General features: G+C 40.2%; 6 protein-coding genes and 1 long non-coding RNA gene across 17 annotated transcripts in view; 5 read left to right on the top strand and 2 right to left on the bottom strand.

Annotated features, from left to right (window-relative positions):
- The window catches only part of FXN (frataxin), an 11,187-nt gene extending 90 nt beyond the window's left edge, over positions 1-11,097 (top strand). The window contains exons 2-5 of the mRNA XM_035309741.1: positions 1,046-1,128; positions 2,498-2,618; positions 5,984-6,081; positions 9,414-11,097. Of these exons, the coding sequence (XP_035165632.1) occupies positions 1,091-1,128; positions 2,498-2,618; positions 5,984-6,081; positions 9,414-9,567 (411 nt within the window). The 5' untranslated portion in view covers positions 1,046-1,090 and the 3' untranslated portion in view covers positions 9,568-11,097. The remainder of the gene's footprint in view (positions 1-1,045; positions 1,129-2,497; positions 2,619-5,983; positions 6,082-9,413) is intronic.
- A 4,070-nt stretch (positions 11,098-15,167) lies between these two features.
- On the top strand, positions 15,168-78,836 carry TJP2 (tight junction protein 2). 6 transcript variants are annotated; one of them, XM_035309673.1, is made up of 24 exons: positions 15,168-15,189; positions 27,128-27,248; positions 54,828-54,881; positions 56,927-57,051; positions 59,460-59,562; positions 60,304-60,877; positions 62,327-62,430; positions 62,585-62,738; positions 63,759-63,867; positions 63,966-64,105; positions 64,807-64,873; positions 66,922-67,072; positions 67,800-67,908; positions 68,619-68,829; positions 70,053-70,240; positions 71,351-71,446; positions 71,546-71,625; positions 72,724-72,934; positions 73,349-73,449; positions 73,819-74,031; positions 74,400-74,510; positions 75,521-75,856; positions 76,292-76,377; positions 77,913-78,836. In XM_035309673.1, exons 3-24 carry the CDS (start codon positions 54,837-54,839, stop codon positions 78,079-78,081), a joined length of 3,483 nt encoding a protein of 1,160 aa, XP_035165564.1. In that variant the 5' UTR covers positions 15,168-15,189; positions 27,128-27,248; positions 54,828-54,836; the 3' UTR covers positions 78,082-78,836. The 6 variants fall into 6 exon arrangements, with proteins under 6 accessions (XP_035165564.1, XP_035165561.1, XP_035165563.1 ...); XM_035309670.1 differs by having other exon boundaries at positions 15,189-15,211; XM_035309672.1 differs by lacking the exon at positions 15,168-15,189 and adding an exon at positions 23,509-23,527.
- An 11,498-nt stretch (positions 78,837-90,334) lies between these two features.
- LOC118155972 (interferon alpha-2-like) lies at positions 90,335-93,165 on the top strand. The gene is made up of 2 exons (XM_035309674.1): positions 90,335-91,431; positions 92,830-93,165. Exon 1 carries the CDS (start codon positions 90,876-90,878, stop codon positions 91,428-91,430), a length of 555 nt encoding a protein of 184 aa, XP_035165565.1. The 5' UTR covers positions 90,335-90,875; the 3' UTR covers position 91,431; positions 92,830-93,165.
- An 8,283-nt stretch (positions 93,166-101,448) lies between these two features.
- Positions 101,449-120,404, top strand: HACD4 (3-hydroxyacyl-CoA dehydratase 4). Its single transcript, XM_035309410.1, has 7 exons — positions 101,449-101,574; positions 106,289-106,392; positions 107,330-107,457; positions 114,694-114,806; positions 117,463-117,569; positions 118,389-118,520; positions 119,219-120,404. The coding sequence occupies exons 2-7, from the start codon at positions 106,296-106,298 to the stop codon at positions 119,299-119,301; spliced, it is 660 nt and encodes a 219-aa protein (XP_035165301.1). The 5' UTR covers positions 101,449-101,574; positions 106,289-106,295; the 3' UTR covers positions 119,302-120,404.
- On the bottom strand, positions 102,924-116,685 carry LOC118155844. Its single transcript, XR_004746042.1, has 3 exons — positions 116,277-116,685; positions 112,814-112,821; positions 102,924-102,934 (listed from the first exon to the last, which is right to left on the bottom strand). It is a non-coding gene; the product is annotated as an uncharacterized LOC118155844 (long non-coding RNA).
- A 4,023-nt stretch (positions 120,405-124,427) lies between the features above and the next one.
- Positions 124,428-234,224, bottom strand: FOCAD (focadhesin). 3 transcript variants are annotated; one of them, XM_035309408.1, is made up of 44 exons: positions 234,114-234,224; positions 233,595-233,683; positions 229,995-230,069; positions 228,336-228,490; positions 223,106-223,210; positions 215,968-216,069; positions 213,790-213,994; positions 211,162-211,368; positions 210,613-210,700; positions 209,733-209,935; positions 207,649-207,906; positions 190,645-190,749; positions 190,108-190,209; positions 189,578-189,708; positions 187,817-187,943; positions 177,626-177,760; positions 177,201-177,251; positions 176,370-176,453; positions 174,763-174,895; positions 171,010-171,198; positions 168,586-168,707; positions 157,968-158,060; positions 155,775-155,863; positions 154,774-154,815; positions 152,168-152,276; positions 151,258-151,374; positions 149,243-149,481; positions 148,453-148,542; positions 145,228-145,375; positions 143,098-143,217; positions 142,011-142,133; positions 140,490-140,567; positions 139,414-139,485; positions 139,144-139,246; positions 137,835-137,915; positions 136,591-136,719; positions 133,851-133,966; positions 131,960-132,220; positions 131,265-131,354; positions 130,027-130,204; positions 128,488-128,585; positions 127,427-127,678; positions 126,209-126,284; positions 124,428-124,893 (listed from the first exon to the last, which is right to left on the bottom strand). In XM_035309408.1, the coding sequence occupies exons 2-44, from the start codon at positions 233,649-233,651 to the stop codon at positions 124,820-124,822; spliced, it is 5,412 nt and encodes a 1,803-aa protein (XP_035165299.1). In that variant the 5' UTR covers positions 233,652-233,683; positions 234,114-234,224; the 3' UTR covers positions 124,428-124,819. The 3 variants fall into 3 exon arrangements, with proteins under 3 accessions (XP_035165299.1, XP_035165298.1, XP_035165300.1); XM_035309407.1 differs by having other exon boundaries at positions 234,136-234,224; XM_035309409.1 differs by lacking the exons at positions 228,336-228,490; positions 234,114-234,224 and having other exon boundaries at positions 233,595-233,689.
- A 25,110-nt stretch (positions 234,225-259,334) lies between these two features.
- Positions 259,335-288,358, top strand: part of MLLT3 (MLLT3 super elongation complex subunit) — a 136,724-nt gene continuing 107,700 nt past the window's right edge. The window contains exons 1-2 of one of the 4 annotated variants that reach the window (XM_035310500.1): positions 259,335-259,462; positions 259,730-259,910. In XM_035310500.1, the coding sequence (XP_035166391.1) occupies positions 259,451-259,462; positions 259,730-259,910 (193 nt within the window). In that variant the 5' untranslated portion in view covers positions 259,335-259,450. The remainder of the gene's footprint in view (positions 259,463-259,729; positions 259,911-288,358) is intronic. The other 3 variants (XM_035310498.1, XM_035310499.1, XM_035310496.1) reach the window with 3 other exon arrangements.

Raw genomic sequence — 288,358 nt, 5'->3', positions numbered from 1 at the left:
CTCGGGCCTGCTGAGCACCCGGAGGGCTCCTCCGGCCAGGCGGGTTTGGAGCCCGAGTGTGGCTCATGGGGGGCGGGGAGCGGCGGCCGGCTCGGCTCGGCTGCAGTGCCCGAGGTGGGTGTCCTCGTACGGAGAGGTGCCGGGGTGCTGCGCCTCCGGGTGCGGGGAGAGCTTCGTCGGTTTCATCAGCCTCTCAGGGCGTTGTGGTGGTTGGCAAGGGCCTGTATGTGCACGTGGAAAGTCTGCAGGAATGCTGTCCTGACCGCTCGTCCGAAAATGCGCACCTCCGTAGCGTGGGTGGAGAAGTGAAGGGCAGGCATGTGCCTTTATTCCTGGGCAGGTAGCACGGGGCTGCTGCCAGCGTCTCGGCCTTGGGGATCAGCGTTACTCATCTCCGTGTTGATGTGCTGCTGCCCCTCCGGGGGCTGCCCATTGCCCTCCTTTGTCTCATGTTGCCAACACGTTGACCCAGCTTTTCTGCCATTTTGATCTTTATTCATTTAAAAAAAAAAACAAAAAACAACAAAAAAAAAACACGAAATTATAAATGAATAAATCAGCTTGTTGCAGGGAAGAGATCTGGAATAGGACAAGTGGTGAAAGTCAGCTCTTAACTTCCATAAGCGAGGAAGCGCTCGGGGCTTCTGTTCACTTCGGCTGGATGTGCTGGGGGCTGCTCGCAGGGGCACGAGGTGCTGACAGTGAAGTGTCCGAGTGGTTGCTGCTTGTGGAAATCCTGGCCTAAACCAGCTGCTTGAGCCTCCTCAGAAATTCTGTGTTACAGCGAGAGAAAATAGCTATTTCATAATCAGTTTTTTTTTCTCACTAGCTTGTAACAGAAAACAAGGATATTACAGATGGGCTCAGTCATCCCAGGACTAAAGCTGCATAATTCTTTCTGCATTAGCTCTGCAATAGAGAATATAAATATTTTACTTGAGGATGGCAAGGTCTTCAAATCTATTTAATTTGTGTGACCAATATATAATTCATAATCTTCACATTTTAATTTTAATTCCCTTTCACTTACACCTATTTTCAACAGCAATTACAGTTTGCTTCAGAGCTGAAGAGCAGGACCGTTCGGTTTATGAATATAAGAAATGCAGGAACTCTGAATGACAGAAGGTAAATTTTATTCTAAGAATATTCTGAGATTATATTATTGATATGCAAATATTGCCTTTGCATTTTAAAACAATTGTAGACATGGTACGGCTATCAAATTAATATAATGTTGATATGGTGATGGGAAAAATACAGTTCTAGGGAAAATCATTTTGTGTGCGTTTGGGCAGTTACATAGGGAACAACTCCTGTACCTAAAGGTGGGTGTCTAGCACCATTTCACGTATGTCAGGGAACATGAAATTCGTGCCTTTCACAGGCAGGATGTGACACGGTACCCGTGAGAGACTTCTCTCTGTACGATGCTTCAGTTGGAGGCCCAGTGAAGTATTGTGCAGATGTCTAGAATGGTGCTTACCATTAAGTACCTGAATTGCATCCTGAATCAGTATATGAGTCCTGCCTAATCCTAAGGCCTTCTGTTCTCCAGAACTGTGGGTATTTTTGTGGTATCCCTGACGTGAGTGGTGTGGAGTGTGTTTTGGTAATTGGCTAATAAGAAACTTTTTGAAGAGTACATACTACATCAGGTGAAAGATACCGAGTCCCCATAGATCATAGTGACTGCTGCTTTGCCATATCTCTTAGCAAAGCAAATGATTTCACCAAATTGTCTGTTGGTAGAGATACCAACTACACACTCAGTTAAAAATTGACACTGCTACAGATAGAAAAACTTGGGTGATTTGATTGCATTTCTAGACTGCTCCCACTAACTTTTTTTTACTTGCTTAAAGAGGATAACAGAAGCGGCTTCATTAGTGTTGTAAGCCTTATGTAATGGCTACAAGGGTGCTTTGAGATGCTGAAGGAGAAATTAGTTGTAAAAGCATTAGTTCATGAGTACATTTTAAATGATACCTAGTTAGTGGGCTGCATTGGTATTTCCAGGGGTGAAATCAAATGCTCCATGTAGACGTGACATTTGACATTGATGTTTCTAAACCTCTGCTTATATCTGCGTTTGGTTCCTTATAGTCAAATGACTTGTGCTTCTAAACAGGAGTGCTGTGTCTATCCATAGAGTTTCAAACAGTAACTATGGCTTACTTAGTTCTTACAGAAAGTCCTTTATGAAAATGCCTTATTTTGACACCTAACTCTCTTCCTAATACTCAGAGGTCACTATATCTAAAAAAAGAAGTACACGGTCTTTAATTGGAGTTCTCTAATACCCAAAATTTAAAATTCCACCTCCATTTATAAGGTGTGTTATTACCTACCTACATCACCTTTAAAAAAAAAAGACTATTTAATGTGATTGTTTCCTGATTACTGTGTCCTCCACAGTCTTGGTATTTTTCATTATATGAAAAATTCTGCCTTCCATGTTTTCCCTCCTAATTATGTGATTGTATGTTGTTTGTAGCTCTTTAGATGAGACCACTTACGAAAAACTGGCTGAAGAAACACTGGACTCCTTAGCAGATTTCTTTGAGGACCTAACAGATAAGCCTTTTACCCCAGAAGATTACGATGTCTCTTTAGGGGTATGTTTTAAAGATTCTGTTAATACTTTTAATTACTGTAGATTTCTTTGAAAGAGAATTTTAAACTAATCACCTTAGGGACAGAATTTAAGAAGTATTTCTTTTACAGCTTTACTGCTAAAAATATGCCCCTTTTACTGACTATTTTGGCAAAAAGTGACATGCGGTTATCTGATTTGATGATTTAAAATGTTTAGTCTATAGGGAAAGGCATAATATAGAACAATGACTGAGCCCAAGAGGAGATGGAAACTGATTTCTGATTCAACAGTGGTCTCTACATTTTTCTAAACTTACATTGACTTCTGGAGTCAGCAGCCTGTTCCCCCAAGGTAAACTCTAGGGCAGGCCTGTGTGGCATAGTATGTGTGAATCACATTACTGGTAGAGCAGTTCCACTGATGGCCATGAGTACTGAGAGGGAGCACGTGCCTTGAACGGCCATGACAGATTATGTCTGATATGGCTCTGAAGATTGAGCCTTTGGTGGAGAGGAGCAACAGAGGATGTCTCAACAGGTAGTTGCAAAACTGAGAAGTGAATGCACAGGGAGAAGGCTTTGGTCATATGAGGCGCTGCATAGCTGATAGCCTGATATTTGGAGCCTTTAATAGGTCACCCACTCAAATTGCTTTGCAGGATGACAGATCAGAAATGGCCATTGTATTTCTTTAAGGAGTTTATTAGTTTTATATAAAATTCCTGAAATGGGTTGTATCTTACAGCCTTATACATGACTTGGAGGAAAGTACCTTTCTCCCTACACACACCGCTGTCTGCAGCACAGGTCTTTCCATAAAGCTTTTTCAAATTATTATTTTGCTCCCTGTTCATGTCTTACCATTTGGAGATTGCTTTCTACTAGCTCTGTCAGTTAAGGTTTTATGCTCAGGACGTTGAACCAGATGGTTTGGGTTGTACAGGGGTGGGGGGAGAAACAAACAAAAAAATCTACAACTGTAGTTTTCAGACCTGCTCCTGTGTCACTTTGTGTCATCATAATGTTTATTATTTATTTTTCATAGCTAAGATAAAAAGTAACATATTGTTAGTTAGATTCTGTTCCTGCACTTAGCAAATATTATTCCTTGCTTTAATCAGATGTGTAATAACATTATGTCTAATTACTTTTCTGGTGAACAGCAATGAACTGTTTAACCATTATTATTCAGTATATTTCAGCATATTATCACCTCTTAGACTGATTTAAAGAGCTTAAGGCAAAAATCAGCAAAAAGATTAAGCTCTTCAGCATTTTTAAAGTTTGCTATCCAAAGGTTATGAATCATTTTCTGCCATAATTTTATCTCCAGGCACTGCAGAGCGTTTTGTGCTTGACATTCACTCCCTCTGCGGCTCTAAAGAGTTGTTTTTACATCCATCCTAACTTTTACGTGTACCCCTTTGTTGTGTAGGCTGTACGATGAAAGTTTCTGCTGAGAGCTAAGGGTTAAATAGTGCCAGGTTTTCTGAGGACAATTCCAGACAAACAAGGCTAGTGCTGGAGCAAGCCACAAGGTGGCGAAAGCGGTGAAGGTCTTCTTATACCTATGAATTCTTAATAAACTTCATTTCTTGACACAAGTTAGATATTCATGTCCAGGAGGAGGAAAAAAAGGTATCTCTTGAGGAATATACACGTTTTACCAGGAGCCCCAAAACATTCATATGATAATAAAAAACACATGCAGTAGAATTTCTTAAAATATGATCAAAGAATCTTGCATTGAAAGTTCCTTAACAGCTCAAGTTGTCTTTTCTAGTATTTCAAAAGTACTGCCAAATGTATGGTTAAAAGTTTTAAAAACCCAGCACCAGAAGTTAACCTTTCCTTAATTTGCAGTGACAGAGCAACAGCTCTGCCACAGCTGACACATAATGTAAGCGATAGTATGAAATTTTGTTAACTCGTTTGAAACCTACTTATTTACAGTGTTTTTGTAGCATACAGCGTAACATCATGGTGAATGCTTATATGTGGCACTAAGGAACACACAGAAGAGTACCAATGCCTTTATATCCATATTCAGGGCTAATCATCACAACCTGCTCTTACTCGGCTGTATCTCTACAGATGTAAGACTGCAGATACCTAGAAAAGATTGAACCGATGACAACCGGAGAAGTAGGCTCTTCTTGCCTTTCCAAACCAATTCAGAATTAACATCAGCAGCAGGGCAGCCTGATGGCAGTATTAATCGGGGATGTCTTTATTTACATTTTGTTGCTCACAGCTGTAAATCTATGATCTAGCAGCACAACTAAGAGCATGGAGACTGGAGTAAAGGAAAGTCAGACCTTGAGATAATCCTCAAGATATGTCAGAAACTAGTCACGTTGAATTACTTTGTAAGAGAAGGGAGCTCTAAGCTGCTGGACGGGCTACAAAGTAAGACTGTAGGCAGTCACAAATGAAAATGTTTTTTTTTTCCCACAGTTGTTTTTACATAGGTAATAGCCTTAGCAGCGACAGTAGCTCTGGTAATATATTCTAAGGTGTGAAAAATATGGATGCACCAAAGAAGCTTTTTTTGTGCTATAGGGTGTGATGTATATGAGGAACTTTAGATTAAATATGGCCAAGCTATTAACTGAATCATAAAATTATGTTCTGCAGGGATGCCATTTTCAACCAGCATAAATTCAGATCATCTGTAGTTAACTCGTGTCCAAATGTTGTTACTCTTTTAGGCTCCTTAGAACAGAAACATTTTTGTCAGCTGCTTTTCAGAACACACTTGTGAAAATGTCAGAGAAATATGAATCATGTTGTCACTAAGAAATGTGAGTAAGATAGAGAACAGAAATGCTTACTAGGATAATGGTCTGAAGCTGGCATAACTAAAACAAAACAGACCTGGAGTTTAGAAGTGGAACATTTTTTAGGTATGATTCAGGATCTAGGCATTTAATCAGAATTATTGGAGAAAGAGTGGTGTTTATTCACTTGGAAACTGTTACAGTTACTTAAAGAGAAGTTAGGTAAAAGCGGATGGATCGGGAATTTAGTATTGACAGATAAATATTCTTGGTTTGGAACCACTCCAATTCATGGGTAGAAAAAGTTGAGTCTGAGTGATGTTTTAGTCACTGCAAAATAAACTACCAGTTTCAAGATGACACACTAAATCAAACTAACCAGAAGTTTTAAAGTCTAGGTCAGGCTCAAAGATGTGCAGGTTATCTGAGGTATTGTCACAAGTAGTTGAGTCATAACAATCATTCTTCCAAACTGTTATTGTTTGGAAAATAGTTGGGAATGTGATACAGATGTGTAAGTTTCTGTTTACAAACTGCAGATCATGTAACTTGTCAAGTAACAGGATACAAACTTAAATTTTTCACTATTTTCTTTGTGATTTAAGAGTGGAGTTTTAACAGTTAAATTAGGTGGAGACATGGGAACATATGTAATCAATAAACAAACACCAAACCGGCAGATTTGGCTGTCCTCACCCACTAGGTAAGTTATGTGTAAGGTATGTAACATCTGAAGACTGAGTAGAAATGTACTTCCCCTTTTTCTTAGCATTGCATGGATTATATAATGCCATAAATAGCTCTTTTCTCCAGTATATACTCTAAACATGACTTAATCTAAATGTTCAGTAAGATTTTGTTGCTGAGGTGTGTGGCATGGTGTAGTATACTGATATGCCCAAATCCAGGAAATGCTTGACAGAATTTTCATACTCTGTTCCAGTCCAAAGCCACTATCTACAGGAATATCAGCTACTCAGAAAAAATTAATAATAATAATAAAAAAAAAAAAAAAGCACAGCCATGATTAAAAAGGAAAACAAAACTTCTGTTGGAAGAAGAAACGATGATGTTATAATCTAAACTACCCTTTGTATTTAAACAGGGTGGCTCCTTCCCCTTCAAGCTTGTGGGATTTCCTGCTTTATATGTTTATGTGCTCACCCACTAGTTGTTTTCGACAAGCTCCTGCACTTCATGGAAGCCGTGGCTAGGTGTGCCCTCTGCCTTCTCTAATGCTATGTTTTGATCCATTGTAGGTTTTCTGGTTGCTTTAACCTGCCAGGGCAGCCAGATATGTGGGAAAATACTGAAGCTGATTCCCCCTTCAAAAAAATGTGTCCTCTGCCATTGTCCCAAGGAGAGAACTAAGGGAGTCAGCCACTGCTACTGGTGAAGGAACCAGCTAGCTGGAAAATATGAGCACACCCAGTAACTACGCAGGCATACTTCTTGAAGGCTGTTCATAAAGAATGTAGTAATTGCAAAACCGGGAATGGTTTTGCAGTAGTAAAATGTCGTATTAGGGTTTGCATGGGAAAAAAAAAAAAAAAAAAAAAAGAGAAGCTCAAGAGAATTTAAATTTTCAAGAGAATCAATTTTAATAGACAAAAAATTTACCTAAAAAAAAATTAATTTCATTTTAGGGTAATTAAGTACTGATTGGTGCACATTTAATTAGTTGTTTTTCTCTACTACTAACCTCCTCTCCAGTCCCAGAATCCTTTTTTGTTAAAAATAATTTATTTAACAGGTATGTGACTTCTTAAGGCACTGGCCTAGCAAGCTTATCATTCAGACAAATGTAGGCCGTGTGTCATTCATTCATTTCATATATTTTGCAACAAACAATTCCTGAATCTGGATTCTGCTTAAGAGGGCAATAGGATTTTTTGGGTCCCTGACACAAAGTTTTCAACCATTTCTGGAAACTAAAATTCAGAGAGTTCTGTGAGCAAAGATACACAAGCACCAGAATAGGGAATCTGTGAATGAATATATGTTAAAGTGCTAGTATCTTTGGTTGTTCCATCGGTGAATAAAAATACATCCAAGAAACTTGAAAATTTTCTGATGGTGTTTTTCAGCATCTGTTGTGAAAAATGATTCACCAACAAGCATTCAATTTTGAGCTTGCTTAACTGGTAATATAGTAAACAGTAGTGTTTCTTCAAATACGATCACACGTTCACCTGTTTCCTAATCTCTGAAAATGTTGCAACTCCAGCAAATACTGTACGATCGGGAGTGACATACTGCTAAAATGCAATATACTAGGAGGGGAATGAAGCAAATGTTACTCTTAATGATCACTTGCAGTTGATACTATAATTGCGAAATTTGTACAGTGAATGGAAAATTTTGAGTCTTTGAGAATATATCACAAGGGAGACAAATTCTGGAGATATGAGAAATATTTTTTTGTATCCTTTTGATCTTCTGTTTGCTATCATGTATCAATACATGCAGCTGAACTTGAGGTTTTTAAAGCTTAATCTAGCTGACAAATTAAAAAAAGAAAAAGAAAATGATGTCTCTGTAACTTGCCAGCAGTGCAACTGCAGTAATTTCTTTTAGCTCCCTTGACTGCAATGAATTTTGAACCTTAATAATACCTTAAGGTGATATTTTGGTTCTTCTTATTTGTTTTAAAATGTATGCAGACTTTCCCTGAGAGAGAAATTAATACTTTTCTTTGAAGGCATTTATTAGTGCTCACAAGATTCTTAAATGATAAATGTAAATGAAAAAAATCACATCTCTGACTCTTCAAAAGTCTGTAGAAAACTGTGGAGGTGTTTCATATGTCAACTTTATCACAGATACTTCCTAAGTAACATTAAAAATAGTTCAAACGACCTATTTTTCCTTGCCCTTGTTAATTAAATGATTTGTCTTAGACTGGTTTGCATGAACGGCTGCATCCCATTCTGTTGCTCTCTGGCTGTAGGACAGTATAAACATACTTGTTTTGCAAAGACAAGTGAGAAATGCATGGTAAAGTGATTGGGGCACGTAATCCCAATTCAGAATATTTCCTAGTTCACATACAGCGAGTGAGACATCAATGGAAGTCATTTTGCTTTCTCTTTGCATCCGTGACTTCTCATAGTTTGGTTAGTGGTCTGAAAGTTCGTCATTTAAATATGGTGAATAACTCAGGGTATTTGAGGTTCAGGTTAGTGTTTATGTTTGTAGAGAATCTGCAGATTGTTCGCATGTATATGTAGTCTGTCTTCTTAGCAGACCTTGTATGCAGTCATCTGAGTTCCAAGGCATTTTGTCCTATCAGTTTAAGTTCAAGGATAAGAGTGATGTTTATCCCCATTTATCCCTGCTGAACATTTCATTCCTTTCTCTTTTCTTAGCTTCTGTAGCTGAGCTGTTAACAGTAGTGAGCACCTTTCAGTCATTGCTCCTGTTTCAGATGTGGAGAATTAGGTGGATACAAAGGTCTGTAATGCAACCCAGGTGTTCAAGTTATTTCCTGATGTTTAATGTAAGGCTGAAGAATCGAGCCAAAAACTATATGATAGCATAGAGGAAAACAGAATTTTCATGTAAATCTCCCACATGGCAATAAATGTGCTTTCAGATGGTAAATTCTTTTATTGCATCCAAAAAGAATGTGAGATTGGTGATATGTGTTCTGCTGTGTTTAGGATATCTGCACGTAACTCTGCTGTATCAGCTAATCAGCGTTAATTCAGCTTCACACAAATATCCTTTGTAATAGTTGTGTGCAAGAAGATTATGTGGGTGAGGGAAGAAGGGGGATAAGGCAGGAAAGTGGGGAAATGAGTGCCAAAAGCAAGAAGGAAAGGAGCATGTATCTGCTTGTCAGAATTGAAGCATCTTGTCACCTTTCAGATACGTCTGTTCGAGGCAGGTCTGGCCTTTGCTGCTCCACTTTCCCACACAAATCCTTCTCCACTCTTTCCTTGTCCTGGGCACTTTCTGGGTTACATATAAATACATGCTTCCAGCAGCTCCCCATGAATAATCTGTACTTACAGCATGTGTTTTGCTTTCTAGTGGGCCCAAGCGCTATGACTGGACTGGACGGAATTGGGTGTATTCTCATGATAGAGTATCCCTTCATGAACTACTATCAAAAGAGTTTTCAACAGCATTAAAAACTAAATTGGATTTGTCCTGCTTAATATATTCCGGAAAAGAAGATACTTGATGATATTCTACCTCATGGAACTTTACAGACTTTAAGCACAAGCCCTTCCTTGTTTTCTGAGTACCCAAGCTTACTGTTTTTCTTGACATCACCGTGTTGTGCAGCAATGTGAAATCAATACATTTTTCTCAAGTGCTCAGCCTTTGGGTTTCTGTGTCACTGCTTGAATCTGTGCCCATAGTTGAACATGTGGTTGAGGTCTCCCTTCCTGTCACTGCATTTCTTACTTTCTTACTGCAGAAGCTGTGGATTCTTACTCTCTAGTTTTGCATGGACTGGTCTGCCTGGTGAGTTCTGACAAGCGCACAAATGTCAATTTTTTTTGTTGAGTCTTTAACCCAAAACCAAGAAATGTCTATGAATTACAATGATGTAAGCTGTGGTACTTTGATGTGTTGCAGTAAAAGTTGCAGCTATCGATGGGATTTTAATGTTACTGCAGGTAAATAAGTCAAATTGAATGTGTCATAAAGGAAATGACTGTGGCAGATGGAAGCTTTTCATTCTGTGTGATGGATGTATTTTTTTTCTCAGTATTGCAGAATTTGCTCTTTTCTCCAAATTCTCATTTCTTTTATGTTGGAATAGTTTTCTGAGCTAAACTTAAAACTACCAACAGGTCTGTATGGTTGTGAGCATCATATGAACACAAAAAGGCTGGCGTGTCATGTTTAGGCTGTGCAGCAATCTTTCTGCAAATACTTCATTCTCTTACTGTGAATTTCTCTTCCTGTTTTTACTCCCAGCGAGTAAAAAGACGTAATTTATTGCCTGTTTTTTAGTTAAGGTAAATGGAGATCCTCTCATGATAGCAAAAATTGCACCACTGCATTTCTTAGGTGAGTGGGCTTGGATTATCTTTTTTAACCATTATGTGAGACTTCCCTTAATACCGTGTTCATGCAGAAACACTTCCCTTTTGGTTTTCAGATATGTTTTTTAAAAAAGAAAGAGATAATGAAATAAATTATTATACCCTAGATCTTACACCAAAAAGCTTTAAGAACATTGAACCACAAGAACACTAGCACTTGCATTGTTGTATTGAGTATCAGTATTATTGCCACTGATTATTCTTGAATTGCCTATGAAATGGGAGCACAAAGTTGTTGTCTGATTCTGGAGATACCTTATACCATATTGTTAACATATTTTTCTCATTGCGTAAAAAGATGTTCAGTGCAAAGTACTTTTCTTCGTGGTTCCTCTGACACTTCTGATTAGTTTGTCATGATTCTCTGGCTAGCTGGAATTATTACAGGTGTGATTAATTCCACTATAGAAGAGCAATAGTTAGATAGCATCATTGTCCGGTACTTACCTTTAAAGTATGTGTTGTTACTAGCTGTTTCCCACTGTTAATCATTGAATACCGTTTCCTTGGTCATGATTAAGTGCGCAAACTGTGATCATGTTAATTGTGCAAACTGTTACATGTCTTTCAATCAAAATTTTACATGGTCACTATTATCTGAAATACATACTCTACTGGATGAGGTAAATAAAACAACTAGCAAGTGGTATAAGAATAAAAGAGGCTCCCCCCCCCCCCCCCCCGCCCCCAAATGAAAGCTAAAAACAGAACATCTTTTTGCTGTTTTGAACTTAGAATGGTAAAAATAATTTACAGCACATGGAAAACAATAGTATTACAATCAGTCTCCTAGTAACTGAGAAAGTTACTTAGATACATCTGGATAGATGTTAATTACCTGATATTAAAATCAAGGATACTTCCTCTTGCTTCTTTCTTTGCATGATCATATATAACTTGTGTAATTATTTTTTCCTATTGACTATTCCAAAAATTATTTCAAGTAATTTGCATGCAATTGATTAATTAACATGCATCTGATTCGTATTTTGAGATTCATTTTCTATGCCTTTTCATCTTGTGCAGTTGTTCACACAGAAATAAAATTGCATGTAGAGTTCTGAATTCATTGTGTAAAGTTTGATTTCCCACTATGACGATAAAGATCGCGGTCAGGCATATTGTGCTGGATGACTTGTGTTTCTTAAAACACTTACTGCAAAGATTCTATTCAGAATTTGGCCAGCCAGGGTGGCTTTTTTAAGAGCACTCCAACCTTCGTGTTTGAAGTGCCTTCCCTTTCATCCATGCTACTGCTATTTATGCAAACAATTTCCTGGTTTTAGCTAGCTGAGTAACAGTTGGATTTAATCCAACTGGGGAAGATGAATAGCATCAGTTTGTTAGAATGAGTTTTTTTTTTGTTTGTTTTTTTTTTTTTTTTATCCCCATATAGAAAATGAATTGTAAGACATGATTCATTTGTGCATGAAATTTTAAGTAAGGATGAGGACTCCATCAGTCACCATGCTTGTGCAGTGGAGGCACAGGAGGAGTTCTGATCCTGGCGTCAGACTGCATATTGCCCCAAGACAAATAGGGCTTCTGTACTATTTTTTACTTCCGTAACGTACTTGTTTTAGCAGATTGCTCCATAGTTACAAACCTGACAGACATCATGTCAATTGCTTCTTGCTTCTCTCCTCTCGAAATAGCTGAAGGAAAATCCCCTGACACTCACTATGAATGGTTAATATCAGTAAGAATTGATGTATTCCTGGTGGCTTTTTCCCCACAAGTTGCTCGGTCTTCAGTGAAGGAAAACAGAGTGCTTTTGAAAGACAAATATTGACATCTGAAACCATAGTCGATACTCAGAGAAAGTGAGGTGTGTTGTTCCTTTTTAAGGTATATCCGAGTCTTCACTTAATTGCCCTTTCTGCAGTCAGTGATTGTGTTTGTCTGCTTCTGTCCTACAGCTCCAAAGTCCCAGCGTTTCTAACCTTGCTAAAATTGTTTCCTGTGTGCCAAGGAGTTCTTTGGAAATCTTGATAGATACATGTAGTTCAGCTAAGCTTACAGCAACTGCTCCCCATCTGTGGTGGTCATGAAATGCTACATGTGTTCAGCAGGAGTTACGTGCCCAAGTGCTTGTCTGGTGTTTTTTGGTTCATTTTCCTTTCTGCTTGCGGTTATTCTTAAGCAATGGTATCTCTTCCTTGCAAGGTTGTGCCATATGACAAAATCAGCCTGTCTTGTTTCCTTAAAATTCCCTAAGTCCTTTAGCAGCTTCAGTAAATGGGATTTATTGACCTGTCTCAAAGAGCTGATAGCTGAGTAAGGGTAGGGGAATTGCAGGGAGTGTTTGATTACTTTTGGCTTCTGGTTAATGGTTGAACTCTGTGATTGTGCTAACTAGTTCTGGAATGTGTGGGAGTCTTGCAGGAGTCCTTGGAAGGAAGGCAGAGGCTTGCCAAAATACCTGGAAGAACATTCAAAATAAAAAAGGAAGCATGGGAGGAGCAGAAGAAAAGGCTATCAGGAAGAGATTAACTGTGCACATCGGCTGATGTTGCTGGCAGGGCAGCAAGGAGACCAGAGGCAAGCGGCATCATCTGTTGGCACCTTAGGGGATGATATTTTAATTTCACGCTGCACACCACTACTTACAAGTGTAACCAATCAACCAGATCTTCCAGTCCATGTTGCTCTTGAGGCTTTTTATTTAACTACAGTTTAAAGATAAGAAAAAGTTGTCCAGAGTTATGTCCCTCTCTGTCCCACATTGTCTTTTATGTAAACTGTACTCTCGCCCATCATAAAACAAAGGCAAGATTCATGACTTCTACCAAAGGAGACAGCCGTTGGAGACTGTTTTCCTGGGGGAAGAATAAACAGAGCTATGAACAAACACAGGTTTTCAAACAGTTATTAATTACAAACCTTTTTTGGAGTTCAGCTTAAGGAAAGACAGACACAGTTAGACAAAGGAAACAACACGTTTAAAACAGGCCATATAGCATTGTCGCTGAATTTTAAAAAATTGTGTCATGGTGGTTAATGCTATGTGATCAGTATTACACGGAGTACCTTCATAAACACTGTTAGTTTCCAGATGTGTATTCTTGTACAAGCCGTTGGTGTTCTCTGCTGTCTAGCTAAAAAAAAAAAAAGGAATATATTATGTGTGTCAATAATATTACTCCTCTTCAGAACATTTCAGAGCCATTAACTAAGTATCATAAAGCCACTGTTAGAAAAGTGGCTTCAGAAAAGGAAAACATTTATAGAACTAACAAATGGAGTTTTTAAACATTCATTAAGGAAGTAGACACCGAGCACAGCGTAAACCAAGTAGTCTGACACATACCTGGATGTCAGACTAAGTTTCCACTCCTTAAGCCTCAATTTGGGTTGCTTGAACACAACGTTGTGTTACTTACTGATCCCAGTTCCTCTCCGTAGCTGACAGAAAACATCAAGTTACGGAAGTCCCTTTTTCTGTATTTTTTTTCCTGTTTAGGACATTTAGACTGGAACAGTCGAAGGCTACAGTATGTGCATGCATGTTAATTATTAACTCTAGCTACAAGCAGGGCTTTTCAAAATAACATCTGAACACAGTCTGGTATTTGCTATCAATAAACTGGGCTCTTTCTGCTCCCTGGGCCTGCTTCCAAAGTCCAGCGCCTTCACGAAGAGCACTGTTTGCCTTCTTTATCTTGGTTTCTGTATGAGGCATGCTGCACAAACATGCTGTTCACCTGCTTAACGAGGAAGAAACTAGGTCGGAACTAAGAATGCTTTGGGAATCTGGAATATTTAGCAACTAGAAAAACCATCTGCCCTTTCTCAAGGGCAGCTAACGCGAAACCAGAGGAGCTTGGAGCAGGTTTTGTTCACCGAGAGAGAACGTGGCTTAACTTGAGAGAAGCTGGCGTGGGCTTCAACCGCGCAAGAGGGCAGATAAGGAATTCTTTGTGGCATTTCGCGCTGCACAATGGAGAAGAAACACGACTCCGAAGAATCCAGTTAGGGCTGTTCGGTCTTGCCTTCCTCGTTCCCGCTGCAGGACAGCGGCGATCGCAGGAAGCCGGTACCAGCGGCACTGCAGCCCGCAGCGCAGCTCGGACCGGGGCGGTTCGGGAGCAGGACTGGCCTCCGGCAGCTCTCGGGCGCGGCGGGGATGTGACCGCCCAGCTCCCACCAGTGCGCTCGGGGGACCTGTGCCGAGGCTCTCCCGGGACAAAAGGCAAGGAGCACGTCCACAGCCACGCGTGGCGGGGCGGCCGCGCCGCCTCCTCGCACGGCTCCCTCGCAGGCCACCGAGCCGGGGGAGTTGCGGGGCCGGGGGGGGGGGGCGGGGGGGGGCCGGGGGGCGAGGCGGCCGGGGCGGCCCCGCCGCCGTGACTCAGCGGCGCGGAGCTGGGGCCGGTATTTCCTGTTCGCCGCCGCGGGGCCGGCAGGGCGGCAGCGGCACCGCAGCCCCGCCAGGCGCGGGGCGGGGAGGGAAGGGGCGGCGGCGGCCGCAGGTGGGGCTGCGCTTCGCACCCTCTCCCCTTACACCGGCGCGGCTCAGGCCCGACCCGGCCCGGCTCCTCCGCCCCACCTGGGGGCGAGGCCGGCACCTGAGGCGGGGTGGGAGCCCGGTGGGAGCCCGCCCCGTGTCCCGGCAGGAAATCGCCCGGCGGGGCGGGAGCGGAGCCGCAGCCGCGCTCCTCGGCGGGCACGGCGCCGGGACGAGAGGCGGCGTGAGGCGAAGGGCCGGCCGCCCTCTGCCGCTGCACCGGGGCGACCTCCGCGAGCAGGCGAGTAGCCCCCGGCGGGCAGGTGCGTCCTGGCGGGCCGGGCCGGGCCGGGCCGGGCGGGGGCGGTCTGAGGGCGAGGAGCTGCGGGACAAAGGGGCTGCGGCGGTACCAACACCGCGCCCGCTGCCCGCGTCGGGGCGGGCGGCCCCCAGCTCGCCCCCGGCGCAACCCTGCCTCCCCGGGTGTTCTGCTCGGCAGGGGGAAAGCTGCGGGCTGCCCGGGCGCGCAGGAGTTTGGGGTCGGGTATCGGAAAACTTTCCGATGTCGCTTCCCGAGCGTAACTCGCTGCGGGCGTCCGAGTATCGGTGCTGGGAGCGCTGTGCGGGTCCGGCCGCGTGCCGCCCGCAGCTGTGCTCCAGCAGAGGCCACCCGAGGTCTGCTTGGGTGTGAGCTTGGGGTGTGATTACCAGGGTGGGATCGAGGCAAATTAAAGTGACTTAGCCGCTCTTTTATGCGGCAAAATGTGTTTTTCGAAGCAGTTGTTCAGGGCCGTGATTCAGCTGTGATTCAGAGGGGGGCCAAAAACAAAAAAAGGCAGCAAGCACGACAACCGGGTATGCCGTGACCGATAAAACCACCACTTTTTTTTGCTGAAGCAAAAGGAAAAAAATGACTTAGTCCTTAGTCCAAGAATTCGTGTGCAAGTTGTTCCAGGCACCACCGCCTGTCACGATACACAAGATCAGGTATTAGAGAGCACAGGAAGCTTGTGTGCGCGCATTTATGTAAGTTGATGGGCTCTCGATGGGCTCATCAGGGCTCTCGAGAAGAGTTTGAGCTGCTGCGCGTGGTGGAAGCACGTGTGCCATTTAGAGACAGTTAGTAAGGCTGTACTTAGGGTAAACTAGTGCTTAGGAGGGCTTTCATCAGGCCTCTGAGGAAGCTTTCTGCATGCATTTGACTTTTAGGTAAGTTTACAGTTATAATTGCTTACGGACTGTTATATGCAAACACCTTGTTATGCCCGGCGTGTCGCCTTCAAGTAGCGGCAGGGACTCCTCTTCCCTTCTTCAGAGGTGGTCACAGGGCGTTGGAGAAGCTGCATCCCGCTTTGGCTGCGTTCTGCTTTGCCCCAGATTACAGTGCTGACAACTGCTGCTGCACTCATCGCCCCTGCGCAGGGCTTTCGTGAGACTAAAGACAAGCATTTGGAATTATGCAGGGCGGTTAGAGTGGTCCCGATGCTTTTCATGAACTATAATCTCAGTAGAGCTCTTCAGGATGAAGCATCAAAGTAATTAAGTTTCTGATACTTTCTGATTGCACCCCCCTTTCCTGGTTCAGTGTCTTGTAAGGACAACCAGGAAAACTTTCGTAGTAGTTAAAATAACACATAGGCATTGGCATAGCTCACAAGCTGAGGTATACCTTTACAAAATCTAGATGCGTAGAAGCATCTGAAAGTTCCTGAATTTTAGCAATCTTTAAGTGGGGAATGACAAAATATTTCAGGACTACCTCAAACCAGCATTCAGCTTGGTACAAGTTTTGACAATAGCAGGTGTTTGTGTGTGCACGTGTACGTTAAGTTACCAACATGGTCTGTCTCCAAAACTTCCTTGTACAGCAAAGGAAGCTCTGGTTACAAGACTGTTCTCATTTAATTGCTGAAATAACAGCATTTACAGTCTCAAGGACAGTGTAGCTTTTATCAGGCTTTGGCTGTGTTGATTTCATGCTTTTGTAGCAATCCTGGAATCAGTTGTTCCAATAAAGGGGAAAAGAAAGCATTGACATGGTATAGGAGGTACAGTTTGATGAAGTTAGAGATTTTCCGGTCTGGCTTATTTTCAAGCAGGTGTGAAAACACTCATTCCTGGAAAAAAAAAAATAAATATGTATTAAATCTGATAGTTGATCTTGGATAAGATCAGCAGCTTAAGGCCTGTGAATCATAATCCTGTGTTGCAGTGAATTTCTGTGAATGGCTTCTGTAAAATGAGACAATCGATTTGTAAAACAAACATTTACGATAGTGAGACTATAGGGCATAATTTTTAAGTCTGTCTTCTCCCGTGGATCTTGCCGTAGTGGAGAATGGCTGGAAGTGGAGAGTTTCCCGTAAAGACGGCAGCACCCAAGTGGGTGTTGCTGGTTTTGCATGGCCACGCTGACGCAGTGTACTGGCGCATGTCGTCATTCACGGTTAAAGGTTTGGTTTCAGTCCCATGAGCACGTACTCTGCATTGTCTGTCAGCCCTCAGGGAAGTACTGAAGTTTATCGTTTCTGCCCAGGTTGCTCCCCCTGATACTTTTGCCGTAATAGAACTGTTCAACCACTTTTTCAACTATCTGAACCTACCCTCTTCTTCAGGAGGAGCAGCATTGTATCTTGTGCCAGTTCCCTTCTCAAGTATGTCTGCTCCTTGTCCGCAGATTCTCCATAGCTTCTTCTCCTCCTCTAATGGTTGGTATATTTCACCAGTACTGAGGATGTCCTTACAGCTAGGTCACAGTTCAGAAGTAAATCTTTTTTTTTTTTTTTTTTTTTTTTTTTCCTGGTAGGGGGGAGGGAATACGTAAATTGTGATTCTTAACTTGCTTAAGCCCACTACAGATCACTTTACGACTTAAACTATTAATGTTTGTGTTGTTTTTTAGTGTGTGTTCGCTTGTTCTGAATTAGGTAATTGCTTTTTGAAAGTGCATGATGTTAGGTAACAGTTTAGATTTCTGTTTCAAATGAGAATGTGGAGCATGGCTTCTCCTTTCTGTTCAGCATTACATGACTCTTGCAGCTGTGAGTGTACTTAAAATGTTTATGATCTTCAGAATCACAGACCTGTGGAAGCTCTGGCCTGGTATCTTGTATGGCATCTACCCCGCTGTATATTCATGAGCTGCATGCTTTGTTTTTTGGAAACATGAGCTACCCAAGGCTTCCTGAAATTAGGTCAGGTTGTCATTGTGTATCTGAGTGTTGGAACCTCAGAGATAACCACAGTTCCTAATCCGGAGCCGTGGAAAGAATGAAACTCATTAGTGCTGTATTTTCACATGTATAACATCATAAGACAAAAATGCTGTGTGATGTGATATTAGGGTCAGTAAGAGGCATGTGAGGAAAAATATAAAGTAAGCCTGTCTGGGAATCCCTTTCTGTTCAGATTTTTTTTTCCTAGTGCCTGGTCTCTTTCCATACTGTTGTCTGCACCTCTTTTGGACTAGCAATCCAGAACTGCTTCTGAGAAATTTCATTTTATTTCTTCAAGGCATGCACGTTATCTCAGGCGTGGTCTATATGCACATGAAATTTCAGATTTCAGATCTCTGTTTAGGTTTGGCTATGTTTCCACTAAGCCATGCACGAGACCTGATATTTTGGACCACTTTGTATTTTTCCTAAGACAGGGTCAGTAATACTTCTCCCAGAAGCTTTTTGTTGTCATGCTGTCACGCCAAACTAATTCTTTAACATCAGCCCCCCTTGTATAGATAAACGGAGCATGAGCTCAGTAGTGCTTGGCTTCAAGTAAACCAAGGTTTCATGTGTTTGTTCAACCTATTTGCTGTTTGCTTTGCCCTGCTAGTACCTTTTTTTTTTTTTTTTTTTTTTTTTTGTGAGAGATCATTAGTGAAAACCAATAAATCTCTCCCGTACGTCACTGACAGCACGGCTGTCTGTAGTCCAGCGTGCTCCCTCTGTTCTAACATCTGATTCATCATCTAGCTCTGCTTAATAGCTGGCAGATTTGACTGCTGGTGTCTCTAGCCTCCTTAGCACAACTTTGTATAAGCTGATTCTGAGAATCTCCAGGAACATATGGGCTGTTCGGGCAAGGGATGCTCTCCAGGGAGGGGCCAAAAGCAGTTGCAGCCACTGAAGCTGTGTGAAAGAAGATTTCAAGTACTCCCCTTCTCTTTCATGAAACTGTTTCCCCAGTGACCCCCTTCCTAAAAAGAAATACAAAATCTGAACCTTGGTGTTCCTTTGCCTCAAGGTTGTTTCAACAGATCAGGCTTTACATATGCATTGACTTGTTTCCCTGGCTGTTTCTTAGCTGTATAGCCCAAACAAAACACTTGCTCTGGAAGTTTATTGTCTGTTGTTGTTGTTGTTGTTGTTCTTGTCACCAAGTAATAAGCGCGTAGGAGAAGACCTTTGGTTTTTTGCTCTCTTCGTGACAGAATTCTTTGGTCTGTAGGTGTTGGAGAGATGTTTTGTTGAGGGATAAGGGAAAAAAAGAATTTTCTCTTTCCAGAGTAATTTTTGGCTTCAGTGGACAGCTGTTGTCTCCTTTGGATTTGGGTCTGAAGTGACTGAAGATATGATCGTGCTTCTGTCATCAGTTTCACAAGAAACATGCACTACATCTAATTAAAAGAGCATGACTCGTTTTCATCCATTGCAGATTAGAGTAAAAGGATGCCTTCACTTTGATGTCTTAAGTGTTTCTTCAATGCAGAAAACAGCTTTCATCTTTATTTCCCCTTTCCCTGAAATATGTCTTACTTTCTAAACAATTCACTGCAAAAAATTTAGACTCCGTTGTAACATGAATGAAAATACATTGAACAATACAATGAAAATACTCTGAACTGCTTTTGCAAAAGTCCTCTGTAGAAGTTCACCAGGGTGGAAATCACTGCCCCAGCACATTTATTTTTTCTGCTGCAGCTAAGGAAGCACAGAAAATAGTTGGGGACTTTGAAACAGGTGTAGGAAAAGCTTAAAGTTTGCACGTGTCCTTGTTCCTTATAGCAGCATAGCTTGGTAAGACAGTGACAGGTTCCAAGCCTTGATATAATGCCATTTGATGGAAGTTCATGTCACTGGATTTTCTTTATTTGGTAAACTGATTTGTAAGTAATGTGGAATCCATGGGGAATCAATGGTTGGCAGAGTACAGATACATTGAGTAAGCAAATAACATTTTTAGCTAAACTCTGAGGTGGTTTGCTGTTATCTGTCTGGATATTGCTGAGGACCATGAGTTCCTGAAGTTGACACATACTTTTCTTTAACAGCTTAAATAAGTTTGTTCACTTGTATGTTTCCAGCTAGGAAGAATGTGCTATGTTCTTTCAGTAAAACTTGTTTTTTCCTGGAAAAAAAAAATACAAAACCAGAAGAAGGGGAGTGGATGATAACTCCTCAACAGGAAACAATGGATTGAGGTATATTTTAAAGCTTTTGTTTGCTCTGCAAAAGTAGTCCTTCAATAACAATGGGTGTACTAGTAGCTTTGAATTTTTATTTTCAAACAAAGTTGAAGGAAGTTGATAAACGGTGAGTCAGTCTTTACTGCCTCCAGATATCTTAAGATTTCATGATACTTTACTTGGAAGAAGCCTGTGCTTCTTCCAAGTAGAGTTTGGTTGTGAGCTTTGCACAAGGCTAGCTGTGAGGCACCTGTTCTAGTCAGATTTAGTTGGCTTTCCCCAGAGAGATAAAAAATGGTCAAAGGTGCACTGAATGGTTTCTAAACTTTGCTTATGGCTCTGGCTTTAAAAAGCACTTTCAGGAAGTTTTTATAAGGGAGATCTGTTCCTTAGATCTATAAAGGAAAAAATTAGGGTAAAAAAAGGGCTAAGAAGGAGAATAGAAAGAATAAGAAATAGCACTTCAGAGGAGAAATTGCTGTAATACTGATGTTGATGACAAAAATGACTTTGAAGGAAGGTTGGGTTTTATCAAACGTTTTTTGTGTTCCAGTAAAATTGGATATTGGCATAGACTGCTGCAGTTAGAAGGTTCATGGAAAAAATGGAATTGTCTGAAACACTGCCTACTTCTTGTCTTTTCCTTTCCTAGTCAATATTGCTTTCACAATAGATCTGACAAAGCTATCAAAAGCCAGGATGCATGCAAGCTTAATGATATTAACTGTCCTTAGAGACTTCTAGTAGTACTTCACTTTCCTAAGCTTCTTAATACTTTGTATACAGACATTTGAAGCTGTAGTTAAGTGCGGTTTTGGACCTGCAAAAGTAATTATTTTCTTAATTTCATTTCTGTGTGCTTAATATGTTAATTACCTTTCTTAATACATCACAAGTTTTCAGACTCCATATTCCTTTCAAGTCAGCATGCAAGTAGGTAGGTAGAAACTGTATGTTTCCTTCTGTCAGTCATCTGTAGCGGTACTCCCTCAATCTAAAAAAGGTTTAACTTTGTTTTGCTCTTCTAAGATCAGTCCCACAGATAGCCCATTAGTATTAATTAGAGATTGTAGAATGTCTTGGGTTGAAAGGGACCTTAAAGATTGCCTGACTCCACCCCCCCCTGCCGTAGGCAGGGATGCCACCCACTAAATCAGGCTGGCCAGGTCCCCTTCCAGCCTGGCCTTGAACACCTCCAGGGATGGGGCAGCCACAGCTTCTCTGGGCAGCCTGTGCCAGTGCCTCACCACCCTTACTTACAGTGAAGAGTTTCCTACTCTATTCTTAAGCTATCATATTTTAGTTTAAGACCATTTCCCCTTGTCCTGTCATTATTATCTGAGTAAAGAGTCCCTTTTTATCCTTTTTGTAAGAACCATTTAAGTATCGAAAGGCCTCAGTAAGGCCTCTCAGTGAGGCTGAACATGACTCCCTTCTGTAGGCTGAACATCCCCAGCTCCCTCAGCCTTTGTTCACAGGAGAGGTGCTCCAGCCCTCTGATCAGCTTCATGGCCCTCCTCTGGACCTGCTCTAACAGCCCCACGTCCTTCTGGTGCTGGGGGCCCAGACCTGGATGCAGCACTCCAGGTGGGGCCTCACAAGGGCAGAGCAGAGGGGCACAATCACCTCCCTCCACCTGCTGGCCACTTCTGATGCAGCCCAGGATTTGTCTATCTTTCTGGGCTGCAAGTGGACACTGCTGCCTCATGTTGAGCTTTCCATCCACCAGAACCCCCAAATCCTTAGCAGGGCTGCTCTCAGTGAGTTCTCCCAGCCTGTACTCATGTCTGGGATTGCCCAGACCCAGGTGCAGCACCTTGCACTTGGCCTTGTTGAACCTCATGTAGTTCACATGGGCCCACTTCTCTGGCCTGTCCAGGACCCTCTGGGATGGCATCACTCAGCTTGGTGTCATCTGCAAACTTGCTGAGGGTGCACTTGATACCATCGTCTAGATCATTGATGAAGATACTGAAAAGCACTGTTCCTGAGACAGACTCCCAAGGAATAAGAGAATAGAGAGTAACTAAGACAGTGTACGAAAGGAGTAGTTGTAGCTGAAGGCTTTAGAAGAAATACTTCCTGTCCCATCTGGTCTTTTAACATTTCTGTATAACAGTTGTGCACCTTCATAGTAATATCATTAATACATTAAAATTATATACAAAACGTTCATATTTACTATCTTAGTGTCTGAGTACCATCAGAACAGTTCCTTAGATGGTCTTTTTGCAATCCACAAAGTCTCCTTAATACTGTCGTTTGACGGTGCTGCAGCACTTCCAAAACATCACTATTATTGCAACATGCACATCCACATCTGCCTTTGTAGTTAGTACCTGAGGCTACCTACCTCGTGGCTAAAACAGTTTTGACGTAGAAAGTGGCGACAGACATTGTGAGAGACCCATCTGAATGACTATTAGGTATTGTAATGGAGTCTTTAGCTTTCTTAATTCTGCAACAAGTCAAGAAATTGAAAGTTTATCTGTGCATTTTCTGACTGGATATCACTTCTGACTTCTGGTGATGAGGAGAAAGTTTGTAGAAAAATCTGTTTTTGTCTTCCAGTGTCTAAAAAAAGTCCAGAGTTTTCTGTGCAGATCTCTCTCATTCCCTGGACTGATTTGACAGAGAAGTTACCTAGGGCTCCATTAGTACTTGGAAGATTATAGGCAGCAGAGATTTAGCAAAGGATTAGTCAATTGAAGAGTGTGCATTATCCGGCCAGGCTTAGAACCGTGATTGTCTCTTCAATCATTTTCATTAGTGTCTTATTCAAAGATCGAATTATGTAACAATGACGTTTCAGGGGAATCTGGTGGGAGTTTTTCTTTGGTTTTTCTCTCCTGCTAACTCTCCAAGCCTGGGAGAAGGGGGACAGCCTTATTTACATGCTTGAAACTCGAACGCGTTTTGAAAAACAGCAGTTCAGATAAGAGAAGAGGCATGACTTCAATGGCAGAATCTGCATTTGGATGATAACTTAGCATGGTGAAACTCCTGAGAGAGGCAGGATGCGGTACAAGAAATATATAACTATTTTAGAAGCAGCAATAGGAATTACTCCCCTTAACAAGAGGGAGCTGCTTCCTGAGGGTAGACATGCAAACCTGTGGCAACATCCAGGGTAAGTGTTAAAATACTGTCAGGGAATAATAATGGGAAAATCTGTGCTTGCCTTGCAGTTTTGAAAACTTTTCATCAGAAAAGAGGTGTATCGTTCATTGAACAGGTAATCTTTTTTTTTTTTGTAGTTTCCAAGCAAACTGTTTTCTGCTGTTGTAGTTAAACTTTGTGGTTTTGCTTGAGATTTCTGTGTACCGTTTGTCCTTGGCTGGCAGAATAGTCAGGAGAAGACACTATTCCTAAATCAGGAATTTGCTCAAGAACAGAAGAGATAAGCAGGTGTATACACTTCAGAAATGAAAACAAAATAGTTGTTTTGTGTTTGCTGGGCACTACTGAAATCTGCTGTGTGGATGTCCATTTTCTCTCCCCATTCCTTTTTTTTAAAGTGTATTTTACTCTTACCTATGGGAGAACTAACAGTTTGTGTTTAGTGGAGAAGAACACTTTTCTGCATGTGTGCAACTTTCCTTCTCTGCTAGGAAGCAAGAGTTCCTCATACGTAAGAATTCAGTTTTCTGAGAGGAAAGCGTTAATTATTAAAAGATATATGAGTTAAAGGTGTTAAATATTCCATCTCTGAAATGAACACCATTCTGTGTTTTTTAAACAGTACAGAATACTTTCTTGTACAACACAACTTGAGTATTAGGGCTTACCTTGTTCATTGCTGTTTCCCTCAAAAACTCATAGTGTGAGAAGGGGGTCGATTCTCTCCTACCTGTCCCTGTATAAGTAGTGCCGATGGATGGGCATCGTCACAGCCTTTCTAGTCTCTCATATTCTTGTTCTGCATTAGAAGGGTGTCTCCTTGTTTCAGGCATAGTGCAGGCATAGGTTCTTGTTCAAGACCAATTATTAGATAAGTTTCTACTGTTTTGAGATAGTTCTGTGTAAGCAGGACTTCAAAGAAAAGTTTGAAGTAAAAATGTGATTATTTGGCTGTGACTGAACTCAGATTTCTCCTGTAATTTTTCCACAAGAGCACTTCCTCTAATGGTGACAGCAGCAGTAAAAGCAATTCAAACACAGAGCACAATATAACTTTTCAGTTCTATCTCCAAACCCACAAAAACTAGTCTATAAAATACACTGATGCCAACAGTTTCCAGGCTCTTACCAACACAAGAATTCTGCAAGTTTGTCCTAGGGTTTTGGTATTGTATTAATGAGTAGTTGAGCTTTATATATATATATATATATATATACACATATGTATGTATGTATATTTAGTCTGCTGGTAAAAGGGATTCTTCGTACAGTGTATTTGGACACGGGACAGTGGAGTGTCCTAGTCTGTGACTTCCTTTGATTGTTTCATGTAAGTTATCTGCATGCCAATCTCTTAGAATTTTTCGGCCTCTCTTTATGTGTTGACAAAAGGCTTACACGATTGCTCTCGATACTGTGAGGAATTGTGTTGGAAGGTAGTGGTACATTCTTGCAGAATTCCTCTTTGTTTTCAAGTGGGCTTGTTTGGCCGGAGTCGCAGCCTGAAACAAGCCATCCAAAAATGAAACTAGCAACTTTAGCACCCATTATTTTTGTTTAGTAATTCAAATATGGGGTTGCTTCTCTTTCATCGGCTACCGAGCATCAGTATCAAAGTGCAAAAGACCCTAGCCTGTTAATCTTTGTTTGTCTTTCCAGCATCCTTAATCAGGCATCTCCTCCTTTCACAGAGAGGGTTAGTTGATATAATAGTTATATATGCCTGGAATTCCAAGCTGTTTAAGATGTATCTGGATTACATTTGGATTTGCTATTCCAACTGTTTCACAAAAGCAGAAAAGCTGTTGTCATTGGACTGTAATCGGGATCCCTTTTATGTTTTCATTAAATCTTTCAGGGAACTAAAGGCTGGTGACAAATTATTGCTGTAAAGTGAACTAAGTTCAAGAAAAAAACACTGATCTTTTTGTAGCTGCAGACTGCTTGTTCTATACAGCTGGAATAAGGAAATGAGTAATTCACTTAACATCTACTTCTCATATAGCTTCTAGAGGTACTCTCAGGTTCATATAAATATCAAGATGTGCATTTTAAAAGCATATATATGTTTTAATAATAATATATAATAATATTGTATATATGTATTAATTAACAACATGAGATGGCTTCCGAAAGCTAATGCTGAACGCAGGGTGTAGAGATCCTCATCTTGACTCCTTACTGCGCAAATTCAGGTGCATTCCTAACTTAAATTTTTCCTTTACTGCTCTTAATTATCCGTAAGATAAAAATTAGCATTAGAATGTGATGCCAGCTCCAGTGCTATCACTTGGAAGTTGTGAAAGGGAAATACATTATTTTGCTACGGTATTCATTTACATTTCCGTGTCAAAGGCATTATCAAGTATGTTTTCCTATTTCCATTTTTTTTCGCTTGGAATGGTGATACGATTTCTGCGGCAGATGGATTTTTATAAGTTTTGGCATCTTCACAGAGAGAGGTAAATTATAACATTAATGGTAGTATAGTTTTATTTTCCTCATGTAACTTTCCTGCTGCTTCCAAAAGAGTATTTATTCTGCATACAGCCTGGAACGATGAAGACTGGAACAACGAAGCTGATGTTTGTTCATAATGTGTAGCTCTCGTTGCTTTTTGGTGGTAATAGAAAATAATATTAAGCATTTTTTTTTTTCTGTGACTTCAGAAATCCTACCATGATTTAAAAGAGTAGCATATTACTTTGAGAAAGGTGCTTTCATGCAGGAAGAGACAGTAGAGATGGAAAACGACATTTTAGCTTGACAGTGCAACATTATTTTTCTTATGGCTTTCCTGCTATCCAGAAGTAGCTATGCATTATGAACCTAAAACAAACAAACAAACAAAAAAAACACTTTTTTTTTTTTTTTGAAAGACAATACGCTTCTAAGGAGTTCTGTCTATATCTTTGAAGGTGGGACACTTTGGAAGGATGCTCTTTGAGAGGAATTAAGACAATCAAGATGTGCTGGGAACAAGAAATTTCTAACCGTTGGCTTCTGTTTCTATTCCTGTCAAAAGTCTGCCCTTCACTGTAGTTAAACCACTCATTTTTCAGTTCTCCTACACAGGATAATGAAGGGCTGTGATGAGGGGTGGAGAGAGGAGGAGCCCTCTGGCAGGAATGCTGAGTGGGAGCTGACACAGCTTGTGCGGTGGAGGGGTAACAGAGCAGCCCTGAGAGGGGAAGGGGCAGAAAATGAGATTGCAATTGGCAAGTGGAGCTGTTAAATTACCAACTGAAATACCCGGAGCATATGCATCTGTTCTTAGCAAGGTTATAGTTAGTGCTGTTACTAGCTTAGCTCTGTAAATCTTGTGTGAACAAAGCTATCAGACTAAAGAATAAATCAAAACAAAAGGCCCAAATGCCTTAAGGAGAAGACAAGTGCAACAAATGGAAAATCAGCATGCTTCCTGTCTGTACCTTATTTAGCTTGCAAGAATGCATTTTCTTCCTTGTGTGCAGGCCCGTGTGGGCACCTGATGGGGAACAGTGCTTGACTTGAAGTTCATACTGTTGCTGCAAGTGTTAAATGGGTGGACATCTCCCTTATGCGAGCACTGCTTCAACCTGACTGCCAGGGAAGCTAAAGCATGCCAAACTAACTGGGGAAATGTATCCTCTTTATCTCAAGGACTTTGGTGTCCCAGGCTTTCAGTCTGTTCTTTTGTGATTACACAAAACTAAAACGAGGCTTTGTTTTTCAGGGAGCACAGTGCTGCATTGCCATCTCCTTGCGAGTGGGACTGGGAGCACAGCTGTACCTCACGCCCAAAGCATCTCACAGCAAGCAGACCAAGACTCTCAAAAATCAACATTCCTGACAAGGTAGTGGTCAAGTTACATCTGTTAGAACCAGTGATTACTTGGAAATGATGGATTCTTGTCATTCTCTGTCTGTCATGTTCATTCTTTTAGCTATGCTTCTAAAAGGTTTTATGAAGCAGTACTCAGTAGAGTAAGTAATATATTGAAATCAGAACTAGTTCTTCTGGATTTCAGTAGCAACTTAGAACAAGCACACGCACACTTAGTGAAAGCGTGATGATGTACCACAGGCCTCCTGAAGAGGAGAGACTTCTGCAATGAACTCAATATTGTGCTGAAGTTATGCAAATACTAATGCACAGGCCTGGACTAGTTCATCTCTTAGCTAAACATTGGTAAAGAATGGATTTAATCTTTGGTGGTGTCTTCAGCAAATATAAATATTTAGCGTGGGTTTGGGAATAAATAAATTACTTTAAGCACAGAGGGTAATATTAATGGGAATTGCTTAGTGACTCAGTAGAGTCCTGGGAAACAGAATAGCCACACACAAAGAGAGTTGTTTTGCTGCATATTTTCTTATAGTACATCATTAAGGTAAATATAATCCTTTTGGCATCTTAACCTTACACTGGAAACATTTTCTCAAGTGCTTCCAGAGAATATAAAATGCGTACTTGTGTCAGTCAAGCACGCTTGGCTTGTTTTTGTAAGTCATTAACAGATGACAATTTTAAGAGAGCAAACGATCTTTATGTTGGTTTTACGAAGCTAAAATTGACTTATCTTTCATTCTTGAGAGATGAATAACTATTGCTACTTTAGTTACTTACTTGGAAATGTGGGTATTGATTGGTCTTCCTAATTTGTGATAAACTTAAACTAACAGATGATTGGCTTTAGCTAAAGTTCTGGGAGTAAAGGGAGAGGATGCTGGTTAATAAGACTCTAAAGACATGATAGAAAGACCAAACAAAAAAAAAGGAAAAAAAAAATAAGATGTTGGCATTATATAAAATAACAAACTAGCAAGTCCTGTTTCAACAGCGAGCTGTGTGGGGGGAAAATATGACATGAAAATGTCACTGAAGCATGGATAGGCAGGAATGTTCTAGCTGGGTTCTCTAGCAGACTCATTTGCACTGTTTCCTTGAAATGAAAAGCTTTCAAGTTGAATGGTACAAGCCTTACAGCAGGGAATTTGGTATGTGTAAGCGTAACTCTGAGCAGAATTCCAGAACCATTTATCCTCTAGAAAAAGATGCTTCAGAGGCTGCATCTGGCCACCCAGCTTGTGAGCTTCCAGGAGTTATGGAATGGGCAAGCAAATGACTGGGGTGGCTGTGTCCGTCTGCTTTCTCACTGATGGTTCTTCTCTCTCTTCTCCCCTGGGCTCTCAGTCTAGGGGGACTGATTTCAAGCTAATTCCAGTCTTTCCTGAAAAGCAGCACCCAGAAAGTGGTCACAATACCTCAGTCTGCGTGCGACCTTGCTATTACTAAATAGGGCTGCAGAACTGCTTTGTTTCTTAACGAGCTCTTCAGCAGGAGGTTTGCCAGTATAAATAGGATAGGGAGAGGCAAAGCTTTGAAGCAGAGCTTTAGTGCTCTAAAGAACGGACTTGGCTGAAGAGCTGCTGTTTGGAGCTTTGTTTTTTAAATTAACCTCTGTATCAGAAAGAAAAAATGGACAAGAATATTTTGAGTATATTATGTCTTGTGCATTCTGCATATCTTTTTCTTGTTCTTAATAAGTATAATGAGCTGCACGAGAAGTGGATCTTTCTTTTCTTTACTGTGCAGTCATAATTTGTGCCATAAGAATTGATCGCCATGGTAAAGTTTTTGATGTTGTAAGGGCTTGACTTTTAGTGAGGGAAGGCAGATAAATTGCTAGAAGCAGAAGATTGTTTTGCTACTTTGCAAGGAGCAGTCAAGGAAAATGGAGGATAGAGGAAGGAAATGAGATTTAAGCAAAATGAATGTTCAACCAAAATGTGCTCATGTGGTGCCTTCTGCATAAAATGAACAAGTTGAGGGCAAAGAAGAGAGATCCCTTTGAGTGTTGATATGCGCTTTTGTATGATGCTCGAAGAGAAACACAGTGCATGTTTATGTGGTTTGACTTTGTTTAAATTACTTTGTTTTGTTTTTTAGAATAACAGTACTAGCTTCTTAAATTAATAGAGGTCGAAGCGCATATGCCAGAGGAAGTTGTTTTAATTTTACTTACTCTACTGGTAAACTTCTTTTATTATAAAGGGATGAGAAAGAAGGTTTGAGATAGTCATTGCTACATCCCTGCATCACACTTCAACGTTATGTCACAGTATTTCATTTGCTTACCAGTATACTTCTTAACACACTGCTGTACAATTTAAAACATAGCAGAGGTGAAAATGTATTTAGTGTAAACATGTTGAGGATAAATAGAAGCTATATTTCTTTATTCTCGATGCTATCATTTTTGTTAGTGCTTGTTAACAAATGCCTTTGCTGTTTTGATTTTATTTGTCCCATGAAAGGTGCTATGCATCTATGTACTAATTCACATGTTCTTCTGAAAGACACAGCAACATAAAACAAGCAGTGTATTTTGTTGTTTTTCAGCAAAATAAACCTCTGGAGTCTGTGTGACATCTAGCAGACTTGATGACCAAGATTTGAAAACAGTTGAGAAAGATAGACTATATGTTACAATATTTCTTAATATTAATTTCCATAGTGCTGTACATAGTCCTAGTTGTTGATCATGTAACAGATCTGTCACAACACTTTTTTCCCATTTTTGTGAACTTAAACTTCATTTGCTCAAAATGAGGCTGCATCTTACTCTAAGTCTTTACCAATGTCTTTTAAACTTTGTTGACTTGAAATGTCTGGGTTGCAAAATGTCTAAATCCGTATGGCTAGGTTGCAAAAATAAAATCCCACATGGAGGTCAAAAGAGTGAGCCACAAATTAGTGAGCCACAAATAATTTTGTACTGGTTATTACCTCAGAAGAAGTATATATGGAGCATGGGTACAGTTTTAAGTTGGGCCATGTTTCTTAAAAGGACACCTATGCTCTCTAAAATAAGAGCCTTGGAATTACTGCTTTGGAACGTGCAGAGTACGTATATTTCTGCATCCTTAGCAGTAGACCAGAGGTGGCCAACATTCCTGACCCTACAAGCTGCACAGCAAAATCTCTGTGCAGTGTAGTCACAAGCTGTACTTTGGAAGCAGAGGCAAGGGGCAGGATGATGAGCATGTTGCCCTGCTTTAAGTTGGTATTGGCATTTGAGTCACAGGGTAGCCCAGGAATGATAGAATAATTCAAGAGGAAAGGGACCTCTCAGGAGGTTTCTAGCCCAGCCCAAGGTCACCAGGTTGTCTGGGGCTTTACCTGTCTGGGATTTGGAAAGCTCCAAGGGCAGAGACAGCGCAGCCACTCTGGGTCCTGGGTCCGTGGCTTGGCTGTCCTCAAGGGGAAAAATTTTATATCCACTCTGAACCTCCCTTGTTGGAGCGTTTGCTCGTTGTCTCCTGTCCTCCAGCCATGTGCAATGTTAAGAGCTTGGCTGCATCTCCTCCATCCCCTCTCATCGATGCCGACTGGCTGCTGCTTGGTGCCCCTGCAAGCCATCCTTTCTCCAGGCTGAGCAAGCCCAGCTCCCACAGCCTCCAGCTGCAGGGTCAGTTCTCCAGCCCCACCACCTTGGTGGCACACCGCTGGATTCAGTCCTACACACAGTAACAAGTGCCGGGGCAGCATTTCTTGCAGCATTCCCATCCCCTCAAGACAGATTAAGATTACTGTGCCATTCGTGTGATTTAACTGCAGAGTAGAGCTGTGAATTTGAACCATATGTATGCCCTGAGCAGGTAGAGAGTCAGAGGTCACCTACCTACCCATCCTCTAATCCTGAAGGTTGAATCTGTTAGGGCCTAGCCTGCTATATAAAGAAGCGGGCATAATTGGATTTATGAATCATTTAAGTAGGACTGGGCTGACTGATTTGTGTGATTTTGCAGACTGATGACAAAAAGCAGTCTAAAGAGATTGGAAGGGGGAAAGGCTGTTTGGCAAGATGGTATTTTTAGAAACTTCTACAGTGCCTTTCATCAAAAGATCATGAACACTTGCTTAAAAACAAAAGCAAAACTGACATCTGTGTTCAGACAGTTCAATAGGTGGACTAGTAGCCAACATTCCCAGTGTCTCTTACTGAAAACAGCTCCCACTTCTTTAAGGTTGCCTGTTTGCCATGCTGTCTAGCACTGTTAAGTGCTGAACTCCACTTACAAACAAATAACTAAATTAATATGATTTTCAGAGAGGCTGCTTGAAAGGCTTGATTGGAGGTGTGGATGGGATGGGAATAAAGCAGAAAGCACCTATATCACAACACCATAACCACTCATGGTTGCTGCAGGCAAATTGCTGGACAGCCTTGCTTGGTTGGCAGGAGTAACTGGGAGGCTGCTGCTTGTTTTAAATTTGCATCCTGACATGTAATGGTAAAAGGGTGTTCCCTCTGCTGATGGTAGAAGCAGCACAACCCCTACATTCACAGTAAAATTATATAATTTATGGAATACATCCTAGGTTTTCCATGACTCAAGCTGCAGAAGCAATCTCTTTAAATTAGCGCTACACAGACTGTGAATTGAATCTGATCCTAGGCAAACAATGTCTGCCTTGATTACTTAAGCTGAAAGTCTCAGTAGGAAAATGTGGTCATTAAAAGTTATTTCCATGCTACTCATACAATTAATAATGATTAGTTGTTCCATGGAAGTTCATAGTAAAATCTCTGAACAACTATGTAACATTTCATGAAATCCATGGAATGTAATACTACTTTTACAGTTGTTGCACATGCAGAATAGCTGGTCCTAAACACTGCTGAGGACAGAGCTGCACATTGTTAGCCTGATTCATGTAATTTTGACGTGGTATTGGTAACCAGCCATTACCTTCCATGAAACAGCATCCTTTCTAGGACCGACTTCAGTTACACCTAGACGTTCCCTTTGAAATGGAAGGAGTGAAAACTGAACACACTGATACCCTGCCTCCAGACACTCAATCTTGAGTATGCAGAGACCTGCATAGACAGAACAGACTGTCCTGCTGGGTCTCTGGCTCCTCTTCTGCTTGTGCTGCTGTCCCAAGCTAATTTTGGCATTGTCTCCTATGCATATTTTGTGCATATTCTGTGTTTGCACATATTCTGTGTAGTCACTCATGATCAATGGGACAGGGTCTTGTAGCCTACAAATAGTCAGGAAGAGAAGGTGTAGCTAATTATACACTTAAAGACGTGCTTGTTTGAGCTCTGGTTTAGGGTTGTATTTTTCTTCCCTATAGCTTACATGGGAAGAGAATGGGGATGCTGTCCTCCAGTGGAATGGCTGTTAGGTCAACTGGGTGACTCGAGAACCTGCTCTCCTTTTCCTGCTGTAGGAGTTCTGTAACTTGTGCCAGAGGAGTAGTTCCTGTAGCTCTTGTCACTGGTTAAACTGCTGTACTGTATCCTTTCATTTCTGGTTTCAGTGGTATCATCTTCCCCTCCTACGGCCCAATCACATAGCCACCTTGGGAGGATAGCTCCATCAAAGGGAAGAAAGCACCCAGGAAGGCCTTGAAGGCCTTAAAGTCTGTTCGCTGTGGACTATTTGTAGGATGAATAGCTTGTAAATTGTGATTGCACTGATTGTCACATCAGTATGGGCATCTGGGCACTTGGCCAAGCTCTAGTGTGAGCCTGAGCACTGGGAGTCACTGCACACTTTTTCAGGCTGTTACAGGACAATTTATCTACCTATCGTGGAAGGGTCACTGTTTGGTTTGAGAAAAGAAATAAAAAAGCAGAAAAAGTTACATATCCACTGTACTCTCGTGGACAAACATAGGAAATATTCTTATAAGCCCAAATGAATTGCTTTCCATCTGTTATTGCAGGAAATTGAATGGAGACAAACTGATAGGCCCTTCCCAGGTGATGATTTGTGGTAAGGGATTAAAAACAAGTCTGTTCTGCTTGCATAACTGTGGTCAGTTCCTGCATTTGTGTTGCACTTACCTCAGGCTAGCTAAGTGCGTTAACCATGGTGGCAGCCTTGCAGCTCAGGGAAGTGAAGTCAGATAACCTCACTGTTAGTGTTAACACCATGTGGCTTTGATAGTCAACAAAACATGATAAAAGGAGGCTTTAGGCCAAGCCATGGCTTTTACATGGAATTAGAAGTAATCTTCCTCGGTCTTGTCATGGGACAGGCTTACATTGCTCTGCCTGCGCTCCCAAGGGGGCTGTATTGAGAGAGGGAGCTGGCTCTTCATCCCATGCCAGAGCCTGTGTGGAGGGAGGCAGTTGCAGGAGGCAGGTGCCCTACTTTTTGCTGCCGTTAACTTGATATGTGTGTGTTAAGAGAATGCGTTAGTGATCTAGTGGCTTCTCCTCTTCCTGTCCCACTCTGTGCCTGTCAACTGCTTTCTTTGAAAAATACATTGCCATCAGGCTAAAACTATACTTGCTTTTAAAACTGTGTGCTTATCTTCAGCAAAATCCTACTGCACTCTATCAAAGCAAAAGCTAGCCCCTGTAATTGTCATCATGTCCAGTCACTTCAGGGAGGCATGTATTGGGTAGTGGCTTTCCCTGCTGAAGCAGTGCCATAATGTCCCATGCTGATACTGCCAGCCTGTGCTAGCTTTTTAGAAAGCTCTCTTCAATTTCTGAGATGTGCAGAAGTGCTCAGCAGTGTCTAGCGCAGGTTTGCCTTGCCCTGCTACATCTCATGAAGACATTCTTGAGGCCAGGTGCTGTTCTCATATCCCACTCTACAGAACCCCATTTATGGGAGGAGACTGGAGTCAGTGCTTTATTTTCCTTGTGACCTTGATGTTTGCACATACACTAGACTGCTAACACTTCATCAGAAGTTGGATGGTGTCAGTTACTTGTAAAATGTGAGGAACCAGATGAAAGAAGAGCCAACTTAATGCTTTGGCATTTTCCTGCTTTTTTCTCTCCAAATTTGAGGGTAGGCCACACAAAATAACATGCTGTTTACATTCTTTTTTTAAAGTGTTGGCATAAGAAAGCTCTTCCCTGATGATTTGTTATCCTTAATTTCTTCCTTCCAAGAGCTGATTCAAGTATTGACTCACCCACCCAAAATAATGCAGCCCCAGGAAGACAGTAGCACTGGGAAAAGAATCCGTGTCTGTGAATGCAACAGTGAGGCTGAACGTCAGCCAGTCTTCTCCTTTTTAGTGCCCAGTCATTTCTGCAAGCCCTTGAGAATACTGTTACCTCAAGAGCATGTGTTTTGTTTTGTTTTGTTTTGTTTTGTTTTAAAAAAAAAGCCTCAAAAACAATAGGGTCAATTCAGCTTCTGAATTAACTGCAGCATTGTTGTATTTGGGACAAATATGGAAAGATTGTTAGGTGGTGGGAGGGTACCTAATGGAGGCTGTGGGGTTGGGGATGTCAGCAGGTGTGTGGGGCTTTCTTTCAAGGAAGCATATGGACTGAAAAGGTAGAAGTGATGGGTGCCTTTCTGTTTAGTAAAGCAGGTCTGTGGGTGCCATCCAAAAGCTTTGCACTACTTCCAGAAATCCCACCCAGGCTCGGACCCAGGGCATCTCTGGTTTATCCCGTGACACGCGTCAGCTACTGGCAGCTGCCAAGGGCAAGAAGACAAGAAATATTTTTGTAGAGGGAGAATAACAATTCTTTTCATCCCAGGGAGAATGACAATGTCTCTTCGCCTCCCTGGGGCCTCCGCAGGCCGGATTGGCCGGCGGCTGAGGGCGGCCGGGCCCCGGCGGTACAAAGTCTCTCTGTGGCGGGCTCCTCAGTGCTGGCTTTGTCCGTGCCGGGCTCTGGCCACCCCCGCCACCGCCTCCCCTCGGCTCCCTCCGGCCCTTCCCGGTGGGGGTGTGCGGCGTGGTGGGCTCGGCCATTATCGCCCGTGGCAGCGGGTGGCCCGGCCATGTCACCATGGGAGCGACGCAGGGCTCCGCCGGGAGAGAGCCACGCGGGCCCGCGGCAGGGGAGGAGCAGGTCAGTAGCCTCCCCTGGCCCGACGCGCGCATGACGGGTGCCGCAGGTGTTCGTGGCTGCTAATGTGGGCCCTGGTGTCCCGCTTAGCAGCACACGTGCAGCCGACGTGGAGGACTTGCGCAGGGTGGGCTGCAGGATCATTGGGTCACTCTTCACCCAAGCTGGCCAGCTGAGAGACCGTGGAAATCCTGTTTTCTGTGTTTTTCCACCCACCCCCCCGGTTAAATCGGAGCCGGGAGGTTCAGGCTGGTGAGCAGAAGCAAAGAGCGTTGGAGGCACGGCTGTGTGTGGCGTGGCTGGCGTGGGGCGCTGCCTTCTTCCTCGCACCGTGGGAGGGCAAGGGCGGAATTTTGTGTCTCAAATGTTGGTTGTGCTCAGGGGGAGCGGGTCAGCGCTTTAACCAGAAATAATCCTGCTTCTGTGGAGAAGCAAACTCCACAGTTTAAAATAAATCGATCTCTTCTTCTCCCAAGACCCTACTAATAGTCTTTAGAGGCCTGTGTGCTTTAGTGGGAAAACATGCTTTCCGACACCTGTCGTGGAAGGGAAGCAGTATATATGCTTGCAAAGCACCTGAGGGCGGTGGAGGCCACCCGGCAGGATGGCAGACCTGGTATGGTGCGCAGACAGAGAGCAGAGCTTGCCTGTGGTCAGCCCACCATACACACACATGTTCACTCTGCTAAAATGTGACTGGAAGCCATGGTAAACAACATGGTTTTTTTTGTGGCTTCTGGGACAATTAGTACTGTAAGTATACTGCTTGTGGATGGTGTTTCTCTGTATTAACTGTAACACGTGCTAGGTGGGATATGGGTATTTATTAGCCTGGAGTGAACTACCTGTTAATACTGTGTGTGTCTGGGGAACAAAAGAAGCCCTACAGAAAGGATTACCCAGGCTGTCTGGGTAACTGTCCCACTCCTATTCCACCCATCTTGTTCTGTGGTCTTCCTCATCTGCTGCGTTTATCCATTTTGCCTCTTCTGAATCCATCTTGTTGGCTCTTTGATGGGGTTCCCGTGGTGCTTGGACACTACTGTTGCTGCAGCACGTCTAATAAGTAGCTGTGTGCTGGTGGTTCAGTTGAGAGAAATTTGGCATAAAATGTCCATGGCAGTGGGTTTTGGTGACTTGCTTGACAGGGGTTTTGCAAGAATAGGGCTGAAGCATGTTGACCCGCAGTGAGTGGAGAGGCTGACACTGTGTAGTTACCGCCTGAGCTACAGCAGAGTTTGGCTTTCACAGATAAACACTTTAGAGGGCTATTGTTTAAATTGTACTCACCATCAATTTATTTAAGTGAATACTTGAAAAATGGAATTGTTCCCAAAGTGGAAGACTTGTGCTGTATTTCAGCACAGGGTGGGTTGGTAGACCTGTTGCCAGTCTCTTTCTCCTCACCTCCAAATGGCTGGTGCTTTTTGGACCTGATTCTGTCAGTGTTGGGCAGTGGCGTCAGGGGAGAGGCTGTAAGCCCTTAAGAGTTTGCAATTAGTCTGTTTGGGCTGTAAATTCAATGGCAGTGTCTCTATTAGCAAAAAAAAAAAAACAACCCCCGGGGGGGGGGGGAGCTCGGGCCGATCTTTTCACCTTCCTATTATTGTTAGAGATTGTGAAAGACCTGAAGTCTCTTAAGTGTACTGAACGTCGGTGGGGAAAAATTGTAAGTGTGGCTCCTCCAATTATTATATTCCTTATATTATGGTTATTGAAGTCTGTAATTCTGTTTCTTTTATAAAGACAACAATTTTTTCATTATTTTATGGAAGACAGACAAATGATCTAGCGAGATACTACAGCTATGACTTCTGGTTTCTGCTGGACTTTTTAATGAGGCTATTCCAACAATATAAAGTTTGTGACTTTGTTTCTAAGAATTCTGTTTTTCACAGCCTGTGGTTGATTAGAAAGGTAAGGCACATGCAGATTTAACTGACACTTGAAACGTTTTAAAGAGACCTTTGTGTAGTAGAAAGTGGTAGGTCACAGTGTTTTCTTGGGAAGCGAATGCCATTGAGGCTGTGGAAATCTTTTATGAATGAAGTGAGCTGTATATGGCTTACAAGCCAAATAATATAGCGGAATTCAAGGCTGTGTTTAAAATGCAAATGAACTTAAAATCATTTTGTATTTTAAACCTGTATTTGAAATTTATTTCTTGTCATCAAAATGCAGAACTTGCCAAGAGTTTTGTGTGATCCAGGCTGATCACAGACAGGGACTCCAAGTATCTGCCTTAAGGCAGAATTATATTCCCAAACACATCTTAGATGGGATGTACAATGGAAACTAATACATATATGCAATTACATTTGATGCTATGCAAGAATAAAGTATCATGTAACTTCCTTAACAGTGAGGGAGATGCCTTCATGAACCCTCCAGGCACTTCTATCCAGTAACTTAAAACTACAGTGAAGATAAAAATGCTCCTTAAAGGCCTGCACTGGCAGCAGTTAATTTGGCAGGCAGATGATTGTCAGCAGCTTTCCAGGTGTGTGTTTGTGCCTTCTGTCATGTCCTGTGAAGCAGAGAGCAGTATCTTTTTACCTATTCTGCTGGTGGAGTCTCTAGATTTGATTAACAGTGCTTAGTGTTTTCACCACTGAATTTTTAATAAATGATTCCTTTTTAAGAAACAATACACAGTAGCAAAAAAAGAAAACTTTGCAGAACCACAGCTCTGATCTAACAGCTTTCTTATATACATACAAGAAATGATAAACCTGTTATTTATTTATGATTTACTAATGTATCTATTCAGCCTGTCATGTCTTTCCTTTGCACATGCATAGCTAGTAGATGATCGGAAAGCATTTCAGATGCTTGCTCCTTAGGATATGTAGCCCATATGAGCTTTTTGTAGAGAATGCAGTATGTCCAGAGAGACTGTCATTCCAGACTTCGCAAACAGAGCTCTCAGAGACAAACTGTTGGCCTTTGAGCTACAGAGCTTGCTGCCAGGGTTGGTGCTTGGCACTGATTGCACTTATTTCTGCATCCCAGCACTGCAAGAATCTGCTGGATAATGTGCATTTCTTCTAGTGGCCAGGGCTGAGGGTTCTTCTGTACAGTGTTTCAGAGGCTTTTTGAAGAGTTGCAGGACAGAATGAATAACAGTTTACTTTATCAATTGGTTTGTTTTCCTACGTAATCTTATATTCCATAAGTAGAAAGAGTGGTCAGTGGTTTTGACTCTTCTGCTCTAAGAGTTGCGTGGGAACGTTTTTAAACAACCAAAGTGGCAGTGGCATAGCTGATGGGTAATGTGTGCATACATGTTCCTTAGAGGTTGCCATCAGAACTCCTATTTCTGTGTATATCTGGACTAGCGTTGTTTTGCCTGAGGGCCTATGTAGTGGTTGCGGTTTGGCTGTAAATTTTTATTTTCTAGCACTTCACATTTCCTGAAAATGTTTTGCTGCTCAGCATCAAAGGGGGTGATGTTGTTCCCGACCCTGCTCTTTGGCAGGAACTCCCCTTCAGTTGCTGACCAGCTTGACAAATACTTGTGTGCGCTTTATCTCAGCGTGGCTGGTGTACTATACAGTAGGTCAGGCTGCAAAAGGCCTGGGGTCAGACTTTTAATGCAGGGTGTTGACTGCAGATGGATGCCTGCTGGCATTTCCAAAAGCTATCCTTTGGCAATTGCACTTCCCTAGTTATTTGTGAACAGTGCCCAGTGAACTTAGAGTAGAAGGATATAGAAGATGGAGGAAGAAGGTGGGAAGTTTTTCTGTCACATGCTTTGGACGCACTTACCAAGATACTTATTAAACATGGAAAAATCCTGTACCAGAGTACTGTTGGTACATCAGCCTTTGCTGTCCCTTGGGTGTATGAGAAATATTTATAATCCAGCCTGACACACAGTGATGCTTCAAGTGCATGGTTTGTCATTTTCTGTGTAGCTTTTAATTTGAGAGGTTATTATGATGCCATTTTAACATATTGTGGTGTTAAACTACGGAATTGCACTCATTAAATTTCCTTTACCAACTTCCCACCTCTTGTAATAATCTGACTCCATTTTCCATTCTGTTCCAAGTCTTCTTTTCCTGCTTTACCTTGTAGAAGCTAGTGAATACTTTTCCTAATGTCTTCTGCAGCAGTAGGGATGGACTTAAAAGTCATGGGTCTCAATGATTTGAAAATGGATTTAATTCTCCCTGCCTTCTTATAAAGCGTGTTTGCCTATAGACAGGTACGTAACTTTCTTCTTAAGAGAGGAGGAGGCAGAACACTTCATCATGGTTTGCTCCTGCCTGTTGTGTCAGAAAGTCCTTGAGCGTAAAATGTTCTTTTATGTGGATCAAACTACAAGAAGAAAACTCTCTGTTCTGAATCGTGGTTGAGAGTGAAGTTGCTGCTGAACTGAGCTTTGCTCTAGGCAGTAACTGAATGGAAGCATTTCTTGATCCTGGTGATTCGGAGCCATGCAATTTCCTTTTAGCCACATGTGCAGAAGGATTTTTTTTCTCTTTCCCAGTTCTTTCAAAGCCTCATGTGATTTATGAAAAAGACTAGTAGTTGTGAAAGGAGGAATAAAATTTGCTCTGTCACTCAGCTGATTCAGTTCTGGTCAGTTTATCCTTTGTGCACTTCAGTGTGCAGTTCAGTGGAAATGACCCTGTTTTGTAGGGGTGAGACAGTTTGGCTTCACTTAACGTTTGGAGAGATGCCTGAAGTTCCTTACATTGACATTGCATGCATGAGAAGTGTTGACTGGGCAGAAAGATTGCATCAAGGGTTGTAGTTTCAAATTGTTCTGCTGGCATCCTTTCAAGTGAAGCAAGAATGGCTGCAGATAAACTCAGATTAGCACTATGGGAACAAATCAGCCAAGTGGAAGTTACTTGCTTGATACTAAAGAAAAAAGGGGTGGTTGACTTCAGTCCACACTCTTCCTCCCTCCCCGCCCTCCTCCTGTGATTGATTGACTACTGTCATGAAATTACTCCGACGGTATTTTACATAAGCTGGGAGGGTTCGAATGTTCTTTATGTCAACGTGTTTGGGTGTTAGCAAAATCATGTGCTAGTCCATAACTACATGTTACACTTCAGCTTCACATCTTCCCTTGCCAAAGGACTGGGGAGAAGGAATGGAAAACACTTGAAATTTTTCGGTCTTCACCTTCCCTTGTATTGCTTTCTTATCTTAAAGTATTCTACGAGTGTGATCAGGTATGTGGTGAGGTTCAGTGTAACGCAGTTTTGTACGGGATAATAGGTTGCTGGTGGAATTGGCCCAGAAATATGCAGAGCTGAGGGGAGTATTTATGCTTAGTTTTATTGTTTCAAAAACAATTATAGTCCTCAGGAGGCCCTGAGGAGGAAACTTTGCTGTGAGCAAAGGGATTCTGAATGTGGTTTGCTAAGCAGGTGCATCTGGCTTAACTTGTTGTCTCATGGTAATTGACACATTGGGACGAAATTGAGTGATATTTTTGTTTGCTGTTCCTCTTCTTCCACATGTATTGGGAGGAGTGTCAGTGAGAGACTTACAACCTTTCAAATGCAATCCCAGGAGACATTGTATGGATGTCAGGAAAAAAAATGCTGAACTCCTTTCACAAGAGATTTAGGTCTTGTGTTGGATACGAGCAAGATATGTTAAAGTTTAGGAGTGAACTTAGCACTGTTTTCTGGCGTGGCTGAGTAAGCTGCTGAGACATCTTGAGAGGGAGAGGTGGGTTACTTAAGACTTTGGGGGCAGGAGTGAGGTGGCAGAAGGAAAGGAAGGAGGAGAGGTCTGAGCAGTGGGACTAGAAAACCGAACTGTAAAAATTCTTCGAGTGCTGGAACATCAGAAAAGTGGGAATCTGCTTTAAAATAAGGGCAGCCGAATGATCAATAGTTTTGCTGTGTGGTGGTTAAGAAATTTAGTGGCTCTGTAAGAGCTGGCTAAGAAAAAAATCATACAAACCATTGTGGTATTTATCTGAATGGTACTGAAAATACAGCTTCACTCAGAACTACTACATTCATTTTACAGAGATTTGAGATTTTTTTTTAATTGTCGATTTTTAACATTTTCTAACAGGTCTGAATTGTGTTCCTAGTATTATGGGCATTCAAATGAAGTTGCAGCTTTTTTTTTAAAATGTATCTTGTGTGACAGTGACCTTCTCTTACGTTTATGTTGTGGTAGGGGTAGGATGTAGTCTTAAAGCTCAATATACCATCAAAATTTCTGCACTATACAGAACCTTATTCAAGTTTATTTCCGCCAGACAAGAAAAGAAAGCTCATGTGGCTGTACATAATTGTACTGCCACAGGAACGCTTGAACAAAAGCAAAATGTTTGTAAGAATATGGTGTATCACTCTCCTATTAATAGAGTTAGAACAAAGGAAACTATTAAACTTAACAGGGGAAGAAAATCTAATGTGGTTTGGGACTGAGCTCAACAGCCAACAATTGTACAACTGTTTGAATTGTCTTGCGTTATGACTGGATAATTAAATATAAATGCTGACCTGATTGGATTGTATCCCAGAAATGCATCGATCCTTTAAAAAACAAGTTACATGAAGCAGTAGACCAATAACCAGCTTTGTTTTGTTTTGTTTTGTTTTCTCAAATTTGGAGTTTTCCTGGATAAATAATGATGTTCATGCAATCAGAGTCTATAAGGTCATGGAATAGCAGAAGCACGTTTTTGCAGCAGTAGTTGCTTGATGCTAGATTTGGTTGCTTCTAGGTCTTGATTTCCTGTTCTAATATGGGTGCCAGAAGCAGAAGTATTCAGAAGCACTAGCAGTAGAAGATGCACCACTGAAGTTGAATAAGAATTGTAAATTGTATCTATCCACAGGATGGATATCTTTGGGTTTTGCTTCTTTCAAACTTTTAAGATGCAAGTGTAAAGGGTATGCTTTGGCTGCACAGAATGGCTGATTCTGAAGTGGGACCCTTGGGTAATAGCAGCTGTACAAATGTTTTTCAGTTAAGCTAATAAAAAGGCATTTAAGTTACCTAGTATAATGAAACTGGTTTTCTATGCCTATTGAGTTTTACCTCCCCATCCCACAGGTGCATCAGTACAAAGTTTTTTTGATGGTTGCCAAGAAAAAAGTGTCCTGCTGAACTTAGATTGTGCACGAACTGCTGCTGCATTTTGTTTCTCAGACTGTTTGCATGAGCATCTTAAAGAGCAGAAAGTACAGCAACAGTGTGAACAGAAATAAATACTTCAGGTTTTACAGTTAACGTAAGTAGAAGTGATGAAGTCAGACAACCTTTAAAGCCATTTTGGATTAGGGGGACTGTAAGTTTAGTGACCTGTCGTTACCTTCTTTGTAGCATTCAGAAAAAAACGTGTACAGCACCTTATTCCATACTGTATTACAAGCCAAATTCTAGGAAAACGTTGGAAAAAGAAACAGTGCGTGCATGTGTGTGTATGTATATTGTATATACAAATATATACATACACACACACCCTGGAAAGTGAAGATAATTTGTATGCTGCACACTCAAGTACTATTGATCTAGCAGCCTTTTACCTAGATTAGTTTTGATCTTCAACTGAAATTGCTCTGTTTGCAGCTTCTTATGTCCTGAAGCAAGTTATTTTGAAAAGAGGTGGTGGGGAAAAGCACTTCATTGCAAGATTGAGCATACACTGCGCTGAGAGGTGAGGCTTGTGCTTTCCTTTAGGACCCCTGAAGTGCCTGTGGGAGAGTAAGTGAATGTTACATGCTGGAGCGATGCTGCGCATCCCAGAACACTAACGGAAAGCAATTTCTGTTGTTCCTCTGAAACAACGTGAACAGAAAAAATAAATACATAAAAGAGGAAAAAAAAATATGGATGGAAGAAATGTTAGTTTCCATAGTGTTATTTCTCAAGAGAGAAATTCTCATTGCTTTCTGAAAAATGAAGAAAATAACTTAGTACGTTTTTGCTCTTCTTTTTTCCCCCCTGAAAATGGGATATGTTTTCTCCAAAATGGCGATTTTGTATTTCAATTGAAGCTGTTCCCTGCACAAATTTTGAACAATTGGTTGTTTCCTGTTGGGGGAAGCACTAGAACAATTGCTGCATAATTTCAGTAGAGTAATGACAGAACTGTTGTTGGGCAAAAGATACTTGAGGGAACTTCCTCTTGAAAAAGATCTAAGCTGTGTTTCCGTGAGTCTTTAGGTTTTTGGTAGGTATGACCTGTCAATCTTGCAGCTGTATTCTGGTTACAATCAGTTTTTTTCTTTTTCTTCTGTTTAGTTTGTAATGAGATACTGTACTGTTCTTTGGTGTATATGTCTGTATCTAAGCTCAATAGAATTAATCTCTAACAAAAGTAATATACTCTGCTCATCCTTTCCACCCCCTCCCAGGATTTTTAGAACTTTTGCATGTATATTCTTGGTGTATCATGCCAAGGTTGCAAACTGATCATGAGTTTACACTCTGAATTTGTTACAGTCTACTGGGAATATACCTCTTTTTGCCCTTCACATCACTTTTTTCCTCATGACAGTGCTAAGTAAGGACTGCTCTTCATAGCACATTGTCAGAAGAGCTCAGGTGGCTGTTTTTGCATTTGTCCACTTCTAAGAGTTACAGAGGGAGCAGATGTTAAAAATATAGTTGTGCAGTAAGCATTATCATTTTAAAAAACACCATATAATCTTACATAGTTTCTAGGTACTGAATTGGAATGATTAACTGTTATTCTTACTGGCAGAGATAACAAGTACTGTGGAATATACATGAATGGACTTTAGAAAGTTCCTGTGTGTGTTTTGCTTGCCTTTTCCAGTTTAACGAGAAATTACACCTTTGTCTGAGGTCCTTTAAGGTGTCCTCATTCTGCTGATGAGAAGTAGGAGCAGGCAAGTGTAAAGGTACTTAACTACTTCCATTCAGGTAGGAACAGTAGGCTAGAATAAAAAGCTTTACTCCAAAAACATGACAGTGATTCTTTTTATTGTTAGTACTGAAATGTAGTGTTTCTAACTTATAATATGAGCCATTTGGTATTAGTTCAAAATTCTGGTTTAGAATTTTTCTGCTATTCATTTCCATGGTGGGATTGATAAGTAATATGCATGGTTTATCTCCAGAGTACTAGATGTTTCTCCCTTTCCAGAACATAAAAGTTCTGGGGGGACATGTCTATTTCCTTTATATAAACCATGCAATTAATCCTTGAAATAGTTGCAGAAGAAAGTGACTTAATAAAGCTGATTTTTTTTTTTTTAAAAAAAAAAAAAGCATGTTTGTCTGATAACATAGAATATGTGCTCCTAAAAATTGAGACTAAAGAAAACAAAAAGAGAAAAAAAAAAATTGTTTTAATAGAATTATAGAATCACAGGATAGTTAGGGTTGGAAGGAACCTTAAAGATCACCCAGTTCCAACCCCCTGCCATGTGCAAGGACACCTCCCACCAGACCAGGTTGCCCAAAGCCCCATCCAGCCTGGCCTTGAACACCTCCAGGGATGGAGTGTCCCCAACTTCTCTGGGCAGCCTGTGCCAGGGCCTCACCACCTTCATAGTAAATAATTTCTTCCTTATATCTAATCTAAACCTACCATCTTTTATTTTAAAACTATTACTTCTCCTATCACTGCTCTCCCTGACAAATTGTCCTTCCCCAGCTTTCCAGTAGGCCCTCTTTAGGGACTGGTAGGCCATTTTCTCCCTGGAGTCTTCTCTTCTCCAGGCTGAACAACCCCATCTCCCTCAGCCTGTCTTCACAGGAGAGGTTCTCCAGGCCTTTGATCATCGTTGCCTTCCTCTGGACTAGTTCTAACATGTCCATGTCCTCCTTGTGCTGCGGGCCCCACAGCTGAATGCAGTGCTCCAGCTGGGGCCTCACAAGAGCAGAGCAGAGTGGCAGGATCACTTCCCCCACCCTGCTGGCCACGCTGCTTTTGGTGCAGCCCAGGATACAGTAGGCTTTCTGGGCTGCATGCGCACATTGCTGGCTTATGTTGAGCTTCTCATCCAGCACCACCCTCATGTACTTCCCCTCAGGGCTGCTCTTAATCCTTTCTCCACCCAACCTATATTTGTGCTTGGGGTTGCCCTGGCCCAGGAGTAGGACCTTGTACTTGGCCTCGTTGAACTTACTGAGTTCCAGAAGTTTAAGTAGTTCAGAGGCCCACCTCTGAAGCCTGTCCAGGTGACTCTGGATGGCATCCCTTCCCTTCAGTGTTGACCGCACCTTGGTGTTACTGGCAAGCTTGGTGAGGGTGCACTCGATCCCACTGTCCATGTCACTGACAAAGATGTTAAATATTAAATAGCACAGGTTCTAGTACTGACCCCTGAGGAAGACCACTTGTTACTCAAACAGTGAGCTGTTGACTGCAACACTTTGAGTGTGGCCATCCAGCTTATTCCTTACCCACTGAGTGGTCCATCTGTCAGATCTGTGTCTCTCCAGTTTAAAGACAAGGGTATCATAGGGACAGTGTCAAATACTTTGCACAAGTCCAGGCAGATGACATCAGTTGCTCTTTCCGTATCCACCAATGCTGTAAACCTGTCCTAGGCCACCAGAATATTCAAGGTAATCCCTCAATATTAACCAGCTTTCTTGGGCCATATTTCCCTCCAGGGCTTTGTTCCACAGTGTTCTAGCAAGAAGATCCCCCAAGAGGATGTCACCTATAATGTCACCTGTCCCTGCCCTCCCTTTAATCCTCACCCCAAGCTCTGTCAGCTCCTCACCCATCCCCAGGCAGAGAGCTCTGTGCACTCCAGCTGCTTTTTTTTTTTTTTTTTTCCCCCTCCTGCCTGTCCTTCCTAAAGAGCCTGTATTCCTCCATTCCAACACTCCAGTCGCAGAGCCGTCCCACCACCTCTGTGTAATGTCAATGAGCTCATAGCCCTGCAGGCGTGCGTACATCTAACTCCTTGTTTACTCCCCATGCTACAGGTGTTAGTTAGCACAGAGACATTTGAGTTGGGCCCCAATGAAGCTGGCTGGGGTGGCCGGAATTCCTTTGTGCCACTCTTCAGGTGCTCTCCTGCTGAGCAATTCTTGTTGTTTTTAGTCTCAAATAAATGTTTCAAAGTAGGATTTCAGCCTAGAAAGATACTGGGCCCTTCTCAAAATTTTTTAAATTTTATTTATTTATATTTATGAAAATCGCTCAAATACCAAACTGTTCTGAAAAATAAATTAAGATATTGTATAGTAATGAGTCCAGCTCTTCACAGCAATTGCCATTTTGTGTGCGATAGTCCAAAGCTGCAAACTTGAAACAACTGCCGTACTCAACCTCTTGTGCAGCGAGGGGGACTGAGCGGGCCTCTTACAGTATCACCGCACCACCTAGTGGCTCTCCGGATTAATCGTGAGCCATTCACTGAATCTGTGCTCTCTGTATTTTCCCAGCGTGCGTGGATTGTCGACATTTTGCAGAAATAATTTGTCAGCTTGTCTTCTATGAGTCTGCCAAAAATGTTCGTTTCCAGAGGCAAAGAAACAAAAACTTTGGTGGGCTTGAGTAGAAGAAATCATCTTAAGAAAACAAGCAAACAAATGAACAAAAATATTTGGGGGTTTTATTAGCTTTTTCTAAAGTGACCTGAACTCAAAATGCATTTGGAAATTCTTAATTCTCCTCTTTCGTTCTCTCAAAAGGGTTAGTCTGCTGTTTTCTGAAAGTCTTCAATATAATTGGTGAGTGTCAGGCTTTAAATATTAGGGAAACAAGTTTCCTATGCAGTATTTTTTTGGCATTGACAGATTAAAAAAATGAAAAAAAGTTAATACTTTTTCCAAATGAGACTGACGTATGCATTGCACAGACAATTATATATACAACCTCCCTGGTTTTGTTTAACATAATTAAAATCAATAAATCTATTCAGAGATTATGTGCTTTACTCAGTAAGCCAGCAAAAGGATTTCTAATACCACATTCTGTAGTGGCTTTTTAGTAGCATCCAGGCTATTTGTTATCCCCTTTGTTATAAGGAATTGAAGAGTAATTAAATACTTGCAAAACGCAAATTCCGTGTTTCTATTTTGATCTGACTTTAACTGTATCCAGGCAAAATTCTGCAAAAAAATCTTTGAGCTGAAGATGCCATTTTGATTGCACCACTGTGAACAACTCTAAGAGTTCTAGTGCGGGGATTGCCGTAATGGGCAGATTGTGTGATATCCTTCATTGCATTTAAGCTTCGTATGTCACACACACACTGTGAGCTGGATTAAGTGATACAGTTTGAATTAAAAAGCGCACAACTTATCAGAGCCCTGCATCAATGGAGATGTTGTGCACGCATGCAACTTTTTTCCCTCCCCTTTAACTTTTAAAAAATTAATAGTAATTGTGTACCAGAAGATCTGGAACATTGCAGTGTGAGTTAGTAGCAGGGCTACAGTGAAAATGCAACTGGGATTTGTGTTCGTCACTTAGCATTCCTAGTAGTGTGTTGAACAGTATTGTCGCCATTTGTCTCTTCCGTTCTGCAGCAGAATCATGGAATCATTAAGGTTGGAAAATACCTCCATGATCATCTGGTCCAACCAACCCTCTACCACCATATCCCTAAGCACCACGTCCAGCCTGTCCTTAAACCCCCAAGGGATGGTGACTCCACAACCTCCCTGAGCAACCCGTTCCAATACCGACTGCTCTTTCTGAGAAGAAATGTCTCCCAGTTTCCAACCTGAACCTCCCCTGGCACAACTTGAGGCCATTCCCTCTAATCCTATTACTAGTTACCTGTGAGAAGAGGCTGACCCCCAGCTCCCCACACCTTCCTTTCAGGCAGCTGTAGAGAGCAATAAGGTCTCCCCTGAGCCTCCTCTTCTCCAGACTAAACACCCCCAGTTCCCTCAGCTGCTCCTCATAGGACTTGGGTTCCAGGCCCCTCACCAGGGGGAAGGTTTTCTGCCTTGATGAAGAGCAATTTAGTGTTACTCCTAGTGGTTGTCTTTTACAAACCACCTTCTAATGTTTCTCTTCCCTTAATGTGTTCACCGTTCTGGACACCCATTTTTTTTAAGTACAATCTGTTGCACTTTTGGGAATTGCTCTATTAGTGTAGAAGCCTACACAAAATGTAGGAAATATTTCAATAAAGTGTCTTTTTTTTTTCATGAAATGTTGCCTTTATTATAAAGAGCCATAGATAAATATTTTTTCCTTATCCTCATACATCTGTATACAATGCAGATTCTTGATGAAAACATTTAAGTTGGAGCCTTCTTACTTCAAAGTGGCTCGAGTACCCTTATTTACATCAGGGTGAAAGGCCTCGTGAAGGTGCAATTCCTCTTCAGTCATTTTTCAATGTGGTAATCCAGAACACTTCATAGCTTCTGGATCCACTGTTTTTGTTAACTGTTTATCTTTCCATAGTCATCTTTAATTAGCCTAGAAGGCTACAGCCTACAATATTCTTGCTGAAAGAGAGTAAGTGTGAACCTTTACACCACAAACCGGTACAGAGCTTGCTTCTTTTTACACTCAGCCTCCACCGTCTATTGAGGAAGTCTCATGGGGGTCCTCCAGAAGCTGAAGTGGATCAGAATTTTGGAATGCCCATAAATCTAGTGTAATCCAATTCTCTATCATATAATTGCCTTGAACCAGGTAGACAACGTGTGGGCAGTTTCTGAATCCTTTGCTGTGGCCTACAGCTTTTGGGGCCAGGAATGCTGCTGACATATTGAAACAGCTGTGGCATATTTCCACTCAGCTGCTCATGTCATTGACTGGAAAAGCCTCTATTGCCAGAACATTGTGACATTCTGAGGTTACTCTGCAGTTTTCTCGAAGTTCTGTCTCTCTTCTCACAGTCCTGGTTAAGATCATCATGGTTAGTTTTTAATTGAGTCTCCCCACATGAATCACAAATGCTTTATAGTCTGGGTAAACTCTGGATTGACTCTGAATAGACAAAGAACCAAGGTGTGGTTCACTGCTTGGAGTTCAGCATGTTTTCAAAAGAAGCTTCAATTTCTAATGTTTGTAGGTAATAAATGGGAAATGGGTATGAATATCAAAGGCTTGTAATTACAACTATAATCCTGTGCTGTGTGTGAAATTAGGCTTTAGATCGTTTCCATTAGTCTTTGCAAAGAGCCAGAGTTTGCAAAGAGATAAAGTCAAAAGACAGTGGTGGTTGTACCATTAAAAGTAGGTACCATGGATCTACCGGGACAGTGATTTAAAAACTAAACAAACAAAAACTCCTCCAGGCCACATCCACCTGCTCCACCGGGGGCTCCTCCACGGGCTGCAGCGTGGAGATCTGCTCCGTGTGGGACCCATGGGCTGCAGGGGGACAGCCTGCTCCACCAGGGGCCTCTCCACAGGCCACAGGGAACTGCTGCTGCCTGCCTGGAGCACCTCCTGCCCTCCTGCTGCACCAACCTGGGGGTCTGCAGGGCTGCTTCTCACTCAGTTTCTCACCAGTTGCTGTTGCACAGCAGTTTCCCCCCCCCCTTTCTTTAATCTACGCTCCCAGAGGCCCAACCAGCGTTGTTCACTGGCTCAGCTCTGGCCAGCAGCAGGTCCCTTTGGGGCTGGCTGAAACTGTTCCTTATTGAACATGGGGGCTGCTGGATTCTTCTCACAAAGGCCACCCCTGGATTCCCCCGCTACCTAAACCTTACCATGTAAATGCAGTACAGCGATGATCTCACCTATTTCCACCAAGCTCCCAGGACAGTATTCCATCAGTACATGTGCTCCAGAGCTGGGCGTCCCCAGCCAGTGGCCGGTGTCAATGCACTTGCCTGAATAGTGTTTGCCCTCGATAGCCAAGTGCTCGGGCACAAAGCTCTGCACGCTCCAGTTCTGCTGGCTTGTGCCAGGAAGTGCAAGAGGTCAATGGGGTCACAGTTGAAATGCCAGAAGTTGATTTCGGTCTTTTAATGGAAGAACCTTAAACTCCACATTTTCCACTGTTGTCCATCTTCAGCAGTTAAAACTCCTCTGCTATTGAAGAAATGTGGTCTGTGGATGGGGTTTTTGCACAGATAAGCATTGTGCACTTGGCATGGCTTCCTGTCTGTTTCACATTTTAAACTGCTTGCTCTGTGCCTTTTGCTTTCTGGAGCCATGTCACCAGTCTTGCCAATGTTTAAATGTAATTTTAGATGTCCAGGTGAAAGGATTACTCACACGTTTACGTATTCTTATTTCTGCATAAGGACTTACTGGATTCAGCAGTTAAAGTGTTAAGAATTGATAGAGGCTGTTAAACAGTTTTAAATACCCTTCACTCCATTATTTTGAATAATTTTTACCATGAAATGCTATAGTCAGAATATAAACTTGTGGGTAATCTGCATTGTGCTTCTCCACCAGTCTTTCTTGAAATTGCAAGTACCCCGTTTCTTTAAAGTTTCAGATCAGCTGGGAGGGGCAGAGGGGGGATGGTAATTTGTGCTTACAAGGAGAATATCTTGCTACATATTGATTGGTTTCTGACACTTAAAAGAATAATGACTTTTATTATTTTTAAACATAAGGATATGGTCCTGGGTTTTTCTGGGGCCTCTGAAAGTGAGAGTTAGTGAAACTCCGAGCACATTTCCCTGCTGTGTTTTTGATGTGTTTCTGTGCGAAACGGGCAGCAGGATTTGTTTGAGTATGTAGGCCACTATTGTATTAGAATTACATAACCGTGTTGAGTGGTAGAAACAGATGAAAAGACCGGGATGCACGGCGTCCCCTAACAGATTATATCCTGCAACAATGAAGACGGCTCAAGCTCTGCAGAGAATGTGGTCACATGCAGTCAAAAAGTTGAGGATTTTAAGGGGGCACGTGAGTTGCTTTTTGTTGCATCTTGCTCCAGGTCTTTCCTCCCTCCCCCTCCCCCCCCGGGGTTCCTTGCTCCTTCCCCCTCCAACTCACATCCATAGCCAGATGACTGCAGTGTTAGGTCTTCTGGTGGTGGTTTTCTTTCACTGTGAAAGAAGCTGGCTTGGGTCATCTCTCAGTAGCAAGGAGTTGCATAAATAAATCTCTGACGACCGTCAGTGGGAGTTGCAACAGCTGCCTGTTCGCAGCACGCGGGTGATTTTCGCACTTTGCATTGTTTCCTGCCAGAGATTGGGCTAAGCGGTCTCCTTCTGGGCACGTAAAAGTACCTGTCATTTGGGTACAGGAGAATTAGGCAGATTTAAGCAAATCCTGAGCAGTGTTCTAATTAGACATGGACTGACTTTAGTCACTAATGAATTTAGACTAGCTAATTGGAGTAATTTATGTTTGCTGCAGCTAGCTGCTATCTGTGTGAAACCTTGCAAAGCAGTTACTGTTGGTAATTGGAGGTGGGATCCTTACTGTTCTGCCTGCCTTTCTCTCACCACTGTTTTGATGCGCAACCTTGCAGTGAAATGGCAATCCTACAAGGGATTTCCAGGCTGCTCAGGATGCCTTTGTGTTTCCCTACGGATGAAGCATGAAGAAATTGGCAAGGATGCGGGGGCTTTTTGTAACCCATCACTTGGTGTCTTCAGAGGAGAGTCATTATTAGATGTGGAATAACAGGAATTTTGTTACTGTAGTGGAGGCTTTAATTGTAGTTTTGATGAAGTTCTCAACTGGTGATTTATAACATCTCTCCCTCCCTCTCAATCTTCTGTTCTCCATTAATCTGTCAGTATGGGTTAGTATCGTGGCAATGGCAAGCAGCAGTACTTTTTATGATGTTAAAGAGATTATTACTTAGAGATTTGAGCGAGTACAGATGTGTTTTGTGCCTTACGGGCTTCCAAGGTGACCACTCGGTTCTCTGAACTGTGTTACATAGCCTGCATAGCTTTATCAGTATGGCAGAGCCGGTCCTGTTGTCTTGGTAATTATGTTGCACAAAATCAGCTTGCAAGTACATCGTGTACTTTCCTTCACTGATATAGCATGCAGCAACTGTGAGGCAGTTTCCCGAGGAGCAGTTTCTAAAAATGTATTACTTACAAATTACACAGTGATTTAATTGGGTTTTGTTTGATGCTTACTAACAGCTCCAAGCCAAAATAATACTGCCTCCCCCAAATTTACAAAGGAAGTACTTGAAGACCATAAATAATACTCTGAGGAACTCCTTCAAGGTACAGATGCATGATGCTACCAGCTCAACATCTTGCAGGTTCTTAATCGTAGAGGCAGTATTTTCCTTTCCTTTCTTGTACTTGTTTTTGTTTCCAGATAAGCAAGACTTGCTTATCAGACCAAAATAAGTACATTTGGTTACGATGCTTTGACTTACTATGCAGTGAATCTCTTCCATTGTGCAGAAGGTTTTACCTGTGCCACTACGGATGGGAGGAATCATGTTCTTGAAGGAAATTCCCGTCAGCTTAGCCATTTCATACCTATAAATCCATTTTCCAGTATCTTTACTATGCTTTCCTCAGTCCTTTTGCTCCACTGTTGTACTGAATAGGCAGTCATTTCTCTCAGAGTGTCCTTTCTCAGGTGGAATATCAAAGACCTGATGTTAGAGTTGCTGGAAGGACACGGTGAGGGTGCTGCGCTCCACTGCAAGGGCAGCACGCTCTTGCCCACTGCACTGTCCGCGCCGAGCTGGTCTCGGTGTGTTGGGTTGGTAGGTAGTTGGTGAGGACCGCAGGCAGTGCAAACTGAATGCACGTGAAGTTCTTGTCACCCCTGTAAGTTGTTTTGGGCTTGTGTACTGTAAGAAGGATGGAAAAGATTTTACATCTAACCCAATTCTGCAAAATTGGAACCCAGCTGCTTGTCCTTTAAATTTTACCCATCATTTGATCATTTCATTTCTAAAATTCTCTTCAGTGAAGCCAACTGGAATTTAAATGACACTGAAGCCTTTCAGACTGGTTTTCTGCAAAACTTAAAAATACCATATAGAAAAGTAGGACAGTAGTGGTGTAGCCAAGGGTCACTAGTAGGTAAACCATCCATTTTCATACATGCAAAACAGGCAATCCAAGTCACTTCTATTTATCAGAGTGGCTCAGAATAAGCATGTGGTTAAGGAGAATTTATTTATTTATTTTTACCTTATTTTTATTTTACCACAGATGTCCTCTATGTAAGGGAATATATGTAGTGAGATGGTTCAGTGTCGGCTAGCTGAAGGGTCAGATATGTCAGCTGCTAACATGGAAATATCAGAGGAAATAATTTCACCATGTGCTTCAACAAACAGAGTAATTAACTTACCCAGGACATGTATGTTTTAGTAAGTTGTAAATGCCACTCATTCTCACCTGTTCTAGACAAGTAGAAGTTTAGAAATACTTACTTGTGTCAGTTTTAATATGATGTCCCCCCTTAACAGACATGTTAAATGTGTTTTTAATTATACCTGAAGGGTCCTAGAAACTGGAGAGTGTTGTCCATTTTCTGGGTGAAAAGTATTGATGCATATTTAACATCGTTCAGTGTTGTGAACTTGCTGATAAGAAAGCTGAATATTTTGCATATTCCTTCAGGAACTCTAAGCAAGACTTACATTGATGTTTGTTTTTAATGTGATGACCGTGCAGTGGAAAACATAAACTTCATTCTGCTTTGGAGTGCTCAGAATCCATTGGGAGAATACTTTGTAGTGTTCCTTGCATTTTATAAATGGCTTCCATGGCTTGCTGAATAATTCCTGACTGCCAGAAAACATTTACTCTTGAAAAATAAGGGATTCTTTAAAACAGAGGAATACTCTTCTTGTGTCACATCTCTTATCTGTTTTTGTGTGGTTGGTTGGTTTGGTTTGTTTGTTTGTTTTTCTTTGGAGTTTAGTTGCCAGTAATCCCTTTAAAGCCTTTATAAAGACCATTAAGTCAAAATCAAGCTTCTGCCTGAACTTCTGTTTCCTGACAAAACTCTTACCTTATCAAGAAAGATGTTCACTTTCAGCAGTAAAAACAAATCTATGGCTTGAGTATTTGCATGCACATACTCATGCAGTGCTTGGATTTTTCTCCTGCAAAAATATGCTTTGCTTTGTGAAAGTTTTCAGTGCCAAATGCAGTGGTTCCTTTTTTCTCCTGGTTTAAAAGCCAGAAGCTGGCTATGTACTTACTATACGATGCATCACAGCTGGGTGATTATTCTGTATTGAATTTTAAGCTGTGATGTTGGAAAGATTTCAGGTTATATCATGTAAGATAAACTGGTCAGTTCAGGATCAGTTTCAACGGGAAATGTGGCAGGGGAAAAAAAAAGGATTTTTGAGAAGTATCACAGAAATGGATATACCAGTGCTATATAGTGATAACTGTTTTTTTTTGTAAAACTGCATTTCAGAAGGGGAATTAAAATACTTAATTGTGTAATTTGGCGTGGATTTAGCATTTGTTAATAATAATGCTAGTGTGATCTGAATGAATTGCTTACGCTGAATGAAACATTTCCAGAAAATGAGGATGAACTGTTAAACCAGTGTAATTTGAAGACAGTCTACCAACCTGTGTCTGTTACCACTTTTTTCCATTTTAAAATAAATAATCATTAAATTACATGCACTGCATACTAACTCTACCAAATGCTTAGAATATGTATGTTTATTTTTATTATATTTATATCTGTGTTTTAATGGGGTATTCAACAGTTTAGATTGTTGTGTGCTTTGTGTTTTGCTAATTGGTTTCTGTGTGCAACAGGCCCCAGGCATGGAAGAGCTGATATGGGAACAGTACACCGTGACCTTACAAAAGGTGAGCGCCTGTTCTATTTTTGGTTTTCAAATATTCAAGCTCTGCAGTAGTCTAACTATGTTTTACTCTAAATGTCATTATCATATATGAGTCAAGAATATGAGTAATGTCTTGTGCAAATGAGATATCTTTTCTATTTTAAATCTTAATTGCTAGTTACTCATACTATAATGCGACTCTTTAATGTTAAGAGTAAATTAAATTAACCATTTAAGTGCTATACTTGCTTTTATTTGGTGATGGTTATGACAGTCTAATATACCACATGCCAGCCACATAGCTAAATTCATCAATGAATAACCTTAAAAACAAAGCAGATGGCTTTATCAAGCAGTTGAGGTTAATGTCCAAGCTTTACAATTTTCACTGAACACATTTTCTCTGATTTGTTCATATCTTTCATATCTAGCAGTGTAGAAACTACTGGAAAAATACTGTTATCTAAATTTCTAAAATATGTGGGCTACAGATGCCACCTAAACAGTTATTTTAAGAAAAGATGAATTTATACTCAATGTATACTAAGTCCTATTGAGTTAAAGAAAGTACATCTCTTGCTTCTGAGTTCTGTCATGGTTAGGCCACCACAACACAGTACAGGATGTGTCCTTCAGCAGCAGTTGTGGTCTTCCCAGCTGTTTTGTTGATCTGGGTTCAATGAGTAGGATGTCCTGTGCTGTTAACGTTTTTTATGCATTCTGCAATGAAATCAACTTGATGACCACGGCCTGAGGTAAAACAGTCATCTGGCCTACAGAACCTGTCTTATATGCTGAGTTTTGGAGGAAAAATTGTTTTTCATGTTGCAGAGGTAGACAGGAGAAACACTGCAGAAGGAGACCTTAGTTGTTGTAATTTCAAACTTTTCAGATCTTCAATAACCTGTGAACTACTTCTTTGCTTCAGAGATAACCCGTTCCCACTTACGCAGTATGAGCCGATTGGACTTGCTGTGTCAAGTCCAACTCAACTACTGATGAGTTCTACCATTATTTTTAATTATATGTATAATTCTGTACTGTATTTTTAATTGTCCTTATTGTGTCAGTCTGCTTCCTGTAAAACTAAGGTGCAGCAAGTGTGAAGCATTGCTTTTTTACTTTCTCAAATAAATACCCACTTAGTATTGAAATTAGTGGAGCACAAGCTAGCATGTGATGACATAAACATGCTGAGTTGTGGGAAAGGTGCCATTTTAACCTGGAGTATTAATTCATCTATAAGTTAAAAACATTTAAACATGTTAAATGTGGCATAATTTGTGTGTTTTTGTTATTGTTGTTGTTATGTTTTTTTTTTTTAGTGATAGAGGGTCTATATTGAATAGCTAATAATGTTAAATCTCTGTGTTTAAAAAAAATGTAGTTTTGCGGACACCTTTTCTGCAGTTCTGTTTTACTAACACTTAAGGAAGGTCTAGTGTTAACAGGCATGCTTCCTTCAGATGTACTTCCTTAATTTTATGAATGCAAAACATAAGAGTTTATAGATCTGACATTTCTAGGAAGGCAGGTTGCACATAAAATACATATTTAAAATGCTTGATTGTGAGAGAGGTTAATTACAGACCATTCACAAGTTCACTGCTTGCTTTTTGTGTCAGTCATAATCTTGATTATACTGTTGGGGGAGTAAGTAGTTATTAGAGACTAGATAGCAGTTGTAAAGAAGGCTGAAAATGCTTCTCTGGTTTCCCCAAGCATCATGAACACAATAGAGTCATGTATCTAACAATAAATTTGGCATGAATAACCAGTGGGATGATGTAGCAAAATGTAGGCTAAGTTAGTGAGAACTTTGCTTAATTACTAACCATCACAAGTCTGTAGATTGAGGTTTTGGAACACAAGAACATGTCTTCTTGCTACATAAATCCATTATTTTTTAAATATAGAGGTATTGCATATTTCTGCAACTCTGCATGTAACTATCATATTTTGAATACTGTCTGGGTAGAATGCCATCACAGAACATTCATGCCACTCTTCTTTCTCTCTGTCAAAACACCTTCTGATGGAATTGAGTTTTGTTGTTTGTTTTCAAAGGATTCAAAACGAGGATTTGGGATTGCAGTTTCTGGTGGCAGAGATAACCCACATTTTGAAAATGGTGAAACCTCGATAGTCATTTCAGATGTTCTCCCAGGTGGCCCAGCAGATGGATTACTTCAGTAAGCAATTTCTTTTTTCTCTGTCTGATGTATTTTGAGGGTCATGGCTGTAGAATACGTAAAATCTTCATCAGGCTTGGTTGACATCCTGCTGATTTAACCAAACTGAGATGTGATCATTTCTTGAAGACCTAGATGTCTGTTTTAAATGGGAGAAAAAAGAAAAAAAAAAACGAAAAAAAAAAAACATGGGAGTGTTTCTTAGCTATTTTTAAGTAAATAAATTTCACTGGTACTGAAAAGCTTTTTTAGTCAGCTATGTCTCTCGTAAGGTTGTATATCATCTAAATGAACAGTAGAAATACTTAGCATCTCAAAATGTTCTTCCTGTTCTTCCTCCAGGAAACATATTTATTGGTTAGACATTAGTTTTCAAGAGAATGGTGGTAAGTTGGATAAAGAGCCCAACAGCAGGTCTCAACCTTTATCGTGTTGGGCATGGCAGTGGGGCAGGGAAGAGAAACAGAAGCCTTTGCTAAATGTATATTTTATAGTTGGAATAAAAAAATACCAAAATGCAGGTTATAGGTATTCCTTCTGATAGTGCATTCATTGGTGAGGCAACATCTATCACAGACAAGTGTTTTGAAATCTATAGGCTGAGATGAACAATTTCTAGTCCTCTGCTGATCAGTTTTTCATCCTGGAATACTTTGATAAGGACTAGACAGTTAGGAAGAATGATGAAATCCCACAGTAGTAGTAACTCAGAAGAGTGGGTGGGTTGTGGCCCTTTTGCCAGACATACATTTTGTGTGGTAGAGAAAAGACTGACTGAGTAGTTAATGAAGGACTAGATAAGAGATGTATTGCAGAGCATGTAACCGTTCTCAACATAAGCTGGCAAAAACAGTGACTCCTATACAACACTACAATAATAAATATTGATCCATAATCATCTGTGATTGGGGAATAAAATCATGTCCACAAATTATGTATGATCATAAGTAAATTGGTAATGACAAGGCCATACTAAGCAATTTGTGGACATGCAGACAGAACACATTCTAAAGAAAACTGAAGGTGAAGCTGTTCCTCTGGCAAACTTAAGGAATGTAGGCCCAGCATTCAAGGTGTGAGGTATTACAGTCCTGCAAGCCTTGCTAGGGTAGAGTGAACACACATGCGGGCTCTTCATGTAGTGCTGTAACATTATTTAGTGCTATCTCTGGGTACACAGACTGTGAAGAGAGCTATTTTAACTTGCATAATGTGCAGATTAAACTGATACTGGAATATAGTGTGCTGTTCTGGAATACTTTTCCAGTAAGAGGAATTGGAAGGTTATAAAAAGAGGCACAAAAATCAGGAGTTAGACAAAATGCCTGACAGAGAGAGGCTTAAAATAAGTAATCTTCTTATTTAAAAAGAAGATTGTGATGTGACTTGATTACAGTTAAGAGAAAATAATGGGTACTAAAGGTTTCTCCTATCTAGCAGAAAAAGGCACAGTAGCCAGTGTTTTTTCAGACTGATGCTTTAAGTGCAAGGTTACTAACTGAGTTATCACCAAAACAAACTAATATGAGGAGTGGTGGATTATTATTTTTTTTTAGTTTCCTGTACTTTGGGGGCAGAAATCCTTTTGGGAATAAACTTTTTTTTTTTTTTTTTTTTTTTTTGTAATTTACCGTTTATATGGGTTTGTCTCTTAGGGGTGGCTAAGTCTTTCTTAATGGTCTATTAGGCATGCAGGAGGTTGGAATAGATGAAACTGTAGTCTCTTTTGGTCTGTGTGATTTGGTGGATTTTTGTGTTTGTTGTTTGGGTGGTTTTTTTGTTTGTTTGTTTGTTTTAGGCTTTTGTTTTTCTGTTTATTTCATTTTTCTTTGGGGGAGTTTGGTTTTGTTTTGACCAATCAGGTTCTTCCAGTGTAGATGGGGCCTGAATACTAGTCTTTCAGAAGAGCGTGCTGTGTGCTACAGTGGTACTTTATAGAGATTTGTCTGAATGCTGTGGTTGTGCAGCAATTTGAAGCTCTCTTGAAATTCTTATGTTTCTGTGAAAAATACCACCTAGGTGTTGAGGACTAGGAGTTCTGGAAGAACCAAAAATAGAATAAAAGTTTTAATGGTTGTCATGAATATCCTTTCAAAACAAAACAAAATATTCCTCAAAGTTATGGCAGTATACCGAAGCTGGGCATAATAAGTGTACAAAATTATGCAGTTCTGTCCAAACTCTGATTTTCAAATATACTGGAGGCTTCTTGTAGTAACCTCAGGTATTTCAGCACTGTATAACAAACACAGCTTTTAAGAAAATCTCTCTATTAAAGCAAATGAAATCCTTTGGTCTGTCTTCACCCACATCCCTGAGAAAAAAAATAAAATTGCATTTTGCTGTTTTCATGAAGACCTCTTAAATACTTTTATTTTTTTTCTTTTTTCTTCTCTCCCCTCTTTCAGAGAAAATGACCGGGTGGTCATAGTTAATGGGACCCCAATGGAAAATGTTCCACATTCTTTTGCAGTCCAACAGCTTAGGAAAAGTGGGAAAGTGGCCACCATTGTAAGTAAAATACAGATGTATTCACTGTACAGTGGTATGTACCTGTGTAAACAACCAAGGATTTGGTTTTCTTCTATGAAAAGGACAATAAATGCATAAAGCAAAGCATTTGCCCAATTGAATGTACAGAGTAAATAACTAAAGACATACTTCATACAGGTGAAGCAAATGGAAGTTAAATTACAGCGTCACAAAGTTATCTTGTTGAAAAACTGAGAATAAAATTTGTCTTCAATTTTTACTTTTACTACATGATGAGTGGCAGTTGAAAAAAAATGAAATTATTTGAGTAAAATTATGATCAGCATACACAGACCTTGTCCAATAATTTGCTGTCGAGACTGGCTTTCTTTGAGAGATGCATCTACATCTCTTTTGGAGGGGCCTGTCACATTTTTAGAAGTCATCTAGAGAAAGAAAAAACATCTGTAGTGTATCTGTTGCAGAGGTAAAATCACGTGGTTGCTGATCTGATTTTTATTTTTACTTTTTTATTCTCCTACTGTTATTATTCTCCTAGTTAGTATTTCTTCTGTACATCTCAATAATCTCCTTTACTGGTTGTCCTGTAAATGGACTGGTTTCCAGTGTGGTAAGTACAGTCCTGCAGTGAGTCAGGGTTTTCAGGTTCTCTATTTCTCCCCCTATCTATTTGAAGTGTGAAGAACTTTTCATTTGTCAAATGTCACATTGTGACCATTGGAGGTTTCTTTTTTGTTTGTTTCATCCTGCCTTGAACAGGTAGTGAAAAGACCACGGAAAGTGCAGGCTGCTGCTTTGAGGAGAAGCCCCTCCCTTGACTATGAGGACAGAGCTTTAGATGTAATGGATGACCATGCAGAATTTGATGGCAAAAGTGCTCGAAGTGGCTACAGTGAAAGAAGCTGGCGTAGTGGCAATGAAGGGCGCAGCCAAAGCTGGGGAAACAGCCTGGATCAGGGCTATAGAGATGATGAAGACAGAGGGCGCAACAAAAGCAGAGACCGTAGTAGGGAATACAGCCGTGATCGCAGTCGTGGTAGGAGTATTGACAGGAGCTTGGATCGAGACTATGGAAGAGATCGGAGCAGGGGAAGGAGCATCGACAGAGATGGTGGCTATGAACGGGACTACAGAGGAGACTACAGCCCACCCAGTTACAGTCATGGATCTCAACCTGATCCCAGATATACGAGGGAGGTGAGGAGCCGAAGTAGAGACAGGCTTCGTTCCCGGAGTCCTTCGCCTGAAATGCACCATCAACATGAATACCTAGGACCGCAGGATCAGAATGGACCGATCAGTGTTCTCTTAACAAAAGGCAAACACAGTGAAGGTAGGTAAAGGAGGGGAATAGAGCAATAGGCTTTTAATGCAGCGTGTTATTTTGCTGGGGGCAGGGAGGGCACTTATAAATGTTGGCCTTTTTCACTGGTTGCTTAAGTTGTTCTTTCATTTTCCCTGACTGGTTTTGGGTACTTTTTTTTTCCAAGCACTGTGGACTTCACCTTTGAACAACAAATGGCTCACCCACATAATTTCAGTATTTTTGAGCCTCTGTGTCCTTTGGTTTTCCATTTTCTCCTCCCTATTCTCCTGAATATGGTGAGAAACATGGATCTGATCATGATTCAGATTACACTTGGCACATCTACAAAACGGGTAGTTGTAAAGGGTGAAGAGTAGACTCTGTTTTTAATAGAGCATTTAATTTAATTATACTGAAGGAAAGAAGTAGTTCCAAGGATTGTTTGTTTCTGAATACTTCAGAATGTAATTAATGGTTACTGAAATAGCAACAATTGAAACAGCCTTTCCTTGTTGAATGTTGGAGTGTGTAGATGGCAGCCAAAAGCGTGATCTTATAATGTGCTGTGAAAGAAAGACTGTTGTGCTGCAAAGCATATCTGAGATTAGGTTGTGCCATATTTTTTATTTATTTTTTTTTTTTTCTGGGTGGTGGTGCTGCTGTTTTTCTTTTTTTATATACCTTTAAAATGTGCCTGTTGTAATTTGGAAGAATTTTTTTTAATTTTAGTACACAGGAGTTTTTTTTTTTTTTTTTTTTTTTTTTTTTTCATCAACTCTGGCAAGGATTCTTGTCCCTCCTTCTTGTTCTTCCCCTGCACAGAATGTTTAAAATTGCAAAGATAATGCAGATAAGCATACAAATAAGGAGAAATTTCAGATATCTTTATTAAAAAGTTCAACATGTAGCCAGTATTTCTGTAATAATTTCTACCATTCATATGAATACTCTGCAGATTCTCTCAAACATGGTGACTTTTTTTTTCAAGTAGGTGACTGTGTTTCTGTCCTTTAATGCTCTAGGGCATGCTTGTTTTAAAACCAATGTTATCTTTCCTTTTTCCCTTTTGCCTGAAACAACTGAGGCATGTTATTGGGTTGTTACAGATAGGAGCAGCTGGTAAAAGAACCAGATCTTCTTTTAGCACTTTCTGACTCTTTACCATGCCTTTCTACACCATACAAAATACAATATGGAGATAATCTAGTCCAGTGTATTTATGAGCACCTCTGCAACAAAGGCATTGTTTTGCTGTTGACCATGCAGGCTAATCATCTGTGTGTCATTGTTGTCGGGCTGCTGATTTTTTGTACTATAGTGACAGTGCTGAAATAGGAAAAAGCCTGAAGTTAAGTAGGTTTACTGGGTCCCCATTTTAATTTCTCTTGGTATAATACTGCATGTACGTAGTGTTGTTTTGAAAAATGCATTCTTGCTCATCATCTAAGCTACAGTGGGTTATTTCCCTGATTCTAGAATATGGTCTTCGGCTTGGAAGTCAGATCTTCATAAAAGAAATGACCAGCACTGGCCTAGCAACAAAAGATGGCAACCTTCATGAAGGGGATATCATTCTTAAGGTACGTTCTGGTTAAACTGCTAGCAATGTAGAAGCTCCCTGTTAAAATGGCTTCTCTGGATTATGTCATGTTACAGTCAAGTTCACTATCAAACTTCAGTGCAATATGGACATTTTGTTTACTTGTAGTGTTATTGTTGCCTTTTTATGTCCAGATCAATGGTACAGTGACAGAGAACATGTCTTTATCTGATGCCCGAAAATTGATTGAGAAGTCACGGGGAAAGCTACAGCTGGTTGTCCTCAGGGACAGAAAGCAAACACTGCTCAACATTCCTTCATTGAACGACAGCGACTCAGAAATGGATGGTGAGGTTTAACGGGGATAAAAAGTTCTTGTCCCTTTCAGGAATAAATTGGAGCCTAGTGTTTTTCTGTAATATAGTGACACTAGATTCTTAAAAAAATAAAAATAACAAAATAAATAATTAAAAGAAAAACACTGAATGCATACACAACTAAATACTATCCAAATAAGCATCAAGGCAACTTCCTTTCAGGTGAAAGAAGAATTTTGTAGTAATCATACATTTTGCGAGGGGGCAGAGATAGAAGAAGCAATGGTGGTCAGGCAAAACCAATCTTTGTTCTCATAACATTCCAATCAGCTACTTTAATAAAAGACTTTAGTTTTAAAACCAAATGGAATGGACTCGTCTCTCCTTCCAAGGGCATTAACGTTCATTACACCATTCAGGGGGAGGGAAAAATGATCAGGACAAAAGAAAATTAAATCCCTTGGAGAACTGGTTTCCATTTCCAGGATCTGTTCCGTACTAGGGATCTCTGGCAATGCATGAGCTGTATCTCACAACATAATCTTGCTTTGGGAAGGCCTCAGGATGTTTGAGGGAACAGGATATTATATTAAATAATGCAAGATACTTGTTTCTGTGATGTCAGCATACTCCAAACAACTCTTCATAGGTTTTACTGTGATGACTGAGATATAGCTTGAATCTGAGAGCCATTTTGTTTCATGACTGAAAAGCAGTAACAAGGATGGTTAATGTAGACTTCCGTTTCTGTATTTCCAGCAGAGCTCAAATAAAAGTCTGTTTACACTACATAATCAGATTATTGTGTGGTCATAGCTGTTGTGTGGTGTGTGCATGTTTACCAAAAGTTGTGTGAAGTCTTCCTGAGATATTTTCCAGGGGGAAGAATCACTAAAAAGCATACAACATTTTTTGAACCATAGACAAATCCAACTTGGAATGGAAATGGTCTTGAAGTGTCAACTTCGTGTTTGAAAGCTTTTGTAAATAAATGTGGTGATTATATGTGCAGATAATATAAGAATTTCTTGTTTTGTTACTGTTTTTACAGATATTTCAGAAATAGAGTCAAACAGATCATTCTCCCCTCAAGATGACAGATTACATCATTCTGATGTAGATTCACATTCATCCAATGAAAAACTAAAAGACAAACCAAAGTAAGAAGTGTTCTTTTCTAGTATTTTGCTTATCAAGGAAATGCTTAAAATACATGCACTGATAAATGGTTTCTCTGCATTATTTTTTTCTCATTTAGTGCAAAAGATGATTCATCCAGTAGGATGTCCAGGATGGGAGCAATGCCTACACCATTTAAATCGACTGGTGACATTGCTACTGCTGCTGTCACAGTTGTAGACACAAACAAAGAGCCAAAATATCAAGATGATGTGGCAGGTCAGAGATGAAGTTTTCTTTCTTCCTTTTTTTTTTTTTTTTTTGCTTCTTCATATTTGTCTTCTTCTCCTTCATCTTTTCATCCTTTTGTCTTCATCGTCTTCTCTTTCATCTTTGTCTTCTCTTCCTCCTTCTGCTTCTTCTTCACTTTCATCATCTTCTCCTCCTTCTCCCTCTTTGCCTTCATCTCCTGACAACAAAAATCTGTTCTCTCAATCATATCCACGTGTCTAGTGTAGTTTTCCTGTTAATCCCATCCTGGCAGATGGGAGGGGTCTGTCTTTGCTTTGCAGTGCAGAGAAGGAAGGAACACCTGAGATTACATGAAGGCAGTTGTCAATTAGAATTACAACCTCTATAAGCAAGTACTCATCTAGAGCTTCTGCTGCTGTAGCCTGGTAACCTAAACAGCCAAGTGAAGCTATTTCTGAAGTCTGATCTGGATTGCCTGAGAGTTCTGTATTCCTCCCTTGACCGATTTGTATTTTCAAGAATTAGAGGGGGGAATAAAAGGGGCAAAATGGATGGATGGAAAGTAAATCAATTATAGGAAAAAAAAAAAAAAAAAAAAAAAGCTTTACTTTAAAATCTATATTAATCTTTGGCATGGGGGAGATTGATAGCTATCTGATCACTAAAAATTCCTGCTATAACTTGTTTTTAATAGCTTAATAACTTCCATTGGCTTTTTTTATATACAGTATCTCAACCCAAACCAGTTGCAAGAACAATTCTTAAACCCAGCCCTGAAGATGAAGCAATATATGGGTAAGGAAGCACTTGCTGTGTTCTTTTGCACTCAGTGTTCTTCATGACCCACACCTGTTTTTTGGTTGTGTATGTTTGGACCTTTTTGCCCTTTTGGAGTGATACTCCCTTCATAGTTTAATGCTGAGAAGAGATGATGTACCTTCTAACTGACAGTACTTGGGATGAACTTCATTTTAGAATTTTTTGTGTGGAAGGTATAGACTTGCCTTCTACTTGGAAGGCATAGAAACACCCTGTGCTTTTGTGCTTGCAGAGGAACTGACAAAATGGTATATTTTTATTCTTCTCTACTTCGCACTTACTAGATAGCATTAGGAGTAGTACTCTGTCTATTTTGGGGCTCCCTAGGCCAAGAAAGACATGGACACACTGGAGAGAGTCTACCTGTAGGCCATCAGGAGAGTCAGTGACTTCAGCGTATGACATATGAGAAGGGACTAAGGGAGTAGGGGTTGTTAAACCCGGAGAAGAGAGAACAGAAGGCAAAGTTGACTGTCTGCAGCTACATAGTGAATAGGTGTAGAAAAAACAGAGCCAGACTCTTCTCAAAGGTACACAGTGGTAGAATGAAGAGCAACACACCCAAGTTGGAACATTGGAAATTCTGGCTTCATATAACAGGGGAAACTTTTTATTATGAGGTGGTTAACCACTGGAACAGCTATCCCATGTATGTTGTGGTATCTCCACCACCAGAGATACTCAAAAGCTTATTTGACCAAGGCCCTGCACAACCTGTTTTGAGTAAAGGTCCATTCTAACCTGTGCAATGCTATGGCATGCATAAAAAGAATTTTACACCTCTTCATTATTGTATACATACACAAAAGACAACCCTCCACTTTCTCTTAATACTAATATACAAAGAGAATGTCCTCTATTTAATTCAGAAACAAGTCTGTTGCAAGAGAAGGCCAAACATATATGTGTTTCCGTAAAGGCTGGAAACTGTGTACAGAAATTTGCATTTCTGCACAAGCCTGTGCAGTCCATACTGCAGTTCTAATCTCTGCTCTAAATGAACAAAATACTGCTCATGATGGGTGTGCGTATGTGATGTTTTTTTAAAGTGGGTAAATCCAACCTGGTCCTGTTGATTCCGTAAGAGTTAAGATACTAAAAGTTATGTACTGTATTGATATGAAATCAACCTAAATGTTTTCTTTGAGAGTTTCCAAATACAGAAATTAAAGGTTGAGGAATACTAGGATTGTAAAGGAAAGCCTAAAGATTGCGTAGCTTGAAGATTTTTTCTCAAATAGATTCTCTTCTCAGATCTTTCCTGAGGTTGGACCTTGCATGTATTGTCACTGATGTACAAATTAATCAAGTGATTATTTTGGTGAAGGGGAATTTATAATACAGGCTTAGAGTATTACTGAGAAAGGCTGACAGATAAGTACTATCCTCTGTGTTGGAAGGTCACTTAGGCATACAGCTTTTCTGACAGGAAAAACACTGGACCTTGTTCAGTAACCTCTTCCTCTCTGGAATATGAAAGGTATGATTGATAACACAGCAATAAAATATACTCAGAAGTATTTATCTGTAAAAGAAAACTTGAAGAGTCCCATGTAATCTAATGAATGTTAAACTGCAAAGAAAATAGGTGTAAATTTGTATGACATTTCTCAGATGCTTAGAGGAAAAAACTGTGATTACTCAGGCTGTTTTCACAAACAAAACCAAGATAAAACCAACAAAACAAAACCAAGCTGCTCAGCTGAGAGAAGATCCAATAGGCTGGGAATGACTTCAGGACTTCAGGAACTAAGAGTCATTTTCCTGCTCTGTCAAGTCTGTGTGTGTCACCTGGTCTCTCTTTCTAGTTAAGTTTCCACTCTGAAAAAATGCAAATTCTCTGCTTTCTGGTCTCTGAAGAATTACCTGAGTAAATGTAGCCTATCTAATGAGAGAAAGGGGATAAGAGTATTATTAATACGATTTTGTTGAAGCAGTTGCAATTTTTTGCTCTTGACAAACTAGTGTTGTCATATGCCTAACATCTGGCCTTACTTCCTTTTTCTGGCTTGTAAATCTTGTAGTCCTAATACAAAAATGGTGAGATTCAAGAAAGGGGACAGTGTGGGTCTACGACTGGCTGGTGGAAATGATGTTGGGATATTTATTGCTGGAATTCAAGAAGGGACCTCAGCTGATCAGGAAGGACTGCAGGAAGGAGATCAGATTCTTAAGGTATGAGTATGTATCCCTGAAATTCAGACCACTTTTCTATTCTTCTGGTGTGCTTCTTAGTGGAAATACGGAAGAAATTATGTTCTCAGGCAAGTTATTTCTTGATATGTGTATGTCTGGTAGAGAGATTTTACTGAAATCAGCTTTCGAAGTACAACTCAAATTAAATATCATGTATTGATTTGTGCAAGCTTCTGTGGAAGGGTGAGGTAGGAGAAATATTAATCAAAAAGTCCCAAGATAGAAGAGGATAAATTTTCTCTCCCAGTCTTGGAGGGAAAAAAAAATTAGGCCAGTATTCTTTTTAATTTTTCTCTAATTTTCCTGGGTAACAGCAATTTAATTTTCCCAGTTTCTGAATTATTTTTCTATGCCATTTTGTCCTCTTTAAAAAAAAAAATATTCAAATAGGAGGGTAATCAAATTCTCTCATCTGCTTGTTTTCTCTTTTGATAGTGTTTATTTTAAAGGCCTTATGGAGACTGTTCAAGTAGAAGAAACAGTCTAGCAGTGCATATCCAAGACGTTGTTATTTCAGAAAGATTATTGTGAATGGCTGGATAAAATACCTATATTGACTTTATGAAAATATTTATATATATATATGCGTGTGTATATATAAAATAAAGGAAGATAATATTTAAGATTTTTTAAGTGCTTTAAGCTTTGGGTGTTTCTTTTAAACTGTTTTTTTTTTTCAGATGTTATTTTCTTCTTTTATACATAGGTAAACACTCAAGACTTCAGAGGCATTGTTCGGGAAGATGCTGTTTTGTACCTCTTAGAAATTCCCAAAGGTGAAACAGTGACAATTCTGGCTCAAAGCAAATATGAAGGTAGGTGCTCTGAACAAAAGGTGTGTATATCCATGAAGCTTCTGCAGTCATCAGGAGGATGTTAAGCTCTGTTTTGTCACTGAAACCACAAATAAATTATCTCTTGCTTATTCTTGGTAGCATTTTAGTTACCCTCCTTTTCAGAAATTTAGGAGATAGCTGCCTTCTGTACCACAAGAGACATAGCGATGCCTGTGTGATATGTTTATCAGAGTATTTCTCTACCTTTTTCATTATTAGCAAGTAGCATTTCTTCTTAATCCTGCAAACATACTGCTTATACCTTCTGCTTTTCTGCACGTAGCAGCTGGCCTGAAATCTGCTGTTTACATTCCTTTTCAGCTGTGCCTTGGCAGTCATAAGGTATTCACAGTCTGCCAGCAGTAAATGGACAATTTGATAAGCAGCTAAGGAACAAGCAGTACCTCTTGCTTTCCTGTTTGGAGACATAGCCTGCTGTAATACTGAAGTAGTCTAGCTGTCTTTTGCTCTGTCACGGTGCAAGTTCATGCTTCCCTTCTGCTCTGAGGGCTATATGTGTACAAATATAGAATATTTTTGGTAATATTTGGGAAGAACAATGGATGTGGAGGCTGATTTTTGCATATTTTTGTTTGGAGTGGAAGAAGTTCAAAACTCTTCTCTGGAACAACTGGTTAATCTTTCTTTTAAGTGTGAAAATAATAAACTAAATTGAGTTCCTGATTCAGTCTACAGAGACATCATGGCTTGTGGCAGAGGAGACTCGTTCTTCATCAGAAGCCACTTTGAGTGTGATAAAGAGTCACCACAGAGCTTAGCCTTCACCAGAGGGGAAATCTTTAGAGTAGTCGATACACTGTATGATGGCAAACTGGGAAACTGGCTAGCTGTGAGAATTGGAAATGAACTTGAAAAGGGCCTCATTCCAAATAAGAGCAGGTCAGTAAACATCGTGTCATTGTTAATGTCTGTCATTGTTAACATCAAGTAATATTTTTTTTTTTTTTTATAACAAAATATTTTTGCTTCCTATGTCATAGCTCTTTTTTTTCCCTCCTTGCAAGAACGAAGAACTTGTTCTGTCTTTATTTTCACAATAGTTTTGCCTGCAAAACTGTAGATTTTAGAACCATGGTATTATGTGAGGAGAAGATGAGAGGATTGTGCTGCCTGCACACTGGGCTGGATCTTTGCAACACAGGCCTAGAGCTCCTGATTCAGCAGTCAATCTTTGGCCATTAATGGCTTCAATTCCTCTTCTACAAAATGGGTAGAGGGTCCTTTTTTTTAAAAAAAAAAAGGGGGGGGGGGGCAAGCTGTCACTACTGTATTTGCAAAGATACTTTGATAATTAATCTTTTAAAATAACTTCTAGTGCTTGAACTTATTTTGTTAATTCTTATGGAAAATGTTTCAAAAATGTATTCCGAACTAATTTTTCTTGGAAGCCATAGTCCTTATTTTTATAAGTACAGAGTAAAACACAGCAGTGTTTTAAATGATACTTTCCTAATAGAAGTTACTGTGAGATAAAAACAAGTGTCCATAATTTGTGCATTGAGTAAAAGAATTAAAAATCACCAGCAAAAATATCAGTAAGGCTATTTTTAGACTGTAGGCTTCCAGTCCTTGAATATGGTGATTTTATTATGGGGAAAAAAATAAAAGCTCAAAATCGCGTCATACAGAAGTTCATGAAATTTCCTGAAATACACTTTTTATGAGAGTCCCATGTCCCTTTCATGGTTAGTAAATTCTGTCCTTGCTGGTAATTGATCTTACCAAACCAGCCTTTATTTCTCTGCTGCAGTGACTTTACTTAAGACGTCTAATGGAGAAGAAAATAATGTCAGTAAATTTTTAGGCCATCAGTTTCTCAACAGCTCTGTACTGTTGCAGTATTTTATTTATACTTGTATTAGTTTTCAGTTTAAGATCTGTGAGCTGATGCAGCAATCTTGTAGCTGTGGCAAATTGGGTCATCATTTTGACTCTAACTGGGTTTGTTCCAAGGCAAAAGAACCTGAATTCCTGTATTTTTATACTCCCCGTTCATGGCTGGCAAATTACCAGTTGCAAGTTCAAAGACCAGCTCTTCAGGGAAAGATCCGTTCCCTTTTTGACTAGATCCATACAAATGAGCTCTGTGCTTTCTCTGTCAGAGCTGAGCAGATGGCCAGTGTTCAAAATGCTCAAAAAGATGGCTCAAGTGACAGGGCAGACTTCTGGAGAACACGTGGCCAGCGATCTGGAGTGAAAAAGAATCTGAGGAAGAGTCGTGAAGATCTGACAGCTATTGTATCTGTGAGCACAAAATTCCCAGCTTATGAGCGAGTTCAGTTGCGTGAGGGTAAGTGAGACTGCTCTGAACCAGGTGCCTATTTATTGCTGACTGTTCTAGTGTTCAAATGTCTGCTTAGCTAAATAAGTGATTTGTAGCAACTTAGGCTTAAGTGTTAGATTTGAACCACAGAAAGGGATAATGTTCTTATCAGACTGCAGATTTCTGAATGCTATTAACTACACTAAGAAGAAAGCTTTCTAGGTTTTCTAAACTGCTGTTCTGATTTGCCTCTAAATTACACACGCCAATTTAAAGGTTTTAAATAAGGGAAGGAACAAGCAGGGTTTTTTGTTTGTTTCCTCAACTTCTATGTGTCTAGCTTGGAAAGTACCACCCATGTGCCTGAGATGAATCACCATCTTTTCCTTGCTCATAAGTACCACTTAACAGTATCTTGAGAGAAAGTAAAAGCCAAGTATCTTTAGTAGATTGTCCGGATGTCATTAAGGTTGATTGCATCCATCTCTTCTGGATGCTCTCCTTCTAAATTAGCTATATTGCTGGTGATGTTGAGCAAGTCGAGATAATTTCCTGGATATTTGCACATGATAGTATTGTGGGGAAAAAACAAACAAACAAACAAACAAAAAAACAGTAAAACATATTTTAAAGAAACTCCCAGGCGTCAAGATGAAGACTGAGTAATGGAACAGCATTCACCCACTAATTTGTAAGGACTATACTTACAGTTGTTTTGACATAAGCATAACAGAATTATGCATTTCTTTTGCTTCTTCAGGCTACTCTGCAGCTGATTTAGCATTTGTATCTTTATTCACACAAATCCCACTAGCAAGGTTCATGCTATTTTACTGAATGGAAAGATAGCTGAAGATGCACTGTATTTTTAGAATGTAGAATCCTCTCAAACTGTCATCATTAGGAGGAATAAGAAAGTTGTTAAATTAAAATACGCTTTCTCAGTTGTTAGCTTGCTGAATGCATTATACTGTTGCACAAACTTTAAAGAAATAAAATATGTTAAACATGTTTAGTGGTATCTTCAATGAATTCCTAACCTTGTATACTAGCTGAAGATCTTTTTTTGCTGCTTTATGTGTAGGTATAAAACCAATTTTACCAGGCTTATCTTTTCTCCAAATATTTTTCTTTCAGCTGGTTTTAAGAGACCTGTTGTGATATTTGGCCCTATTGCAGATGTTGCTATGGAGAAGTTGTCAAATGACTTGCCTCACCTATACCAGACAGCAAGTAAGCTCTCCTCCTAGCTTCCTCATCATCCTTAAATGCGTAAATTGATAATCATAGCCTCCCTGCTATTACAGATGAACTAAAATGTTGTCTTTGCAGAGACAGAGCCCAGAGATGCAGGTTCAGAGAAGTCAACTGGGGTAGTGCGCTTGAACACTGTGAGGCAAATCATTGAACAGGTAGAGTATTTCTCTCTGAAAATTGCTTATACCTAAAGGCATGTTGTTTGATTTGTTTGCTCCTAAAACTTGCGAGTCCTCAAATCTTCACTACACCTACTTCTGTGCTAAGTAGAATTGGCTTAATGATAGGGCTGTCTTGAAATGTGTTCAGGAAGATTTTCTATGATTCTGATAGATGTCCTCTAAATGAGAAGGTGAACCTGACACTGGAAATTAAATTCTCCTATTTCAGTCCTTTCTAAATTTGAGCAGAGGCACATCTACTTTGTACTATATGCTTCCTGAATTTGCCAGGGTGGCCTTATTGTCACGCAGTGCTTTACTTGCCCTTACTGCCATCAGAAATGTAGCATTTTGTATAGCTATCATAGTCACTTCCCGTTCAATTCATACAGTGGTAACTGTGAAGCAGTGATATCAACTGGGACTGCACTGACTGTTTTGATCATACTGTTTAGAGATCAAATAGGTAGGTTGTAATCAAAGCACTTTAAAAAGTAGGCTAAGGAATGTACTCTGCTGCTTATTGCTGTGAGCCCAAAAAAGCAGTACCAAAGGCGTTAAAATGGCTCACAGAAGTCTGTCCAGAGCTCAGGCCCCACCACAGCACACACCCCATTCATCTTGACACTAGAAGTAGCTGAGAAGGAATATATATATATACATATATATATATAAAGAAAAAAAAGTGGGATTTACCTCAATTAGTAAGTGTAAGTAAAACTCCACAATTAGTACGCTGGAGAGTTGTGGCAGTGGAAGCTGTGGTATGGACAGGAAAAGAGAAAAGCTGGTTCAAATCACAACTTATTTTAAAATATATATATGGTAGAATGTGTACATTTAACTTAACAGGAGAGTTAGTTAAGTAACATAAAAATGTGGACATTCAGGCAAAAGTTGTTCAGAAAAATTGAGTTGAAGGGAAAAGGTTGCCTGCTGTGGCTTCCGAATGTAATGTAACTGTGGGAAAAAATCAAACATGTTATGGCCTCCTGTAGAGGAAAGCATCCCAGTTTTCCTAGGGTGCCATGTTCCATTCACTGCCCTTTGTTCCCCACAGGCAGAACACTGACTGAGCTTTCTTGTTTACAGGATAAACATGCTCTCTTGGATGTGACTCCTAAAGCAGTGGATCTCCTTAATTATACCCAGTGGTTTCCAATTGTAGTCTTCTTTAACCCAGACAGTAAGCAGGGTGTGAAAATCATGAGACAAAGGCTATGTTCCACATCTAACAAAAGCTCAAGGAAGCTTTATGAGCAAGCAAACAAGCTGAAGAAAACTTGTTCCCACCTCTTCACAGGTAAGGAAGAATGTGTGTCAAACCAAGAGAGTAGTGGATGCAACTGTGTAAGTCTCAGACATCCACTTACTGCTCTGTATATTAACTCATATATGGGCTGGAACTAAATGGGTGTGAAAGTACAGTCATGAGCAATCTCTTCTTTGACTTCTTCTCAAAGTTCCTTGTCTTGCCAAAGTATAACAAAAGAAATTGAGAATCAGCATACTGTAATTCAAAGGCGATGAGTAAGTCAGTTAATAAGCTTGGGGTATGAACAAACAATAAAATAAAAATACTTTAAGTCAGTGATCTAAATGAAGTATCTGTTTAACACTCTCACCTTACTAAAACGACAAGTTAAACAGAAAAGACCAAATAAACGATCACATTGCATTTGCTGTGTATGAGTAATTTTTCATTCAATTTTTACAGCCACCATCAATTTGAATTCAGCCAATGACAGCTGGTATGGTAGTCTGAAAGACACCATTCAGCAACAGCAAGGTGAAGCAGTATGGGTATCAGAAGGAAAGGTAAGCAGCCAGTCCACACTAAGCAATACAGGTGTCTCAAGGTAATTTCTTGAGGGAAAAATGGTTCAAATTTTTGTTTGCCTATGCTGGATAAATTGGACAATTAGTGGGTTAATGTCTCTAACCAAAAATGATCTATTATTGTTCTTTTTGTTATAATTTGGAGCTTTCATCACTAATGCTGTGGCTACGGAAAAGTGGCAAAGAGGACTTTTACAGGTCTTTCCTCTAAGGTTCTACATTAAGATTTCTTTTGGTTTTGCAAGATCATTTTTAAGGATCTGTTTAAGCATGATGTTGAGACCTAACTAGACTCTAACTCTTACTTCTTTAGTCTTTATTCCTTAATTCTTAATGACTTTTCTGTAGATGGATGGCATGGAAGATGATGCAGATGATCGCATGTCTTACCTTACTGCCATGGGTGCTGACTATTTGAGTTGTGATAGTCGGTTGATCAGCGACTTAGAAGATACAGATGGTGAAGGAGGTGCATACACTGACAATGAACTGGATGAAACCTTGGATGAACCAAGGATTTCATCTGTTAGCCGGTCCTCTGAACCTGCGCATCACGAGGAGGTGAGATTCCTGGATTTTCAACAAGGCTGTGTTTCGGACTTCATGAAAACCCAGTACGCATGGCGTAGGAATAAAAAGGAGATTTCTCTTGCAGTTTCTTTAAACTGCAGCATTATGTAGTAGTGTTTCAGAAGTACCTAGCGTAGAGCAAAAGTAATAATAGATCTGCTTATCTGCCTACCTGTATAGGTTTCCTGATGATGTCTCATCACCTTGAACTTGGCAAATATATCTGCAGTGAACGTGATGAGATTGCTGTCAGTCATCTGACTCTCAGTTACCGTTCCCAAAATAGTAAACTTCAGAGAGACCAAAAATTGTTGAGTACTGGATACTACTGTGATTTTACCTCTTATTTTCTTCCATAGAACATAAGGAAACTTAGCTCGGAACCGAGAGCTCAGCTGAGGAAAGCTGGTAGCAGGGAGATCCTTAGAGAACCTAGTCCACCTCCGGCATTCAAGCCAGAACCACCTAAGGTAAATTTGTAGAAACAGATCTGAATACAGAGTTTGCTTTCTGGAGAAACTCCAGGGTGGCACGTTAGGAAAAGCAAGGACAATGCTCAGATACTAGAAAACAAGAAAAGTGTGGAGAGAGAGAGAGAGAATGAAGGAAGGAGTTGCCGAGCCTAGCAGAAAGAAAAGGGATTACAGGTGTCTTCAAATATGTGTGATCTCTGTTTGGAAAAGGAACTACACTCCTCTTTGTTTATGCTAATTAATTGAAAGGCACTTTTTTAGAACAGCAAAAACAAATCTAAGCTAATCATCAGGAAAAGTATATCTTATGGCCATTATTGTGAAGTACAAAATTAAAATCTACCATCTCTGAAATCAGTCTCCATCACTAGAAATTATTGTTAACTGGCTATGCAGACCTTGCATAGCCAGTTAATGATACAAATGATCCAAAATGATACATGGGAAAAAACAACAACAACAACAACAAAAAACACACAGCACTTGGAGTCCTAATTCTACTCCTTCAACTCCTGATTTATCCTTACTCCAAAGTCTTTTCTTTATGAGGGTGGGTGCCCATGCAGTCTGCATTCAAAATACATTGACAATGGAGACTGGGCATAGTTGGACACGTGTATGAAAAGGTGGAACAGCAAACAAGCTTGGCTCTGTGCACTCCTAAACTCCAGGGAATGGTATTCTGCATTAGGCAGTATGGACCAATCACCTGGGAGGTCCATATTCTCTGTGTTGTCCCCTGTGACATGTTATAGTTCTGATGATCTTCATAGAACTGTACAAACAAATCTAAATGTGCTACTCTTCTGCAGGGGGATGTGTAGTTTATGAATGTATGGCCAAAATGTTGCAGCAGTTCAAGTACCTTTTCAAGTGTTACTTTGGATGAAAAGTGACCCTGTTAAATACATAGGGGAAATGATTGATTTCAGATTAAAGCCTTCATTTGAAATGAAAAATCATGAAATTGCTATTGTAAACGTAATTTGCATTTTTAATACTTCTAGGGGAAGTTACAAAACAAAGAGGATCAATATGACTTCCCCAAAAACTCTGACTCCAAAACAAGTAGCATCAATGCCAGCAGTGAGACTTCAACTGCATCAGCTAAAGCAGCACCACCACCTGTTTCTGCGAAACCTGCTTTTGGACGGCCCATCCTGAGAAACACTCAGCCAGCAATCCCAGCTGCAGAGGAAGAGGAGGAAAAGTTGGAAGAGGAAGGAAGTGAACAAGAAAATACTCCAAAATCTGTACTGAGGAAAGTCAAAATATTTGAGGAGATGGATCATAAGGCAAGGATGCAAAGAATGCAAGAGCTACAAGAGGCCCAGAATGCCAGGGTACGAAGAGACGCATTCTCCCCTTGCTGTACTTTAAAGCATACAAAACAGCCTGCATCCTGAAAATGATAATCTTGCCCTTGCATTGTGTTGATTCTGAAGTGTGGTAAACTACACAAAATGAAGTATGATTTCTTTCATAGAATATAAAGATTTGGATTTAAAAAGAGGCTATATTTTTTTAGGCTTCCTATTGTAGGTAGAGCAAGCTGTGTTTTAAAAACCTTCCTGCTCTCAGCACTCATTTTCACATGTAGTTTTAATTAGTACTCTAGTAAAAGATCATGCAACTGTGGGAATATGAAAAAGAGTAGCTTTCAGTTTGTGCTTTAATTGTTCCAGATGTAGCTGTGACCTGCTTAGATCTACAGTCTAGGATTCCTTAATGGATAGACTAAAAAAAGAACAGTTATTTTCTCCAACTTTTTTTTAAAGCTTGAAATAGCCCAGAAGCACCCGGATATTTATGCTGTCCCTGTCAAAACACAGAAGTCAGAACAGAACTGGCCCCAGCCCATGAGGTAAGGTATAACCAATTTAAAGTATTCTGTCTAAATTGTTTACTTCACCAGCAAGAAGGAACTGATCTTGCCAGTTCTTTTCATAAAAATCGATCCTACTTTGGTATATTGCTTTGTTGTGGTGCCTCCAAGATTACTGTATAGGTGGGCCAAAACTTCAATGAACTTTTTGTTTTCAGGATTTTTTTAAATTTTCTTCATAGTATTTGAATTACCTAGGAAAAAACACTGTAATTACTTAACACTTAATTACCTAAGTACTTAGTCAACTGCAGATTTATTGTGTGCGTAAGGAAACCAAGAATGAAACTTTGGTGAAGTCACTCATCTAGGTACAGCTGAGGAGAGAACTCTCCTTTTTGAATCTGAAATCCTTTTTGAGTCTCATGAAAGTTGGAGAGTCTCATTAAAATTCAGTGAGTTCTGGATCGGCTGATTGTGGTGTCAGTTTACCCCTGGGTAGTCCACCTATGCAAGAGCTAATACACTGTGTGATGGATTTTGTTTTCTGCTCTGCAGAGCTCTGAGTTTCTCTTGCTTCTTAGTTACAACCGATAGAAGTGGGATGTTTTCTTTCTGAAGAGTCAAATCCTTTGATGTCATAGTATATAATTTAAAATGCAAAAATTGAAAACAAAGTAATAATTACAGGTTTTCTTGCTGGATTCATAAACAGAATACTTTTTATGTAGGTTTACAAGGTTTTTAAGAAGTAGTAAAAAAAAAAAAAAGTCACCTTTAACTGCATATCCAGAGTTATTTGCTTAATTACAGAAATCAGTGCTGTTGCCATGTTGGAGAAATGTTGATGGCTGACCTTGAAAAAGTGTTTGAACACAAAGGCAGTATGGAAAGAGGGCAACATCTTATTTATATACAGCATGGAATTGCAAAAATCATGGCTTTTGAAGCTGGGGAAATGCCCTTCTTTGGCAGATTTCATCTAGGTATATCTGCTTAGTGTCACAGTAAATTGGTAGCATCGCAATGTATAAATAGCAAACATATGGGTTATTTCTGTTTATTTTTTTAGTATAAGAGCCCTAGTAAGAACCTTGAATGAGGAGAGAAATTATCAAGTTAAGAAATGTTACACAAGAAGTCTTCAGACCTTGAGACAGGAGACCGAAGATTAATAAAAAGGAAGCAGGCATAAAAAGAATGTTTCAAAAATGTGTGAGGAAAATGTCAGTCAGTTGGGGTAGGAGCAGGAGCTTGAAAACCTTTGTGCTCAGGGAATAAAACACTGTAAAGCTCTTAAACAGGGTAGGTGAGGGGTGGAGCAGTTAATAGTTTTAAAATTGTCATTCTTCCAGGCATGTTGAGTGGATCAAATCAGAACACGAAGCTCTGTGGAGTTTTACCACGGCCATGCAAATGATGTTGTAAAAAGGGCTAGGAGGGGCTTCATTTGCTCCATGTGCCTTTCTAAGTTGTATGTGGCCCTAAAATCAATATTGGATGTTTTTTTTTTTTCAGCTTTTCAGAATAGAAGTAAACACTCTGTCTCTTTTTCCCTTGTCTTGCTGTGCTAGCTGCCGACCTCCAGAACCACAGAAACCTCCCACCAGACCCTACCTAGAGAATCGTGGCAGCTGTGGCAGCGATGCAGAGGAGGAGGAAGAATACCGCCGGCAGCTATCAGACCACTCTAAAAAGGGGTATTATGGACAGCCATCCAGATACAGAGACACAGAATTGTAGGCTTTCTAGTATGTGAAGTATAACGCTGTTCTGAGGTTCTCTTCTTTCACAGCCAAAGTGGAGCAGTAGTTAGTGTTGAGAAGCTATATTTTTGTTGGGGATAATTAGTAGGAATGCTACACAACTTAGACATATCCATACGCTGAAACTGGAAGACTTCATTTTTTGGGGATATTATTTTGTTAGCATTTAAGAAAAGAAATCACTATTGCCTAAATGCTGTTGCCTGTTTTACAAGGACCAAATCCTGTTTAACAGTTTGTGTTAATTCTTAGTATTTTAATATTTTAACACGATGAAAACCTTTTCTTTTTTCCTTTTATTAATGCTGCCTTTTGGGGCTGTTCTGCTGTGTTAGGAAAGTATGATCCAGGAGATACACTTTTTGATGCAATAGAACTAAATTTGAAGGTGTATTTAAAGAACAGTAAGTGCCTTTAACATGAAGCATTTAAAATTGTGTATTTTGACATCTGACACTTGTGCAAAGTCATAACATGCTAAAGGGGGATTGACTCTTTTACCAACTTTTTTATCAGTTTAATGGCAACAATTTACCTTGCGTGTTGTTTTTCTAAGGTCGTAGATGTATATGCAATATTTCATAAATTCTGACTGTACATAATAAAGGTGCAATTGACTCGGTTGGTTGGAAAAGACCAGGATGTGCTGAAACTGAGAAAATGATGTAGAAATTCAATCATGTATTAAAATTTACACAGACTGAAAATAATAAAGGATATATTATAGACAAATCTTGTGTATCGTATTTTTCTTCTGAACAGCATTAGTCTGCTAGAACCTCTGACTTCTGTAAATGTGTTTGCAGCAGTGCACTGTTCGGTTCCAGGTCTCATCTTCTGCTATTCAAGTAACTGGCAAACTGCAGTGTTGATATATCTTCCTAGTGTTTTGAAGCATCATATCTAATGTTTTTTCTATTTTAAAATAATACCAACACAGAACTATGACATTTAGCTTTTAGCATATTAACTTCTGCCTCCCCATTCCTTCTTTTAATTCTTAATTTGCTATATAGAACAGAAATTCTTGAAAAGGTTGTAGAAAAATTTATTTTTACTCATGTTATAGAAAATATGGTTTTCTAATGCTCTTTAAAAAGTACAAAAGGTAGAATTTTCTTGCTGAAACAGAGGAATAGATGCATCTCAGATGAGGAAATGGCTGCTCACCATAGTTGACTTTCATTAAGCCTTTTTACAGTCAAGAGAAAATTTGTTGGCATTAAAACTTTTTTTGTACCAGCTGTTTTTAGATGTGGGTTCACCTAAATATCCGTATCACAACTCTGTCTCTGCAATGGTTATGTACTGAAAACATTTGACTGTAGCTAATAGCTTGGTTGAGTATAAGAGTTGCAGGTCTGTGATCTTGTCACAATTCCTGAGACATGATGGGACAGCTCTCGTGACTGGAATGTGGCCATGGACAGCTTTATGCTTTTTAGGAAGGACAGGCCGGGAAGGTGAGGTGGTGGAGTTGCTCTTTACAGGAGTGAGCGACTGGAGACTGGAATCTACACAGCTCTGCCTAGGGGGGGGACGAAGTGTGAGTCGAGAGCCTATGGGTGAGGATTAAAGGGCAGGCCAACAGGGGTGACATCGTGGTGGTGGGTGTTTACCACAGGCCACCAGATCAGGAAGAGGAATTGGATGAAGCTTTCTATAGGCAGCTGCAAGTTGTCTCACATTCACAGGCCCTTGTTCTTATGGGGGACTTTAACGACCTCAATATTTGTTGGGAAGATGACACAGCTCAGAACAAACAGTCCAGGAGGTTACTGCAGAACATGGTGGATAACTTCTTGATGCAGGTGGAAGGTGAGTCAACAAGGAGAGGGGCGGTGCTGACCTGGTACTAACAAACAGAGATGGTCTGCTTGGAAACGTGAGGGCTGAGGGCAGTCTCGGCTGCAGTGACCACAAGATGGTGGAGTTCAAGATCCTGCAAGGAGGAAGCAGGGCAAAAAGTAGGACCACAACCCTGGATTTCTAGAGAGCTAACTTTGACCTCTAGGGACCTAACTGGAGGACTCCCTTGTGCCAGGGCCCTAGAGGAAAAAGGGGCCCAGGAGAGCTGGCTAATAGTCAACCACCACTTCCTCCAAGCTCAGGATCGGAGCATCCCTACAGGAAAGAAGATGAGCAAGGGGGGCAGGAGACCTCCGTGGGAGGGCAATGAGCTCTTGGGAAACTTAACAGAAAAAGAAAGCATACATGGTGTGGAAGAAGGAACAGACCACATGGGTGGACTATAGGAACATTGCCAGAGAATGCAGGGACTCAATGAGGAAGGCTAAGACCTGCTTAGAATTAAATTTAGCAAGAGACATCAAGGATAACAAGAGTTTCTTCAAATACATCAGTTGCAAAAGGAAGCCTAAGGAAAATGTGGGTGTGCTGCTAAATGAGGCGGGTGCCTTGGTGATGGCGGATACAGAGGAGGCAGGATTACTAAACGCCTTCTTTGCTTCAGTCTTCACTGCTAAGACTAGCCCCCATGCACTACCGGAAAAAAGAGAGACCTGGAGAACCTGGAGAGAGGAAGATTTTCCCCTGGTTGAAGAGGATTGGGTTAGAGGTTATTTAGGCAAGCTAGACACCCACAAATCTATGGGCCCCAATGGGATGCACCCAAGGGTGCTGAGGGAACTGGCAGGCATTATTGCTAAGCCACTCTCTTATCATCTTCAAAAGGTCTTGGAGAACAGGAGAGGTGCCTGAGGACTGGAAAAAAGCCAACATTACTCCAGTCTTCAAGAAGGTGAAGAAGGAAGACCCAGTAAACTACAGGCCAGTCAGCCTCACCTCCATCCCTGTATAGGTGATGGAACAGCTCATCCTTGAGGCTACGTCTAAGCACATGGAGGTAAAGATCAGGAGCAATCAACATGAATTCATCAAGGGGAAGTCGAGTTTAACCAACCTGATAGCCTTCTACAATGAGACAACTGGCTGGATGAATGAGAGGAGAGCAGTGCATGTTGTCTACCTTAACTCCAGCAAGGCTTTTGACACTGTCTCCCATAACATCCTCCTGGGCAAGTGCCAGAAATGTGGGATCCATGAGTGGACAGTGGGGTGGATAGAGAACTGGCTGGATGGCAGAGCTCAGAGAGTTGTTCTCAATGGTGCTGAGTCTAGTTGGAGGCCTGTGGCTAGGTGACCCCCCAGGGGTCAGTACTGGGTCCAGTGCTATTCAACTTATTCATTGATGACATGGATGAAGGGACAGAGTGCACCTGCAGCAACTTTGCAGACAATACAAAGCTTGGCGGAGTGGCTGACACACCAGAGATCTGTGTGGCCATTCAGAGGGACCTGGACAGGCTGGAGAGTTGGGCAGAGAGGAACCTCATGAGGTTCAACAAGGGCAAGTGCAGGGTCCTTCACCTGGGGAGGAATAACCCCAAGTACCAGTACAGGTTGTGGGCTAACCTCCTAGAAAGACCTCTGTGGAGAAGGACCTTGGGGTCATGGTGGACAAGTTAACCATGAGCCAGCAGTGTGCCCATGGGGCTAAGAAGGCCAGTGGGATCCTAGCTTGCATCAGGAGGAGTGTGGACAGCAGGTCAAGAGAGGTGATCCTCACCCTCCCCTTAACTCTGGTGAGGCACACTTGGAATACTGTGTGCAGTTCTGGGCACCCCAGTACAAGAGCGATGTAGAACTTCTAGAGATGGTCCAGCATAGAGCCACAAAGATGATTAAGGGATTAGAGCATCTGTCCTGTGAGGAAAGACCAAGTCATCTGGGCCTGTTTAGCCTTGAGAAGAGGAGATTGAGAGGGGGTCTTACCAACCTCGACAAATACCTGAGGGGACAATATAAAGAGGATGGGGTCAAACTCTTCTCAGTGGTGGCCAGTGATAGGACAAGGGGTAATGGGTATACATTGAACCGCAAGAGGTTTCATCTCCATATGAGGAAGAACTTTTTTGTGGGTTGGGTGACAGAGTACTGGAAAAGGCTGCCCAGAGAGGCTGTGGAGTCTGCTTCTTTGGAGTTATTCAAAACCTGCCTGGATTCCACCCTGTGTAACAAGCTCTAGGTGACCCTGCTTGAGCAGGGGAGATGGACTAGATTAAGGTCCCTTCCAACCTCAGCTATCCTGTGATTCTGTGATCATCAGTTCTTCAGAGTGATTTTTGCCCTTCCCAGGATCTTTGTTGCATTCAGTTCATGGACAGTAATTATTTAGCGAATAATTATTCTGTTCTTTTGAAAAAAAAATCTTGTCAGTATCCAGTAGGTGACCTTACTGGTTATCATGGTCAACAAATAGTAGAAAAATATACATTTACTTTTCATAATTTCAAACAAAATTCTCAGTGAACTCTGGCTCAATTATTTCTCAAAACCTAGAGAGAAGCATCTGTTGAAATACAGTGCTTCCTGATCAAGAGGCTACGCCTTATTATCTGCTTAGTGTCTGCAGAGCAACTTTGTAGTGTGGATGACACACAAAACTAAATGTTGATGTGAAACTCCTGTTTGCTTTATTTGGTGTAGGAGTGAGAGAAAATTCGGGATTGCTTCTACTTTTATTCTTTCCCTATGGAGGAGGAGTGGTCCAGAGAGTTGGTGGTAAACGGATGGGTTGACTCAGAGTTCATGTGGCAAAGCAGAAATGAAGACAGAGCCATTTCTCCTAACCTGTTCCTGAGTTTGGAATCCAGTCTGTAAAGAACTGCAAAATACCACAAATTTAACAAAAGGTAACTGAAACATGATAAAAATCTTTCAAGAGAGCAAGCTGGCAACTTCAGAGAAACTTGACTTTGTTTTGCTATACTGCTTGGCTCTGTCTCCACCTTTCTACTAGGTTATTGCATTGCTGGATCACAGGCATTCATAAATGTTCCCTCCTCCTATGTGACTTAACAAACTGCACATAGCTTTATCAATGGCATTAGCAGCATCCTGATAAAGATGCAAGTCTTTCTAGAGTTCCTTTTCATAAAACTCAATTACCTAGGCTAGAAAACATATTAACAAATGATAAACAATCTGGACTGAGTACAACAGTGAACTCTGTTGGCCTCTGTTATCTCAAAGATAATAAGACATGTTTGGAAAAACAAGGCTGTACTTATGTTTCAAGATAGTGGGCTATTTGTTTATATTGGATTTAATTGGATTAAAATCCAATTAATTTAGATCCAATTAGTGGATTTGATGAATAGCTGGACATACTATTTTTCAGACAAAGATAAGACACTAAGAATAGCCTTGAGGTTCTTGTACCAAGGGATGCATGTTTTTACTGTTCCAAATAAAATAGTTTGTCTAAAAGAAAGGCTTGTGCAAGAACACGGCACCCCTCATGATCTTAGGGGATACTTTCTCCTCCACATGGCACAGAGAAAGCAAGCTCTCTTCCAGCTGATATCCCCTCCCTTTCAGCTACAGGAGTGCTGTCTGTGCAGGGCAAGGACACAGAATCACAGAAGGACAGAATCATTTAGGTTGGAAGAGACCTACAAGATCACCTAGTCCAACCTCTGACCTAACACTAACATGTCCTCCACAGAGGCTGGTAAGAGGCATACTAAATGGCTGCTGCTACACACAGCTCTGTGGAGGACTAACCACTACAAAAGGAGCATCTTCTCAAGTACTACACGGTCAGCCTCTAGCCAGGGGTTGCTGGTTGCACGTCTCTGCTGCAAGGGCCCTTCTCCTGGCTGGGTCTGACGTAGCTGTTTCACGTGTGTACTTCCGTCTGTCGGGTGCAGATTCATGGGAAGATAACGGAAACAAATGCCATTGGGCAGGAACATTTGGGGACATTCTAGAAACAAAAATTAAAAACCCAAAACAGAGCAGTGGGATGTGTCAGTTAATGTGATACAGAGCACTACTGTTTTGTAAGCTTTCTCCAAGCAGCCCATTTCTTCACTTTCACTCTCACCCCAGTGTTCTCTGAACGTAACTAAAGGAAGCAACGCTGCCATAAAAGATACATAAAAGACATTTACTTGTTCAGCACTCCAGGTACCCCCATCTTGTCCAGGATGGCATTACTGCCAGTCGCTATCTGGAGGCCACGACTCCTCACAGCGATGCCCATTCCCCTCAGAGGGCGCCGTGGCTCTGCTTTTGCCTGCACAGCCCCTGGTGCTGGTGGCAGGCTGGCACTGCAGGGCCAGGGCCAGGCTCAGGCCCTCCTCTGGCCACCCACTCAGTTTAATGGTGCCCTCCCTACTCATAGGGTCTGGCCTCCATCTCTGCCCAGCCCGACCCACACAGGAGACTCTGGGTGGAGGGGGCCCACACTGGGTGAGGTGGCGGGGGGGGCACTGAGGGGATCTGAGAGGTGTGAGGAGGCCCTCAGGAGCACCGGGAGGTGCGGACGGTGCCTGCCATTGCCCTGCCCAGGCATTCGTTCCCTGAGCATTGGAGGAGGAAACCTGCCGGCCTGTTCAGACCGGTGGGTTGGTGGTGTCTGCTGCTGAGCCGGCTGGACCCCTCTGTGACCGGCTCAGGGCCGTCCTTGACTCCTGCCAGTTGCGCTCAGGGTGAGGCCAACACCCGCCTCGCTCCGGTCCCAACAGGTGAAGGGGGCTGAGCCTGAACGGCCACCCGCAGAGCTGTTCCCTCTTCCCCCCACAGCGGGCTGAGGGAGGCAATCGTAAGAGTGAACGCAAGAAGACCTGATGGCTATGATAAAGTCAGTTTAGTGAGTGAAGGAAAACAGGGAAGAAGAAAAAAAAAAAAAAAAGTGTGATGGCAGACATTCAGCACCTACCACGAGCTGGCCACTGCTCAGGCAATCTCTAAGGCCAGTTTGGAAAGACTAAAACCCCAGTCTCACTGAGCAAGACATTAAATGGCATGGAATAGCTCTTTGGTTGTTTTGGGTCAGCTATGCCAGCTCTGTCCTCTCCCAGCTTCTTGCCTACCCTGAGACTATGTTCCTCAGTGCGCACACTGAAAAACCAGGGAAGCCTGATGCTCGGGAAGCACTGCATTGTTCAGTAGCTGAAATTACTATGGTGTCATGAACCGTGTTCCTCCTGGTGAAGGAGCTACTGCTATCCCTGTGGCTGTGGCAGGTGCGCTTCTTCTGGGGATTTGTCTGGGGCTTTTGCTGTGTCTTTCCCTGGGCAGGCAGCATTCCTGTAGCTGAAGGGGAGGTGACATTAAGTGGGGGAGAGCTTGGTTTCTCTGTGCCCCGGGGAGGAGAAAGGCTCCCCCAAGACCACGAGGGGCACTGAGATCTCCAGCAAGGAGAGGAGCTGTCAGCAACCCGTCAGGGTTTGTTAATCCTGGGGACATGAGTTGGTGTGCTGCACAGGCAGAGATTCTGTGGGGCTGGACAGGACATGGTGGGGATGTCAAGAGGGCTTGGGGCAGAGCAACAGCCATGGGTCTTCCCAGGAAGCCCCCTGTGAGCAGGGAAGAAGTTCAGCTAAAAGCACTCCCAGGTTCCGCACTCAACCTCACTGGTGCTGCTGCTGGCTCCGGGTGCCATGGGGACATGGAGTGAGGTGCCGCCTGGCTGCTCTTGCTTCTGCCATTTTTCACTGTGGGGGAGATATCTCCTGGGAGGCTTCCTAAGATATGCCTTCTGGCCAACGCTTCCACACTGGCTGATTCAGCCTGCCTTGTCTCCCATGGCGTTGAGACATTGCACAGCAGGGCTCTGTCATTTCCCTCCTATAGGTTCACCCATGCTCAGAAGGCCCAGAACATGACCCAGAGAGGCCAAGCCAGCTGCTCATGTAACACTGCAGAAATTCAGGGTAAGTTCTGCACTGCTTCACTCTGCCAAGGCTTTGTAGGATGGTGCAAGCATGGGGTACCCAAGTACTACAGGAGCTGCGAGGCCAAAGCCTCAAGCTGACCCAGGATATGCCATCAATGCAATGCCTGTGAGGGGATCCTGCCTGGCCCTTGGTGTCCCACTGCCAGACCTTTCTGGATGGGGCCACTATAACTTGCCCGTGTGGGCCTACAGCAGCTCTCCTGTTAAGCTCTGTTCCCTCTCTAGGCTCTGGGCATCCTCTGCTGGCTCTGGTGTTCAGCTTCCATGAGTGGGATGGCATGTCATCCCGTACCTTATCGCTAGCATCCCTGATGATATCCCCCTCCATCATCAAATCTAGTTTAAAGCCCCATCAATGAGCCCTGCCAGCTCATGAACAAGGACCCTCTTCCCCCTTTGGGAAAGATGAATCCCATCCGATGCCAGCAAGCCTGGTGTCATGTAAGACTTCCTGTCGCCAAAGAACCTGAAATTTTGGCAATGACACCAGCCATGGTGCCATGTGTTAATGAACACTATCCTTCTGTTCCTGTCACTGTGCTGAGGGCCATCTACGGCTTGGGACAGCAGGGCAGATGAGGGAGAGGAGCTTGGGTCCCCCAGGAAGAGCTCACCTCTCCATCTCCAGAACATGGTCCCTTGGAAATACTCTTAATACTGCAGCTGGTTCCCTTTCCTCTCCCAGATGCTTCTGTTCAGCACCATGCCTCTACACGGGCTTTTTTTTTACTCCTTCAGCCCAGACTTGCACCTCTAGGAGGCAACTACCCTGCTCTGCTGCCTCAGAACTTTCTGCAGGGGACACCATTTGGTGTTCATCACCCTTGTGATGCTATAGAAAGGACAAATTTGGCCTTTAAATGCATCATGGTAACAAACTGCCTGTGACCTGCCAAAATGGTATGAGCTGAATTTTGCTATTTGTAACTGTAAAATTCCATCTGCCTCACTGCCTCAGGTATTTTTGTTAATTTGCTTATATACTTGCCTCTCCTTTTTTTTTTTTTTTTAGGTTATTTTTCAGGGTTTCATATCTATATATGGATTTATGGATTTATTTATTCCCCATTTTTATTTTATATACTCAAGTATTTTTATGGCTTTTGTCATGGTATTCTTCAGGATTCTTCAGGACAGCCTTTATTCTGTTTAGATTTCAATAAAACCTCTGTTCCCATGCTTACCTATCTCTGATAGTGTCTGACTTTTCGTGATAAATAGAAGAGTTTTAAAATCATTTTTATCTTGTGCGTTTGCTTCTGTCAAGAAGTGTTTGAACAGTGCTCTCAGACATATGGTCTGATTTCTTGGGTGGTCCTTTGGGGACCTAGGAGCTGGACTCACTGATCCTTGTGGGTCCCTTCCAACTCAGGATAATCTGTGATTCTATGACCTGTAATTTTTCTCAGTATAAAATGAATGTGAGAGTTCTTCTATTTTATGAAAGCAGCTATCAGTCATAGTCCGGTAATTCTTTAAAAATTTACCTACTAAAAAATGAAGGCCATGTGTACTCAGGAGGTTAAAGTCTGAGTATTCCTACATACCACATGCCCGTTCAGCCTGGTAAATGAAGGCACATCCAGCAAGGCAGCCAAAGATCCTGTCTATGTCCGGTGGTTTTGACAGCTTGTGTAGCAAGATGAAAGAGCCTCAGTGAGGGCAAAAAGACACCCTTGGCTGAGTGCTGATGTCCAGGTTGTCAATACAAGAAATTAAATATACTCCAGCTAATTTAGTTTCCTACAAAGTGGCGTTTAGCTCCTGCTCCTCTTTATGCAGAGAAAAAAAAAAAAAAAACTGACAAACCCACAGTATATTTTATAAGTAAGGCAACAAATCTTTAGTGTCATAAGTGGAAATTGTAATATTTTCTTTTTTACTTCCATGCTTCTAAAAAGTAGGTTTTGATAATTCCCTTTGCTGCTGCTTCGCTGAGGACTGCTCTGTTAAATCTCTTTTCTGGTAAACTTTATTTGTAGGACTTTTTGTTAGTTATTAGTTAAAACCTCTATTTGTAGAATTGTATTTTATGAAACAATACTTTGCAAAAGCAAGCATCTACTACACAAATTACTTATGTGAATTACTCCAGCATAAGACAAAACAGTTACATGATATGCCAAGTTGGGAAGGTCACAAAGCTGAGTTAGATCTTATCTTCTTAATGCAGACTGTGATATTGATTGTGAATTAAATTGTAGCATATAAGCTAAATTAACTGTGTTTTAACCATTTTAAACTACAAAATGCATTCTTCATATGGCAGATTTTGTACATAAATTTCCTATCCTTATCCATTGTTGTGCAGCGGCTCCAGAGATGGTATTAATCATGTACAATCCCCTTATTACAATACCGTGTATAGTGAAAGCTGAGCCTGTTTGGATTCCTTGGTGGCATGCTGACCTCTTAAAATCAGTGTGTTTTGAATGAGGTAAAGGAGAAAGGAAACTGAGAGTAGATGAAATGTTGAGAGGAACTAGTTATTTTGATTGGAGAATCGACGTTTCTATTCTGCAGGAATGTTCCTGTGCACAGCTCCATTTGCCAGCTTAAACGTAGCTTAGACTTAACACTTGCACTGGTGCCTGAGATAAAAGACCCCATGTCATAAGGGATAGCAAACAGTCATCCCAAATACTCATTGCATTATACAATGAAATTACAAACTTCCTTTAGGGAAGTGAATTATGGCAATTTGAAGGTGGTAGAAATTCACAGAATTGTGCATTTTTTAATCTCTAGTCTTACACTCCTGCAATGAATACATGCAGCAAGATGACCTTTTAAGACAGAGCTGCTGGCATGGCATCACAGATCAGGTACTCTTTTTTGCGAATGATCTATTAGGTCTACTTGGAAATACAGTTGTGCTTTGTAAACCTATTTCCTCCTTTCATTCTAGGTTAGAGTGGGCTTTGCTTCAACCACAGGGAAATAACAAAAGCATTCTGTGCAGCAGCTTCATAGCACTCAGCTGCCTCTTCCAGTAATTACTTTTAATGAACTGTTTCTGAATTAAGCAATAAAGATGGATGATTAGAGAAGACTGTTGTGAGTTATGCAATATTATTACTCTGCTCAGTACAAACGATAAGAAACTGAGTGGGGAAGAACAATTTTTTGTTATAAAAGATACAAAATGTGGATGGCATGTACAGCTCTTCATTCAAAGGGAAACCTGTAAAAAAGTATTTTGGAAGAGGAAAGAAAGAACTTGTGTGCCTGGGAGATTTAATAAATGTGAACAAGTTTCTCTCTTTAACACCAGTAGAAGAATTAAGATCATATAATGATTATAGCATGGAAAAATATACTTGTGTTTAACTAACAGAAGGTGCTGTAGTAGTATGAAACATTTTTCTTAAACTAGGTACATTTTAATTGATCTATTGATGTTTTTAATATGTACATAACTTCTACAGCTGTATTTTTGCATGTAATATGTCTCCATGGCCATTTTGTATCTATTGACAGCAATGCACTTTAGGCCTGTTTTTCCAGGTATTGAACATTCCCACTAAGTGAAAAGATTTGGTCCCATTTTACTCACTTTATATCCTGCTTTGGCTGTTCTTACCCTTTTTGTTTAATAATGCCATTCCAAAGTGATGACAGGGGATTCATTTGTTCTTCACAGTGGCAGTACATCCAACTCAAGCTTGCTTAAGTAACAGGAGGAAATAAAAGGATTTTCCTCATGTGAACAATTGTGCTCATCTTAATTTATAACATTTCAAAGCCTCCCAAATACATATGTGCTGAACACAAAGGAAGCACTAAAACAGCATCATAAATCTGCTCACAGTGATTACCAGACTAAGAATGAAGCCAGACACATAGCGATGGGTGGCACTATGACAGCTGCACAGGAATACAGAGCCAGATCTCAGACTAAAAATTCAGTTTATCTGGACCTCTTGATCCAGATGTAATCACCTGCCTTTGTAGACTGCCTTTGCAGTGAGCTATGTTTGTACAGAAGGCTTGGAGAAACGGCTAAATGTTAATTTAATACTCACTTTCATCAAAATACAATCAAAGGCAGGAGCAAGATTTCACAACGTGCTGTGATAGTGCTGACCTATTCTACTATATGGCTAAAGAAAGCAAATGGCTGAATTTTAGAGCATTTTTTGGCTCTGTGTTTGTTCTCTTTCCATTTAACATCAGAATTCAGACCTGTGCGCTACCAGCATTGATATTATTACTCGATCATATGGAGAAAAAAGTCTGTCTTATCCAAGTATATAACATATTTCCATGTGAATATTTGTATTCTCATGGCACTTACAGTCTATAAAAGGCCCCATTTAATTACCACCATACATGTATTAAAATACAAACTTATATTAGTACTAATACACCTATATTTATATATACATGTCTTTTAGTGATATATTCAAAGGACTGTTTTCCTTTGAATTTAAATGGATGAGAGAAAGGTGTAGAGAAAGAGAATAATTTCCCTGAATAAAAATAGGTAGAGAAAGTTCAGCTGAATTTTGGGAGTGTAAATCCTGTCGAGGAGAGAGGCTGACAGTAGTTTTTGGCAAGTCCCTGGCCCATCATTGACAATGCTGTGTTTCAACATGTTTTCCCACTGCTAAAATATTAAGAAACTAAGGATGTTTTTCTAACATATTCTTTTAAATTCTCAGTACAATTACCACAGATTTTTTGAGGAAGAGGGATCTAAGATATACATACAATCTAAGATATACATGACATTCTAATATCCAGCTGAAATAAAAAGAAAGTGGCAAAAAAAAGACAATGAAGTCATAAAGCAGAAAATGAAAGTGGTAAGTGTCAAAAGCATACACAAGGGGGAAGACCTTAAAAACCAAAAAATGATGAAAGAAAACTTCTCCTACAGAATAATTAAATTTCAAGATTTTGAAGAAACAGAGACGCCTATTAATAACCTTCAAAGCAATCCAGCCTGTCTCTCAGGATTCATACACAGGAAAGGAGAAGCATAGCAGCTTATCTTTACCATGAACACTTTTGGCTTGGTACAAATTGGCCTCATTCTGTTGTGCACCACCACCATGTCAAGTCTTAACTGTAATCACCTTCCTTTACAGCAAAGAAAAGTGATTGAGAACAGCCTGCAACTTTTGGACAAAATGGGCAAAAAGTTTCCTCAACGGTGTCTAAGAGAGAAAATGTCCTTCAGATTTCCTGAGCAGGTTTTAAAGCCCAAACAGAAAGAAACTGTCAAAATGGCCATTGAAGAGATCTTCCAACACATCTTCTACATCTTTAGCAAAAATCTAACTCTAGCTGCCTGGGACAGGGCAGCTCTAGAACAATTCCAAAATGGACTTTATCATCAAATTGAGCAATTGGAGGCATGTGTAACCAAGAAGCAAACCCAGTACTTTTGGAGTAAAGAAGTCAACAGGCTCAAACTGAAAAAGTATTTCCAAAAGATAGACTGTTTTCTTAAAGACAAGCAACACAACCTGTGCTCCTGGGAGATCAGCCGTGCAGAAATGAGGAGATGTCTTCAATTGATTGATAAAGTCGTGAGGAAGCTTTACAACTAAGGTACAAAGATTTTGACCTGTTATAATTTAGCTTTAAAATTAATTACATTTAATATTTTTTCTATGGTCTATCTTGTGTAAAAGCTTCTATCCCTCTTTGATCATACATAAATGATTATGCTGCTAATATTTATTTTTGAAGATGTAATATATTATTCAATGTCAGTTAACTTTTATTTGGTGAGCAAGATGTATATACTAACTATAAAATAATCTGTATGACTTTCAAGAGAGGGTTACTCCATAGGAAAGGATGGTAATTATGACAAATAATGTTACTGCATGGTGTTTTCTGCTGTGAAAACGTGCTGTTCCTTTCCATCTCTATTTCACCATTTATTTGTGAATGGACTATAGATCATCACTTTAGAGGAATTACTAGCTTTGTACTGAATGAGTCCACATCAAAAATAAAGTAGTGTACTGTCTATTTAAATGTGCCTGGTTTAGGTTGATACCATTTATTATTCTTTCAAGTGCTGTATGCTCTTTTCTAAGAATATATCTTTTTATATATTTGGTCCATTCTAAATTTGCTTTGTTCAAAGAGGTAAAGTAATTCTAGAATGAATTGTCCACACAAGAAATTGTTTGCAATAACTATAGCTTCTGCAATTACTTCTCAGTTGCATACTCTTACTTTTAATTAAAGCAGCTTTCCTTCATCTAACTTTCTGGGGAGAAGGCTTTTTTTCCATCCTGCTGTGTTTCCAATTCACTTTAACTGCTTTCTCAACTTTGATTCCATTCCAATTCACTTCCGTTCAGTGCTGTCCTTTATTGTTCCTTGAAATCTACTGCCTCTTTCCCTTTGCTCATAAACTGACCCACAGAAACATGTATTCCAGCAAATTTTCCCCCCAAACCACATAGCCTTGATTAGCAATATAAAAAAATTCCTTGAAATAACCTGCTTATACTTGGCAAAAGTCCGCTGATTTCTGCAAGGCCAAATCAGGATTTTACCCTTGGGAAATTGTCCCTGGTTAACTCCATTTCAAATGATTGTGTTTTCCCTAGTTTCTTAGATATTTTTTTAAAAAAAAAAAGAAAAAAAAGAAAAAAAAAAAAAAAGCTGCTATTTCCTGTAGCCAAAGCTGATGAACTCTGGACTCAGGCTTCTGGGTCCAGCATAAAGAAACACGGCAGAGTTGGCATGGCCATAGTTCCCAAGGGAAGGAAATGTCAGTCACGAAGCGCTGACATTGCTAGGGGTTGCTTCTAGCATCTAGCAGGGAGCCACTTTAAAGTTTTCCCTGGTCTCTAGCCATTTTAAGTAGTAGCATGCAAAGCACTGATAATGCAAAGGTGAATCTGTACAAAAATGGACTGGTAAGAGCAATAGCAATGGTAGTCCAGATGTCATGTGCCATATCTGTGACACAGGTCTCTTTTGCAGGGTATACCCGCCCTCCTCTCTGCCAGCATGGATGCAAGCTAAAGGAGGTGTTGAGAGCAACAGATACCAGGTCTGAAGCTGAAATACCAGAAATACAGCCTGATAACAACTTCACCATGATGCAGAATAACCGGATAGACTAAAGGGAGAAAGCAAAGAATCAGAGCCATTTTTCTGCCTGGTGAGATCCCACCAGATGTATTACAGCCTAAAGTGTATTTCTTGTGCTTTGTAACTCACAGTACTTGGAATGACTGTCAGACTGTGAGAAATCTGATTTCCACTGCTTGGTTTTTGGTTTTGGTTTTGTTTTGGGGTAGGTTTTTGTTTGTTTGTTTTTTGTTTGTTTGTTTTTGCCTGTACTATTCAGCCTATTTAGCTTTCTATTTCCAATATGACATTCAGCCTAGTTAGTTTTCTGGTTCTGATATCCTAAGTGACTTCTGAAATGCAGTAAACCCATTTTGAAACAGCCGCATTTTTACTGCAACTTAGAAGGAAATATTTTCAACTGCCCTCTCATGAAGGGTCCCAGGGTTTTCTGCCTCACTTGCTGGAAGTGGGAAGATGTTAAATCATGGACCACTGATTGTTCAGCAAAGCTCATCCCCCAAAACTTCCTTTATGATTCATAACTATCCTTAACAATCTCATCATCAAGTGATGATATGTTTTGAAGTATTTCAGTCAACAGGGCACTTCACAGTGCAGGAAACAACAGAATGGGCACTAGAGGGCAAAGTGAGATTATAGACAAATATAAGAATTGCAGTTGAATATTTTGAATGAATAAATGAATAAAAATGAATATTTTAGCAAGACGTCATTTCAACTTTTTATGACTTTTAATGACTGTGTTGCTTACCAATAAATTGCTATTGGGTTCACAGAAGGGACTTGAAAGAAAAATGAACAATTTTTGAGGAAAGGAAGAGTATCTCAGAGACGACGGCTCATAAGCCAGCATTTGATTTCATTTACTTTTCAGCTGGGAGGTAATAGAAATTACTTGCAGTGAGACGATGTCCAGAAGACCCATTTAAGCATGGGAACGCTGGAACAGACACAGGTGCTGAACAAGTAAAAGGGAAAAAGCAAATACCAAGCAAGCATTTACAATATTTCTTTGGTTTATTATTACTTTTTAAAGAAAGATAAAGAGTCTTTAAGGTAAAGAAAGAAAGTTAAGATCTTCTTTCCCCCTTGCCATTATAACGTTCTGGAGAGAGCTGTATTTTATCACTGTCGTGGTACCATGTTAGCTGTATGTGATGCCCTTGGCCAGCTGAAACTCTCCAGTATTTCTTTTGGTTAGTATTTTTTTTTTTTTCTAGAAATTAAAAGGTATGCAGCAAAATATAATTTTCAACATAAATTATTTTCAAATGGAAATGAATAAAATAGTGAACACAAAGTCTCAAATCCAAGTAGAAAATTAAACATAGATAAAACAAAATATTTTCAGGCTAGGACTGCTCATAGATAAAAAAGCACAAGACTTGTGCACCAGTGTTGTGCAATGCAGGTTCAGGTCCCAGTCCCAGTCCCAGTCATGGCTGTTTTTCATAGCTAGTCCCACAGCATCTTGTTTACATGTGCAGTGCTGCCATTTTAGGGAAACTTCATCAAAATTGATAGGGTTTCATCTATGTAGAGGCTGTTTTCTGGAATGGATTTACAGGATTGGGTTCAAATGCTTTGTATCCAACAAGAATATTCAGAACAGCTACTGCAGAACTAAAGAATGCTTATTCCAGAGTTTACTCTGGAAAAAAATTATTCACAAGTCACAGTCAAATACAGCTGTCCAAAGCAATTTTTCCATGGGTTTGGTGTGCTCTGCCAGCTCTGGCTTTACTTCTTTTTTAAATTTAGAGAGAGAAAAGAACAAACCAAAACAAACCAGAAAAACAACAATGCAAAACAGAACAAAAGCCTGTGGAAGTAATTTCCCAGTCATCCAGGATTAGCCCTGGCTGCTAGGAAGGACAGCAGGACTCCTCCTTCGGAGCAGCTGAAGGGAAGTTGCAGTAATGGCTGTTGTGGATCAAGCGGACCGACACCAGCGTTGAGGGGTGTGGGCTAGGAAAGGATCAGGAATGGCTCGTGAGGAGATACACTTTGCTTTAGAAAGTTAATGTAATGAGAAAAAAAAGTAAGACTGAATTTGATTCTTTACAATAAGGTGCCTGTGCTTTTCAATATCCAAAAATATTTCTATGATTCCTAATACAAGCAAGGATGAGTCATTTATACCAGTGTTTTCCACACTTCTGTTGACATCACAAAATCTTGGTAAAGTGCAGGGGCTTTTTTGACACTGAGGGCTCCCACAGGAGCGAGCTCTGACAGGGGAAGCAAGGACAATCTCTCCTCTCTGCCTGCAGACATCCTGGGGCTGAAGCCAGCTCTGCAGACCGGAGGGCAGCTGCAGTCATGCAGTGGTGCCCTGCTACTGTACCAACACACCACTGAGCCCACCACTTTGTTTCCAAACATAATTTAGGCTCCTCCTCAGTTGCATCCTGGATGAATACCTCTTCTCTCTTCATGTTTTACAGCATTAAAACCAAAATCCCCAGCTCATGTGAACTGGCCTGTGAAAGGCTGCAAGGCTGATTGTTTCTTCAGAGCGAACCTTCTTGAACCCAAATGCAGTTAGGGTCCTAAAACCACATATTAGCTTCGCCAATGAATAATTCAAAACTCTGAGCAAATAACAATCTGTTTTTGAAAGTGTGCGAGTAAACAGAGTTAACGCTCACCTCCATAAGATAACTGTTAAAACACGGTAATACAATTGCAAAGTCAAAACCCAGGCTAGGGAGGAGCAATACTGAGATTCCAAGCAGCGCATGTGCCCCCTGCTCACCAAGTACCACAATGCCTACTCACTTTAGCTCTTACTGTCTGCTGTATTCCCCAAGCTTCTTATCTGGGTAGGCCAAAGCCTTCACAACTTCCTCTGGACTTAGCTGGAGTACTGTGTGTACAGTTCATTTTCCCAGAACGGAAATATCTTGACAGACATATTTATATAAAACAGAAAGCTTTTCTTCTGCAACAACAACAAAAATGCCTGTTTGACTTCAAATATTAGTAAAAACATTGCTCTCTCTTTGAGAAATTAATACACTTCTTCTTCAAGTCTTTGGCTTAGAGGTGTACTCTGTTCTGGTCTCTCCTGTTTGGGTAAAGCTCACATTGGTTGTTATTGTAATCAGCTGATTTTTAATAGTTAAAAATAAATTTCTGCTGCTTGTAGCAGAATTCACATTGTTGTCCTTTGGACAAGCATGAAGGCCTGCCACAGCTGTTCATGGATATTCAGAAAGGGTTTGTGCTGAATGTGATGACTGGTCACTAGCACTGTTTCAAGATGCTGAACCCTTTTGCACCTCTCTCTTTAGCAGGGTAACAGTCACTGTTAAACTCCTTGAAAATGGTGGGAAGCTATTATCACAACTTCCATTATGAGTGACTTAGTAGTAGCTAACACTAAAAAAAGGGAATTCCCCATGTCCACCGAGCACTAATTTCCCCTGATTATCATAGTGGCATATTTGATGTGCCTCTTGGTCTCATCTGGCAGTTGGTGCAGTGAGCTGGGATGCGCAGAGACTCTAGAAGCATGACTTATTTCAAAACTGGGTATGTCTTTGATATTCAGTTAGTCTTTTCACTCCCTCCCTTTGCAAAACCAGTGAATTTTCCCCTCTGCTGAAAAGCAACAGGTTGGGAATGAGAAGGAAGGACAGGAAAACTTGCTAAAAGATATTTTTAAAAATTGTAAAACAAGGGGTGATACTTACAACACTCATGTGTAAGAAAATGAAATTAAAAAAAAATAATAATAACAATCCCCTATAAATAGATGATGTTGTCCCTGAATATGCAGATTTTTTAAGAACAGAAAGAACAGGTTTCAATAATCTGCCTGAAAAGAAGTCATCCTTTGCATTATAAAAATAAGTTGTTTCCATGTAGAAATAATTTCATGAAACACAGAATTGCACTGTATTACAGAAACACAATGCTTTGCATTTTTCTCCTATGCTGAAAGAGTAGGTAAAAGTTTTCTGCTGATCACCTCCACCTGGGGCATCAGTGCTTTAAAATAATGAATCCCTCAAATCAACATATTCCCACAGAGCTGTTGGGCAGGTTCTGAGTATCAAGGTCAGTCTAGTGTGCCAGATCACCTGCTCCCACAAAAGACAGGTAAGGAGGGTGAGGCTGGCACATCTCCTCCAAGTGACATTTTGGGAGGTTTGGACACGAGCTGCTGGGAGGCCCTGTCTGGTCTCCCTCTTCCCTCCTCTTCCTCTGCTCCAGCTGCAGGGTGGGGAAGAAAAGCTACCAGCCTGCTTTTTCTGAAATACCTATGCCTACAGTAGAGCAGAACCATCCTGAAGGATGGTGGTTACAAAAAGTCACTCCTATATGGCCAAAGCCAAACAGATGGGCTGGGATTTTTCCTCCAAATAAATTTCCAAACATCATCCATTTTTCACCTGATTAAACTGTAAAGGCCGAACCTCCTACCACCTCTGTATCTGCTTGGTGGACCCTTGTGGCACAACACTGGCTCACACAGCCCACTTCTTCCCACCCTACAGCAGTCGGGAACTTTGGCTGCTGTGACTCATTTTGTTTTGTTAGATGAGGCCAGTGAGTCAGAGCCTGTGAGGCGGGATCTGCTGGCAAGCCAGGGTCTCTCCTGAATTTACAGAATCAGAGGGGTGTGAGAAGGACAAAGCTGGCAAGGCTGCTGCTTCCTCTTCTGCGCAGTAAAAGAGTATAGTCAACAACGTTGAGTCTTTTCCCCACTACTTGCATGTGGTGTGGAGATGACTTGCTTCCTCTGCTGCCTCTGCACAGCCTTCCTTTTCTCACTCTCTGTCGTGACCACACGGCATAGAAACAAACCAGCACGATGCAGACACTGCCGGCTGGCAGGGCACAGTGCTGTCCAGTACCGCACCAACGCTGCGGCCCCTGGCAGCACAGTGGTTCCATGCTTTAACTGAGGTCAGCAGTACTGGAGTGTGTGCCTCCAGCTCAGTGTGTGTGTATGAGATGTCATTTGCCAGTGCTTAAACTAGGGCCATCCCCGGGCCAAAACATGGGCTTGAATTCAGGTGGCCAAAAGTGCTAACTATAAAGGAAAGGAGCTGGAAAGTTAATGGCTACAAACAAAGAAAATTAATTCTAAGGCATATAGTTTCTCTCCTTAAAACACATCTACATACTGCTTTTATATCAAGGATTTGGAAAAAAAAGCTATGCATAAAAGGAGCAGATGCTTTATTCTGCTGATGTTTCCCATTCAAATTGAGTATGACTGCTTCCATATCACATGAAATATTACAGGTCTGCTATTAACTTTGTGAATAAAGCACTTGCCTGCACACACAAGCACCGTGCCCAGAGAGAATGTGTTTTTCCCACCTCATGACGCAGAGAAACCAAACCCGATTACAATCTGTTTAGATTTTGAGAAATCCAGGAGACTCAGGAGGAGCACATGCTGAACACTCATGGAGCTTGTTTTAAGAGATGCTGGTGGTTTTATACAAGAAATTTTTCATGCCATATAAGTAGTTTCTAGAAAGAAAATTTTCTGCAAGAGAAGTAGCTACAGCGGAGAAGAAAGCTGATTTTCCAAAAATAAAAACTACTTTTATTCTGGGATTTACCTGGTCTTGCCACATCCAGCCCGTGTGTTCCAGTAGTGTTATTTACGATTTGCTTTCATAGTAATGCCTTTACAGTTTACAAAATTGTTGAACGTGTTAAGGATAAAAGGCTTTCTCCAAAACCTGCGTGCCTGGAAGTGTTCCCAGTTCAGTCTAACAAAAGGTGTTACCTCATTACTGATCTTCCTTTTTCAGACCCTCAGGCCATCACACTACATAAACACTACTACAAATTGCACAACTAAAGAGACCTTATGTACATTGCCAACTGCAAGCTGTGCACAGAAAACTGTATTTCAAAGATTTTTTCTTGTGAGAAACAGGTCCTAAGGGCTAGCATCAGGTCTGATTGGCCAGATCTACTACAACCCACTGGTTGATGTGTATTCTGTATCTCCCAAAGAAGAATTTGACTTTCTCTGTAAGAATTTTTGTAATCGGATTTATGAGCCCCATGCCTTGGCTCTGTCACTGCAATGCATTGCCACTCAGACGTGTGTTTGTAATAGCGTTTTAGTTCATGCCAGAAGTATACATTTGAAGCAAATTTTCTAGTAATTGCAACTTGAAATGCCTTGTTCCTCATGGTGGGGCAGGCTCGGAGTGCACCAGAGGACAACATCGTTCCTTTCACATGCAGTCACACCAGATTTGATCCAGCAAGGAACAGGCAGCCAGTTCCTGCCCCCCTGCACAGGGGGCTATGGATGCCAAGGCCACCCTAGCCACCTCTCACCCCCTGCCAGCCTCTGCTCTGGGGGCAGCTGGCACCAGCACAGGTGCCCCATGCCCTGAGCCCTCGGGGGTGCCCTTGTTTTCGGTGGGAGTGCTAACTTGGTGGCTGCCCACGAGTAATTTTGCACATCATGAGGCTGGGAGCGTCTTTGTTGCTTTTACATGTTCGCCTGATGTTTGAAAAGAGCTGTTCTGCTGGGTCTTATTACAGCCATGAGCTCATCTCCTGGCAGGATTAGTCACACCAGTCGTCCTCCCAGAGGCACGCAGTTGAGAGACGTTTTGCAAGAGCCATAGGCTGAGCCTTTCAATAACCATTTGTTTGTTTGCTTAACCATTTATTTAGTGCTGATTTATTATTTCCTCCTAAGAAAGGAATATGTTCCTTAGCCAAGAAAAAGATCATGGCTCTCAAGCTGTAGAAGTGGGTGCCACACCAGCAGGAAAGCATAACCCTGTCACAGAGATACTGCATGCGAGACACAGCCAGGAAAAACAAGGCATCCCACCATGGGAAATCACAGAATTATAGAATGTCTTGGTTCAGGAAGGACCTTAAAGATCATCTAGTTCCAACCCCCTCTGCCATGGGCAGGGATGCCACATGCCCAGGGCCCCATCCAACCTGGTCTTGAATGCCTCCAGGGATGGGGCATCCACAGCTTCTCTGGGCAACCTGTGCCAGTGCCTCACCACCCTTACAGTGAAGAGTTTCCCCTTAATGTCTAACAAATCTCTCCTCTTTTAGTTTAAAACCATTCACCCTTGTCCAGTCATTACCTGCCTGAGCAAAAAGTTGCTCTTCATCTTTTTTATAAGCAAGCTCTCTTTAAGTATTAACAAGTTGCAATGAGGTTTCCCTGGAACCTTCTTTTCTCCAGGCTGAACATCCCCAGCTCTCTCAGCCTTTCTTTGTGGGAGAGGTGCTCCAGCCCTCTCATCAGCTTCATGGCCCTCCTCTGGACCTGCTCTAACAGCCCCACATCCTTCTTCTGCTGGGGGCCCAGACCTGGACGCAGCACTGCAGGTGGGGCCTCACAGGGGCAGAGCAGAAGGGGACAATCCCCTCCCTCCACCTGCTGGCCACCCCTCTGCTGATGCAGCCCAGGATGCAGTTGGTGGCCTTCTGGGCTGCAGGCACGCACTGCTGGCTCATGTCGAGCTTTTGGTCCACCAGAACCTCCGAGTCCTTCTCTGCAGGGCTGCTCTCAGTGAGTTCTTCTCCCAGACTGTGCTGATGTCTAGGATTGCCCTGACCCAGGGGCAGCACCTTGCACTTAGACTTGTTGAACCTCATTAGGTTCACGTGGGCCCACTTCTCAAGCTTCTGTCATCAAAATCACCCACCTGGTCAGGAGGGAGGTATGTCTCGCCCCTCCAGGACGCTGCAGGGTAAAGGTGGCCCTGCTGAGAGCTTCACGCCACTTGCAACAGGGCTGAGATCCGGGCAGCATGTTTTATCCCTCTGATGTCTTGTACTTTTGCGTGACATCCTGCCAGTCAGTCATTATGTTCCAGGTGACTATTTCAGTCATAGCATTAAATTTTAAACCTCCTGTAAGATGGGATGTGCTTTCAACATGTGTGCCAGTGGGGAAAAATATATATATATATATATATATATATATATATTGGCAGAAAGCAGTTTATATAAGAATTATTGCTGCCAATGACTTTCTTCTTCATCTGATTTATATTGCAATATCCAAAAGACTTAAGGGCAGAATGCTGCGAGAATGTACTCTGTCAGTAGTGCCCATATTTCACAGGGGCATGAATAAATAGGTATTTCTTGGTAAGAAGTGGAAAACTATTTCCTCTATCTCAAGTAATTTAAAGTGCTCCTTTAATGCTATTCTCCCAGCCTTCCTTAGTATTTAATACTGTGTTATCAGCACTGTTGCAACACTGATGATTTAACCAGAATGGGAAAAAAACGTAGTTTTGCATTTCTTCTCTCCAGTTATCCCTCAAAATATTGTACTGGCTCAAGCAATAAAGTTAGCGGGATTTACTGACTAGCTTATTTTTACAAAAGCGAGAAACCAATTTTGGTTAGGTCAGGCTCGGTTAGATCAGGCTAGGCTAGGCTGGGTGAGGAGCATGTCATGCAGCATGGAGACATTTGGGGTTAGAAACTCCTTTCTCGGGCATTGCAGCACTGTTCCTGCTTGGTGCTACACACGGTGACGTCGTGGGTGGGGGAAGAGGGAAGAGGAGGGGTGATCTCCCAGCAAACAGCTGCTGCAGCTGTGAAGAGAAAAAAGGAGAAAGATCAGGAGCAGCCGCGGCGATCCGACCCCTGCAACAGGTAACGTCCCCGGAGCGGAGGTGACCAAGGCAGCTCAATGCAAAAAGCAAGGGGAAATAAAGCGGGGCGGGATGTGCCCGTGAGAGAAAAGCACATCTTTGGTGCGGGTTCTCTGCAGCTCTTCTCCTGCTGAGCTTGCAGCCTGTGACAGGGTGGGACAGGGAAGGAGCAGAAGTTCAGACCAGCGTGAGTTAAAAGGAAACCGTGTCAGCGGAGGGGCTTTTCTGTCAGACCTGCCCTTCAGAAAAAAAAAAAAAAAAAAAAAAAAAAAAAAAAAAAAAAAAAAAAAGGAACGTCGCTCTCTGGTTTCAGCTCGAGGGCTGCTTCCTCATGTGCGGCCAGCCAGTACAGTACGGGCTGATGGGCAACACAGAGCGCGGTCGCTGTGGTGGCCGGGGAGCGCCCAGCCCGCAGAGGCCTGTGTGGGATGGGTGGGACCCCTGCGGCGGCCTGCACCCCGACACCACCCAGGGACACCCCGCGATGGGGCCACAGCCCGCGGGGACGTGGGGCTGCTGCTGAGTAAGGGGAGAAGGGGACGTTTGGGAACGTCCTCTGCTGCCGTGTGGACAAGACCCGAGCGGCCTGGCGATCCACATAGGCGCCTTGGTTTTCCATCTCAGGGAGAAGGTGGGAGAAGTGAAGCATTTCTGCTAGGCAAGGTTGACCGCTGGCATTTTGGTGTGTTTGGTGTAAAATCAGTCATAGTAAGTAGTGTGGACTGAGAACTGAAATGACAGAGAGCAAGTCCAGCCTTCTGGGTACCTTTGCTGCAAGTCCCATGCCTGCTTCTTTCATCTGTCAGCAATACAAGGAGAGTACCTACGTGTGCAGTGCTCTCATGATGCCTTCAATCCGAATGGCATTAATGGCAATTTGGAAGCATCAAAGTACATCAAACTACAAGGAATACAAGTCACCAGCAATCCCATTTTGCAAACCAGGCACTGGGGAGGCTGAGTGATGTTTGCCAGGCCAGCCAGCCAGCCTGGGGCAGGGTTGTGAACTGAGCGGCTATCTTCAGGCATCTGCTGGGTTTGCTAGTCTGTGTTTTGCCTTCAAGGGTGTTGCAGAGGCAGACTCTGTGAGGTAAACGTGCACCCATGCCTGCTGTGAGCCAAGGGGAGCAGGATATGTAATTAAAGCCCATCTCTTGTGGCAGTGACCTTTCAAATAGAAGCAGATGGATGAACTTTCTGTTGTGACGCAAAACTGTTAGGACTGGGAAACAGGTTAACCTCAATTTGTTCCTGGCTGCCTAGGAAAATGGACCAGCCATAACTCACTGGGGAAGAGAAAGACCATAGGGGGCAATTACACTTCAATTTCCTGTGATTACACTGAAATCGCCTCTTATTCTCTGCATATATCTTCACTTCTGTCAAAGGCCTCTCTTTGGTTTTGGGTACCTTTTATGTGGGGATTAACACAGTAGGGTGAAACTCCATTTGGAGATCCGGCCACTCCTTCACATGGTGGAGAGCATCACCATGTGAGAGGTTGGTCCTCCGAGTAATGCTGGCACAGCAACAATAAAGCAAAAGCTATTAACTTTTAGGTCACCTCAACCTTTTTTTCCATCTCTGAACATGAGAGAGCTCCAATCTGATTTAGAGAACAAATTCAGTGATGGATTGCTTTTTCTGTATGAGGAAACAACGTCTGCAGTCAACATACATTTGTATGCATGCAGCTGTTACCCTGCCCCTTTCAGAAACATTATGTAGTACTTTATTCTGTCAAACATGAATTTTGAAAGCATTTTAATATAATGACAAAGGTATTGAAATTTTGCCCAGAGAAACTGTGGATGCCCCATTCCTGGAAGCGTTTAAGGCCAGGTTGGCTGGGGCTCTGTGCAGCCTGGTCTAGTGGGAGATGTTTCACCTCATGGCAGGGGGGCATTGGAACTAGATGAACTTTAAGGTCCCTTCAAACCCAAACCATCCTATGATTCTATGATACCTGCCAGCACATATCTATACTTCATGGAGAATTTGGGGTAGTCTGTTACAACATCATGTGTCCATTTCAGAAGTCACCAGTATGTTTAAAAGATCATGACTTTTAACATAAAACAGGCTAAGCACTAGCATGAACTACAATTACAAGCATCCTCTTGGTTACGCTCTGTTTAGCTAAGATTAAGCAGCTTAAGAATTGCAAAGATGATAATTTTCTATCCAGCCAACGGAGGAAGGGTTCAGAAAATAAGCCTGAACTGCTGAAAGACAAGTTCTGAGGAAGAGAGGCAGATATAGGAAACTAGCCTCCAGAAGGAGAAACTGTATGCTCGGCTTGCATACAGTGCAAAGCCAACATGACAGCATCTGACCAAAAGGACTAGTGGAGATGCTGACTGGAAAGCCTGAAGAAGTTTTTTACAGATATTCCTGTAACTTTCCTACCTATTACAATTTCCAATAATAAGGCAATAAATCACAAAATTTTTCAACAATTTTCTTTTTTCTTTTTTTTTTTTTTTTTTTTTTTTTCCTTTTTGCAATGTATAGTGTTTCATCTGGTGTTTCATTGTTGTTGTTGTTTGTTTTTGTTGCTATTTTACCACAAGAGAGAAAATGTTGTTCAACAAAAGAGTAGATGGAGTTTTGGGTCAATAGTTACAGATCACACTGGATTTTAGTCGAATTCAGCTGTATCATACTTTTTCCAAAAGGATTTTTTATGGATTGTCCCTTGTAGGGCCTTCATATGACTTACTGTCATAGTGTCAATGAGCATTGACGTCTCTTAGGAGGTAAATTAGCCAACAAACCTTTCTGTGCTTATAGAATTAATTATATGAATAGCAGTCGTCCTGCATAACAGAAAGAGAGGAAGAAAGACATTTTCTATAACATCCCTAGCATATATTTAAATTAAAAATTTAAATCAGTTTATCTAGGTCAATTTGCAAAAGCACATGGTTGTGTTTTATATGGTCTTAGTACAATGCTCGGAACGAAGTATGTGCATTTACCTTAATCACATATTTCTAAACACAGAAATTCGATGTGTTTGATAATGTGCAGATACAAATGAAAAAAGGGTTGGTGGCAAAGATATCATGCTGACACATACACACTGTATGAAGGGACAACTTAAAGAGATCCTACTACTTATCTCACCTTGAGTACTGTGTGCAGTTCTGGGCACCACAGTACAAAAAGGACATTCAACTGTTGGAGGGTGTCCAGAGGAGGGCGACGAAGATGGTGAAGGGCCTGGAGGGGAAGACATATGAGGAGTGGCTGAGGTCACTGGGCCTGTTCAGCCTGGAAAAGAGCAGGCCGAGGGGGGACCTCATCGCAGTCTACAACTTCCTTGTGAGGGGGAGTGGAGAGGCGGGTGACCTATTCTCCATAAACACCAGTGATAGGACCCACGGGAAGGGGGTGAAGCTGAGGCAGGGGAAGTTTAGACTAGACCTCAGGAGGAGGTTCTTCACAGAGAGGGTGGTCGCGCACTGGAACAGGCTCCCCAGTGAAGCAGTCACTGCACCAAGCCTGTCTGAATTTAAGAAACATTTGGACTGTGCACTAAGTCACGGGGTCTAAACTTTTGGGTAGACCTGTGCGGTGCAAGGAGTTGGACTTGATCCTTATGGGTCCCTTCCAACTTGGGATATTCTATGATTCTGTGATACTTATTGGGACAGGAAATAATTGGTGAAGCACAGGAGATTAATTCTAGTACAAAATTAAAAAATTCATTTTCAAAAAAGGTAGACAGTCCTTTTTATAGCTGGAGGACATGCAAAACTCTCTTTCCAGAATACGTGAAAAGAAAATATGTGCATGGGAAAGTGAAATTTTGAAGTTTCCCCAGAATTTACAGAGTTATGCAGAAAGTCAGATTATCAAAATTAAATCAGAATAGCCGTAAAAATTAGTCTGCTTCAAGAAAAGAAAATGCATTTTATTAAATGTAATTTGAAACATGAATTGTGCAGAAGGACAAATATCTCATTTTAATGTGCATTGGGAAAACCTGTAGAGCAATTTGTTTAAAATGGAGGATCAGATATCCTTCAGGCTGCATTGAATAAAAACAGACTGAAATGTTGCTTTCTCTTCCTTTTCTTCACCTACATTTTTATGAACACTTGCACCTGTACTTTGTGCTGAAGACCTTGCAAATTATTTGTGTTGTACTTTAATTTGTCTTAAGCACATGCTAGGGGCATGTCTTCAGGGAAGAACAGGATTAACATCACCCATATGGAGAAATCCATGTGCTGGTGCCTGCAAGAGTCCAGGTCCCGCAGCAGAGCCGTGATGGGTGTGATCCTGCCCATCCCTCCGGTCCATCAAAGCAGAGCCAAGACCTGAGGGGGATTAGGCTCAAATCCAGCACTCAGTGTCATGTCTTTGCTTGGTTACTCTCTCCTCTGGAGACACAAATTTCACTGTATGGCCACAGATCTTCCCAGTCACTGGTGGAAGCTCAGTAAATTTTTCTGGACATGCCCTAGGTATACTAATGAAGAGAGCTTTTGATCTGTGAGGGAGAATACTGTTCTGTGACTATGGACAGACATAGGCAGCTCTCATTGATCTGTTTACAATTTAGTTGTTTCATTTTGTTTTTGTTTGTTATTTGTTTTGTTTTCTGATAAATTAACAAGTCAAAAGAGGGTACAATATCTAGAGGTCACAAAGTCTGAATGTTTTATTAAATAATACAGTTTGCTTTATCACATTCACCTCCACAGCGTTACCATGAACACCTACCTCTTTGTGTATGACTTAATGCAGTTCTGTGGACATTCCTGGATATTTACAAATATGATCATCAGGTTCATGTCATTTGGAAAAGGTAGGATTCCTTCTATATTTTCCTTAAACATTTTAAGAGGCAGTGATACACAGAAACATTAAATCATAGACAAAGTTAGGAATGAATAGGGCACACATGAATAGGGCACACATAGCTCTGTGTGACCAATACCAGTAATTTCAATGAGAAAAACACTGTTTCTTGTATTGAAAAGGATGAACAATTTGCTGGTACCTGCATTCTGCCTGTACTGCATCAGAAATGAAGCTCTTATTTTACTAATGAGCTCTAATATTCAGTAGTGTGCCAGCAACATTTAATTCAGACACAGACCTAAATGTGAATAGGTCGAGTCATTATGGTGAATATTAGTCTTATTGAAGCCACTAGGAGAGAATATCTTTGTGGTTATTGTGTACAAATTTCTATGTCCCGAAACATGACAACGTATTTCTCTTTCAGTTGTTTTGAGTTAAGGCACAAAAATAGAAAACTGATGACTGGAAATTCAAAATAATTTACAGATGGTGTGAAGTTGTAGGAACATGACATACCTACCTTGTCATCTACTTCTTTTAGGACGTGTCATGGGTACAGATACAGGCAAGAACTGCCACACGTCCTCATGTTTTACACCTTCCGCATGCATTTCTTCAGCATTTCCTCATATTTAGAAATATCCTAAAGGGATATCCCTAAACCAAAACATCCTGCACAATGGCTGCCAGTGCATCAAATACAGGCACCCCTGTTCTTTTCGCAGCTTCCTGGCTCTGTGTCAAAGCTGCACACACACACACAGTGGCATGCCTCCTCTCCTCCCTAAATCTTTGCTTCTGCTACCCAAAAGGTCGGTACTCTGTGAACTCTATTTTATTTTTTCTTCAGGGACAACAGGGCAAAAGCAAACTCAGCAGTTGGTCTGGACTTTTACTGTATAACCGCCCTCTAATTTTCCTCTTCACTTTTTCTGTAGATTCATTGGCCGACACGTTTTACTCCATAGGACTTGTGATGCGCCTTTGTCAGTTGTTATCTGTTCTGGAGATCCTGCACATCCTCATCGGCATTGATAAAAGCCGTTTCTTCCCCAGGTTTTTGCAGGTATGTCCACTTCTCAAGACCTTCCTTCCACAACGTACACACGTCGGCCATAGTTGGCCCTGTTGACAAGCCCAGGCTGAACTACCCTGAATGGTCCACTCGCACCCTTCCTCAGGGAGCTTGGTCCTGCTAATTGTTTGCTACGTGCAAACGATTATATATGAGGTTATATATGAGGGAGTTCTCCCCTCATAACAGAGCTGGTGTGGGAAAGAGCTGCTCTCATAACTCTTTCTGAACGAGACTGAGTGCCCCCCACCACCGCCGTAGGTACGGGGGATATGCAGGGTGCCAGAGGTAGCTGGGGCTACGGCCTTGCCAGACATGTCTGCAGCCAGGAGGCAACATGTTCAGAGACTAGGTTTTATTTGCTAGTTCTTTTCCATGTTGCTTGTTTCCTCACTGACGTGTGGATATTTATTTTTAGACAGACACAAGACAATTTGTTGTGCGGAAGCAAAGGCATGCCAGTGGGAAAACCACCAGCACCTCGAACCTCCTGAATTGCTAGAGAGAGAACTGGGTTTGCTGGAGTTCACAGAGAGTGAAAGGAAAAGAACTGGTTAAGAATAAGAAAGAGAAATTAAGGGACGGAAGAATTAATGCTGGGAGGGGGAAAAAAGGAGAATTGTCATATTCTTGCTGTAGGGTCACACACACATACATATGCAAATTGTGGCAACATATAGAGGTTCTCATGCTGCTAAAGATTTTCAGGGTGTATGTTCAACTGCAGGCAGAAAACCAGCCTCAGGATCAGATGCCATGACAGAAAACAAGATGATTCTCTGAAGTTTTCCTCACCACACTCTTGTTTTCTGTTGGAGTTAAACACAGGTTTGGGTATTTTTATTAATGCATTGGAAAAAGTAAAAATGTTTACTTGAATTTACCTTCAAACCTTCCCAATCCTTAATATTTGAATAATGGTGAAACTGGTGTAGCTCTCAGCAGTCAGAAGGTAGAAGAATAAGAGTAATTAGTTGTGTTTTTAGTTTTCTGGGTAGCCCATTTTTGTCAAATGACATATTACAGGGGTGAAGATGTTCCTCTTTTTAAATCTCCATTAGAAATTGATTGACTAATAGAGATCTCTGTTCTTCATGCTGCTCACCAAGTACAGTATCAAATTTGTCAAAATGCAATTTACTGTTTTTTCCCTGCTTAAATCTACATACTCTTAGACTAATCTGGATTTGGGAAAAAAAAAAAAGAAAAAGAAAAAGAAAAAAAAAACATCAGATCTAATGTAACCTTTAACAAATGTCATGTCATTTCTTGGAGGGAAGACCAGCCCAATAGGGCTGACAGACCTCAAAGAAGGTCTGTCCTGGCAGAGTTTATGAATTTCAAGCCCCAACATGATCTGTACTTTTCCTACCTAATCCTGCAGAAGTAGAGATCAGGGAGGCCTGCACAAACACTGCTTTGTGCCACCACAAAAGACATTAGATGTGAACTGGATAACCTGAACAAGAAAGCAGTGACCTTTCTTGGGCACTGCAATTACTGCACTGCTCTCAAGGGAAACAGAGAGAGGCTGGGTCAGGGAAGGATTCAGCACAGTGACTCCCAGCATTTACCTCACAACAAAGACAGCTTTGGATCCTTACTTGGTTATTTCCCTAAGGGTTCTCTCAACACAAAACCAACTGTCTTACCTTGATGTCATCATCATTTTCATGCTGTCCAAACAAGATGTACAGGCATTTGGATAGATACTCTGCCTTGCCACACCTTCCTCCATGCCTCTTGGAAAGAATACATATATTTTCAACAACAGACTGGGAAAAGACACAGCTTACCTTACCACAGCCTGGTAACTGGACTACTGCAGATAGAGCACTAGCAATAGTTTGGTAGTGGTTGCCCAGTTCTGTGTTCCCATCACCTTTTCTGTCTCCGGGCTTCAAACCCTTTGATGCATCCCTTGGGCTACATATATTCATGCACATTCACAGCTCTCAGAGGTGATCACTAGGAAGAGAGAACAGGTGACTGGCTATGCCAGGGAAACACAGGAATGGAGGTAATGTCACCTTGAATAAAACAAGCTGCAAGCACTCCCTGCTAACAGCTGATTATTTTGTAGATACAGCAGCAGAGAGAAGCTTGAAGCACAGTTTGGATGAAGAACTTACTTCGTCAGCATTGAGATACACATTACAGGTAGTGGAAAAGCAAGCTCAGAGGTGTTTTCAGGAAAACCTACTTGGGACAGCCTCATTGAGGAACAGACTCTGGCTACCAGACTTTCAAGAAGAATTAGGTAGGCCAAGGCCAAGTCACACCACAGAAGGAAGATAGGTCTCGTGATGGGTGCGCTGGAGGAAGGGAAGCCAAAAGACGGGCACTAAGTTGGTGCAAAGGTGTGACTCCCACAGCCTTTGCAGCTTGAATGGCCAGGAGAAGAGAATAAATTCCACGTCATTGCAGTTGCCTAAACAGAAAATAATGAAATTTAGTATTCTGGTCTGAAAGTAAAAGCTGATGGCACTAGTACTTCTGCAAGGGAGAGAGTATTAAAGATGCAAGACTGGTGTTTTTATGAACAAAATCCACAAGCTATATAAGGGTTTCTGATACTAGTTATGATACCACACAGTCATGGTTATTAAAAAATGGAAGTGATGGTGCCTGCTCCTGCCCTAGCCTCAGCTAGTCTGATCTGTTCTCTTTCACTTACTTGCTTCAAATGCGCAGGCTGCCTTATGGAAATTTACGCTGTTCGACAGCACTTGCTGCATCCTGTGAGAGACCAGTGCTGGGAGGGGAAGGAAACTCCAGTTTAACACAAAGATCAAGAAGGAATGAAAAATGAAACCATTGTATTTATGCTTGGTGAGGTGTTAGCACATACTTCCTTTTATGAACATGAAAACACTGGACTTTTTTTTTTTTTTTTTTAAGCAAGAGCGTAGTGGCAGAGAATACCATATTTTCATTTCTGCAAGTGACAGATGATAAAAAAATGAGCTGCAACTTAGCGGTACATGTATATGTGTATGTAAACACAGGTGTATACACAAGCCTGTGTGTGTGTGCCTCTAAGGGCATAACACAAAAGGATGTTTACTGGAATCTCCTCCTCGTCAGGTAGCAGCCTGCCGCCCCTTGCTGCAAAGCTCCCCAGCCTCTCACTAACAGCTGCTTCTACCTCTGATTTCTCTGAGTTAGAGAAGGTGTGAGTGCTCTGAAAGAAAAGGTCACAATGTCTTGAGGGGGAATAGAGGTAAACAAGCAGGCAGTCTCCTAATTTAGATGGAAAGGGGGGTGTGATGCCACTGTCCATCCTCGTGAAGTCATCACACATGCACTGGGCAGACAGGCCTGCGTGCTGCCCAGCGAGTTTGCTTGGGAGCAAGGGCACGGGTGGTGTTCACTCTCAGTCTCTGGCTGCTCAGTGCATCCCACGTCTTGTTGGCTGAGACTGCAGTCTAGCAGGAGCAAAAGACCTGCACGGGACCGGCTTTGTGTTCCCTGCTATTGCAGGTGCTTAACCTGCTTTACACAGTCTGATCTCTGACTTAATTGTGTGCAAGTAATGCAGCTGATTGCTTGCACCACTGCCCTGTCCATGCAAGAGTCCTGTGACAGAGGAGATCTGCTGAGCCCCAGACAGGTGGTACTTGCCACCTCTTGTGCATCTGCTTGTGCCCGGGAGAGAAGGAACACTGCAGCCTCTCCCTCTCCCAGGCCACGAGCCTTGGTCTCCACAACTGCTCTGTCTTGTCAGTCAGTGCTCATCCTTTTGAAACTGCGGAGGGTAGTTACTTTAATACTGCTCACCATCCCTTCTCATTGAAATAATGATCAGCTCCCAACCACCTGATCATACAGTTTTCTAGCACTTTTGCACCCAGCACCACCTGTTGCGGAGTGAGTGACTGTTTGACAAATCTGCCAGCTCTCACATCAAAAAAATACACAGACCTTTTCATTATCAAGATATAGCTTTTGTCTCCAGGTGGTGGCAATTCCCTTAAATATCTGTAACACTAACAGAATTGCAGAATTCTCTCCACAGACCAATCTGAATTTAGAGTCTGTAACAAATTGCCTCCACTGCCAGTGCTGCACTCCTGTACCAACCAAAGTCCTTTTAACTCAGATTTTTTTTTTTTTTTTTTTTACTTCTCTCTAGCACAATCCCATTCAATATTGCTTTTTACCTTTGTTTTGATTTCCCTCTTGTGATGGTTGTCCCACTATGCTTCTCCTATCTCTGTTATAACTGGTTTCAGATCCTGCAGCAGGACTTCCAGTTTCCCCACTGTCTTGCCAGGTTCCTCAGCAGACACAGAACATATTAACTCTCACTCTGTTTCCTGGCCTGTCAACACCCTGCCTTCTTAGAATTCACTTCCAGAGCTAGGGACCAACGAGGTCGACTGTACAAGATGACAGACTTGGTAGAGAGGTTGCAAAACCCTTTTATCTGTTGCGGTCTCTCAGTTCTTTCCAAGATGAGGAACTAGATCTGTAGGGGATGGATATGCTCTCTTCCTGTATGAAAATCAGCATTCACGTAATTTTGCTGTATAGTGAAGTGACAGCTGTATATTTTTGTGTCTGCTTTATCTGACAAAGGTGGTTTGTAAAAAATAAAAATAAAAAATAGTCTGTAGGCAAATCGTTCCACACAAGAACTGGTAAACATGATGCAGCAAAACTACTGCACAAACTTGCTAAGAGGCTGATTCCTGTTTTAGTTTAAGGAAGGAGTGACGGGAAGGGGAAAACCAGTGAAGAAGAATGACCACACTTAGAAAAATCACCATGTTAATTGGTTTCCATTTCATGACTTTTCAGAGGCTTGACATCTTACTCATAACATCATTCCAATCTAAGGTGGTTTAAGAAAACGTGACTCCATGTGTCAGTTGATATTAAAAAAAAAAATGAAGCCATACTGATGCAAACCAGCTGAATATATGCATGCTTCCCCTTTAACACTTTCAAACAGACTGTAAATCAGACTGAACCAGTCTGGTTCTGGGATAGTTTCACGGGAGACTCTCAGCAGTACTGATTACTACAGCTATATTTGTTTTACAGGACAGGGCATAAATATGGATATGAAACTTGCCCAAGAAAGCTGCAAAAAGATACACTTATTTTTAAATTCTTGAGTTCTAGTAATGACTGAATATTTTTTAAGCTAGAGATGCTGCCTTTTAATCTATCTTTCTAGCTCTTCATTTGTAAAGGCACACCTTGTGGGTCAGCTAAGGTTCAACCACTAGGAAAATGTTGTTATAACACAAATATTATGGCAGCAACTGTCATAAGTGATAAGCTGAAACCTATCTGTTCTGGCCAGAAATAAGGAGGGAAGAAAAACAAGAAATTCTACTTTTCTTCCTACCTTCTGCAAATCTGTGAGAGAGATCCCTCAGGATCCAAATCTCCAAGCTATGGAAAACAGGGCTGGGACTGTGAGACTATCACCTTATTGTATAATGCCTGCCCAAGGGTCTTCTGCATCCTGTGGCCTCCTAGGCAGCTCCCAGGCAAGGAGGTCAGTGCTACAGCTTGCCCCACAGGCACTAGGGCACAGCAGGTATCATCCTTGCTCACAAGAGCAATACCATTTTAATCTTATTTTAAATTCAGCTGTCTCATCCACAGGTTTCTTGGGCTACAAGCCCAAGTCATCCCCACTGGCAAGCAAACCTCCACCCTTACCATAGTAGATATATTACTATAGGTGTGTCTGTCTCTCTTCAGTGCCTGGTAAAATTTTGGAGAAAATATTTCTGGGAGTTACTGAAAAAACCCTGAAAGACAATGCGGCCACTGGTCACAGGCAGCATGGGTTCACAAGTGGAAAGTCCTATTTAACGAACTTAATTTCCTTTATGAGAAGGTTACCCAACTAGCTGACCAAGGGAAGCCAGCTGATGTGATCTTTTTGGATTTCAGCAAAGCTTTCACACTGTTTCTCACAGTATCCTACCAGACCAAACAGCCAGCATACAGCTACACAAATCCGTAATACGATGGGGTGAACAATTGGCTGTCGGGTGGGGCTGAGGGTGACAGTCAATGGAGTTACATCACGCTGGTGGACAGTTACTAGCTGCGATCTGCAGGGCTCCATTTTAGGGACAGTTCTCTTCAATATTTTCATAAGTGACTTGGCTGCATAACTCAAAGGTACACTAAGTAAGTTTGTAGATGACACTAAACTGGGAGGAGCTGTTGACTCGTGTCAAGGGTAGAGAGACCTTTCAGAGAAATCTTGACAAATGAGGGGGCTGGGCAATCACCAGCAATATGAAATGCCAAATTCTGCACCGGGAAAGGGACAACCCTGCTATATGTATAGACAGTAGGACGAGAGGTCAGACAGCAGCCCTGCAGATAAGGATCTGGGTGTTTTGGTCAATAGCAGGTTGAATGTGTGTCAACAGTGTGCTCTGGCAGCCAAAAGGGCCAACCGTAAGCTGGGGTGCATCAGGCACGGTGGCGTTGCTAGCTGGTCAAGGGGAGGGATCGTCCCACTCTGTTCTGCACTGGTACGGCCTCACCTTGACTACTGCGTTCAGTTTGGGGCATCACAGTATAAGAAGGACATAAAACTATCAGAGAGCATCCAAAGGAGGGCTATGAAGATGGTGAAGGGCCTAGAGGGCAAGATGTATGAGGAGCAGCTGAGGTCCCTTGGTTTGCTCAGCCCAGAGCAGAGCAGGCTGAGGGGAGGCCTCATGGCGGCCTGCAGCTCCCTCACGAGGGGAGCGGAGGGGCAGGCGCTGAGCTCTGCTCTCTGGGGACAGTGACAGGACCCAAGGGAACGGCATGGAGCTGGGACAGGGGAGGGTCAGGCTGGGGGTTAGGGAAAGGTTCTGCACCCAGAGGGTGGTCAGGCACTGGGACAGGCTGCCCAGGGCAGTGGTCATGGTACTGAGCCTGCCGGAGTTCAAGTAGTGTTTGGACATTGCTCTCAGATACATGGTCTGATTTTTGGGTGGTTTTGTGCACAGCCAGCAGTTGGATTTGATGACACTTGTGGGTCCCTTCCAACTGAGGATACTCTGTGCTTCTGTGATCACACTGCCCTGAGATGGGGGCCCATGGGGTCTTGAACAAAAGGTATGCCAAGAAATGAAATGTTCATTGGAGCCTGTGTAAAACAAATCAGGTTGACCTGTGTCCTCCTGTTTTGCCAAAATGACACAGAAATGAGAGCTGCAGAAGATGGCATGTGAATTCACAATTCTTTTTCTCTTTCAGATTACTGAGAGAATAATTGTTTTATTTGTCGTGATCAACAGTCAGGAAGAAGTTCAAGGGAAATACATTGTGTGTGTTTTATTTTTCCTTTGGAATTTATTAGATGTGGTCAGGTAAGAAGTCAATGGTGAAACTGTGAAGGGAACATGGTTAATTCTTGCAAGCAGAGCCCTCCCTCCCCCCACCCATGTTGCATGCTCATCATTTCACTTTACCAAAATTGCCAGAAAAGTGTATTCTCCATATTAAAGAAAACTTGGACCTCGTAAGCTACCTATTGATTTTTAGAATAATTGGCATATCTAAGAGACAGTGTGATTTACACAAGTAAATCACTCCATTAGTATTTCTAGTTCAAAGGATTTGACATTCTTAACAAAAATGTGTAAGGAAATCACAACTATCTCCTGAGGAACGGTAATTTTCCAAACTGATTTACAATCATATTTTTTTATATATATTTAAGAGCACGCCTGTTTATTTTAACATCATGTGTTTATGCAAGACTTACAGCACAGTAAGGCAGCACATGCAGAACTTCTTACTAAGACCAAAAGATTATTCTGGGTTAATTGCCTGTGCTTTTCAAACAGCCAAGAAGCACTTGCTGCAGAGAGTGAGCGTTTTAGTATAGTTGGACATACATCACACCCCAGAGAGAACTCACACAAGGCAAAATAGATAGGAACACAGTCCAGGATTTTTATCCCAAAAGTTTTGTACAGTGGAAGGTGACCAGTACCTCTCCCTGGTAAAATGCAATGGTGAAAATTCTATCATCTTGCTGATTTTTGCATTGGTATCTGCAGTCAGTAACGTTTTTCAAGTGTTACTTAAGCCTCTGTGGGTCTCAGTTTGTAGACTTACAAGGAAGGCATATGGAGTTAAGAACTGTTCAAACAAGACACAGCCCTCATGACAACCTCCATACAGAAGCAAATATCTTTATGTATTACACACCACCTGCTAAAATAGCTCTCTGCTATTTTGAATACATTATTTTCAGGACTGACTGGGGAATATGGATTTAGGCAGCAGAGGAAATGTGTGTTACAAAAAAGAGCTGAAAAAGGAAAATGTTAGGATTGATAAGAAAGATTTTAAGTCAGCTTCAGACTATTTGTACTACATGTGTTAATAAATTACTACATCTTAATTATTGGGCTTATCACTCCATTCCATTTCTTTTTGAATTTTATAAAGCTAAAAAAGTAGAACTTAATCTCAAATGAAAACATTCTGTGCAGATATGGAGAGGCCAAAAGTGTAAATATTATTAGCTGTTCAGTCCTGACAATGCATAATTATTTTCCATCATTGCTAAAGAACGTGGTCCAACATCTCAGCAATAACAGTGACTCTTTAATAAGCAAGATACTGTGGTCTGAAGCAGCAAATGAACAATTCAAACGAGAACGCATAAAATAACTCATACTGAATTAGAAATCATTTCTAGTTTATTTTACAGCATCTGTGCTGAGCCACAGCAACCAAAGCAACAGATGTCTAAAAGTACGCTGGAAATTACCCCATCTGTCAGCATACAGTCTTAAAGTATTATAAATTCTTAATTCTTCAGGGACATACATATCCTGTGCATTATGGCTGATGATATACTGAGGGCATATACTGTGAAGCTTCCCATATTTGAGCTTTCTTGCTTATAAACAGCCCAATAAGGTATATATAGAGAGGAAATATCCTGTCTCCTTTTTGTGCTAGGTTGACATTATCCCTTAAAAACACTAATGAAAAAAAAATGGAGACAATCTGGAGGTTGTGGAGGGCAAGCCTGAGAGATGGTACGTTTCCAGCCTATCAAACTCCTCTTCTGCAATCTGGGAATAATATAATATTAGTCAAATGAACAAATACAAGGCACGCACAGAAAGTTTTTTAATGCTGGTTCTATCTGTCAGAAACAGTTCTGGCTAACAGAGGCTTACAAATCTTTTTTTAGGTATCTCTAGCACGATCACAGGGCAAAGAGCCTACCAAATAACCAAAAAAAAAGTGATCAAGATATCAAGATAAGTTTCTCTAGTATCTGGAAAGCCACTAGATTGTTTGTAGATCATACAGGCTTGCTAGCATTATATCATCTTTGGAGACTGAAATCCTAGGCATTTTGGTCTCCTAGTGAGCAACACCGACATCCACATTAAAAAAAAAAAAAACAATAATACATGCTGCAATACATTGGACTGTACCTGCTTTTTTTTTTTTTTTTTTTTTTTTTAAACCAGTGACCCCTTCTGATGCCCGGAGGATGGGAAGCTGTTGTGCTATACAACAGTGAGTGCCTCACTGTTTAGCCTCCTCCACCAGTGCTTTAGCCATTTCAGCAGTCCTAAGTCAGCATTTTGTCAATCCCAAGCAACAGTCAGACTCTATGTGTCCCTCTCAGTTGTAACAACATCCCTATCTGAAATCTGTTTTCTGATGGACCGATGTGAAATCTTGTTTTCTGAGAGCACCTTTGGGCTGGAGGGCCATATTGCTGTCTGCCTGCTCTAGGTAGCACCACCGACAAGGCTTCTGAAACAATGAACCATCAATTTTCAGACCTGAATACCAGCCAGCCTGAACAAAATCTCTGCAGATTTGCTCTGAAAGATTCTCAGATGAGCATTTCCTCACTTTTCTGCAACTTCCTCAGACTTTTAAATAGTATTTCTTTAAATAGAAAGAAGCTTATAAAGATCCTTATAAATAAACATTCTTTAAATGCTTGTTCCTTCTGAGTCATCTGCTCTTCTGTTGCTGCAGGTACACTTACAACATGTTAGCAAGGACAGGAATATACTACCTACCACTGACATGGATGAACTTCTCACTGTGCATCCTGCTCTACCCCCTGTCAGTTCTGGCTAAAGGTAAGGAGATGGCCAGGCTAGATGGGGCTTTGAGCTCCTGGTTTAGGGGTAGGTGTCCCTGGGGATGTTGGGATTGGTGGCGGATCTTTAAGGTCCCTTCCAACCCAAACTATTCTATGATTGTGTAATTCTATGGGAAGGGGACCAACCACTTGCTTCATTAATCTTCTCCAATAAAATTTGATCAGTTTGATTGTCATTTGTGTTTTTAAGATACTTTGTGTTGCCAAAGTACTTATAAATGTTTATGCACTGTCTTGTTAACTTCTGTATCACCAATCTGCCTCTTCTCTGTACTTTTCTTTTTTTTTTTTTTTTTTTTTTTTCCTTATTTGGGGTTCTGTTTGCTTTTTAACAGTACAGGAAAACACTCATCTTTCTGGGTAAACAAAATAGCTCCTTGAAAGATACACAAATTCCCCATTCCAGACTGACCACATTAGCCTACACACAGCAAAGCAGCCTGTTCCCCCACTGAACCTGACACTAGCAGCTTTGGCCACGTTTAGTTGCTTACCACACTTTGACCAGCAAATGTCCCCACTGAGATCAAACTGACAATGGTGGAGTTATGGCAGTGGCAGAATTTGTTATAGAATAGTAAACTTTGCTAATTCTAGTGTTAAGAGCAATTAGCATCTCAGACCTATGAAACTGAACTCAAGAAGAAAATAGCATGTACATATGCATACAAACACCATGCTAAATTCAGTATATCATATGGCTATCTGTGCCTTCCAGGTAACTGACTTCTTTACATGAAGCTTTTTGATGATCTTCCACCTCCTTTTGACTAAGATTTACTGTGTTATGTTACAGCATTTGCAATCTATGTATCACTGCCTTATTTTGAAACCTTTGGCACATACTCCATCAAGCTACCATTACCATTCGCCTTCTCAATCTACTTCCCCTATGTTCTGAAAATGTACCTGCTAGTACTGTTTATAGGTAAGTATCTCATCTTCCAGAAAGCCAACTCACAACGCAGCTGCAATACTTAAAACAACTAAAAATGAGAATCAAATCAGCCCAGCTCCTTTCAGAAGATGCAAATCTCTCTGCAACATCTACCAAGTACTGCAGGGAAGTTCATCACTAGCTGGTTTGCATTTTGGTATCTTTCAAACACAAATAATTGGTTCTGAAACATAGTGTTTGCACCGGAGGGATAAAAATAAAATATATATGTATACATATAAAAGTACTTTAATGATCTTGGCCCTACATACACTTATGGAAGTCTTTTTAAAATCAATTTCCATTTGGTCATACGCTCATTCTATGCTACCCTTCCTCACTCATTCCGCCCAGCTGGCAATGAAGACTTACACCTATATTAAAACTTCTACAGCCAATTTAACCATCAAAGGGATGACAAAGAAAATCCCCAAATTGTGTATAAATAGACCTCTTTTTCAACCATATATTGTTGAAAAATTTGAACTACAACTAACCTTACAGCCAAGCCTTTGTTCTGTCATTGGCTTTAATGCTAACTGGAATAATCTCATCATTAATGTTCTTCAGCTCATAGAAGGGACTGTTCAGGGTTGCCAGACAAAGACTCATACTGTTCCTCCTAAATGAACTAAAGCTGCTTTGGTCTCTCCTCCCTTGTTCTTACGTCATTTTGTGTTTTAATTCAGGTATGTGCTTTATCACGCAGAACCTCTTCTCAGAAAGGAAGGCTCACCTAGGGACTGGCAACATCAAAAAGAAAAGAAGCTAAGTTGATACCTTGGTTTGAAATAAGAAATATACTCCCAGTGGGCTGCCGCATATTATAAGCAAAGAAAAATAAGACAAAGATTTTCAATGCACAACTCCTGTTTGGATGCACATAATCCAGCTGTGTTGAATTTTCAGAAAACAAAGGTCTCTAATGCACCTCAAAAAAGTAGCCGCTCAGAATAACTAGATAGTTTTTCAAGTTTTGACTTCAAATGTCAGGAATTTTTAAAATGAATATATTTTTTCTAACATATGTAAGAGAACTAAAGAAAAAAAATTGAAAAGAGTTCCTTGACCCACAATTACACTAACAATACTTGTTCTCATGTTAATTCTTGCCTCATCAGCAACAGGTATTCTGCAACAACAATAAGATTATTTAATGTGTGATTATTCTACATTAGACAAACATGTATGTTAGTATATATATAAATATTAAATTGGTTAGAACTGGAATCTCTCACGGAGCAGAAGCTGAAACCTATGAGATTCACCAGCTGATTAGCCCTGAGCATTCACAAAGGATCCCTTCAATTCTCAAAAAAGATTCCACAAAATGCAGCTAAAGCATGAGGGCAAGTGACCTTGGTCACTTGAGAAGGTACTCATCTACTGTATGCCCAAGGGGATATTTAAGGGGCATAAGCAAAGCTTGTAATTGTGTTTCTGGCAGTCATTAAGAATCTCTTTCCTTGCGATGATTTTTCTTCCATGCTGAACAGCAAACAGGTGACCAAAAGAAACGTGATCATGTCAGATCATATGTTGTTCTTTGAGGTGAAGGTCATGACTGTCGTAACCCATGTGCAAAATTCTACTTTTTGTAGAAGATGCAGTTTTACTCAAGTGCATGGCCCCCCATGCTTCTGTAGAACTATCTGTGAGAATAGGGACAGAATCCAGTCTCTTTGAAACTGGGTGTGAAGAACATGGATAACAACCCAGGGAACTCTGTTAAATAGAAAGTAGACTAAACTTGCTGCACAAATAATTGCTTAGAGGTAGGCAGGGACTGGCAGGGACTTTTCTTATGTTTCATTTGTATTGCTTATCATCTGCATTTGGGTTCATGCAGGTGGGGAAGAAAAGTGAGGCTATTTTTTTTTTTAACTTGGATGAAACCTTGAGGGAGGGAGTTACAAGGAAAATGAATTCAATCGCGTTACGAAGAGGCTCTTGTTACAACTTTCTAAGCCATGCAGTTTAAGAGAGAGTGTTCAGACTGTTGTAAGTGGGAACAACTGGGGTTGGTCCTTATGAGCTAAGCTGTTATGAAAAGTCACTTACTATTGTTTTTATTTAATATATGTGGCAGACAATGCCTGCAGACTGCTGTGACTACTGGAGTATTTACGAAGCATAAGCAACAGGGTCACACATGCAATAGTTTAATGGGCAACCCCGGATATTTTGAAATTGCTGCAGACAGAGTTAGTAACTTGGACCTTATCAAGAGACACAGAGGTACTTTCACTTTCCACTTGTCTGACCCAAACTGATTCAAGTGTAGACAGTCTGGATAAAGAAGAGCATAAAGCAGCTGAAGAGGATAGCAGCTTTGAAGAAGAGAGCCCAAATAGAAAACTTCATAATCAAATGACTTTAACACACAGAAGGTGAAACAGAGACATGTTCCCCTCTGGCAATTCAATATAATGCTTTTGCTGTAAAACTGTATAGAATTAACATCCTGTATGAGGAAGCATGACATATATTGTGTTGAGTTTACGTGGCAAGGTTTTGGCAGTGGGGAAGCTGCAGGGATGGCTTCTGTGAGAAGAGGCCAGGAGCTGACCCTGTGCTAGACACAAGCATTTCCAACTGGCTCCAAAACAGAACCACTGTGGGACAACACCAAGCCCATTAACAATGCTGGCTGCACCTGTGAAAACATTTACAAAAGGGTAAAAAAAAAATAAAAATGCAGCAGCTGTGAGGACGAGGAGTGAGAAAATGTGAGCTAAACAGACATCAAGGTGGGAAAAAAGAAGGGGGAGGAGGTGCTCCAAGCATTAGAGCAGAGCCCTGCAATCTGTGAAGACCACAGTGGAGCGGCTGTGCCCCTGCAGTTTGTGGTAGACCACATTGGAACAAATCTCTGTGCTATAGCCTGTGGAGGACCCCACACCAGAGCAGATGGTTATGTCCTGAAGGAAGATGCAGCCATGGAAAGCCTGTGCTGGAGCAGACTCCCATCAGGAACTGTAGCTTGAGGGACCCATGCTGGAGCAGCCTTTTCTGGATGAACTGCGCCCACAGAAAAGATGCATGCTGGAGCAGTTCTTAAGTGCAGCCCATGGGAAGGACCCATGCTGGAGTGGTTTCGGAAGGACTGTGGCACATGGGAGGGACTCCACACTGCAGCAGGGGAAAAGTGTGAGGTGGAAGATGCAGAAGAAATGAAGTGTTGTGGACTGATCACAGCCTCCATTCCCCATCCCTCCTGTACCACTCAGAAGGGTCAGGAATGAAGGAGTAAAGTTGAGCCTGGGAAGAAGAGGGAGGCGGGAGGAAAGTGTTTTAGAGCTGTGCCTGTGTTTCTCACCGCCCTGATTTTATCTGGCAATAAACTGATCTTCTTCCCAGTCAAGTTTGTTTTGCCTGTGATGGTAACTAGTTAGAAGTCTCCTGGTCTCCATCTCTACCCTACTCATGAGATTTCTCATACTGTTTTCTCCCTGTCCTTGCCTTGAGGAGGCAAGGTGGACACCTAGCAGCCAACCAACATCGAGAACCACCACAGACATACTAAGCCATGTTTATTATTTTATGATGTATATATACATACATATATATATCAGGATGCAACACTCTCCCTTTGCATTGATTCTTATAGCTGGCAAAGAGACTGGAAATGTAGAAGGATTCTTCAAAGTCACTGAGAGAAGGAACGCCAAACAGTGAAGTAATCTTCAGGAGACTCCCCCACCCTACTTCTTGTGCAGAGCTAACTTGGTGCAGGCCACTAACTTCAACGCTGCTCTACTTAATTTCTAGAAAAGAGAACTCATGTTTGGGTAGGCAAAAAGGTGCCTTAAAAGTTTTCTAACTTAATTTTTGGGAACTTAAACCTTTGTTCAAAATTTAACTCAGTCTTGATATCCCAGCTCACTTGTACCTCCATTCAAGTTATCTGATATTGGAATAAAAATAAGTGCTTTTCTCACATACATAAACAGACAAAAAGAACCAACTGCACAGACAAGGTTGAAGGAGCATCACTAGGAAGTGATGCATAATTGAAAGTGACTAAACAGGTTCTTTAGGAACAGGAGGCTACTACCACATTTGTCTGACATTAAAACAAATCATATAAATAATGGTGTAAAAGTAGAATTATAAGGATTATATATACAAACATTTATTGTTTATTTTTATAAGCCATTATTTATTACTCTTTTTGCTTGCCTACAGAACATCTATACTGGAGTTACAAGAACATGTCCTACCGATCTCTTCATCACTACCTCCCTTTTTGCTGCCTTCTCACATACCGAAAATGCTGTAGCAAACTTGTCCACCTCAGTCCTTGAAAGTCACTGTCTCCACAGGAACATGCTATTTTCCTGAAAGAGATCACCCATAATACGAATCATATTAAATTCTTCAGCACCTGCACACCAAAGGGAGAGAAGTATCTCTATCACAACCTATGCATATTCTTGTGAGAAAAGCAGCCCAATGTAACTACAGAGTAGAAGGATTTTTATCTGCTTTGGCGGGGGGGGGTGGGGGGGGGGGGGAGGGTTGGACCTGATGATCTCTTGAGGTCCCTTCCAACCCCTACAATTCTGTGATTCACCTTAAGGACCCAACAGTGAACTTACCTGCCTTTTGGAGGGTTTTACTTCACACTATCTCTAGCTTAGTCCTGTTGGCTGAGCACACAATTATAGGACTATACTGGAGTAATTACAGGGTATATACTTTAATTTAGAAGCTTACACACTGGTCCACTATGCAAACTAAGGTACAGCATGTGGACATTACCCAGAGATTCCATTCAAAAAACACACTTTTAATCTGAACTAAAATGCTCAGACACATGCAGACTCAGATGGGCAGAACTGTAAGTTCCTCTGAAACAGTACACCAGAGATGGCACCGTTAAGACGTGTTTGGTTTTGTTAGAGGTTACTTTGAAGTGAACAGTAATAAAAATGTCATGCACTGAGATACTGACAACTCCTTCCAGTGAGTCCTTCTATGTGTTCACCTTAAGATTGTCATCTCCGTATATGGCTGCTTACAGAGCAGGAAATTACCCTCATTACACCCTACTTCAGAAATACAAACTAGCACTGAGGTGATCTTGCCCACACCCGGTCGCTGGAGGCATGACTTAACAGCCAACAGCTGTTCCTCACAGCTCACTGCCATGCAATGGTAACCTTGGTAGGTAAGAAATGCCAATGAATAAGTCAGAGGAGAGTTTCTGCTGCACAGGAAGTGTTATCAATCCTGAAGTTAAGAAAATTATTGCCGTGGGGTGTGGCTTCTAGATGTAGGGACATAACATTAAAAGCAACGATGCTCTCAGTTGTACTGCTTTGGAAGACAGTAAGGATCAGTGCCCAAGCAATTATTTTCAGTTAATTTTTGTTGAGTTTAGTGGGGATGATTATTGTATACAAGCCCCCTTTAAGATCTGTCTTAGCAGGACTGCAAAGTATAGAAGTTCTTTATTTTTTTCAGAATGAGAAGGCTATTAAATAAGGAAAATGTCAGGGGCCTCATCTATGGTAAGACGACAAAGATGGAAAAGAGATGTTCTCATAGTACCTCCTTACCTCTTTTACCTAGATGCAGAGAAAAGCTCTTCTTACATGCAAAGTTGTGTAGACAAGAACAATTTTAAGTGGACAGAAAACTGGAACTACCATAGAGCTCCCAGCGTCCTAGCAGACACTAGAATCATTGACAAATAGGCTTGATAAAGCAGTTGCAAAACTGACATGCATACCACCCCTTTCAGAAAGTCTGTTCATCTTATATACCTTCAGTGCACTGTCACTACTGCACAAGGGCATTGTGTAATTACTAAGAAAGGGTTGTCAGTTAAAAACTAATGTTCATTCAAGTATTTTATACTAAAATATGCTTTAATAAATAGGCTACATCCAAACAAATTTTACATTATTTTATTTTTTTCACTTGCTCCTAACAAAGCTTCCATGGTTAAAGGAACATTCCACTCCAGCTTTTGAGGCTCCCAGATGTCACTGAAACAATTCTACTGAAACACAAATGAATGTGTACTTCTCATTTAGATTCAGCACAGCTCAAACCATGCCAGACAGTTTGTAAGAAAACATCACCCCACCAGTGAAAAATAAATTTTTTTCATCTTATGAGTCTTTGGGAAGAGGAGAAAAGATTAACAATAACAAATAAACCCAAACTGAAAACCTTTTGAAAGGAAACATAATTAAAACTGGTCTTCTCGATGACTGAATAATAATAGCATGCTTTCAAGTATGATCAGTTTTCTTTGTTGGATAGGATATGGCATGCAGCTACCACTGGTAAGCTTTAGTCCACACTGCTTTCTTCTTGAATTCTGCAAGAGATCTCAACGCCAGAAGTGTAGCTGTGAAGACAAGGACAAACCGCATTGACATATGCATCCAGAAAGGATGTGTGAGTATTCTCCCTGTCATTTTACTAACAGGTACAGATTCACTTCTCCTTTTACGGACTGTTTTCATGACTTTCATTTCCTAGCCTGACAGCTTCTGATGTTACTTCCGCTGTTCACAAGATACACTAGTCTCTACATCCCTCTGAAATCCTCTGAAATGTGATGCTGTACTAGACCTTTCACCTGCTTTATGGCATGTCTTCCACTGCAATAATATCACACCACCATCTGCTAATTAGACTATCACTTTGAAGTGTCACATAGATCAACCAACACTGCAGGAAGCCTGAATTCAATGACAGGTGATGCAAGAGAAGAGGTAGAAGGAACTGGGACAGACAGAAGCAGAAAGTACAAGGTCTATTCTCTGTGCAATTCACTGATTCACAGTGCAATTCACTGATTGAAAGGGTCACTCTTTTAGGCAGAATCCAGTTACCAAACCAGTCACATTCTAGTCATCCAGGAGGGATTTTGTTGTTCTAGTTTAAAACAAACAACAGGGGAACTTTTATCAAAGAGGATTGACTAGAGACTCTAGACCCTCAAAAGAAGGCTAATTGTCCTAGTAATGCAAAGAACTTGAACTGGATTTAAAGAAGGCATGTTCAGGTGATTCAAAGGAGGTGCCTTGTGCTAACAGGAAGAAGAAAAGCACACTCCCTTTGCTTGAGGGTATTAGTAGTGTCCTCTTAAAATCCCTTGCACAGATTGTATCCCAATCCTACATTTTAAGGTGGGATATGTGGTGCAAGCTAGTACATTTCTGTAATTCAAAATACGCATTTCCCATTTTTCTTTCTTTCTCTTCTATTCTGTTACTCCTTGCACTTGTTAGAGCACTATAGTAGGCTGCCACTATCTGTCTCTTGTCCCTTCCCACAGTTCAGTTGCATCTGAATACATTTTGTTTTGCAATTTCTATTATAGTATAGTAGGGTTTACAAAGAGTATTATATTTTTAAGGGTAACTTTAAAAGCAATTGATAGATCTATCACTGAAATATACTCATAGGACCAGGTGCACAATTAAATTCCTTCAATCTTCAGAAATAAAATGTAAGAGGCAGTAGATGAGACATCAAAAAATTAGAAAAGGTGTTACAGACAGTTATGGTACCTATGAAGGTTGCGTTAAAGACAAAATATGGCTCCCCTGCATCTGCTAATATCATGGATTCATCTTAGTCCTTTAATAACTGTGTTGTTTTTTTACCCCTCTGGACTCATAATTATGGAAAAATAAGGACCCAATTAAAAATACCTTTCAGCAGATCTGTGGAAGATTTTGATAATGCTTCCTTAGGACTTTCCACCATATTGATAAGCCAGTCAATAAACTAGAGACAGAAATAAAAAGGATAAACTGAATTAAAGGAGCCTCTGTATCAAAACACCACATTCTTTTCACTTTGATAAACAACATCCAATTGCTGCTAAACTTGAATAGTTATCTAATCAGAGGAAGTAGCCAATCGAGGTTCTGTTCAAACTACTCAAAGTGCATCTCACCATCAATGTAATTTCTCCCACTGTTGGATCCGATGCACCCTTTGTTCCTTCCCTCTGCCTCAGCAATAATTCTTTATAACAAAGGCAGGACAGTAAATTTCCTTTCATCTTGCCAGTGTATGCCTCTAATTGTTTAATATGATCCTTTTGTATCAATCTTTTGTCCAAATGTTTTAAGGCAAATCCTTCGGTACTCTTATTGACTTTGTCCCACTTTAATCCTCTCATTTTTCTTTTTTTTTTTTTTTTCTGGCAGTGCATGGTGCCTGCAGGAGAACATCGTATTTCAAACTTATCAGGATGATGTTCAGGGCATAGACTCAAATTCTTCCCTAAAGCTTAATCATGAACTTACATATTAACAGCCCACTCCTACATTCCTCCCACATTCTGAACTTTGATTTCAGTGGAAACTCAGGCCGCAGAAGTGTGCGGGAGCCAGTGATTAATGGTTCTGCTTTGCACAAATAGCTGTGAAACTGTAGATTCATAGCACTATTTCCACATATCTCAACACAAGCAATCTACAGTAGGTTTGCCAAATTAAACAAATTTCTACACTTGTTCTTGTCAAATACTTGAAAATAAAATGAAACACTGCAAATGGCAAAGATCTTTGCTTGTCTTAAATTGCCACTGTAGTGGTGTCCAGCTGCAGAGAATCTGCCTTTTTGGTGTTTACAAGGCTAACTTGCTCCCAGCAGCTACCAACTCTCCTCTCTGAGCTGTACCCTCAGGAGTCTGACTCTTGGAGTCTTCCTTATTTCTTGCAACTCTCATTTTACTTGAGAAACTATGTTCTGTTTTTTGAGACAAGTCATATCTGATTGCAAGTAAGGAAAAACAAGATCACATATCAGATGCAACAGATCTAGAGGAAATAACCACTTCACTGAAGTCTTGAGCTGGCTGCTACAAACAGGGCATTTTCTGACTCTTGGAAAATGCTTACCACTACATGCAATTTTACCTTCTGTGTTTGTTCTTTCCAAGGCTCTTTCGCTAGCAAAAGGAAAATGCTACTTGGAAGGAGAGTGAGAGTCTCTTGCACAGCAAGCTTGTCAGTGGCATGCCTGCCAATGTGATCCTTAGACAATTCTGGTAACACAGTTTGGTGCTTCCATGATGACCAGTTGGCACTGAGGCCAAGCAGTAATGGTGCACCATGGTCAGCCCAGGCCACCACAGAAGCTGCAAACAGCCACAGGAGGAAATCTATGAACTAAAGAGGAAAAGGATAAAAAATACGCTTTATTAAATGAATTATACAGGAGAAAAAAAATAACCCCAAACACATGGTGGTTTACTCATCAAGTAATCATCAGAAAATTTAGCTAAAATTCGAAATGCAAGAACTAAAAAGTTCTTAATATTATCTTATGCTCTAAAGCAGTATAAGCTTTTTTCCAAGCTCAAAATCAAACTAAAATATCTACAGAAAGACAAGCAAAACCACACTCTTCTAAAGTCATCACTTAGTTTAACGCTGACCAACATTTCATTTTAAATGGGGAAACATCTTTACTACAACACGACTGTAGAGGGAAATTAGGGATGGTCACTCTTCTGGTGCTACAAATGACTGTGAAATATTGCAGCAATGCAACAAATGTGGCTTAATTGATGTCCTAACCAGATGACTAAAACAGCTGAAGAGATATGATGATGAACTATATTTATACCCTAAAACTGCCCCAGCCCTTTTAGAAACAGCAAATGCAAAATTCTGATCGTGTTAGACAGTTCTACTGGAGAATTCAAACTTTCCTTTAATTGCTCTGAATAAAGCAAGTTTGTAGCAATGGTTTCTTTAGTTGCCTACAGCTTTTCTTACAATTTAGATGTCATGGTTATTTTCAAGTAAGAGTTTTAAATGCACATTCACAAAACAAGCTGAAAAGAATTTTCTATGGAAATAACAGTCTTCTAAGATATTAAAACATGGGGAATAATACATATTGCTGAGAGAATGTGAATCACACCAAAAAAGCCTTTTTCCTGAAAACTGCTAATTGCTTTCAAAGCACATACCTCTTTAAGATCACCATTTTGTATAGGTGTTGACTTGTATGCTAAATTTCTGATGTAGCCCATCAAGTCTAGCAGCCAATCCATTCTTTTCAGCACTCCTAAAAAGAACAAGAACATGGACTTACTTAAAACACTAGGATGTATCATTTTTCCTTAAAAATCAAGTGTAGGAAATCACTGTAGCAACAACGCACTGAGTACGGAGGAACAACAAACACCAATACCGTTACCATGCTTACCAATACCAATCCATGCTTGCCACTGGCAGAAAGCATGAAGGCACTTAGAGTCCAAAACCTTTGCTTGTAATGCTGGCAACACACTGAACGCTCTGAGACAGGAATGTCTAGTGAGATTCATTCCACCTTATTGCAGCCCGTGCTGCAGATATGACTGCTGCTGAAACCTAAAGCCTTGCTGATCTTTCTGCCCCAGTACTTCATTCACTGATGTCACTACATCAGACAAGAATGTAGGGAGTGCTGGGAAAATTCTTCTACGATGCAGAGAAGATCAGTAAAATAGAGGTAAGGCTTGGAAATAAAACCAGCCCTCAACCCAAGGATGGAACGTATTTCATCAATTCAGATTATTCTGCCCAAAATTCATTCTGTCTCTTGCAAAGTAATAACCATCTTTATCTCATCGGTGGTTTTGAGACCATGTCACTTCATACACTTCCATCTCCTGCTATACTTTACATATGTCCTCTTCCATGTTGCCTCCTCTTTTACCCAAAGGAGGCTCACTTCACTCATTCAAAACTCACTACTGCTTGAAGTTCTTCAACCACAGGTGGCACCTAAGGCACTAGCAATATAATGCTTTAATGTTGGTCTGTAAACAGTCAACCTAAGGTCTTGCAGCCAACAAAATGGAGAGGCTTCATTCTTTACTCCTTTTGCGCTTTTTTCTTCCTCCTTTATCCTACTGAGTGATTCTGCTACTTCTTTTGTATCAGCTCCAGAGCTTATCAGACCTTCAGGCAAGACAACCAACTCATTAACCTACCAGATAACTATCTGTTTTGGTGGGGTCGAGGAGGAAGGGTGATTTGTTTCCTGTATTAACTCAGCACAAGGAGCTCAGAAGAGCAAGTTGCTTCCTTGGCTCAACCACTGTCACTGAAACACACCTCTATCTACTGTCTCTCACACTGATAAGTTAGATACTAGATTTGAAGGGTAGCAAGGTTGCACTGCTACTTGTCTCTAATATGCTATACATGTTTCTTACACTGAAAGACCAGAAAGACTAGGAGACATGGATCTAGTCAAAACTCTGGTCTGCGAATCACTTGGCTAAGTTAAATGACTTGTAGCTGATCCACAGAACCATAAAGAATTGGAGAAAAACATTAAAGCAACGTTTAATAGAAGCATTTCAAAAGCTGAAAAAATCTGAAGATTAAACAGTTTCTAATCTGAAGAAGTTTGAAAAGAATTGAGTTAGACTACCTTAGTATTATTTTAAAAAGATCAGTGGAGTCCCACTGATCTGTTTATACTGTTGTTGATTCTTCTTTAAGGCTGGCCTTACCTGTGTTTTCATGGCTCACAATACGAGCATGATAGAAACTGTGCAAGAACATCCATGTAAGAGAGTCTTTCTGGTGACAGTCTGTCAAAGTATAAATCATGGCACTCAAGTTCATCAGAGGCAGTCTGCCTTGAGAAATTAAATACAATTTGGTGAAGATGGCCTTCTCTACATTGTTCTGCAAATGTAATAAAAATACATTAAATTAAAACATACCTTTATTGTGGGAACAGTAGGAGATGCCATATTACACTTTATAAAGATGAGGAAGGAATTCTCTGATTATTCAGCAGGCTCATTCTTCTTTAAGATATTATGAAAAACTGTGCATTACAGAAGACTGTACATAGTATGTTAATTTTACATGCATCTACATAGTAAAGCAAAGTGCAACTCAGTACAGTTTGATTGTTTCCATACTGCTTTAAGTTTTACATTCCCTTTTGAACTGAAATAAGCCATCCTGACAGTTCTGGAGAAATCTTCTTTCATGACAGATTTCCCACAGTGACAAAAAAGGGCTTTCTCAAACTGTGTTTTAAGTGTGGAAATGACAGTTCTGCTTCCCTGACCTATTTAAATGCTTGATTTATGTCATGGATATTTGCTTATAATGACCTGCTCTGAAGTCTTTCCACACGGGTCATTTCCTTAGCGTCAAGTATTTTTCAGTTGTTAAGAATTCCACTGCTAGTCAATCTGATGAGCTAGAAGCTGAAAGTTTCCATTGTTATAAGCTATCTTGTCCACCAGGAAGCATTTTGAGTGTGAATACAAAGACAGCGTATTAAGTCAAGACTGAAAGGCTGTTTTGTTGAAGTATTTGAAATATTTAATAAAAGCACATATCCAACAGTTCAAGTACAGCTAATCACCAGGATGTATTTACAGTCTGTTTCAAGTAGGTGGTTATGTTAACACAGGAAGGCTACAGTCTGATGTTTGCACTGCTGGACTAAGAATATCTAACACCATTCCTATTCTGGTAACACTCCAGTTCAAAGCCCCCAGGTGGAATCAGTAGTGCTTAAATTACCTTAAAATTTTTGATATGGACTCTGATCATATTTACTTCCCTCTGACGCCTGCAAAGTAGTGCTCAAACCCTCTTATGTGCATGATGCACAAAACAAACAATGCTCTTCAGGAACTAAAACACTCTGGTGAAAAGAAAAATGGTAAGGCATGCTTATTTCATGTGATTTGGTGATTAAAGGTCAGGAGAAAAGCATCATTACCTTAGAGATCTGGACAATGAGATCTATCTCTGAATCAGCCATTTCTGATATACATTTTGCTACACTGACATACATCTCCAGTTCACCCCTCTGGAAACAGAAAAGTAAATGAATGTTTGGATGCATACTACCAGGTTTCTCCTTCACTAAAACCAGTGAGTCTGGGAACTTTATTAATGATCATGATGACAAAAATGAGGCTAGAGACTGGATTAAACATTTATTCTGTTTTACACATTCTGTATATGCTGGAGACTTCAATGCATTTAATAATTAGGGAAAAGTGATAGTTTATTTATTTTCAGTTGTCATTCCTGGGAGATATTTTCTCTAGCTAAATCATTCTACGCATCTCTATGAGAAGCTGAATCTTATGGTGAAAGAGAAACACCTCAGATTGTTCTATGCTTCTGTTTCAGTAACATTTATTTCAATGCTAGTACTATATTTTTCCATTACCAAATCATTTAAGATAGCAAAATGTACATTAACTTGGTTTCACAACTTAGTCATATCCTAAAGAATATGCAAAAGTAACTTCAATTGATATTATGTAGGAATCTTAACTGCTCTCACCAAATACTCCACAATCTAATTCATGTTTCAAATCTGATGGGTCATTGCAAAAAGACGGGATTTAACATCAGTAAAAATTACTAGTTACAAAGTTCCTACACCTCACATTTACTACTTACCTGAATCTCATTTGGCAAGAGCTTGAATATTTTCTCAACAGCCTGGCAAAGAAAGCTCCAGCAATACTGGGCAGGGTTTGGAATTTTCATTGCCTGCATGAGTCCCTGTAAAACACACTGGCAAATTTCTGTTTCTTTTGTGCGGCCCTTCATTTCAAATTGTTGTATTAGAAACACCTCTGTAAAAGACTGTAGTTTGTCTTCTGCAACATGTTTCATCCACAGGGGCAGGGACTCAAGAAGGTATTTCTGGGTTTTCATCTGAAAAGCAAATACAAGATATGAGGGGCATAAATTTGCCATAATTCCCAGATTAAGTGTCTTCATTATGTTTAGGTCTTTCTGTTTAGCCTGAATACCTGGATTGTTTTCCTCTTCAGTGGTATTCCACAACATACAAGCAATTTACAAATGGTGAGGTATTACTTGTCATTTAACAGACTGAAACAAAGTTTTAAATTGCTTTGAAGTAGCCAGTGATTTTCTTTTCCATTTGATATAAATCAGTATGTTTCACGTACTCCAATAATTATCTCTGGTACTAAAATTTTTGCTTAGTTTCACATTCTAACTCTATACTGGCCTGAATCCACTATTCTTAAAAAGCGTGAAATTGTAAAAACAAACAAAAAACCAGCTCAAATACTACTTCAAAAAAGTACTCTTAATCTAGTTAAATCAAACCTGTTCCATAAATACTTCTAATTTTGTCTTTCCTCTTTTGATGAACTGCTTGAATTAAAAAGTGTTCAAATATAGCAATGTTCTGTTTTCCTTAAAAATTGAGGAACTCCCTTCCAATGAACCCTACCTCAGTAAATAACATGTTTTTGTACTGAAAAGAAAAGTGTGATTTTGCTGTATGCTGCCCACTGCATCCCTAAATAAATCATACAGACCATGAGGCTGGGCAGCTAAGGACGGAAGTATAGTACTCCTAGCACCACTAATATTACTATTTAGTGAGAAAAAAATGAGCAATTATATTGAAGAAATAAAAAAAATAATACACTCTGTGGCTAAGTCCACTTTGTGACCTCAAAATCTCATTGTACTGAGAAACTGGGGCACAGAAATCTAGTATTTTATTTCTTGCCACCTCATCAAATGTCTATCTTAAAATAGCTACCAGGTGTTTAAATACCTGTGAAGATTAATAAATTAAAAATTACAAGATACCCCTTGAAGAACTGGAAAAGATCACAAAAATCTAGAATGGATTTTCTGAGTATTGTCCTGGAGCTACTCCTCAACTAGTATAAAAAGACAGAGCTGTACAGCCAAGTGCACTGTGGCATTCAGGGAGATTTAACAAACCATATCATGGAACTCATGTTGAACCTCCATGAAAAGAACTGCATTGTAGGGAGGATAAGCTCCAACTTGATTCTACTCTAAGTGTTTCTGTTGACTATCTACAAAATTAAGGTAAAGTTTTCTAGAAGTAACACCTTTTACTGGATTAAGAGATTCTGCTGGAAGAAGCAGGTAAACTTTTTGACAAATAGGTAGATCTTTTCTACAAGTCTATCAGCTGGTATAAATAAAATAAAAGACAATTGTGCTCCCTACATGCCGTGCCTTCTTACATCTCTAGGTTTATCAGAGATGCAGTAGGAAACAAGAGAGAAAAAAGGTCTTAAGAGATCTGAGTAGATCTAAATAAAAACAATGCAGAACATCTTAATTCTAGCTTGTATTTCAAGGTCCCACAAGAGCCTCTGAGAGAGACTTAAAGAGCTTCTTCAAGAGACTGGAAGTCTATTACCGTAAATATTTGCTAAATAATATTTCTGCATAATTCTGAACCCAGAAGTCATTTTCTAGTAAGACATTCTAAACTTCAGTACTGTCTGAACTGAGGTCCCACAGATTTTTCTGACATACATACACTGAGACTGTAGACAAGGGGAGGTGCCACCCACATCCCCAAAAGCATGGCAGCATTTTGAGATGACTGGGCTTGTGTCACAGCCAGTTCAAGGCAAAGGTGTTTTACCTCATCACCTAAAACAGAAGAAACATACAGAAGTTTGGAAATAGATTGTCTATACTTTAAATTTATTCTCAATTCATAAAATAAAGTTATTGTTCTACTTGAGCACTATATTAAACTTTGCATATGTTTCACAAATCCTGAAATGTCTTGCTAAGAGTTCACATAAGTTCACCCAATAAGAGAAATATGGAAATGGCAAGAAAATGAGAACTTAAATATATACATATACAGATATATATATATATATATATATATATATATATTAGCAACAAGTTTTAATCTACAGACAGAGAAATGAGTCAGTTTTCCTTCCTGTTAAATGTAGGAGTAATTAGCATTGGTTTGCATGCTTATGGTCTTCCATATACTACACGTTCATATAAAATATCAAAGAACAGTCACTGTTATTTCTGGTGGTGCTTGCTTGCAGTATTCTTCAGGTCAACATGTGGGAAGACCTTACAGTGTATAAAGGTTATGATGGTTATAAAATCCTTCTTAGCGGTTTCTCTTTATAGTCCTTGTAATAACTAGTGCGGACTCTTCTTAACAGAGTAACTAATCAGCTTAATACAATAATTAGTCATAAACACGTTGAGGTCTTTTGAACAGCATTGCTTTCATGCAGATCATGACTGTTACAGCAATAGAAGAACAAATAATGTAAGTATTATATCGGCATTGAACTCCTCAGACAGATTATTACTACTTGTCAGTATAAAACTTAAATAAGTGCTTTGCTAATCAAAACATTCTTTCAATAATGAAAGTAGTCATCTATATATATATATATATATGACTTTTACACAGTTCAATAACAGTGCATGAGCAAGGCAAATAATTCAAGAATCAAACATCAGGCTCTCTAACAAACCATGAACTAGATGTTAAGTCATTTGCAGAACTCTGAAAGGGTGAAATTGTTACAATATACTATGGTAATCAATTCAAAACTCTCTCACTAGCTTGGATTAATAAATCACAGATTATGATTTAATTATGACCATTCCCTTCAGAGCACTATTAAATACCAAACTGATACTACATAAGGCACATTATATAGTTCACGACTAACTACTGCAATAAACCTTGTAAGACGGGAAAGCAATCTCGTCTTCAATATGTTTACAGATGAATATATCTTCACAGTTTTTTTTTTTAAATATATGTTCATGAATTCGCAGGCATGAATAACAGTGAGCTAGAGAATCTGAGAGTGTATTTTTCATATAAATATTTGTGACATATCTGTCCCAGAATAACTGTGTTAGTTTCACCTGTCTAGGCTGACAGTTAGGTCATAATACAACTGTTCTGCATTATGCTTTCTAGAATGACATGAATATTGCACAAAGCCTATTTCTGCATGCATATATAACGTGAAACAGTGCAACTTCCCCAGCAATATGGAGGAGCAGTCAAGAGAAATTACATACAAAAACAGACTACAACGCTGTCTAAACTTAATAAAACATCGCCACAAAAATGATGTAGTGTTTCCTCTGGAATTCCCCTGATTTACAAAAGTTAGACTTCCAAGTAAAAAAACAGGAATAAAAAAATTCCCCATGCATTTATAAAGTTTCAGCTATTCATAATGTCGCATACAAATTTGCATCAGCATGGACTACACAGGTTGGTATAGGAAATTCTTTAACATTTTCACAAAAGGTTCCACAATCAATCGCAATAATACAAAATAAAACAGAAGATCCAGCACAATTATCAGCAGAAGTATTTAGCATGTTGCCAAGTCTTTCTAGATCTAGCACATATTTGTTCCTCATAAGACAGTTGAATGATTTCTAGTGCTTTTAGAAGCATTTTGAATATGTAAAATAACTATCAAAAATAAATAAGAACAACCTTCCATTTTCCAGGCCATATAGCACATCAATTCAAATGCAGCAGCACTTGCCCAGTCCAGTTGTAAATAATAAAATAATATGTAATTACAATTACATAAAATAAGAGAAATAAAACTCAGCAGAATAAAACAAGGGAATTCAGAACTTTCCATAGTAGGTGTTTTTTTTAAGTAAATGGGCTTGAAGCTCAAAGTCATTTTTATCAACCAAAAATGGCACTGACAGATATCCTCAGCAGAAAAATATACACAAGCTGTCCAAGCCCATACTTCAAAACCAAAGCTACTCTCTGACATGAAGAAAAAGTGTTCCTAGATGCACAGAAATCAGGGATGTGACAGAAAAAAGGGATATGATTTCCTCTGTTACTCAGTGTAATTTAGTAGACACTGTATTTCAGACTAGTGGTAACTCAAGGAACTACAGAACAGTTTAAACTTGCGATAAAGCTGCCTTCCAACACAGACACTGGAGCTGTGCTTAATGGTGAAAGTAAGATATAATTAATTTCCAGTTTTGTGACACACTCTTCTCACTATCACAGTCCAAATCCACCACTGTTCTAGGGCACTGCTCCAAAACTCTTAGTTTTGATCTTCGCTAACCTGTTCTTTGATTAAAGCAACCTCTGTCCACACTCTGCTTGAAATTATATGTTTGTGAATATTAGAAACTTGGCCTTCAAAGCTGCAGTTTATGAAATTGATGTTAGTAAAGTCATCTTGTGACAAGTGCAAGACTTAACAAAAAATTATAAAGCTTACCAAAGTTTAGCCTCATCAATGGTGAAAGAACAGATGCCCAGTTTACAGGTGGATACTGATGACTTTCTCCAACTATTGCAATGGGCGCCAGTGCTACTTTCAACAGCTGAGCTGGAACAGATTCAGGGCCTGCAAGAAAATACTCAGTTTCAGTCAAAACTTTATACACATGTATTTGTTAAGCCTCTTAGAAAAAAAAGTGAATATAGTTTATCAATTCACACTGCACTGAAGACCAAACTGTAGCGATGAACTACAGTGTTATAAAATTACAGAGGGGAGAAAAAAACAACCACATAACCAATAGCTATCTGAGAATTAGCTGTCTCTTGCTTGTAATCATCAGCTGTATTTTTAACATTAATAACCTGCCAAAGGCGGCTTTTGTTACTGAGAATCAGAAGCTTTCTGTTTTCTTCCCCGTCTTGACCAATTTATGAGTTAATAACAGATATTCCTCATCTAGTAGGGAACTATGTTTGCATTTTCTTAGTAAGAGAACAGCCAAATTTACTGATACTGTTCTTATGTCCCATGCTGGAGGTGTAGGCCACAAAAAATGTCAAATACATACTAACCTTTACTACATACTATATTATTTAAAGATGGGGAATTAACTCAGTAAAAGTCCTCCATGAAAGCAAAGCAATCTCTACCTCCAATAAAAGCAAGATGTACTTAATAAAAAGCAGTGAGTTCGCTTAGCTCTGCACAACAGTAACCTCTACTGCTTTACCTCCTGCAAGATTATAATCCAAGGCAGCTCTCTTTTGCTAGCACACCTCACATAAGAGTATACTTTCTTCAGTTTCCTTTGTATTATCACACATAGCACTAACCCACTTGAATACCAGACCATTACATAGAGTCTTAACCCAGAATTGGATACAGGACAGAAGAAAGCTTCCCTGATGACAAAGTATTCCCAAAGAACCATGTTAACACTTAAAGTGATTTGACTTTCATTCCCACAAAGGATATAAGTCATTTCCCAGAGGAAAGGGAAAACATCTAAGAAGCCAGAAAAAATCATCACAGAAAATGACAATTCTCTTAGTCTTTAAAATTTAATTCCATCTTGTGTTTTAAAAGAATTTCTGTAGAAAATTTTAGAGATATGACTGCATTTGTAAAGCTCAAATTAGTATCTAGAAAAGTTCTCTTAGCAAATAAAAGCAGGATATTAGGCTCACCTTTTAAAGCCATAATACATTTTCTGGACATAAAAGTTCGATCCTTCTTACCTTTTTTTCCACTTTCAATGGCAAAATCAATGGCTGCCCTGATAAAGCTGTTTTCAGGCAAGTAGCTAAAATCCGGAGGAACTGTGAAGACAAAAAGACTCTTTATATACTAAAATGTGCCAGCAGAAATTATAACTTCCAGCTGCCATGTAAATTCAAAGGCCAAATTGAGCTTTATTTGAGCTAAGTCTGCATGTGATTCAATGCAATTAGACCAAAAGATTATTGATAGATGCATTGGCCTTTCTGTTCTTAAGGTAAGTTAAATGCCAGCGTTGGTGAGAGATGTCAGCTCTGAAAAACAAATTCAATGACCTACTGAAAAGCTGGGGTAAGAATTTCCTTGAAATGCATCAGACACTAAGTCGGGCTCTAAAATAGAGTTTCAAAAGCTTAGTAAGCTTAATACAACAAAAAACATTCCACATCTATCTATCCTCAGACCCTTGTGTCATACCATACAGAAATAGAAAACCTAAGATTTATTTATTTTGCTGATGAGGATGCTTATTTATACTTCATGTTATTGGTTCTCAGCTTGGTTCACACTGAAGTGAACAGCTTCCAATTCATTAGTTCCCTCCTTTGGTAGTTCATCACTGTTGTAATTCTACTTTTCTTTCACCTATTGGATATTGAAACAGCACCAGAAGATAATAACATATTGACAGAATACAAATTTCTGTGTTAATCACAGTTAACTGCATGAAAAGGGCACAGAACACCAGTTTTCAACATCAGCTAGAGACCCCTACTAGGAAAATACTCATTTGAAAAATTAGCTTTTCCTTATTGTTATGGACTATTTTTTAAGTGTTAGCTTTTTTATAAAGTAAGATGTACTTGATTACCTCTTAATCTAAGAAAACAAGGTACTTGGTTACATATTAATCTTGCTAAAACAAGGAGTAATTAATCAGCACTCAGGGCATAGAATGCATAATGCAGACAACATACCTGTCACATGCAATGCAAAACTTCTTTACAATTTATTCTAGGTGTTTTAAGCAGAGTACAGACAGAAGCAATAAATGAGGTTGGCCAGAACAATTGAGTAGCTTACTTTGATACTGCAAGTAAAAACAGATTGCCAGTGTGTTGAGGGCATCCTGTTCAGCACACTGATTCCTGCTGTATGTTCCAGCCTTTAGGGGCACATAACACCATGAGGTCTCTGATCCAAAATCTGTTGTGTCATTTAATAGGGCTACAGTGTCTAGACTGCAAGTGTCTGATGTGTCCCTTGCTATCTTTTTAGTTAGATGTTATTGCTATATGCTCTTTAGGTAACAATATTAAAGCATCTTACCAGATGCCCTGCTCTGGGTAGAAGACAAACAGGACATATGAAGGTGTCCCAGAAGTCCTGCTGCATTTGTCTGAAGGCCAATCTGCCCTGAGAAACTGATTATCTGTTGAGACAATGAATCAATACTTAGTCAGATTTCTCTATGTTGCCTCAGTTAACCTGGACACAGACATCACATTGTTTCTTTAAACAGAATTGGTCTGTTTGTGCAAGGTGTCAAAAAACCCTACTGCATTATCCAAAGAAGAAAACAAGATACTACCTCCTTACCTGTGTAAGGGTTCTGATGACTTCATTGAGCTTACTTTGAAACTGGGAGGACTGGATACTCTCAGATTTCAGCTACCAGAGGAAAAGCAAGGATAAAAAAAAGATGTGAATTTCATAAGGGAAGAAAAACAAAACAGAATGGATACTGAAAATACATTATATTGGCCTTTTTGTGGGGAAATAGAGAAGAGAAGAAAACCTACACAGGAGTAAACTTATTCCCAGTGACACTGCATGTGGGCTATATGATGGGAAAACAGAACAGACTCCATCCTACACACTGTAATCCATCCCACTTTGTTCACACCCAACACAGCTCAGTATTGTGTAAATGGAATGCTCTGGTAGATGGCCACTCCTGTATGGATGCAGGAGAAATCATTGTATTGTTATTACAAAAGCCGGTTGAAGAAACTCTCAAAGACACAATTCTGGGGTTTTAGAAAGCAGGCTTTTTTTTCTTTTTCCTTTTTTTTTTTTTTTTTTTTTTTATTGCAGCACTGGATGCACTGGGGATAGTTCCTCCTAGAGTGCATACCTGGCTCAGAAACTCCTGAACATACATGGCAGGTGTTAAGCATGCAGAAGTTTTCCTGAGGGTCATATACATATTCAATACTTTACCCCAAAATCATTTACGTAGTGTCTGCCCCTTCAGACATGTGCTGTTAAATGGGTCAGCGGTCTTTAGAGGTCTTTGAGACCCACTGTGGGTCATTTTCTTGATGTCCTCTAGTTGAACTCTCCCTTAATGCATGTGCAGTGTGGGTCACCCCACATCTCCTTTTCATCAAAGGTTCATCTCCTTTTCCCAGTTACATGGTCCTAAACTAGTCTTAGTGGATTTTAACCACAAAGCTCAGCAAGGCCTAAGGCTTCTTATCTATTTGTGCATACACAAAGCTCACGGTTTTCTTAACATTTTTATGCATACCAACATTTCAAAGTTGCTCAAGTAAACACAATTTAAGCACTACAGAGACACAGTGCAGCCTTTGTTCAAGGCATCACGATCTTGCCTTCTTGTCAGATTTCTAGGAGAGCTATAAAAATATCATCTGCTTGCATGTTCTCACCTGTATTATGCCTCCTTCAGAACCAACCAGTGCAACCAGCCCATTGACAGCTGCCAGACGCTGCATTGTTGGAGAACCCTGGAAATATAGTTCAGGATCAGTGAATCATTGGGACCACACAGCACTACAGTTGCATTTGTAGCACAACAGACGTTTCACTTAAACAAAAAGGCTTTTCTTTCAACTTAAATATCACAATTATTATCACATTTATACCCTCCATCCCAACAACCTCTTCAGGTCAAACTCCAGCATGATGGAGAACTATATTCTATCTCCTGCTGAATAAAAGAGACCTTGCTGAATACGGCGACCTTCTCCCCCTCCTTCCCCCAATCTAAAATTATCACACATTTCTTACAAAACACTTTCTTCTGTCACAGTCTGTATTCCACTAAATATGCCAATGTGATTCAACTCTAAAATACTTTTTGATATTCACCCACCTTACTGCTTTTTGTTTAGAGTTTGCTTTCAAAAACACAAATGTTTTAATGAGATAAATTAAAATTACTGACACAGAACGGCAAGCAGAGCATATGGATACATCTTACTCCCCCCACTACTCAGTAACAGCACCAATGATGAGTGGTGCCTTCAGTCAACCCAGAACTGTTCAGCTACACCTAATGCTGTTAATTCAATCTAAAAACCTCACTGTAGTCACTGCATTCCTTCACTATAGATACAGCAATTACTGTAACATAGAAACAGTAAAAATAGTACTGACTATAAATAATAGTACTATAAAAATAGTACTGGCAATTTATTACTTCTAAAACAACAGTTTAGGAGAGTAAATTTAAAACAGCTGAGACACTATAATCACCATTCTGATAGTCCATTTTTTGTTAACTAGTACCTAGTTTCACAAGGTATCTTTATTTAATAACCTGTATTTTATCCTTGGATGTTGTTCCAAATTAGTAAAAATGTACCAATCTCCAATTACAGAATGGCTTGGGTTGGAAGGAACTTTAAAGGCCATCTAGTTCTAACATGCTGTCATGGGCAGGGATGCTGCATCCACAGCTTCTCTGGGCAACCTATCCCAGTGCCTCACCACCCTCACAGTGAAGAATTTCCCCTCTTTTAGTTTAAAACCATTCCCCCTTGTCCTGTCATTTACCTGACCAAGCAAAAAATTGCCCTCTGTCTTTTTAATAAGCCTCTTATAAGTATTGAAAGCCAAAGTAAGATCTCTCCCTGGAGCCTCCTCTTCTTCAGGCTGAATATCCCCAGCTCTCTCAGACTTTCTTAATAGGAGAAAGATTTCAGAAATCTCCAAGATCTCATGGAAAAAAGCACTTCCCATAAAGCAAACAGGTAGAAGTGAAACAGGGCTTTTCTTCTGTAGTGAACAGCCTAACGACATATTTTTGCTTCCAAATATCAACGGAATAGCATATCTATATTCAAACCTAACTTTTCCTAGCATTGGTCCAGCAGAAGTGAGGCAAATTATGCCCCTACCGTTAAAATCACCCCAAAACCCTAGGATGCAAATGCAAACTCCTTTACCTCTGCAATCAAAGTTTTTATCCAGGCTGGCATTAGTTTGTTACGCAGATCTTCAGCTTTCCCGTGACCACAAACTGACAAACCGTGAACAATTGTACCTAGAGCTAAAGCAAAAGCGGATGTCTGTAAGGTGAGAAAGACACATATTAAAAAAAACAGATCTTCCAAAGAATTCTGTATTCTTTTCAATGTTTGCTACTGAAATACTGCTTAAGTATTTATTATTCCTTATAGGAATCACAGACGAATCATAGAAGTCTCATCATTGCCTAGAACACCAGAGGTTCCTTATTTCAAGTGTTTTCTCCTGTCAGGTGATACAGGATTTTCTGAGATTAGATACTGATCTTTGGCACATAGTTTGCTCTGGAACCTTTATTCTAGAGCACACTTTCTGATACAAAGATGAAAAGGAGCTACAGAAATAGTTTGTTTTGACTTATTTTACAAATGAACATAACTAAACAGCTGATTAGTGTAATACCAGGCTTTAACTCTAAACATTTTTTCTTTTTCCTTTTTTCCTTTTCTGGCAAACATTTAACAAAAACAAAAACAAACAAACAAAACGAACAAGTACTGGAATAAAGAGATTATTCTGTGCATTTTTAGAGGGTAACTCTAGAACACTGGGGGATAAAGGAGACACCTGGAAGAGGTTGTGGTTATGGTTATGATGCACTGTCTGGAGATTTAAGGGAAGGCAAAAAAATCAGTAGAGCACAGAAGATACATTAACCTATCAAGAAAAATTATTTAAAGAAAAATGTTATGAAATACTAGAACTGATGGAACACAGGAACTAAAGACATCAAGAACTCAGAAATACCAACCACCTCCCTTTTACATGCAATCAAACATAAAATCTGTTTTTATTTCACTTTCTGGTAATGACTATAAACATGCAGACAATTTATCAATGGACCAAATCGTAGTCAGGGTAACCATACAGCATGAACAACATGCTCAGTGTTAGTTAATGATGAAAGCAGATCAATTTTCATCAAGTCTGGATAGAGTAGTATGCAGTTTTACATAGGTAAGAGAGAAACAGAACTGAAGCAAAACCAAAACTCTGAATCTTCACCTGCTGGTTATTTTCCACTAGGGTCCGCAGCTTGTTCATAGCGTCCTCAGCCTCTGCCGCTTCTATGATTCCAACACTGAAGGCAGAGACACAGGAACAGGCAACAGAATAGGAAAGTACCTGAAAAATACATTATTTAATTCGGTTAACTAGTACCAGTACTAGGCTGCAGTAGGCCAAATCTACCCCTCAGATAGAGGATTATATGCCAACCTATTATAGCTCTGGAAGAGCATCTAGTGCATTTCATAAATACAGTAGTATTCATCCTAGGGTGCTGGCCAACTTTTACTGATGTGATTATCTATGCAATGCCTTATATGGTTTTAATTGATAAAGGTAGGTTTGGCATCTCATTCCAAACTAGGTCATGTTAGGGAACAGCTGCTGCATTTCATCCCCAAGTAAATAAACAATTTAATGCACAATCCATAAACTGAACAAGGCTAATCCCCAACACACATGTAATGCCAAAAGAAGTTAACTCCATAATCATAGAACCATAGAACGGCTTGGGTTGGAAGGGACCTTAAATATCATCTAGTTCCAATCCCCTTGCCATGGGCAGGGCAGGGACACCATGAAGAGCTTTAATAAAGTACAAACTTTCAGAGCAGTACTAAGAAGGAGAAGAGAAGAATACTACTGATCTCTAACTCCCTTAATAAAACAGAGGATTGTGCAACTCAGCTGATGTAGTCTTGCATATGACAGGCACGTTTTTTTGTTTTGGTTGTGCAAAAACCTGCTTATCCCGATTCTTGATTTCTGTTGTAAACATATCCCATTTCATCAGCCTTCTGTCTCAAGTTCTACCTCAGCAACACTACAGACTCATTCATGCATGGACCATGCTGAAATAATGAATGTTGCTGTATTAGTCCATGGTCAGAACATGTAAGCTTCTGTCATGTCAAAATGGAAACAATGAGTTTGTGTATGATGCCTCATTATGCTGAAAAGGTCCCTCTTTATTTCTATCCATCTTGTTTATAGCTCCTTATGACAACAGAAAAGAGAGGGAAGAAAACTACATTCCCGCTGTCTTAACTGGCTTTTATGTCTGGTTAATGTAATGTTGAGTATCTCCAACTCGCAGTTAAAATTGAAGAGCATGCTCAAATTTAGCACAGCTCAGTTTTCTAACTCTTGAAAATAGTTATAAAGACAACAGCAGATGAAACCATAGCAGCTTTCACAAGCTCAAATTCACATTAGTTAGTGACATCAGCTTTCAAAGAAGGAAGCAGAAAGCATACTGCTCTCTGCTTCCTAATAGCTATCTTTTTACCTTTTCAGGAAATTTCTTAATGTTTGCACAGCAGTACAAGTTATTTATTTATTTTTATTTTTTTAAACAGATATAAAACCAGCCTGACAGAATCATAGAATCATCAAGGTTTGAAAAGACCTCCCAGGATCATCTCGTCCAACCAACCCCCTACCACCAATGTCACCCACTAAACCATGTCCCTAAGTACCATGTCCAACCTTTCCTCAAACATCCCCCCCCAGGGACGGTGACTCCACCACCTGCCTGGGCAACCCATTCCAGTACCTGACTGCTCTTTCTGAGAAGAAATGTCTCAGAATTTCCAACCTGAACCTCCCCTAGCACAACATGAGGCCATTCCTTCCAGTCCTATCACTAGGTATCTGTGAGAAGAAGCTGATGTATCCTTTTAGGCAGCTGTAGAGAGCAATAAGGTCTCCCCTGAGCCTCCTCTTCTCCAGACTAAACACCCCCAGTTCCCTCAGCTGCTCCTCACAGGACTTGTGTTCCAGGCCCCTCACCAGGTTCGTAGCCCTTCTCTGGGCATGCTCCAGGGCCTTGGTGTCCTTCTTGTAGTGAGGGGCCCAAAACTGAACACAGTCCTTGAGGTACAGCCTCACCAGAGCTGAGTACAGGGGGACGATCATCTCCATGGTCCTGCTAGCTACACTGTTCCTGATACAAGTCAGGATCCTTTTTCTCTGCACACCTTTCCACAGCTTTGATATTGTGAAAGTCATATTATACACCAGTTATTCCAGTACTACAGGTATAAAACTTTGGTAAAAAGTTGAATTATTAAAGACAGCCAACAAAGAAAAAGGAAGATTTGAAATCTGTGATAAAACAGATCATACCTCCTGGACCGATCTGCTTTGGTCCTCACTGCTTTCCAGGTATTTGCAGAGTTTTCGCAGTGAAGCAGAAACATGCACTCGTGATTCTGTTTGGCTGCTGTAACTCATAAGGGAAAGAACAAGTCCTACTCCCAAAATACATCCGGTGCTTAAAGAGAAGGAAAAAAAAAATATATATATATATATAAGTATGTATGTATACATAATATGTATATTAGCCATACCTTTGCTGCTCTGAACACTTTTTTTTCATAACATTAAACTTGAGGGCCTACCACTCTCTTTCACTTGGCCATCTTGTTTGTGATCTACATAAAATTAATATTTAAGCACACTTCATCCGCATGGTATCTCAGATTTCCCAACACGTTCTAGGTGTTTCACTGCCAGTGTATCAGACACTCAGCACTGCTGTCTGTCATGACCCATCTTTGAATTCATTGTCACTTATCTCATCTTAGGTAACCTGGCCATGTACGGTGCATGTACTATCATGCCACGGAATGGAAGAATTCATGAATAAATAATGAAATAAAATAAAAGGCTTATATTTTAGGATGAAGCAAAACTGACATTTTTAAAGGGCTAAATCCTAGTAGTAACATCTGCGGATTTTAACAAGTTTCTGAAGGTACAGTAAAGAAAAGTCTGATGATAGTTTTGACTGAAAATGCCTCATATCTGAATCAGTTACTGACCTTGCAAAAAAAAAAACAAAAACAAACACAAACAGTCAAATGCTCTGCCCAGCAATTTAAAGGAAGATTACTATGCATTTCAAGTTTCATAATAATCTGCTTTTTACTACATCTTTACTCAACATGTAAGCTTTAGCATTTATCAATTACTCCATACTTCTCCAATATTTATTCTTGCAGATGCACGCTAATTGTAGCTGGTAACAAATTTATACAAAAAGACACATCTGCAATGATCTTGTAGAATTCATCCTTAATATACAAAATGGCAAGGCAAGCCAGAAAACGCAACTGCTCCCCATGATTCTCAGAAGCTTTGCACAAGGAAACCCTTCAAACAACAGCATTAGGTCAATTTTCACTGCAACATGTTTTTCTTTGGAGAAGAGACAGCTGTCCCATAGAGGGGCTGTAAGTACTGTTACGTTTGTTACCTATATGCTGTACTGCTACAATTGGAAACCTAGCTTGGATTTCCCTCCAACCCCCACAACATCAAGGCTGATGTGAGAAAATCCAGTCAATATGATCTACATGAATAAAAGGAGAAGTTAACAGTCATGAATGCACTTGCTTGCCAACCTTCTATCTGCTTCTACATAAAATAGGTAGAAAGAATAGGTGGAAAGAAAAATGAGCTGTTATATGGCTTCCGTAATGAATAACTCTGACAAAACCTAGTAGCATAAAGAACTAAGTGTCTAAAAATAATTCATCATGCATATTTTCCATACATGTTTACACAGAAATATCCGTGTATTTTTTAAACATCCTTATTTCTGTTTCTGTCTAACATACGAGCAGGTTAATGGTCCACTCCCACATCTCTCAATAATGTCTGAGCACCTTCCATTTCGAATCCGGAGCAACTGCAGTCCCTAAGGTTCTGCAATCTCAAACTCAGTTTCACATAAAAATTGAAGATGTATCATATTAACATACACTTAACCACTTGAAATGATTTGAAATGTTTTTCTGCTTTGCAAGATTATGAATATCATTGTTATTTTCTCCCCTGTGTGGTTGAAGACAATTAAGAATAGTGATTTATAAGCACTATTCCCACAACGACCTTTTCCAGACAAGAAACTTTTTAGAGTATTTTATGTAACTTAACACAGACTTAACACAGATTCTTACAGATCATAAGTGGACTCCCACCATGCTAAATCACTGGCTCAGGGAAAAACATTCTTATTGCTTAGTATTTATTGAAAACAGGTCTGTTTATTTTACTCCTGTCATCCTCATTAAAAAAAAAGAAAAAAAAAAAAAGAGAAAATTATCCTAAATAGAACAAAGAAAATAATATATATAAACAACATTCTTATCAAGACTGACATGATCAGTGAAGCGTGGATGTGTGAGATCCAGACTGCATAGTACACACATTGATAAGCCTCCTTATCAGCCAAAAAGTCAAGGCAGGATAAAAAAACAAAACAGAAAAAGCCGCTTTCTCAGTAATATCCTCTAATGTGTGAGATGTCTTACTTAACACCCTGGAGAAGCATATTATTAGGTAGACACGCATGTTTTCTGAAACAATCAGGAGGTATGCTACATCTCAAAAATTTACTGTAGAGCCCAAGCATCCCCCTGACATTTGCAGGCATGTGTGCATTCAGGGTGGGCGAGTGGAAGGCACACAGGCAAGGGCAGAGCGTGGGGGGCTCGCTTTCTGCCGGTTGTCAGTGTGACACAAGACTGCCTGCAACATTGCAGTGGCAGGGCAGTAATGCAGAAACCTTGTCTGCACCATGTCAGGATGACAAATCGGCCCCAGGACTCTGTCACCTCTCCCAGAGCCCTACTGAACATGACTGAGCAGCCACAGGAGAGGAAAAGATTAGTGGTGGCATTTAGAAAGAAGGCAAATGTGCCCTCCTTCATTTTTACAACATGAACTCTCAAAAAGCTTGACATCTATTAAAAAAAAAAAAAAAAAGCATCACCAATTGAGTATGGGTGAAGCACTCACATAAGGTCAATGCAAGGCGTATGTCCTGTGGTCAGCTATGCTTATCATCCTGCTGGAGAGGCTCTTGCTTTAGAACAGCAATTTAGAAGTTGACAAATGCCAAGCTTGAACAAAAGTCTTTCACATTTACAGCTCTGCCCAGTGGTGTGTGGCAGGAGGCCAGGCACAGGCTGAGGCACAAGAGGCTCAGGCTAAAGGTGAGGAGAGCTCACCTCTCCTCACCAGAAGCCTTTTCCCCACCAGGACAGCCTGGCCATGGAGCCAGGGCCCAGGCAGGTTGGGCCTCTGTGGCCTGGGGGTTTTGTGCTCTGACAGTGTAAAGCCTTGGGTAACATAAATACAACCCCAAAGCTGAGCCTGTTTCAGGGAGAAATGTAGACCTCCCAAGGTCCTTGCTAGCCTGCATGACTCCATGATTCTTGGAAAGTATTCAGAAAAGGCTGTTTCCATTATTACACGCTGTAGAACTTAGGAAAAAAAGCTTGAATGAATACAATGGAGCTGAAAAAAAAAACCAAAGCATCATCAGTAATGAGAGAAACTCACTTGTACTCCAGACTGGAGTCAAAGCAACACTCCTCCAGTGCATCCAGGGACTTCATTACAACTAAGTTCATCTGCTGACCAGGTACCTCACTACAAAACCAAAACAAGAAAGAAACTGAAAAAAATTCAAAATACAGCTCCGCTCTTCAAATCACATAGGACATTAAACCTCCTGATAATACTGAATGAGCCACTAAATACTGTTCTTTTCTTGCTGTAACACGTTCTTGCACTGGCCTGTAAGTGGTGACTGTATGGCTGGCCATTTGTGCCACTTCCATATGAACATACTAATGTAATTATACAAATAATACAAAAACATATTCAGGCCTTAACTAGCACCCATTTTTGGTACAACACCCAAAAAGAAATCAAGCACTCTGTCTCCATATAGGTAACTCACATGATGCAAGTGGACACTATCCAGTGTGCAGAACACAACTTAGAAAGGAGCAAGTGAGAATTGTGAATTATTTTACAATTAACTTTCTCAGGGCATCTAGTCCTCTTTAAAGACATGTAAGCAGTCAAATTCCAGGTTGCACATGCAACGTAGGGTATCATGAAAATTAACCAATCACCCCGAAGAAATGGCAAAATATATAGAACGTAACACAGAGGGGGAAAAAGACTATTGTAATAAAAGACACCTTGTAAAAAATTTGCAAAACACCTCAAGAATCATTTGCCTATGACTTATAAACACTTTATTCCCTAAACCATAGAGGCCACTTGCAGGAATAAAGTGGTAAGTTATTTGCACACCTACATTACATACAGTAATTCTTACCTGAATTTTTCTTCACACAAACGTGAGATGAACATCCCCAAAGCAAGGCCAATGTGGGTTTGAACAGCTTGAGACTCATCAGCATTTGGCTTCCCAGGTAACCTGGCAGTCAGCATACTCAGGACTTCCTCAACCTTCTCCTTGCATGATACAATGATAACCGGCACCAGGAGAGACAAAGCAGTGGCTGCACAGGAGCGAGCTATAGCACTAGCTGTATTTTCACCAGAATAGGATTTCTATAAAAAGATTTTTAAAAGATTTTTTTTTTTTTTTTTCCTTTTCCTCTTGTGGAAAGGATATAAAACTCATTTCCTGGTAGAAACATTCAGCAACTCATGAATTTAAAATAAATACCTATACAGCATATGGCAGCACAGAGGTATTGCAATCTGGCAATAAACAGTATTTCATGGCATTGCCAATTGTACCTTTTTTCTTTGCCTTACCCTGCAGGCAGTTTATACTTATTGTAATTGAATAGGTAATTAAACTAGTGTAATTGAATATAACTTCTAAGTATAAATGAGATTGCAAAATACGGAGTTGTAAACAAAGGATAAACAGGTGAAAACTGGAATTCAATAACTATACTACACATGAGTAAGCTCATCTGTTTAAGTCTTCAGCTTCCATTCTAAAATGTTCAGGAGTGTGATCAGAAGGGCAAATAGAAACTAGCCACAATGTCAAGGTAATTCCATAATTATAACGCATTGTGAATTTAGTGAGCTGGAAAATGCACTTCCTTAGAAGCATCACACCTAGAATGAATAAACATGAGATCTTGCAAGATTACCAGCAGAGATGCTTTCTAGAAGAAAGATCCCTTACGAAGTTTTAAAATTTATTTCCATTTTAAAAGCTAAACTCTATAGATACCTCTATTTATGAAGCAACAGTCTGATTACAAGTAACAGCCTAATCTACATTTATCTTCTTGGATGTGCAGCTCTGAAAAGATAAAAATTCCCATCAGGATGCAACGTACTCTGCAGGGCCATGCTTTCCATTGTGTGCCTTAGAATTCTACAAGCACAATATTTTTTGGATTTACTTACTTTTTAAACAGAATGGATTTTAGAAATGAAATATGAACCATGTCACACTGTTCCATCTTACAAATACCTTTTTTAAACAACATTGTTTTCAAAGGCAGAAGTCATGAAAAAAAACAAACACAAAAACACAGCAAAAACTGCTAAAGCCAACCAAGTGCTTGAATCTCCTCACATCCAGCCAGTCTAGCATTTATTTAACACTCCGTTTGATTTAGTCATTTGATTTTGGAGATGCCAACATCTCATTGACTGGACTAAAGGCAGTACATGAATGCATTTAATAAAGTTCAGGTTAGAAGACATCCTGATACTTTAGCTGCTTGGTATTTGGTCTTGTAGGACACTTACCCCCTTCTGTATCCACAACCCAAAAAGTTCCAATCTGGTCATCTTGACCACAGTCAGGAGTTAGCAATACCTATTCTTTAAAATCTATAACAATCTTTTAGGACCATCTCCTGGCCCAATTTAAAAATTGCCCGATACTTCTATAGCTTGAGAATTTCAGGCCAGTTATCACACAGCAAGCACTTATGACAATTTGTACTAGTCCTCTGGGGTTCAGGAGGTATTGTAAAATGAGAATCGCTGGCTCTGTAACTATTAGATTTTGAGAAAGTCTAAACTTCAGGCTTACTCTCAGAATCACTCAAGAATTTGATATTGTTGTATGAGGAGAGTCTGTTCCTGCTAGGCTGTTCTGTAGAATATTCTGTTGTGTTTTTTGTTTGTTTATCTTTTTAAAATTCCTTCATTTATGTGGTATTCTCATATAATTTTTATTACCTTGGTAATTAGGACAAAAACCCAAGGCAAAAGTAACGAAAGGAAAGAAAAACATATTATTCTATATTACAACTACTACTGGGCAAACAAAACCAGAGAACTCCAGACTAAGAATTTGAGGTAGAAAATGCAGATATATGCTCCCGTCTTTAATACCATAGCACATACCTGGTAGAACCATGGGAAGACTTGTCCTTTAGGCTGATAGCGGCTATTCACAATACTAAAGAGGGTCTCTATAACCATATAAATCCACTGTTGTGTGGGAAGAAAATCAGGTTCAGTCTGCAAAAATCAAACCCAAATATTCATTGTTATTTTTTCTTAAATCAAGCTCTACCCGAACAGAAAAAGTTCAGCAGCTGATATTCCACTTATGATCCACCCAGAATGAGATCTTACTATCCCTAGGCTCAGGAAATAGCGTGCTTTATTTGACATCTCTGACCCTCCAGACACTACTTTCTATCAGATTATTTAGTTAAAGAAAATGACAGCTGTCAGAGTGCCTCACAACAACAGCAGGAAAAATAAAACAAAACAAAACATGTTCCATTCACAACTCTGAACTCTTTAATCTTTTTAGTAAGTTGCAGCTTTTATGAATCCTCTTGGCCCAAAATATAAATTTAATATAGGCACAGAAACTAAGTGTGACTATCTGAGTAACTATAGTTTGGTTGCGAAGTACAACACTTGCCAAGGATATCTAGGCTAAGGATTTTAATCTACTGAAATCCAACAGGAAAATCTAAATTCTACTGAGGTAGCTACCACATAGAAGCTGACAAAAGGCATTTCAAAAACAAGACTATTTCTCCCCACACCATCTTTTACAGGTTTGGTCAATAGTAACAGGCATTGGAAAGCATGCCTTATGCTGCTCTGAAATGACTGAAATCATCACGTTACTTTTGTATGGATGACACAGCAGTTACTAGATGACATTCACTGAACAAGATGAAATTAGACTTTCAAAGTGTGAAGGACTTTATAACCACTTACCATCCCCTCAAACACACCTGGTGATACTGCTTCGTTACATTCCACTAAGAATTTCTTACCTAGATTGACTTACCTCAGGCATCCCTTCAGTGTCTGAGGAAAGGCTGCTTTCATATTTGGCTACAGCAACTGCAAGACCAGTTAAGGCTAAAATAGAGTTTCCTTTTACCACTGGGCTGTCTCTGAAAAAGACAAAGAACAATCAAGAGGCATGACAGACATGCCAGCAGCAAAACACATGTCTCAATAAAGGCAAGTTATGCTACAAGTGGAGGCACTTGCTCCTAACAACTTTAGTCGGCTGTCTTCTATGTATAACCTACCATACACAAATAGACACGTAAAGAAAAGCCCTTTTACCTGCCACTAAAAGAAGTGCTGCCATCTTGCAGAGCACATGCAGTCACAGAAATGCATCAACTGATCTTATCTAGTACCATCTCTAGACAGGATAACACAAAAAGCTCTCCAAGCAGAGGCTGCTAGACATGCCAGGTGTCACTTCACAATAGCATCTGTTTGGGAGTTTTAGCAGAGAAGCCATCACTGAAATCTCAGTTTAAAAAATTTATTTTTTTTACTCCCCCATGTTATGAAACAATCATATCGTGGAAAATAACTGGTTTCAAAGAGTAATGACTTGGACCGCATTGCAAACCTTTACTTCCCCCTAAAAGGAACTCAAGAAAAATAATCTGCCACCTAGGAATAAGATAGAGAATGTAACTATGTTCAGTTTTGTGAAAAAAAAAAAGATGCCCTTTTCCCATAATTCCCCCCAAAATATGTCAAAATATAATTCTGCTAGAGCCATCTTAGGTGTTTCACAATAATGGCAACTGATCGATGCAACTGTAGGAGACCACTGATGACAGCCTTACACTAGACCAATACATGGTGTATTACACTTTCTACATTAGTCCTGCATTTCTGAAAACTTCCTTGTCTGTTCCTGTAAGTACACACTTGCGAATTTAGGCATTTGCTTCCAGATCTAAAGATTTCATTTACACAATAAAAATATGTTGTAGGTTAGGTTTTTTTATTATATATATATATATATATATATATATGTATATTTTTTAAAGAAACATATCTCATTGGAATGTCATTGACTTTTCCTGTGTCAAACACTAAAAGTATATCATTTCAGATAAGAGAACTACAAATAATTACAATCAGGTGCTTAGTTAACTTCTTTGAAATCTCCCCTATCTCTTGCCTTAAGTAATTTCCTAATTTATGCTACAGAGTCTTTGTTGTTGTTGTAATTATCAGCTTCTAAGAGGCTACACTTTGTAACATACCTCATACTGAGAGGAATTTCTGAATCTATACATTCATAAAAACTGGATGCTGTAAATTTAGTGGGGGTAAAAAACATCATACTAACAACAAATCTTAGGAAGAAAAGGAGCAGTGCCTTATTCTTTTATGAAAACATGGAACAAATTAAGTACTTTCTTATAAAAAGGTCAGTAAACAAAAGTTCTTTCTAGAGACATGGCCTATGCACGTGAAATCCTTCTCCTGTTACCTAAAGAAAATGAACCACTTCCTCCCAAATCTGCAAAATGCTATCACCTCAATTACTTTTACTAATGAACTTTTATAACTAAAATCATAGCTTGCACTCTGAGACATAGAATATATATTTTTTATTTTTATGTTTACTTTATTAATAATTGTAAATATGTAATAAGTATTAAATAATAGAATTATTATTTTATTCCTCCTTTATCTCTTGCTGCTACATTACCTTAACACAGGTATTTATTGAGTAGCTAAAATATCAAACTGATTTCCCAGTCTCATCCCTCCTTAGCTGAAGCCTTTCAAGATCGGCTGATACGCAAGAAAATTGAGCAGCTGGAAATATCTAAACAATAATAAGTTAAAAAAGGCAAAAGAGTTCAAACCTTTATGGAAAATCTTGATTAAAATATCCAGAGCCTTCAGCTCACGGAAGCATGCCAAAGTATCCTTTTCTTCATTTACAAGAATACACTGAAATGGTCTCTGAGTTTTCACTGTAACTCTTCCACTGATGACATTTTAATGATTTATAAGCACTTGATGTTTTGAGGAATCATTGCTATTAATGCTTTTCCTTAACCTGGTACAAGTGGCCAATTTCAGGCTAACCAAGGGCAAAGCATAATAAGAAAGCTGCCAGTGGAGAGTAATAGGAGAAAGTCAAGCTACCAAATGAAGGAAGGTTAAGATACTCATTCCTGCCTGAAAGCCATGTGCCAATTCTAACTGCAAATTAACAAGCCTGTTACAATCTGAAAACATGTAATTACTTGTCTTTGTGGGCTTCCAGGCACAGGGAAGTCAGCTTAACAGAAACTGGATAGTTTTGAAAGGCCACTGGTCCACTACAGACCAGCCAATTTCTAGACACACAAAGCAATTTGAGGCAAACAGAGTTTGCTGTTTAAAAAAGAAGAGACTACAATACTATACAGTCTTTACTCAAAATATAATCCATCAGCCTTTCTAATGGACATACGCAATTGTAAAATGCTCAAATAACGAAGTGAGGATGAGTTCCTTTGTTGAGCAGGAGCCATGTGAAAACATGAAATTGGTAGATAATCTGTTGTGGGAAGTATCTTGCATCATCTGCCACAAAACAGAACTCATTCTCATCTGTGACAAATAAGTAGTTCTTACTTTGAAGCACCTTTGATGACATCAGTCAACGTATCTCTGACCCTGCAACAGAAAAAGCATGAATTTAGACCACATTGTTATATTACAGCAAGAGTTCAGCTAATTTTTGTGCCTTACATGAGCTCATTCTAGGTCAACAGTTATCTCAAATTGCTATTAGAAGGCTTCGCACAAATTAATCTCAGCTATTAAAACTACAGAAGTGCTCAACTAACACTCAATATTCCTTCATGCTAATTTGCACTACCACTGCTTTGTAAACTTTTTGCAAAATGCAGGTTTATTCAACAGCCATAAATCTATTATTTGCACTGTTACACATAGGCATCCAAATCACCACACTATGTCTTGGCATAATAAAATGAGAACGTTTTACGATGGACAATTGTAACAATTTATACAACACTTGTCATTCTCCTGGGAACAACTATGCACAGTTACGCTATTAAGGACTGTAGAAAACTGAATCCATTTAAACGAAAGCAAAAGGAGTAGTTGCAATTTCTTACATATGACTGTACTCAATTTATAATAGGCTTCTTGTCTACGTTTGTTTAGTTTGACATTCATATCCAGACAGAAGCAAAGATGCAGTGAATCTTCTACCTAGTCTGGTTTTGGTGAGGAAAGAGATCTTGTACACCACAACATACAATACCTATCCATAAATCCTGGCCATGACTGTCACCCTACACAAAAAGATACCTTCCAATCACAGTTCCACAACACATTATTAGAAGTCTAAGAATGCAGGCCTCATAAAACAGATTCATATCCACCAAGATACATGTTACTCAGGCTTTAGAAGAAATTCAGTCAGGGTTTCCATCTAAGTATGCTGTTTCAAACCCACTTAGTCTGGAAACACTGACATCGACTTGACAAATATCAATGCAGTATTACATAGCACTTACACAATAAAGCATTAACACCGAAGTCTACACCTTCTGCCCCCTCACTTGCCATTACAAAGCGTAAAGAGCATGCAAGCAATTCCTTACCAGAGCCACGCTGTAAACTGCTTGTACTGTACATCTTCATGATCCTCTTTTCCCTGCTTTAACTCCATCTCCAGCTTTGCTTGTCTCCCCTGCAGAATCACAGCATAAGTCAGAAGTAGACCTTACATGGCCAATCAATGTTAAGATTTTTTCAGGCAACACCTGGGTAACAGATGTAACCTTTCCCTTGAGCACTACTTTGTAAGTGAACCCCATTGTTCTTGATATGGGATCCCACTATAATATATAAGAAAAAAAATAATAATAATTCTTGAGTGAGAAAGACATCCGCAGATGGTCACAGATGCTGAGAGATTTATGAAAAGAGACAACCTCCCTTTGGGATTGGAGAGCGTACAACAAGCAGGGAATGAAATATAGAAGCCTAGCACCTAAGATGGGTTCTGAGAGCAAAAAATTACTTTCTTGATTCACTACTAAAAAATAATTCCTCATCCCTTTCCTTCTTATGATCTCAGCCTCCTTCTACTAGTTTCTTCTGTACCTCAAAGGAGATGATGTGGATTCTGGCCACGTGTGTTATCTAAACCTTTTAAGCAGCTTTGCCTTATGATCATTCTCAAGCCTTGAGACAATTACAGCTCAATTTGTTTGGGTTATCAGTTGCTGCTCTTTAGTTGGTTATTAAGCCTTAAGTGAAAAACAGACACATACGCTGTGTTTCATAAAAACCTGAGAACAGAAGATTGTCAATCCTCCAAATACCGATGTCACTCAGAAGGTGATTATCCACTCCCAGAGACTAAAGCAACAGGTATGATACAATGACTATAGAGTCAGCTGCATAAAAATTATGCTCTGCTGTCAGAAGCATAACCTTCGATGAAAAATTCCTTGGCTTTACAGTATGTTTAAATCTATTGCAATACTCCCAAACAAGTAAAAACTAGCTTAAGTTCAGGACTAAATCAAGAACTGTAGGATCATCATGAAGTTGAGTTCCCAAACATGCTCAACGTGCAAATTGGCACAAGTGCTTAAGCACTTGAGTAGACATACTAAGGACAGGAGAACTTCCAGATGTACAAAAGGAAAAAATCCTCTAACTAGTACTTTGGTGAGCTGTGAAGAGTATGCTTGGATAACCCAGCCTCCAAACAGTAGAAAAGGTTACTGTATACCCACTCAGAAATACCGAGTTATGTACTAACCGGACTATTCAGCTTATACTATAGTCTCTTTAGGACACCTCATATGAAATAGAAGTACAAGGAGCAGAATAAAGATAGTGGGTACCTTTTTAAAAATAAATAAATAAACAAAGCAAAACTTTTTTTTTTTTTTTTTTTTTTTTTTAAAAAAAAAAAGTGACAATGACCTGCTCTGTGGGTAAGATCTAAAATTACTATTTGAAAAGCAACTGCCTGCTTTGTCATGGGGCTCAGTTTAGAATCTGATGTCCACGGTAAAATTTATTCTAAAAAATGTTACAGAAGTGTATGTTTCACTGCATAGCAAAGGAACAGTCAAAGCTTCTCTGTTTTGCTCAGCAATCTGAGCTGCTCATGCCAATAATACTGATGTGACCTGGAAACATAAACAGTATAAAACAAAGGGAGACTTCTATAAGGGAGCAATTTGTCACTAGTTTTTACATCATTTTGCTGCTGAAAGAAAAAAGACACAACATTGCTCTATCTACCAGGCCAGCTAACCTACCTAAAGAGCAGTTTTAAGGTATTTCCTGCACTTCCTATCATTAGATCGGATGGAAAAATCAGTCCTTAGGATGAGTCCTTACAATATGCTAACATTGCATGCTGAATAAGAGAAGTTATATTCAATTAATGATTCCTCAATAGCTTCTGATCATTTTGTGGTACCATTATTGGAAAATTCCTATCTGAAATAATAGAACAGAAGTTTAGACAAAATTTCACATTCTAAAGAGTCACCTGCAATTGGAACTGACCTTAACAGAACCTCACATAGGAAAAAGACTAAAAGAACCAGAACTATGACCAGAAATTATACTTGTACAAAGCATCTCAGACTGTGCTGCCTGAAAACTCTAATTTTATTTTCTTTTCATAACTTGTATTAAACACATCAAACTTAACTTTTAAATTTTTGTTACCTGCGCTGATGATTGAAGCTCTTGCTGTTAGAAATGACAATACATACAGCTTGAATGAGCATTAGTATGCACAGTACTATGTACCTCAGAATTACCTGTAGCACTGCATTGTAGGTTCGACTCATGAATCCTAACCAGGACTGTGGCAGCAGTATAGAGCGATGCCATTCAGAAGGTTGAATGTTAACCTGTGCAACACACCAGAAAGGGTAGAATTGGTTACAGTAAGTCTAACATACACTGAATGTATGTTTTCCAACCTGTGGTTTGCAAGCAATATTTTGGTAATGCCCAATGGACATTATACATGACTGTACGAAATAAAAACTGTTAGCATATTTTATTCTCCTTCCTGGTTTTACCCACATCAGGTTATTTTGCAACTTTATTACTCAGGCCAGCCAAAACTATTTGCTTCAGATAGATCACTACATAATTGATCCCTGAGAGAGCACTGGAATTGCACATGACAATAAGCACAACACTGTGGTAGCACAGGCAGACAAAAATGCATACATAACAAGGATAACAGAGCAGTTTATGCTAGATCGCTCTTGTAAATCTTAGTTGCTTCTAAAAGTTTTAGATGCATTTAGATGACAACCTAAATATTGGGTAGATTACTGAAAAGGAATCAGTATAAATAACTGGGGTAGGTATAATTATGTCCAAGAACAAAATACAAACTTCCTTTAATGAAAATAATTGTTAAAAATAACAATAAACAAAGGAATTGTAGATTCTTTCTTGGAAACACCATTTTAGAATTAACTGGAGGAAAACAACACTACCTCAAGGACAGTTTAAATAAATACACAACACCTGTCCCTGCCTACCTCCAAATCTCACACAGATATGGCAGCTTCTGCTTCACAAAAATAGAATGACCCAAACAGTGAGCTGTACAATCTGATGTATGTGCACAGTCCATGGGAACCCAAGGTTGTTCTCTCCAGTAAGTACTATAACAAACAGTGACTTGAGGACATTTTCAGAGCACGTTGAGAACCAAAAACAAGTTGGGTGATATCAGTAAGAAGCCATTTTCTGGCCACTGGTAGCTTAATAACTACAGTAGTGGATTAAACAGAATGGGCCACAAATTCAAAGCCACACACACACAAAAAACAAAAACAAAAACAACAACAACAACAAAAAAACAAACAACAACAACAAAAAAAAACAGCTTTTCCAGACCTCAGATATGTGACATATCCACCTTCTCCGCCAGTTTTCACATCGTGAAATTTATAAATCAAACTACATTAATTCACAAAAATGTGCATGAAAACAAATTAATTAGCATAGTCTCTTTTTTTTTCTCACTCCATAACTGTTTTAATTGCAGCAACTTTTTATTAAAATAAAATAGGAGTTAAGGTGTCTCCTTTTAAATAGCCATGCTTTCAAAGCCACAAAAAAATAAAAAAGCTCTATAATGGAAGCAATCGTGCTGCAATGTTGTCCCCTTGTATTCTTCAGTGGAAATACAGAACTGATTTTTGTTGATACTGCCCAATTATTTCTACTGTCTGCCTCTACCAAGAAGATGAAAAAATGTCATCACAATCATCATCAATCCACTGGAAGTGAGTTATTTAACCTCAGCAGTTTCCCGGGTAACAAGTTTTTAATAATGGAAATGCAAACATGTAGGCTGAGGTGAGATGGGATGGATATATTACAGTAGTCACTGTCTAAGGCCTGCACTTTTCACTTCTAAATTAAAGGAACACACAAGGCTTTCTGAGTTAACAAAAAACTCACCCTGTAGCTATGATCAAACATAGTGCAAAGCCTAAAGCTAAGAACGTTCTGGGATTAAACCTGGCAAGATTACTATTCCTCCTTTTTCTTATTCCTCCTGATGTATTATGAAGACTAGCCACTGTTCAACAGGTAAAACACTCCATGTCTCAACGTATTCAAAATTCCCCTTTCTCTGCTGTGTGCTCCTCTGTGACCTCTTCTGCATATAACAGTAAATCAAGATAAACAAATGAAGTTGCCTCACCTGTTAGTTATCATTCTATGTCTTTCTCTCTCACTTCCTCTGTTTTATGCCCCTCATGGTCTACATGAAGCAAATAGCATTACTTCTTTACATGGACCTTGTAACAAAACCCAAAGGACTATACTAAAACTCCATGGCCACTGTTACCATGTGAAGTTATAACAGTTACGAGTAAGCACTAATATTCCTACACAAGTAAATACAATCCAAAGTCAACCAAAAGAGAGGACATACTCCACCCCAAAGCCAATAGAAAAACATCCTGAATTTTAAAAAAATCTCATATTTAAATGCCTCAATAACACTAGTCCTTTTTATTCACACACTATTTTATTAATACTAGCCAAAATTTTATTCACACATCCTGTCTCACCTCTGCGTATCAACTTCTTCAGCAAGTTGCTGAATAGCTCAGGCTCCAGTCAGAATTCTTTGCATTAAGTTCCCACAGAATCTGCAGAAGCACCAATCTCACACTTTATTAGTCACACTAAATTAGTCTGAAACTAATTTAGACTTCAGCATGAAACCAGACAAATCCAAATGCACATCTATGAAGTTCATCATGTAATCTACACTTGTCCAGCAGGTAAAGAACAGGCCTTCAAAACACCTGCATTGCTCCCATAGGAAAAAGAAAGCTTAATGTCTGTTGTTGCATTTAACATGGTCTGATCAGGAATGTATGAACAATACATCTTACCTAAAATTTGCAGATGTACTCAACGACCAGTGGAACTGCTGAGCAGCTCTTGAATTAACTTTTTTCATAGCACTAAACATTTTATGAACATGGGAATGAGAGGAAGACAGAAGACACAGTAGAACCACAAAGCAAAGAACACTGAAGTAAAAATCATCTAATACTGAAAATGACTGGACATGATGCTAAATATTATCACATAAACTGTGTTGACACCCCGTTTCAGTACAGGATACTAGTCGTTTTTACTTTTCCTCTATCACTGAACACACAATGATAGCTGCATTAAACACTGGTTAACTAAGACTAGGCAAGCATAGACAAAGCTGAACGTTGGCAAAATCCAGATACTTTTGAGAGTGCAATTTACATGTAAGAAGATAGCGTTGGGGTGGGAAAGGGAAAAAATGCTCAGGAGACTTCTGAACCACCTGTAAGTGGTTGTGAAACCCTGCCACACCTGGTCCAGGGATGTTCTTAGGAGTCACCATAGCCATATCAGGCTGTCAAGCAGCTTTCAAGGAAGAGTTGCAGCCTGATATTTGAGGCAATGAAAAACACTTTGAACTAGGTGCTAGTAATCTGTTCTTGTTGAACTATGCTTAAAACCTTCAGGAGGACACATCTCCTTGAAAAGACACACCAGCAGAGACTTTAGCGGCCAAATCCAGGAGAGGGAGCTCTGACAAACCATGGGAGACGCTGCTCCTGTTCTTCAGCACTTGTAAACACGTGGCACAAGCTGTGCACTCTTCTGCAAGAGTGGAAAGTCATTTCAGACTAAAAAACGCACTCACAATAAAAATAAAACATCATGACAAGTTTTGGATGGGTTTTCTTTCACAAGTCCTTTTGTGTTGCCACAAATCTTTGTATATCGCTCACTTGTTTGGTAATGAGACACTGCCAGCAGAGGGCACACAAAACAAGTTTAGCTAACAGTGAAATAAATCTTGTTTATTAGATACCCAGGGAAACAATAGAAAGATAATACTGCTTAAAGAGCAAACTTCAGAACTTAGAAACTGTGATATCAATATTTATGATTTTTATTTATTTTTTTATTTTTTTATTGTTGTGCAGAAAGAATGGGAATTCTAATGCGTTCTTTACAACACAATAGGTTTCTACCTAGAAAACCTTATGAACTCAGACAATCACTAGGTTCAGATCATCTCTTGAACAAGTATGTGGCTATGGAAATAGTCTTTGAGACATTAATCATGTCAATTAAGTGTTTGGGAATGTATTTAAATGCCCTTTGGAGCATGTATTTAAATGCCCTTCTCACATAGGAGACATAAAAAGTTTGGCACCAGTGGTTTCATGGATAAGACTAGCATTACATTTCCATATCAATGAAGCAGTGAAGTAGCATCTCTTTGATTATTAAATTTTGCTCAGAGGGCCTTCATTAACATACTTCTATGCATATACTTCCAACCACTCTTCCCAGTATTTTTGTGTGTGAAAATAGTTGTCTGTCTTCCTTTTCTTTCTATAAGCCACATTATACTGAGGTGAAGGTTAAAAAAAAAAAAAAAAGAAAAAGAAATCAGTCAGCAAACTCATTTCCTGAACACTGTTCCATCACTGGAGGAGATGCATTCAATATTAGTGGAATAGTGGAATTCCAATTAGTGGAAGCCAGCACAAAGTAGTCCATAATCTGAATTTATATCCTGTATTGGGTTTACATGGCAAGGGTTTGGTAGCAGAGGGGCTGAAGGGGTGTCCCTCAGTGAGCAGAGCCCAGCAGCTGCCCCGTCAGGTCAGAGCCAGCTCCAGCCAGCTCTAAAAGGGACCTGCTGCTGGCCAGAGCTGAGCCTGTGATGGGCCCCTGGGAGAGCAGATTGAAGACATGGATTTAAAAAACAAAAAGAACTTGCTGCAGAACAGCAGCTGGTAGAGAGGAGTGAGAAAATGTGAGAGATAAACATTACTACAGACACCAGAGTCACTGAAGAAGCAGAGCGTAGCAGATCTCCACGCTGCAGCCCGTGGAGGAGCCCCCGGTGGAGCAGGTGGATGTGGCCTGGAGGAGGCTGCGGCCCATGGAGAGCCCCCGTAGGAGCAGGCCCCGGGCCGGAGCTGCAGCCCGTGGAGAGGAGCCCACGCAGGAGCAGGGGGTTTGGGGGGAGCTGCCGCCCGTGGGGGACCCGTGCTGGAGCAGTTTGCTCCTGGGGGATGGACCCCGTGGGACAGAGCCATGTGGGAGCAATGCTTGGAGAGCTGCTGCCTGTGGGCAGCCCCCGCAGGCTCAGTTCGGGAAGGACGACATCCGTGGGAGGGACCCCACGGGGAGCAGGGGCAGGGAGGGACCGTGAGGGAGCGGTGGAGAAGTGCTATAGACTGACCACAGCCCCTGTTCCCCGTTCCCCTGCACCCCTTGGGGGGAGGAGGTAGAAGAGGGTGGATGGGGGAAGAGGTGTTTTTATTTTGTTTTTACATTCTCACTGCTCTAATCTGCTAGCAATAGGCAATAAATTATATTAATCTCCCTCGTCTCTCTCCTTGATTCCCTTTTGCCCATGACAATAATTGGTGAGCAATCTACCCATCCTCATCTCAACTCTTGAGCCTTCTTCCATTATATTTTCTCCCCCTCTTCCTTTGAGAAGGGAGAATGAGAGAGAAGCTATGATAGAGTTCAGCTGCCAGCAGGGTATATATCCACTGAAGTACCTAGGCACAGATGAATACAGAGAATTGTGTTCTAGAAAATCTAATTACCATCTTGAAGTGCTTCAGGGACAAGGTTTGAATAAGTCCTCAAATATCCTGATCACATAAAAATCAAACCAGGAAAGATACAGAAGGAGCTTTCCACTTTACTGCTTGAAGGTACACATCATCACAGCATAGCTAATGAATGCCCTTAAAATAAAAACAGACGATGTTTCTTGGAATCATAGAATCCTTTAGGTTGAAAAAGACCTCTGAGACCATCATGTCCAACTGTTAACCTAGCACTGCCAAGGCTACCACTAAACCATGTTTATAAGCACCACATCTACATGTCTTTTAAAAACGTGTAGGGATGCTGACTCAATTATTTTGCTGGGCTGCCTGCTCCAATGCCCCACAACCATTTCAGTTAGGACATTTTTGTAAAATATTTCATTTTTTTTCCGAACTTCCCCTGGTGCAACTTCAGGCCATTCCTTTTCGTCCTGTCGCTTGTTGCCTGGGAGAAGAAACTGACTGTCACCCTGCATACATGTTTCCACTGCATACAAATCTTTTTTTTTCCACAATCTCATGAATCATACTTTTACACATAAAGGAATCTCTGAAAATTAAAACAGGTTGCCTCAAGCAGCACCCAGTGCCACAGTATTCAAAAATCTAAGTGCAATAATGGCAACTAAGCACGCCAAGATTCAGACAGATATGCAACCTGCAGTCTCATATTCGATGCGTGCACATCCAATCAGTGAAGATACACAAACTTAATTATCCCACTATGGTGTTTATACCGATGACTGCTACTCCCTAGCTAAGGAAATGACAACTGCTGGGAAATTCTACAGGTTAAATAAGGGAATGTTTGCAATCTCCCAAGCAGTTCTTATTTCTTAGCATTAACATGCATGTGACAGTGTTCTTGGATCTTTATCACAGAATCACAGAACTGTAGGGGTAGGAAGGGACCTCGAAAGATCATTGGGTCCAACCCCCCTGCAAAGTAGGTTCCTCAGAGCAGGCTGCCCAGGTAGGCATCCAGACGGCCCTTGAATATCTCCAGAGAAGGAGACTCCACAACCTCCCTGGGCAGCCTGTGCCAGGGCTCCGTCACCCTCACCGTGAAGAAGTTCTTTCACATGTAAGAACTTTCTTATGCTGACTGCAATGCTTTAGAAGCAACTTTAAGACCTCTTTTTAATAAAATGGTTATTTATTTACTTTTTTTAGCTTAAAAGGCCTAAGAGAAAAAAAAAAAAAATCAAAAATGTCAGAGCAGTAGCAATGAAATGACATTCCAGTAACTTAAACCTATAAAAAAAAAAAACTGTTTAATGTGCCACGTTGAAATCAGAAGCAATGACTTCACAGGAACAGTTAATTCCTACGGCCAGTGCACAAAACAAAGATTAAGTACTACTGACATAGTTTTCTTAGACCAATACTGCTACTATTAAGCTTTATAGTTTAAGCTCCTTGTTTTTATCATTGAAATCTGCTCCCCATAAGAACACTGACAACTAAATTAATACTAAAAAGCATGAGATTCAGTCAGATGAGTCTATGAATTGACTTCGGTTCTACTAAATGGTCCAAATGGCTTTTTCCTGAAAACATGAACTCTGGCTGTTTATATGTACAAGGAAATGAAGGAAAGATTTTTTTTTTTTGTATTTAAAAGACGTGATCTGAAAGAACTATTAATGCATTTTATTTTAAATTTTATATTTAAAAATTATCATCAGAAGGGTACAGTTAAGATTGTTTGAAAATGTGTTTATCTATTTTCAACATACTTCGATTTCTTTTTAGTTTTACTACACCTTGAATAAATCGACTTAGTAATTAATATATTCTAATGACTCAAATCAGAAATATTACGTTAAGTTAAAATTTTACAAACTCTACCACATTGACATAAAACATGCTTTGTCAAAACAAATAATTTTAAGGCTGTGTTTCTATGATTCAAAAGGTAATTTCCTAGCTCACGAAAGGTCAATTCTTGCTGAGCAGCTGGATGTTTTAAATCAGTGCTAGTATACAAACATATCATTTTAATTTTTACCAGAGATTTTAATTGATGTAGGGGAACAGTGGAGTGTTTACAAAACGGTATTTTATTTTTTTGGGGGGGAGGACACGTGACTCACAAGGTTCAAAAAAAACAGTATTCACAATCAACAGAACAGCAGAACTGACCTTCACAGCACTGTAATTCTGCTTATGTGATGCTTTAATACATGCCTTCTATTATTATATAATTAAATGTGTATTTTTCTCCAGAATATTTGGCACTGAACCCAGGTCCCACTACATGAAGCAACTACTCAGCTGGCAGAGCTTTTCTTTTTGGATTCTATGCAAGCCTACACTTACTCATTAATCTGAATCTGCTCCAATGACATTTGTCAATATTCTTGTGGACTTCCCCTACTGCTCTCCTCTACAGCATGCAAGCAGTTAGGAAACATTGATGAATGTATCTGCACGCTCCTCTCATGGTGAGGGGTATCATCTCCAGTTTATGCCTACATTCTTTAGTAGTAAAGAGGTTAAGGCAAAAATATCTCTCTTAAACTTGCATAATTTATTAGATGCCTTAGGATCTCTCATTACTTTTTTTGGGGGTGGGAAGGGAGGTCTTGGCACCTAAGGTACTTTACAAGCCTGTTGACACTACCTTCATAAAACAGCATAGGGAGGGATTTCTAAATCACAGTTCAACTAGTGCAGACTGCCTTTTGTCTGTGTACTATCTAGTCTAAATTTCTACCATGACCCATGTGGTGTCACTGTGGTCCAAAGACATGATTATTAATTTCTGTGTTCTTTTCAGTACAAAGGACCCAAAATGATGACATGTTGTATCACAGCCCTCTGGTGGGATATAAATTTTATGTATATGCCAGCACATGGAAGTGTTCAAGAAAGACAGAGATGGAAAATTGACCTAGGCAGAAGCTAAATTCAGCATGGTACACATGATACTGTCTGTCTGAAAACTTCAGGCAAACTATGCTGCAGACAGTTTTGCTAGAGAGGGAACTGCCTGGTTAGCTCCAAAGAGACCAAGGGATTAAACTGGTACAAATGCAATGTGAATAATTAGGAGGCAGTACGTGACAGCAAAGCCAGGAGAGTGTCAAGGAGTGAAGGTGACACATCTCAGCATCAGAACACAGCCCCCCTGTGTTTTCCATTGCAGACAAAAGAGCTCAGTCTTTCAGTTTGCAAACAGGTATTTCCACAAGCCCTGTGCACGCGAGCTTTCAACTCAAACCCTATAGTTATAATTATTTTATAACAGTGTTTTGTGTCAGTGGTGCCATAAACATCTTTAAGGAACTCTACAGCACGTTGGCTCCTGGTCTGTTGTGCGACAGTTGCAGACCAGAATATCAGGACCCAGCTGGGCAGACCTGTGTGGTGCCAGGAGTTGGACTCAATGATCCTTATGAGTTCCTTCCAACTCAGGATATCCTATGATTCTATGATATACAATTGCCAGCTGCAACTCATACCTCATTCATTCCCTCTCTTCCAACTTCTGCGTCACACACAACATGAAACAGTTCTTTTTATTACACAATGCTGGTTCAGTCTCGATACAGGATCCAAGCTGTACTCTTTCATACAAAATAGCCTACAGTCAAATAATCTCTAATTGCCAGTATATAGAACAGAGGAAGGAAGAGCCATAGGACTGTTTAAGCTTTTCTACCCTTGAAAAATACAACAGGAATTGGTATTACTGTGGGGAGAAGACAAAAGTCTTTAAAAATGTCCATCAATTCATACATTTTCATTTCTGGAGATTCTGCCTAAGATGGAATATTAATTTTATAGGTTTTATTATTATTATTATTCATAATCTATGGTCTCTTGCTTATTTCAGACATATATTTTACACATTCTTATGTATGCCCTGTGAGCATACACAATTAATCTCTGCAGCAATACAAAATGATCCTATTAACAGAACTGTTTTATGAACTTTAAAATAAATTAATACACTTATGCATGTTTTAATAATTCCTCTCCCTGACCTAAAAATTATGATTTTTTTTTTTTCTAGAGCCTCTTTAATTGCATATTTTGCCTTACTGCTCTGAAATTTTCAAAGATGACCTTTCCATAGAATCACAGAATGGACTGGATTGTAAGGGACCCCAAAGATCCTCTAATGCCAATGGCCCTGCCATGAGTGGGGATGCCACCCACTAGATAAGGTTGCCCAGGACCTTGTCCAACCTGGTCTTGAACACCTCCAGGGATGAATCATCCACAACCTCTTGGAGCAACCTGTTCCAGTGCCTCACCACCTTCTGAGTGAAGAATTTCCTCCTAACCTCTAATCTAAATCAGTTTAAAGTAATTTCCCCTTGTCTTATCGCTAACTGCCGAAGCAAGAAGTTGCTCTCCGTCTTTTTTAAGCCCCCTTTAAGTATTGAAAAGCTGCAATAAGGTCACCCCAGAGCCTTCTCTTCTGTTCTGTAAGGCCAAGGTACTAAACTCAACTTTCAAATCAATCATTTGAACACCATAACTAATCTCTCTATGATGAATCTAAATGATTATAACACTTCACTTTCCGTAATGATTACATGGGCAGATTACTTCTTGCTCTTTTTCCAAAACCACACAAATATTACAGCTTACCAAAGATGATTGCATGGTATTATAGTAGGTCAGGGAGTTGCAACATTTAAGAGACAGAATAAATTATTTCTGAATAAATTCAGCATTATTTCTGAATAAATTCAGAATAAATAATTTCTGGGCACCACAGTACAAAAAGGACATTACACTGTTGGAGAGTGTCCAGAGGAGGGAGACGAAGATGTTGAAGGGCCTGGAGGGGATGAGGTATGAAGAGCAGCTGAGGTCACTGGGCCTGCTCAGCCTGGAGAAGAGGAGGCTGAGGGGAGACCTCATCGCAGTCTACAACTTCCTCGTGAGGGGGAGTGGAGCGGCGGGTGACCTATTCTCCATAAACACCAGTGATAGGACCTGCGGGAATGGGGTGAAGCTGAGGCAGAGGAAGTTTAAACTAGACCTCAGGAGGAGGTTCTTCACAGAGAGGGTGGTTGCGCACTGGAACAGCTTTTTGTTGTTCTGATTTTCACAGTAAACACTCAAAAATGTATTTACCTGTTCAATGCAACTGTCCTTCACAGCAACTTTTGCTAATTATACTACATGCACACATGCCACTTCTGTAGCTAGTACTTACTAATTAGCATAAACAAGTCAGAGAAGAAGGAAGCATAACACTTCCAAAAAGGGGAAAAAAAAGCTAGCACCTTACCTCATGAATGAGGGCTACCAACATTTGCTGGAAATTGTGTCCCCTGCTAGCCAGAAAGCGATTAATAGGCTTGCCATCTTTGCCGATATGGACTGGAAGATCGTAACACAGCAGCATGCCAGCTTAAAGAGGGAGGGAAGGCAAAAAGAAAGCTCAATAAAAAATACTCTTGATACAGTTCAGAAGTTTTACATGTGACAACTAGGAACCCAAAGAGATATTAAACAGGCAGAGTGACCACGAAATGGTAGAGTTCTCGATATTTGGCAAAGTCAGGAAGGGGACCAGTAAGACCGCTGTCTTGGACTTCCAGAGGGTTGACTTTGAGCTGTTCAGGACACTGGTTGGCAGAGTCCCTTGGGAGGCAGTTCTGAAGGGCAGAGGAGCCCAGGAAGGCTGGATGCTCTTCAAGAAAGAAATCTTAATGGCTCAGGAGCGGTCTGTCCCCACGTGCCCAAAGACGAGCCGGCACGGAAGAAGAGCGGCCTGGCTGAACAGAGAGTTGTGGCTCGAGCTTAGGAGAAAAAAGAGGGTTTATAATCTTTGGAAAAGAGGGCGGGCCACTCAGGGGGACTATAAGGATGTTGTGGGGCAGTGAAGGGACAAAATTAGAAAGGCCAAAGCTCATCTGGAGCTCAATCTGGCTACTGCTGTTAAAGACAACAAAAAATGTTTTTTAAATATATCAGTACAAAAAGGAGAACTAAGGAGAATCTTCACCCTTTACTGGATGTGGGGGGAAACTTAGTAACCAGAGATAATGAAAAAGCTGAGGTGCTTAACACCTTCTTTGCCTCAGTCTGTAGCAGCAAAACCAGTTGTTCTCTGGACGCCCAGTACCCTGAGCTGGTGGAAGGGGATGAGGAGCAGAATGTGGTCCCCACAATCCACGAGGAAATGGTTGGCGACCTGCTACAGCATTTGGATGTACAGAAGTTGATGGGGCCGGATGGGATCCACCCGAGGGCATTGAGAGAACTGGCGGAAGAGCTGGCCAAGGTGCTTTCCATCATTTATCGGCAGTTCTGGCTATTGGGGGAGGATCGAGTTGACTGGCAGCTAGCAAACATGACGCCCATCTGCAAGAAGGGCCGGAGGGTAGACCCGGGGAACTATATGCCTGTTAGTTTGACCTCAGTGCCAGGAAAGCTCATGGAGCAGATTATCTTGAGCATCATCATGTGGCATTTGCAGGTCAAGAAGGCAAACAGGCCCAGTCAGCATGGGTTGATGAAGGGCAGGTCCTGCTTTGATGAACCTGATCTCCTTCTATGACAAGGTGACACGCTTAGTGGATGAGGGAAAGGCCGTGGACGTGGTCTACCTTGCCTTCAGTAAGGCTTTTGACACCGTCCCCCACAGCATTCTCCTCAGGAAACTGGCTCCTCATGGCTTGGACTGGCGCACAGTTCATTGGGTTAAGAGCTGGCTGGATGGCCGGGCCCAGAGAGTTGTGGTGAATGGAGTCAAATCCAGTTGGAGGCCGGTCACTAGCGGAGTCTCCCAGGGCTCAGTACTGGGGCCAGTCCTCTTTAACATCTTTATCAATGATCTGGATGAGGGGATCGAGTGCGCCCTCAGTACGTTTGCAGATGACACCAAGTTAGGTGCGTGTGTCGATCTGCTCGAGGGTAGGAAGGCTCTGCAGGAGGATCTGGATAGGCTGGACCGATGGGCCGAGGCCAATGGTATGAAGTTCAACAAGGCCAAGTGCCGGGTCCTGCACCTGGGGCACAACAACCCCAAGCAGAGCTACAGGCTGGGAGATGTGTGGTTGGAAAGCTGCCTGGCAGAGAAGGACCTGGGAGTATTGGTTGACAGTCGGCTGAATATGAGCCAGCAGTGTGCTCAGGTGGCCAAGAAGGCCAGCAGCATCCTGGCTTGTATAAGCAGTGTGGCCACCTCTCTATAGGTACCTTAAAGGAGGCTGTAGCGAGGTGGGAGTTGATCTATTCTCCCACATGCCTGGTGACAGGACAAGGGGGAATGGGCTAAAGTTGCACCAGGGGAGGTTTAGGTTGGATATTAGGAAGAACTTCTTTACTGAAAGGGTTGTTAGGCACTGGAATAGGCTGCCCAGCGAAGTGGTTGAGTCACCATCCCTGGAGGTCTTTAGAAGACGTTTAGATGTAGAGCTTAGGGATATGGTTTAGTGGAGGACTTGTTAGCATTAGGTCAGAGGTTAGACTCGGTGATCTTGGAGGTCTCTTCCAACCTAGACTATTCTGTCTAGAATTCTGTCTAGAATCTATTAGATTCTGTAAACTAAATCGAACCAACAATCTTAAAGCCTGAGTGGCATATGTAGACATATGCAAGTGGCATAAGATGTCACTGTTTCTTAAGCAGATTCACTCTCTGATCCAATAAATCATTGGGTTAAAGTGCATATACTTACTTAAATCTAAGGAAGTGGCACCCTACCTGCAAGGCCTGGTGTCATTCCTGGTTGTTTGTTCCTCTCATACATTTTCAGCAAGAAATTTGGAACACCTGACACAGTCTTCCCCTGGTCTGAGCGTGTGGCTGCTCCTCTCAAGGCAGAATGATACACACCACGGGGCATGTTGGTCATCTCCTGTTTCACAAGTGATGTTGCAAACTCTTCAAATGCTGGATAAAGCACAAAGAAAGGATCATAGAGGAAAGGCAACATCAGAGACTGATGACTGGGAAAACAAATCATGGAAAACCCCAGCTGACAGGCATCTATACTTCAGGGCATGTATGCTTAGCTAATCCAGTAATGACACATTTAGAATAAAGCTCAAGGTCAAGGAACTGAGAACCCTTTGCAAGTCATTCTCAACCCGTATTTGTTGCCACTGCAACTTCAAGAAGCTCTGAATGTGTCTTATCCGACACTTGGGCAGAGAAGAAAAATAGCCTGAAGTACTCTCTGAGCTGATGATTTTTTTTTACTGTTACACTAGTTACACTAGAACAGGCTTGCTGAAGAACAAATGAGAAATTTAAATCATATTTCTCAACCTAGTAATCAATTTTGTCTTTGAAAACAGACTGTTCTTAAGGAGATTTAAGAAAAGTGCAATGAAAAGAGGGTAGATGGAAGTATAATGTGTCTATGCAAACGGGATACAGACAGAGAGACCATAGCAGTAGATGTTTTTTATTAGGTTCTGAGACATTCATTTTACAGTCTAGCTAGGAATAAAGTTTACAGAAGTAATATAAAACTACTATTTGCGAAGTCAATCTGAAGTACCTCTTAGCAGCTAAGAGCCAACATTATACAAGCATCTTGCAAACCTGATATGTTTAGGGAGTCTGTTAGGGTTTTTATTATACAACCAAGTTTTAAGGGGATTTATAATAACTAGGCTTAAAACTTTGTTCTCAAATCAGATGTAGCCCTGTGTTGAGTAGAAACTTGAGAACATAGGAGACAAAACAGCATTCATTTGTCTTTCTTAGGTCCCAGAAATGCCTCTCACAGCTTGAAATAAAGTAGGTTTATACTGGAGCTTCCTTAAATCTCCTACTTTCACTAAGTTACCATGTTTTTTGGCAATATTCTTTCCCAAATCAACTTAATAATGGAGTAGTAGTCTAAATCTGATAGGTTTTTATATCATGGCAGGAATGGTACCTATATCTGTGGATTTTTTTTCTACATGTAATGCCAACATATTTCATACAAAAACCTCACAATGCATTTAGCAAATTTCACTACAGTGATTCAAAAAGAAACTAAAAATCTTTGTCCCCAGTTCTCAATTACATATATTATTCCAAGAAAATTAAATTTGATGACAGATAAACACTATCCACCCACCTATACATTTATAAGAGCTTTTCTTTTTAGGGCAGTTACAGCAATAGAGAAAAAAATCTGTAAGAGGCTAACTCTTTTCTTTCTCTGTTGTTAACTATCCACATTCACAGAGACACCCTAAGACAATGAATGCTCACTGCTGTTGCATTACTGCAGTTGCTAGTCATGCCAAAGGACCAAATTGCATTACAATCAGTTCTTTGTGCAAGAGATACAACTCAAGACAGACAGAAAAGCACTAAAATATCTGGGTAGATTTCATGAGCATCTGTATGTGCAGCAAATGACAGGAAATCTTATTTTAAAGCTTGTAATCAGTCTGAAGAAAAAAAGATGCAACTTACTTTACAGAAACAAAATTCTTCACAACTTTCCAGCAGAGATATCTCTCTGAATAACAACAGTAAAACTAGCTGCTGTTTGAATTCTACAGTTTTGTTATATGTGATTTTTTTTAAACTCTCTAACTAACAGGTTTCAATTCTTAGACATTCAGGACAAAAAACTACAGAAATCAAAAATAATCTGTAACAAAGATCATCATACCCATTCCCATCCTTGTGGACTCTAATGCTTTGACACAATACAATAACTGCAATGACAAATCAGTTTTAAAGGAGTCGGAGGAAGATACTGCTCAAAACTTCATTTTTCAATGCTTCACATAAGCAGACAGCTGTGGTAAACTGGAATTGCAGCATGTTCTAACCAATAACCATAAAAAGTCTACCTTTACTTTGTTTTCTGATTTTTCTCAGCTCTGCTGCATGAACACATCCTATAGATTTGTAAGTCTGGACATTTTCCTCACACAGAGGTGGAGGAGTCTCTTAGGAAAAAAAATCCTGCAATTCAATAATAATGCCAGCACCAAGACCACCTTCGGTTTGGAGGTCTGTGTTTTAACTGCAGTTACCATATCAGTTAAGTGTTCATCTCTTCAGAAAGAAGTATGTGGAGGATGAAGAAAGTTAAAGATTTTTCTCCCCTTGCAAGGATTAAAGAGGGATGGAGCGGGGGAAAAAGTAAAAAAGAAGCAATTTAGAGTTTAAAGACTCAGCAAGGAAAAGCAAGAAGAGAGATCTCTAGAGGAAGCAAGTGCTTTTAGTTTACTTAGTGTGCCCTAGCAAGGACTTCAGGATAAAGTTTGAGAAATGGAGACCTGGAGACTTTTCCTAAAAAACACCTAGATTCCCTCCATGCAAGATTTCAGTATCACGTCACAGCAAAATTCCACCTGGTATGATGGCATAGATTCAGCTCAAATCGTATGAAGATCTAGTGACTCATGGGGTGTGGTTTCGTAACTGTTCAGAAGAGTGCAAACTGACAACCTCTGCCAGTCACTAAAGCTTTTGTTTGGGTATATCAAGTACGTTATGCCAGTCTTCCCTGCAAACTTCCAGTATTCAATAATGAGGGGATATAGATTGTTCCTCTAGGTGAGGTTGCATGTATTACAGACTCCAATGCACGGAGTATTTCACCAAAAGCTAGGAATCCTAACTGGAGGAAAACACAACAAAGATTAATTAGCTCATTGCAGGTTGCAATCACAAACCAATCTCAGGCATTCTAACAGTGAAACAACAATGCCTGTGTCCATGCACTAGTGTCACAATTTTCTAACTGGAAGTGGAAGATAGCATTAACTGTAGTGATTAAGTGAACTTAAACACAAAAACAAACAAAACCCCCACCGATGAACACTAAAGGTGATTCTACTGCCTTGTGTCAAAGTAAGCACATCATCAAAACACCCCCCCTTGAAGCATACTTCAGTATCAATAAACATAACTAAAATTAAGTCTAGCTTGAATATCTTCATTAATTGTTTAGTTTCTGTATAATGCACTGTTTTAGTATTATCTGTACACAGTTAGAAAGCATGTGGTGCTCTTTGTACTGGGAAAACTATTTTATAAAACACTAGGTTTTGTGAATTTGGTGGTGATTTCTGTTGTTGTTCTTTTATTTTTCTTCTTTTCAATATAAAATATAGACTTGAATTTAAAAATGTCTGCAATAGTCTTCCCTGTTCAAGTTGCACTTGGATGAAACAATGGCCACTTGGACACCAGAAGCAAATAACAAGCAACTGCCTTTTGCTATAGGACAAACCATTTAAAATAATGATCTTTAAATAACAATGTTCTCTTCCAACATCAGGACCTCTGACCCGCTCTTTTCCTAAGACTGGGTTGCAGGTTTTGATGTTCTTTGAAGTTTTACTTTATATTTTTTCCCTGTAATTTTTCAGATGACAGAAGCAAATCAGGCTGCTCTTTAACATGACATTCCATTATAAGAAAGCCAAAGGCCTGTACAGTCATTGTTGTTACAAATCTGCAAAACAACCGTAAATACTGAAGATACTGTACCTCCTAAAACAGAAGCTGGTGTTAGAAACAACAGTTTGATATATGAAGAACCTGGAACAAAAAGGTCCAGCTCCTTCTCCTCCTCCTCTTCATTCATGTCTGTCTCTTCCAATGGGTCAATTTCTCCTCGTGCCTGGAAGATTAAAAAAAAGGAAATGTCAGCACAAAACCTCTGAATCCTCATTATTTTTTATGATTCCAAATGTCAAAAACAGCAACTAAATACAAGAAGTTCCCTATTCCATTATTTTCACTCAATTTCATTAATTTGAAGCTGAAAGAATTAAAGCTTTCCTTGTACCTAAATTAAATGCAGAATTAGTTGATAGAAATCACATGGGTATGTAAATCCATAATATCTGCAGTAATGAAATTGATCTTGACATTCATGGACTGAAACAGTATTACTAAAATGTAATTTTAATTCTGATTCTTCCAGCATAGAGAAAAATAATGTTTTATATTGGCACTTGAATATGCACAGAACATTTTCAATTTAAAAAGATACCTTTGTGTAAGTTTTGAGAATCTAAAGAACTACAACATATTCACAATGCTTTCAATGAAAATATATTTGTTTTCTAACAAGTGTAAAGTAGCAGCACCAATAATACAGAAATCACACTTAGCATTGCAGCAGCATAGAGCTTTCCCTCTTTCTATCTTGTGCTCTTCTACACAAAAGCATTCTTCATTTGCAAGGTTGATGCTCAACTCTTCTCGTTGATTTATATAAGGAAAGTATGGCTTTTAATTTTAAAGCTGCTTGTTTTGGCCTTTTCATAATAGGCAGTTACAACTCCCAAAGAGATCCAATCATGTCATAAGGCAGGAAATAAAACCTTACAGAAATATTTACTACATCATAAAGTACCAATGCAGTACCAATTATTGCCCAGTCTATCTTACAAGGTTATTCAAAAAAGGAAGAAAATAATTCACATAGGTGACCTTACATGTTCTTCTCCTTCTACTATTTCATTGTGTAAGGTTATTGAGTCAACTGATCAGAATGAAGATTTTAGCAGCCCTCTAAATACTTAACAAATTGTCCAATAAATAACTTCAATTGCTTTCTGGCTGCCTTTATCAACAAAATAGTAAAATATCATGCTTTAAAAGTTCAAAACAAACACAAAAGAAGTTTTCAGCTTAGTTCCAAAGAAACACATAATTCTCAAACTGACTTGCCCATTTCAGGAATAAGGGAGTACTAAGCACTAGTGAATACTGTTCCATCTATTGCAGTCATAACAGAGCTCCTTAGTGTCAAGGCTCGATTGCATGTATTATCAGAAGACCATAAAATAAAAATCAGGTGCCCAACAAATAACCTGCTTAACTACTTAACTACTGAAAGAAGAAAAACCTATCTTCTGACTGCAGAGCCCCTGCTTAGCCTCCACTTGCGGCTTTCTTCTCTCATAAACCTTAGTTATGCTAACCATATGCAATACCATCCCATTTCACTAGCAGGAGCTCATTTTCCTTCTATGAAGTTCCCAGGGTTGTCTCATACCGATGACACATCTTTCTAAGAAAATACAACTCGTAAGCTGGAAGTGATATATCTTCACTGCTAAAAAAGATACAACATTGCTTGCTACCTGTTCAGGAAGGTGAAGAATTGTATGTTCTTCAGAGCCAAATGATGAGAGTGCTTTGTAGGCTGAAACTGCTACAATAGCATCCTAGAAAATTAGCAGAGAGAAAAAGAAAATCACAAGCATAGCATATGGCATTGCTACATACTGGAAACCACGGACTAAAAGCCTAACCACTGAACACTGAAAAAGAGTAATTGTCTTTTTTTTTTTTTTTTAGACAGCAATGCTTTCCTGAGGAACTCTCCAAATTTCTTGCTTACTTTTATATACAAATGCCAACTAAAGACCAATTATATAGGTCCTGATATCATTCCAATTGCTATACTCCCTTACTGTACTAAGTGTAAGTAAGTAGAAAAATGAACTACATTTAAATTAAGTTTCTTTGGTTCTACTAGTCTTACAGCTACAATGGTCCAGCACTCCCACTGCTGCAATACCCCACCAAAGAAATCAGGTGTACACACCTGTGTAGTTGGTCTGTGCTGACCTATACATGTTGTACTTGCCTAGTTAGTTTAAAGCCCTGTTTTGGGCATTTTTCAAATTGAATTAGTTATCACAGCTCCAGCTTAACCAAGAGTTTTACCTTGTCAATGCTGAAGTCTACCAGGAGAGTCAAACTACTTTGGTGTTGCAATTTTATTGGGAGTTGAATATCTCAGGACCACCAGTTACCTACCACTTTTCATGTGCATCAAACTGCTTCAAAAACAGTGTTGAACAGTTGATGGCAGGAGGAAAATAAGATTGCTGACACTGATAACCTGTTCTTGACAGAAACACATAAAACTTAATATTCAGTTATTAATATTTTCAGTTGTTACCTACCTTGTTTTGTGTGTTTTTCCAAAGGATACTGATAACTTGAGCTTTGAATTTCTATAAAAGCAAACAACACATGAATTCAGATTTTCTTTAAGCAAATAAGCAGTTGAAATAAAGACAAGTTACCTTGTTGAAGTCTGCTACTTCAACATGTACTGAACTAGGAAAGTGGAAGGGGCATGAACTATAAACACAGTCACATGTCCTGACATTCTGTGAAGGGGGAAACATCTGATTAACCTTACCATGGAATTTCTCACCTAGATCCTCAGATACATTAATGCAAGCTAAAATCATGAAACTCTATGGAAATGAATTGGGCAGGGGGTGCAAATTTAAAGACAGCCAAAAATAAACAGGCACTTATAAAACTCATATACAAAAACACATGAAAAGAAAAAGAATCACCTAAGTCCATGGCTACATACCTCATATTCATTTGTATTCACTGTTAATGAGGGAACCAGGGCAAACAATTCATTCAGTGCTTTTAAAATAAGGGGTCTTGTATCACAACTCAGCTTTGGTGACAAAGCATTCCACGTAGAACGAATGCAAACAACCTGAAGGAAAAGTTGGAGGCATCATTAATAATACCAGTCCCAACCTGCATGGCATAACATTTGCTTCCAGCACTTGCTTTCTTTCTTCCTACTCAGGAATATGAATTAATATATGATGCATTAAAAAACAAGCAAACAAACAAAAAAACAGCTTCAAGCATGTTAAAAGTACATTTGTATTAACCATCTCACTATGTATTCACTGATGTCATGCAATAATACTACATGAAACCTCATCAAAAAAAGCAGCTATCCAATAGGAATAGAGTACTGCAGCAGTACAAATAAAGCTGCAGATGCAGAATCCATCTTCATATAACACAACCACTTTACTTGACTTTAGTTAGCTTACGAACAGGCTGTCTCTGGAGTTCAACAGTATGGAGTCTGAGGAAGCTATGTTTCTCAGGAGCCTTCCAAAACAAAATGTCCTTAATGTTTAAACACAACCAAATCCCAATGAATTTGTGGAACAGAAAGGAGGAATGTAAAACTGGAGGAGTCCAGAAGGCATTGAAAAGAAGTCAAACTAAAATAAACACTAATACCATAACTTCATGAGCCTTAAACTAAGCAGTTAATTTCTTGAACAACTGACATTAAAGGAAAAATGAACCCCAAACATGAAAAAAATTCTGTGAGGAAGACAGAGACAGTAACATCACATTTTTAACTGTTAACTTAGAATACAGTGGAATTGGTTGAAAATCATGGAATTTATTTTTATTCTATTATCCTATTCTATTCATCTGGGGTCATCTAATTTGCATTTCAAGTCCTCAGCAGACAGTAGCTAGCCGTACCCTTTTACATCTCCCCTTGCGGTCCTATCAGGGGCCAGGAAGTTACTTTACATTAAATAGAAGCTGATTGATAGAAGCTCCTTTGATATGTGTCTGCAATCCCAAGGTATTAGTTCATTAAAATAAAAATAAACCACATCAATATTTGGGCAATGCAGCTAAAACCAGGAGCATCTGCAGACATCCATTCTGCAAAGAATACATATAAACTGGGAATTCATGCTCCTGCAGTTTTTTCAGTTCAGAACACTAATATGGTTATAGGACAAACCCTGAAAAGCAAAGTAACTGGTCATTACAGACAATTAAATCCAATACTCAGAGCACCTTGCAGGGTATGGTTTTGAGGCTGATATTTTTTTCAGCTTAGAAAGCATGGATGAATAAATAAATAAATAAATTCATCTAACAAAAAGATAACACCACATTGAAAGAATTCCACCTTGCTCTTTAATACCTGTAGGAAAAGCTAAGTAATTGAGTTTCAAAACTTAACAGTTCTGGGCATTAGGTGGCAAAAAAAGACCATCAGAAAAGAATTCTCATTCCCGTCCAGGATGAAGTGGAAAAGTGTAACAGCTATGCTAAGCTAAAACTATGCTAAGTCTTATGGATCTGCTCAACAGATCTATAAATATGTATATATCTTTATTATATACTCTAATAGCCAAAATTCATATAAGATTCAGTTCCCTTTGAAGAACTTCTTCCCCATTCACATTCAGCACTTGATATGCAATGGCAAATCTCTTGACCTTTTTGCCCCAGCCAACTCCGACTTTCATGGCTCACACGTACATTTTAAATTACATTTTCATCAACCCTTGTATTACAGTGTTGTTTCACAGAAGAAAAAAAAAATATTGGTTCTATTTATCAAGTCAATAGATAATTCATTCTCATGCAAGGTACTTGGAAGAATATTCTGGAAACATGCTTCATTTTCCAGGCCTCAATACAAAAAGGCATTCTATTTTCAGCTTAGCTCTAGGCTGAAATGAGCATGTCTACATGAACAGTCTCACTAAATATGAGGTCACTTTTTGTGCTGAAGTTTGTGATTTTTCTTAAGTACTTTACCAAACTATCTGTAATTCAAGGTCATCAGTCTATATAATGGTTAGCAATTACTCATTAAGGCATTTAAGACACTATGCCTAGAAATTCAGAAATTCACATAGTATTAGTATAAAATTTTACAGTAGAGAGAGAGAGTAAGCTTTTGGATCATAAGAAAGGATTAGGAAGCAGGCATTGCAATTTACTTTTCTTGGAGACCTTGGAAGAACAAAAAGGCTTTGATTTCTCCTAACTGTAAAAAGGAATACTGACAGAAAAGATGCACAGTTGTACTACATTCCTGCATGTAGTTCGTATTAGGTAAGAGTTTGTTTTAAAATATTCACAAAGTTATTTCATTATTTGTTTCCTGATTCCTCTTTGCATTAAGACCCAATTAATAGACAACTACTGGATTGCTGATGCATAAGATCATGCAAGTCAACTTTTTTGTCTGTTCATGTTTGTTGAATTCAGCTTTGAGAGCTTAGATCAGACCCTAAGACCTTGCACAAAAAGATCTGCTTTCACTCTCCAGCTAGAGCACAATGATTTCATAAACTGGTTTCACAAGCTGGTGCAGAGATAATAAGCAAATAAAGGATGCCATCCAGAAGGACCTTGACAGGCTTGAGAGGTGGGTCTATACATACCTCATGAAGCTCAGCAAGGGCAAGTGCTAGGTCCTGCACCAGAAGGTATTAGTTCATTAAAATAAAAATCAACCACCTGCACCTGGGTCAAGGCAATCTCAAACACAAATACAGGCAGGGCGGATTAGAGAGTCTTTACTCTGAGAGGGGTGAGGCACTGGAACAGGTTACCCAGAGAAGCTGTGGATGCCCCATCCCTGGAAGTGTTCAAGGCCAGGTTGAATGGGACTTTGAGTAACCTGGTCTGGTGGGAGGTGTCCCTGCCCATGGCAGGAGGGTTAGAATTACATGATGTTTAAGGTCCCTTCCAGTCCAAACCATTCTATGATTTTATGATGATAATGTGGCTGTCCCACATCCACTTCTCCTGATGTAAGTTTTATCAGAAGTTTTTTTGTTTTTTTTTTTTTTAAAACCATTCGCCTATAACTCTTTATCAGGTAGATTTAGCTGTAGGACTAATGCACACTAGATATGAAAAAAGAAGCAGTCAACTTATCAGTGAGCCTGTTTCTGAGAGTTGACAGAGGAGAATGTTGCAGTATCTGCTAACATAAACATTCAGGGTGAGGTGTTCAGAATGTGTCTATGCGTTAGAAGAGTTTCTGCCATCAGTGATGTCTTCCGTATTCATCCTATCTTCCATGAAGTTGAAGGACTAAGCCTTTACTACTACTTAGCTAGTCAACACAACTTAGTAAATTTACTTCATATAGCAAAGAAAATAACAAGTACCTATGCACACTGCTGCTGTAATTACAGCACAGCAGTAAGACATGATTGCCTCTACTTAGCTTTTCCTGCATATAAAAATAAGCTTTACCTGGTTTATTTTTGTCTTCCAGGATCTGTTCAATGAGTAGTCAATACAATATAATGTTTGGCACTTCTAGGCACTAGAAAATAAGATATTCAGCTAGTTGTGTAGTTTTAGCTGAAGAATTATCCAAAAGGTCACAAAGAGAAGTCCTTGTGTTCCATAGGAAAACAGACACTATTATGGGTACAAAAAGTTGCCCATATTTTCCTTGCAAGATTTTTCCAGTTGCCAATGTTTTCTCTCTGTAAGGAGCAATATATTCCAGTGAAAACTTCAATAATTTCCCTGAAGCATTTGATTAAATCCCACACTGCTCCCCGTGGAGAATTTCACTTTTCAGATGTTGTCACTATGTCTAAAATAATACTGTCAGAGTAGTTATCTGTTGCTACTATTTATCTTTCGGATTTCAGACAACAACAATGGAGCAAAACAGGAAAAGCCACAAAGCAAAAACCAAACAAAACCAAAATAAACAAACAAACCACACCCAAACCCATGACAATGGAGGGCATAGAACCAAAGTCTAAAAGGAAAAAAGCATATACTGGGCCTTTTAAAGGGGAAACACACCAGAACTGCAAATTAAAACTTTTCTTTAAACAACCAGTGCAACTGTTATGAAATTTTTTTCCAGATCTATGAAATTAAATAAAACAATGGAAGACTGAGACAAATACAAATCCACCTGTATAATGAAATTAAATGAAGAGATGTTTATTAACATATTCCATAAAAGCATTGAAAAATACAGTTTTAGCATTACTCCACATTGAGAAAAACAACATGCTCAATATCACAGCTAATTGCTGTAAGCAGTCATTTCACTGCCTGCAAAGAACACTTTAGAGCACAGTTTCAAAAACTGGAGATGCTTTTGAGCTGAATTAATTTATGAATTGAAAACCCATGGGAAAATTTCTATGGTAACAAACACTGAAGGCTAGAAACACTTAATCCAATTACATCGTGAGTGAAAATGATGCCTCCCCTTCCCATCTCTTGAAACGCAGTATTTGCAAGAATGAGAAATATCTCTTCAGTACCCAGAAGAACAGATGTGTCTGTTAACACAGTAAGTTCTTACTAAACTTATAAGTTATCTTGAATTTTTAACTTGGTAATGAGCTGGTTGTCTGGAAACAGAAAATATACCTTGAATTAGTATTTAGAAAAACAAATTATGTTGTGTACTCGTGGAGTCTGATTAAAGGAGGACTACTAAATGATAAGCTAACCAAGACAGTTTCTGCCATTCTGTCATTTCATTCTCTCCTAAAGTATCACACACATTATCCGCTTTCAGATAACAGGTAAGAAGATCATTAAAAAGGCAATCTCTCTAACCGAAGTTACATGACAACCATATAACTTTGGAGCTCTCAGTACGTCTGGTACAGTGCATTCTGCTTTACATTTGTGTTTTCTTGTTATATTTAAGTTTTACTTTAAAATGGCAGGCTTACTTCCTGACAAACCACTAAACAGAAACATATTTGCTAGAAGGGAAAAAAATAAAAGCTAAGATTTACTGATCTCATAGAGATAAAATGCACTCCTATTTCATGTGACCTACTGCTCTGAAAGTAACATAAATAGCAGTAGAAATAATGAGAAGCAAGTTACAAGGAGCAAGCCATCTCTCCTGTTGGGTGGATTGTGGACCACAACACTCGCGTAGGAGCAACTCCCAAGGTTGTGGTTGGCACAGCTGATCGCTCCATGAGAACACTAGCATGCACAGTGCGACAATTACCATCTTACAGCCTGTATCTATACTTTGTATCCTGAGGTAGCATCATATAAGAAGAGGGCTTTTCTCCTTCATTTTTTGCAGTCAAGACATTTATGCTGCTCAAAACTTATGGCATTTTGGAAAACTGACCAAAGCAGCATTGCTTTCTAACCTAGAAAACACAGTTGTGAATAGCCCTTATTTAACAGCTTTCTAAACAACTCCATCACCTCTTAGCAACCTTGAGATCACTTACTAGAGTATTCACACATGAAAAACGGTACCCCAGTACAATAAAACCAATCTGGTAGGTTCAAGAGAAAGACAAACCAGATTCCTCAGTCTGTCATTGTCCCCACATGATCCTCAGGTGGCTATTCCTTAATTACTTGTCTTCCTCTCTTGCTTTTCTGTAAAATCTTACCACTGAATCTGTATATCCAAATAATAAATACAATGGTATCCATGTCAACATACTCTAGTCACCATTTATTGCAGAGCAACCCCATGTCTTTCACAGTGATTGCCTGAAATCTTCCATCTCCTCTAAACTACAGCTAGGACAAAACTTACCCCAGTCTTTACAGAACATGTAATTGCAGCAAAAGCCACGAGACACATCCTCTGCTATTAAGGGTTATACCTAACAGCCAGCTAGAGAAATACCTGCAACTTGCAAAAGTAGAGGTCATACCGTTGCTTTACATAACTGCAACCCACTATGTTAACAAAAAACAGACCTCTGCTGCCTTCTGAAATTTAAAGACAAATACAATACAGGAGTAAATCAGAGTAAATACACCCAACTTTATTTCAAACGTATTTTGCCCAATACTCCAACATTCCTCCAAAATGGAAGGGTCAGGCTGGATGTTAGGAACAGATTCCTCACTGCAAGAGTGCTCGGGCACCAGAACAGGCTCCCTGGGAAGCAGTCACAGCAGCAAGTTGGCTGGAGTTGAAGAAGCATTTGGACAGCGCTCTCAGACATAGGGTCTGATTTTGTGGGTCCCATACAACTGAAGATATCCTATGATTCTATGAAATCAGCTATGATGGTGCTGCAGAGGCAGAAGCCCTTCTATTAATTCTGAGCATTAACAGCACAACCACACCTCAGTGCCATTTCCACAAAAAAGGCTGGCTATGATCATTCTATCCATTCTGTCTGCATTTAAATGTGAAATGCTTACAATGAAGTTTCAGCTACAGAATGGAAATTCTTGTCAGCTACACAGTTTTCCTGTTTCTGCTAAGCATTTAGATCACAGTTTTCCTTAATTCATTTTGTGCCTGCAATGAATAGATGAAGACCAAACGGGAGATGTAAAATACAACTTAAAAGCCATTGTTAGTGTTTTAAATTGCACAGTTTAAGACAACATTTAGTTTTTTATATACTTGTTGTGTATATATATTTATATATATTTATTGTCATATTATGTGTTCTGAAGAAAATCAAATTTTCCCAAGCTTAGAAAAAGTAGTAAATTCTTCACCTAAAATACACTAATGATTTCAGTCTTCCCGAAGCTACTCAGTGTCCAGAAAGCTATTGCTATATTCAATTTCTTACAAAGATTGCAAGAGTACTCACTGTCCTGTTGCTGAAATCAGAAGCCAATGTTAGAATTTTGTTCCAGTCTTAGCACAATAAAAATAACAATAATAAAAATCAAATGAATTAACAAAATATATACAATAGAAAAGTTCAGGACAGCAAAAATAGGCAGAAAGACAGAAGAAAATGTGCTAACACTGGCTACACTACACTAGCATGCTACAGAAAATGCCAGATCACTGTAGCAAATATTTCCAAGATTAAGATGTTGGGTTTTGGCAGGTGTAGACAGAGGAACTGTTTGTAATTATATAATACAATCATAAGAAGAAGAATCAAGTTTACACTGCCAATATACCTTTGATACTTCCAGCTTTCAAAATCCAGAACAGCAATGAACACACACTGAAACAAATTTTGGTAGCTGACTTGAAAGTGAAGCTGGTAACATGATTTTTATCCAGTAAGTTCAGATGGAAAAAAAGAAACAGAGGCACTTCTAGCAGCAGCAACAGGCAATCAGAAAATAAAATGTATCCTTACAATTTCAAATATTCTGACTGTAAGTGTTCAGCAGACCAGCCGGACTCAGCACAGGCCAATAATGTTTCTAGGCAACTTACTTTACTTGTCCATTCATTGTTATCAAAAACTCCTACCTATACAGAGAGCTTATTCTGGCACAAAGTGGAGACCCTGGCATCTGCCTTCAGCATCTATTCTGCACAGGTAAGCCACTACTGGCTAAAGAGTTCAAATATAAATTAGGTTATTAACTATGTACAAGGCCAGTGATACAAAGTAAAGATGATGAGAGTGAGCCATGAATCAGGCCTGATAAAGAGACAAACTTTGAGTCCAAGAAGAATGTAATGATTTTCTGATACTATCTCAGTACAAATTAATGTTTTTAAGAATACAGTTATTAAGTGTATGCTGTTTAAACAACATCCAACTTTGTAATTCCTCCTAAATGTCAAACTCAGTCAACATAATTTGTTCTCACATATATTTTCAGTTTTTTATATTGCTCTGCTGTTTGCTTTCTGATCAATAAAACAAATAAATGTCAATTGAGGAAGTAAACAACAAGAAACCACTTCCACAAAAAGGCTGGAAAGTGGTTTAAAATACTATGCTTAGCATTTTCATTCTTGAATGTTTCTTGGCTTCCATACAGTACTTGACACATGAAACCAATTAGAAGCCAGGATACATGGCCTCATAGCAAATACACTGACTTCTGTTGAAATCACATTAGGGAAAAAAAATATATTAAAAAAAAAAAAAAATGCCCAGAAACAGGAAATGTGGTCTGGCAAGAACTGTGTGTATTTTACGTTTTTGATGCGCAAGTCACTGTGTGCTACTCATTAAAGACTTTTAGTTAGACACACAAAGAAAATAAAAAAGGGGCTTAGCCCTCCTTGTAAGTCATGCACAAGTAAAGCTAGCACCCCCAATGCTATTCATGTCGTGTTATTTATTTTGCATAAAGCCTTTACATTTATACCGAATGATTACTGCAATTATTGAACTGGAAACTATTCTTCCATAACATTCGACCAAAAAAATCAATGTTACAGCAAGTTTTACTACAGCATTACTTTTACAAAGAAGCCTTTCTGAGACTCTCGAAACCCTGCTTTGACAAGTCACCAATGTATATAGTTCCCTCATTGACTAAGTCAACACTAAACAAAGGAAAAAGCAGCTTGTTATACCAGTGCAGAAGCTGACTAAAAATTAGGTGCTCACTAAAATCCTGCACCTAAGCAACTACACACTGAAAAGCTCAAAGCAATCAAATCCCTTTCCCATGGTTATCTATTGAGACAGTGGCAGAAAATGAGAAAGTACCAAAACAAACCCCTCTGACTATGACCTGTCAGGTTTCTGATCTTCAAACTGAAATCTAAATACTAAATAAAGGATGGACTGCATTACTTCTAAATATCTAAATATCTATCTAAATACTAAATAAAGGATGGACTGCATTACTTACCCCCCAAATGGTTATCCAGTTTACCAAAACATGAGCGAATATACTCTAAGTTTCAGTATCCCAGCATGACAGGTCTAATCTCCCAAAGCACTACATTGGCATGAAGTTAGGGAAACAATGCAGGCTCAAGATGGCCTGTAAGAATTAGGAAAGGAAAATGTCCAATGTCCATGAAGTGATAATTCCCTTCCTGCTACTCTGAGTACCATGAGTTTCAAAGGATGTTTTTTTAATAGGATGTGATAATCTATTTGGCATAGACTTAGCTCCTGGTTCTTTGCAAAAAACAAAGTCCAAATATAATCCAGCTTGGGAAAACACCACCAATACTGAGGCCAGTGTTCAAAAAATGTCTATGAGCTTAAGAAGAGCCAAACTCCATACCAAAAACAAACACATTAATTACCCTGAACAAATTGGTTCTCTGTACCCATTGCCTGAAGATATTTAACTGTATTAAATACTAATGTCTATGGTCTACAAACTATTTTCTGTGTTATTCTTGAACTGTTGATGTGATTGCACATGCATAATGTGCTAATGGCTGGCATCTTTTACTGGATCAGCTTCAATGCGGTAAACACTGCACTAAGAGTCAGGAAGTGGATAAACTTAAAATTGCTGTTTGGCAGTGAATGGGTAATCACATATTCCTGCAGGCTATCATTAGTCCACTAACTCAGACAGCCTGCACAGTCTACAGTGTGTCCAGAGGATGATTCTAAGCACGTCTGCATCGCCACATCCGGGATGTCCCTGAAAACAAGGGGTCTTGGGTCCTAACTCTGGGGTTCACAGAACCACAGGACAATTTGGTTTGGAAAGGAGGTTTCTAGTCCAATCTCCTGCTTGAAGCAGGGTCACCATGAGATCAGGCCCAGTTGCTCAGGGTTTTATCCAAATGCAACTCAGAAACCTCCAAGAACAGAGACAGCAACATGTTCCAATGCTCATCTGTCCTTAACATCTCTAATGAACGCATTACATGAAAACAGGAGTCTCCCCATCACAAGTGATTCCATTCCCTATCAGGTGAACTATGTGAATAAGAATCAGAAGGCTAGTCCAGGAAGAAGATAAGACAAATGAGATAATTTATATACTTTTCAGCCAATCAGAATTACGTGCCACACAGCTGTTCCTTTCATATCTGAAGGAAAAAATGCATGAAAGGGTGTTTTTCACACAAACTGTAATGCTGACTTCAATTCTAACCCAAGCACTGAGGGCTGACCTGCTGCAGTGAAAAAATCACACTACAATCTCTCAGGAGCAATTAGCTAATGCTGGAAGAAAGGAATCTATTCACTAGAAGAAAAAATCTGTGAGAATTGAATGCACTCAAAAAATAGTCTACTAGGGGAAAAAAAATGTCCGCAAGCAAAACATGAAACACAGTGACAAGGCAATTTAACCTTACCTCAGCCTCACAAAGTGCCTGAAGACCTTGTAATACTATAGCAGCAGGTGAAGCTTGATCAGGTTTTGTGCACTCGTTTAATACCTGGGAAATAGCAGCCAACATATCTGCTCCATGCTGGTATGGCCTAAAGGGAAAAAAAAAAAAAACACACAAAAAACCATGAAGATAATAGGACAGTATTCATGCATACACACAAATTCTACTGGATATACAAAAAATCATTAAGTATTGGTTCTATAAAAGTAACTACTAACACAGACTAAAACGAAGAGGAAAAAAAATACAAGGGAGGAAGTGGTTGAGAACTCTAAAGGTCAGACAGAAGTAAATCAGGAAGCATCAAGTTTGAAATAAAAAATAAATAAATCACCAAATAGTTAAGTTATAGAACTCTTTTTCCAAGGATGTATTTGAAAATATTATACCATCAAGAAGTTGCCAAGAAAACAAATCTGCTGTGTGCTATTAAAGACACTACCCTCTGCTTCTTCCCTGTAGTCCTCCACAGGCACTCACGGCTGTGTATCGTTGCAGATTCTGGCAACTAAATACTTTGGCCTGATAAATCATCCTTACATCAGCTAGGAACTTTATTTTCAAATACATTTTTGCTTCAACTGTTTCTTTCATCTCTCTCCTTCAATGACTTCACGGGCTACTTGTTTGTTTCCAGTCTAGTATCCTTTCAGCCTCTCAGGGGAAAAAAAAAAAAAAAAAAACAACAACAAACAAAAAACCTTCAACTACGGATTCGGTAGATCCTCTCACTGATTCTGTAAGAACTTTGGGTAAATAGCATCTGCTGTGCTTTTTTTATATGCATAGAACATTCGGGCTTTCTCTAATTGCTCGCACTTCCTTCAAAGTCATTCCTAACTGCATTATGAACAGTGCTTTATACCTGAACGTTAATTACAGCATTTACTTGTCAAAGAAAACACTCCAGCTGCATTTAAATTCCTCTCTCGATGTTCATTTTTCTTCTGGCTTTTTTTTTTTTTTTTTTTTTTTACTATTTTTTGAAAAATGTTTGAAAAAATTAAATATTTAAACTCCATCTTTATTTTGACTCACTCCAGCTTTCTGTTAGTAACTGACCTTTGAGAAAGAAAGAGAAAAATAGAACCCAGAAGATAGGTGACAACCAAATAGATGGTATAATGCACACAGAACGAGAATTGATAATGTGTTAAAAATCATCTTTACAGAAACTGTAAATTATTACTAAGTACTAATATTCATGGATTGTGACAAGTGGAAAGGATCAACATACCATCCAGACAGATTTGTTAAACTGTGTTCTGCAGCCAGTATTATTAGATCTAAATAAAGACCACCAATTTGCATGTGACAAAAAGCTACTTTTCAGAAAAGCACCCAGCCTTTCTTTGAATAGATCAGGAGTCTTAGCTGTTTCTTCCAATAGTTTATTACTCTTTTTATAATTTACAGTTGGAATGCTTCAATTTTCTGTTCTGGATCAGTATGGGACACTTGTTTTGTTTCAGGATGACATCTGTTTGCCGTTAATTTTAAAATTATTTATATGTACTTTCATTTATTTATTATAAAATCCAAAACTTAATAGCTGCTGTGATTTTCAATGTCTGAGTCAGTATCTCACCCAACTAGAAAAGTATTATCCATAATTAATATAACAAACTAGCTAGAATTAATTAGGCACCTTCTCAAAAAAAAAAACTTGTTTTTCCTTTCAAAGACAGGTAACAAAGATGAATAACTGATTCTTCTACATACCTCTGCCTACAGATATCTCTTATGCAGGCAGCTTTAGCAACCAGCTTTTCCCACTGAGCATCTTTGTCAACAGCCAAAGAGGGCACATCAGATGTTGCCAAGAACTTCTGTAATTCTGGGTAAATTCGATCCTAGAAGAAATTTAGTTTTAAAATCATTTTCACACTTTCTAAACTTGATGACAAGATTTTTGATTGGTAGCACTTTTGCATGACTTTTAATTCCTTTTAATTATTGCATATCATAATTTGCTTTTCTTCATCATTGAAGTCTAATGCTGCCATGAAATCTGACTGGCCTTCACAGATCAAATCTCTATTGCTACTTCATACACAGGCAAACAAGCTATTATTGCCTTTTATTAAGACATAATCAATAAAGGCACCACTTCCACCATTTATGTTATAGTGCTGATAATGACACATTACTGTAAGCTATGCTTCAAAATGAATTCCCTTCCCAGGTTAGAGGTATGAAATTTACAATTTACAGTTACACATATCTTAGTAACATTACAAGAATTTTCAAACCTGTCTTTCCCATAAGGAGGTCATCATCCGCAAAGTAACAGCTCTAAGCTTCGGTGTGCTACCCAGCATGTGTATGGTACGTAGAATCTGAGCTACACAAACCTGAAAGAGATAATTTTTAACCAAAGATCACTTATTTTATGTCGAAGAACAAGGACAAATTTACAAATTTTTAGAAACAAGTGTCAGACTTAGATAACAGTCCAACCACAGTGTCATAAAGAAGCTGGAAGTTGTTTTCCAGATGAGAATAAATAAATAAATGAAATAAAATAAACTCAGTGTGCAGTGAATCCAAGAACACCTTTTTAGGATATTTAAAAATAATATACAACAGACAATAAAACATAGCACACATTTCACCCTTCAACACAAACACCATATCCCATCCAAAACATTAGAAAGTTATACTGAAGCTTACAAACCAATCATTTTAACCAAACTGAGGATTTCTGAGTCTAAATCACTCATTCATTTTTAAATAAATGACAGCTTATAGATACAGTTCTTATTTTCCTAGCAGCTTTTCATTCTGACCTTGTGTACGCCCAGTGCAGGCAAGGTATACAATATATCCCTGTAAAGTGCAGGCTCCAAAGGTCTTCCCAATTTAAATATCAGAACTGGGATCAGATTTGGGACCTAAAATAAAACAAAAGCAAAAAACAACCTCAAAACTAGGTTTTTGATATGGTATCTTATACACACAACATTGATTTTGTGAGAACATACTAGAAACTCTCACCATTTTGCATTACTTTTTCTGCCAATAGAAAAATAAAGGAAAGTTTCAAAGTTTGTAATTTTATTGGTCTTTCAGCTTATTTCTTCTTAATATGTTATTATCTTGGAAGCACCTTGTTATGCATGTTCAGCTGCAACTACTGCAGTAGGCTTGAATACTAACAACTGTCCCAATGTGGCAAGAAAATTAGGTAAAAATGAATGTAATTATGAATTCGGTATGTACATCAGCAGATCCTTGGGGATATTTTTAAAGGCTCTCATAATCAGCAGGTATTAATTGTCCTTATTTTGGAGACCAGCAATATCCATAAGCTCTAACTTGTTAATCATTGACATAAATCCTCTTCACGTGCCATTTTTTAAAGAAATCCTTTAATGACTGGGCAGTATTATTTAAACATACCACGTCACAACCAAGTGCAAATGCTGCAGGTTTTGTTACCATGTATATTACGGTGACACCATACAATGTTCTCCTTCTGAAGTGTAATGATTCTTCAGACATACCAGTCTATTAAGAATTCCTTCCATGTGGGGAATTAAAATACAGTGTAAGATTCAGCTACTTAAAATTGCATATTTACAGCTATTCATTTGTCCTCCACTCCTTGAACATAAGAGCATTAGTGGCAAGAAGTTCAACATTTCCTCTCCAATTTCCATAATACAGTCATTTTTACTTGAAACTTCCTTAACAGGCATACTAAAGGAACCTTAAGTGAAATGGTATATTAACAAACATAATAAATCATGGAAGAAATTATTCCAAGTGAGTTCTGTTATTACAAAGGAATCTGATGATGCTACTATCATAACCCTCAAACATATCATAATTCAATGTAATTTACTCAATTTTCCTAGTGTATCGTAGCAGATTGTCACAGAGCTTTCCCTGAAGTGAAAAGATGACTTTTTTTAAACCATCATTCTCCTTTTAACTTATACCTGTTCTTAAAAGCAGTTACACAGCACTGATTCATACTGTGCCCTCATGCAATAGTAATGACTTTCACTTAATCACACTGGTTAAGCTTCCACAGAAAACTTGTATCAAAAGACAATGTCATTCTCAAAAGCAGAAAAGCCAAATAGGAAATTTGATATTTAGCAATAACTAATACACATTATTTTTAATTCTTTCACTTTTCATAACTTTTCCTTAAATGGTAAATGATTAGTAGAGTTCTCCATTTCACTTTTGCTTTTTACCTCTGGAGTGAGGCTTATTTTCCAAGGCTTTCCTCTAGAGCAGGGCTTATTTATTCCAAGCCTTATTTTCCTCCGTAAACTTAAAGTACCATAACTTTAGAAAACTCAAGAAGCCCAAAGCAGGAGAATAAACATGTATGAAATGCCACACATACACGGCTGAACTGAAAGACTGAGCAACTGTCAAATCCAGTCTTAATGAGACCAGATCCCATTTTCAACCCAGTCTATAATTCAGTGATCTTAAATCTCATTTTTTTTTCCTGGTGAAACTGACCCTATTCATATAAAAGTGGTTTATACATACTGTGGGTTAAAAAAACAAAATCAAAACACAAACAAACAAACAAACCACATTAATGGGAAATTCCACTACAGCATTTTCTCAACATGCATTTTTACACAAGTAGCTATTTTCAGAAGATAAAACTTTTCAATGTAGAAAGGTCCATCTCAGTCCGCAGAGGTCACTGAACTTCTGACAGAGCAAGAATAATAAACAGAAATCCAAGAGCTCAGGGACTTTGCATCCTTCCATCTGCAATTACTGATTCTGAAGTACAGACCAAAAAAAATACCATTTGTCCTTCAAGACAGCACTATTTTTATACTCGAGCAATTCAAATCTGTACTTCCAGAAATTTAAAAGTTTTGTTAAGGAATCTATAATTTATAAGAAATTAACTACAATACATTATTTATTCAAGTTTTACAAGTACTGCTTGGCATTTGTAAATAAAATGAATTCCTTTATTTACCGCAAGATCCCCCCCCTTTCCCAAGGTTGTTGTCTACCCTTTGTAGAAGTAGCCATCACCTGCCTAGACAGAGGAGTGGCTCTACTGTAAAATTTTCAAAGCAAAAAATCAATAGAGGTAGCTGAGAATTTATGGTAGTATTCATTTGTGCAAACTTCCATATCCCGGAGCATTTTCAGTAAAAGCCTAACAGTGCCTTGCTTTTTCTCCCCTGCATATTCCAAACTGAAAGCATCTTCTTAGGTAGTACCTCTTTCCCCTCATCCCACCCTACTTTTCTTTCAGACCTCTTTTGGACTGAAAGCAAGTGGGGAAGTTTTACAGCTCTTTGAAGAAACTACATTTTTGAGGTTCGTATCTTTCAGACGTTCTGTTTTTATGTGAAAAAGAGCAAAATAGAAATAACATAGCAGCAGAGATAAAGATGAGGGCAGAATTTGTTGAGCTAAAACTGAACTATTATTTGTGCTTAATACACAAAGAGACAACATTCAGTTCTCCAATTAGACTAGACTTCCAAAGAAAAGCTGTAGGAGCAAGCGTTCTTCCTTTAGAAGGATTAAAGATTTTTACACACAGGAAATGTAAATTACAAATGGGTTAATTAAACTTTCTGTCTTAGACATGACAAAACCTGACAGATTTATAGAAACAGCAGACCAAAATCCAATATATTTCAAAATACATCAATTAAATTTTTTTATGTCTGACATAATTAAGTGGAAAATACTCATTTACCTGCCCCTGCATATCTTCTAGTATCAATATACATTGTCGTGGTGATAGAGAATAGTATATCTGAATATGCAGCGCTGTAAGTGACTAATTTAGCATCTGAAGCATCTCTCTGGATTTGTCTTTATCAAGTTTTTTTGGTCTTACTTCCTCTGCCTGAAACCTAGATCTATAATAAACACTACTATTACTTTATAGTGAGAGGTAAAACAGATAGGCCACAAGAAACACTGTCACCCGTAATATGTGGTTTTATATCTTAATTCTTCAGTAGTCTGCTCCAACGTGAACATTCCGAACCAGACTTCTTAACCAACATTCTCCTTGGCTGACCTAATAACCTTGTCTCAGCAGCCTCAATAGCCTAAGAGAGTTGTAGACAGAGAGAAATTTACTTCTACACTACCATTAACAGTATAAAGTAACACCATCTTCATGACAATTCAAGGCAGGAGATGAGAAAGATATCATTCCTTCTGATAAAGTGACCGTACATCTGATTGTCACCAGACAGCTGCCAACTCTTTGCAAGTTGCTCTGAAATATGTCTGCTTTTCTCAAAAAACTAACTCATTCAGAATAGTCCCATGGACAAAAGGGTGAAGCTATAACAAGAAGTAACGTACTTCTAAGCATAACATACTCCCTGTGAAGCAACATAACTCACTGTTCTTTGATGTTCTCATATTTTCTCTCATAAGACAACAAATCTAAGCCTCAGACTGCTTTCAGACCTATCACATAGGTACACACCACAGAATTCAAAGGAGTGACTCCTTGCAAAATCCATCTCACAGCATCACCTTGGAATAAGGCTTTAATGTAACCTGTAGAAGGGAACTGAGGACTTGGGCTTTACCTCCTCCAAAATTCTCTGAACTACCTTTTGTTTTCCTCTGTTCATAGCAAGTCTGTTTTCTTTTCATTCCGTTGTGTTCTCAGCATAGTTCAACTGCTGTTTCAGGCACAGGTAGCAGCTGGGATCCTTCTCCCCCAGTCTCTGGAGGCTACCCTGAATTAATGCTCCTACCATGTGCCTTAATCAGAATATTCCTCCTAGCTTAAATGTCTCTGAAATGCCGTGTCATACTTTCAAGACTGTCATGTCATAATGTTTTATTAATTCTCCATTAAATTATGTATTTTTTGTTATCACAATATTCTTTGAAGTACAACAGCAAGTGGGAGTAGTAAGTAGCTCCAAGCTCCAAGCCCATCAGCATGGCAGGGTTTAAATAACTTCAATTAATTAATTCTGGGCCCACTCAAAATCCAATAGCAACATCTGGACTGACATTGAAAAACAGAAGATAAAAACTTCTTTCAAATCATGAAATTTAATTCATTGCTTTCCCTTCCCACTTCCAAACCAATGATTTGTTTAGCCTAACCTATGCACAACACTGTTGTGTTCTGCACTTGACCCATGCCAAAAGGACAAAAGTAATGCCTAAAAGACCAGGATGTTCATTACTATACAGGAAAAGAATTAAAACTGATTAAAAAGAACATGAAGTAAGACCTGAGAGTCAAAGACTTAACATCTTCAAATCAAGAGCATGTTTTGGCTAAGTCAAATCTTAGGAAATGGGAATTTTGCAATAATAATAATAAAGGAAGAAAAAAAATAACTTGAAGCTAGGAGCCTTGGTAGATGTAAGTAGGTTTATTTCAGGGCCCCTGTTGTAACTGCAGTGTTATGAAAAAAAATTAATCACCCACTAATTTACTATTACCTAAATCTTAAAACTAAGCTGAAGTAAATTCTTGGTGATAAACAGACAATGGTCATTCCATACCTCCAGGTGGGACAATTGTTAAAAGTAACCTTAACTATTAGAAGTCCAGAAGTCATCAGTCAGATCACTGCATGCTCTTTCACTGAGATACACAGTCTCCCATAGAACTGTTAGCATAGCATAATGTGTTAACAAGGAAGAAAAGTGTTCTATTAACATTATACAAAATGTCTGGTATGCCTGGAATACACTCAGTTCTGAGGATAAGAGGATTTTTTATTTCTTTAAACCATATCCATCCCTCATTAATGCTGTCATTGTTTTGTGCTGTGGTGCACAGAAAACCTGTATCAGTAAGAGAGATGTCAGATGTGTCTTTACAATGCTCAGCCTTCTTACCTAAGCTACTTCCTATGGATCTCTCCCATCTTTTGCTGACAGACAGGGCCTTACACTACTCCATTGGGTCTTAAGCTAGCTTTCTAATCAATTGGCTATTTCCTGCACTTTTTTTTTCAGTTGCAGCAGCAATGGACTACGCAAATGACAATCAGACTGAATGACGTGCAAAATAAGTGACGTTCAAAAGAAATATTATTAATTTTTAGTTATAAAAGCATTCAAATCTTTAAAATCAGTCTGGTCAGGCCTAACCTTCCTCAGCCATGACAACAAGTTCATTCCAAGTCCTGTGTTCACATGAACTTTCTAGTTACAAAGTTTATTCTACACTAAGTTCAACACACCATATTCTCAAGGAATTATTAAGCACTTGCAACTATAAGGCCATTTAATTATTTCCTTAAAGGTATGGTCCTTTAAATGTACCTGTTTGGAACTTTACATTCAAGTTACATGATCAGGAGAAAAACAAAACTTTCCTGGACAGCAAGACTGCTCCTCTCTCACTCACGTAATGGACAAATAATGATGGGACTAATTTCTGTATTACATCTATCCTAAATCAAAGGCTTAACACTCCAAAGAGCCAACATCAGCTCAGCACACAGGAAAGCAGTTCCAGAGGTGGAGAGGGACGCTGCCCAGCAGCAGTGCCTCCTGCAGCGCCCACCCTCCTGGAGGATGCAGACATAAATAAGGCCAACCCTCTCGTTATCAATCTGACAAAGGGTTTCAAAACTCTGGATCTTGTTTTTAGTAATGATTTTCACCTCAAAAAGTATGTGCAGGTATGCCAACAGCCCTTTACTTGACTTGTATCAAGTAAGACTAAACATGTTAGATAAAATATTATTTATTATTTATTAACAGGACTAATGACTGCTCTCACTCTGCAATTTGATCTGATTTCATTTTTTTTTTTAAAAGCTACAGGACAATTTTTCTTCTTCACAAACACAAGCTATGGGAGGACAGTTGGGAACAAAGATGATTCTTCTGTTCACATTTCCTTACACCTTATGGAAGGGAAATTGTTTCTTGTGCCAAAACAAAATAAAAACAATAAAATAAACAAAGTAAAAGACAGAAAATAGTAAACGGTGAGTCCAAAAGGAACAACTTGCTTCAAACAATGTAATCCAAATATGTATTAGTAATGCTGTCCCCATGTTAACTACTAAATGTACGGTATCACTTTACTTGACATAGGCCACACACTCGTTGCTTGAATGCCTATTTTCTATGTTTTTTTGGGGGTCAATTTTAACACTAAGAGATCACTCCAGCCCCCTTGGCCCCCCCCCCCCCTTCCCCCAAAGAGCCAACCAAAAATGCACAACATGTCACAGCATCACAGAATGGCCAAAGTTGGAAGGGACCTCTGAAGATCACCTAGTCCAACGCCCTTGCCAAGCAGGATCACCTAGAGCATGTTGTGCAGGGTGGCATCCAGGCGGGTTTTGAATATCTCCAGAGAAGGAGACTGCACAACTTCTCTGGGCAACCTGTCCCAGTGCTCTGCCACCCTCACAGTAAGGAAGTGCCCCCTCGTATTCACCCAGAAACTCCTGTGCTTGAGTTTGTGCCTGTTGCCTCTTCTCACCAGGCACCACTGAAAAGGGCCTGTCACTGCAATGTGTTCCTGGTTTTACTTCTAGGAAACACAGGGCTTAATGTGGGAGATGAAGTAGGAATAACCTAGTTTTTCCAGTAGGCAAGAGACAGTGAACCAGTTTTTCAGTGGTTCCAGTGACCAGGTTTTCAACAGCACTTCTTGCTCCATTAATCAAAACAAAAATACTGAACAGTACACACATCTGAGAACTGGTTCCTGCATTCCAGTGCACAACGGTAAATAAAATTCTGTTTATGAAGACTAAAAAATAAACTGTTCTCAAAAAACAGAAGCACTTTTTAAGAGAACATAAGCAAGGTTTTCAAAAATTACACATACTCCATTATGATCTTAACCAATAAACTTCAGCCATGAAGAACCTGGCCACAAGATCAGACTACAAGATCATTCCCCAGCAGCTACTCCCAAAGTTCACATAATGAGATGTGGAACAATACCATCAGACACGACTTGAGCAAGCCAAATCTACTTCAACAGATCCTTAAACTCGGTCTCCTTCTGAATAAAAAAAGTATTTTGATTTTTAATTCCACTCTCACTCCTAAAAATCATGAAATAATGCATCTTTGGATGTAGTTCCCTAAAGTATTTCATTCCAGCTGTTGAAAGACCGTAAAGGAATGGATGTCCTCTAGAGCCTCATAATCCTCTAATAATGGTAATAGATGTCTTGCTACTATTCACCAGTGACCTCTCAGTCAGACGATTTAATTTCTTCTCCTGCAGCATGGCTGGTTTCACACAGAGCGTAATAACAGTTTTTGCACAACAAGAAAATTCACCTGATTAGAAGGACTATATGAAGTCTTTAATGAACAGCATGTGTCAGTGCAGCCTCTGCAGTCATTTGATTTAAGGCAGCCTAACAGCCCCCACAGTACTCTTCATTCATCAGCCTTTTAAAAAGATTTCTGGACTTTCTTCGACAATGTTTCAGACCATTACTCCAAAATGCATCAGCTAAAAATGGATCTAATATAATTGCTCATCACCGAACACAAAAAGATTTTCAAGCTTTTATTAAGTGGTGAAGGACATAACACACTGTACATACACTGAAGTCCTCTGGAAAGGACTTCATGGAAAGGATAAGGAAAAAAATAAAGAAAACTGGAAAAATGTCTGCAAGACCAGCCATACCAATTATTTTTAAACCTAGCACAGCTTTTGAAATGCTCCATTAATTTATCCCAGTGACTATGGGCTCTTCATAAGAACAATATTCTGTGTGGCGATGGAGATTTTGTTTGTGAACCTGACTTGTAGAGCTGTAGTAAATGTGAAAACTACATATAGGATAACATTCTAGAAGTGCATTTCCCGTTTCTGACCCTGTTTTCTCTGGGAACACAATTCTTCAATCAGATTTTGCATTGCAGTCACTTGTGGCCGTTCTATTCAGTATTCACAGCTATCAGCGCTAATTGTCTAATCCACAAAATCACAGAACTTCACCAGCAGCACGCCTTAGCACTTTCACATACTCTGCTGTATTACAGCACGTAGTCCATAGTTTGTCTGCAAAGCTCACATTTTTTCATTTTGCCCTGTGGGCATTTTATTTACCTTTCGCAATACTAAACTCTGAGGTCTGTTAGCCCAAGTTTACTTTTCTTACTTTACTTTTCTTTTTACCGACTCTCAAAGTAATCAGTTATTCACCCCATGTGAGCTCCAATGCTTTCTCCCCCAAATACTGTAACTCCAAGAGAAAGTCAAGCCCTAGATAATTGTTCCTGCCTTAGAGAGAGCACTGCACCTACAATAAACAATGTGATAACCTTTCATTGCACTGCTGTACTGCACTGTAATCTCTGTGGAGCCATTAAGTAGACTCAGAACTAAAATAACTTGTCAGAGTCATGACAAGTGCCAGGTGATACCAAGTTCACCTAAGCCAGGAAATAAGTCCCAGTTTTAAAAGCATTAAGATCTTTCAGAATAAAGAGTATAATTTAGAAGGCAGTAATGCATTAGATAGTGCTAACAATGGAATATGCAAGTCTCCTTGGCTGCACTTAAGTAAGGACTGAGAAGGGAAACATCAACCCAAACACACTATTCTTCTCACTCCAAATTTCCAAAACATTACCCATCCAAACAGCAGCTATATTACTAATTATACTGATTGCTTTATGTGGGGCTACTAAGAAGACATCTGATTACTTGGCAGATTTTGCAGTAAAGTATTTTGAAGTCCAGAGTAATTTAAAAGACTAAAAATTCAACATTTGCAGTCCCTATTAGCAAGTGAAATGTTCCCCAGTTAGAGGTGATCAACAGTTTATAGCTTGCGTACTGCATTTTAAACAATTTCTAATGCACATGGACTTCTACTGATCATTAGGGACACAAAAAAATACGATACAGTTTCAGCTTCCCCTTACAATTGCATCTGGGCAGAAAGCTGTTTTTCCCAATGAAGCATTTCATTCTGGTGAACAGAGAATGAAAGGCTTCTTAGTTCTGATGTAGACAGACTGCCATCGTTAGCTCAGGAGGCTGTATTCATCAATCAAACTTATTTACTGTATTAGTCCACAAAAAATTAGCCTTAAATCTGCAGAACATGACAAAGTAAATAAATTCACTAACATCTTGCTATACAACAGCTTCGGGTTAATCCTGTTCGCTGTATCTGTCAAAAGCTTCTGCAGCTCTGCTGACTTGCATTTGTCTCTAAAACTGTTAATTTGAAGTCAGTCGTGCTATCCTGTATTGCTGCAGTCAAATTCAGAGCAGAATCATTCCCAGCAGCCACAGCTCAGGCCACGCTGCCCAGCTGCATATTACTTCTGTCATACATACTACTCTGTCATACCTTTTTAGCAGGTTAGTGCTTCCTTTAATCACTATCAATTACATTCTGAACAACTACATCAAATTGTTAATAAACAAAGCATTATGCCTTTACTCTTTCAGTGTCTTCAATATGTTACTGACTCATCACTGAACTGAAAGACCTACCACAGCAAGCCAAGTTTGAGATGGCCTGAAGACAAGAACAGGAGAACCAAAGTAAAAAGCCTGAGCTTCCTTGATGGTTTTCACACAGTCAACCAGTCACAAGAAGAAAACTGCCTCATGAACAACACTTTGGATCAGAAATGGAGAAAAGTTTCTCAGAATAGGACAGACATATGTCTACTGCAGGTGTTAGAACATGCAGCCAAACTTGCCTACTTGACAATAATCAACCCATTTACAAAGCCCAGAGCCTGTATTCCTGCTTATAGAGTATTTAGCAGACATAGCAAAACAGTCACAGTTGGGGTGTGCTGCTCATACTAGTTGTGAATGCTTACAGAAGATTTGCAAGAAGAAACAACATTAAAGATGAGACACAGGTAGCTCTCCAAAAGCCCTGTAGTGCTTTTACAAGTGCAATTCACTTTGCTTTGCTCCTGCCCCTTGAAGAGAATTAGGTGCTTCTGAATTAAAGTAAGGAAATGAAGTTCTAATAACTACCTTGCCAAAAAAGCTATGTCAATAAAGCACCTTTAAGCTACCTTAAGCTTTGCATTCTCTCCCCCCCAAAAAACTAAAAAGAGTCTCATGCAGTTACAAAAGAATACATATGTGGGAGAGTGATTTCTGACTGCTGCCTTAGGATCTCACTGGCTTGGTCACACCACAGCTTTTCATTACCTGCAAGTTTTACTGTCTTCCCCTTGACATTCATTAGCTTCCCCTCTTTCCCATCAACCATGTTTGTAAGCAGCATGTAAGAAATAGAAGTGTAATTTTCCAGCAATACAATCCTATTCCTAACCTGCTTGCTCATTAAAAGATTCCTTTTATGTTTCCTGGAGGTGAGACATGAGAAATTGTACCCTTTTACTCTGCCACATTTCCAACTTGCACTTAAATAATATTGTCAATATTTCAAGCACCAGAAGCTTGTAACCAGCACAGTAAGCTACCTTTTAATAAGGGCTAAAATAGCATAAGGTAAGGCAGGCCACTACTACAGTTGATCAAAAAAGTCTTAACTGGCAATGTATTTCATACAATGCCCCCCTGAAGTCCATTATACCTCACGTAACCCCAAATCCCAGACCCCTGAAGACTACACTCATATACGAAACACTCGTAACATAAACCTGTTAGCAATGCCTGGAATGGATGAGGGAAGATGAGGGAAGGCACACCTCCTTGGACACAACCCTCTGGAAGATCCCCATAGGCGAGTTGTTGGTGTATGGGCTGGATGAGCAGTGAGGTGGATCAAAAACTGTCTGAAGCAAATCTAGCTGGGAGGCCAGTAACTAGCATTGTACCTCAAGAATCAATACTGGGTCCAGTCCCATTTAACACCTTAACAGACTACATGATGGGTCTGAGTGCACCGCAGCAAGTCCGCGGATGACACAAATCTGAGAGGAGTGGCTGATACACCAGAGCGTCGTGCTGCCATCCAGAGGAACATGGGCACGCTGGAGAAGTGGTCTGACAGGAACCTCATGGAGTTCAACAAAAAGTGTAAATTCCTGCACCTGAGGAGAAACCCCAGGCACAAATACATGCTGGAGGCCAGCCAGCTGCAAAGCAGCTCTGCAGAAAGGGACCCTGGAGTCCTGGTGGACTCCAAGTTCAGCACGAACCAGTACAGCACCCCTGCCACAGAGATACCTAATGGTATTTTTGGCTACATCAGGCAAAGTATGGCCAGCAGGTCAAGAGAAGTGATCTTTGCCCTGTACTGAGCACTGGTGAGGCCACACCTGAAGTACTGTGTCCAGTACATTAGTGAGGCCCCCAGTACAAGAGAGACCTAGACATACTGGAAAGAGTCCAAGATGATCAAGGGAAGACCTCTACTATGCAGAGACACAGAGCTGGGAAGTCTCAAGCATGGAGAAAGGAAGGCTCACGGAGGATCAGTGTGGATATATATCTGAAGAAAGAGTGCAAAAATGGAGCCACGCTCATTTCAGTGGTGCCTAGTGACAGAACAAAAGGCAATGGACAAAAACTGAAACACAGGAGGTTCTGTTTAAATATCAAGAAGCATTTTTTCACTGTGAAGATGACTGAGCACCAGCAAATGTTGTCCAGAGAGGTTGTGGAGTCCCTATCCTTTGATATATTCAAAAGACATCTAGACAGAGCCCTGGGCTAGCTCCTCTAAGTGGCTGTGCTTGAGCACGGGAGTTGGACCAGATGACCTCCATTGGCCCCTTCCAACCTCAACATTCTGCAATTCTGTAATTGTAAATTCTGTGTTGTTGGTTTTTGTTTTTTTTGGTTTGTTTTTCTTTTTGAAATTTTAGTGCTTATTTCTTCCTGCCACAGGCAGAGCACTTATGATCCAGTATGTTTTACTATAAGGTTTTAAACAACATGTGGTAATGGTATTTTCATTTAAACAGTTTAAAGTGTGCAACAGCTGTGTTGCAGACAGCTCAAGTTGGTTGCACTCTTCAGTTCTGTTTACTCTTTTCTCTTCACTACTATATCTGTTGGCAATATGCATTGTTTTCTTACAGACCAAAAAGAAAAGTCAGTGCTATAGCTGCAGACACCACAATCAAACACCATTTCAATGACACTTAAATATTCCTTTTTAAACTTCTCCCTCCAAATGCTTACATCTATTTCATCACACTGTAGTGAGAAATGCCATGAGTTAAACATATTTGGAGGTTACCCACTTCTTGGGAACCCAACTACACTGCAGAACAATGCACCCAAAGGCTTTTTGTTGGTTTGGCCAAGATGCAAATAATATAATTTCCATCCCCCCAAGTAATGATCTTACAGTTTGAGTAAATAAACACATTCTACACATTCTTCCCTGCCGACATAATGCTCAGAGTCCTGAGGAGTAATTACACAGCAGAAATCCACAACTTTTTCCAGACTTAAAACCAGACTTTTTAATTTATGTGTTTGAACAAAAGTCAGAATTACTTCTGTCTTGGTTACAGCTTGGACAGAATTAATTTTCCTCCTAGTAGCTGGTATGGTGCTGTGTTTTGGGTTTAGGATGAGAACAATGCTGATAACACAGTGATGTTTTAGTTGCTGCAGAGCAGTGCTCACACAGAGCCAAGGACGTTTCAGCTCCTCGCGCTGCCCAGCCAGCGAGGAGGCTGGGGGTGCTCCAGGAGCTGGGGGGGACACAGCCAGGACAGCTGGCCCAGGCTGGCCAAAGGGATGTCCCACACCGTATAATGTTATGCTGAACAATAAACAGGAGTGGCTGGCCAGAGGGTGGATGGTGCGTGAGGAAAGTGTGGGTGGTGCTGCGCGGGGACAGGCTGGGCATCAGTCAGCAAGTGGTGAGCAATAGCATTGGGCATCACTTGCTTTGTACATTCTTTTACTATTTTCATTATTATCTTTCCATTCCTTTTCTGTCCTATTAAACTGTCTTTATCTCAACCCACAAGCTTTTACCTTCCTTCCCTTCCCCCTGCAATTCCTCCATCCCACTGGTGTTGGGGTGGGGGGAACACTGAATGCCTGTGTGGTGCTTAGCTTCCTGTTGGGTTAAACCACACCATTCTTACAAAAATAATAAAATAAAAAAAAATCTGAGTCTTTAATGTTACCACATGTCATGTGTGTAGACACATGAAACAAACAACAACCCTTTGAAATAGGGTCTTTCAAGCCTTGAATCCCTGACCCAGGAGACAAGAGAAAAAGTCTAGAGAAAGGAAACCATTCCCTTGGTTGAAAAGAATCAGGTTAGAGATCATTTAGGCAAACTTGACATCCAGTAAATCCATGTGCCCTGATGGGATGCACCCACAAGTGCTGAGGGAGCTGGCTAACATCATTACCGGGATACTCTTGACTGCCTTTGAAAGGTCATTTACAGTCAGGAGAGATGCCAGAGGACTGGTAGAATGCAAATGTCACTCCAGTCTTCAAAAAGGGGAAAGAAGAAGGACCCAAGGAACTAAAAGGCAGCCAGCCTCACCTCAGTCCCTGAAACAGCCCGTCTTCTGTGGGAGTATCTCCATGGGGGTCGACAAGCCCCGTGGTTGGTGATAACAGACTCCTGATGATGAAGCCACGACGAATGTGAATAAGTTAGAGGGAACAAAGACAGGTAATTCAGGAGAAGCCTTGCTGTCTCAAACTGCTTGGGAAGTGGCTACATGTTTGCTGTTGCCAGGCAAACTTGTTAACCAATGAATAGCAAGTGGGAAAGTACCACTTGTAGGGCTAATGGTGTAAGAAGGAAGCCTGTCCTCAATAAAGTAGTTAAAGTTATTGATCCTTAAAGAAACTCTGGTGTCCAAGTGGTCATTATGCCACCATCTTTAAGCAGTGGAAGACATGAAGGTGATCGGGAGTTGTCACCATAGATTCACCAAAGGGAAGACATGCTTAACATGATTGCCTTATATGATGGGACAACTGGCCTGGTTAGATGAGGGGAAAGTAGTGGATGTTGTCTACCTGGACTTCAGCAAGGCTTTTGACACCGTCTCCTACGATATCTTCATAGGCAAGCTCAGAAACTGCATGCTGGATGAGTGAGCCACGAGGTGGATTGAGAACTGCCTGAATGGCAGGTCTCAGAGGGTTCTGATCAGTGGCACAAGGGCTAGTTTAAGGCCTGTAGATAGCAGGGTCCTCCAGAGGTCAATAATAGGTCCAGAAATGTTAGTAGAGAGACATGGAGCTACTAGAGTGAGTCCAGCAAAGGGCTATGTGGTGGTTTAACCCAGAAGGCAGCTCAGCAACGCAGCCATTTGCTCACCACCCCACACACCAGTGGGATGGGGGAGAGAATCACAAGGAAAAAAAAAAGTAAAAGTTCATGGGTTAAGATAAAAACAGTTTAATAGGACAGAAAAGGAAGAGAACTAAATAATAATAATAATAAATAATGATAATAATGATCGAAGTAAATGATGCACAATGCAGTTGCACACTACCTGCTGACTGATGCCCACCCCATCCCCAAGCAGTGGCCCCCTCTGACAAGGCCAGCCACCCCATATTAGTTGTTCAACATGATGCCATATGGTATGGGATGGCCCTTTAGCACTTTGGGCCAAGTGCCCTGGTTCTGTCCCCTCTCAGCTCCTTGTGCACCCCCCGGCTCCTCATTAGCAGGGTGCTATGACAAGCTGAAAAGTCCTTGACTTGGTGTAAGCACTACTCTGCAACTAAAACATTGGTGTGTTATCAGCATTATTCTCATCCTAAATCCAAAACACAGTACTGTACCAGCTACTAGGACGAAAATTAACTCTATCCCACATGAAAACAGGACAGGCTATTTAAACAATTGAGGGACTGGAGCATCTCTCATGTGAGAACAGGCTCATCATTCAGATGATTCCGCCTGGAGAAGAGAAAGCTTAGGTGGATCCGATCAATATGGGTAAGTATCTGAAGGGAGGGTGTCAAGAACATGGGGCCATATTCTTCTCAGTGGTGCCCAGTGACAGGACAAGAAGCAACAAGCACAAGCTAAAACGCACGAAGTTCTGTCTTGAACATCACAAAAAATTTCTTTACTGTGAGGGTCACTGAGCACTTGAACAGGTTCCCAGAGACACTGTGGAGTCTCCTTCCTTGGACATATTCCAAAGCTGTGTGGACAGTCTGGAGTAATGTGCTCTAGGGGACACTGCTTGAACAGGGAAATTGGACTACATCTCCACAGGTCCCTTCCAAACTCAAGCATTCTGTGACTCTCTGGAATATAATTAAAATACACAAAAATCAACTATGACTCAGCAATATGATTGAATCCAATGCTAGAAATACAATAAAGTTTACAAATTGCAAGAAGTTCAATCAAGCTGAGAAAAAAAAATAATGAAATCGCATGCTCCCAAATCCATTTCAATCTACTGCACATGAAAAACACCCACAAAAGAAATCAACAAAACAAAGGAGCATTTGACAGAAAATTGAACAGACGTATTTAAGAAAGGTAACAGTAGGCAATCCATGAAAGATGGAGATGGCACCAAGTTTAAAAACTTCTCCAGCTTGAGAATTACACTTATCTCCCAAAACAGTGTATAATGGTCCGGTTTTAGCATAGTTTTTCAGTATATGTTAAAAAGCAAGCACATCCTGAACCAGAACTGCAATGTAGAATTCAGTACCCTAAGACATCAAGCATACACTCCATAAACCTTATCCTTCTCCAACTTTTGTGCTACAGATTATGATAGCTATTTGAAACAGAAAGTAGTTTTAAAAATGAAGCAAATTTGTCTTTACAGCATATCTGAGACTTGGAGAAACACTTCCCCACATTTTTCTATTTCACAAGTTAAGACTGTTGTTTCTACACGGCTCTTCTGCCACATACTACTGTATCTACATTAAAAAGCCAGATATCCACAATTATATTTCTCAAATAGGCAGGAAAGTATGAGCATACTGCATAAATCTGACTTGAATTCACTACTGAAGGAGGGAAGGATGGTACAGACTACTGAGATAATTTTTAAAAGCATGACTGCATACGTTATAATGGACCTGGCAGTCCTCCAGTAACCACAGAAGGACAAAGGGAACAGCAATATGCAATCAACAAAAGCCAGAAATTGTTTAGTAGCCTCTTTTCAACTTTTTTTTGTGTTGTATTTTCATACTAATTAGGTAGTTTCACTAAATAAGCCAGTTGTTTTCCTAAGCCTGAAGAACTGATAAACACTGCAAAACAGAGAAATAATACATACGTTGCTGTATGTGACACACAAAACTTTTCATGTTGAAAAGCCCGAAATGGACCAGGGGAGTTCTGGTGAGCTTGGGGTGTGTGTACATACACAAGTGTGTACATGTTCACGTGTGCATCTCTAAGGGCACTCCCCACAGGGGAGTCCAGCTGGCTGGGTGCACACACATGCACAGACCTGTGTATGTTGGAGTGGAGGGCAGTCTGTATCGACAACTGCAGCAGGGCTGTGGCCTCAGGGGCTCTTTGGTCCAGGTGCCAGCAAATGGGCAGACCAGGATCCAGAGGCCAACCTGCGTGCACACAGTGTCTGAGCCCTGCTGCTAGAGAGATCCGTACTGTGCACATGTACACATTACACATACATTCCCACCAGCAGACCTTCAACCTGCACAGCTGAAAAGGGGAGCAGCATGAGGCCACTGGTGCTCCTTGTGTTCATGAGTGCTTTGCATCTCTGTGTTATATAAATAGAGCCACAGATACGTGATGCACACGTGCTCCATGTGCATGTACCTACTGGGAACACAAACTCAGTCTCACCACTTGCAGGACCTGAGGGCAAGCAGCAGTGGCAGCCTTGTCCCTCTCAGGCTGCAGAATCAAGCCCTATCCCTGTAGCAAAATCCAATAACAGTAAGTTTTTACCTGAGAACAATCAGCTTTGGCTACTTCTGTAGCAGTCTGGAGTACATCTCGAAGACTGTCACCATTTTCTTGTATCAACAGATAAGCCAGCAGAAGGAAAACATGGGCAGGGACTTGAGTTGTAATAGGTAGCAGTGATTTCACTGAAGATAACCAGCCAGTAACTGCAGACTTCTCTTTCATGAGCTCTACAATCTTCCAGGTGGCGTACAATGAACTGTAAGAGCTGGTTATTGGAAAAAGGAGTTTGCAGGACATCTGAAAAGCAGTGAAACACACAAACAAAACTTTCAATCCAACAGGTAAGGTAAAGAAAGAACAACAACAACAACAAAACAATAACTTATTCAATTCTGTCATCCAAAGCAAGTATTTTGTTTGAGAATCCCAGCTCAGTAAATAAGTCACAATACATTTCTTTACAGTCCTTTATGTGAATTCTTGTACTAGGGATGATGGAATGCATTGATAATTCTCTACTTGGGAGATGCCTCTTTATTTGGCATCCATAATTCCTGTAGGTAACTGCAGTGCTACCTCCTCACTAAAATGTATATAATAAAATCGGAGTGCATTAAAAACTTACATTACTGACCATGACATGTCCATCACAAAAGTATAAGCTTATAATAATAATATTTACATATTTTAAGGAAATCCTCTTACTTTTCATAGCACTCAATAAAACACCACACTATCTAGCTGACAAGATAACTTGGAGCCAACAATTTCCTCTGGATAAATTTGTGAAACTGCCATAGATATAGCTACTTAAACTTTATCCAAGGACACAGAGTCAACTAAGAGCATCAATATCTGTAAGTTATACTATTTAGTTGTCTGACTCTATATTTTAGTATTTGAAGACAAGATCAGGCTGTTGAAGTCTTTTTTTTTTTTTTTTTTTTTTAAGCCAGGAAAAAACTGCTAAAGTTGTTAGAGCCTTAAGTATTACATTGCTATTTCCCACCCCTCATTACTTCCCCTATGGCTGTGCTACACAATTGTACTCTCTCTTTTCTCCTGTTACTTGATCTGCATGGAAAGAAGCTATCGCCATATTTTTACTTTAAAGGTGCACTTCATTCAAGCAAGATAGGCAGAAAATCTCAGGCTTACAACTCTGAAAAATATATACAAATCCCTTAATGGCAAAAATGCAGTTAAGGTTAGTCATGTCCTAACAAGTTGAACAATTCTGCGTTTCCACCACTGCCAAAAAAAAAAAAAAAGTGATGAAAATATTCCATAACTAAACTAAGATCTTAAATACTCTTATTCAGGACCATGCTCAGGTGGATTCCAAAGCTCTCCTAGAAGATAAGAGACTCCGCAACCTCTCTGTAGGCAACCTGTGCCAGTGCACAGGTGTACCCTCACCGACTACAGTAGAGTAGGAAATCAAAGATGAAACTGGAGTGAGATTTCAGGACAAAAGTGAGATTTGGTCTATTTTTCTGCCTCCAAGTCATTATATCACCATGCTCCCCACACCAAACAGCAGCAGTGTAAATAAGAAAGGAAGCTTAGCTTCTACACTGCTAAGTATATCTTGATCAAGAGACTTACTACCACCTATTCTCAGAACAGAGGAAACAGATAGGTAGAGGGGCCCACATGAACAAATTAAAAATGAAAACACAAAAATACAACATCACAGATTAAAATGAGCCAAGATAGCTAGCTGAAAAGCATATAGATCAGCAGAATAAGCAAGATTCTGAAAGAGATAAAATAAGTAAAGCTAACATAGTTCTCCACCAAGTCCTGTTAATTAATCAACAGTGCTGGTAAATTCTTTAATCTATATGGTCTCTTAAAGGAAAGAAATTCATGTAATAAATAAAATGATATCAAGCATACACACATTTTACTAGCAGTCTAGTTTTATGTATTATACATACTTTTGACTGTTTCTGTACAACATATTATACGGACAAGCTCATAGATGTAAAGTCTTTACTACTTAGCTAAGCGTAATGGAGCAAACTGTTACATGTATCTGCTATCTGTCGTCGTCCCGTCCCCCCCCCCCAAAAAAAAAAAAAAACACAAAGAAAAAAACCCACACCACAGAGCCTTACCATTTCCTTTCTATCCATCACACCCTCCTCCTGTAACATTCCCAAAAGATTTATAGCCAGCTGCTTCCTGGTAGCGCCAGAATCATCCTCTGGTAAGCAGTCCCCAACTGATGTAGAAGATAAGATTTGTAGCACAGGCATCACCAAAACAAGGGCTGTGGCTGAGACATTCTGGGTTTCTGAAGAGGAAAGGATCTTGTAGGCTATTAAAAAAATGTGGGGACAAAGAAAAAAAAAAAAGATCAGTTAGTGAAAAAAAGAGTAATTTCTACTTTTAATTATGAAACAAACATTTCCAGGAAACACTCTGGTCAAACAAAATACCAGTCTCAAGATTTACACTATGTACATAACACAGAAGAAATGCAAAATATTGTTGGTAAAATTCTAATTCTATTTAGACACCCATACACTGCTGTTCTTTACTGCAAAGTACCTGATGGCAGCAAGAAATACAATAACGGAATGTAGCATAGTCTCTCATTTTTACTGAAATAACTCCATTAAACAAAACTGTTAAGTCAAAAGCTCAAGCATCACTAACACTGCCAAGATTGCTCTCTTAAGATCTGTCAGAAGAAACCAATCATGATGCACGAATCGCAGTCGAGAAGGTCCTGTTTTTGACTTAAAAATCAAACATAAACCTCAGGACAGCAGGGAGCTTAGAATACAGTAACGTTCATGGAAAAAGTCAGGGGAAATTTATCCTTGTTGCCATCAGATCAAATGTTACTTTTTAAATCAAGGAAACATGATACTTAAATATAAATATTTCACATCTCAATCTAACTTCAGGGGAATGCAGTGCCTATTTTTGAAACACTGAAGTAAATACACAGTCTTCAGAGTGTGGATTCCTCCTTCTCAAGAACTTTACCTAGACTCAGGACAGACTTCTGCTGACTTTCTGGTATTTGCAGCAGTAGAAATGCTAGCCCAATTATACACTGTTCCACTGGAAACACCTACAGAGAAAAACAAAAAGAGGTTCAAGTTATCTTTGTTTTTAGTGGGGATAAACAGTAGAAATAAACAGCAAACAAAACTCCTTAAGAAGTTTCTCCATGAGTTGTAGTGGATGCACAAACAGTGACTCAGTGTGTGTCATGAAGAATTCAAATAGGGTGTAAGTATTTTAATAGATTTACTACAACTTTGTTATTTGTTACATCATTGAAACCTTTTTAACTCAGTTTTAACCAACTTCCATGGTAAAAAGTTAACTTACACATTACAGCACCAGTTAATTTCTTTCCTCCTGGAGGTTTTTAACCAATGGCTTTCAAAACAGCACTGGTCACTTGCAGATTAATGTCATGCATCATCATCATGTCTTTGACACGACATTATTAAAATTTAAGATTACTTTTTTTTATTATTTTTAACCCTCCCGGGGCCGGCCGCCCGCACCCCCCCAAGCTCCTACCTCTTTTAAAAGCTCGAAGTTTTCCTCTATCAAGGAGATCAAAGATGAACATTCTCCTGTTATATTTAAACACACTTCACAGAAGCATATCAGTTGCAGACAAAATTGGGATAACTGGTCTTTCCAAAACGCAGGATAGCGCAACAAGCTGAGGAATAGCTCTTGCAGAAAATAAAAGGCTTCTGTAACTTGTGGCAAGTCTTTAAGCTGTAAACAGGTAATTAAAAAAAACATTCTGGTTTAGTTGCCCTTCCCTATCTATGCGGGATTCCTCCAGCTTTAACATTACTTCTACTAGCTCTACAATCTTTTCATTGCAAATATTAGTAAGACTTTGAAGAAATATCTATGAACTAAATTCAAGAATCTCTGATATAGATTACTACAGAGTTGACTGATTTAAGGTCCTAAAATAAAATTAGAAACACATGAATGAACAAAAAGGTTTCTTGGTAGCTGATGAGAAAAATCCCATGCTCCTCAAATGCAGGAGCAAATAAATTCATTTATTGGGGTTCTATCAGCCAAATAAAATTCATTGTATGGGATTTCACACAGCAGGTATATATTCTTGTAACAGAAATATCCTGCTGTAGGATATTTCCTCATAATGCAACGAAGATTTAACATATGTCTCAAAAGAGAAGGGCAGTGGTATTATCTTCCTCCAGAGCACCATGTAATTTAACAGTTACAAAAAAGAAAAGCCATACTCAAAGAAGTGGCATACCCCAAAGCACTTGGCGCTATACTTAAAAGCCAAGCAAACAGTTTTCAAGTAACAGGTTGCCTTAAAATTCTAATATTTCAGGTATGCCTATCACAGTTCTACATTTCTGCACTTGAAAGTTCCAGCTCCAGGCAAACCTTGCTGTTCTGCTACAAACCCTGAAGCCAGCATTAGGATAACACAGCAGCATTGCCTGTTCTTGATTTTTAGTCCCTTTGAGTAAATTCTGTGAATCATCTGCTCTAACCAGAACCCTCAGGCCCACTGAATTCTTCAGCAGAAAAGTCTGCAAGCGAGCAACTGTACTTTTGACCAGTGGTTGTTATTGTAAGGCAGTATGATTAGGAAGCATTTCAGCATTTCAACAGTTACAGAATGACAGAACTGTTTAGGTTGGAAAAGACTTTCAAGATCATCAAATCCAACCACCAATCTGACCTACCGAGTCCCATCACTAAACCATGGCCCCTAGTGCCATGTCTACAAATCTCTTAAGTACCTCCAGGGATGGAGACTCCACCACTTCCCTGGGCAGCCCACTGCAGTGCTTGACCACCCTCTGCATCAAGAAACTCTTCCTAATATCTCAGTACAGAGGATTAAATGAGGCTGACCTTGAAGTTTAAGAAGAACTCTGGGGTTCAGAAAAGAAAGGAGAAGGAATGACAGTACATTATACATGCTTCTTCAAGCAGTATTTCCCTTTCCACTGTGAAATTAACTCAGGCAAGGCAGAAACATAAAATGGATAAAACTAAAGTATTTGCAGAAGTTTAAAAAAATGTAAGTGAACGTTAGTTAAAAAAAAAAAAAAAGCATAAGTACCAAGGAGCACAGAGGAAATAAAGGTTCATAATTGAGTTTACAAATTGTCTTCAATGCCATTTTGTGGCTAATTTTAACAAAGTCAGAGTCTTGGTCATACATTAAGGACACAATGTTACACTGAAAATCTCATAGAATAAAGACAAAAAATCAGAAGCATCCCTATGACTAAAAGGGACAGCAAGTACTTGTCATCACAAAGACTAGACCTGAACCATGACAGATGTGCATAATACAAGTTATTTGTCCAAAACGTTGTGAGAAGTAGCTACCAATAGAAAATATCCCTAAGGAGGAAGAAGTTGCCAGATTCCTTGTGGCCTATTTAGTTTGACATTATGACTGTTTTCAAACCCTCTCTCTAAGAAAATAATACCACAACATCATGTTTACTTTAAACTAAATATGGTGTTCTAACTGTATTACAGAGGAAAGAAAAAGGTACACAGAGAGAACAAAAAAGCTTGATCAATGTTACATTAAAGCATGTGGCAAAGCAGAGCTATTAACTTGAATCAATACCCTAGACCTAAAGGGGACAGAAAAATGAAATCCTAGCTCCAAGCAAATGTCATTGTCAACTAAAAAGTATACTCAAAAGCTTCAGCATATTACAGAAGGGCTAAGTTTTGCTTTCATATCCATTAATTCATTTTGTTACAAAGAGGGACACAGAAACACCTAGAAGTACTTAAATCACACTTCTCATATAGTTTGTTTCATTTTAATACAATTTTTAAGTTAACAGAACAATAAGTTTTTGACAAATAGACTACACTTGAACAATATTCATGGGTACCTCCTACAAGTTTACTGTATGTTTCCTGAGCAACTAATGGCTAACAGTTCTTGTAAACGTCTTTCAATTTACATCTTAATAGGCAGATTTAAACACCTAAAAAATAATCACTTTTTTCCTAGGAACAGACAGTTTATTCAATTTCTTTACTATCAACAAATGAGGTCTACAGAAAATGAAAGACAGTGCTATATTTGCACACTTGAAACTCAGTAATAGCACTATTACTGCCTTGATAGCATTCATAAAAGGCAAGGTCGGTCAACAACTCTACCTGAAGGTGTGGAATCAAATCACACAGAAGTTGAAGAATCTGGCGTTCCAGCACTGATGGTGCTTCAGCATGCATTGGACCACGTGGCTGAAGTAAAATCCTAAGTAATCCCATTCGCAATTCAGCATTTTCCCGTAACTGAGATGGTTCACAATATAGGTATCTTAGAAATGGAGCCATTATACCAACACAAGAACTCTGTGCCCTGCAGTTCAAAAAATAAGTTTGCCAAGATTGCTTTCTACTATAAACTGAACAAGATACAAAGAAAACCCAAGCAATGTGACATTCCCTAGGTCTGCAGTAATTTACAGGATACATAAGCACATAAAGGTGCTACGAAAAGAATTAGTAAATCTTACCACAACCAAGTTTGACTAACTGGCACAAAGAACTTAAGATCACAAGCAGCAACTATACAATGAAGTGCATTTGGATAAGACAGTATTTAAGCATGACTATGACTTGATATATACTTGCAAATCAGATACACGGCTTTTTTTTTTTTTTTTTTTTTTTTAAGTCAACAATTCAAGAAAGTGACTTTCCTTGCTGAATGTTCCAAGAGACTATTGTATCATAGTGAAGCAGTACTTGGACAGCACTATTCCGAAACATCTTGAACTACAAAAAAATGATTTCATTTAAAAAGAGCCATCCATTCCTTCCTAGTTGTTTCCTATAGTTGTTAAAGACCATTGGCCAAAAACAGGTAGTTTAACAAACATGGCTTCCTGACAAAGAATTTATCACAGAATAAGTCTTCCAGTTTGACCATGTTACAAATACCAGCTGATCTTGACATTATTAGAACAATCAAATTAAGTTAATGGCCAATACATTAAAAATATACAGAAAATCAAAATTGTTTCAAACAAGACTCGGCCCTGATGTATAACTTGAACATGACTCCCTAATAAACCCACATCCGTATATTCTCAGTCTAGAAGTTAGTCCACAGAAACCTTTATACAAAAAGCAGCAAGGAAGTTTAAGATGTCTGCCTTTTCAGTAAGATTAACTCCTATTTTAATTCCATATAAACCACCAGCAACAAATTCACAATTCATTCCACCGGTCAGACCTCCGACAGCACTCTTCATGAGTCCGAGATTTAGCAGCTGAGTAGAGAAACAAATCTGCAAATAATGTTTTAAATTTGCAGACATAAGTCTGTTTCACTGTACCATTACTCTGTTGGATTTGTTCAAGTCTCTGAGAAAACAGGAGGAAGGAGATCCTTTTTATCTGAAATGCATACATATGGCTGTAAAATCACTGAAAACATTTGCCTGCAATGCTGCTACAACATTTGGTATCTTATACTGAAGATTTATTGGACAAGTTTCTTGGAGATGAGCATGAAAGAACGTTGAAGTTGTTGGTAACTTGGATATTTGTTTCTTGTTAAGACTTTTTATAATATGACTGTGCCATTGATTTTCAATAAGTATGCACCATTTGTAGAGCCCTCATCCATAACTAGGAGATATCATCTCCCATGCTTTCTCTGTATCATTTGCATGTTTTGCTTATATCTGCATACTAGTCATCATCTTCATCTGTGGTGGTTTTAAATCATCTAAGCAGTCAAAATCTTGGCAAACATCAATCATTTTTATCCCTGTAAAACTCCACTTGCCAAAATATGCCAGAGAGCACAGTTTTCAATAGGATTAGTGACCTGTTTTTCCATTAGTAGCTCAATTACAGTATTCATGGTATCTGGCATTTAACAGGAATCCACTTTTTTTTTTTTTTTTTTAACTATTATTCGCTGTAGTATATTATATTCTAATATATTATTTACTATTATGAGACTTTATTTTTACCTCTGCTTACAAAAGCAAGTAATCAAAATTGATCGTTTCCAAGCAAGTTTCCCAAAATATTATTAACTTTGCACAATTTTCTCCAAATCCATAAAAAAATATTAACACAGAAGAGTTAAGAAAACAAAATTAAAACCTGGATTCTTAATGGATCATCTTAGTACTTTGTTGTTCTGCTCTTAAACTTTAAATTGTGTCATTACATCTTATAATTATCGGTTTTGAAAGACATTCTTCTTACTGCTTACATACAAACCTTGACCATTGCAGCTACCTTCAAGAAAAAAAAATACACTGACAATTCAGTTATCTACGTTTGCTATTTTTTGTTCATTCATTTATTTACCTCTCTGGACACTGTTGGAAAAATACTGTTATCTGTTGCAGTAGAACTGGCCAGCAATCAGGTCTGTTTTCAAGGACAGTGATTAATGGATGAGGACTGTTCCTGAAATACAGAGAAATCATATTTGGATCTAAAATGCAAGAAGTGAGTGTGAAAGGTAACTATGTTCAGAATAAAAGCAGCTGCTGAAATGGACGGTTTCATTCCCTCATATTACCAGCTCTCTTTACCAGCTTTGCTATGACTGTTACACTATCAAATGAGCACATTTTACTGGATGTTTGGGAAACATGATTAAAATGAAGACTCTTTGGAAAGCTTTGACCCCCTTCTATTTTTGTTTAAAATCAACACCTAAGGATCACAGTTTAGTTGTGTTGCCTGACTTGCACTGGTAGCAACACTGGGCTCTAGCAGTAGTCTCCAAGTAATACCCACAGAATAATTTCAACCAAGGCACACTTCACTCTGGTCTTTCAAGCACAGGTACTAATATCCAGCGTGTGAAACCAAAGAGACCATTTGTCCTGCCAAATGCTTTAGATCTGCTCCCAACAGACTACCCCTCCCCCTAGCTCCTTTTTTAGAGGTAGGGGAAAGAGAACGGCTGGCCACACCAGCAGCCTAGAAACACGCTCTTTTCTGCCAGCCCTGTGACGACTGTCACACTTGGAAAGGACCCTGAGGCCGCAAAGTCACCTGCTCTTCTCAGATCAATCTCATCACCAACATTGTCCCCACCTCCAGAGTCCATGACTGAAGGCCACCTACAACGTGCAGAACTGCTAAGCTCCCATTAAACAGTGACTACCCTTAAACACTGCCATCAAACAGTGATAGGAGCAGGTGGGAAGAGGAGCTGAGCAGGAGGTGGGGGGAGCCTGAAGTACACTTTTTGTTCTATAAGAAGCAAAAACCAAGTTATTGAACTACAGTATGTTTGCATGAGAAAGGAAAACGGAGTATTGGAGCCTGAACATTAAATTCAAACTGCGTAGGATCTTTGGGTACAAATATGTAGAAAATCTTGCTTTGATTTAAAAAGCATCTTTTGCTATGGAAGCATATTCACACAGCAAAAAAAGTTTTGTAATATGCTTTTAGGCACAAGAACAAAGTTTTTTATTGATAGAGACATAACTGAACAATATGAGCTTATGGATCTGAGACCAACTACAAGGTTATAATTCCTGAAGACAAGTGGAAAATGGAAATGCCTTCCATCTCTTTAATTAACCTAAAAGGAGTGCAATTTAAATTACTGTATTTAAATCTCTAAAAAAGAATTAATTCACATCAACAAAGAAAGGCTGAGGTAGGAAATGACCTCTGAAAGGCCATCTGGTCTAATCCCCTGGATCAAGCAGGGACACCCAGAGCAGGTTGCCTGGGACCATGTCGAGGTGCCTTCTGAAGATCTCCAAGGAGGGAGATGCCACAGACTCTCTGGGCAACCTGTGCCAGTGCTCAGTCACCCACAGAGTGAAAAAATGCTTCCTAATGTTCAGACAGAGCCTCCTGTGTTTCAGTTTATGTCTGTTGTGTCTTCTTCTGTCACTGGGCACTGCTGAAAAAGAGTGTAGATCTGTCTTCATTGCATTCTCCCTAGTAGCTTTCAGCTTACTCAGGTAGCTAGCTTAAAAATAATAATAATAATAATAAAAAATCAGTCACTGGAACATGAACATAAAGCACAGAAGATTTTTTTATTTTATTTTATTTTTTTACACTGAATTCTTCCCTCTGCTCCTCAAATAATTTTTCTTCCAAAAAGGTGTGATTCTCCTCAAGAAAATACGTAATTTGAAATTACAGGGACTTTCACAAGACCGACCAATTCAATGGACTACTGACAGCATGTTCAGAAAACATATATTAAGTAAGATCATAAGGATGCATGCATTACAGCTCTGGCATTCATTTGGGAGCTAGAGGTGTGTCATACTTGCCATATTCATTACCCTAAGAATTGTTTACTTATATATGTGATCTTCAAATGTCCACTTTCCTTGATTCTGCAAACATTTGAATTAAGAGTATTCTACAATCTATGTAGGAAGACTAGAAATAGTAAGGCTATTGTCACATTGTAGCTTTCCAAGACCACATACAACATGCCAGAAACAAAAAAGTAGTTGCTTGTCTACCACAAGAGTCCAGCAAATCATAGACAGGACCATTTTTGACACAGCAAGCTAGAAATAGCACAACTCATATCATGCCAGAAAACGTTGAAAGAGTACAGGCAAGTACGAGACATACAGTGTGACAACATCTTATTTCATAGGATCACAAAATCATAGAACAGCTTGGGTTGGAAGGGACTTCAAAGATCAGAGGTCCAACCCTGCTGCCATGGGCAGGGATATCACCCACTAGATCAGGGACACCTCCCACCAGACCAGGCTGCTCAAAGCCCCAGCCAACCTGGCCTTGAACACTTCCAGGAATGGGGTATCCACAGTTTCTCTGGGCAAAATTTCAGTACCTTTGTCATTATTTTAAGATTTAATTACCTTTCCTAATGAGAGGAGTGTATCTTCAGCCATTTAAGTGCTCCTGTGATGCTGAGATAAGTGAAACCTTTAAAAAGTAGGCACACATGATGGTCAAGTCTCAAATTGAAATGGCTTAGTATCCAGAAAAAAGCAAGCCTTTTATGGCAAATTTTGTGTGCTCTGATACTAACATAACTGCACTGAACTGTACACTAAAAGAAATCTGTTAAGCTCCACAATGAACAGTGATTAAGAATGAAACATCAAAACATGCAAACCAAAGAAGTTACATTTGGCAGTAGGAGAACTAGGCACGTGCCAAGAAATTTATCTTCAGCGCTAACTTAAGGATCCCTCGCACAGCAGTATGAAATGCACATCATTACAATTCTTCTATCCTAAATTATTGCCAGTGGCTTCAGGATAAAGTAAAATGCACAACCAGACATATCCAGCTGTGAATACGTGAGCACCTAGGGAAACAACGAGTTGTCTTATGGAGGGACAACAATAAAGCAAAAATTATTAGCTTTTAGGTCACCTCAACCTTTTTGCTCCATCTCTGAACATGAGAGAGCTCCAATCTGATTTAGAGAACAAAATCAGTGACGTATTGCTTTTTCTGTATGAGGAAACAGCATCTGCAGTCAACATACACTTCTATGCATGCCGCTGTAACCCTGACCCTTTCAAAACCATGATGTAGTATTTTATTCCATCTAACATGAATTCTGAAAGCATTTTTCTACCTTCTCTAAATTTTTATTTCAGAAAGTTTGTTACAAGCTAAACACATGGGAGAAACAGTTCTCCAGAATTTTTAAGACAACAAAACCATGCAAAATGAATGATTAATAATAACATAAAACACTATTCCATTTAAAAAAAAGTCAATGGCTTCCAGCAAAAATGTGTAGCCAAGGTTCTGTGAGTGTCTGCCATAACCCAACTGGACTGAGGATGCTGACAAATGTTTCTCATAAAAATTGCTCTTCCCTGCCCTTCCACTCCATTCAGCTTAAGGTTGGGTTACTGGACAGGCATGTTAATATTCACAGGAAACCAGTGGACAACTTTATGCCAGACCAGAGAGAGAATTAATTGACTGAGAATGCTCAGTTCTCACCCAAAGTGAGAATGACTTCCAGGCTACTTCTGTCTCTGCTACAGCTGGTCCCAACTTCATCACCAAAAATGCAGACCATCCCATATGTGAATTTAAAAGTCACATCAATTATTTCACACATCCTTACAAAATAGCATATTTGGTTTGGTATTTATCTGCCCTTGGAACACTATTTATTCAGAAAGACAGCAATACTTACACAGCTTATGGAAACAATTAGGAACTAAATGATAAATGAGGCTGTTCTCTACCAACTTACTACGGTAAAAGGAACATTTCCTGCTTTCTCCAACAAGAGAGACAATCCCTTCCCTGTTTTCCAAGGTTGATTTGCTTAAAGAAATTGGAGAATCCTAGCCCTAAAACTACAAAGGCTTCCCCAAAAGAAATCAGAAAACATAACCAGACAAAATTCCTCAAATTGCACATTATTTTCCCCCATTTCTTTTCAGGATCTGTTCACAATATTGTATCATCACAAGAATGTGCACTGTAAAAGTAATTCTATTATCCATAACTAACGTTGGCCTTAAAGCCAAATCTATTTTTTAGTCCTTAATATTGTTTCAACAAACATCCAAAGAGATGAGAATTGCCAGCTCCTTGTGAACATAATTCTACTTTTGAATCTTCATTAATGATTTACGTATAGAATATTTTGCATAGCTGACAGCATAACATGAGAAAAATGTAATGGGATGTTTCTATTGGTGAGTCATTGTACTTATTCTCAAATTTATATCAGAATTTAAGTTTTAATGACAGTGGCACATTAACAGTCTGGTGCAATATACTAGAAACACTATAGCATATGATAGAACTCAACTATAATGTTTGTAACTTAACAACTCATTGAATAAAGACATAGCTTTTTGTAAACAACAACAAAAACATGCCAGATGTCAAAAGTCGGAGAGTTTTGACCTACTAGGTATTCAAGACTAAGTCAAACAACCAATGTAATGTTTTTCTTCTCTGGAGTAAAGCAGAAGCAAAAGGAAAAACAAAAATAAGTCTAAGACATGCAAGTCTGCTGTTGATTTTCAGTTCTCTATTAATTTAAATAACCATAAACAATTCTGAATTATAAAACTTCACCTTTTCCTTGTACGCTACCAGCATTTTTGATTTTGCAAGGGAAAAATAGTCTTTCTTTGCCCAACTGGAGAAAGGCTGTTCCTGTATTCCAACCACATCCTACTACACTCTTTTTCACATGGAGCCTGGATTAAGCCCCTTTAACTTCGCCTTTTCTACAATGAGACATAAAAAAAAGTTTATTTACTACAGAAGAAAACGTTTTCAAAAGACTTCCATCTCACTAGCCTTCATTACCTGCTTTTTTCAATTAAAATCGTTCTTTAGATGTATTAACTTTGTATAGAGAACTGATATAACCAGAAAAACAAAGACACACGGGAGTCCAGGAATGCAATTATATACAGCTCTCCAGAAGTGTCTTCCACTTTACCTAAACAAAATGAAATAGTGAGGAGAAGACATGACTCTCCTCTACCTAACAGTGCCTTTTATACTCTTAAAGCATTAGAGTTAAAACATGTTATTGTATCCATTCCCTGAATAAAATAAAATTTGAAAAACATTGATGACCAGAGCTTGGATCTTCTCCAGATGAAGAAGACACAAAAGTAGCCGTTAATATCAGCACTGACTCACGGTTTCCCTAGAGCTGGATGAAATCACCAAGATGTCCCCTCAGGAAGACTGCTACTGCATGGCGAGCTGCTTTTTATTAGTAGCTCTGAATGCATTTTGAAATTGTTTATTTTTACATGGCAACCACTTTAACAGTAAAAGCATTTAGTAAGCTCACTTCAATAGCAGAAACAAAGCTGGAAAAATAGGTAGAGGAAAGAGGCCCCCAGTCTACCTAACATAAAAGGACCATTGGCAATCATCAAGCTACAAAGTATGCATAAGTCCCAGTATTTGTTCTTTTTCTTAAACAGCCTTCCTGTTGCCCTTGCCTCTCTTGAGCTTCTGGTGGTCGTCTTATCTCTCTACTATTAAACTCCTTAAAACTTTCAACCAAATATCACAGAATCAGAGAACTGTTTAAGTTAGAAGGGACATCCTGAGATTATCTAGTCCAACCCATCTGCTCAAGCAGAGTCAGCTAGAGAAGGCTTCCCAGACCTTTAATCATCTCCAAGGACAGAGACTCCACATCCTCCTAAGCAACATGCTCCAGTGCTTGATCACTTGCATAGTCAAAAAAAAAAAAAAAGTATTTTCTTGAGTTTATGTGGAAACACCTGCATTCCAATTTGTGCCCATTGCCTCTTATCCTGTCAATAGACGTGACCATCTAGGTAACTCTTCTTCATTCCCTTCCATCAGGTATTTATACTCATGGATAAAGTCCCCTTGAGCCTTCTCTTCTCCAGACTGAACAGTCCCAGTTCTCTCAGCCCCTCCTTATATGAAAGATGCACCAGTCCCTCCATCATCTTTGTGTTCCTTTTTTGGACTGTCTCCAGTAAGTCTCTATCTTTTCTTGTGCTGACAAGTGAGCAGGAGACCCAGCACTCTGATGTCCTTCACCATGGTTGAGCAGAGGAAAGGATCACTTCTGTCACCCTGCTGGCAACCCTCTTCCTTATGTATCCCAGGCTGCTATAAGCCTTCTCTGCCGCAAGGGTGCATTGCTTGTTCATGGAAATTAAGAATATGCTGTTCTAAGATATTCATGAATTCCCTGGAGGTGATGAGTTCACATGGAACTTTTAACTACTGCATGTTTTGTTTCAGTGTTTTGTGAAAAGAAAAAAGCTCAGATATACTCCATACTTATCCTAACGAGACACTCAGATATGCCTAAGGCATTAAAGGAATTCCAGAGCTGGGTTAAAAAAAGCAGCCAAGAATCACCTCAGGCAATTATACCATGACCATCAGATATCCTCATCAACTTACTTGTTTCATGGAAGCCTTCCCCCTTAATGGTAAAACTCTCTCATTTGTTGCTGCTCACCCAAAGGAATGAATGGACTACTTCTGAAATAACTCTGGCTCTCTGTGTATCAAGGATTTTTACAATATAGGCTACACATGTGCAGTGATGGCTGTGACAAATTATTCCATTAATAATAGAATTATATGAATTATTTGTATCATGAGGACTGTTAATTATCAATAACCACTTGGTCATTGAGTTTTTCTACAGGTGTGAACTTTGAATAACATCTTCCTCCACAGCTAAGCATTTATGAAGGTAATAAAGGCTGAGCTCAAAAACGAAGCCTTTTTGCCAGCTAGGTTGAGTTCTACCCAGTCACCCGTCCTGCAAATCACCCAAGAAATATGTAATACTTAACTTTCTTATATACCCACTACTCTACCAAATTTGGTCAGAATTGCTTAGCGGGATCAAAAGTACCAAGATAAATAAACATATAAAAGGACTGAAAGCCAGTATTAACATTTGTGGGGCTTGTTTCTAGAAATCAAACAAATGTTGTTAGGCACCTAAATAAACCAATGTGAAACTAACCTGATTCCATACAGATTCCGAACAGCCTCATCTCCATCTCTTCCCAGTTGTACAGCTTGAATCTGTAGTAATTTCCAAATAGTTTTTACTAAACCATGCACATTCCTGTTGACAAAAAGAAATAAATTACTATCAGGTATGGATCCAAGTTAGTTGATTATTTTGTAAGAGGTGGAATACAACTGACAGTCAAGAAGCCCTGAATTTTCCTTATGGAACTCCTCACATTTGTCTACACAATTTTGGGCAAGTTGTGTATCCACACATCTTTATTTTCCTTTTCACAAAATGAACAAAATAGCAGAGACAAGAATTAATGCACCAACTAACACCTTTGATAGTTTCTTTCCACCCAATCTGACAAGCACATGCTGTCTCCAGCTTCATGGACATTGGTACTTTTAACATGTTAAAACCTAAAAAAGCTATTCTCTGAATACAAGGACATAGGCAAATATTCAGCATGGTACACACAGATTTCCACCGTGCCTCTGACCACAAGAGAAATCACCCAAATACTCTACACTGAAACTTATGTTCTCATAAAAAACACTTGAGGTATCTAGCTTATTCTGACTTTAGATCTCAAGAGAACGTTACGTAGAACAATTTTATCTCCCTCCACCTACATTAAGTACACTTTCAGTGAAAACGCAGTATTTCTGAAAGTTTCATAGGATTTCCCCCACTTTCCAAGGAAAATGTTAGTGAAAGTAATAAAGTCCACATAAGGGGGAATAAAAGCTCTCCTGAACATGCAGTAAGGACCTTAACAATTCTAGAGGTTGATATAGCTTGGCTGAGCTTGTGAGGACAATCTTCAAAATTTTGTTTTCTTCTTCATAATGAAGTGTCCTTTCAAACCAGACCACAACAAATCCAAACCAATCCCTGTTTTAGAAAATAGAATGGATTCTGTAACAAATCACTTATTGTAAGATGAAAATGCAGGCAGAGGAAGAAACTCATGACTGATTCTTGGACTGTTCATCTAGAAAATGCTCTACAGTTAAAACATCATCCCCTAAAAATCTATCAGATAGATCACTACTCATATCACTAAAACATCCCTTTAGCGGAAGCAAAACGAACAGGAAGAGCTAACACAATATACTACTATAAAAGATCACCATCTGACAAAGATAAGAAGTTGGTTCTATCATACATAGCGAAATACAGGAGGAAAAAATAATTGAAGGCTAGAGGGTTTTTTTGGTTTGATTTCCTATTTGCCCTCTTTCCTTCCTAGCAGGAAGAAAACAGATTTATCTGTAACTCCACTTCTCCATCAGTAGATGTAACACTGCAGGAACTCCTTGAATGGCCAGCTGGAAACAAGAAGTTATGCAGAATTGATGCAAGCCTCTTGCAAGAGGGACAGAAACCATCATTCTCATTTAGCAGATGAACAAATTGAGATTCAGTAACGTTAACTGTTTGGCACAGAATGCAGTGTGCTCCATAAAAACCTTCCTAAACTATGGACTGATCTATGTACATTCAGACTTTGAAGTGATATCAAAAAAAATCTGAACAAATATAAGGAATTTACATCCAAGACCACTGAGACTTCCTATGAGCACTGTTAAAAGACCCAAGTTTGCACACACTGGCTGGACCATCATCAGCTCAAAAACATGGGTTAACAATGTGTAATCACAAACAAACAGCAAGGCTTGATATTTACAAATACTTTACTGAAGATTCAAAAAATTGAAAATGCAAAGGATAGTATGATTATAAAATCAAAACCTCAAATTCACATCAAAGAAAATGGACAAATGTCACTTCTAACTGCCAGATCTTTACTGAATTTAACACCACCTGCAGACAGACTCTTCCATAAGTTGGTAAGGTATGATAGGGAACATCTGGAGATTCCCACAGTGGATATCCCAGCAATAGAAGTTTAGATTCATATACCAGACACAGACAAAGAAGTATATGTACTCTTCTGTGCCTTTCATACTCTTGCCAGTAGTGCTGGAAAACACTGACCCCAGTCAAAACAGACAGAACGTGCTCCTGTTTTCTTTCTTTCTTCCGAAAATGGATTAGTTACAAAATGTGCCAGTAATCATTAAAATTACTGGCTGCCATGACACCTGCCTCTTGAAACACTGAAATCTGACCATACACGAAAATATGAGGTTATGCAGAAATCTGTTGCCAAGCAACCAAAGAAAGGAGCGGAGCAGGCCTCCAAATCCCAATGCATCCAGCCTAACACACAGAGGGGAGGAGGAAGAAGGATCTTTTGGACAGCGACAGGGAGAAAGAGAATGACAGCCCTCAAAACACTACAGCCAAGGGCACAGCCATTTAAAGGTAAATCTGCTGGCATGTCCCCCAGCTCCAACAGAGTAACCATTCAGCACAGAAAATGCAAAAACAGTAAGAAAACAGGCTTGACTGTTCTGATATTCCAGTACTGCTGGCCTGAATTCCCTGATGGGGGGGGGGCACAAATGCCTGCTTTAGGCTTTGCACGCCACTCCTGAACTCAAACAGCACATTGCATGACATATTGCAAGAATTTCCCTACAAGCACACATGCTCAGGTGACAAAAACATTCAAAAAACATATGTACACAAAAATCCTTCTGATAATTTCTTATAGATTACAATAATCCATTGTTTCACAGGTTTCTAGTAGAATGATTTGATTATTTGTGGTCATCTGTCATTGAATACAGGCCACAGTTTTTCCCTCTGCTACAACAGAAATGACTGTGATGATTCCTATGAGCAGAGGACAGCTGTTTTGCTGAATCAAAATGCAGAAAGCTGGAGATCATTGTGAAAAACAAAGTGAAATCATGCATGTATGTATAAATTTACTTATGTATACATACTTTTGTATTTGATGTACGTGTATATGCACAAAAAAAAATGCATGTGTATACATCCACACACACCCAAACACACAATATTCCATCAGGTTTAGATTTTAAAGGCATCAGAGGAAACTGCATATTGAGTCTAACCAAGAGGTACAACAATGCACCAAAGAATAGCTTCTCATTTGTATAATCAGCAGATAGTGTGAACCACATAAAAAGTTAATACAGACAAGCACTGGATGTGTGCCTCTGACAGTAACAATGTCTTTCCTAGCATGCAGAATTTGATACACCTGACAAAATAAAAACCACCATGTATGCTAAGCCCCTGTTAAATTCTCCATAACATAAGGAAAGGAAGAAAGAACACATCATCAGTCTTTGCCAATAAAACATTTACTTAACTCCATCCAGCACTGACAGGTGCTTGGCAGTTGCACGTGCCTTTCTGCTGGCTGCTGATCTCATATATATGTTCTTTTAAAGACACTATGCACGCAGAAGTGCAAAGCCCCAGAGCAAACCTGGATGAAAATTGGGCTGGGAATAAGCAGAAGGAACAGCAGACAGACTCTAAAACAGTCTAGAGAATAAAAACCATCAGTACTGAAATAAACCAAGCACAAACCATTGCTTTAATAGGCTACTGAAGCTGCAGACATTTTAAATGCAAAGACTTCCATGTCTGGGGTAAACCCTGCTTTGCAATCCATAGCGGATGTGGATTGAACTGTGGCAACCTGAGGAAAGGCATGTCAAAAGTATACATGTAAAGGGTTCCTACGTAATCTACCAGTACTTAGCATAGCAACTAACCATTTGTGTTGGTTTATCACATGGAAAAAAACTAAGTATGGTGTGGAAATGGAGACGAGTGAAGCTCTTTTAAAATTTGAACTCTACTTTTATTTCTAAGGTTAGCTCAGTCGAAAATATCCTGATTTACACTCATTTTTTTCCTTCCATAAAAATCGTATTAACATTTAACTTCCCCATGTAATCCCCATGTACTGCTGATATTGCAATAATTCTTCATGGATCAGGATTTTAACATTTTTTAGTCTACAAACCACAGCTAAATTGAAGGGAGAGTTTCATTATGCCACACTGCTTACATTTTCACAGTCTATAGCACAAGTGCTTGTTAACCATGCAGATTGCTCCCTTGACCCCAAATTGAAGGTCCTTTGGAGTACAGTGGTTTACAAAAATTATTCGTGTTATAAAAATGTACTTACAAAACCCTTCCTAGGAATCCGTAACCAACTACTGTAAACTCAGCAGTCAGCATCACCACAGCAAGATCCTAGGAGTAATCCAACCTCAAACAGCTAAGTCACAAGGACAGAAAGTTTTTTTTTTCTTTTTTTTTTTTTTTCTAAACACGTGACTTCTTCAGAATTTCACTGCATTTTACTCACAGCTAAACTCACCTTTGGCTCAGACTGATCAAGAGAAATTTCAGCCTAGAGCTGATTCTGAGGATAGGAGTGAAAAACTTATCTTAATAGCATGGTTTCTGCAACCTCTGTGCTGAGCTCACCAGCGTAACGCACCACAGGTGTAGCACCAGTTAGTAGCTTCAGCTAATATTGACACTAGCATTCTCTAGGAAGAGGACAAGAAGGCTTAGTGCAGAAATCCAGTTACCTTCCAAAAGTCAGAAGAGACACAAAGATAGCTCAAAGTCAGCTTTATAAAGTTGGGAGAGTTGAGTGGAAACACTTTGCCTAACATTATTTGACTTTCCATTTCTAAGTTTCATGCACAGTTTCTTTTTCCCCCACAACAGCTGCACTGTCCCAGTATGTTGCACAGGCCATCTATCTCAGAACTACAGTGTGAGATGTAGGCATTATATTTGCAGAGTTTTGTAAGAGGAAATAGCTGCAAAGTTAGGTAAAGTGATTTCTTCTTAGCAGCCATGGAAACAAAAGCCATCATCCGTAATTCTTACCCAGAACCTAATGGCAGTTCCTTGTGAATAATCAGTTATTTGGACAGGCTGATTAGGAAGTTATTCCCCCACCTCTTATCATTATGCAAGTTACTGCCATTTTTCTCCCCATGGTACACACAACAAACCAGGCATTACCATGACTTCTGAGGTTCTCCAGTTTCAAGTTCAAAGCATTAGCCTAAACTTCTACCACTTTCCACTCACATGCACAGGATAGACTATAAATTCTTCCTTCAGAGTCAAACCCACAGAGTCACTGCTAAAATGAAAGCAATACAGAAGGGCAGGTCACAGCCAGCTTTCAATGCCACAACCTGTTTGAAAATACAGTCTTTCACAGAGCCACTACTCTTCCACTGGATTTACAAGGAAAAAGCAAAGACTGACAAGTTGACAGAAGGCACAAAATCAAGTAAACAAACACTACCTTGCTGAGGGAATTAGGTTGAGAGCTCCATGAAGAACATATTCAAGCTCGGCATGGTTCTCTGCAACAAGTGCCACCAACCCCTCGGAGCAGGCTGTTCTCAAAGCAACATTCTCACTGCAGCACTTCTCCCAGAGCAAGTTCAGAGCAGGAGTCTGAAATTGGAAGTATGAGATGAGCAATAAAAAGGCTGACAATGATTTCTCTTTTCATTTTAAACACACGTTTGAGTAAAAACCTGCTCAACAGCTTCCCCTGAGATCTTACAGATCACAAAGAGAAGCTGGGATGCAGATTCTTCACCTAAAAAGGGCTTCCTCAGGACAGTTCCCATGTTTCCTATCCAAAATTACCTATATTCTCAGTATGGGCAGGACTCTCTCAGAAAAAAAAAAGAGTAAGGTGGAAGAATTTTTCAGCTGTGCAGGTAAGCTAGCATCAACTTACTTTCCTTGAAAAAAATTATCTTATAATTGGAGACATCTCGGAAACTGTTACGTCAAGCAGTGTCTGTAACAGGGTATAGTGCAAACAGCTAAAGGCAGGCAGGGAAACAGCTATAGAGGTAAGTTGCCTTCATTCACCAAGGGAAGCCCTCACCTCTCTCCATTTGCTAGTAAGGACAAAGATTTGGCAGTATCCACTAAACCCCCCATCTGTTTTGATGATAAATTTGCATTTATGAGTTGGTTTACTGACTTTGTGGTTCCTGAATGGAGCAACAAGGAAAACAAACGTTTTTAATCACCTGAATACTGCAAAATGCTAAAACAAGCAAACAAACAAAAAATGCCATGTAATATTAAGGGGAACCATCTTCTACTGTTGGAGAAGTTGTTGCCATGTTTCGGTTAAGTAACTTAATGGGGCAGCAGAGGAGAAAAGTCAGCTTTCAGCTCAAGATATAATGTCATTTAAGAACATGACAATGCTCAGGAATTTGTAGGAGCTACTGTTGGAGAAACTATGCACCTCAAACACTCCTTCATGTCAAAACTCAGCTCCTTTCAGGTTTGATTTTGGGTTTGCTTGTTTGGGCCTAGGGGGTGTTGTTAATAGTTCAGGCTAGAAGGAAAAATCCAAAGGCTTTTTTCCTGCTCATTTCTGTACAAATCAGCTTCTGGAGAGGACAAATGGAGGAAATCTTACCTAAGACCTCTCCTACACTGCTGTGACACCAGCATTTCACTTGTCTCTCACTTAAGAAAACAGACCCACCATGTTCTCTCAAAGAAAGGTAAGCTTTACGCAGCTCATATGGAAAGAAAACACCATTACAGCCATGTGAAAGGATATTCTTTATGAATTACCTATTCTGATGTTTTTTTTTGTTTGGTTGGTTTTTTTTTTTTTTGGTTTGTTTGTTTTTTGTTGTTGTTGTTTTTTACTCAAATGGCATTATCTCCCCATGTGACACTTCACTTCTGGTAATGTAAATAAACAAGACTTCCTTCAACTGAGCATACCTAGATGTTGCTACTCAGCAAAATTTAGGCTTCTGCCTTCTAATCCAGAAGACTTAGCCACCACCTGTACGCCCAGACACGTATTGCCAACATACTTAACTTACTTAGGGTTTCTTGAAATTACAGAATAGAAATCCACAGAAAAATGTAAGCATCTATGGATGCTTAAAAGAAGTTGAAGAATGGCACATACCTGTTGAGATGCCTGCTTGATCTTCCCTGAAGAAACATTTTCTTTCAGTACTGCAGCAATCAGATGACTCACAGCCTAAAAGAAGTAAAAAACACATACAGATGAAACATTATTTTTCCTGGTAGGAAGAATTCATACTTCTGTTGCCTATGATCATGATTTGAAACACCATACTTACACTAGTATGGAAGATTAAATACATCTTAGAGTTAAATAACCCCCTAATACTGCCATACTTTTCACCATTACCCTGCAGCAGACGGGAAACAAACTTCCATAGGAACCCCCGCAGGGACAAGGGGGGTTGTACAGAACATCTTACAAGATTACATACTCCGCAATTGCAGGTATTTTAACATATCAACTGTAACAGACATTTACAGCTCCACCACAGAATCACAGAATAGTCTAGGTTGGAAGAGACCTCCAAGATCACCGAGTCCAACCTCTGACCTTACACCAACAAGTCCTCCAACAAGTCCTCCACTAAACCATATCCCTAAGCTCTACATCTAAACGTCTTCTAAAGACCTCCAGGGATGGTGACTCAACCACTTCCCTGGCAGCCTATTCCAGTGACTAACAACCCTTTCAGTAAAGAAGTTCTTCCTAATATCCAACCTAAACCTCCCCTGGCACAACTTTAGCCCATTCCCCTCGTCCTGTCACCAGGCACGTGGGAGAATAGACCAACCCCCACCTCGCTACAGCCGCCTTTCAGGTACCTGTAGAGTGCAATAAGGTCGCTGCACAGATCTCAGTGTACTTGGCAGCACTGACCTTTTGTACATCCTTTACTATACAAGGCATTGGAAGCAAGAGAGGAAACAATAGAACACACATAAGGAAGTTGTGCAAAGTTCTGCAGCACAGGTTTAACAAAACACTGATGATGAACACAGCCCCATAACTTAAGCCCTTTACATTCCCAACAGCACACCTACCGCCAGAAATGTTTCATTTACTTTAAACAAGACATTTGGATTTAACTGTATTCCTCATAAAGCTATTCTGTGGTAAAGAAATCACGAACAAGCCTCATTTAAATTTTCAAGGTTCTCCAGGAAAATGTTGTTCTTGAGATCAGGGCTTCAATTCTAAAAACAGTATGTTTGTTCATTTGAGCAGTAAGAAAATAAATTTCTCATTCTATTTCAACAGAAGAAATACCTGATTTCCTCAAGCTCCCTTTAAAATGTAAATATAGACTTAAACCTTAAATTTCAAATGATTCAGGGTGTTTGGATCTCGACTTTTGTTTTCTCTCTAATGCTTTATTCTGTCTTGCTTCATAATCATTGATACAGCTACACAGACAAGCTTTTCTGAGACAGGCAGAAAGACATCTTTTCACAGTAAGCAAATAAAAATGTTGCAGATTATCAATGTACCCAGATTAACAGCTGCACCTGCTCCCCCATTGCAAGCACTGCTATTTACTTTTGGAAAAAAAGTAAAGTAGGAAGCCAAGATGAAAAAAAACAAACCAAACCAAGCCACCAGTACCATTTATGTTTCAGTAGCATATAGAAAGACAAACAGAGATTTTAAATGATTCCAGTTTTTTTCTCCTTTCAGGATTTATTCACACCTCCTTTAGATGCTAGCTGCTAGCCTAACATGATGAACTCCAAGAGAGCTGGTCACATTTCCAGGAACAACATCACTCTAATCCTTCCTAGACTAGAGGGACTATGCCTTTCAAAGGTTTTGATACGTACTCTGATATACTTGACTAAAAAAAGTTTTTTTTCTTTACTGAGAGAATGCTTTAATATCCAAGAATCTTACTGCTGTGAAAACGAAATGAGTAAGCGGGAAAAAGTCAGATCTTTGTTTCTCTGCAGCTATCCCATTGCAAAAGCAACAACATGCTCCCCAGGTAGATTAGATCTTTTCTTAGAGAACTTAAAAAGCAAATCTATTATTTTTCATTTTCCTGATTATAAGTAACTTCAGAAAATGAATTCTCACCTGCATCCTTAAAACCACGTTCATTACACTGGGGAAAAAAAGATATTTAACAGAACGAGCCTTTTGGAGTAAGCTATACAGATAAGTCAGAACACAGATTAGCCCATTGCATTCCATGAACTTGATTTATCAGTAAACATTTTTGTCCCAGAAAACTGATCAAGTCAATCACTTTGCCTATCTTTTGTCTGTACAGCCTACATGCTTTGCAGAGCAGATGTCTGATGACAGCTGGAAGATTACGGTGTGCTTTTGAGCAGTCAAAGAATAGAAGTGGAAGCTAGAGGAATGACCAAAGCACAGCAAAAACTCCTTAATGACAAACAGTTGTAGTGATAAACCAAGAGACAGCAGGCAAGAGAGACAAGAGACAGTAGTGAAAAAACAAGAAATATCAGTGATGCTTATACCAAAGGAAGTTCAGAAAACTGTTTAAAAGATACTGAGTCCTACTCACCAAGGCTAGACAACATGAACTTATCTGCAGCACAAGACACTTTGCTAGATTAAAGATAAACTCTAGCTTTCAGGGACATAACTTCTTCACTTAATTGCCAATCTGTTTGCAAGTGGACTTCTTTGTCTCTCTTTCAAACTCAATCACTGTAAATCAACACAACCTCAGTTAAACTGAAAAGGCAGAGGAACCATGTTGCCCATATTGAATTCACATCAACTAAATCCATCAAATAATTGGCTGCAAATTTAACCCTGAACTCAAAATAGGAAGAAGCAGAAAATGGGGGAAGCTAGCTCTGACCCTATAGCTAAAGAGAAGCATTTAAAATAGTGAAATGAGAAATGACTGAAACTGTAAAGGTCTATTAAAAAATAGACATAACAGGTCAATTAAGCAATAGACCTAATAACAAAACTTATTACTTTCTTCCTTGCTGCCCATCAAAAATACTATGGTAAACACTTGATTTAAATTAGAAAGTTACAGGTGGGTATGATCAGAAGCCAACAGACAGACCTGAAAATAATGGCATTTTGGTCTGCTGATGACAGCAGAATTGCACAGTTATTGAGGACAGACAAGACTGCAGTAATTCTACATCAGTTCTCATCAGACAGGAGAAAAATATGTCATACAATCACAGAATGGTTTGGGTTTGAAGGGACCTTAAAGATCATCTGGTTCCAACCTCCCTGCCATGGGCAGGGATGTCACCTACTAGATCGGGTTGTCCACAGCCTTGTCCAACCTCGTCTTAAAAACCTCCAGGGATGGGGCATCCACAGCTTCTCTGGGGAACCAGTTCCTGTGCCTTATCACCCTCTGAGTGAACAATTTCTCCTAACCTCTGATCTAAATCTATCCTCTTTTAGTTTAAGACCATTCCCCCTTGTCCTATCACTCCACTCCCTGACAAAGATACCCTCCCCAGCTTTCCAGTAGGCACCCTTTAGGTACTGGAAGGCTGCTAGTAAGGTCTTCCCAGAGCCTTCTCTTCTCCAGGCTGAGACACCCGGGACACTTGAGAATAACCTACTTTTATGGTTTTCTGGGCTTGCAGCTAAAAACTCTTTCTTACCACCTTTTTAGAGCCAGGCAGGAGGACATGAAACAAAGGTTTCTACAGACAATTCAATTTACCTAATGTTTTAAAAAATAAAAATTACCTGTGACTGAATAACTGCATTAGGAAATTCAAACCTCTTCTTGATGTCGTCTGACATTTTGGCTCTGTCATGTGACACTAAATCATACCCTGCAAGAGATTAAAAAAATATGTGTGGGACTATGTTTGCTATTTGCCAGAAAATTTGTTCAGGTTTTTGTTTACACATAACAGCAAGTGTAAGCATTACATCTTTTTCTTCCCCCGAAGTATACCACATTACTTTGCTTTATGGCTTAAACCCAAGAGACACGGAATACTTGGTGCTCTCATGTGAAGAATGGGCAATCAATATTTCTTAAAGATGGAGCAAATACACAGTTCCACATGGTTCCACAGTTCCACATGTGTACTCTGAGAGCATATACTTAAGAATGCCCTCAAGGGCATTAACTTCATTGACTCCATAATGGGACAGCTCAGGAGTGTTCTGTTTCTAAAATACGATTTAAAATGCAAAAACCTCCATTTATTTTTCAAGCATTTTGTGCAAAAACAGAAGTAAACAAAAAAACCCTACCTGTAAGACTTTAAATAGTAACTGTAGTTAGGGGCTGGAAGACTTGACAAAAAAACTTTCCAGAGTTCTCTAGAAGTTGGAGTATGCAGACACCTGCAAGCACACAGGAACCTAAATTGGAGAGAAATCAGAACTGAGTTTACCTGGTTGCACACCACTGACATTGATGAAAAATTGCAAACATTAAAATATTTCAGTTTGTTGTAAACACACCTTCAATAACTTTGAATGGCTTTCTTAAAAAAATATAAAATCTTGCACTTGCTAAATAGCTAATTTTAATGCTTTGCAATAAGAAACAAGACAAAATATGCATGCACTGTACTCCACTTTCAGGACGTGCTATTGGTGCAATGCATTCAGAATATTGCCACCATTTTTCCAAAAGACTTTATCAAACAATCTGGAAACATGCAAATGCACGACATGCCACAACGAATTCCATTCACAGCAATAAAACTGAAAAATAATTTACCACCTCAATGAATATAAAATTCCTGGCCTTTAAGCAGCTAAAGGAAAAACATCTGAAGTTAAGCTGAAAGGGTTCAGCTGTTTTAGCCTCCCCCTGTATGCCTTGTGCTCCAGCTCCCTGATCATTTTCATGGCCTCTACTGGACGTAGCCCAGTGTCCTTTCCGTGCTGGGGCACCTAAATGTGGACATAGCACTCATGATGCTATCTCACAAGTAACCGATAGAGAGGAATAATCATGGTCACAGATGTTGCATTCTTACTAATACACTCTGAGATGAAGCCAGCCTTCCTTGCTGCCACGCTGCACTGCTGACTCATGTTCAACTTGGCATCTGCTCAGACCGGCTGCCCCAGGGTCTTTTCTGTAGACCTGGTTCCTAAAGAGTCAGCCACTGCCTGTATCAGTGTATGGGATTGCTCCATTCCAGACGCGAGACCCTGTACTGCACCATGCTGAACTGCCAAACGTTCCTGTCAGCCCATTTCTCCAAACTGCCCAGGTTCTTCTGAAAAACAGCCTGCTAACCAGTGCTCTGAATACTTCCCACAATCTGACCTCAGCCACAGATCCATGGAGGGCACTCCCCCCCATCGCCCAGGCCATTGAAGAGGACAGTCAGCAGTACTGGGCCCCGCAGCTTGGACAGCCTGGTGCACTGCACCCCTTGCGCCCGGCTGCCTAGCCAGTTTTCTACCAAGCATACTGTCCACTTACCCAGGACATATCTCACAAACTGGTGACAGGGAGGCAACTGAAGGCTTTTTCAAAGGTCTCGGTACAGCATACAACATCCTCCTTGTTCATAGCACCAGTAACTACTTCATTGGAGAAAGCAATGAGGTTGGTCATGGGAGCAAGATCTGTCCTTGGTAAATCCATGCTGACTGCACACAGTCATTATCTCCTTCATGCATTTAAAAATGGTTTCCACAAGGGCATACTGCCTAACATTCCCAAGGACCGAAGCAATGCTGACAAGACTATGGTTCCCTGGATCCTTCTGCTCCTTCACGGCCCCAAAAATGTGTTCCAGGAGCACAATGAGTGATTTTCCCTTAAGCTGAAGAGAGGCTGACACAGCTGCAGCTCTCCAGGTTGCAGACCTTTCCCTTGGTCAGCTGTTTAATATGAGTGTGACCGTGGGGGCTCCTCTTGCTGCTGCTGATGTCCTGTGCAACTTTCAACTCCAGCTCAGCCTTGGTTTCTCTAACAGCATTTCTGTATGACCAAGCAATATTTCTAAACTGTGCCTTTGTAGCCTGTGCCTGCTTCTCCCTCCTGCATACTGCTCGTCTCACTCTGGAGCTCCCTCTTCAGCCTCCCAGTACATCTGGTTGGTCTCCTAAACATTAGCATCATCCCTTCTTGCTCCTGAAGGACACTATGCTTATAGCTCTGCCAGCTGTCCTGAGCTCCTTTACTCTGCACAGCTACCTCCCACAGGATCCTACCAACGTGACCTTGAATACAACAAAATCTGCTCTCCTCAAGTTCCACCCTGCCACTACTGCAAAACTTAGACAGCAATGCAATTGTAAAACATTGTGGAAAATGCAGGAATCCAGTGCATCCAACTCTTAATGGCATTTTTGGAGGGCATATTAGAGACACGTAGTATTTAGAGACCTGACAAGCTAGAAATCTAGTGCTGTCATCACTAACTACAAAGAGAACTTCAAGCATCACAGTAACATCACCATACAACAAAGCACATCTGTCCACTCTGACAGACACTGTTGTGCAAGCATGGAATTGCTTACTGGCTTAATACTAAGCTGAAGGGCTTTGTTTTTTTAAGAAATCACAGAAGATTTAGAAATCATAAAATATATGAAGGCTATAACATTTAATGTTCAAGAACTGTGAACAAAAAGCACATAATAAAGCTTATTTTTAACAAATTGCTTTATTTTATTCCCCCCTTTTCTTTTAAATTTGCACAGGCACAAAAACCAGGAAGTTTTTTGTCTCCCATACATACTTAGAATTTCTCTTTGTAACCAGGCTGTTACTTGAGCGCTATTAATACAACATATACATGAGGTCCAACTAACCTATGCATATGATTTCATAGTTATTCGCCTCCACAAAAACAAGCCTTTCTTCTCACTGTGCATTACTTGGAACACCTCATTTCCTTCTCCTGATGTTGCACCCGCAAATACACAGATGATGGAAGATCATCACCTGCAGTGATGTCTTAGTATCACTGACATCTCACCTGTATGACAAGAGGCAAGAAGCTGGCAGGTTAACATTTTTGCAAATTTAGAAATTATCAAAAAGGAAAATCATGAGGAAGTAGGACCCAGTCAAAAGGCAGTCACTACTACTACCCTTTGAAAGCTTTGGAAGAGAGGCATTTTTATTATCTATTTGTTACCATTTGGCAGTTAACCAAACTTAGCAGTTCAAGACTTTAATCAGAAAATGGCTAGGAACTGCTAACTATGCTCTTGAATCAGGCACACCCTTCCCAGCTTGACATTTATTGATTTATATCCCACTTCTACAAGTATCAGTACCAGTTTTCCCATTACAAGAAAATCTTCATAGAAACGTCACACAATTATTTATGCATGCTGAGAGTGATGATATAACAAGACAAAAAGACGAACACATTTAGGAGAACAGCTGCTGTAGATAGTAACTGAAGAGCCAAAGGCAGCCAACATCTTGCTGCAGACACTTCCATCCATGATTTATAAAATGCAACTTCAGCACTACCTAGACCTAGAGTTAATTAAAAAGAAACAGAAAACTACCTCCACTACTATGATGTAAAAGCTATCAAGATTAGGCCAGGACAGATGCTGTGAAAATAAAGAAATAAAACAAAAAGGTAAGGTTTCTTCCATTCTTCAGATTTTCTACTTTAATTTGGAGAGCACTTGCTGGAAAAGCAACCACAAGGAAGTGTTTCTTTTTTTTTTTTTTTTTTTTTTTTAATCAGGCTTTTACCACAAAAATAAGGAGGGCCAGGCTCATGATAGTTGACAGGAGTCTCTACGGTCTATCAGAAACTGCCCTGAAGGCACTGAAAAGTTTTACCCCAGCCTACAACGTCTGGGACAGGGCTGCTTCACAAAAAACACCTAGCAGAATCTCTTTTAACATTAACAACTCCTGTAGCATTGTTTTCCCCATGTTTCAGCTGACACTGATTGTTAGCATTATACAAAACACAACCCTTGCAAAGGAAGCATCAACACCATGAAACAAATCCATCCATATCCAGAACAGGTTCAATGCAAGCAGATCTTTCTCATTTCCCGTCTCCAGAAAAATAGCAGTAATAATAATAATACAGGAATGCTATAAAAGGGATTAACTACCTTGCAGATTGTTACAGCAACCCTCTCCTAACACACTGCACAGGACCATGCCAAAACACCTGTTCTTAGCTGGGTGGGATACAGTGGCCACTAAGTATTCCCCAAACTTTCCCTGTGTAGCTCAGCAGCCTATCTTGCTAAGTTGTAACTAATTACATTTTGCTTGTCCTGAGGTGTTTTTTGTTTGGCCAAGGTTGTATTTTCCTACCAGCACTGCTGAAGAGACACTTCACACCATCACCCACAGAAAACACCCACCAGCGTGTCTCCAGCACACAAACACACACACAGATGAACTAATGAAAGAAAAAAAAAAAAAACAAAAAAAAAAAAAAAAAAAAGACATGGATAGGCAAGGGACTGCTGCTTTGCTTTCCTAACAGATAATAATTAAATACCCGAGTTGGAAGGGACCCCAAAGGACCATCAGGTCCAACTCCGGGGTCCCCAGCATACTCAGTATGAACATCCTAACGCTGAGGGCAAGCAGTGCTAGTGCACCCGAGCCAGAGCAGGGTTACCTTGGCATCACACCTTCAGATCTGGCCCACACCAGTTTGCTTAAAGTCATTATTACAAGTTAAGCTGAACTAAATAACCAAATGCAGGAAACTGTCCCTCAGACCACATTTAGTGCCTTTTGTTTATTATTAAGGTCTCACGACCCAAACTGGTGTTCCTCCCAAGCCAGAGCACGAGGTGCATAGTGTCAAACACTGACCCTGCTCACACGTGCCTGAAGGAAAGCCTCGGAAAACCCGGCCGTGCTGGTCCTGCCGTGCTGGTCCTGCCGTGCTGGTCCTGCCGGCTCCTGCGACACCCGGCACAGCACGCCCGGACACCGGGCAGCGGGGTGAGGCCACTCGCACTGCGGGAAGACGCGGACGAGCTTCAGAACTCACCCCAAGGTGCGATTACAGCCGCGCGTAAAGGCCCGGAGGAAGGAATAGCGAGTTGTCTGAATAAGAACAGCTCCAGCAGTAACTCACGTTGCAGGATGTAAGCTGGAGCGGGTTTGGCAGCACCACCCCACATCCTGCCCGTGCCCCGTAAGGCCTCAAGCACTCGCAGGCACACGGCTGCCAGCCGGCCGCAGGCGCAAACGAGACAAAATCCGCTCCGCGGACACCCGCTAACAGCCAAACGCAGCACAACGGGGCGCAGGCAGCACCTCAGGGCTTCCCAGATGAACTTGTCGGGGCTCCCTGCTCTTGTTTCGGGTCCCTCGTTCACCATAAAGCGCTGAGTAACGACGGCAGCCGCCACGCCACGGCTCGGCTCGGCTCGGCTCCGGCCCGCGGCCGCGCCCGCCCCGCCCCGGCCCCCTCCCGCTCCCTCAGCCCACCCCACCTCACCTCACCTCACCTCGCCCGGCGCCCGGTCCCGGCCAGCTCCCGGCAGCAGGCGGCGGGGCCCGGCAGCGTGCGGCGGGGGCAGCCCCGGCGGCCGAGGGCGGCTGCGCGGCGGCCGGCGCCTGCGCCCCGGCGGGGGGTGGTGCCCGCCACGCCTTGAGGGGAGGGAGCCTGGGGCCCCGGGGGGCTGCGGGCTGCGGGCTGCGGGCGGGGGGGTGCGTGAAGCTCGCCACAGAAAGTGCTGGGATCCGTCCGTGCCTGGATGGGCGGCCCTCATCGGGCAGCACCGCGCCCTGTGCAGGCACTGCCCGGCACTGCTCGGAGTCGGGTAAATCTGCCTTGTTTTCACACAGTGCCGGCACAGAATCATAGAGTCGTTGGGGTTGGAAAGCCCTCCAAGATCGTCTGGTCCAACCAGCCCCCTACCACCAATGTCACCCACTAACCCATGTCCCTAAGCACCATGTCCAACCTTTCCTTAAACACCCCCACGGATGGTGACTCCACCACCTCCCTGGGCAACCTGTTCCAGTGCCTGACCGCTCTTTCTGAGAAGAAATGTTGTAGCAGGATAGTGCCGAGCCATCACCATGCCTCACCACCATGACACCTCACCACCATGACCACCATCATGCCTCATGGCTGACCCATGGTGGTGGCACCTCAAGGGCAAGACGACTTCTCCAGGGCGCTTCCCCAAGGAGCTGCATCCACCGAGCTCATCCTCGGACCCAGGCACTGGCCTACACAGGCACTGAGGGTCCAGGATTTTGTGTGGGATGTGGTGGTGTGAATTCCTGAATTCTGACAGTCTTGAATTCTACCAGGGGGTGTGAATTTTGCCAGTCTTCTGGTAGGTCGTCAATCCAAAGTTAAATGCAGACTTAAATCCAAAGACTTGCACAGAAACAACACGTCTTGCGTTGAAAAGGGTAAGTGATACATTCTCTAAACATGGAAATTAAGATCTTCAACAGATTAAAAATTACTGCAGAATGAGTCTCTTCAACCTTCTAAATGGTTAGAGAGGAACAATGATCAGCATGCTATGCAGAAATCAGGAAGAGACTGGGCATGAAGAAGAAATGATTTCCCGTTTGCTGCATGTTACACACCTTTCTCATGTACAGATCCTTCCAGACCTCAGAGGGAAGGATGGCTTAGTTTAAGCTCCACTGTAATAGGTTTTGGCAACCCCAGTGTTACTAACAGGTTGGAAGCTCCACACAGCTAAGACAGCTGAGTGATTGTATTCTCAGTTAAGACTGCTATTTAAACACGAAACAACACTTTATTCCTCAACATGGGAGCAACAGGAAACTTCTGCAAGACATGTCATTAATAACATCAAAATGACTTTCTCTAGCATTATCCTAAGAAAACACAAAAATCACAAATGCTTTGAGAGAAGTTATTTTGGAAAGGGCTAGATTATTCTGCAAAGTAACTCAAGGGTATGTACTGCAAACTGGTTTGAGATGAAGGTAGTAAAATGTCAACAAATGTGAAACAGAAGTAAATGTAAAGAAGTCTGTCCTATTTTTAAGCAGTTGCTTAGATAAGCATTGCTTGGAATCTTAATTTATTGAGACCAGATTCACCTATAGAACTATGCAGTTTCCAAGGATCCCAAAGGTCCTGTCCTATGGAACTAGTGGGAATGCACATATTGATGCTTCAAGAGCTAGAAAAAGCCCAAATGTCACCCAGTGGACAAAGCTATATTTTCCTGAGCTGCCTCCATGTGTACATGCACAATGAAGATCAGTCAGATGCCTTAGATCGTGTAGACTTTTGTTTTGTCTACATGACTTCACAGTATTTATTTTATTTTATTTTATTTTATTTTATTTTATTTTATTTTATTTTATTTTATTTTATGTTATTTGCAAATGGTGTGTACAATTATTTGTAGTGTGGCTTTGGGCTTTGTGTACTGAGCCCACAATGGGCTCACATGGCCTTGCTTCTGAAACTGCCATACCCCAAGATCATCTGAACGGTTGCATAGGCCCTTTTGCAGGGGGTACATTTCAGTCTGTCTCCAGGTAACCGTCAGCAATGGCATGAATCAAAAATCATTTAGTCTCCTCTTCCCATTTCCTCCTTTCTGCCTTGCGCAGGGAGCATCTCACCATTGACCAGTTGGTTCATTATTGTTCTGTTTGCTTAGAACGTGTGTGATGCTTCAGTTCTCATTTTCTCCATTGAGTTCTTGTATCACAGTAGGACATTCATGGCCCTGATTTATGCCTTCTGGTACTCTGTTGTGTCAGTAGTATAAATGACAACTAGCCCCAAAGCCTGCTAAATTTGTCTATGAAATCATTGAATCTTAAATATGATGGGTTTTTGTTGTTGTTTTGTTTTGTTTTGTTTAAAAAACAAACAATTAATGGTGTTTTCTAAGTAGGTATAAATGGATGTACAGCATTCAAGGTGTTGTGTACTTAGGAAGTCTTTATTATTTAGCCAGGCTAGAGAAATAAAATCTAAGCAGAGTGAAAAGCCTGTGGACCAAGTAATAATTTTGGACATTGCTAGTTTTCCTTAAAAACAGAAAAAAGGCATAATGGACTTGACTTCCTTGAAGGATTTTAGGCCTCATGTGCTGTCCAGATTAAGTTGTAGGAATTTTAGTGTGGGTTTGCCCCATTACAGTAAGTTTGTCTCGGTGAAAGGGTTGTGTTGCCAAGCCTTTTCCCTGTAGCAGAGGCTGTGAGTAGGGCACTCAAGTTCACCGCCACTGCATGGGGGGGCAAATGGCAGGCAGAGGCAGTGTGGGGCTCTTTTTACCTCTCCGTATGGAACAGCCAACAACAGATGGCTTAATGAAATAGTTCTTTTAATAAGATAGAATAAAAAGAGGAATACAGATAGGAAGTAAATCTCACATCCCTTCTGGTGGTAGAAATTCTGCATTCCTGCAGAATCAGACCTCAGATGGATTTTCCTGCAGGGCACTGCACAGATCCCATCTATGGAGAGGAGTTCCTCCTTTTTGGTTGTGAAGCTATTATATAATAGTCTTCCAAGAAAACAGCTATATTCAAAGCAATTGTTTGCATGAGAACTTTCTGCTGGGCTTGAGGTAAGGGCAAGGCCATGCAGGTGACAGTCGCTGGTACCAACTGGGAGCTGCCTGCAGGCTTCTCTGGTACAATGAGCTGTCTGAGGTTGTCCTTTGGCCAGGGGACCTGTGCAGCACAAGGCGGGCCTAAAGGCCACGTTGAACGTGCAGCACAGCACAGGTCTGCACCTCCTGGGGCCAGATGTTACGTGGCTCACCGACTTACCAATGTACAGTGGTCTCTGGTGAGGATCACTGCATTCCACCCCTTAATTCACATGGAATCAGGGAATGGCTAGTACTGGAAGCGACCTTAAAGATCATGTAATTCCACCCCCCCTGCCATGAGCAGGGACACCTTCCACGTACCCATCACCTTTCCCAACAATGTTGTAAGTCACAGAGTATATAGTAATATGCAGCCTTCTTTAACCTAAAGGTTAAAGGTATAAGGTATAAGGTTAAAGGTATATACTGGTATAAGGCCCAGTAGAGCAGGCATGGCCTCCTCAAGGTCGCTACCTCCTCAGATGCACTGTCTTCTGCTGTGCTCCCAATACACCTCAACAGGTCCTTGCCTTACGTGCTGCTGGGTCAGACAGTGGGTGAGACCCAACTGCAGTCAGGTCCAGTCTTGTAATGGGATTCTGGGTGCATTTGGTGTGCTCCTCTGTTGTTCTACTTCCCCTTTATTTTACTTACCACTATGAAGATTATTTTTTGTTGGTGTTGCTGTATAGCCTTTCGGGTAACCAGCTTTTCCGTTTTTGAATCTGCCACATTGCAGAGTTTGCCTAGACTGGTAAATTGTATCTCAGTAGCATATTAACCAAGGAAACTTCTCTGTCCGTGTTTCAGCTCTGTTTTATTCCCAAGAGAGGAGACCCCTGGTCTCAGTACAGTACTAAATAAAAGTCTGCTTTTTCCCAAATGAGCACAGGCCAAAATGGTTTTCAATTAGATGAGAATTGCGAAGACATCTCTGAAGAGGAAAGGAGTAAATATCCTTTTGATTTATTTTTTGGTGCTGAAAGGTCTTATTCTGTTTATACTGAGAAGCATCTGTCTTTGAGAAGCAGATCGCCAGAGTGGCTTCATGCTTAGCTCACAATACCAGTAATACCACCTTCGTTCTCTGGATTCATTAACTCTGTTGCCTAATTCCCAGCACTGTTTCAAAATCCTGAGTTTCCTGTAAGTCAGCTGAGGACATTGATGAATCACGGTATTAAATGTAAGAATATACATAACCCAAACACTCTAACAAAGGGTTTTTGGTAGCTCCAGCGAGTCATTTCTGGCTTGAGACAAAAGGGATCTATCTAATCCATATGGAGCCATTTACTGTCCTATGGTCTCTATCTGTTTTAATAACATTTTTTTCTATGCCTGGATCTCAGAAGAAGAAACAAAGCAGAAGATCCTTTAATGGACATGCTTAAATTCATGAATAGTGATTTTTATTTTATTAGACTTTTTGATTGTCTTCCAACTTTTCATTTCTTCTGGAGCCTGGTTTTAAACTGAGATATATTTTCTGTAGTTCCTTTGAGTGGCATCCTTAGCTTCCAAGGTCTTCCATTAAGATAAAAGAAATCCTTGGGAGTCATTAGGGCAGCATCTGTGCCAGAGTTATAATTGGGTTTGATTCAAAGCCGCTTATACCCGCTGCAGATTATGCTGCCAAATCTGCGTTTGCTAGTCAGATTTGGAAGAAATTTGATGCTTCTGCGAGGTGTCGCCAACATTGTTTCCTGACAGTCTTAATGTGGCCTGTTATACAGAAAACAATTAAAATAGAACTCAGGTTGGATTTGGCTCCAAAACAGGATTACCACCCTCCAGTTCTTGAGGCAAGAGACGTCGTGAAGGTCAGTGAATCCAAGAAAATTGCCCTACTCACTGTCTGTGAGTTCCGTTACAGGGAGAGAAACTGCACAGGAGTCATTGGCTCCAGTTACACTTTTTGTATGAATTTCTGAGTCGTTTTATCAGGGGACAGTCATCCCATGAGGGGTGATGTGCCAGCAGCACCCTTCAAGAACTGCCAGAAGGTTTTCTTGGCAACTTTTTTAATGTGCTGTGAGATCTCCCAGTGAAGGATATTATCCAAATGAAAATCATACAGTCACAACACTGATAATGGCCCAATCTGCATACCTCATTTCTTGTATCACATTTCATATATGCCAGAAAATAATTCTGTCTTTAAAAATGAAAAAAAAAAAAAAAAAAAAAAAAGAGTAAAAAAAGTCCCAGTTTAGAAATCAACAGCAGCAAAGCTTGCTATTATTAAAATGTATTTATTTAAAATCTCTTAGGCCTAATAATAAAATACAGTTTTAACAAATGGGCCTAATCAGCTAATACTAAGAATAAGGCTGATTTAAAACACATTAAACTTTTAGATGCAGCTGTTTTTACTGCAAACTATAGTCAGTTTTGAAGGGCCATCACAACATACACACACAGCCTCCATGGACTTACATGAAAATTCAGCATGTAAATGAGGGTAGAATTGAAGTAGAAGTTCCTAATTTGTATCCTCCAGCCTGTTGAGATTAATGAGAGTTGAAAGTGCTTAACACCTGCCAGGGAGTGCTCTTTAGCTCACAAGATTAGGTTTGAAATGCCTTCCAGATCCTTAAAGTTACATAGATAAAAATTCTCTTTGTGGTAGTGCAAGCAAGACCAGCAAAAGAGCTTGGTTGCATATAACCATCCATCTTTTGTTTTGTAGAAGAGTGATATAGAAAGTTTGAGACTAATTCTTGGCAAAGGCCAACCTCTAACACTGGAGCATTTCAGTTTCCCATTGATTGTAGCAACTGGCTAAGAGTGCCAAGATTTGGGGTATTAAATCCTAAATATGTCAAGATTTTCTCTAAAAATAAAAAATAATACTAATAAAAAAGAAAGAAATATAACCTAGTTTGCCTTTTCTCATCTGGTACTTTTACTGGATTTAGTTCTCATGGCTTACCTAATGTGATTTGTAATACATATATTTGTAGTTTTTAGTTCAGATATGCCTATAAAATGAATGCCGAATTACTTATTTCATCCCTTATTTTTGGTTAGTTGCTCCAAAAACATCTAATAAACCCTCAAGACAGTCATGCTTATGACTAGCGGCATATTTCAAGGTTTTGTTGGCAAAGAAGTGATACTTCTTAGTTTCATGCACACCGGGAATTTTTCTTCATGAATCCTCTCATCATTTGATATTGCTTGGGAGATGACTGAATGAGCATCTACACCTGACCTACCACTACAGAGTATTTCCATAATTTAGTATATTAAAGTTCCGGTTCTTGTATGTGTCCTCTTCCCCAGGGGAAGGGGACCTGACACCTGCTACACGGTTGCATGGTGAAATTTTCTATCTACTCCGTCAGTATTACTTGTCCTTGCCCTTATATTTGAGTAGTGTGCCTGAGCATTACTAAGTCATTTATCTGGCTAAGCAATATCGTAGAATTTAAACATTTACTGATTTATTAATCTGATTTTGGTTTTGAGCACATAAGAATGACAATTGCAAGTAGATTTAAGTGGGTGAGACATGACTGTGGCTAAAACAAAGGGAATCCAAGAAGCTTTTAATACTCTGCAGCTTCACTTTATATATTTCCTTTCTGCATTTTGTGGTCCCTTATTCTTGAAAAATTCTAATTTGCTTCCAGTATTCCTGTCTGTAAAGCTGCCAGTTGCTTTGGGAGTGCATGGTGGAATCTACAGAGAGTTTGGCCCCAAGGAAATGCACTTACCATCTTTTAAGCAATATTTAAAATATCCTAATTCTGAATTTCTTTTTCAACCAAACTTGCATGGGCTATCCCACTACTAATTTCAATAAATGTCCTCAGTAGAGTCACGGAATCATTAAGGTTGGAAAAGACCTCCAAGATCGTCTGGTCCAACCATCCCCCTACCACCACTGTCATCCACTAAACCATGTCCCTGAGCACCAGCTCCAACCTTTCCTTGAACACCCCCAGGGATGGTGACGCCACCACCTCCCTGGGCAACCTGTTCCAATATGGCCTGACTCCCATAACATTCTCATAAAATGGAGATTATAGACCAGGTAAGTAGAGACTGAGGTGTACAGAAAGTTGGCTAAACTGCTAAACTCAACGGTTTGTGATCTTTGGAAAGTCTAGTTAGAGGCCAGTCTGGAGTGGTGTAGACCCGGGGTTGACACTAGGGAGAATACTGCTTAACATTGGCAAGAGTGATTCAGGTAAGCTCAGCTACATTCTCAATGGCGATTTGTTGGATCTGATTTTTAGAAAGAACATTTAATGTCTCTCCAGAAAGCTAAAATAGTTTTTTGAAGTAAGAATTGATGTTCCATGTGCATACTTACACAAATGTAAAGTTAAAATCTCAGTGTTGTTTTTGTAACATGGGTTGATCAAAGTAACAAGATAGCATGTCTTCTGGTTGCTCATTTGTTGACTATTAATAATTCTGAAGTATCTGTATTTGGACACCAGAATGCAAGTGGGAAATTGAAACCTGAGCAGTGACTTTCAAAAGCATGTAACATCTTTAAACAGCCAAGTGTTTTGAAGATATTTCTGCAAATCCTGGATATCCTTCCTGCCAACTTTTACATTCCTGTAAGTTTCTGAAGTCCCCTAAAGCAGTAATTTTGAAAACACATTTCATATTATGGGAACACTTTGATCAGCAAGGTGTTCCCATATTCTATGGAAATATAGTCTATATATTCTAATCCCTATTCTGCAACCAAGATGAAAGATTGCCAGCTGTAGCAAACCAAGTCATAAGACTGGGGTACAAGTGATGTCAAAACAACAAACCATGTTCTTTTTTCACATATACAATGCAGCAGAGCAGGACCTGACAAGGATTAAAGGAATGCTGTTAAGAATGTGATTTAGATTGATTTATGCCTCGGCTACACTTTTAAACATAAAAGTACCTACTTGGGGAAAAAAAAAAAAAAAAGTTTATTTTGTTTGATTGGTTGTCATCGTTGTTGTTGTTTTTACTTTATCACATTGTAGGCTACATGAGACTAAAATTACTGGCTTCATCATCCACTTGCCTAAGTCCTGGTAGTGTCCCGGTAACCTTAATTTCATGGACAGCTTACTTCATAGCAATATGCCTATACAATTCTGCCAACTGCAAATGTTCAGAGATTTCAGAAAAGAGGACTATACTGTGTCAGCCACCACAGCCATTTCAATTATCAGAATAATGCTCTGTGATTCTTATCCAACAGCAGCAGAGTCTAGTTATCTCTGCAGCCAAGTGTGAAGGTGAAGCACTCGAGTATTTTGAGAAAAAAAGCTTATTTTACAAAATATGCAAATAATGACTTTTGTTGCTGTGTGCTCAAAAAGCCCTGCAACTGGATTAGTTTTAAGAGCAGCTTCTGAGTTGGGGTGAAGGGCAATACTGAGAATTCCTGTGACGAGGACAAACCTCTGAGTGAGGTTTTATATGAAGGGCAGAACTGTGATATAGATCTTCAGATACAGACTTCCTGGGTGCTGTGCAGAGTCACCACTTCTCTGCTTCCCTGCAGCCAGAGTCAGGAAACAGAAGAGGACAATGCGGGTGATGCCTGCGGTGCACAAGGGAGCATGGATCAATGGCAGGGATTAAAGTCTCCTTGGTCTTAAGCAAGAGTTTAATTTTACTGTTCCCATTAAAATCCACTGGATTGCACCTGAACTATCAATACAAAGGTGAAAACTAAGAGCTGGTGTGAGCCTGTCTTGGAAAATTCTGTCAGTACTCATACTTCTTTCCACATAAGCAATGGTAATGATATGACAGGCACCAGCAGTGTAGACTAATGAAATGAGTGAATTTTTATACTTCTGTCTTTTACTTGGTTGTCATTATTATTATTATTATTACTATTATTATATTTTTTACTGTCAGTTACATTTTTCAGGGACCTTTTAGAGCAATGTTTCTGATGGCTTATGTTTTCTGGTCTTAATGGAGTTATCAGTTCCCCCGTCTCTCTTTAAGACAGCAGTCTGGAACCTTCAAGATTTTCATTCATTATTAACTGAATCACTTGTACTGAAACTATTTCCAGTGTTTCCACTGAGATCCATTATAGTAGTTTAAACACTTCTTGTACCCAAACTTTCCATCTTTTGTTGGCCCTAAAAAGTGTATCTGAAACTTATTCCCACTGAACAGAGGCCTTTAGAGAAAGAAAATTCTGGAATTTGTCCCCTCTTTCTAGACTCTAAAAGCAGATTATTTATGATCCAACTACTCCCCAAAAGACTCATGTGCTTTGTGGCATCCATTTTCATAGTGATGCCCCTTTTTACCCTGGTTTCTCTCAAATTTTTCTATTCACAGAGGGATGCAAGTAAAGAATAGTGATAAGTGATGCTCTAGAAAACCATTGTTCTCTCTATTTGTGTATATAATAGTATACATATGTCACACATGCATTTGTATGTACTTGCACTTTGACATGGATAAAACTGACAGTTGTGATCAGTTTAAAATACACTATAGTGAATGGATTAATGAGGAACAGGTTAAAAAGAGGCAATGGAGTACTACTGATAGGTGGAAATAGTTGATCAGGACACCATGTTTTTGCATTTGTATCTTGTGGAGAGATGGCGAGTTATAACCGAAATTATAAATATATGGAAAAGTATCTGGAATTAAAGTCATATGGTGATGGAAAGTCTTCTGATAGGAAATTCATTGTGCATTGAGGGGTGCCTACGATTAGGAGGAGCGTAAACAGAGTGCAGCTGTTCTAGTGCTAAGGTCTGCTGAACTCAATGGACCACACAGAGCTTATATGGAAAGGTTTCAGAAATCTGTGTGTCAAATAAGAATGTAGAGGCTGCAGCTCCCCTCTGTCCCCTTCTAGCAGCTGGCAAAGCATTTCCACCCTATCTTAATTCTGCCTTGCTCCCCTCTGTGCCTTCATAAAAATTATGTCCAGCTTTCGTGTAATGGTCTGATTACTAGCTGGTTCCCAATCTGGCTCCCAAACATCCATATGTTGAGCAGTCTTGCTTTATAACCTCATCATCTGTAGGAATATCTATTTCTTCTTCATAAGATTTCTATTTAGATTTCTGATATATGCATACCCAGCTTATAAGACCAGGCTTCTGCAAACAGACGGAATATATTTCTGAAAATTTGCAATGTTCTTTCAAATTCCACATTTCTCAAATGTTTCTTATTGTTCGGCTAGCTGTGAATTTTGGTCTCTCTACTCTCCCATGCTACTTTTGATTATATATTTTTTTCAATTTATTTATTTATTTGTTTATTTTTAGGGCCAAAATTTGTCTTCACTGCTTTTAACTGCTTGCTCCAGTGAAAAATATTTTTTGTTGTTTTCGTTAGGCTTGTCATTTAATCTCTTTTTGTTCCAACTACCCATCCATTAAGTGGGGCTAAAACTACTTTCTGAGTCACAGTGTTGATGTAATGATGAGTTCATTAAAGATGAGGACAACTGGTTATGTAAGTACATGTCACTGATACATAATTTTGCTCTTCCTCATTTGTTTCTCTCCAAGTTAATGGTAAGCCATTCTAGTTTCTCACTCACTTTCTGGTGATACTGGCTGTTTCTTGGTTCCGGCCACAGAAACCGTGAATACAATCTACTCAACCTCTCTGATACTCTTGTAACTAAGCTCTAGCATAAGACAAGCAGTCAGTGCCCAAGACAGAATGATCATCTTATGCGTAAACTATCTTGGGCAATGTTAGCTTACATGCATAGTATAACGGCCAGGACAAGAAGCTGATGCAGACTGAGGACAATTGCATAAATCCTTTAAATATTTAGTTTATTTCGGGCAAGGAAATCTCCCTCCAGGCAAAGAACTGAGCAGACTGATTTTGGTAAAGCTATTCCTTAATAAGTTCTTTGCATGTATGATCAGACTCTGTCCCGGCTACACCTGTGGAAATCCAGAGGAGGTTCTCTGAATTCATTCGTTACCCAGGCATAAACTGACTGCAGAATTTGATTGTGTTTCTTTGTATAACAGGAGTATTTCCTGTAGGGGCTACATCGTTGTGAAGAAATCAAAAACTAAATACTTCCTTGTAGGTCTCTCAACATGACTTTCCACTCCAAACAGATTTCCTTATGTGTCCCTAGAGGCCTTTAATTTTTTATTTTTTTATTTATTTTTTATTTTTTTTTACCTTGCATACTGTAATATTGTTCATAGCCAATACTCTCTTTGTACATTTACCCTTTGTCATTACTACCTCCCCCTGAGGTGGCTGGTGGTGAGTTATAAACTATTTTATATTTTCTAAAATATGCAGACGTTGCTCTTAAAGGTCTTTCCCGTTGACTAGTGGTTTAATATGTTACCAGCTAAAGCGCTTATTTTCTCTTTGATTTGTGAGTAGAAATGGACAAGCCAATAAAACCTCAAAACAGGCGCACACTTGGCCCAGGCTGCTTGGCATTTGTCCAGTCTATATAGCTAACTCAGAAAAGAGCCAGCCCAGTGAGAGTATTTTGCCATTAGTTCCTGGCAGCCAGAATGGCATTACAAAGCAGCTTATACATATCCTTTGTCATATGTGTAAGATCAGCTGTAGGCTCATTTTAAGTTTTGGCTCTGGTTCAGACTAACATCTTAACATTGCAATCAAAGTATCTGTCTTGGAACAGGACCGGACTAGGATTTTATATATTGTCTGCATAAGGAAATTAAAAGATCTCAAATAAAGAGAAATTCTGACTGATGATATATTTAGAAGGCATTGTGGTTTCCTTTATCGCCAGTAATATTAGCTGTTTCAGCTAGCTGCATTTTTAAAACAAGGACCATGTAAAAGTCAGTCCATATATTTGAGTCATAGAAAGTGAACTTTGAAAAGTTAATTTTAAACAGCTGTGTTTGAAACACTGAAGACAATTTACTGTGTCCAAGTGACTTGGGAAACAATTTCATTTTTAGTGACACAAGATATTTCTGGCTTGTTTAAGAAAATAATACAGATAGGCTGTGTTCCTTTCAGCCTTGTGTGGAATCAACAAGAGTATAGTTATGAAATGTGGCCTTTGTTAGGTCAATTGCAGTGTTGCATTCACACAGCCACGTGGCTTCCATAGTTAGCTGTGCACTGAGCTGAAATGTTTACTCATGTTCCTTCTGAGACAGGAACCTGGGGTCACACTTCACAGTAGGTGTGAAGGTATCTTCATATAGGGTCTGGTGCCTATTGGGAAGCCTGTAGCTACATCAGGTATCTCAGCAGACATAAAATGTACAAGGATTTTTAGCATTGCAGCAACTGATTGCATGAACATTAAAGGTAGTTAAATACCTTTAAGGACATGACCCAAATGTCTCCAATTTTCCAAAGGGAAACTGCAGCTGTACAATTATTCCATGGTAAGCCCTTGTTTAGCAATACTAGACTACTAGAAAATTGCTGTCACCTTTGTAACTCTGTAGTTCTTTGACCCAGAGTCTCTGCACTTTAATATGCACATAATTGCATCCATCTGCTATAATGAGATCAAAGAATGGTTGTTTTAACTGTTCATCCAAAATGGAAAAGTGATTGCACCAGTTTGTCGGTTAACCAGCTCAGGATCATTCTTTCGTTCTGCTTCTGTCAACTGAGGATTATATTCAAGTGTAAAATTGATACATTTTTAAAATGTCCGTAATGGCATCACAACCCCTTCAGCTTAAATAAAAATGCTATTTTTGAAAGATTTTTTTTTAATCTAAAAAACAACATTGCTTCACAATTGACATACTAAATTCCCTTTTCTCTTCAGATTTGAATCTGAGTCTGCAGGCATTTCTGAGTAATCATTAGTGAACTGACTGCCCTCAGTTAAATAGTTAAAAAGAATAAAAGAGCGAATAAAGTCAGGTTGAAGCATTTCCTCTGTTACACTGATGTACTACACAGGAAAACGGCCTGTATTGGTTCGGTACTGCTTGTAATGGTTCAGTCCTGTCCTAAGTCAAGAGGGAAATACTTCTGCCCAAATACATAAGAAATAAAAATCAGCACAGAGGACTCCAAAGTACCATCCAGCTCCATTCCTTACTGTAGAATCCCAAGTTATGGAGATTAATATGGTGTGTGAGTCTCTGCCAGAAAATGCACAACTTAAGGGAATACAGAAAAGAGAATTGTCTCACAGGTATTTTAAGAATAAATGAATTTTCCACTTACTGCCTAACAACTGTATTTCATCTCATTCACAACCAGAACAAAGGCTAGAACCATAGAACCATCCAAGAAAAGACATCTCACTTTGGTGGAAGGGAGTTTTTTTTTTTGTTTTGTTTTGTTTTGTTTTTGTTTTGTTTTGTTTTTGTTTTTGTTTTTTATTTTTTGTTTTTGTTTTTTTCTTCTTCTTCCCTCTTTCTTCTATGGGTGAAAGTTAAAAATCCAGCAACCCCGGTTATATAGTGTAGTGGATACTCTTCAGTGCTTGGACACCTTCTCTCTCATTAAACAGGTTCTGATTTCACCAACTGTATTGGAACTCCTGGTAAAAGCCTAATAGGTATTCTGTTTGCCCGCACTGTCATGAAATTTTTTCTCATTGGAAGTGACATGAAATTTTTCTTGAAGTTTTACTAATCTATACTCTAGTTCTGTTAAAACAAAAATGCCAAAGATACCATAAAGTAACAAGACAAGGCTGCCATTGAAGTGTATATATATAGTTTTATAGTTTTCAAGAAAAATCTTCAGAGATCCAAAAGGCATTTTGGTTTCTTTGCTTCAGCGTAAAAGCTAGCAGAAGCACAAAGTCACAGACTTTGTGGAGACAGATGACAGTTCTTTCATATGTCTTATTTGTTCTTTTTTACAGTATGTAGACCTGATGCTGCCAGGCCTAAAGGAATTGTTCCCATCTTAGAATTATACCGTGAGGAAAGAAAGAAATCAAATCCTATCTTTTGAGCCTTCTGAGAAAAACACAGCAAATAAATATCTGTGTAGAGGTATATCTTTTCTAAAAGTGTGTTATCATGGCTTTTAACTTTTAAGACAGTAATCAGCTTTGCAGACCTTTTGAATGGGAAATGGTGCTTGCATTTCTACCATGGGTCCTGGCAAGTGTATATGCATTCAGGATGAGGCCCACTGTGACTTTTCCTCAAATCTATAGCTGTGGATCATTTGTGCTGTTATACAAAGGGAATCATCAATCTGAGCAGGCCCAAAGCTTATATTGACTAACAAAGATTTCCAGAACAAACCTGGGAAGAGTGATTCAGATCTTGGCAGAAGAAAAAGAGCAAGAAGGAGGTGAACAAGAAGTAGAAATATTCCAACTGAAGTGATAGTTTTATTTTTGTATTTGATTTGTTTCATTGTCTGCCTTGGTCCTACTTGACAAAACTATGATGACTCACACACAGAGATTGTCCATATTATTTTTTACCATAAAAATTGAGTTGAAAAAAAGTGTTTTATTTTTATATGGTACTGTCCTAGTTTTGGCTGGGATAGAGTTAATTTTCTGTCCTGGTTTCACATGGGACAGGGCTAATTTTCTGTCCCAGTTTCAGCTGGCACAGAGTTAATTTTCTTCCTAGTAGTTGGTATGGTGTTGTGTTTTGGATTTCAGATGAGAACAATGCTGATAACACAGTGATGTTTTAGTTGCTGCAGAGCAGAGCTCACACAGAGCCAAGGCCTTTTCAGCTCCTCGTGCTGCCCTGCCAGCAAGGAGCCTGGGGGTGCTCCAGGAGCTGAGGGACAGCTGGCCGAGGCTGGCCACAGGGATAGCCTGTACAGGGGTGGTGCCGTGTTTGGGATTTAGGATGAGAGTGATGTTGATACCACACTGATGTTTTAAGTGTTGCAGAGCAGTGCTTACACCAAGCCAAGGACTTTTCAGCTTCTTGCTCTGCCAGTGAGGAGGCTGGGGGTGCAGCAAGAGCTGGAAGGGGACAGAGCCAGGACAGCTGGCCCAAACTGGCCAGAGGGGTATTCCGTACCGTATAATGTCATGCTGAACAATAAATGGGGATGGCTGGCCAGGGAAGGGGGAAGACATGCTGCTCGGGGACAGGCTGGGCATTGGTTGGTGTGTGGTGAGCAACTACACTGTGCATCGCACACTTTGTAAAAAAAAAAAAAAAAAAAAGTAAAAAAAAGTAAAAATTATTTTACTATTATTATTATTATTTTCATTTTCTGTCATATTAAGCTCTCTTTCTTTCAACTCACAAGCTGTTTTGTTTTTTGTTGTTGTTGTTTTTGTTTTTCTATTGTTCTCTCCTCCACCTCACTGGCAGATGAGGGGTGAGTGAATAGCTAGGCGGTACTTAGCTGCCTGTTGGATTAAACTGCAGTAGGTACCCCACAACAAAACATAATTTATTACACAAGAAAGACACGACTTCTGCTGCAGCATAAGAAGCAAATATATTCTTCATGATGTCAAACTGTTTTGTATATATGGAAGTCAGAAACAAACAGACAGTCAAGATCTTTGAAGAGTTGCCCAGGAATGTGGAGAGAGAATGTAAAAGGATTTATTTTGTAGCTAGCAAGATGTATCAAAGACAGAAGTTGATATATAGTGGGATTTTGAACTGCAGTGTCTCCAGCATACATTTCCATAATAAAATTATGTCTGTACCTGAATATTTTAAGGCAACACTCTGTAGTGCTCAAGTGTTAAAGCTGAGGGTACACAGGGAAAAAAAAAGAAAAAAAAGAAAAAAAAAAAGATTCTTAGGGATGATACTACATCAGTGAATATGGAAATCATTCTGTAGAACAGTTTCAGTAACAAATCTGTATCACTGAGCATTCTTCCACTTTCTACTGTACTACTGACAGTTCAACACATTCAAGGTGTTGAGCATGAATGTGAATATGTTCCGTGTTGAGAGGGGAGATGTAGATTAGAGGTGTAGTGGGTTTACATGGCAAGGTTTTGGTAGCAGGGGGCCATAGGGGTGGCTTCTGTGAGAAGGATCTAGAAGCTGCCCCATGTTTGGTAAGGGCCCCACTGCTGACCAGAGCTGAGCCAGTAAGTGATGTTGTTTGCGCCTCTATGAGAGCAGATTTAAGACAGGGAAAAAAACAGTGTGCCACACAGCAGCTGGGAGAGTGAGAGGAGTGAGGAACAGCCTTGCAGGCGCCAAGATCAGTGAAGGAGGAGGGGGAGAGGTGCTCCAGGCGCTGGAGCAGAAGTCCCCTGCGGCCTGTGGTGAGGACCATGGTGAAGCAGGATGTCCCCCTGCAGCCCATGGAGTACCACGGTGGAGCAGGGTTCCACACTGCAGCACATGGAGGAGACCATGGTGGAGCAGGTGGGCCTGCACTGATGGAGACTGCGGCCTGTGGAAGACCCCTGCCGGAGCAGATTCAGGGCCAGACCTGCAGCCCGTGGAGAGGAGACCACGCAGGAGCAGATGACCTGGCAGGAGCTGCTGCCCGTGGGGGACCCAGGTTGGAGCAGTTTGCTCCCGAGGGATGGACCCTGTGGTACGGACCCTCTTGAAGAGCTGCTGCCTGTGGGCAGCCCACGCCTGATCAGTTCAGCAAGGACTGCATCCCGTGGGAGGGACCCCACAGCACAGGGGATGAGAGTGACCGAGAAGGAGCGGCAGAGAAGAATTTCTATAGACTGACCATAGCCCCCATTCCCCCGTTCCCCTGCACCGCTCGGGAGGAGGAGGTGGAAGAGGGTGGATGGGGGGGGCAAGGTGCTTTTGGTTTCTTTCCTTTGTTTCTCACTTCTCTACTTCGTTAGTAATAGGCAATAAATCTTACTATCTTCCTATGCTGGGTCGGTTTTGCCCATCACAATAATTACTACACAATCTCCTTGTCCTCATCTCAGGCCTTGAGCCCCTTTCATTGTATTTTCTCCCCGTTCTTCTTTGAGGAGGGGGAGTGAGAGAGCAGTTGTGGTGGAGCTCGGTCGCCCACCTGAGTAAAACCACCACAAGAGGTTAGGAGGAAATTCTTTACTCAGAGGGTGGTGAGGCACTGGCACAGGTTGCCCAGAGAGGTTGAAGTGTTCAAGGCCAGGCTGGATGGGGCTTTGAGCAACCTGGTCTAATGGGAGGTGTCCTTGCCCATGGCAGGGGGGGTGGAATTGGATGATCTTTAATGTCACTTCCAAACCAAACCATTCTATGATGCTTCTATGATTCCTACGGGAATGAAATTACATTCACATGAAACACATAATTTTAGGTGGCTAATTTAAAAACTGTATCATCTTTATAAATCAGTTTGCTTATTACTAATTCAACTGCATTTGTCATTTTTAAAGGCAGAAATAAGAAAGCAGAAATATGCATCAAGATTGTCATAAAACTTACTCTATCTGCCACATCAGCAAGGGAGTGGAAGCACCAATTTGACAGCAGAGAACTGCATCTTCCCTATCTTCCCTGTGAATTCTCTGCTCAGAATGGCAGAGAGGTTAACGTGTTACACAAAGTGAGAATATAGGCATTGGAGTGGAAGAAAGAGGAATGCTGTAGTATTGTCATGACTTAAATGTCATGCCCTGTTACTGCTTGAAAGTCATTGGCGTTCCATGTTTATTGTTGGAGTAAGTTCATGCTATACTCAGTACTGGTGTGGCCTCACCTCAAGTACTGTGTTTAGTTTTGGGCACCACAGTACAAGAAGGACATTAGAACTATTAGAGAGTGTTCAAAGGAGGGCAAAAAGGAGGGCAACAAAGATGGTCTGGAGGGCAAGACATATGAGGAGCAGCTGAGGCCCCTTAGTTTGTTCAGCCCCGAGCAGAGCAGGCTGAGGGGAGGCCTCATGGCGGCCTGCAGCTCCCTCACGAGGGGAGCGGGGGGGCAGGCGCTGAGCTCTGCTCTCTGGGGACAGGGGCAGGACCCGAGGGAACGGCATGGAGCTGGGACAGGGGAGGGTCAGGCTGGGGGTTAGGGAAAGGTTCTGCACCCAGAGGGTGGTGGGACACTGGGACAGGCTGCCCAGGGCAGTGGTCATGGCGCCGAGCCTGCTGGAGTTCAAGAAGCATTTGGACAACGCTCTCAGATGCAGGGTCTGTTTTTTTGGGTAGTCTGGTGGGGAGCCAGGAGTTGGACTCGATGATTCTTGTGGGTCCACTGCAACTTGGGATATTCAGTGCTTCTATGATTCTAGTTCAGCAATTGCAGGTGCTGGGTTCAGGATTTTAAATTAAGGATGACATTCTGAGAAATCCTCATCATAAATGATGTTGTCAAGTATCATTGAATGAAGGTAGAAACAATTCTGGCAAGCTCTGATTTGGGATGTGGCCACAGTGCTGTTTAGCTCTGCTAACAGGACTCCGGGCAGTTCATAAAGCATCAGCACTACCACCAGTGTTCGAACTTCTGGATGGCAGACTGTTTCCCAGTGTGTCTTGTGGTGTCCTCAGAGCTCTGTTGAGTCACACTTTGCTGCTGATGTCTCCAGGGGTGTGATAACTGGGTAGGTGCTCTGTGGAGGTAATGCTGCCACTCCCCTGATTTCTTCAGAGACAGCTGCTGCTCAGTGAACTGCGGTAGGGTGCATCTTTTCAATTAATGGGCTTTAATATCAGGCAGAAAAGAATGTGCTCAGCCCTTCTCCATATTGGCATCAAGCTCTACCTAGTTTCAGTCATTCAGCCTTGAAGTAACTGGCTTTTATGCCTTCATGAAGCGGGGACTGTAAAGGTTCTGTACCCCCTGACTGTACGTCACGGTTTTGGCTGGGAGTTAATTTTCTTCACAGAGGTTCACACAATGCTGTTTTGGATTTCAGATGAGAACAATGCTGATAACACAGTGATGTTTTAGTTGCTGCAGAGCAGTGCTCACACAGCCAAGGCCTTTTCAGCTCCTAGTGCTGCCCTGCCAGCGAGGAGCCTGGGGGTGCTCCAGGAGCTGGGGGGCAGCTGGCCGAGGCTGGCCACGGGGATAGCCTGTACAGGTGTGGTGCCATGTGTGGGATTTAGGATGAGAGTGATGTTGATACCACACTGATGTTTTAAGTGTTGCAGAGCAGTGCTTACACCAAGCCAAGGACTTTTCAGCTTCTTGCTCTGCCCTGCCTGCGGGCAGGCTGGGGGTGCAGCAGGAGCTGGGAGGGGACAGAGCCAGCCTGTCTTGGGATAGGCTGGGCATCGGTCAGCAGGTGGTGGGCAATTGCATTGTGCATCACTTGTTTGTACACATAATTACTATTATCAGTACTATTATCATTCTTACTATTTTCCTTTCTTTCCTGTCCCAATAAGCTGTCTCTCTCTCCACCCACCGGCTTTTATTTCCTTCTAATTCTCTCCCCTATCCCAGGGCAAACGGCTGTGTGGTGCTGAGCTGCCGGCCGGGTTAAACCACGACTCCTCTGAGCTGCGCCCTGCGGTTTGGGCTGCGGTGCGAGGCCGGTCAGCGCGCCGTTACCGCCCGGCGGGCGCCCCGCGGTGCCCAGCGGTCAGCACCCGCTCGGAGCTCCCAGCGCACCTACAAAGCAGCAGACAGAGCGAACCTCACCTCTGCCTGGCGATAAGCTCTCTGGTCTCTTCAGGTGACGCCTGTTACTTTTAAGCAACGCCCCGCGCCCGTTAGGCTCACAGCACCGGCGTTACCACCGAGCCACCCTCCGGGGCCGGGTCCGCGCCCGCCCGTGCCTTTAAGGGTCGCGGGGAGGGGGGGGGCGTGTCCGGGGGGGGCGGCTGGCGGCCGCGCCGCCGCCCGCCATTGGCTGCCCGCCGCGCCGCGGCGCCCGCCCCGCTCGGCACGCCGTTATGTCGGTGTGGCGGCGGCGGCCGGCCCGGCGGCGCGGCGCGCATGCGTACTGCCAGCCGGCGGGGCCGGGGGCAGCGCTGGGAGCGGAGCGGAGCGGGGCGGGCGGCAGCGGCAGCAGCAGCAGCAGGAGCGGAGGAGGAGGAGGAGGAGGAGGAGGGCGGGGAGGAGGGGACGGAGAGGAGGGGACGGAGACCGGCAGCGGAGCGGGGCGGGGCGGGGCGGCAGGCAGACGATGCCCATCGCTGCCCGCGGCCGCCCCCGCCGCTCCCCGTCCCCATGAGCTGACGCCGCGGGGCGGCGGCGGGGGCAGGAGCGAGCGCCCGGCGGGGCCGGCGCCCCGGCATGGCCGGCTCGGTGAGTACCGCCCGGCCCCCGCTGCGCTCCGCTCCGCTCCGCTCCTCACCTCAGGGCTTCGCTTCCCCCCTTTCTGGCTCCCCGCCGCCGGTGGCAGGGGGCACGCGGCGCCCGCCCTCACCCCTACCGGCGTCGCCGTCTCGGTGTATTTTAAATGTATTTTATTCTGTATTTTTATAATGTGTTTATTACCGTTTCTCGTTTATTTATTTATTTTTTTTCCTGGGGGTGCTCCTCGCCCGCCGCCCCGGCGCTGCCCGCCCGCAGTGCGCCGTCCAGGTGAAGCTGGAGCTGGGGCACCGAGCCCAGGTGAGGAAGAAGCCCACGGTGGAGGGCTTCACCCACGACTGGATGGTGTTCGTCCGAGGGCCCGAGCACAGCAACATCCAGCACTTCGTGGAGAAGGTCGTCTTCCACCTGCACGAGAGCTTCCCCCGCCCCAAGAGAGGTAGGGAACAAAAGCGGGCGCTCCTTGCCCAGCGAGGAGGGTGCCGGTGGGGCTCGGCTGCCCCCTGAGCCAGCTGCAGACCCCCCAAAGGGCAGAGGTCCCCGTGGCCCTTTTGTCTCGGGTCCCCCCGGCGGTGTCCGGGGTGCTGCGGCGAGGTAGCGGTGCAGACAAAAGGAGGTGGATGGGTGCCTCCTTTGTGAGCAGGTTTGTGTCTCTGCGTGGGCACCGCGGGTGTCTTTCCACGGGTCTGCGGTCCTCACGGCACCTTCAGCCCCTGCAGATCCAAGGACCAGGTCCTTGCTGCCCAGAGCTGCACGGGGCAGAAATCGGGTGTTCAGGGGGCAAAGACAGGATGTTTCCCAGTGTTGGGATGGGAAAGCCATTCTGTAGCAAGACAAAACCATGCTTTGACTTAATTTCTAACTTAATTTTTGACTCTGTTCAAAGACAGCAAACCCTTGATATATTTTTACATCAGTTATTGTGGTTTCTTCAAGAGCATTTTGCTTGCCTCAACCAGTGCCCTGTAAGAACAGCAGTGTTTCAGCTGCTGAGATGATCTGCTAGAATATAAGCTGTTACTTCCTTTTTGTCATTGTAAAGCTGAATATGTTTCAAAATCTATGTAAAAGCAGGATGGTATTGCACAAATGGTTTTCAGTGGCTTATAATTAAGTACTGTGATATTCCTGTGAATTAAGTTGCCCAGATGCACCGTGGAGTCTTCTTTTCTTTCCCATTTCCCTGTTTCTTGTGCAGAAAAACGTGACTTCAGGTCAATCTAAATAGTTTTGAAGAAAAACTGAGCTCTGCATAGCCAAAATGGGCGCGATAGCATTGTCTGTCCGTAGTGAATGGGATGATGTATTGAAATCGAGGGGGAGAAAGTATGTTTAATACTTTGAAGCTCAGTCTCTGCATAGCGGGTGCTTATGGCACTCTGCTTTTATCACTGGTGCTGTATTTATTTATCCACTTGTTTCTGCCTGGCCTCGGGGAATGTGACTTTGCAGCCCAGACCTAGGGGTGATTGCTAGGGGTGATGTGGATCTCGCTAATAAGAATATATTAGGACTTGGGCAAGTGAGAGATGGCATGGTTTGCTCCTGCGAGTGCTTTGTGTCTACAGCTGCTGAAACTTGTTATGCAGCCATTTAAACCATTGTTTTAAAGTGTTTGTTTTGGAATTTTATTTCTGTGCATCTTTTTCATGATGTGGCAGCTGCTGGGAAAGATGCCAGCTTATATAGCCCGGGAGGGGACTTGTCATTTTCTGATTGCACATGACTCTTGTCATAGGAGAATACGTGCTGTTCAGTGGGAGCAGTTGCCGTAGGACAGGATGTTGAGCGCTGTGTTCCCTTCTAGGATTTGCTCCCCCTCCTAAAACTACAGCAGAGGGGAGTGGGGGGCAGCACAAGGGACCTCAGGCCCTCGAAATCACAGTGGAAAAGATAAGCATTGTGCTGCTGTGTTTGAGTTATCTAGCACGCTCTCTTGTGTTCAGACGTGTTTAGAGGAATGGTGGTGACGTGTGCCTTGTGAATGGGAACATTTTGTGTGTTTTTCTAACTTACATATATGGTTAGCATCTTTGCCAGAAATATTCTGAGTTTTCTTAGCTTCTGTAAGTCAGGGCTGCTGGTTTGATTTGACCTCAGATGGCCTTCGCTGTGGTGGTGGAAGCGTCGCCTGTTCTATGGGAGTAGCAGGCTGGTAGCTGAACTCACTGGTTAGTGTTTGTGTACTTGTTCTCAGCCACTGTCCCTGAAGTTGTGACATGCTTTATTGCTTTGTTACGAGATAACTGTCCACTTGGAGTTACTTGATAAGTTCTCAAACTAATCCTGAGCCTCGCATTTAATGAGCAGAAGTAGGTGTACAATGCTAATCAAAGCTAAGTGTCAGAATACCGACCGGCTGTGGCACTTAACTTCTCTGTGAGTGATCTGCGTATCTCTGGATTCATGCTGTGAATGGCTGCTCTGACGTGCGTGCTTGCGAGGAAAAGTTCTAATTCATTAAGTCTGTTTGCAAAAAAACCCTTGGATCAATTTGAGAATAATAAATGAATAGGCTATCATGGGTTTTATTAGCTCCTAGCGTTTATGCTACCAGCTCACTTTTTATTACTGGCATAGTCATCCAAACATCAAGGGAGGGGAGATGAATTATTTTCTGAAACAGCTCTTCCGTGCGCTTGCTTTGCTTGTTTATGAGAATTGCTGGGTGAATGTCAGTTTGGCTACAGCTCTGGTTTTGCTTCTCTCTTCTGGCTGTACCAGGGATTTTGGAGATAGTGGAGGCTGGTGGTAAGTTTGCAAACAAAGGTGTGTCTGTGTGTTTGTTCTACTAATAGCTGCTGCAGGGTGCATGGGGTCCTATATGCTGAAGTTGCATTAGTTTTAAGGTGGGAGTGTAGCTGGGAACAGCGTTCAAGTTTCCACAGTGCAGAACAGGCTGATTTGTGTTCCCAGTCAGGATGGGAAGGTGATGGTGACTGGTGGGGAACAGGGTGTGTATTATCTACAGTGACTTAATGAGCGAGTCTCCTTCACTGTCTCACCTTAAAAACTTGAGCTTGGCAGCAGTTTTGTTTTCTGTTATTTGCCTTATGATGACCAAGTGCTCCAGTTTGTCCTTGCATGAAGGAGCATACAGTCATTCTCCATGGTTCCCTGCACTTTGTCACATGTAATGGCTTGCTTCTGCCATCTGACTTCCATGAGTAGCTTCACTGGGGAGACTACAGGACTACTTGCCAAATTAAAGAAAGTATATTGTACCCAGGTCCCATTCTGGAGCAGAGCTTTGCAAGGCAAAAGCTCTCTAAAATCATGCAGTCACCAAACAAAACAAAACAAAAAACGTTTTCAAGTTTTGTGTGTTTAATGGTGTTTAAGTAAATTGGTTAACAGAAGGCATGGAGAATTACTAGGTCTCTGGCTTTATTTCAAATCCTATGTTGCTTACCATTTTTCAGTCATGTGAAGGAAGTTGTGCTGTGTACAGGAATACAGCATGAAAGCACATCCGTGGAACAGTATTTGTTACTGGGTTATGGTTCGTTTTGGTCCGCTGTGTAGCTAGTGAGCTGCCTCCAAAAGAGGAGCTGTTGCTCTTCTCTGACAATGTATCTCGTTATTTCTTAAGATGCTAAGCAGTTAAGGAGAAGTTTATTCCTCTTCTTATCTAATGATTGCTGGTGCTCTGCAGCAGCAGTCTAGCTTGCTATTTGCCTCACAGCATTTGGGCTGAGTAAGGGAACACATCCCTTGATGTCTTTCAGCAGCTCATTTTAAGCGCTTGTCAGAGACTGTGCTGGAACTGGTGTGGCTTCAGTGGTTAAGTTTCTGTTAATTTGTGGTGCATTTTGACAAATTTCATTTTTCTTATTAAAAAGGGGTGGGCTGATATTTATTTACAAATAACTAGTAGGAAAGTGCAGGTTTTGGACACTGGGAAGTTGTAACTTGAAAAGCAGAAGGTGTTGCTTTTCCCAAGGGACTTGAGGGGAACAACGATTACTGCCTCACGGTGTCGTATTATGTGTTGTACATCACTAAAACTTCTTGAATTAAGTGATGCAAGTGGAGCTGCTTGTTACTCTGCTATAGGGTGGACCAAACTGTAATGTTATTTAGAAAATAGACATTTCCAGTACCGTTCCTTTTTTCTAAGGGTTGTCCGTTAGTGCAGAACGAAACTTAGGTGGACCATAACACTTCATAACAGATTTAGCAACTGTAGAAAGTGCCAATGATTGCTTTCCAATAAAAACAGTCTTTCCCTTCTCCTGTGATAGCTTTCCCAGTTTTGTTCCCTCAGTTCAACTAGGCAAATAATCTTCCTTAGAGTTAGGAAACCTCCTCTCCCGAATCTGTCATGTTCTAGGAGTTAAAGCAAGGAGGAAGAACCTCTGAAAGATGCAGTCTTTCTGCGTTTTATTATTGTTTGTTAAGCTTTTTTAAGGTAACTTTGTCCCAGAGACCACAGTACTTTGTGGGGTGGGTGGCAAGATGTGAATCTTTTGGAAGGGGAAGCGTGGTGTGGAAAAGCAGTAGCGTGGAGGTGCTCTTCCTCATGGAAGTGGCTGCCTGCAAACCCACAAGCAGACTTCGTATCTGTCATCTTGTGGTATGTCGTACATGTGCTTCTGTCTCTGACACCTTTGGTGTACAGGAGTGCAGCAGTAGACTGGAAACTTTGTAAAGAACATCTTTCAGTGTGCTTGTAAGGACTTCTTGAGAAAATGTATCTGTGGATAAACCCTAATTTAGTATGCAGATTTTTTTTTTTTTTTTATGAAGGGGAGACTTCTTTTTAATGTGCAATAAGGGGAAAAGACTCATGGCTTTCTTTTCTGTATATACTGTCTGGAAAATCAAAAGTGAGAGTCAAATTCTGCTCCTACGCACTTGGATTTGTTGTATGGTGTTGGCTGTATCAGTTACTAAACTTGTAATGGACAGGTTGTACGTTGTCAGGATGTAATGAAGCTACTCCATGGAGATATTTTGTTTTGCTACTTAAAAAGAATGTTGAAAGTGAGACATTTTGTTTTAGTGACAGCTTATTTGTCTTGTGAAAATACATCCAATGATGTATTTTAAGCAGTTTGTAGTGTTCCATCTTACGGTTTTAAAATGCTTCAGGAAGCTCCCTAAAAGTATTTATTGAAACTATGCTGGCTAAGGAAATCAATAAAGTGCCTTAGATTTAGCTTTAATCAGAAAACACTGATCCATTTTCCCCTGACTATATAATGGTTTAGTTTTAAAATTTTCTTTTAAATATATTTCACTATATTAGGATGTGTGGAAGGAATGCAGAGAGGGTCCTTGATCTTTCCCCTCCTTTTGTAGACTTGTTATTAATTTGTTGACCATAATGCAAAAGCTGCTTTTAGTAGCTTGCGTTTTATCTTGTAAAAGCTGGGAGAAAATGACCAGTCCATATTACCTTTCTCATGTTTCTCACTTAATTTTTTATTCTTTTGACGGTTATCTTTTTTTTTTTTTTTTTTAATACTAAGTATGAAAAGATAGTACCCGCTCCCTGCCCCATTTAAGGTCAATGAGAGGTTTGGCTCTATCAGTTTTAGTAAGTAGAGAGGTGTCAGGATGGAGACGAACAGGCGTCTTCTTACTTAATGTACAGCTTGAGTTTTCCCTTAAGTAGATGGTCATGTTGAAGGAACTGCCAGTCAGTTTTCTGTTGGATATTTTAGTAGGATATTTAGCTACACTTCTAAGAACTTAAAAAGAGGAGAGCTACAATTAACTTTTAGCTTTTTTCCCCTCATTTTATTTTTTACCTAAGCTATCACACCTGGAGGGTTAGGCTATGTGGGAATTTCTTTTTTTTTATTATTTTTTTATTTTTTTTATTTTTTAAATCAGTCTTAGAGATAGTGTTCAACAGTATCAGGTTCAATATTGCAACTTTAGGGCAGGCGTTGCTCATTTAATTTGTGAAGATGTTGTTATTGGCTGTGGATTTGTGTATCAGTGAATTTCAGCTGCAGCCAGATAGAACTTCGGATGTATCATAGGCAGTTCTGTTTGTTTAACAAGAACTCCAGAGATTTAATGTTGCTACTCCTTTAATAAGCAGCTGAAGAGCTGTGAGAACACATAGGTGTTTTCAAATGCAGTTTCTAATTCAGCCCAGTGTAAATCACAAGGACATTTCTCACTGCTCTTTCTCAGAGACTGAGAAGAGGTTGGATATACTGAAGCTATCAAGTTTCATCATTATGTGAGTGCTGTCAGTAAATGCTGGCAGCTTTGACAATAAGATCATAGGTAGAGGAAAACTTTTTTTCAAAAGATTTTTTCTAAGAAATTTCACTTCTCTGGTACGTCTCTAAACATGATTCAAAAGTTCAAAGACAATATTTTATTTAGAAGTAAACAGTATAATAAGGACTTGGGCAGCATACCTGTTTTATGAGTATACAGCTCTGTTCCATATATTTTCCATCATTTAAGTAATACTGGTTTAAAACCTTCTGTATATATTTATCAATCTTTATCAAAATTGATTTGCTGTCTGGGATGAAATGCATTGCATTCAATTTAAATGAAGTTTAAGATAAAAGTGTGACAACGGGTTCTTACCCCTGCTAAAGGTACTCAGTGCTTGTACGGTCTGTGGTGCCTCAGTGTAACAGGACACATGAATAACAAGGCTGCTACATCATCCAGCATCACTAAGTTACACTTTAAAAAATTATTTGCATGCTTTTAATTGTGGATAACTGTGTGTTTTGCATTTATTATCATTCTCCATGGGATGTCTAGTTTCCACTGGATTTTTTTTTTTTTTTTTTGTATTCCCATATAGCATATTTCTGCAAGGGACAATGCTGACTTGTCAGTTCAGATTCTCATTTCACAATCCTTAAAAATGAGCCTAGGTTACTAGTAAAGGCATACAGTCTTTCTCTCATGTTAACTTTATTAACAATGAAATGTTATTCGTGGTGTTTTCAGTTTTAAGGAGTTGTGGTTTGGTTTTCCTAAAGCTACAGTATTAATTCTGTAACTAAGTCTTCCAGATGTTAAAGGGTAGGAAATGAAATACAGTTTTGGGTCATCATACACAAAGAATTGGGTAGCTGTAGAGCAATTTGAAAGAACTGTGGAGAACCAGGTTGTGCGTGAGATTAGCTCTCTTGCTTCTTTTGTAAGATGATGGGGAAGATCTCAGCATTTTTAAATCAGTAGACAGTTAGGTTTATAAAATTTATGTGAGAAAATGAAAACAGCTCAGTTTGTTCTTTGTTGTTACTTTTCTGCTATACAGTTTTTATCCTTAGAAAAAAATAGGTGTCTTAAATGTTTCTCTATGTATCTATTTACTACTATAGATTAGGTGATAGGAACTCCAGATGTAATCTGTAAGATTTTTCTTAACTTAATTCATGTTACTTTTGGTGATATTGTTCAAGTTATGAAGGCTGTTCTTGTCACATTGACATGCAATGAGATTGGAGGTGTTTTTTTAGTTTTTTTTTTTTTTTTTTTTTTTTTAGGTTTTGGAGCAAAATGCTGGATTGTTCTGTCCTTTGTGTTGGAACCTGTGGAGAAGACTTAAAACTTGTTAGTTGCAACCTGCAGAGCCTATTGATAATGCTTGTGATAGCTAAACAGGCTAATTTATAAAGGCTTAATATGGTTTGTGGGCTGCTGCAGTTTGACTGCATTCATTTTGGTGAGATTTCTATGCTGGTCACCTGTTTGAAACAGTGGAGTTTAGCTCACATGGGATCATTTTGCAGTGATTGATGGGCACATGAGAACAAAGTGACAATCAAATTCTAGCACTTCTGTACATTTGCTTGAAAATTATGCTTCCTCATACTGTTGCAAGCCACTTGGCTTCTAGTGGAAAATGTTTTTTTTTCTTTTTTGTTGGCTTTTTGCTGTGCTTTCTCGTACATAAAAGGGAGGAAGAACAGAGTGGTATTTAAAATATTTGTACTTAAATCTTTGTGTGAAAAGTTATTTTAAAATGAAATGTCTTACACTGTCTACCATTAAAGGATACAGCTAAAATATTAATTCTGCAGTTTAGAAAATAATTTTTTAAAAAAAGTATATTGCTGGGTAAAACCTGTTATATAGTACCTATTTAAAAAGGGGAAAAAAAAAGCTTATTTCCAGGTTGCTTTTTGTCAGTTTTTTTCTTCCTTTCTTTCTTTCTTTTTTTTTTTTTTTTTAAGTGTTAGTGGACAAGTCTCTGCTGCCAGGCAGCCAGTCCTGGGAAGAGCTTTTTTATCAGCTGCCTTGTGATGGTGCTCCCACGCACACGCTGCAGATGCTGCCCTGCCTCTGATGCTTGCCAGGGTCTTGCTTGTGGGTCTTGCTGAGGACTCCTGGGTGGGCAGGTGGTCCCCTCAGAGGAGCACAGGCCTGCTGCTTCGACACCTCGCCTGCTGCAGCATTGCACCAGTGGTGGGATGCGTGCTGCTGCTGTCAGGCATGGCTAGGACCTAGTTTCAGTGGTTGCTCCGTGTGAATTGCCTGCTTATGGCTTCAGCATCCCGCACATAATTCTATGTAAACAAACGTGTGTTGGTACAGTAGGATGTGTGCATTTGCTGTATGGAACTTTGCTCTTGCAGGTAAACACCATGGTAGGTGTTTGTCTTTTAAGGTGGTTGCAATAATGGAGGTTACAGTGCAAGCTATATTATTACACATTAAAAAGAAGCAGATTAAACTTTACTGATTGTTACGATACTGAGCAGTTTGTAGGATGTCTAAACTCACTATTTCTGGTGCTTTTCTGAAGCTTATAGAGGAAAAATTCCACTCAACTCAATGAGCTGCAAATTATTTTGCCCATTCTGGACAGAAGTAATATGAACATCGCATGTCACTTGAAACAAGGGTTGGCAGACAAGGTGTACTCTATTTGTAGACTTGTAATGAAAATCAAGGACTTCCTGTGTGTTTTTACAGGGAGGCGTTATTCTACTTTTCATATGCTAACTTTAAAGGGCAAATAATCCAGAAAGGAATAACGCTGAGATTTAATTCAGACAGAACTACTTGATACCATGGGCTGGAAGCCAGCAGTCATTGAGCTCTTCATCCTGTGAGGGAAATAGGGCAGGTCTAAAAACGCTTGTGGTAACTCCGGAGGGCAGAAGTCTTCTTGAGGAGTTTTGATTAGTAACTATTCTCCTTTTAAGGAGGTAAATAGCGTTCAAATTACTCTTGAAATTCAATACTGGGCCCAATAATTAACAATAACAAAGATTAAAAAAAAATCTTTGCACATTTTGTCTTACATAATGTAAACTCTGGGTGGGTATTTTACTGAAGTACTTGGTGAAACTACGGAATGGCTGTTTGTTAGTGATCATGGCACTGATGCTGTTCTACTGAAAAGCGGGAGAAGTGGAATGAATTGAAAATCCCATGTGCTTTTCTAAATACAGAGATGCACATGTCCTGATGTTTTTTTTGTGGTTTTCTGTGGTGTGGTGTTATTTTTTATTTATTTATTTTTTTGCTTGCCTGACCTGGGACACAGTACATTTCTGGATATGCTTGGTGCCTCAAAATGACTTAATATTAATGCAAGGGAGGAAATAGAAAACTGTAAAATATATTGAAGTGTATGGAGCCATATGAATGGGATAGAAAGATAGATTTGAGACCAGTTTCTCTGAGAGGATCTTAATGAAAGTTACTCTGTTACAACAATTCCAAAGTCTTTAGACATCCCTAAATATTTAGAGCTAAACAGCTTTCACTTCTAAAACAAACAGCATGCTCTTGTAATAGTTTCAGGCCAACAATGCAGTATTTTCTCTCCAGGAGGGTAAACTTGGGGAAATAAGCAGACAACAATAAGCACCATTTTATTCTTATAGTCGAATGCAACACCTGACCCTTTTCAGCCAGCACCTAGCTGATGTCTTTTACGATCCAAAAACCACACAGGCGTTGGAGGCACTGCTCTCGTTTGGGATCTGCGCAGTGTGTGTGCTGGCTCACCAGCCTTCCAGCCTTCAGCAGTGTTGTTTTCCTGTCCCTGCCTGAGTGCTCCCTGCACTCCAATCCCGTGGTGAGGGGCTGCAGGAGGTGAGGAGGAGGAAGAGGTGGGCATCCACTGCTGGAGGGTAACCCCACGGGAGACCTGCTCTTGAGGAAGGGCTTTCGCATGCCTGAAACCTGAATGCTGAAAATACTTAGGCGTGTTGTCTCAGCTGAGCGGCTGACCAGAGGGCGAGTGTGCAGTTGTGCTAGTAACAGTGACTGACTCTTCATGTAGGTCATAAACAACAGCACAGAAACTCGAACCAGATACATTTCTGTCACCTCAGAAAACAACAAGTGATGTTAAGGAATAAAGACAGAATCCAGTGATGCCAGTAGTATATCTGGAAAGCATATACTTCAGGCAAAAAACGTGTTCTGTAGACATACTGTTTTGCTTAGCCTTTCCTTTAAAAATCCAGTTCTGAAGGAAATTTCTTTGCACTATGCTAGAGGCAGAAAATCTTATGAGTTCTGTAGTATGTGAGGGTTCTTGATATATTTTGATACTGTTCCTGTTAAAGCTGCACCTTTTTAGTGGCAAAATTCTGTTCACATCTGATACAATTCCTGTATTAAAATTACTTTTTGACACTCAAGCTACTATTTCTTTGTCTGTACATTACTCTTTCCTCTCAAGTGTTTTTAGAAGTATGTGGTTTTCTGAGTCTGAACATTATAAGGTTGCCACTTGTATCTATCAGATGTTCCAAAACAGAAACTACAGCTTCTGTATATTTGAGGAGGCTTTTCTTCTTCAGCCTTTCAGTTCAGCCCAGGTATTGTCCTCATTCTGCAGAACACTTCTGTGATGTCTTGTCAGCAAAAGATTTTACCCATAAGATGTAATATGCTCAGTAACTTGTTACAGCTGAGTTAACAGATCAGCAATATAGCCGTACAATTGGATATCCTTACTGTCTGAAGGCTCAATCAAGATACTCTAGGGAGTCTGACTTCGCAGTCTATAAACAACTGTTTTGTTTTGCTTTTGAAGGCTGGTCCTAGTGTGTCCCTTGCTTAATAAAAAAGGCAACAAGAACACCTAAATGTATTTTGTTTTGTGGAATTAACCTCGTTTGTCTCCATTATGTGCGTATGGGGAGGTGGCACTATTACAAGCAGCATTTCTATTTACTAAGCTAACATCCTTTCTTATCAGGTTACTGGCTTTTATTATTCTTTAGAGCCAGTCTTCCCCATAATGCTTCTGTAGATGCATGTCCTTTTAATATGGGAAACTACCTACAGCCAACTGTTAGAAATGCTGCAAGATATTTGCGTGTATATTACTGTGAAGTGATTCCATCCGAGTTCTTTGGGTGCCTTTCGCAGCCTTGTGTAAATACACTAAGACCAGCCCCTGATCATAAATCAAACAAGGTAGCTCAGCAACGCCATAGCTGATCCCTTTGCTTCTGCAGGCTCTACTAAGCTGTTGTAGCACCACTCTTCTGCTGGGTGGGTGGAAACAATGAGAGTTGCCCCATCCATCATTAAGGCATCTGTCATTAAGCTGAACCCATGCGGGGCAGTTCCTTGTTGCAGAGATGTTCCGCATGAATCTGGTTATTGTAGTTTGGTAGCTCAAACCTTGTAGGAGCAGTGACCAAACCATTTTAGTGGGATGATGAATTTCAGAAACCCATCAGAAATGGGTACACACACACTTCTGACAAATAGCGACAGCGTGGAGCAGCAGTTCTGTGCGTATGCTGTACCAGTCCGACAGCCCAAGCTGAGAGGACGTGCTGCACCTACTGTGTTTAAATGCCACTGTTCTGGGAAACCTGAAAGTATACTTTCAGGTTGTGGGATACTGCACTTAAGCACTGTTCTTAAAACGGTAGCTGTGAATAGTTTTGGAATTTACTTCAGGCTTTTTTGTTAAATGTTGAGTCATCCCATGCTGGAAAGTTTAATTTTCACCTACAGAATTATTTCCAAACAAACTAAATGTCTCCATTGAAGGTACATGAGAATAAAAGTTAATATTTGACAAAAATGAGGTTGTCAAACTGTGGAATGATTTTTGTTTTCATTATCCTTTCCTTTGCCTGGAAACTAAATAGAAACAATCTGGTTTCCATGAAGCAGAACTGCATTAGATTACTTCCTCGAATTTTTGGTACTGTAAAAGCAAAGTTAAACAACTGTTACAGATATTGCAGGTTCTGTAACGAAAGAAGTTTAGTTATACTAGTCTACTAATACTGGCCTGTAGGGATGTTTCCTTAGGATATTTCTGTGTTAATGGCTGAACTGCAACTTTACAGGAGTTAGAATACTAATAAAGTACTTGTTGATTGACATTTTAAATACACGGTCCAAATTCTCTATTCATTTCAGGTGGAATGTTTAAAAGGCTTTGGTTTCAGTTTTGTGTGTTTATGAATAGCTTAAATCTGGGAATTTGTTGATTTGCATCTAGACAATTGAAAATTTTGTGTTTTGGTTTTAGTTTCCTCCTTTGTGGTCTATCCTGAAGCACAGATAAGTTACTTCTTGATCAAAATCTAAACTAATCTCTGGGTTTCGTACATCATCTTAATTATGCTTTTAGTATGTAAATATTAAGATTTAGCTATATAGCTACTATGTACTCTATAAATATGTTCATATATATTGTGGTGTTAGAAGCTTAACAGCCTATTTTTCTTCTGACTTGAACCATAAGTGTTTTGAAACCTAATTCAGTGATTAGATCAGTGTGTTTGCCTTCAGGCATACGTAACTTAATCTAAACTCTGCTGAAAATTTCTGGCACATTAGTCCTTTGTTTTATTGAATAGTATTATTTTCAAATCTGGCATCTGTATCTTTGTATGAAAAACACTGAAACAAATTAAGACTGCTGTGTGATGGGGCGCTGAAGATATGGTTTACTTTCTTCTCCTCTTGCATTCCCAGTATGGTTATTTTCTTTCAAACAGTTTGTGCAGCCTGTTTTACTTTGTATTAATCTTAAATAACTGTTTTTGAACTGTTTCTCTAAGATTTTTTTTTCACAAAGCCATTGTGGGGCCCACCAGCTTAACTGCAAATTAGGAATACAGTAAGTACAAAATGCCTTCCAGGCATGGCCAGGTATATGAGTAAAAGCTTTTGCAACTCCTTTTCTTGATGAAGTTGAAAACAGTGGACTTGATAAAAATTAAGCGAAACTCTGCATGATCCTGAGAAGTGTGCTTCTTCAGAAGAGTCATGGAAGTATTGGGAGCAAAAATCAGGAAAAGGCGTGGTTTAAAGGTTGCTCTTTTTGTTTTGACTTTCACTAGGACTTTATGAAACAACAGTTTCCCTTGGTAGGGAACACTAGGGTTGTGCCTGCTTCTAGAAATTAGGATTAAGATTAATTTTATGGGTTTTGTTAGAATGATGTTAACTTTATGCAGCAGCTTTCCTAGAAAAATTGTGATAGGCTTGTTCAATTGTGATAGGCAATTCTGATAGACATGTTTCCAAGAAAAATTCTGATAGGCATGTTCACACCAGAATGGGTGAGAAGACTGTTCGAATATGAAAATGGGCTTCCAAACTTGCAATAAGTTTTGTAGATTCAGAGGCAGGTGTAATATTTTTTTCTTTTCCCCCTGCTTTTTCTAGCTGTTTGTATCTGTGCTTTCAGTAGCATAGTGTTGATGTAAGCCGTTGCAGTATTTGGTCTATTCTCTCGGTTTGCTTTAAGTCAGCTTTATATATTGATATGAGGTAACAAACTAGTAATGGCTTTCTTAGTTGGATTAAAGGAATAGTCAACTCTGACTGGTATTTATATACTCAAGGAGATGGTTTACAGTTCAGGTCCTATTAAATTGCAACAAGGGATGCTACTTTAGTAAAGCAGAACTTTTCTCTATAAATCCAACTTGTAGTTTTAAACTGAGCAAGGTGATGCAAAGCTTACGAAAATTAGGTGGTATATGGATTTCCTTTGCTGGGGCAGAAGAATTCAGGCAACTTTCCTTTCAGATATAATTATCCTATTGTGAAGATTTTGGAGTGTTCCTGTTAGAATGCCAAGGAGTTTAAATGTTTTATCTGCCCTCTGTCTTTTTGAAGTTAGATTTTAGTATTGCCCCAAGATGGCTTTGAAGCCCTGCAGGCAAGCTTCGATATCAAAGGGCTACAGGAATTCAGCCATAATTGTTTTATGGCTTGCCAGAAATCAGACCTATTTGTATAGGTAGCACAGAAAATAGCTGTGATTTGACAGTTTGGTGCCATTTATATCCACCATAAAAAAAAGGGGGGGGTATTCTGGAAACAGGAACTAGGCTGTAAATGGAAACTGTGCCTCTGTTTTCTCAAAGGAACAAAAAGGAAACAGTTCAGGAAACTTTTTATTGGAGCAGAGTTAACAAGGACCCTGTCTACTTCAAGAATATTTAATACTGTACTTGCACTGTGAAATTATATGTTTGTTCCCTTAGTATAAGGTCACATCATCAAAGATGTACAGAATAAAAAGGACTTAATTGCTAAGAAGTCAAAAGGATAAGTTCATGGAGCATGAGTAGGTTTTCCAAGTGACATCACGTCTGGAAAAATCGGATTAGTTGGGAGTATATGTGTGATGCCCTTGCTGCCTTCTTTAAGTCTCACTCCAAATTACTGTTCAAATATCATTCAAGTCTAAGCAGTTAGGCTTGCAGGCTTGAAATTGTAGTAGGTTGCTTTTTCAGTTGCTTGGAGAAGACATCTTGGAGATGTGTTAGCGATCTTATTTTGAAAAAAAAAAAAAACGGGTTAAGAAGCACTGGATCCCCATAAAGGAGTTTTTGAGTGTTCTGCTGCTTTCCAATATGTCAAGCATCTGGTGCCAACTTACTTGTACTTGCCTTGCTTCTCTGTTGACTGTACTGAGTACCCTGGTGTTGTGGCAGCCACACAGCAGGCAGCTAAACACTGCACAGCCATTCATTCGATTGCTCCCCTGCTGAGCGATGGGGGAGAGAATTGATAAGAAATGTGGAAGAATTTATGGGTTGAGATAAGAACGGCTTAATAAGAAAAGGAGGGGAGGGGGGTGGGAGAAAAAAGGAGTGAGGAAGGATATTTCTTTATCTTAAGAATTAATGCTTAAGAATTAATGTTCTTCCTGCTACCAGTGGCACTCCTGCTACTACAAAGAGTACTTTCTTTATTAATGGCTCAAGCATCTTTGTCTTCATTACTTTTAAATCTAATGAGTTGAAGCTGTTTGCTCCCAACTATTTTTGGTGTCTGCTTGTGCCATTAGTTGATTCCCAGCTTTTGCATATACTTGTAGAAGGTGGAAGAAATGCTTCAAGATTCAGCCCCTAAAACGTAAATATCGTTGTATTTCTGGTTATTTTGCCCTCTATGCACTGCTTGGGGCACCTGGAGGAGTTTATTTTCCATTTGCTGGTATGCGTTATCCCACAGCTGAACGTGCGATGTAGTTCTTAGGGGAGAATCTGCAGCCCATCTGTCCTTATCCTGAACTTTAGGAGTGCACGAGAAGCTTGAAATGGCAATGGATCATTACAAGGCCTCTTGTTTATACCTCCTCTTTTAATCTGTTGCTGCCATGCCATTATTTTCTGTGCTAGGTTTATAGCAAAAAGGACATGATTCCTTTTTAAACATCTATAAAAGAAGATCTTTGGTAGAAAGTGGATCTGCAGCTTGTGAGCTTATCAACCATGCGGAGTTCCTGTATGGCTAATCTTACTGTGCTGTAGTTAATGCTCAAGGTAGGCTCTTCCAGAGTAGCTCGGCACCTCCTTATTTAAATATGTTGACCCCCTGTTTCTCAAGGACGGCAGTTGTTAGATACATATTTTTGTTCTTAGAGCTCTGCTGAGTGCAATTATTGGATTCTTACAAAGAACAAAGAACTTTTTAATGGTGTAGTTTTGCGGTAGGCCTTAGACCTGCCTGCAGCCTGCTGCCAAACTGGACAGCTGTGCTTGTGTTTGTGGGATGCCATGGTTTTCCATGTGACAGTGGTGTGAGCTGGGCCCAGAACCTTGATTCAACAGAAAACAACTTCCAAGCCTTTTCTACTGCTTCTGACTCTGAACTCTGCACGAGATGTTTTCTGTTGGGTCCATGAGCTCAAGTGACTGTAGAGCTACAGAGCCATCTGCTGCAAATGGCAGAGGTGGTGACGCGTGGCTGAGACGCGTGGGAGGAAACTCAGGACTACTTTTTTCAGTGGCAGCTCTCAGTCAGATGAGGTGAGATACTGTGTTTAAAAGAAAACGAAAAGCATCCTCGGATTTCTTAAATACTTAAGTATAGCATTGACACCACTGCTGTGTTCTGGTCTTGGCTTTGCAACTTGTGCCTTTGTATGAGAGTCTTTAACTCACTGTAAAACTGTACTTACTCGTGATGAATTCTGTTAGTTGTACATCTTGCAGATCTGGGACGTAAAGGACACTGCAGTATTAATGTTAAGGTCCGAAAGAATTTGCAGATCTTGGGGAAAAGTTTGCACTGTATCTGCAGGAAGGTTATCTATAAGACCTATGCAAAAGTATCATAGGTAAAGTTAATGGAATGCTTTGCTTTTCACTTGAATAGAAAGATGTGGTATTTTACAAAGCTTTTTTTCATCAATTTATTGTCTTTCCCATTATTTCCCTGTTGTTTCCCTGAAACTGGCCTTTTGTGTTCACTCAGTGGGTAAGGAAGGCTTGTAAGAGGAGGTCTCTGCCTTGTATCTCTAGGATTAGTACAATACCAAAGGGCTGTGATTTTTTTTTTTTTTTTCTTTGAATGATCACAAGGTTAGTAGTGTGCAAGGCATGAGACACTATTCTGGTAAACTTTGCTGCCCAATGACGTGAGGGGTTTAAAGAGAAATTGTCTGCAGTGGTTGCTCCAAAGCTAGGATTTGCTTTTCCATCTATCTGTAATATCCATGAGACTTTCTACTGCTTATGTTCCTAGTATCTCCTTGATTTTTTTTTTGCTTTAGTTTCTGTTGGTTTGTTTTTGTATCAGAGCATTTGAACTGTCTCACTAGTTTCTTAACTGTTAATCTTATATCATGTCTTTTCCTGTACGGTGTTTAATCAAAACGAACACGCATTTTGTCTTCTGCCTCCAGAGACAAAACTCTCTGATGCAAGAGATGAGGATTAGCAGTGACAAGTGATACTTGAAGATAAACTTTTTACATTGGTGCGCTGTTTTTAAGAGACTGCACTTGGCACAGTGGCACTCTGATAGCAGTGTTCATCAGCTGAATCACTTAACAGTGACACAGTGTATGCTGCAGTCGGTCAGTGATGTGGGAGCTGAACTCTGCCTGCCCAAGTCAGAGAATTGTCTCTGCTACAGGCTCAGAATTAGGAAGTCGCATACCACATTTTGGCAGATATTGGACTGTAATTAAAATCTGACTTCACTTTTGATTTGGACTGTGTGTGGTAAGTTTAACTGGATACAAAATGTTGGACCTGAGGGAACAGCATGGAGCAGGGACGGGAGGGTCAGGCTGGGTGTTAGGGAAAGGTTCTGCACCCAGAGGGTGGTTGGGCAGTGGAACAGGCTCCCCAGGGCAGTGGTCACAGCACCGAGCCTGTGGGCCTTCGAAAGGCGTTTGGACAACACTCTCAGACACATGGCCTGAAATTTGAGTGGTCCTGTGTGTAGCCAGTTGAACTCAAAGATCCTTGTGGGTCCACTGCAACTTGGGATATTCTGTGATTCTCTTCTATTCTATGACTCTGAAGTTCTTCTCTAAATGTTGGTCGCTTAGGATAAGCATGAGAGGCCAGCAGTGACTCAAGCTGCTTCTCATAGTTGTGGCAGCAATATATCGAAACGACAGCTCTAATAGTATCTACGAGGGAATTGATCCGTACTGAAGTTGAATGAGTGGATCACTTTTTCTATAGAAGTTCATAGCTTGGAAACAGTCCTGGCTTCATAAAAGCAATGTAAACTTGTTATTTCTGGTAGTGAATGTTTTTACTGCTAATTTATTGCTTCCTATCTCATACAAATAGCCTATATTTCGTATATATCTGACGTTGAGAGGTTCTTTGTTGCTGTAAAGTCTTTGTTTAAAGAAGTAGGTTCCTCGGACTGTATTGCTTGCTTCTACTGCAGATGATCATTTTCCAGATCCAAGAAAGTAAAACAAATTTGTGGGTCCAGAATCTGCAGGACATTAGTGTACTGCTTCTAGTGCTGCTTCCAGCACTTGTTACACCACATCAGACACATCTAATAATTCTTCCATAATATTCGAGCCAAGGAGCAATGTTGTTAGGAATCATTGCTGGCAATGGTAGGACTTGGATGTGCTAGAGGACTGCAAACGCTGTTGCTTCACGCAAAGCTAAGGACTCTTGCCAATTGCTTGGCAAAAGCTGAATCTTCCTGCCAAAATGCAGAGCGGTAGCTGGTTACTATATATGCTTCTGTGTCTACTAGTCCAAAAGCCTTTCCTGCGTTTCTGCCTGCCTCAGAATGCATGACCGTATGCTCACATAATCTTTTTTTTCCGCAAAAAGATGTGGCCTTGTGGTTTTTGCTTGTTGTCTTACAGATCACACATTTGCAGTTTGGTTGCCTGATTAGCAACAAGAAAAAAAAAATTGTCTTTCTGTTGCAGAGAGCATGTACAAGTGTTGGGGCAGCTTTCTGTTCTGTAAGGCTAGCTGTTACCTTCTGTAAGCATTTTAACAGGTAAAATTGTCTACTGCCTTCTCTTTTGGCTTGCTCACAAGCTGTGGGTGTCTGAAAGGCAATAATGAGTCATGTCAGGAAAGGGTTGAGCCACAGAAGGGTCTGGTGAAATCAGGATAGGGTTAATGTGTGAGTATGAAACACAAAGGAGTTCCGTTCAGGCAAGTTAGGGGCTTTTTAAGTCGTGTGTCTGAAAATCTCTTGCTCAGGCTTTGTCAGCTGGCTTGCATCTACAGTGATGTGAATGGGACCAGAAAAAAAATTCTGACTTTTTTTCAAAAAGTCTATGTTAGGTTATTCCTTTTCATTGTAGGGTGCTGCTGGAAACAAATTTGTCGGACTGTTCTGAAAAGAAATATGTGCAGTGTTTGATACAGCTGAACCCCCTCATTAGGCTCTCAGACAGGTTAACAGGAGAATGCATGGATCTTGGCTGTCCAAACCATGGGCAGTTTGAATAGGGTAGCACGTATTAACCTGTCAGTTTTTGCATTTTAAATGCTTTTAGCAGATGTTTGCTGGCTTTTGGAATTGACCAAGATAAGATGGGAAAATTGAAGAGTGTTTTAACAGAAGTTTGTGTAAGTAAATGCCTGGGGCTTTCTATTATTTCCCTCTTCATTCTCTGGAAGGAAAGTTTGCTCTGTCTATTTGTCAACAGCCAAGTGTCCAGGGAAGGTGTGTGGAAAAGATATGAGCAGACTCATCAGAGTAGGGAGACTAGAGTTTTAGGGTTTGTGTATTTCCTTCTTCTAAGGTAGGTGAAGTTAGTAGATTTAACTGTGCAAGGACAGGCGGATCTACAGGTGCAGCTCTGTATTAAGAGCATATAGAAGATGCAGAAGCTACTGTGTTTGCCTACTAGAGTTGCCATTCTTGTGTACCTAGTTCTCCAGTGATGTTCCGGGGAGAAAAGCTTATGCAAAATTTTACAGGCTTGAAATGCTGAAGGGGAAAAGATATTTTTTAAAGAAATGAAACAAAAAACCACAACCCAAAACCCAATTATTGAAAATCTAAACTGGAGATTTCCCTGATTTGATCCAACTGGTGGCTACTTAGGCCATATTTTTTGCCTGCTGTAAAAACAGTACCTACTTCGGACATAAACAATCTGTGCCTAGAACCAAGCAGGGAGGTTGAAACCATTCCATGGCAAAGTCAAGTGGTGTAAATTCACTTATCTTAAGCAAATTTAAGATAAATGTCATGAGGGAACCCTCTGGCATGCTAATTAGTTTTTTTTTGAAGAAGATTGTCATTTTCATTGTATGTTGTGACATTGTCAAGTAGAATCTTCTTTTACCCATTTCTTTGTTATTTCATCCTTTTTTCTCACTTTAAAAGCTTTGTATTTGGTGGAGGGAAGAAAAATGGGGGGGAGTACCTGATTTAGTTTAGGAAAATGTCAAGCCTGTTAACAACTGTGTGTGTTGTCAGTGACACCAATTTTACGTAGGGGTCATTGTTAAGCAAGTTGATCCTGGGGTCTATGTAACTAATCCTGAATCCTGCTTTCTGATATATAAGCTTCTCTAAAATGGGAGCCTGAGGTTATAAGCTGTAGTGCACAAAAGTTTGAGTATTTTAATACCTGGAAATTATTTTGGAAAAAAACCCTCTTCCAACAGCATATTTAAATGACTAATACAGTTGGCTTGCATTCTACAGATTTTTGACCAATTTCTCAGAATAAATAAATAAACAAAAAAGATTTATGAATTTTTTGAAACTTGTATATATTTATGCGCATAGTTTGCTTTGAAACACAAGGTTTCTTTAATTAAAGACGCTTTAATTCTGGAAATGTCTAATTTGTGAACATTGTAGAAAAACCCTTCAAGTCCTGTGCATGAAATATTTTTAAAGATTTTTTTAAAATAATTTTTATCATTCTCTTTACCCTTTGCCTTGCCTTAAAAACACTGTTAGGGAGTTTCCTGTTTTACTGAATCAGTACAAAACATGTATAGTAGTGTTGATTAGTGATATAAAGCGGTTTGTTTTTTGATGTAAAACTTTTTTTTTTTTTTTTTTTTTTAAAAAAAAAGTACAGCTTTTTTCTTGGCTCTTTTCTACCATTGAAAAACCCTGTAAACTTCTTCCAAAACTTTTTTTTTTGGTTGTCTTCCCCCAGATAGCCTGATTTTAACAGGAGAAGAATAATGTATTATTGCCAGAATTACTTAATGGGAAAACTCTGCAACAAGTTTTTTTTTTGTACTTGCATTCAACTTTGAACTGCCTGGAAGTTGTTTGGGGATTGTTATGATATAAATATACTTTTTATTACTGAAATATTTGGAGATTTTACCATTGATTTAGTTAACAGCATGATTCTTTTATTGGTAAAAGCTTTTCTCAAAACAGATGGCCATTTATTTACTTGAAAATATTTTTGATGTTGATTTAGGCTTCGCGATTGTAATAATGTAACTCAAAAGATATCTGTGCTTATTATCTCATGGGTATGTAAGTCTAACAAATAGCTGGACTTCTTGGAAGACAACTCTGCCAGGAAAATCAGGTATCTATATGCTAAGTGTTAATTTGTGGTATTGATGGCTGAAGGTGCTGGCAGTACGTTATGGATTTAAAATGCAGTTGCTGACATACCAATACATGTATACTAACTCAAAATATATTGAGTGCTGGATGTTGTTAAGCTTCATTACACAAAACGTGGTAAGGGTAAAGGAATGTAGCGTAGTTTAACATAGAGAAGCACACAGGAATAACTTAATAGCAGTAAGATCAGCACTGAATTTTCAGTTCTCCAATTTTGTTACCCCAGGTAACTGTTAACATTTGACCTAAAAAGAAAAATCAAGGAATTGAACGCAAAATATGAGTGAGCCCTGATGGGATGTGCCAAGGAGGATGGCTCATCTTACTGCTAGGCTACTGTTGATTCACTTTGAAATAGTGGAGTTTCCTGATGTCTGGAAAAAACGCATACCTTGAAAAAGGGCAAGAAGGAGGATCCTGAGAACTACAGGCCAGTCAGCCTCACCTCAATTCTCGAGCAGGTGATAAAACAAATTGTCCTGTAAAACATTTGCAAAATGTAGCAAAGTGATCAGAAGCAGTCAGCCTGGATTCATGAAGGAAAACAATGCTTGACCAGCCTCATATAGCTCTCTCTGATGAGGTGGCTGGTTTTGTGGATGAATGGAAAACAATGGATGCTGTTTTTCTTGACTTTAGCAAGATTTTCATCTGCCTCCCGTAATGTCTATGCTTTGTCAGATTGACAAAGAAAAGGCAACTAGAGAGCGAGGTGTAACGAAAGCAGGCTGACTACAAGGCTCAGGGCTGTGCTTGGCAGCACCAAGTACAATTAGAATCCAGTCTGCAGTGGTGTGGCCCATGCTGTTTGACATCTTCACGAGCGGTCTGCACGCACAGTAAGTTTGCAGATGATACAAAAACTAGGAGTACAGACTGGTATACCAGGGGCCTGTACTGTCTTCCAGAGGGATCTGGATAGGCTGGTGAATGTCAACAGGAACCTCATGCCATTCAGCACTGGGAAGTGCCAAGACATGTACCTGGAGAGGAATGACCCCCATCTACCAGTACAGGCTAGGGGACAGCCAGCTGAAGAGCTGTGTGTCAGAAAAACCTGTGGTGTCCTATCAGGTTGACTAGAAGACAGCCAAGTGCCCTTAGAGCAAAGAAGACCAACAGCTTCATTGGCTGCATTAGACAGTCTTGCTGCTGGGTTGAAGTAGGTGATCTTTCCCATCTACTCTGCACTGGAGAGGCACACCTGGGTCCAATTCCAGCCTCTCCCCAACACAGGAGAGACATGGATGGGCATGCTGGAGTGAGTCCAGCAAAGGCCATGAAGATGATTAAGGGAATGGAAGATTCGTCATATGAGCATAGGAGGAGAAGCTGAGTAAGCTGGAACTGTTCAGCCTTGGAGAAGAGGATGCCTGGGGAGGGGATCTTATTCATCTGTACAGACCCAGACTTCTCTTAGTAGTGCATAGTGACAGGACAAGACACAATTGGGAACAACACACAGAAATACAGGAAATACCAAAACAAAAAGATTAAAAAAACCCACCAACAACAAAACAAAACAAAAAAAGACAGGTAAGGATCTGCCCTGCATGTAAGGTCCTGGGGGTTTGGTCAGGGCTGGGTGTTAGGAAAAGGTTCCTCACCGAGAGAGTGGTTGGGCACTGGGACAGGCTCCCCAGGGCAGTGGCCACAGCACTGAGCCTGTCGGAGTTCAAGAAGCATTTGGCCAATGCTCTCAGACACGTGGTCTAAATTTTGGGTGGTCCTGCGTGGAGGCAGGAGTTGGACTCAGTGATCCTTGTGGGTCCCTTCCAACTCGGGATAATCTATGATGATGGACTAGGTTGCTCAGAGGTTGTGGAGACACCATCCTTTTTGCTGGGCCGAATTCTTGGCAAACCTCCTTTGGTGGAGTGATGGAGTAATAGCACTCAAACTGACCAGAACTTAACTAGAGAAACAGGGAACCTAGAGGTACCTCCCAGCCTCACCTCTTCTGTGGTTCTGCCAAGTAGCAGAAGTGGGAATATGGAAGGGGAAGTATTTAATGAATTCCACTATTTCTGGAAGTTTTAGTTTGGGATTCTTATATTAAAGTAAACTATTAAAGAACAGATAGCATATGCTGGATTCTTTGTGGTATGCTGAAATGTCTGTACCCAGAAAGAGGCTGAATGCAAATGAATACAAGCTTACACTTGGAAGCTTACATTTGGAAGCCTGTCCTTACTTAAAATAATACATTTGTTGGAAACCAAACACTGAATGGGAGCACCAGATCTGTTGTCAGCTGAGTGGCGCTGGTCAAATTCTCTGTATTTTAGGCCTCAGAAAAGATGCAGATCAAGAAGTTAGATATTTGGTGCCTGAGATGGTAATATAAAGCATCATGCAGCTGCAGCTCAGACCTGCATTGGTAAACTGGCCATGCAGCTGTTTTTCATCCAAAGGAAAAGATTTGGCTCTGTTCTGTTTCCATCCCCTTACCTCCCAACATTAGTGTGTTTAAAAAGAAGCCCAAGGCAGGTAAAAAATCTTATTCTTAGTTCACTGGTTACCATTGCTAAAACATGGAAGAGCTAACTATGTCACAAGACTCTCAGTGGTAAGAAAAATATAATTTTGGTAGTAACTTTTTTATAACTCAAAGTTAAAGCAGCAGTTCCTTAGCCAGCGCTTTCCTGGAACAACAAACACAGGACTGACAGTGGAAAGCCAACTTTATTATAAGCATTTCAGTTTGGTTAAGGAAGTTTGGTCAGAAGATTGTTTGACCACTTAAGTTAGCCAGGCCTAAGAAACATGATCATTTTCTACATTTTAGAGCTCCATACAAGCGAAGGTACAGGTAAGGATCCATGCCTGTGGTATAGATGGGATGTGTGACTGTAGAGGCATGCAGCCTTGCTGAATTCTAGTTTGCTTGAGTGCTAAACGCTGTCAAGCAAAGTGTTGTCTGCAAAGCTGATAAGCTATTCCTGTTGCATGTGGGATGTGGCTTTGAAAGAATGTATAGATTTTTCTTTTCATTGTTAACTCTTAAAATTTTGATTGGAAACTTTGGTTTTTCACCATGTGTACAAAAGGATTAGTGTAAGATTAGAATGTAAACTCATCTTCTAGCATTTACAATAGATTGGGCAAGGATCCACTAGCGCTGTTCCTTCAGAAATTTTACATGCTGATCTCTATTTTTCTACAGTATGCTTTCTGTACTATAGTAAATTATTACCTCAGGGTGGTGTTTAGCAGATACTGCTCCTGAGTAATAAATACTTCTGTTGCTAGTGTTAGGTAGCAGCCGTTCATCAGTTATAATTACTTCAGAATTGCATTGTTCCTGCCTCTGTTGCTAACAGCCTGTACTTCATTAAATTTATTTGATTACCATTAGTTTCTGCTAGAAAGTACAAAGTGTAGGGGTTACTACTGACATTAATGTATCTTTCTTTGAGGGGGAACGCTATGAACTTCATTGTGTCCTAAATATTTTTGAAGTATCATTGTACCTTAGACTGAAGTTTGAACAGGCAAGCATCAATTACCTGTTTTAGCAGCTGAGCAGGATATGCAGGATTATCACCACAAATCCAGAATGTTTGATTCTGTGGTTTCCTCTGAAGAAGTGGTATGGCTCTGCTTCTATGTCAACAATAGTGTGACGAAACACCAGCAATGAATAGTGGGAAAATACGGTACATGTGGACACTGACTAGGTTCAGTCAGCATGAAGCCATTATTGTTTTTTGACAAGTTCACACCTATTTGTGGTTAAAGCACTGTAAAGTTTGTTTAGTTTTCACTTGTTTGCTCTCAGAAGATGTACTGTCAGAAATTGTTACTTAGGAGGATGAATGTACCTCATGCAAATGCTTTCTTTTGCCACTTGTTCTGTTTCTTGTTTTGAGCCATGTTCTGAGCTGCTTGGTAAGAAGATAAGGTGTTGCTTGAAGATATACTCAGCTTATGCCAGTTTTGTGCCCAGAAAAATTAAGGATTGCGTTCACAAAAAAATACAGCTCATAACTTGCAAGTGATCATTTTCCTAGTTATTCGTTACTTTGGAATCAGCTGCATTATGTACACTAAGATGAAGTAAACCAATCCACTGTTCAGTAAACAATGAATTAAAGAATTTGGGCTTTCAGGCTGAAAATAGCCGAAGATGGGATAGCTCCAGGCACAAAGAATAGAGGTGATCATCTCTAGTTCAGTTGTACAAGGCTGATTCAGGTAAGTAGAATCATAGAATCACAGAATGTTTTCGGTTGGAAGCAACCTTAACGAACATCTCGTTCCACCCCCCAAGTGTTATTGGAGAAGTAGTGATTAGAAAACTTAGTAATGATTTAAGAATACTCCTTACAGTATAGTCTTGGGTGGTGATTATACCTAGGGAACAGGATGCTCACCACAGCAGTTGACCTGTGATTTCAGCCCTGGATTGCTCCTATCCTGTATTTGATGCTGAAGTGCACTTTGTGGGGAAGAAAACTATTTCCTTTCTGAAAAAGAGTTTTCCGACCAAAACTTGAGAAAACAAGCCCAAACCCCTTTCACCCTCTTGTCTAGTATTCATAATCCTAGTTTCTGTTTTTCCTGCCTGTCATGTCTAGGTGATTAACTGTATATGAAAAGATCTTTGCTTTTGAGATTTGCGGAGATCTGACAGATTAATCTCTGAAGAAGGCAGATGATACTGAATGTTGACAGTCACTTTATTAAAGAAAGTCAAAGGACTGAGGAAATGAGCATAGAGTAGTATAGAAACCTAAATTTGTGCTTGCTAAGTGTAATTCTCTGTATCTGGAAGTAGATGAATAAGCACCCAACGTTTTGTTTTCCTGTCTTGGGCAACACCATCCCAGCTATGTGGCAGGGCTGCAATAAATTATGAGGCTTGTCTGTCTGAGAGCCTTCCATCTCTTGTTTCTCAGCAATTTCTTCCGACTGCTCAGTCAGTTCCTTGCAGAAAATAATTTCATACAGGAGAATGGAAAGGTTCATTTTGCCATTTCGTTTCAGCTTTTCTGTCTCTGATTGTTGTAGGTAGACGAACAACGTGCACATCAGGGTGTTAAGAGCTTTTGGCCCAAAAGGGGAGGTGAGGAAAGAGTACAAGTGAATTCTAAGGGAGTACCTCAGTGTCACATATATAAACACAGAAGCTTTGAATGGATATTTAAATCTGTCCTTGACTCACCAAAAGGTGAAATCATACCTTACTCATTCGATGTGAGAAATGCTTTTATTAATGTGTACTAGAAACCTTGTTTTATATGCTGAGAATGTGATTGAATTTACTCTGGACAGACTTGGGAAACCCTAAAACAAATAATCTAGCACCTAGCTGAATGCAGTAGTGGAAATCTTGAGTTAATGCATGAGGAAAAATTGTTGAATAATTGTTCACATACAAAGAAAGTGTAAATTTGTTCTCAAAGTTTTTCTGTAAAATGCTATATATGTGGCAAGTTTTAGGGAAGAGCTTATCTGGTGAAAATTTTGCAGCTGTTTTGTACCCTTGGATTGTTTTTTTGTCAACATTTGGTAGCTACAGCATTCTGGTAACAAAACTTCCAAATTGGCTGTTCTATGATGGTAATGCTGTGCAATGATGTTGACTTCTTTCAGATTGATAGGATTTTCAAGCTTAATAGTAATTACATTGTTGAAACTTGTCTTTTTTTTTTTTTTTTTTTGAAAGAACTACAAATATCTTTCATTGTCTGTTGATGATCCTCACGTCTGTTTTGGATGTGTACTAAAGTCAAAGAATCACAGAACTGTAGGGGTTGGAAGGGATCTCAAAAGATCATTAGGTCCAACCCCCCTGCAAAGCAGGTTCCTCAGAGCAGACTGCCCAGGTAGGTGTCCAGACAGGCCTTGAATATCTCTGGAGAAGGAGACTCCACAACCTCCCTGGGCAGCCTGTCCCCATGCTCCGTCACCCTCACTGTGAAGAAGTTCTTTCGCATTTCGGTGCGGAACTTCCTGTGTTCTATTTTGTGGCTATTGCCCCTTGTCCTGCCCCCACAAACAACTGAGAAGAGGTTGGCCGCAAACCACTGAAAAGAGGTTGGCCAGAAGTCCTCTTTCTTCCTCTTAATGTGACTCATTCACAGCTTTTCCCATTGATGTTATTTTTTTAAAAAAAAGCTCATTAATGTTATTTTTTTTCCTCTTGTGAAGTGGCAAGACATACATATGTAGAAAGCATATAGACATGATGAAACGTCTTTGTTTCAGACAGATGTGCTTAGGAGCTGATACTTGTGTTGTCTTTATACAGTTACTGTATACAGTAACTGTACTTTATACAGTTACTGTATACAGATACTTGTGTTGTCTTTATATCTCTGAAACATGAGTAGTCCTCATTACTTGGCTTTCCGTCTTAACATGGGTACTAAAACTACTCATCCTGCTTTAGTTTAAAGCAGGATATTTTATTTTAAAATATATACAAAAGAAGCTACAAGGAGACTCTTCCACTCTCCCCTTCTATGTTTCTTAATTTAATTCATGGCAATAATCAATCTGGGGAGATGGTCCTCAAACTCAATTGAGGAAGCTGAATCCCACTTCCATTAAAATCAAATGTCACTTCCACAGATGTATGGAGCCAGAGCTTAGGTTGTTAAAGTGGAAAATATGCTGGAGAGAAAACTGCCTAGTGGATGAAGTATTGAAGAACATATAGGCATACTAATTGTAAATCTTCAAAATAATTTGTGCAAAAGACACAAATGACAAGAATGGAAAGTGTATTTGTTGCTCAGATGTATGTAAAAGGAATAAAATGGCAGTGCTGTTTTGCACTTAGTGATAAATAGTAAATTCACTAATGTAAGCAAGAGTTGAAAAAGATTTGATAATCTTCCCTTTCTGTTTTAATCTGTCTTGGAATTTATAAGGCAAATTTAGTCTTCCCTGTTTGATAGAGAGACCGTATTTGTCACGGCATTTGGAGGAATTATGATTCTCATGAGATGGTACAATGTTTTCATAACTACTAACTTTTAGGTAATTTTACTTTTTTTTTTGTGTAAAGTGAGAGGAATTTGGAGCGTGCAACGTTTAGTCTGGAAGGCTAGAAAAGAAAAACAGCAGAAGTTAGGGATAGAAATGGGAGTTTGAAAAGAACTGGCATTTCCAGGAATCATGAGTGCTAAAAATGAAGAAAACAGATTGTGGTGATAAATAATCTGTGGTTTCACAGTGCTACTTTTTTCCTGTCTTCACTGCTGTGTCTCAGTTTTGAAAGATAACATTTGGAGAAGCGTGGTTTATACCTTTCCAAGTCAGTGCAGCATTAGTGTTCAGTTTGACAGATGAAGCTGGCAGTAGTGTCTTACAGATGTGTCCTCTTGCAAGAAACACTTTCTGTAAACTTCGATTGTTCAGGCTAATGTTTCCATGCTTTGTGTAGATGTCGGGCTAATATCTTTCCCTGAAAGTAATTCTGCTGGATTTTTTCTGAGTAGAGAGGGGAAAAAGTGTTGGAAACGGACTGCCTGAGTTATGGTGTCTCTCCTGCTGTCTGGGAGGCATACGTTTTTCCATGCATTTGAAGCATGTGCATGAAATCTGGTGATAGAAGCAATCTTCATCCTGGGGTTCTTTATCTTTTTTCCATTCAAAATTCAGAGACTGTCCCACTCTTTCCCCTTGAGAATCTTCTCT

This window comes from Oxyura jamaicensis, chromosome Z (genome assembly GCF_011077185.1).
Source record: "Oxyura jamaicensis isolate SHBP4307 breed ruddy duck chromosome Z, BPBGC_Ojam_1.0, whole genome shotgun sequence".
Classification (NCBI taxonomy): Eukaryota; Metazoa; Chordata; class Aves; order Anseriformes; family Anatidae; genus Oxyura; species Oxyura jamaicensis.
Note: the sequence above shows the minus strand (reverse complement) of the source record. Positions and strands in the feature narration are given on the sequence as shown.

What these genes read in the sequence shown, in the direction of transcription:
- TJP2 (XM_035309668.1), top strand. Translation starts at nt 50,935, where the DNA reads ATGAAGACGGCTCAAGCTCTGCAGAGAATGTGGTCACATGCAGTCAAA. An exon ending in GCGAGTTCAGTTGCGTGAGG is followed by an intron (nt 70,241 to 71,350) that starts GTAAGTGAGACT and finishes TTTTTCTTTCAG; the next exon opens with CTGGTTTTAAGAGACCTGTT. An exon ending in AACTGGCCCCAGCCCATGAG is followed by an intron (nt 76,378 to 77,912) that starts GTAAGGTATAAC and finishes TTGCTGTGCTAG; the next exon opens with CTGCCGACCTCCAGAACCAC.
- LOC118155972 (XM_035309674.1), top strand. Translation starts at nt 90,876, where the DNA reads ATGAACACTTTTGGCTTGGTACAAATTGGCCTCATTCTGTTGTGCACC.
- HACD4 (XM_035309410.1), top strand. Translation starts at nt 106,296, where the DNA reads ATGAACACCTACCTCTTTGTGTATGACTTAATGCAGTTCTGTGGACAT. An exon ending in GTTCATGTCATTTGGAAAAG is followed by an intron (nt 106,393 to 107,329) that starts GTAGGATTCCTT and finishes CTTTTTCTGTAG; the next exon opens with ATTCATTGGCCGACACGTTT. An exon ending in CCTGTCAGTTCTGGCTAAAG is followed by an intron (nt 117,570 to 118,388) that starts GTAAGGAGATGG and finishes GTTATGTTACAG; the next exon opens with CATTTGCAATCTATGTATCA.
- FOCAD (XM_035309408.1), bottom strand. Translation starts at nt 233,651, where the DNA reads ATGTCAGACGACATCAAGAAGAGGTTTGAATTTCCTAATGCAGTTATT. An exon ending in AACCTAATTCCCTCAGCAAG is followed by an intron (nt 223,211 to 228,335) that starts GTAGTGTTTGTT and finishes TTTTGTCAACAG; the next exon opens with GAATGTGCATGGTTTAGTAA. An exon ending in CGGAATCTGTATGGAATCAG is followed by an intron (nt 216,070 to 223,105) that starts GTTAGTTTCACA and finishes TCTGTATTTCAG; the next exon opens with GAACAGTCCTCATCCATTAA.